The sequence below is a fragment of the Heterodontus francisci genome, chromosome 2 (assembly GCF_036365525.1).
Source record: "Heterodontus francisci isolate sHetFra1 chromosome 2, sHetFra1.hap1, whole genome shotgun sequence".
Taxonomy (NCBI): Eukaryota; Metazoa; Chordata; class Chondrichthyes; order Heterodontiformes; family Heterodontidae; genus Heterodontus; species Heterodontus francisci.
Window position 1 is genome coordinate 81,780,051 of NC_090372.1, and position 288,358 is coordinate 82,068,408.

The window sequence follows — 288,358 nt, forward strand, 5'->3', positions numbered from 1 at the left end:
GTCCCTAGTGTAGGTAGGTGGTAGGAGAATTGAGGGAAGGTGGAGATGTGACACGGAAAATGGGATTAATGTAGAATTAGTATAAATGGGTGGCTGATGGTTGGCGCAGACTTGGTGGGCCAAAGGGCCTGTTTTGGTGCTGTATCTCTCTATGACTCTAATGCGAGCCCCTCTGCCAGCAGTACAATTGATGTTGGGGTCCAGCTTGGTGAAAGAAAAACCCAGGAATGTGAGACTCCTGTCTTGTACTTCTGCCTGTTATTTGGTATTGTTCCTATTGGGCATAGCTGGCATCTAACCAAGCATGATGGTGCCAGTCTGGAGTGATGCTGTGGGTAAGAGATGCCACCAAATGATTTGGTGGAAATTGCCAGCAAAACCACTTGTCAGCTGCTTACCTTGCTGTCAGACAGTGTTCAGATGCTGGTGAGTGTCTTTTAAAGAGTTACACCATTGTTGCATAGAGGTTTCCTGGAGGGGAATTCCAGCAACTTACACAGTACCTATATTTAAGTTTCATCAGAGCTCTGCAGTGCAACCATACTGTAATTGACATCAAGGAAATTCAGGGCCAAATAGTATGCTGTTTCTCCGTCCCAAAATAAGGTCAAACCCTAATGCAAACTGTGAGAACAGAAAATGATGTAAAGGCACAATCAGAATAGGAATGGACAGCTTTATATCCTATCTAATGGTTTACTTCTCTTCTCTCAGATGCTAAGTTCGCAGCATTCATAGACTTTTTGCTTAAAATTCAGCTGGCATAGCATATGGTGTATTAACATGACGTACCATTGAGTAACAAGAGGTCAGTTAGTGCTCATGGTTCTCAACGTGACAAAATCTCAATCTCAGAAATAACTGAAGGAGTGGGGTGCTTTCCCACAGAAGGGAAAAAGTCATGGGGAAAGTGAATGATTCATTCATGAACAGCAGTAACATGGCAGTATTGACAAAGCTTTGGTACAGAAAGGCATGCCATAGATGGGCAGCACAGTGGCACAGTGGTTAGCACTGCAGCCTCACAGCTCCAGCGACCCGGGTTCAATTCTGGGTACTGCCTGTGTTGAGTTTGCAAGTTCTCCCTGTGTCTGCGTGGGTTTTTGCCGGGTGCTCCCGTTTCCTCCCACCACCAAAGACTTGCAGTTGATAGGTAAATTGGCCATTATAAATTGCCCCTAGTAGAGGTAGGTGGTAGGGGAATATAGGGACAGGTGGGGATGTTGTAGGAATGTAGGATTAGTATAAATGGGTGGTTGATGGTCGGCACAGACTCGGTGGACCGAAGGGCCTGTTGCGGTGCTGTATCTCTATAAAAAAAAAGATGGTTGTACGTTTGCTATATAATTGTTAAAAATAAAGGATCAAAGTTTTAAAAAAATTAAGATGCTTGCAAGTGTATTCAGAAAACTACATAAACAACTCAAGTTTTGCACTTGGGACTTATGGTATTATAACCTTTGACTGGATTGCATTGCTCAAGACTTTTTATTTGGCAATTTGAGATCTACGATAGTAATCTGCCTTCAACCCAACTGCCATACACAGCAGTAACCTTTAATTCTCACCCAAATCCCATTAGGCTTGTAAAAAGAATATATTTCAACATTAGATTGGGTTATCTGTTGAGGATTGTATGTATGTCAGAAGGGGACTTGGTAATAAGTTGCAGTTGCTTCCATCCCGACAAGGAAACAGATTATAACCATAGCAAGAACTGGGTGTTCAACAGCACACGGAGTTGGATTTTGACATGATATGGTGCCAGCACATTGACAAGCCAATTCTCCTGTGAATGGTGACCAATGTTTGATTAATTCAAGGGATCTTGGCAACCCATTGCTTAAAACTTCCATTTTGTGGACAAAATTGAAAGCTGCCCAGAACTATTCTCCAAAAAAAGCAGCAGCCAATTTGGTAGCTGTAGCCAGAGGATTCTCAAAATCTATCTTCTGTTCACAATGTTGCCAAAGTATCAATTCACAATTTACTTAAGGTAACAAAATGCATCTCAGAGTAACTAAATACACACAAATTTAGCATTTAAAATAAAATAGTTTTTCATTGATCGGATTGAGAAAGATATACTTTATTCTCCAGAATATTTGGATAATCTGCTGATTAAACATGTTCAGACATTTAACTGACAGGATTACACTCAAGTCTATAATCAAGGGACCCAGCATGCAAAAAACAAAATAAAATAAATGCACGAGATTTTCATACTGCACACTATAAAATCAGAAAAAGCATTGATTACTGTACAGTAAACAGTAATAAGTTCAATTGCACAATTTACAAAACTTACAAAAATCAATCTGGTTTAAATGTAGCAATTAAATGAGATTATAAATTGTACATTTCAAACATGATGAATCACTCTTCACCTCATAATTAGCAGGTTTCACGTATATGTTCCCTCTGTTGGTTCTTGTTTCTTGATGTGGCACCAGGTTTGTATTGGAGATATTGCAACCTTCAGCTACACGCTACTTGACACTTTCTGCTGTCTTTTCTTGGAAGGAATGCCAGTTTGTCGGAATTCTTCCCTTTCTTTCAGATATTCTTGTTTACATTCTTCATATAATGCTGAATCTTTATAACTTAAAATTAAAGAATATGACAAACATTACTTTAAAGTAAGATTAATTTACAGTAAAATGTAATGGAAAAACAAAGAAAAACAATTGGAGTATATTATGTAAAAGAATTACCTTTTTAAAAAGCACTTTATATTTCCCATACAGCACTGAAAATATTTTCTATATTTTGTAAAGAGTAACATTTTCCAGGTATCTTGGAAGTTCACACACACCATTAAAAAGTACCAATAATCTGACTGCAGCAAAGACTCTATGAAGCTAAACATATTTATCAGAATCCAGAGGTCAATGGCTTAGGAAATTACTTACTCGTTTTAACAGTTTACATGTTGGGTATGTTATTAAAATCAGACAATTATGTCACAGTCAGGGGTACATGTTTTTACTTGGGACTGCACAGTAACATGGTATACCCCGAATGGGTGCAGCAGATACTCTGGGAATGAATACGTGTTATAAATGTTAGGACACATAACATACGAGTTCCTGCAAATTAGTAGCGTGTATTCATCAGGAGCACCTGTATTTGGACTCAATGTTGTGCATTATATACACAAATAATGGCACAGATTTTGATTTCAAAATAGGGTGAGGCTAATGGCACTTACTTATGTTATTTATGAGCAAATAGTACAGCAACTTTGGGCAAGATGTGTTGAGGTGCGCCATTCTGCTGTTAGCTTCCCAAAAACGGCATCTTGCTTTCTGTCTCAACATTGACAGGCATTGAATGGCGCCAAGTTGCTGTATTAGCATAGTAGATGCGAACTAAACTAGCCACAGAAAGTTAACTCTTGCCTGTTCAAGTACCATTTTAATGATGTGGCAAGTGTTAATTTTCTTTGGCCTCCTTATCTCGAGAGACAATGGGTAAGCGCCTGGAGGCCAAAGAAAAGAGGCCAGTGTTAATTACTGCCAGTCAAACTCTGTCACTGAAAATTAACCATCACAAATGTTATAAATGCTGGACTTTGTAGCATGATTATGCTTTAAAAACTGTGATTTTTAATGTAGTGTAAGATGGAGTCATAGAAGTCATGTGACCTCACATCAACTCTGCTTAAAGACAAGACAGGAATCTTGGTTACCAGGACAACCAGATACCACCCCCCCCCCCCCCCCACACCATGGAATCCAACATCGGACCGGGAACAAGGTCCAGCCCAAAGTGTGTACTGATTTGATGTGATGTATCTAAAGTGTGTAATGATGAGTCACATGGGATTTACCCAGTGAACCATAACATATTTGAATGTAGGTTGCATTGGAAACAGACTCAAAGTAAAAGATCAATTTTCTAAAATGTCTGTCTTTTTAAGCAATTATCATGCCATTACAATTTAAAATATACTTGAAGATTTTCTAAACTCGAGTTTAGTTTTCTCTGAGGTGAAACTAACAACGACAATTACTAATTTTCAAAATTATAGTGCTTACTACTTGCATAAAGTGAATGTGTCATTTACTAAATCTTTGTGTGCATTACAATTTCTACTTACAATGTTTGAAAAGGAACTAAACTGGTTGAAGAAAACTATCCCCATGTAAGGAAAGTGTTAAACACTTTTTAACACTTAACTCAACATTCTCCTAATATAGAAGATATTAAGAAAATTTGATCAAACAAACCAACTTTAAGCTTTATTTACAGTCTGATTACAGTGATCATTGTATCATTAAGTTTAGACTTGCTATGCAGTAAAGAACAATCTATGGTAGAATGGCTAGATTGGAAGAGGGCTAATTTTAATGTGATGAGAAGGGATCTAGCCAGGATAAAATGGAACCAAAGACTAACAGGAAAAACTGTAATGGAACAATGGGTCAACTTTAAGGAAAAAGGTCCTTCAGGTACAGGCTAGGTACATTCCAACAAAGGCGAAAGGTTAAGTGAAACAAAAAAAGGGTTCCTTGGATGACAAGGGAGATAGAGATTATGATGAAACAAAGAAATGGGGGTATGATGCAGGCCAGGTGAATTCTTCAAGTGAGAACCAGGCCAAATACAATAAGTTGAGAGGGGAGGTGAAGAGGAAAATAAGACTGGCAAAACGAGAATATGAGAATAGAATGGCAGTCAACGTAAAAGGGAACCCAAAAATCTCCTATCAGCATTTATTCAGCAGGTAGTAAGAGGTGGAGTGGGGCAAAGAGGGTAATATATGCTTAGAGGCACAGGGTAAGGCTAGAATACTTAATGAGTACTTTACATCGGTGTTTACTAAGGAAGAGGAATCTGACAAAATATTGGTAGAAACAGAGAGAGTAGAGGCAATGGATCGGGCAAAAACTGAGAGTGAGGAGTTACTGGAAAGGCTGGCAATGCTTAAGGTAGATAAGTCACCCAGTCCAGATGGATTGCATCCCATGTTTCTAAAGGAAGTGGGAATGGAGATAGCAGTAGGGGTTGCCATAATCTTCCAATCTTCCCTTAGATACAGGGGCGGTGCCAAAGGATTGGAGAGTGGCAAATATGACAGCCTTATTCGAGAAAGGGTGTAAGGACAGTCCTATCAACTACAGGCCAGTTAATTTAACATCAGTGGTGGGCAAGGTTTTGGAAACAATAATCAGGGGGAAAAAAAAAATCAACAGGCACTTTGAGCTAATTAAGGAAAGCCAGCACAGATTTGTAAAAGGCAGATCTTGCTTGACTAATCTAACTGAATTTTTTGATGAAGTAACAGAGAAAGTTGATGAAGGGAATGCGGTAGATATTATCAATATGGATTTTAAGAAAGCGTTTAATAAAGTACCACATAAAGAGCTTGTTAACAAAATTGAGGCTCATGGAATAGGAGAGCCAGTGTCCAATTGGATAAAAATATTGTTTCAAGGACAGAAAACAGCAAGTCATGGTAAATGGTTGTTTTTCAGACTGGAGGATGGTAGACAGTGAACCCCAAGGGTCAGTGCTAGGACCATTGCTTATTTTTGCTACATGTAAATGACTTGGATCTCGGAATACAAAGTACAATCTCAAAATTTGCCTATGATACCGAAATTGGAGGAGTGGCAAACAGTGAGGATGATACAAACCACCTGCATCATAACATGATAGAATTCTTCATTAAGATGGAGAGTGAGAGAATTGATTCCGAGACTAGGGTTCTGAATCTAAATAAAGGAAACTATGAAGGTATGAGGCGTGAGTTGGCTATGATAGATTGGGGTACGTTACTTAAAGGGTTGACAGTGGATAGGCAATGGCTAGCATTCAAAGAGTGCATGGATGAATTACAACAATTGTTCATTCCTCTCTGGCGCAAAAATAAAACAGGAAGGGTGGCTCAACCGTGGCTTACAAAAAAAATTAGGGATAGTATTAGATCCAAGGAGGATAAATATAAAATGGCCAGAACAAGCAGCAAACCTGAGGAGTGGGAGCAGTTTAGAATACAGCAAAGGAGGAAAAAGGGATTTAATAAGAAGGGGATAACAGAGTATTATGAGAGTAAGCTTACAGAGAACATAAAAACTGACTATAAAAGCTTCTATAGATATGTGAAGAGAAAAAGATTAGTAAAGACAAGTGTGGGTCCTTCACAGTCAGAAACGGGGGAATTTATAATGGGGAACAAAGAAATGGCAGACCAATTAAATACATACTTTGGTTCTGTCTTCACAAAGGAGGACACAAATTACCTCCCAGAAATGTTGGGGGCATAGAGTCTAGTGAGAAGGAGGAACTGTATGAAATCAGTATTAGTAGGGAAATGGTGTTAGGGAAATTGATGGGATTGAAGGCCGATAAATCCCCAGGGCCTGATAATCTACATCCCAGAGTACTTAAGGAAGTGGCCTGAGAAATAGTAGATGCATTGCTTGTAATTTTTCAAAATTCTATGGACTCTGGAACAGTTCCAACAGATTGGAGGGTAGCTAATGTAACCCCATTATTTAAAAAAGGAGGTAGAGAGAAAACAGGGAATTATAGACCAGTTAACCTGACACCAGTAGTGGGGAAAATTTTAGCGTCCATTATAAAAGATGTAACAGCGGAGCACTTGGAAAACAATGACAGGATCGGACAAAGTCAATAAAATAAAAGCAAAATATTGCAGATGCTGGAAATCTGAAATAAAAACTAGAAATGCTGGAAGTACTCAGCAGGTCTGGCAGCATCCATGGAGAGAGAAGCAGAGTTAACGTTTCAGGTCAGTGACTCTTCATCAGTCAAAGTCAACATGGATTTACGAAAGGGAAATCATGATTGACAAATCTACTGGAATTTTTTGAGGATGTAAGAAGGAGAATAGATAGGGGAGAACTAGTGGATGTGGTGTATTTGGACTTTCGATAAGGTCCCACATAAGAGATTAGCTTGCAAAATTAAAGCACATGGGGTTGGGGGCAAGGTACTGACAGGAATAGAGAACTGGTTGGCAGACAGGAAACAAAGAGTAGGAATAAATGGATCTTTTTCTGAGTGGCAGGCAGTGACTAATGGGTTACTGCAGGGATCAGTGCTAGGACCCCAGATAGTCACAATATATATTAATGATACAGATGAGGGAATTAAATGTAATATATTCAAGTTGTCTCTCGAGATAAGGAGGCCAAAGAAGATTCAAGTTTGCAGACGATACAAAGCTGGGTGGTAGTGTGAGCTGTGAGGAGGATGCAGAGAAGCTCCAGTGTGATTTGGACAGGTTGAGTGAGTGGGCAAATACATGGCAGATGCAGTATAATGTGGATAAATGTGAGGTTATCCACTTCATAGAACAGTACAGCACAGTACAGGCCCTTCGGCCCACAATGTTGTGCTGACCCTTTAACCTACTCTAAGATCAAACTACCTACATACCCTTCATTCTACTATCATCCATGTACCTATCCAAGAGTCGCTTAAATGTCCCTAATGTATCTGCTTCCACTACCACCGCTGGCAGTGCATTCCACGCACCCACCACTCTGTGTAAAGAACCTACCTCTGACATCTCCCCGAAACCTTCCTTCAATCACCTTAAAATTATGCCCCCTGGTGATAGCCCTTTCCGCCCTGGGAAAAAGTCTTCAGTGGCGAAAACAAAAAGGCAGATTATCTGAACGGTGATAGATTAGGAAATGGGGAGGTGCAGCGAGACCTGGGTGTACTTGTGCACCAGTCGCTGAAAGTAAGCATGCAGGTGCAACAGGCAGTTAAGAAGATAAATGGTATGTTGGCCTTCATAGTGAGAGGATTCGAGTACAGGAGCAAGGATGTCTTGCTGCAATTATACAAGGCGTTGGTGAGATCATATCTGGAATATTGTGTGCAGTTTTGGTCTCCTTATCTGACGAAGGATGTTCTTGCTATGGAGGGAATGCAGCAAAGGTTCACCAGACTGATTCCTGGGATGGCAGGACTGATGTATTACGAGAGGTTGGGTCGATTAGGCTTGTATTCGTGAGAGTTTAGAAGAATGAGAGGGGATCTCATGGAAACTTACAAAATTCTAACAGGACTGGTCAGACTAGATGTTTGAAGGATGTTCCCGATGGTGGGGGGTCCAGGACCAGGGGTCACAGTCTAAGGATAAGGGGTAAGCCATTTAGGACTGAGATGAGGAGAGATTTCTTCACCCAGAGAGTGGTGAACATGTGGAATTCTCTATCACGGAAAGCAGCTGAGGCCAAATCATTAAATATATTCATGAAAGAGTTAGATATAGTTCTTATGGCTAATGGAATCAAGGGATACGGGGAGAAAGCGGGAACAGGTTACTGAGTTTGGATGATCAGTTATGATCGTATTGAATGGTGGAGCAGGCTTGAAAGGCCGAATGGTCTACTCCTGCCCCTATTTTTTCTATGTTTCTAAAAGGGCATTGTTACGATCAGGTGAGAAAGGGGTCTAGGGGTCTTTTCAGCCTTCACCTGGTCTTATTGTAACAGGGTTTAATTTTTAAACTCACTATGTTTTGAGCTCCCCCTTTGGTGAATCCATGTTCACCACTTTCCAATTATAAGGCAAGGAAATGTGCATATACAGGCTTTCTTAGGTTTAAAGAAGAAAAGTGAAATTTATTAAACCTTAAACTTAATCACGAATTCGGTTAACGCCTATGGATACGCCGCGCTCCAAGCTAGCATGCATACGCGATACACACATGCAAACTGAGACAGAAAAGAGAAGAAAAATAAAGTAAAAATGTTTGAGGCAATCTCTGAAGAGGGGTTTTTACTGTGCTTCGAGCTCGCTGTAGTCCTTGATTGTAGGTACGCTTGCTTTTCGTTGGGGCCCACTATTCTTCTTAAACCTTGTTCACTGTAGAATACTTTTCTCTCTTGGGATTCATGTGTCTTCTATTAGTCTTCGTTTCCGTGAGAAAGAGATGAGAGCAGACAGGAGAGAGATCTTTTCAGTCCAGGAACAAACAGCTTTCTGAGTTCAAATTCTCTGTGGTAAGTTCAAATTCAAAAACTCCGTCAGTCAGTCATATGACTAAACTGGTCTGACCATGTCTGTTTGTGTATTCGGCCATCTTAGCAGTTAACCTAGAATGCTAGCCTCTCCACCTTCAACGTCTGGTAATCAAAAGTCCATTGTGGATTAAATTGGAGCAGGGAATGGCCCCTTTGTCCATTCCAAATACTGTCTGCTACTAGGCAAATGCCTTTCCAGTCAGGGGCTTGGCAATTCCTTGTGATAGGCCCTCTTTTCCTCTCAGCAGCAATTTTAAATTTCAATGCTCATGTGGCGAAATAACATGTGCCTCATTCTTGGCAGGTGGGGGGCCTGCATGACAACACAGATAGGCTAGCAGAATGGGCAGACAAGTGGCAGAGGAATTTAATACAGACAAGTATGAGCTGATGCATTTTGGCAGAAGGGATAGGGTGAGGCAATATAGACATAACGGCACAGTTCTAAAGAGTGTGCAGGAATAGAGGGATCTGGAGGTGTATGTGCATCGATCCTTGAAGGTAGCAGGACATAGTGAGAGAGTGGTTAGGAAAGCATATGAGAGCTTGGGTTTCATAAATAGAGGCACGGGGTTGAATTTTACACTGCCCCAGCAGGTTGGATGGTGGCGTGGGACCAGTGTAAAATTGAGCAGGAGGCTCTGGGAGGCCTTCCCGCCCTGCTCCCGCCTCCGGCCAACTTTACGGCGGTCAAGTGGGGAGGGGGGGGCGGGGAGGAAACAGCCCGCCCTGCCCGAGGCCAATCAAGGGCCCTCACCCGCCTCCACAGGTATTTTGCCCATGGCAAGCGGGTGTGCTAGAGACATGAAAGGCCGTCCGCGGCCTTTATGTGAGCTGGGTGGGGGGGTGCCATGGCAGTCGGGCACAGGGTTCCCGATTGAAGGCCGCCCCCACCTCCCAACACACCCCCGGGACCCAAGGTGCCCCCCTCCCCCAAAACGAACACCCTAACCTCACCAAGGCATGACCGATCCCCTTGGTGAGGCATGCCCAACTTAAGTTCACTCATGGCTCCATGTGGTTGGCTAGGCTGCAGTCCCAGCAGTGGCCACCGCTCCCGATGGCGCTGCCGGGACTAAGAGTTGCCAGCCCGCTGATTGGCCAGCAGCTCAATGAGGCGGAACTTCCTCCTTCAAGTGGGTGGAAGTCCTGCCTCGGGACAATTAAAGCCCGGGGCCCGTAAAATAAGGGACGGATACCCGGGCTAGGCGGAAGCAGGGTCGCCACTAACTTTTACGTTGGTGGCGTATTCCCGTCCGCCTAAGGTAAAATTCAGCCCACAGAGTACAAAAGCAGGTAAGTTATGGTGAATCTTTATAAAGGTCTGGTTAGGCCCCAACCACAGTATTGCATCCAGTTCTGGTCACACACTTTAGGTAAGATGTCAGGGTCCTTGAGAGGGTGCAGAGGAGAGTTACCAGAATGGTTCCAGGGATGGGGGACTTTGGTTACAAGCGTAGGTTGGAAAATCTGGGGTTGTTCTCCCTACAACAAAGGAGATTGAGGGCAGATTTGATAGAGGTGCACAAGACTATGACAGGCTTAGATAAGTTAGACAAGGAAAGACTGTTCCCATTAACTGATGGTACAAGGACTAGGGGACACAGTTTGAGCGTTTTGGGCAAGAGATGCAGGGGGAATTGTGAGGGAGAACTTTTTTATGCAGTGAGCGATAATGATCCGGAACTCGCTGTCCATGAGGGTGGTGGAAGTGGTGACAATCAATAATTCTAAAAAGATATTGGATGGGCACTTGAGGAAATAAACTTGTAGGACTACGGGGATTGACTGGGGGAATGGGTTCACTGGATTCCTCCGTGGAGAGCCAGCATAGAACTGATGGGCCGAATGGCCTCCTTCTGTGCTATAAATGACTTTATGATTAAATTGGCTTTTAAATAGGAGAATTGAAAAAAACTGAGCACTTTAATGCTTGCCGGGCCATATTTTGAGCCATATTCAAAATAATATAGATCAAGTATTGAATTAGCAAAGATGATTTGAATTGATTTAAGAAAATGAAATGAGAGTATGTCTGTTGGTAAATTATCCTAGGGCTATGGTATTTTCCTATTTTTTTTACTTTTTGAATTGAAGCCAAGACCTCTGACTAAATAAAAGGAAAAAATCTCGACTATAAAGACACAATATTTTTGAGGGTTTTTTTGCCCTTTCTCCCCTCTTCTGCTGAAAGCACAGATCCATTCTGCTTCTAACATCCAGCAGTTCTCCAGTCCAGTGGACACTATTCTTGTGTAAGCCTTAATAATCAACACTTGTTTAAAAACATTTAAATGAGGAAAAGTCAAACCCCACTTGCTCATGCTGTAGAGTTAATAGACTGGCCTGGATTTTGCAGTGGTAATGACAGTGAAACTGTTGGCATTCACCATCATTACTTTCTCTGAAACTGACAGCAACTTCTGGAATTAAAGCAAAATACTGCAGATGCTGGAAATCTGAAATAAAAACAGAAAATACTGGAGATACTCAGCAAGTCTGGCTGCATCTGTGGAGAGAGAAACAGAGTTAACGTTTCAGGCTGATAACCTTTCATCAACATCTGGAGTCGGACATGTGCAGTGAAACAGGGAAATCCAGAAGTTGCTGTCAGTGATTCAATGCTTCCCCAATGGGTAGGCTGTTGAAGACCCCCAGACTGCAATCAATTAGCAATCACTGAACCGACGAAAATTTCCACTCTTACACTTAGTCTCACTGTAAAATCCTTAAAAAACATTATTCCTTTGTTGAATGAGCTGTAACCGGGTTTTTTTAACAGAATATTACATTCATAATTACTGCTAAACAGCTTCATGGCCCCTGAAGAGCAATTTTATATTTGTTGAATGGCAAGTACTTCCATTATGGTAAGAAATTCCACATATTTTTAAAAATAATTTCGTAAAGTTTTATTTTAGCTTGTACCTTAATCGCATGTGTATATCCCAATCATTTATTTTGCTATCAGTAAAATTCAAAGTGAAGGGATTCAATGGCTTTTACTTCCTGGTTTACTTTTTGTGAAAATACTTCAATGCAGTTGGCTGCCTACCCTGCTTGTTGACATCACTGTTGCTGGACATATGGAGATCCCCCAGACTTGGCACCAGATTCAAACTGATGTTGGGAAAGGGGAAGTTCGCGCCACAAAGATCGCTTGATCTTTTTGGGCAGCTCTCTGAGGTCAGCGGTGAGTGCCATTGCTTCACCACAGACTGCAAAATCCAGTTCACTGCCTTTTCACCTCTTGGAACTAGATTTGAATGTCATCCAGATGCTCCACCTTATTGTAAAGGTCCAATTTTATAACAGTCCTAATTTGGATCACAGTTGAGAGAAGAGGGAACAATACTAGAGCACAAAATAGCTGGTGTGTGAAATAGGAAAATGCATGCTCCTCTGAAATATGAAATTTGCTGCATAGAGGGAGAATAGTCCGTATTTTGCCACATTATACTTGGTCTCAGAGTACCTAATGCCCACAAGGATCCCAATATTGCTGTCTCTCTCTTCCAAAAATTCATCCAGGGTTTGAGGTTGGGAGAGAGCAAAGCCACCCTTCAGTACGGTTGTTTGGAAATCCAGCAATAAATTATTTTAGGTATAGTATATATTTATTACACACATACATATACAGACACAAGAAAATACATAATGAAGAACTATTTTTCAAATAGAGTTGTATTAAGTGGGAAAATTTGATATTGACAGAAACAAAGCTTTGATCAGAATAAGAGAAAAAAATAGTCTGGTTTCACACCATATCAAAGTTGCATCACACTCTCTGAATTTTTTTGACACTGGTAATACTCCTTTGCTGGGCTCTGTATGCAAAGTGAAAGATACTCTTTTTTGGCCATTTGCAGACAATAGAAATTTCATATATTTTCTACTTAATGTCTCACACCTGGTTAACCTTCTTACAAGCCTTTAGTGTTCGTGTAATTGAAAGCAGTTACATTTCTCACACCTTTTTCTTTTAAAATCTTCACATGAAATTTCTGAACTACCCAGGATTTGCAAGTTCAGTATTTGGCCTGCTGAGCTGAACACACAAGAAATATGTATTTAGCAGGTTATACATTAAATATATCATCTTGTCAGCAAAATAGCAGCATAGAAATCAAGCACAGAAATTAAATATGGGAAAAAAGTGCTCAAAAATCTTGGGTAAAGAAGAAAAAAATCCTACTGGGGAATTTATTCTAGCTGTGCTTCAAATATTTAACTAATTTTTCTTTTAAACACGCAACAGTCTCTCTCTCAACTATGCTCTGTGGCAAAGAATTCCATGCTCAAACAGCGTGCACTATAAAGAGTTTCTTCAACATCTGTCCTTACTCTTAATGATAATTTTAAATTGAAGAACCATCACTGACTCTACAACCAGATGAAACTGTCTTTCCATAGTCAATCAAATGCAATCATAATTTTAAAAAACCTCTACTAAATCTCAAACTTTACAGTAGTAATAGTCCCAGTATTCTCATTTCGTTCTGGGTAAACTAAAATAGCCTCCTTAGCTCTCATGAAAAACAATCTCCTGGATTCTGCAGTCAACGGCGAACGAAAGGCACTCGCTGTTCATTATGCTTACACTTGCTCACAGACTTTCTATGAGCTTTCACGCTGCGATTTGCAGTCATAAGGCAGCCAAAAGAGTGCAGCACACTCTATAGGGGTTCTGGGACCCGTATGAAAGGGCGATCAATGACATGTGTCCTCAACCAATCGAACTGAAGAATCTTTACTGTAGCACGCAGAACCTGATGCAGGAAATTAAAGTTAGAATATTTAATTCAATGTAAAATTATGTACAGAAAGTAAAATAAGAGGTAAAGAAAGATGGGAATAAGGGATAATAAAAGAAAAGTTAAAAAAGTTTTAAAAACTAAATTTTTTTTAATTTAGTGGGTAAGCACTGCAACTTCATGGTCTTTGGGCTAAATTTTATATTGATGAAGGGGGCCTGGTGGCGGGCGACCCCACCTCAGCCCTCCATTGGATCCCTAGCTGAATTCAACGGTGGGCAGGCAATTAACAGCCCACCATTGGGGACGCCGTCCCTTTAAGGGATGAAATCCCACCCCTAGAGCTGCCAGCCAATTGGAGGCCAGCAGGTCAGCAGCACTACTGGGAGCCGGGGCCACTGCTGGTATTGCAGGAGGACCGGAACAGAAAGGATGGAGGACAACCCGGGACCGAGGTAAGTAGGGTTGGTGTTGCTGGGGCCAGTCAGGAAAGTCCTGGATTGGGGGTAGGTGGGGTGGTTGGTGAGGGTACAGGATGGGAATTTTGCTGTGGGACAGCCATCGCCGCCAGAGGGGCCCTCTGTGGGCCACAGATTGGGCGAGCGGCAGCTCTGAAGTGGTTCGTCATGGCCACTTTAATTGGCTTAACTGGCCTTTCAGCAGACTTCCCATCCGCCACGTTGCCCGCTGCAGACAAAGTGGCAAAGGGGCAGGACATCGGGCACGTTGCCCAACATTACCCCACACTATTTTATGTGACTTCCCCACCTCCCAGCTCGTCTCCAAGGGTCAGATAAAATCCAACCCTTTGTATCTTTCAAGGAGCATTGCTTGTGGAGGAGCAGGGAAACTTGGGCAGCAACTTGCTGATTTCTGTGTTTAACTGTGCATGTGTGGGTGCCAGAAGTTGCTGTCCAATTTACTGCACAGTAATGACATGCACTGATAGCCTCACCATTGTTCTTATGGTAAAATCCAGGCCAATTTGTTTACTGTCCTTACTGCTAGTCTGTACTACTATAACATCTCTCAGCTGAAAAAAACCTCTCAGTTGACTAATGTAATGAATCCCTCAGTGAGCAGTTCTTACAGCAGTCATGGATATTTGCACATATCCAGATTCTGGATGCCAATTCTGATGCTGTTTGCAATTAAAAATTTCAGTTCTAGCTAAGATTACATTCGCCTAATTCAGAATTGTGTGTGTCAGGAAAACTCTCTCACTCTACAGCCATTTTTTCTCTAAGTAAATAGAAAGATTACAATGTTCATTCTTCAGAATTCTAATGAGTAATATTTGAATGACAAGTGTATTCATGTTAGCCACAATGAGAAATATCACAACTGTTACAGTGGATTCTAGACTAGATTTGCAAAGTTTGAATCCCAGGAATGAACATCCATCTCAGATGGGACAGCAGGGAAGAGACAAGCCCTTTCTCACACTGGTGAGGCTCATCAATTGCTTGAGGACTCTTGTACAAATCTTGGATTATGGTGGGGAGAGGAGCAAAACAGAAGTACGCCCTAAATGTTACACTGCTTATTTTAGATTCTGTGTGCTGGTGGTGGAGGAAGTGAATGTTTAAGGTGGCTGCTTTATCCGGGCTGGCGTCAAGCTTATTGAGTGTTGTTGGAGCTGCACTCACCCAGGCAAGTTGGGATTATCCCATCACACTCTTGGACTTGTGCCTTGTTGGAAATGGACGGGCTCAGGGGAGTCAGGAGGTGAGTTACTCACTGCAGAATTCCCAGGCTCTGACCTGCTCTTGTAGCTATGGTATTTATGTGGCTGGTCCAGTTAAACTTCTGGTCATTGGTGACTCCCAGGATGTTGATGGTGGGGATTCAGCAATGGTAATGCCATTGGGTGCCAAGGGGAGGTAGTTAGATTCTCTCTTGTTGGAGGTGGTCATTGCCTGATACTTGTGTGGCACAAATGTTACTTGCCACTTATCAGCCCAGCTGAATGTTGCCCAGGTCTTGCTGCACGTGGGCGTGGACAGCTTCATTACCTGAGGAGTTGCAAATGGAGCTAAACACTGTGCAATCATCAGTGATCATCCCTACTTCTGATTTTATGATGGAGGGAAAGTCATTGATGAAGCAGTTGAAGATGGTTGGGACTACGACACTGTCCTGAGGAACTCCTGCAGTGAAGTCCTGAGGATGAGATGATTGGTCTCCAACAATTACAACCATCTTCTTTTAGGCTAGGTATGACTTCAGCCAGTGATTCTGATTGACTTCAATTTTACTAGAGTTTCTTGATGCCACATTTAGTCAAACGCTGCCATGATGTCAAGGGCAGTTACTCTCAACTCACCTCCAGAATTCAGCTCTTTTGTCCACGTTTGGACCAAGTCTGGAATGAGGCCTGGAACAGAGTGATCCTGGCAGAACTCAAACAGTGCATCAGTAAGCAATTATCGCTCACTAAGTGCTGTTTGCTACCACTATTGACGACACCTTCCATCACTTTACTGATGATTGAGAGTAGACTGATGTGATGATAATTGGCCAGATTAGACTTGTCCTGCTTTTGGTGGACTGGACGTAGCTTGCCAATTTTCCACTTTGTTGGGTGGAAGCTAGTGTTGTAGCTGTACTGGAACAGCCTGGCTAGGCGCACAGCTAGTGCTGGAACACAAGCCTTCAGCACTACAGTGGGGATGTTGTCTGGGACCACAGCCTTTGCTGTATCCAGTATGCTCAGCCATTTCCTGATGTTATATGGAGTGAATCAATTTGGTTGAAGACTGGCATCTGTGATGCTGGGGACTTCAGGAGATAGCCGAGATGGATCATCCACTCAGCACTCTGGCAGAAGATGGTTGCAAAGGCTTCAGTCTTGTTTTTTGTACTCAAGTGCTGAGCTCTGCCATCATTGAGGATGGGAATGTTCTTGGACCTCCTCCTCTCCCCCATTAGTTGTTTAATTGTTCATCACATTCACGACTGGATGTGGCAGGACTGCAGAGCTTTGATCTGATCCACTGTGGGATTGCTTAGCTCTGTCTACAGCATGCTGCTTAGTAAGCATGTAGTCCTGTGTTGTAGCTTCACCAGGTAGGCAGCTCAATTTTGGGTATGCCTGGTGCTGCTCCTGACATGCTCTCCTGTACTCCTCATTGAACCAGGGTTGGTCCCCTGATTTGATGGCAATGGTAGAGTGGGGGATATGCCAAGGCCATTAGGTTACAGATTGTGGTAGAATATAATCCTGCTGCTGCTGATGGCCCACAGTGCCTCACGAATGCCCAGTTTTGAACTGCTAGATCTGTTCTGAATCTAACCCATTTCGCACGGTGGTCGTGCCACACACAGGATGTGCTCAGCTTAAAGGTGGGACTTGGTCTCCACAAGAACTGTGTGGCAATCATTCCTACCAATACTGTCATTGGTAGCTGCAACTGCAACAGATATTTTGGTGAGGTCGAGATCAAGTATAACTATGCCAGGCTGTTGCTTGACTAGTTTGTGGGACAGCTCTCCCAATTTTGGCACAAGTTCCCAGATATCAGTGGGGAGAACTTTGCAGAATCAGCTGGGCTGGGTGTGCCTTAGTCATGTCCAGTACCTAGGTTGATGTTGGGCGGCCCTTCCGGTTTTCTCATCAAATGTCTTTGTAGCAGTTTAATACAACTGATTAGTTTGCTGGGCCATTTCAGAAGGCAGCTAAGAGTCAACCACATTGCTGTGGATCGAGAGTCAGCTGTAGGCCAGACTGCGTAAGGATGACAGATTTCCTTCCCTAAAGGACATTAGTGAACCAGATGGGCTTTTACTACAAACCAGAAGTTTTATGGTCAATATTACTGAGACTAGTTTTTTATGCCAGATTTATTTAACTAATTGAATTTAAATTCCCCAGCTGCCATGGTGGGACTGAACACACATCTCCAGAGCATTAGTCCAGGCCTCTAGTCTAGTAATATAACCACAAAGCTACCATCTGTCCTGAGACATGACCAGAACATGTGCAGGACGGTGAAGCTTCTGGCTTCAGCCCCTGCAGCAGTGTTTTGGTATGAAGTGTGCAATCTATAATACTTGTGTGGTATGTGTAGTTGAGATTCTTGCATTCTAATGCTGATGGTGCTGTTGAGGGTGTCTAGGTCCATGCCTCTTGCCATTGCTCCTCAACTAACTGATCATCCAAATTTCATCCCAGATCCTCTTCACGTCTGCTATGCTAGTACACAGGGCCATGATCTATCTTCTGGTGTCTGTTGGGAATGGAGGTAGGGATCTATAAGGATTGGCTCATGCCAGAGTCTGCAAAGCATTACTGGATTTTAGGGAAAGATATCGGCTAAGCTGGTGTTACGACCAGGTGAGGAAGGGGTCTAGGGTTTCTTCTCAGTCTTCACCTGGTCTTATTGCAACAGGGTTTAATTTTAAAAAGACCATTTTATTTTTAGCTCCCCCTTAGTGAATCCTTGTTCACCAACTTCCAATGATAAGGCAAATAAATTAGCCAAACAGGTTTTCTTAGGTTTAAAGCAAAAAGATTGAACTTTATAGAACTTAAACTCTAATTTGGTTAATGCCTATGGATATGTGACATGCCCATGCGATACACATATGCAGATAGAGACAGAAAAGAGAAGAAATAAAGTGGATAAGTTTGAGGCGATATCTGAAGTTGGTTTTGATTACTGTTCTTCGAACTCGCTGTAAAGTCTTTGATTGTAGGTAGGTCTTGCTTTTCGTTGGGGCCCGGTATTCTTCTTAAACCTTGTTTGATGTCGGAGACTTTTCTGTCTTGAAGTTCATGTGTCCTCTGTGGGTCCAGAGGCTTGTGCGAAAGAGATGGGAGCAGAAAGGAGAGGCCTTCTCACTCCAGGAGCAAACAGTCTTTCGGAGTTGAATTCAGAAAAAACCCAGGTTGCCAAGCAGGTTAGTCATGTGACTAGCTGTTCTGACCACGTCTGTTTGTGGATTCTCTTGCCTTAGCCGAGCCTGGAACCTCTCTTCTTACACACAATACCTGGTGCTCAAAGTCCATTGTAGGTTAAATTGGAGCAGGGAATAGCCCCTTTGTCCCTCTAAGCACTGTCTTTTCATATGCAAATGTTATTTCCAGCCACATCTGAAAGCTTAACAAGTCATTTCCTCGCTCCAACAGTTTAAAAATCAATGTTCATATGACAAAATTAACATGCCTCATTCTTGGCAGATGGGGGTCTAGCATGATAATGGCAACACCAAAATTTGTCAGCGATGGTAGGGGATAGTCTGGTCTTTATAGAAGATCATCTAATTTCATCCCTCTGACGTGCAAGGCTCTGAGATCAACTGAGGTGAGTGCTCTATGGGAGGTCCCCAATGGGAAGAGGTCGGCTGTACCCAAAGGGCTCTTTGGGGAAGTGCCGACCTCCTTCCAGGCAACATTGGGGCACTTCTGGATGCATGGTGGTCTCTTCTGAGGACCTATGAAGTATAAGGCGTAGAGACAATTTGGAGGACTTGAATTTCTTGGATCCTGGATGCCCAATAGTGTCTGAAGTTTTGGTGGCCAAGTAACATTTCTTACTTTGGAAGCTGCAACTGCTTCTATTGTATTCTTATCCAGGAGAACTTAAGAGATGCAACTGTCCAGGTCTTAGGATACCTGGGGTATCAGTCCTGAAATCAAATGCTTTGTAAGGTTCTAACTGAAGAAAACAAATAGCAATTTATAACTAAAGCACTGCTCTACAGCCTTGTTTTGAAAAAGGTTTATTTCTATAATACTGATACTTACTGATAGCATCATAAGAACAGTGACTTTTAGAGTTGCCACATGTTCAGTAACTTAACTCATGAGGAATCCAGTGCAGCCATTGAAAACATATAACTCCCTCTGAGCTCTAGGAATGGTTTGGTATACATTCCAGTTAGTAAAATCATAAGCTCTAGACTGTATTGTATTCCACAGGTTCGACTACAGCCAAAATCAACTCCAGAATGGAGGATATTTGGTTAATTTCAGTTTGACATAAGATCCATCTAGGGGGACAGTTTCTCAAGCTAGTAATGCATGCCTTGGTGTCCTGTCTTTCATTTAACGCTGTCAAGGCCTGAAATTAAATTTTTATTGCAAAAAATTATATGAAAATAATGCTCTCTAGTGGTTCCATTCAAAGCATATGGTACATATGGGCCAGCCCTACTTAATCCACCACACCATTTTGAATCATCGTGAATCTACAACTTTAACTATCAGATTGTTTACACCATAGTTGATGCTTTCAAGTACGCCTTCGCTCCCACCCAGCCTTCAACCAAAATACAGCAGCTAGATAAAATTTACTATCAAGGTGAACATGTTTGCAGAATGTCAATATTTAGGCCTACATGCTTTTCTTAATACTGCACTAAATACATTGTCTTGTCTGTTCCCTCCAGAACATAATGCTGAAAAGAGTAACACAGACCTGGATTTAAATGCTGAAAATGCAACATATATTATTAATTATGATTGTAATTCACATTAAAGCAGAGCTCTTGATACACTGTTTAAAATGAATCCATCATGGCACAGTACAATACTCACTGGTCAGTCAGACATTCCTTCAGTGCAGCATTTTCTTCTCTGCATTTTACAACCATAAGAAAGCCATTTTTCTGGCAGCATTTGGTAAAAGCTGTAATGATAGAGATGGTTTAAGTCAGTCAAAAGTTATTACTGCATTGGTTCTTGTGAATATTACAATAGATGCAAAATATTTATCTTGCGCTTCACAACGTGTACGGCTGGATCCCTTTAAAGGGGCTGACTGATCAAACGCACACATAAAAGTATTAAAATCAGGACCAAGGGAACACATGGAAAACGTCTTCACCATCTAACCCAAAAGGCAACTGAGTCCTTATTTAGGGCAATAACTAATTCATGGAAAGTACCTGTTTGGTTTAGCTATTTGATGACACAATCTTGTTTCCTAAATTAAAAAACATAGGGTCACATATAGTACTGGCACATACTTCAGCCAGCAGCAGCAAACAATACCATGTTTTTGACAAGGTCCCGCATAGTAGGCTGGTCCAGAAGGTTCGAACACATGGGATCCAGGGTGAGCTAGCAAATTGGATACAAAATTGTCTTGGTGATAGGAGGCAGAGGGTGGTAGTGGAGGGTTGTTTTTCAGATTGGAGGCCGGAGACCAGCGGTGTGCCACAGGGATCGGTGCTGGGCCCTCTGTTGTTTGTCATATATATTAATGACTTGGATGTGAATGTAAGGGGCATGATTAGTAAGTTTGCAGATGACACCAAAATTGGTGGTATAGTGGACAGTGAAGAAGGTTGTCTAAGGTTACAACAGGATATAGATCAACTGGGAAAGTGGGCAAGGGATTGGCAAGTGGAATTTAACGCAGACAAGTGTGAAGTGATGCATTTTGGGAAGTTAAACCAGGGCAGGACATATACAGTGAATGGCAGGGCCCTGGGGAGTGTTGTTGAGCAAAGAGACCTTGGGGTGCAAGTACATAGTTCTCTGAAAGTGGCAACACAGGTAGACAGGGTGGTGAAGAAGGCGAATGGCATGCTTGCCTTCATCGGCCGAGGCACTGAGTACAAGAGTTGGGACATCATGTTACAGTTGTACATAACGTTGGTTAGGCCGCATTTGGAGTACTGTGTACAGTTCTGGTCACCACACCACAGGAAAGATGTGATTAAGCTAGAGAGGGTGCAGAAAAGATTCACAAGGATGTTGCTTGGTTTGGAGGGCTTGAGTTATAAAGAGAGATTGGATAGGCTGGGTCTGTTTTCCCTGGAGCTAAGGAGGTTGAGAGGGGACATGAGAGAGGTATATAAAATTATGAGAGGCATAGATAGGGTAGATAGCCAGAGTCTGTTTCCCATGGTAGGGCTAGAGGGCATAGATTTAAGGGAGTGAGGAAGGTTAAAGGGGATCAAAGGGGTAAATTTTTCACACAAAGAATAGTGGGTATCTGGAATGAGCTGCTTGAGAAGGTGGTGGAGGCAGGAACAGTAGCGACATTTAAGAGGCATCTGGACAGGTACTTGAATGAGCAAGGCATTGAGGGATATGGAATTAATGCAGGCAGGTGGGATTAGTATAGATAAGCATTATGGTCGGCATGGACGCGGTGGGCCAAAGGGCCTGTTTCTATGCTGTACGACTCTATGACATTACCTGGATACAGTGATTTCAAAGAACTTTACTAAAGCATTAAACGGTGGTCATAGTTGTCATTAGGCTTGAAAATCTGTTGTGATTGGACAGAACTCAATGCACTTTAGCAGTATGCTATTATCTATCATCCGTTAGCACTGGAGGCTTAAACTGTTTCACTGTAATGGAGCCAGAACATACCCACACAGCTCAGCAATCCTGGAACTACTTTATTACCTGTATTGCCATATGGCCAGATAAGGGAGAAAAGTGCCAAAAGAAATGGTAAAATGAACAAAAGGGGAAATAAGCAAACAATGGGAAGAAATGCAATAAAGGAAATCAAAATGAAAAAGTAAATGGGAAACAAAGTACAATATTCAAATTCTGAGTAGCGATGCCCATCTACATGGCAACATCCACCCAGCATGACACTACTCAAATTCTTGTGTTACGACCAGGTGAGGAAGGGGTCTAGGGCTCCCCTCTTGGCCTTTTCCTGGTTTGGCCGTAACAGAGTTCAACTTTTAAAACAGTGTTTTTAGCTTCTCCTCAGTGAGTTATTGCTCACTGTTCTCTAATTGTAATTGTAAAGAAATCAACCAGACAGGCTCTCAGATTTAAACAAGAAAGGTATAAGTTTGTTAACCTTAAAACTCTAACTCAGTTAAAACTACTTAAAATATGCGACGTGACCATGCTAAACACACACGCAAATCGATAGAGGAGGAGAAAGAATTAAAGGGAGGAAAGTTTGAAATAGTAGATGGAATTCAGTTACTGGTTTTGGGTTGGATGTAAAGTCTTTGATTGAGGTTAAGTCTTGCAGTTCCCGTTGGGGTCCAGTGCACACTTTCAAACTTGTTTTGCTGGTACCAGAAGGTTGCAGGGCTCTTGTCTGGTGGCTTGAGTTACTTCCATGGGTCCCTGGAATTTTGCGTGAGTGAGAGAGAGAGGCCTTGCTTCTCTCTCATCTTCAAAAAGTAGTCTTCCTCATAACTTAACTGTGAGCACAATTCAATCAACCCCAGGTTGACCAGCAGGTTAGTCATGTGACTAGCTTTTTGTTTGAAACAGCAGCGCATGCGAAGTTTGTTAATTCTTCCAAGTTTACCAGACACACTCAGTGGGGTGGTGGTGGTGGTGGTGGGGGAAGGGGTGGAATGCTGGCTCGTACACACTTTGGAACTACTGTGACGAAGAAATGCTTAAAATAAATTACTGTTAGGAACTAGATATTGTAGCAGTGTTCTGTGTATTACACAAGTTTGGAGTTTTAATTCTCTCATTGACTAATCAGCTGTCATTCTCATCTTGCAGGCACCAAGTAGTAAAAGATGATGGTGGGACTGCTCCGCTTAAATGGGCACTACATACCTGGATTACAGTATACTTTACCTTATCTAGTTCAAGAATCCCTTTTTATCTTCCAACTTTATTTCGATAAATTTGTGAACTGGCTCACAATTTAAAATTCTGGAACTTGTAAACTACTGCAGTAGCCATTTGAGCAAGATCTGAAAATATGTTGGCAAATTCCTCAACCTAATAAACTAAATTGTGTAAAAATAGTTACTTCCATTGACATGGAAACTACTTGCTTCTTTTTGGCAAAATGTTACCTATTAAACATAGACGTTGAATTTTAATTTTTAAATTCAAAGTTTACAAAGCAAGAACTATTGGTAACTTCATGGAGTGACAATATAATGTTCCCATTGAAACAGACTGCTGCACTAATTCTAACAAGCAAGTGGCTTTCTGCAATGGAAATTCTTAAGTTTGTCTACTCAGGTTAGTCTCCTATTCTTGAAAGTGGAAGGAAAATTAAGAATCCTGATGTGATTTAAATGATTTTTAATGCCCTTTTTGTGCCACTAAACAAAAATATCTAAGTGCTTAGAAAGGACATTAAACTTTAAAAAAATTACCTTCCCAAGTCACCTTTAAGCTCAGACTGCAAGTCCTACCTAAATGGTGTGCAATTGGCTCTGGTATGCAGAATTAAGGAATTCAAATTTGCAGTTGCCGCATACTGAAAAAAATATTACTTGGGCTACTTACTCCAAATGGTAAAAGTCCAATTAACTCAGTTTCCAAACATGTAAAAATTCTTATCATGAATACTTCTTCTGTTCAACACAGTGCAGGAGGATGCTAATTGTATCATGTGGTAAGACAGGGGCAGCAGCACTAGAAGCTCATTTAATGTCTTTTGCACAAAGAAGCACATACTTTTGCTGAGTGACCAATAATGAACAATTCACTTACAACTGCACTTTAAAAATCCCAACTGTCCAACCTTTGATTCTCCATCTGCTCAACAACACCCTCACCACAAAAAAGACCTGTTAACAAAATTCAGGCTTGGATTATAAAAAAAACTGACTTGAGGACACAAAACAGCGAAACGTAGGAAATAGCTGTTTTTTCAGACTGCAGGATGGTAGACAGTGGCATTCCCCAAGGTTCAGTGCCAGGAACACTCCTTTTTTGAGATTATATAAATGACTTGGATATTGGAATACAGAGCAAAATTTCAAAATTTGCTGATCGTACCAAACTTGGAGGTGCAGCAGACAGTGAGGATGATACCAATCAACTGCAACAGTCATAGGTAGGCTCGCAGAATGGCGGAGAAGTGGCAGGTGGAATTTAATACAGGAAAGTGTGAGGTGATGCATTTTGGCAGAATGGATAGGGAGAGGCAACACAGACTAAATGGCACAGTTCTAAAGAGTGTACAGGGACAGAGGGACCTGGGGGTTCACATGCATAGAAATTTGAAGGTGGCAGGCCATATTGGATATTGGGCTTCACAAAAAGAGGCATTGAGTATAAAAGTGGGAAAGTAATACTGAATCTTTATAAAGCTCTGTTAGGCCACAACTAGAGCACTGCGCCCAGTTCTATGCACCACACTTAGGAAGGATGTGAGGGTCTTTGAAAGGTTGCAGAAAAGATGTACCAGAATTGTTCCAGGGATGAGGAATTTCAGCTACATTGTTATGTCAGAGAAGCTTGGTTTGTTCTCCTTGGAGCAAATGAGATTGAGGGGAGATTGTATATAGGTGTACAAGATTATGACAGGTTTCGAAAAGGTAGACAAAAAAAAGCTGTTCCCATTAGCTGATGGTAAAATGACTAGGGGACACAGACTTAAGGTTTTGGGCAGGAGATGCAGGTGGGGGGATGTAAGGAAGAACTTTTTTTATGCAGCGAGTGGTAATGACCTGAAACTCGCTGCCTACAAGGGTGGTGGAAGTGGAGATGACGAATGATTTCAAAAGGAAATTGGATGGGCATTGAGGGAAATAAATTTGCAGGGCTACAGGGATACAGCAGGGGAATGGGACTGACTGGATTGCTCTGCAGACAGCTGACATGGGCTCGATGGGCAAAATGGCCTCCTTCTGTGCTGTAATAATGCTATGACTCACCTCTACCTTTGATGCCCCAGTCCCTGTTAAAAGCATTACTCTTTCTCACCCTGGATGTTCCCCCAGGTATAGCCTTCTTCTTTGCTCCCTGAAGTCTAAGGGATGCAGGCTTAGCCATTCACTGCCTGGATCACATAAAGCACTATCAGGTCATGCTCTTGTCTGCCATAACTGCTCACTGTTCCATTTTCATCTTGGAATGCAAAGATAACCCCCAGCTTCTTTTCTCTATTGCAAGCTATCTTCTTAAATCCCTCTCCCATCTCCTCTACTCTCACTTCCAACAAGTCTGAGGAGCTCAAGGAATTTAATTGTCACTAAGATTGAGACTATCCAATCAACAGCCACTTCCCTCCCTTCCCCTAGCCCAATGGGCCAAACTTCCTTTAAGGCTTCCCCCTGCATTAGACCTAAACTTGCATCTTTCTCTAGTTTTTCTAATTCCCCTTACGCTTGCTCTCAGCTCATCTATTCCAAGAGATCGAACTCCTGCTTCTAAGACCTTAGCCCCATTGCTGATCACCCAACTTCCATTCCTGGCTCCCAAGTTAGCTGATATTGTTAATAGTCCCTCTCCTCAGGTACTGTCGCCCTCTCCTTCAAATCTGCCATCATCATCCCTCATCTAAAAAAAAATGAGCTTACTGTCCTTGCATGTTACCGCCCCATTTCCTACCTCCCTTTTCTCTCCAATGTCCATAAATGTGTTCATACAACTATAGAAATTTACAGCATGGAAGGAGGCTATTTGGCCCATCGTGTCTGTGGTAGCTGACAACTTGCCATCCAGCTTAATTCCATTTCCCAGCTCTTGGTCCGTTGCCTTGCAGGTTACGGCACCGCAAGTGCATATCCAAGTACTTTTTAAATGTTATGAGGGTTTTTGCCTTTACCGCCCTTCCAGGCAGACAGTTCCAGGTCCCACCACTCTCTGATTGAACAAATGTCCCCTCAAATCCCTTCTAAACCTCCTACCTATTACCCTAAATCTATACCTCCTGGTTATGGACCCCTCAACCAAGGGGAATAGGGCCTTCCTATCCACTCTAACTAGACCCCTCATAATTTTATACACTTCAATTACGTCACCTCCAGCCCCCTCTGTTCCAAAGAAAACAACCCTAGCCTATCCAATCTTTCCAAATAACTAAAATTCTGAAGTCGAGGCAACAGCTTGATAAATCTCTCTCTCTCTAGTGCAATCACGTCTTTCTTATCGCACAGTGACAACTGCGCACAGTACTCCAGCTGTGGCCTAACTACTGTTTTCTACAGTTCCAAGATAACATCCCCTCCCAGCTCTTACATTCTATGCCTCGACTAATAAAGACAAGTATCTTGGATGCCTTCTAGACCCCTTATCTACTTGTTCAGCCACCTTTAGGGATCTGTGGACAAGCACTCCAAGGTCCCTCTGTTGTATCATTTACTTTGTATTCCCTTCCCTTATTATCCTTCCCCAAATGCATTACCCACACTTCTCCGGATTGAACTCCATTTGTCACTGTTCTGCACTGTTGTCGTCTCCCAAATCCATACCCATCTTTCTCAGAACTCCATGTTTGAATCCCTCCAATCAGGTTTGCGCTGCGGCCAAAGGACCGAAATGGCTCTCATCAAAGTCACAAATGACATCTTACGTGACTGTGACAAAGGTAAACTCTCTCTCCTTGCCCTCTTGACCTGCCTGCAGCCTGTGAATGGTTGACTACAGCATCCTTCTTCCAATGCCTCGCTCAGCTGTGTGGGACTGCTCTCAGCTGGTTCCATTCTTTTCTATATAACCATAGCCAGAGTGTTACGGCCAATTGAGGAGGTCGTCTCAGGCTCCCCTCTTACTCTCCCTTTTTTTTGACTGCAACAGGGTTTATTCCTTTTAAACAGTGATTGTGCTTATCCTCTCCGTGAGTGTTTTACCTTTTTACCTTTACTGTGATCGTGAAAGAACCAATCGGACAGGTTTTCTTGAGTTTAAACAAGAGGTAAGTTTATTATACTTAACACGCTAACCCGATTTAAAAATACAAAAAAAAGCTACACATTCAAGCACACATTCACACGAGAATCACACACACACTTACAAATAGCTTACAGAGGGAAAAATAGATTTGGTGATTGGATTAAAGTCCAGAACAAATGGAACTTAAATACACAGTCTGTGAAGTGGATGATCTGGTATTCCTCGGCTGAAGCCGTATTCTTGAAGTCCTCGCTGGTCAAAGTGCACTTTGGCTGGCTTGCTTTGTTCAGAGTTTTCCTGAGGCAGAATTGTAGTTGGTTCTCTTCCCCTGGTCACTGGCTGTAGCAGTCGGTAGGCTTGGAGGATCCCCCAATCACAGACGGTTTTCAAACTTGATGTTTTCTGGGGAGAGAGAAAGGCCTGCAGCCTTCTCTGCTGCTGCCCACTCAGTTACTGCCCATCTCTTTGTCTGTGTAACAACTCCCCCAAGATGGACAGATGATCACATGGTTGCTTCAGGTTTTTTTGCAACCTTCTAATGAAAACAAGGTTCCACATGCCCCAGGATATCAATTTACACTTGGAGGGGGTTTGCTCTTTCAAAGAAAATATGTGAGATTGCCTTGACTGCGTTGCTAATGAAGCCATTTTAGGTAATTCAATCACTTAGAGCAAGCCATTGTCCTGGCTGGGCTTCTTGTTAGACTTTTGTCTCCAGTTCAGTCTCCTGGTATTTCAGATGTAAATTGCAGTGGCCATCTTGGTTATTAGCTTTTTAAAAGTTACTGTAGGATTTTTTCCATTAAAAGTCTAATGTAAGTTTCCAACCGAAGAAATTAATATTTCTCATTTGGCATATAGGGTTTTCTTGACACCGCTGTAGCATACGGAATGAAATGTGACGATAGCAGCATTTCATTAAAGGGGTGGAAAAGAAAAAAAAAGAAAACATACATTCATTCTCACTCATTCCTCAAATTCACTCATTACTCTTAGGACTTCTGCAGCTGTTTTTTTCTCTACAACAGCAATGCTGATTTAATATTTTGGAGTCTTGTCTGGGATGGTTATGTGTTGTCAAATGAGGTTAAAGTTTCTCGAATATCAATTTGGAATACCCTGGGGATGTGCATCTCAATAAACATGTGGTTGTTAGTGAAGCTTGTGGTCTGCAAATTTCCATTGTTGTTTAAGGCAATTTCTCCTGTATGTGCAAGCCCTCAATGGCTGTTTCTGCAACACATGGCTTTAACCATTCAGGTTCCAGCACCTTGATAATTTTTCTCCCTATAGTGGTAGTGGGTAATAAACTGGTTTAAAGCACCTGTGAGGTCTCTGAGATTTCCTCTGGGCCTTTGTTTTTGCTGCATTCAGAATTGAAATTGTTGGGTTTGATTAGCTTTGGGTTCGGGCCCAGATAATTTGGTTCTTCAGTGGGTAAATCCACCCTGACCTCACTTTTAGTTTTATGTTGAATCACACAAGTGCTGTTTACTTTAGGGCATTTTTATTTCCCTTTTCCCTTTACTGAGGGGAGCGTCTCTTTGCTAATCTGCCCCGTGACCCCTGGGACATTCCTGCTCGCAGATGGCTTTCCAGCTTTCACTGCACTCCCCTGTGGCACTCCGAATAGGTGAGGCATCACCCTCACTGTTGATTTGCCTTGTTGGGAACTTTCCTTGTCCCTGCAGGTTTCTGTAAGCAGCCTTAGTAGGGTGCTTCTCTGGCCTGCATTTACGTAGGAAAGTGTGGGGTCTAATGTTTCCAACATTTCAGGGCTGGCTAACTGGAGAGTAGCAGGTTCCAGTTGGGAATCCTACCGGCCCTCCTCTAACCTGTCCTTTTCATCCCCTTCCTCCCTAACTGTCTGACAGACCTGTGCTTGTCTGTCCCCTTTTCTTTTTGGCAGGCATCCCACACAATCCACCAGAACCCTGCTGAGGGGTGCCCCAAAAGCCGGTAAGGGAATTAGGGGTGCAGGTTTTATTACAGGTTGGAGCTTCCCCACAACCTGGCATATATGGCATGTTTTACAGAACTCCACCACATCTTTGTGGAGTTTTGGTCAGTTAAAAGACTGTCTTATGTGGGCTTCAGTTTTTCGTACACTGACATGTCCAGCCATTGGAAGTTTGTGGACTACTCTTAATATTTCTTTACGGTACCTCGATGGCACCACTATCTGGTGAATCACTGTCCACTCTTCAGCTGCAGGTCTGTCAGGAGGTCTCCACTTCCTCATCAGCACCTCATTCTTTAAATAGTAGCACTCAGGGACTCCCTCTGCTTCAGTTTTGGTTTGGGCAGTCTGTGCTAACTTAAATACTGTGTCAGTTTGCTGAGCCGCAACTAGGGAAGATTTGTCTAACCCATCCTTCGGGTCCTCTAACTTCCCAAAGAAGGTTTCAGATAACCAGACGGCAGGTTCATCTGTCTGCAGTGCCAGTTCAGCCGCCTCTGATGGAGCTTGTTTGGCCATGGACCGAGTCACCACACAGTCAGGGGAAATGCCGAGGACTTCTCCTGCAACTTTTCTTTCTCCCTGACCTCTTTTGGTCTTTCTAACACTACTGAGGAAGATACCACTTTGGCCCCCGCCAGATTATTACCCAGGAGCAGGTCGACCCTATCCACAGGTAAACTGGGAACGATCCCCACTGTTACTGGTCCCGAAATTAGGTCGCACTCCAGTGCACCTGATATAAAAATATGGGCATACACCACCCTCGGATACCATTCACTAACACCCTCTGGGGGAAAGGTTTTCCCAGCAGAAGGGATATGGTGGCCCCTGTATCCCTAAGTATGACTATGGGCTTGCTTGCCTCACTCGAGGAGTATGGGGTCACTTTTCCTTGGGAGACAAAATCCTGATAACTTTCAGGGATGTTGTTAAATTTTCCCACACTCACAGCAATATGTTTACTGGGTCTTACTGCTGCAGTTACGGCCACAGCCTACTCTGCTGTGCTTTCCATCAGGGCACCCTTCTCCCGCACTGGTCTGGTGTGCCAAGATTAATCCTACAGGTTTTCCCCGTAATTTCCAGCAGTCAGATTGAAGGTGACCTGCCTTGTTACAGTGGAAACACACAGGTCTTTGGGTCTCACTCCTGCTCTCAACACCGTCTTTTTTGGCTGCAGAAGGGCCCTCTGTGTCCAGCTTTCCGATCTCGCCCAGGGCTACTCAGGCTCCTATCACCCTCCCACCTTTTATCCTTTTTGTGTTTGTGGGGGTGACTAGGGAAGAGTTACCCTTGGGGTAAGGACTTACGTACAAAGGTAAATTAATCGGCCAAAACTGCGGCCTGCCAGGCTCTTGGAAACTTTTGTTCCTCTACGTGGGTTTTAATAGAAAAGAGAAGCGAGTTTGTAAACTCCTCAAAAAGAATCACCTCTCTCAGGTTTTCATATGTGGACTATACCTCAAGTGCCCTTATCCACTGGTCAAAAGCAAGCTGCTTAACTCTTTCAAACTTGAGGTAAGTTTGGTCAGGCTGCTTCCAGACGGTTCGGAATTTCTGCCGGTAAGCTTCCGGTACTAGATCACATGCCCCCTGGCTAGCATTTTTAGTCATCTCATAATCTGATGAACTTTCATCTGGCAAAAGTGAACAAACCTCATGGGCTTTTCCTGTTAGCTTGCTTTGTAACAACAGGGTCCAGCTCTCCGTTAACAGTATGCGCTCTGTGTTTGTGAGGGGGCAATGGCACACTAGGCACTCTGTGTGTAGGGAGGGTGCCAGAAAGGGCAGGAGCATTAAGGTTTTATGGATGGTGGGGGCAATCAATTCAGCTGGTAAGATCTTGATGTGGTCATGCTGTGCCACTCTGAGTGTTGGTCAAGATGGGCAATGCCATGGGGCACGCCACATAGTTGATCGAGGAATGCAGCTGATGTACCTGTCAACACCAATCCATGCCCAGTTAGGAACCTTCGAATACATGCAGGGTTCAACTTTAATCTATGGAAATAGGTATGGCTCATCCTACATTGAGAGATCCTCTGTACGTGAAAATCCATATGCGTCAGAGGCAATACCAACAGGCAGGTGTGATCCACGTAGAGACCCCCGGTCATGAGCAGCAGCCCCCAAGGGGAGCCCGCCATTACATTTGCTGTGCATCTACAGGACCCACATTACATGCCATTGGATGTCAGAGCACCAGTGTCAGAGGAGATTGCGCATATAGAGAGGGTGGTGACACGTCTCTGTGCCCTGCTAAAGGATGACCTGCAGCCCATGGGCTCCAGTGGACATCCTATGCCTTTATTCCTCATAGTGGCAGTGGTTCTCAAGCCTGACGCCTCTGCAGCCTTTTAGGATCCCACCAGAGACCTCAGTGGGGTCACATAGTTCAGCAGTGCACCGCTGTATCAGGGAGGTCATCAATGCCCTGCACCGGAGGGCCAGTGAGGATGTCCGCTTCAGGATGGACTCTCACAGCCAGGCCCAGAGGGCCATTGGTTCTGGCACCATTGCCGGAGAACCATAGTTTATAATGTTCATAGACTGCACTCATGTGGCCATCAGGCCTATTGCCAGGCTACCACCTGCAGACATCACCATTAAAGGAGCCCTCTCAATCTAGCTGAAGCTGGTATGTAAACAACGCAGATGCTTGCAGCGAATGTGTGACTGCTTCTCAGGCAGCTGCCACAACACCTGGGTCTTGCGCCAGTCCTGGCTGCCACTGCTGTTCACTGAACTGGCTCAGATGGAGGGGTGGCTTCTTGGAGATGAGGGCCATCATTTGCAGCCATGGCTCCCGACACTAGTGAGAGACTCCACCACTGCTGCAGAGGAGAGGGCACTGGCGTTACATGCTGGCACACATCATTCACACAGAGAAAAGGACACACATGCTGGTGAGGAACATTTAGTGAAAGATATATTTACATTGCTGTGACACCCATGCATTCCCATTTGTGTCAGTGTGTTCTCTGTAAACCTCTAATACATTTTATGGTCTATTTAATTCTCACATCCTGGAATGTGCAAAATTAAGATTATTCACCCAGGTGCGGCACGCCTACAAGGAGGAATGTTACACCCGAGTGGGAGAAGAGGATCGCAACTTCACAGGACACTGGGACACAGCAGGGTAAGTATGTGGCAGAAAAGTGGAAAGTGCTGGGGTAACTCAGTAGGTCAGGCAGCATTTGTGGAGAGAGAAGCAGAGTTAACTTTCAGGTCTGTGAACTTGGACAAGTTAACTCTGCTTCTCTCTCCACAGATGCCGCCTGACCTGCTGGATTTCTACAGCATTTTCTGCTTTGCTGCCAGATTGACAGCAGCCTCACTCTTCAGCAGTGAGGTAAGTATTTATTTGACAGCTGTCAGGAAGCAGGCACTGGGGTGCTTAAAATAGGGCTCTAGCACTGGCTGCACAGCTGTCAAAAACTCTCACTGCGCTGAATGTCCTGCCTCTCCCCACGTAATATGGGCAGGGAGGCTCGGCACGGTGATTCTAATGAGCCCCCGTGATTAATATCGTGAGGGCTCGGTGACGGCTGGCGAATGCAGGCGTGCTGCTGAGTTCAAAGGGCGCCACCACAGATGGTGGCGCCCCAATAAAATTCAGCCCTTTGTCTCCAGTTCAATCTCCTGGCATTTCAGATGTAAACTGCAGTGGCCATCTTGGTTGCTAGTTTTTTTTTTAAAAAGTTACTGTAGAATTTTTTCCATTAAAAGTCTAAGGTAAGTTTCAAACCAAAGAAATTAACAGTTCTCATTTGGCATATAGGGTTTTCATGATAAAAGTATCACCTGCAATAGCTTCTCTTCCCACTCCTGCACCATTACCTCTGGCGTCACCAAAGAATCTATCCTTGGCCCCCAGCACATTATCCAGTACATCAGGTGCCACGTTCTGCTAATAACACCCAGCTCTATAGCAACACCACTGCTCTTGACCCTTCCACTGTTTTAAAATTGCCTGACTGTTTGTTCAACATTCAATCCTGAAAAAATTTCCTCCAACTAAATATTAGGAAGACTGAAGCCATTGTTTTTTGTCCCTGCTACAAACTCTGTTCCTGAGCCACTGAGTCCAGCCCTCTCACTGGCAACTGTCTAAACCAAACTTTTCACAACTTGGGGGCCATTTCTGACCCCAAGATGAGCTCCCGACCACACATCTGCATGATTACTAACACTGCCTATTTTGAGCTCTCCAATAATTACCTGATTCCAGCCATACCTCAGCTCATCTGCTGCTGAAATCACTGTCCATGGCTTTGTTACCTCTGGATTTGATTATTCCAAAGCCCTCCTGGCTGGCCTCCCACATTCAACCATCTAAACGTGAGGTCATCCAAAACTCTGCTGCCATGTCCTAACTTGCACCAAGTCCCATTCACCCATTACCCATGCTCGCTGGCCTACACTGGCTCCAGATTAAACAACACCTCAATTTTAAAATTGTTTTCAAATCTTAGCCTCGCGCCTCCCTGTCTCTATAACCTTCTCCAGCCCCGAAACCCTTCAAGATCGGCATTCCTCCAATTCTGGCCTCTTGAGCCTCCCTAATTTTAATCGCTCCAGCCATAGCAGCCATGCCTTCAGCTGCCAAGGCCCTCAGCTCTCGAATTCCCTCTCTACACCTCATGGCCTCTCAACACTTTTAAGATGCTCCTCAAAACCTATTGCTACAATCAAGAGAGGAGGGATCGCAAGGTTCCCCTCTTATCCTTCCTCTTGTTTGACCGCAAGAGGTCTTATTCTTTTTTTAAACAGTGGATATGCTTACCACTTCAGTGAGTGTTTTACCTTTTACCTTTGTTGTGATCGTGAAAGAACTAATTGGACAGGTTTTCTTGGGTTTAAACAAGAAAGAGGTGAGTTTATTGTACTTAACCAAAAACCCAATCTAAATAAAAATAATAAAACTATGCTATACTTTCACTCACATGAGTGAAAGCGGCACAGTGGCGCAGTGGTTAGCACCGCAGCCTCACAGCTCCAGTGACCCGGGTTCAATTCCGGGTACTGCCTGTGTGGAGTTTGCAAGTTCTCCCTGTATCTGCGTGGGTTTCCTCCGGGTGCTCCGGTTTCCTCCCACATACCAAAGACTTGCAGGTTGATAGGTAAATTGGCCATTAGCAATTGTCCCTAGTATAGGTAGGTGGTAGGGAAATATAGGGACAGGTGGGGATGTGGTAGGAATATGGAATTAGTGTAAATGGGTGGTTGATGGTCGGCACAGACTCGGTGGGCCGAAGGGCCTGTTTCAGTGCTGTATCTCTAAACTAAACTAAAAACTAAAGAATCATACACACCACTAAAATACAGAATGGAGAAGAATAGTAGTTGAGATAGAATTTGGATCAACAAAAAGGAATATACAATCTGTGGTGTCTGGTGACTTCACTGGTTTACCAGTTGAATTCGTGGTCCTGAAGTTCTGGGTTGATGGTTGTTCTTGGAGACAGTTGAGCAGAGGGTTTCCTTCCTGGGGTCTTTGTCTTGGATCTTGCCGCCAGCAGCCAGGCTTCGCACACCCCGCACAAGGTCTTCTGGAGAGAGACAGAGAGACAGACCCCTTCTGGCTTCTGCACCGATTGAGTCTCTCTAGAACGTGTCTGTCTTGTCCAAGGGAAATTCCCAGCTTTCACAGAGATGGACAGATGATCTCTCAGTGTCTCAGTGTATTCCCTGGTGCCTTCTAATGAGATTCAAGTTTAGGAATCTCAATCTCTCTCAGGCCTCATGGTGTCAATGTTTAACCAAGGAGGGGTTCACCCTTTTAATGTTACTGTCTCAGGATGGCTTTGAATACCTTGCTAATGAAAGCAATCTCAGGTAGTTCAATCAATAGGGCAAGCCATTGTTTTGAGTAAAGTCTAATCAGACATGCATCTCCACTTTGATGCCTTGGAATGTGAAAGGCTTTCAAATGCAAATGGTGGTGGCCATTTTTAGCCGTGTCAAAGTCTTTGTAAAAGTTGAATGTAATATTCCAGCTTTCCTTTTTTAAGTTTAATGTAGGTTTCCAATTGATGAATTAAAAATCCTTATTCAGCATATTATGTCTTCATGACACTATCGCTTTGACCAAATTTTTGGTAATTTACCCTAATATCACATGACATCAAATGTGTTTAATAATGCTCCTATGAAGTGCCTTGGGACATTTTTCTACATTAAAGATATAGGCTACATAAATACAAGTTGTTGTTGTTGTCTGTCCAGATGCTAAAATAAACAGACCCACTGTAAATAGATACTGAGCAGTTTACTAACACATTCAAATAGTGTAATTATTTTCTGTATCCCTCATACTGTGAATGCAGGCATTTAATCTTTTAAAACACAATGAAAGTGATACGAGAGCACAGCTTTAATTGTTGCTGGTACATTTTCTTTACCATTTACATGCCCATTAGAATGAAAAGTATGAAGATGACACTGGGAATGCAGACTTAACAACTGTTAGCAAAAACTTCAACTAGTGACTGGAATGTACCCTGACAAAGATTGTAAAAAATGTTCAGGAGCTAATCGGGCAGTACTGAGTTCAGATCTCAATGCTGGATTTACTAAAATTCCAGCCTATCATTACACAGACTAATATAGTTTTTCACTAATATATTTTGAAGGCTCCATTACTTCTTAGTATGATTTAAAGAATGAAAGGACATAAATTCATTTTAATATTAGTGTTCAATCAAATGCAAAAACCTACATTAAGCTTTACATTTTAGATAATTTTAATTCTCTGGGAAAATGCATTGTCAATTTATGTGGTCAGTTAGAAAGTCACAAGTCACAGCTCATAAGTACAGAATTTACAAATTTGAATTATCTGTTAACTCAAATTCGGATTGCGTAAAAAAAAAAGCCTCCTCTGCTGTTTTATCAAAATTGCTTAACATGAACTACTGAATAATTCAAATGATTTTTCAAGCAAAAAACAACTTTGAATTAACAAGAATAATTATGTAACGTAACTGTACCTCTACCATCATTGCTTTAGCATATTTATTCTAGTATCATATTTGTGCAAGTATTTGCACAAGCATTGATTTACTAGCCTAATTCAATTTGCATATTCAAAAAGACAACATGATAAAACTTTTTAATGACCTATTTAATACTGTATTGTACATATGCCAACAGTAGATTTTAAGCCTTAAATTAGCTATTATCAATGTTTTGTCACTTGTTTAACAATCAGGTTTTAATTAGATTTGTTTTCGGTAATCTGATAATTTGTTTGCTTGGAAGATACAGCAAGACTGCAAACCAATTACCAAGATTACACACTGCATGCTAATCCAATTTAAACTCCAGCAAATTAATTGCTGCCAAACCTGATTAATAAAGAATTTTAACAAATTCTGTAGTTTCCATATCATTTACTAAATTATTTTTCCTATTTCTTCATGCTTCTCCTACCCTCATCCAAATTTACCCAAACAAGAAGAAAGATAACCTATTCTCGGCCTCTGGCGCTGAAACGGATGGAGGAGTAACAAACAGAGCAGGCCAACGTTCTCAATTTTCTTTGCTTGTCATGTCTTTTAGAGGGCCTCACCCACAAGAAAGCATGGAACAAAGAGAGGCCATTTGAGCTATCAAGACTTTTCTCTCGAAGAGTCTGTAGAATTCACCCCACAAGGAGTCAAACTCCAGCAAGAGTGCCCAACCATAACTACGGCCCATACTCACTGCCGAAACTCACACATGAAGAATGGCTACTTGGAGTTACCAAAAGACCATCAGCCTCAGAACCACACCTCAGCAAGATTTGCTTTTCTTTTCTCATTTGCAACAGGAAGGAGACAAAGCAAAGATTAGCAGCCAATACAAGTCATTTATACAGTAGTTTTCTACCAATACTACACACAAAAGGAAACTTAATTCAGTGAATACTCCAAAGGATAAAGTTCTCCAACTGAGATACTGGTGAGGAAGAGTCTTCAATTCTATTGCCCCAAGTGTCATTTACTGCTAATTACAAGCCTCTTAATTACCTTGTAAAAAAAGTGAAACTATATATTGTTAGAATAAATTTCCCATTCTTTACTTTAGACCTCATCTGTAACTGATGATATTACTCACCAAAATTATGAGTTGCAAGAACATCAGTTGAGGTGTTTGTTTTTTTAGAAAGCCTCAAATTTGGGAGATTTAATAAAAATTCACAAATCCCTAATTTAAAATACAATATTTAACATACATGCGGCAGAAAAGTACATCATTTACATGTTACTTCAAATGTGTGAAATATGAAATTTATTTCACATGCAAGGTAACAACTAGACAAGAATTAATTTCCTGCATAGCAGTGGCAGTTTAAAAATATCAACTAGCTGCAAGTAAATTATTTACAATGGAAGGAAAAAATCCTTTTCCTGTATAAGGTAAAACTTTATACTCTATTTCTTGCACTAAGAGGGAACCAAATACTTTGGCAAATGTCTTATTCATTTGGTTTACTAATAAGGTGCAACAGCCCCGACAAACAAATTTCTCTGCAGCACCTGTGGGAGAGCCTGTCACTCCAGAATTGGCCTTTATAGCCACTCCAGGCGCTGCTTCACAAACCACTGACCACCTCCAGGCGCGTATCCATTGTCTCTCGAGATAAGGAGGCCCAAAAGAAGAAAAGAACTAATAAGGTGATCTGACAGAATGCAAAAGTGAATAAAAAGTGCAACATTAAACCAAAATTTTGTATCTATTGTTTCATATTAAAAGCTTGGAAATTTTCCACTACTGGAAGTTCAGGTCCTGCACAAACATTATATTAACTGCATTTATTTTGACCCTAAATTATAGTGATTTGCTAGTGAAAAGATGAAGGTATAGTGGATTTGTTCACCCAAACAATTTTGCACTTCCCCTGTAAAAGCACATCTGAGAACTTTACAAGGGGGAAGAGGTACACACCAAGCATTAAAGGAATTTAGGAAAAGACAAGCAGCACAACCAAGGAACTGGTTTTTAGAAAGTTTTTAAGGAATAGTGGGAGAAGTTGTTGTGGCTGGAAAAGATTATCCAAAAAAGGCAGATTGGAGAGATTTCAAAACAAGGACCTTGAAGTTGATTCACTGGGACACAGGACCCAAAAGAGGTAGGCAACAATGGGTGGACAGGACCTTATGCATAAATATATCTTAGGTATGTGAAGGATAGAGGCTGACCATGAGTCTATTTTAGATCTTCAAGGTCAATGAAGGCACAGCAAGGCAGCAGCAGAATAGTTTAGGAAGGGTATTAAGTGAATAATATTCCAGAAGTGATAAGAGGCAGCCTTGGTGGTGGACTGAATAAGAGACAGAAAGCCTGGCTCTGGATTGGACACTGTGTGCCACTGAGGTTAGCTTCAATGTGTGGTCAAGGAGATCGATGGAGTTGTTGCCTGAGGCACAAGTTTGCTGGCAATAGCTTTAGCTTCGAACAGCTAACAAAACAGCTTAGCTATGTATAGGGATAATGATTTAGTTCTAGTATTTCATTGATTTGAAATAAAACAATTATTACCTATCTTTAGTCTAAATATATAAAATACTTAGAATGAATTAAAACAGTAAAAAAAGACAACAGACTGGTGGACTCTGACAGCACTGAAGTTTCCCAGAAACAGAACAATTCTTAAGACTGTGCTCATACCCAGAGTCAGAATCTGGGAACTGAGCATTTGCAGGCCCAAATGCGAGTTCTTGTTTGGTCGAGTGGTTTCACAAGCCACAAAAGCGAAAGAATAAAGTTACAGCGATGCAAAAAAGGCCACTACTTACTTGTTTGCTTCCTGCACACTGGAGCTGCAGCTTCTGCTCCCATGATTGCAAATTTTAAAAAGTTAAGATAGCAGACAGAATTAAAAAATCTTCACACGTCAGCATGTGTGCATCACGTACTACATGCATTAACACCCGTGAGAAAATTCAGTTTAGCAATATAACAAGAGTGGCAACACAAGCAAACTTGGACAAACAGACAGATTAAGGCAAACTTGCAATCAAGGAAGCAACAAAAACAGAAAGGGCAATGAAAAGACTTTCTCTAGGTATATTATGACAACTATAGCTTTAATATAAAATAACCAAGTCATTTCACAAATAGGCAAAAGGAAAAGCTACACTAAGCCAAGAAAGGAAGATATTACAGGGTAGTGATTGTAAGCCTGGCCATGGAGATGGGCTTTGACAAGGTTTGAAATAGAGAGAGAGTAGAGAGGGGTTGAGGGAGGGCATTACAGACAATAACATTCAGGCAGCAAAAGGGTCTGTCACCAATGATGGGACAAAGTGAGAGGAATGAAGCATATGCTGGAGTCAGAGAAACAGTATTTGAGGGCAGTATATATGGCCAGTGGAAATTACAGAGATAGGATGAGATAAGGCAAAAATGGATTTATAAAAATGAGGATAAGGATTTTAAAGTAAAGTAACAGCGGACAGGATATAGTTCAGAGAGAAAGGGAGTGACAGATGAAGGACAGGATACATGTGGCAAAGTTTCAGTCAAGTTGGAGCTTGTGGAGGGTGAAAGTAGCATGAGGGAAGATAGGAGGGAAGATGGAGAAAGATGCTGAGGCAGTGGAGAACTTTGTAGCATATTTGGCTTGGTGGCCAAGGGGAAGGGGCATGTAGCAGAGTCAGCTAAAGAGATGGTCTCAATTTCAGTGACAAAGAAGTCCATGAGCTTCTTGCACTTATTGCTGAAGGTAAGGGCGGAGGGAACAGGAGAGAAGGCTTTAAGGAGACAGTTTGTAGTGGAGAAAAGAAGCCAGTGGTTATCTTTATATTCAGGATGACCCTGGAATGGTGAATGGTTTCAGGAGAGGACAGCACAGCCCCACAGTGCTTGATGTGGTCCAGTCAAATCTAGTGATGGATGGCTAAGCCAATTTTGTAGCAGATGTGTTTAGTCTGCACCCTTGGACATGATGGGGCAATGATAGGGTCACACTAGGTGTATAACCAGAGTGGGAGACTGGGTACAAGGGCATTAAAGGTGGAGTAAGGCAAATGCATAGTGAAAATGGAAAACCAAAGGTTAGTCAGTTGGGAGCTTGGAAGTGCAATTGCAAGTAACTTGGAAGAAAGTTTTTTTTTTCCAGGAATTAACTCAGATAGAAGCAAAGTTGGAAGGGGAAAGAGGATATGAGTGGACAGAAAAGCAAGTAAGTGATCAGAGACAGTCATATCTGTGATCGAGACAATGGGGGTAGTGAGGGTACATGAGATGTCAAGGATAAGGGGGTGGCCGTACATATGGGTGGGAGAGATAATATGGAAGAGGCGGCTAAGAGAGGAGAGTAAAATTAGCAGAGGGCAAGGTGATTTGAGATGGAAGTTGAAATCAAAGATGAAGAATTAGTCAGAAGCAGAGGCTGAAGGAGGAAAGGAGTGACGACATCTCGGTTAGAAACTCGTGGTGGGGTGGTGTGAAGGAGCAAGAGAATGAGGACTTTAAAGGAGAGGTGAGTGAGGTGGAACAAGGTGAGGTACTTGAAGGAGGAGACAGTGTCAGAGGAATTGGGGGAGAGACCAAGCTGTGTTTTGATGCCAAGGGCCACAACTTCCACCACAGTGGTTTCAGTGGGGATGGGTGGTAGAAAGTGCAGGGAGACTTCAATAAAGGACAAAGTGTCGCTACCCAAGTGCCAAATTTCATTCAATAACAGGATGTCAACACAATCATCCATAATCATAAGGGCTTTGCTCAGATGCGAATGGACATTCTCAGGGAATTGCAGAAATGAGACTGACTGTTGCCCCACAGGCAAAGTCAAAGACAGCAGAGGTGGGTGGATTGAGTGAAATGGGAAGAAGGTTGGAAGGGCATGCTGCGTGGTTAGGTCAGCAAAAGAGGAGGATGGTGCAGTTTGGGTTACAGTTCATAAGGAGATTGAGATGCATGCATGGATGGGCACTTTGTAGAATGCCTTGAGAAGCACAGAGGGAAACCATGGCCTTATTTGTGCGCTGCGCTCCTCGGTGGCGCATTTTCAGCTCAGCGGCCTTCTGATGTGGAAGGGCCGCAGATATTATACGCAGGGGCTCATTTAAATAGTGGGGGTGGAGCGGTCGCCCTTGATGGCGTGTAGGAGGAAGCCGCCACGTCCCCGGCAACGGCACCCGGTGCCACTGCGCAGGCGTCGGTGCCATTTTTAAAGGGCTTTAAGCCCTTAGCAGAGATTTTACTTTTTAAAGAGACCAGGACTTTAACTTTTAATAAAAACAGTAAATTTTACATCAAAGCGCCACTTCCACGCACCACCCCCCCCCCCCCAATGATCATACAATAAATTTATTTCCCTCTCTCCCCACCCCCCTCCCCACCAAAAACCAATTCTTGACTGTCCCGAACTTTAAACCCCAAACTTTGCACTCTTTGCCCTTTAACCGCTTCCCACCATCCCCACAGCCAATGAAAAATGTTTTCCCTGCTCCTCCACCCTCCCCGCCTAAAAGTTTTATTCCTCCCCCCTCCCCACCAGTTTCTCGCATCGGAACTCCGAAGGCGCGCGAGCCGCGTTTGGAGTCGGTAAAATCGGCGTGGGACATCCACCGCCAGCAGGTAAGTTTATTAACATCTAATTTAGGCGGGCGGCGGGCGGGGAGGTGGCTGCACCAAGGTTCCCCCACCGCCGATAATATGCGGTGGGCCCTTCTCGACATCATGGGTTGAGGTTGGCCTCTCCCCGCAAAATTTTACCGGCCCCCACACTGTGACCCGCAGCGTCGAAGGGCTGGTAAAATTCAGCCCCATGGGTTTACCCAGGGGGTTCAGCAGGACAGTAGGAAGGCAGAGGAGTAGTGATGGGCTGGGATAGTGGTTTGGAAGGGCAAAGTAGCCAAGAACAGAGAAATGAAAGGTGACATGTTGAGAAGAGGGGCATGGGATGGATCAGGGACCAAGCATCATAGTACATCAGAGGCAAAGACAGCAGCGATTTGTAAAACAAAAACACCAATTAATATTGAAGGAAAGTAAAAGTTCAGTATTTACTGGTGATCTTTGTACTGCACAAATGCTGTTCAGGACCTGTACCTTTAAAGGTGCTCCCAGAAACCTAATTAAATAAAAAAGAATTATATATAAAAAAACAAAAACCCGGTCCATGAATCTTGAAGGAGAAAACTAAATAGGTTTTTTTCTTTAAATTACTCATACTTGCTAGAACTTTCATATAGAATATAGCAACTGCTTCCTCCCAAACATCAACCATTTCATCTTGGACCTTGAATTAAATTTAATTAATTGTGAAAGAAGTAATAATCAGGGTTGAAACAAAGAGTCTTGCAGATACTGTGACTAAGTTACGTCATAAATCTGGAAATAAAACTTTTAGATCATATTGTTCGATTTGCTAATCAAAACTGCATGGGGGAAAAAAAGTGCTGATCATAGCAACTTAAATTCTACACACCAAACTGTAAACTATCTTAAACAGCTTGAGCACATATAATTTTCGCTTCAAAAATAAAGGGTGTAATTCTCTTCAATTAGAGAAATATGGTGGCCTGAAACACCTCACTTACGACAGTCTCAAACTTAAAAACATTGGGCTGAATTTTATATCAGCAACAGGAGACCTGGCAACGGGCCAGAAGGCGGGGGAGAGGGGGGACCCCGCCTCGACCCTCCTTTGGACCCCCAGCCGAATTCTAAGGCCGGTAGGCAATTAATTGCTTGCTGTCAAGGCCACCGCCCCTTTAAGGGACATTTTTTACCCCCAAAATATACTTTATACATAAAAATCTGTAAAAAAAAAAATACATTACAAAACAGCTCCAAGATGACATTCAAGAAAGTGCAAAGGAAATCAGTTTTCTTCAATACAGAAGTGAGCTGCCTCAGAACCCTTCCATTTCATTTTACATGCAATGTACATTTTATAGCAAAACCATATTTTGGTGCATTCAGCCTGAGGGATTTTCCATGGATTCCAGCCCCTCAGTTCACTATGGCAGGAGGACCTTACACAGTGGTCTTTCCCCATTGAGCCTTTGCAGCGGCTGCCCCAAGCTTTAGTGCATCCCTCAGCACTTTGTCCCGGACCTTGGAATGTGCCAGTCTGCAACACTTGGTCGTGGACAACTTTGCGTTGGAAGACCAGCAAGCTTCAGGCAGACCAAAGAGCGTCTTTCACTAAATTGATGGTACTCCAGCAGCAGTTGATATCTATCTTGGTGTGCATCCCCGGGAACAGCCCACAGGGCACAGACACCTGTGTTACAGAGCTGCTCGGATGAACCTCAACAAAAACCACGCATCTCTTTCCACACCTGCTTTACAAAGGCACATTCCAGAAGGAGGCGGGCAACAGTCTCTTCCCCACCACAGCCACCTCGAGGGCAGCATGTGGAGGCAGTGCGCTTCCGGGCGTGCAGAAAGGATCTGACGGGGAGGGCCCTTCTCACCACCAGCCAAGCTATGTCTTGGTGCTTCTTTTATAGTTCTGGCGATTAGGCATTCTGCCAAATGACTTTGGCAGACTGCTCGGGTAACTATCCGACAGGATCCACCATCTCCTTTTCCCATAGGGCCTTGAGTACATTCCGTGCAGACCACTGCCTGATGGATTGGTGGTCAAAGATGTTTTTCTGCACAATCTTTGGCACGGTCCAACTGTATGGAGTGTTCTGCGGCAATGTGGCCAGACCCATCCTTCACAACACCGGGGACAAATAGAACCTCAGCACGTAGTGACACTTGATGTTTGCATATTGGGGGTCTACGCACAGCTTGATGCAGCCACACACGATGGTGGTCATCAGGATGAGGGCGACATTGGGTACTTTTTTCCCCCCTATATCCAGAGGTTTAAACATCGTGTCCCTCCGGACCCGGTCCATTCTGGATCTCCAGATAAAGCGGAAAATGGCTCGGGTGACCGCCCCAGCGCAGAAGTGAAGGATGGTCCAGACCTGCGCCACATACAGCAACAACGCAAGCGCCTCGCACCTGATGACCAGGTTCTTACCCACAATGGAGAGAGAACGCTGCTCCCGTATGCTCAGTTTATAGTTTACCTTGGCTGCTCACTCCTTCCAGGTTTTGGCACACGCCCCGGCCATTCCAAACCATATCCCTAGCACCTTCAGGTAGTCTGACCTGACGGTGAATGGGACAAAGGATCAGTCAGCCCAGTTCCCAAAGAACATGGCCTCGCTTTTGCCACTGTTTACTTTGGCTCCCAAGGTTAGTTTGAACTGGTCACAGATGTTCATCAGTCTGAGAATGGACAGAGGATGTGAGCAGAAGATGGTGACATCGTCCGTGTACAGGGAGGCTTTGATCTGAGTGCCTCCGCTGCCCGGGATTGTCACTCCTCTTATGCCCGCATCCTAGCTAATGGACTCAGCAAAAGGTTCGATACAGCAAACAAACAAGACAGGGGAGAGAGGACAGCCCTGTCTGACTCCAGATTTGATCGGGAAACTTTCCGATTCCCACCCATTGATTGAGACTGCGCTACTAATGCTTGTGTGGAGCAGTTCAATCCAATTGCGTATTCCCTCCCCAAACCCCATTTTGGAGACCATGTCCATCATGTAGGTGTGCGATATCCTGTCAAAAGCCTTATCCTGGTCCAAGCTGATGAGGCAGGTGTCCACCCTCCCGGCCCGTACATAGGTGATCGCATCCCTGAGTAGTGCGAGAATATCAGAGATCTTCCTGCCGGGTACAGTACAGGCGTGGTCAGGGTGAATCACCGCCTCCAGAACACACTTGACCCGACTGACGATAACTGTGGACAGAATCGTGTAGTCAACATTAAGCAGTGAGATGGGCCACCAATTTTTGATTTCCGCCCTCTCCCCCTTCTGATTGTAGATGAGGGTAATGATGCCTTTCCTCATGGATTCTGACATGTTGCTGCCCAGAAGCATACTCTCGTACACTTCTAGCAGGTCTGGGCCGATCCAGTCCCACAGAATCGAAGATAACTCAACCAGTAAGCAGTCACTTCCAGGTGTTTTACTCATCTCGAAGGACCTGACGGCCTTTGTTATCTCGTCCAGAGTTAGTGGTTTGTCCAGAATCTCCCGTATGCTGTCATCCAAGACCTCCGTGATAGATGACAGGAAGGACTGGGAGGCCATGCTGTCCTTGGGCTTCACATCGTACAGCTAATCCTTAGTATGTCAGACTGCGAAGACGCTACCGAGCCATCCTCTTCCTTCGGGCTGCTGATCACAGAGCTCTCTGTGTATCTTTTGGAAGACAAAACACGAGCACATCTCATCCTGTTAAATGGAGCGGACTCTGGGCTGGAAGATGATCTTGGAGGCCTCCATGGCAAACAGCGAAGCCTGCTGGCTCTTCACCTCTTGGAGATCCTCCTTGACCTCGACTCCCATCAACTGCAGCCAGAGCAGATGCTGCATTCTTTTCTGGAGTCAGAACATTTCCCTCTGTCTCTCTCTCTCACCCTCTGAAACTCTTGATGTTCACCTTGATTTCTTCCCACCAGTGCACTGGAAACTCAAAGAGGGGACAAAATCCCACCCCAAGAGCCGCTGGCCAATCAGAGGGCTGCCAGCTCAGCAGGACCAGCAGCACCACCAGAAGCAGTGGCTATCAAGGTGTGGGGTCGGGGTCACCAGAGCCAGTCAGGCAGGCCCCAGTGAGGGGGTGGGGGTGTGGTGGGGTCTTGCTGTGGAGGCAGCCATCACCACTCGGGGGGTCCTCCATGGGCTCTGTATTGCTCCCCAGAGGAGGGAACCCCCCCACCACCCCCAGCCCCTGCACCACTGAGTTAACTAGGAGGCTGCCAGACCTCACCTGGCAGTGTATTCACGTGGTGGCGTGCCCCTCTGACGTTGGTTAATAGTCAGTAGAGGTGAGAGGCAGCACAAGTGACTAAACTGGCCTCCCAGCAAACTTTCCGTCCGCCACAGTGCCCGCCGCAGGCAAAAAGGCATGGGGGTAGGACAATGACAGACACACTGCCCGACGCTACTCCACGTCATTTTGTGTGCCCATCCACCTCCCAGCCTGTCTCCAAGGGCTGCATAAAATCCAGACATTCTATTTTGGTGCTGAAATCTTCCAATATTAGATAGATACTTCATCGTATCATCAATTCATTGGGGTTACAACAATCAATCGTTTAAAGGGTACATTACATTGCTACATTAGTGACTGCACTCCAAAAGTATTTAATTTGCTGTAAAGCACTGTGGGATGTCTTGAAGTCATCAAAGTTGCTATATAAATGCAAGTCTTTCTTTCTTGCACTTGTAATCTTATCAATAGCATCAAATGCAGCCAAATAAACAGTGCATTAAAAAACTGCAATAAGCCATCTTTTAAGTTGCTTCTGAATGTCCAGGACACCAGACACACCTTACATTTTGCTTCTCCCCTTCACTGTCAACTACTGCTTTGCCAAGGCAGAGGCCGCCAAAGAACATGGTTGCTGCCAGAGATTTACTGGCAGCCTCACCGAGTCGATTTATACCAACAATGTTGCAATTCTACTTGTGGACTGATATGTCTCCTCCAGCACTGAGAAAAGTCTGGGGTCTGAGCAAAAGTTAAAAAAACTGAACTCCTGCACCACCATCGATTTCACACATTGAGGGATAGGACACATTCTAGTGACTGAATATGTCTGCTGCATTACTGATAGGGAGGGACTAAGAAATGGCTTTGCATCCAGCTTGGCAGTAGCCACATTTTTTTTTTAATACACTCATTCCCTGCTGATTAAACCATTCATCATAAATAGGGTGGTTTTTATCAGAAAGAAAACAGCTATCCCAAAAGTGCAGACCCAGACACTTTTGGAAATATCTCTGCACATTTAAAATGTTTGATACATCATGTTATACAAGTTCTTAAAATGGTGTACCACTTTCAAACTAAATTAACAGTTATTTCAAAAATGGGATTGAAGAATCTCAAAATGCAGTCTGTTCTCGAACTAACAACTTAATTCTTATTCCCATCAGTGACACCCGAACACTGTGAAACCTGCAGTAATGATCCTGTCTTTTGAAAGCTGTTTATAGCAAAACCTCCAGACGACAGGAGGTTCCTTTTGCTTGTTAAGTGGATCTGGACCTCCTCCCCAATCTTGATTGGTGATGGAAGAACAGTTCCTACAAACAAGGCTCACAATGCATTCACTCTTCAGCTCCAGAAGGCACTGCCTGTTGGTACATAACCAAAACTGTATAGAAGCTGGTCACCCAATAAGCTTCAGATCATTAAAACATGATAAAACAGCTCCAAGCTATAAAGGAAAATAATAATCAATGTCTCCTTAAAAAAAAAAGAGGGATGCATGCTGCAGCGTATAAACACCCTGCTGCTTTAATTACTCATTTCACTTCTTCTCTATTACGGGTCTGCTTAATCCATCAGATGGTGGCTTAGGAACAATCATTGTAAAACAAGCTCATTAACAAATGGTAATCAGTAGTCAAGAGGCTAGGGGCATCTCACTGAAATACCACATGGTAGAAGAGATTTATTTTATCTAGAATATATTTATATTTTGTTAATAAACAAAGTTATAACTGCTCACAATTAGAAATCTACCTCATGTATTTTTACCTTACTGATTCATCACCAAAGTAAGAAGTTTAATGATGCAAGAAGGGGAAAAAAACAAACTCTATACCAAGTAAGAAACTCAGTTTATCCAAAATATCAAACTCTGCAAATGATTTAAGTACTCATTTAGTGGTAAAACATTCCCATTTGGTGCTCTCTACATAAAAACACATAGTCACTTCATTTACCAAAATGTGCTGACAATGATAAGTGAATAAATGTTACTAGCTCATAACTTTGGCAGCATCCTTCCATTTACTTATATATTGCAACATTTCCATATGCTACTGTCAATGCAATCAAATAACATTTAAGCAAATCAAATAATTTTCAGCACAATACTATTACTATACCAAGAGCTTGGGAGCCACTTATAATTAAACAGAGAACAAGACAATAACAGTGGAGATGTACTTACAGCTAAATAAATAGGGAGATATTAATTTACAATGCATAGCATTTATTTGGAGATCACCTGTTAACTGCTACTGTAGCTATTTATTGAAAACCAAAGTTTTAAAATAAAACTCACTAGTCTGCAAATGTTAGATACATTGGTGAAAAGATTTAAATTAACAATAACCCATCAATGAAGCTCCAGAATATTTTTTAAAGAAAAGTTTACCTGCTAATTTAAAAGTAACTTGGCACTAACTGAAGAAACACAATTGAAAAGAATTAGTTCTGGCTCATATGCTACTAACACATGGAGGATTATTACATACTACACAGCAGAAGCAATTTGACATTTACAATGCCACTACAATCATAGCTTCTAAATTGATCAAGGTTCAGTTAACATCACTGAATATCTAATACTCTTTTGAGTGTATTAATTCTCACCTGATGAAGAACAAGATATTCAAACTAAATCAGCTCTCCAGTCAAGTAGAAAAGGATATTTCTGATCTCGCTTTTAAATTAACAAATAATAATATCTGCGTGTTTGGTATGGCTTGAGTGGTGTTTTCTATTTTAACTTATTATAGCATGCATAAAGCTTATTACAAGACTCAAGACTAATTTGAAACAGAATGAAAGACCAGAACAGCAGATTAATTTGATTGAATACAAAAACAGAATTAAGTTACTACATTCATCATACAAAGTGCCAATCCAGGAAATTAATAATAAATCCAACACAGTGCTTATGAGAAATAAATTTCATGTAAATAAGGCAACTTCATGGTTACCAGCCATTCTATCTTCTCAAAAACCTAATTAACATTCTATGGACAATGTTGATACTGCACTGATTTTTGTTTAGCAGCACATTTAGTAAAATACATTCAAATGAGAATTGCAAAACAAAAAGAAAAAAGTCAATGGTAGAAATAATGAAAAGTAATGTATTAACCATGAGTCTTTCAACCAATTTTATCCTCAGAAAGGATACTGATCAATTTAGGTGGGAACAAAATGTACAATGTTTTACAACTCAATTTAAACAACTTTTTTTAAAAAGTACAGGTATTTACTTACCCTGTTTCAAAGTTAGCAGTTCCAACCCAACTATTTAATGTGGTTGCAAATTGGAAGAGGCTTAGGGATTGTTCCTCAGTCAGGGTTTGGTAAGGAAGGGGCAAGAAATATAGGTTGGGATGTTGGTGGTTACAATCCAGAAAATGTTTTAAAAGTCACAAAATTCCATGCAACATCCTCAGCTCTATGCATACTTTGCATTTATATTCGTACTATAAATGCTTGCCTGGGTTAATTTACCAGTGTTACTATTCAATTGGTACTTATAGAAACTATCAGCCTCATATGTCTTCTTGAACTTTGCATCGTTATACATTACAAACTAAATTGAACAATTAAAAGTAGCATAGTATGTATATACGCTGATTGTGGTTTAAACTACTTCTGAACTAAACTGAGTCAATGTTGACACTTTTTTTTTAAAAAGTGCAATGTCACAAATACTTATGCAATTCAATCAATTCAATACTGAAACACAACTGAAATTAATAAAAGATTCCAACATAATGTAATTTTGGAACTGCATAAATGAATGGGGAGTAATATTACAAATACTCGTCTGGGTCAATTTATCAGTTTGAGATTTTTGAACCAGTTTTTAGACATTTTTAAAGCATCTTTAAGTTACCTCAACCCAAGTACGAGAGAGCAGGTGGGCACACTGCTCCACAGCCTGTAATGTTCTTAAACCAATCATACAAGATATATGCAAGGAATTTTGCACTGGCCAGACTTCACCTCAGTTTTTAAGGGAAATCGCCAGTCCTCCATACATTCCCCCCTTCCAAAAACAGAGATCAGTCAAGTTAGAAACGGGTCCTGTAAATTATCTGGGAAGAATGTTATCCTACTACTTTCTTTCCGGAGGAAAAAAAAACATTTGTTTTACCTTCCTATACTTACCCATGTTCTTATTTATTGTCACATAGCTTAAAATAATTTCATTTCTTTTCTATATATCTTCACATGATTACTTTCCATCCTTTGCCAAAATGTTTGGTGCCTTTTGTGTTCCACAATACTAGATAATAAGCTGGCATATCTTGATTATAATTTTGTTATCTGGTTGAAATTTGAATTTCAACACGTGTCTCAATCTCATCATCCAAAAATGCTGGCATTCCATCAATACCGAGCACATTGATTCATGTTGCAGCCTTCAGCACTTCCAGAGCCTTCAATAAGGAAGGGCATAACTGATGAACTGCTGCCTTAAATACACAAATTGGTTTGAAGGCACAAACATCAAGTTATGATAAAAAGACATTTGTCTCCTTATCAGGACATCTATGCTGAGATCCCCAAGTGTTTTGCTAAAGAAGCCAATGTAGTATCAGGTGGCTATAAGGACAGCTAACAAGGTTTCAGTGCAAAACCAACAGTACAATACAGAGGATTAAAACAGTTGTGCACATGCACAGAGTGCTGTATCCAGATTTGGTCTCTGCACATGGTAAAGGATAGCAAGGTCTGGAAAAGGTGGAGGACAGTGACCAAGAGGTTACCAAATCTGAGAGCCTTAATTGTGTGGATAGTCTCCAACAGTGAGGGTTATTTACTAGTGAGAAACACAGGCTTAGAGGGACTGTGATTTGAGCCTTCTAAAATGACTGGATAGATTTTTTGAAACCACTGTCCAGTAAAGGCCGGCTCGGGTATGCAAATGAAACCCGACCCGGCTCCAGTCCTTTCATTTTTTTTCCCGCGTCCGACCCGACCTGACCGTCAGTTAACCTACCTTCCATTTATCACTTTGTTGCTTATCTGCACAAGCTTAAAAAACTGTAACTGAACAACCATTCAAGTCCAAAAAGTATATTAACATTGGAGCCACTTACCAGAGGTGGTGACAGAGTGCGTCTGACCCGGCCCGACCAGAGCCCGAATGCGCGACCCAACCCGAACCCGATACATCTCATAGGGTCCCATCAGGTTCGGGTCGGGTAGCCATGCTCTACTGTCCAGCACAATGTGACTTCCCTGTCTTGTTTCCAGACTAACCTATCTGATTGTAGCTAGATGATCGCCAACAATGACACTTTGTTTAACGTTTCATCCAAATGAGGGCACTTCCTGTAATGCAACACTTCTCAACCAGCACACTTCAACTAGCAACCTAACTAAAAGCTCAAGTCCACAGACGATCTTGAAAGCACACCTTTCTCACTCAGACATGACAGTGCCCAAGTGAACCAAGCTGAGTTAGTTGCACTTAATCTGCATGGCTTGTTGTCACCTCCTGGAGCTTGCTTGATTGCCTTAGAGAGCAGAAAAGGAATTTTTAGTTTTTCCTGAATTGGCTGCAATTTTTCTTGAATCAGCCGCAGTGTTTTGCCTCTCTCTAGATATAGGAAACCATAGATATGAATGGGAAAGGTCTGTATGGTGTATTAGTTATAGCATTCACTAGGTGGGTGAGCTTGATGGCCTTTCCTCACATGTTCTGACCTGTTGACCAGTACATTGGGTGAATTCCTCTGCTCTTCTTTAAATAGTGCCATGAAATTTTCTATGTCTACTAGAGAGGGCAGACAGGGGCCTCAGTTTAACATCTTCTTTTAAGGACAGCACTTGCGATAGTGCAGCACTCCCTCAATACTACATTGAAGTGTCAGTCTAGATTATGTGGCTCAAGTCTCAAGTGGAGCTTGAACCCACGACCTTCTAACATAGAGACAAGTGTGCTACCACTGAGCGAAGGCTGACAGTTACCTGGGCCAAATTATGGCAGGTAACAGGCCATGCATTGAATATTAGTTCAAGGTACTGCCCTTCAGAGTTGTTCACCCATTGTCCTGATCCACATTCATCTCTCAACCAGGCCTCATTTGGTCGCTAATTGTATTGCTGTTTGCAGGGCGTCGGTGTGTGCATAGTGGCTGCTATGTTTGCTTAGTTTACAATAATGATTGCACTTCAAAAGTAATTAATTTCACTGCGAAACACTTTGGGTATCCCACGGACGTGAAAGGGTTTACATAAAAATCAGTTATTTTCTTATTATCTACAGGGGTGCACCACAATGTGCAGTAGTTAAGTGTGTGGAAAGCACATTGGAGGTATTCATTTAGTGACTGACAACAGTTTGCCTGATAATCAGAAAAACAAGCCTACTTCATGTTCTTGTGCGATATGCTGTGTACAATTTTTTTTAAATCTGGGACTAGCAGATGACTGGAACACCACAGTAGAACTTTTTAAGTGAACAAATTAAATGATACCAAATAACGGATTATACAGGTTCTTGAACATCCATTTGAATCAGATCCCAAGACCGTGAACAATTTTTCAACATGAGCAAGTAAAAAAGGTTTCTGATCACTGTTTGTACTTGCCCTTAATTGATAATGACTTTGCAGGTCTAAACAGCCTAATTTCAGCAAGTGTAGGTGGCCATCCATTGCACCACCTAATCTTGTACAAGTGTACAATCACTTGTGTGTTAGATTATTAACAGGAATTTGATAGGAGCTAAAGCATTCAACCCCCAGCTCTGACACATATTGGCAGAATCATAGAAAGTTATCTCACAATATTTGGTCCATCATGTCTGGGCTAGTGTTTTTCACCATATGACCAACCCAATCTAACCCCACTCACCTACTTAAATATTCTTCTGAAGAGTGCAAGATAATTATTTGTCTCCTATTCAGTAGGAATGGGAGAAGAGAGAAGTCACTTCCCCACGAGGAGAAAGGCTATTTACATCAACAGTTAGACCCCCTGAAACAGGTAAATATTTGTTCTGTAATATGATCAGCTGAACTGCTCAAGCATGGAGAGTCTTGCCACACGGTATTGCCACGCCTTTAAGATCTTCTCCTGCTCTGCTGGAAAGTAGGCTCTTTGCCACAGGAGATGCATGATGCCAAAATCACCACACTATACAAAAACAAAGGCAACAGAGGAGACTGCAACAACAACAGGGGCATTTCACTCCTTAACATCACAAGAAAGGCCTTTGCTAGGGTCATACTTAAAAGACTCCATTTACTTTCAGACCCAGTGCACCCGGAAGTGCAGTGCAGTTTCCGTGCCGGCAGATCTACTGTGGATATGATCTTCTCCATACGCCAGCTACAAGAGCAGAGTAGGGAACAAAGTATACCCCTTTACCTTACTTTTGTAAATCTCAGCAAGGCATTCGACACCGTCAGCAAAGCAGGGTTCTACAAGATTTTGGAAAAAATTGGCTGTCCACCAAAGCTCCTCAGTCTTATCCACTCCTTCCATGACAACATGCACTGCACTGTGCAGTTTGATGGCTCCACTTCTAACAGTTTCAGAGTGAAGAATGAAGTGAAACAGGGTTGTCTCCTAGCCCCACTCGGTTTGGCATCCTCTTCTCCATGCTCCTGACCTTCGCCTTCCCTGCAGATATGAAGGACTCTACTTGCACACTAGGTCAGACGGCAAGCTCTACAATCCATCAGGCTGAAATCAAAGACAAAAACACACCACGTCCTGATCAGAGAACTCCTCTAAGCTGACTGTAAGGGGAGGCTGGTATATGGGGATCATGGGATACTTGATGTAACTTAGGTCCCTGTAACTTGAGAAAGCTTGCCTGCTAGATACCCAAATTATATGAATAGCTAATGAGAATGTACTGAGCTCAGGAGGGGGAACACCTGAATTATATGAATACCTAAGAACCCTATGAATAGGGTAATCATGAGGTTGACAAGGTGAATAATATAACCAAGGCAGGATGAGATCATGGAAGGCAATAGATGGGAGATGATGTAATTAGGAAACAGCTTATCAAGTAAACCTCCTGTAAAACTGTATAAAATGACTACTGGAATCATATACTAGCAGAATCCCTACAATCATTCGTGAGAGTAGGACTTCTCCTTGCATGCTCGTAAATAAGGATCGCACGTTCGTACAAGACATCCGACTCTTGAGGTGTTTTTGGGTACCAGGGCAAGTCCTCACCCTTACATTTGGCGTAGTTGGCAGGATACACCACATCGGGACCGCGACAGTGAGGAGATCAATCAAAGGCTGAGTACCTTTTATTTTACCACCCATAGTTAGGAAAGGTCTACCTCACAGTCACAGGACTGGTACCTTAAGTGGGTATCAAAGAACCAATGCCTGGAGACTCGAGTGCTGAGCGATCAAAGCGTGCACCAGGGTAGTCGATTGCGAGTTGAGAGAACCGGACAGAGAGCCGCGCTGAGAAAGCCACAACGCAGAGCCACCTAGTAGGTGAAGCCATGCAGAGAGAGACTGCAAAGCACACCTTCACAAGAGATCAAGCTGAACAGGAGATTTAAAGGGTATCCCCGTAGGTCCATATACCATGTAGGGGATTTATAGGGCATCCGGCCAGTCAATACCACCCACGGGATTTAAAAGGTATCCTAATGACCACCACTCCCCCCACACCCCCCCACCAACCCCGCCAGAAGTACAAAGAGCATGGTAGAAGGGCCAAAAGAAAGGTATGAAGGATAGACCAATTAGGATTAGAATCAATTCTTATATGGGACTCTGCCGGCAAGTCCACAAACATTTCCAAAAGCAGAAACAAATTAACAGCGAGTCCAGAATCAAGTCCAGAGACAGAAACAAGTTTCAGGAAACGATAGGTAGAAATTACATTGGGAGTACCACAGCAGTCTAAAATGCTGTTGAAAGGACAAAAGAAGAAAAACTTGTGCGTATATGAGTGTGTGTTCAGAAATTGTGGAATGGTAAATGTGAATATGTGTGAAGCGTCTGAGTGAAGTTGTATTAAATTGGTGTAAGTTGCTAGAAGAAGCGATAATAGAGGAGTGTTCAAGTTATTAGAAAGCATTGGTGGTGGTGAAATATATTGGGGGGGCGGGGGGGGGGGGTGAGTTGTACAGATTTCGGATGATCCTGTCGGTGAACAGAACAGTAGATGCAGGGGTCCACATGTAAAGACAGATAAATTAAAACAGTCTGGCTGTTGGTGTATCAGGCTAAGCGTGAGCAGCAGGAGGACAAGCGTAGACAGTCGGAGTTAGAATTGAGTAAATTAAGGAAAGAGAAGTAAGACAGATGTGCCAAAGAGTCAATTACAGAAAGAAAGGGATAAGCGAGACGAGGAACGACCCAGACATATAGAAGAGACAACTCGGTAGGCTGGGAAAGTGGAGTTCCTGAAGGCATATTGTGCAGATATATCAAGGGAAAAGGAAAAGAGGGAGGCAGACGAGAAATTGTTGAAGCAGAGGTGTAGTGAAGCTGAGCAGGAGCGAGATTTATTCAGCCCAACCTGAGGAAAGGAGGATGGCTCAAGGCACCTGGGACGAAATGAAGACTTGGGTAGCTAGTTCAGAATACTCATCAAAGAATGACTGTAAAAGGCTGCTGCATAACCTCTTGGAGTTTGTCTGCTTGTGAGAGTTTATCTTTTTCCTTTAGTTTCTAATTATAGTTGTTGAAAGACATTTGAAGAAGCAGTGGTTAGCACCGCAGCCTCACAGCTCCAGCGACCCGGGTTCAATTCTGGGTACTCTCTGTGTGGAGTTTGCAAGTTCTCCCTGTGTCTGCGTGGGTTTTCTCCGGGTGCTCCGGTTTCCTCCCACAAGCCAAAAGACTTGCAGGTTGGTAGGTAAATTGGCCATTATAAATTGCCCCTAGTATAGGTAGGTGGTAGGGAAATATAGGGACAGGTGGGGATGTGGTAGAAATATGGGATTAGTGTAGGATGAGTATAAATGGGTGGTTGATGGTCGGCACAGACTCGGTGGGCCGAAGGGCCTGTTTCAGTGCTGTATCACGAAACTAAACTAAGAAGGGAGAATTGGGATCGTTGACGTAATTGACTTATTTGTTTCCCTTCCTTTAAACGCATGTGCTACTCTTTTCTGTCTGTGGGCGTGTGTGGATTTATTTATTTTATTTGGGCGCATGATGTTTGTGTGCTTAAATTTGTGATTTTCAGTGCAATTTTAAAACTGAGGCACACTGGCACAAACTATTGGCAACTGGGGATGAAACTCCAGTTTGTTTTCCAATATAAAGATAAGTCCGCAGCTTTGTAAAAGTCCGGCAGAAACCCAGTTTTAGCCTTTCAAACTTTTGCAGCAAGTTAAAGAAGACGCAAGTCAAATGTAGTTAAGTAGGAAACATCAAAACTTGGAAGTTATTCTAAAGGACAGGGAAAGGTTGCCAGGAGTAGGAGATCAAGTGATGGTTAGGGTCCTACTTGCAAAATCAGGCTTAGCATCTCGCTGGCAAGGACCTTACGAGGTCCCGATGGCCAGCAACACTTGTACGTGTGGATGTGGAAGGGAAAGGCTGGTGGCAACACTGAACACAGATCAAGTAGTATGGAAACGCAAAGAATGAGGACTAACCAGAGATGACCGGCGTCTGCTATGTTCTCTCTTTACAGGACCATGAAAACTGCAGTATGGCTGATATGTCTGGCAACCACAAGCATGGAAGGAACCAAGTTCGTTGACTGGGGGACCTAACAAGTCCTGTTCTATAAGAACTTGAGCGATGCCAATTGTGATCGGGTGCATGGAACGTTAAATGTCATGGTTAACAAACTAGTATGGCTAAGGAGTAGCTCAGGGCAGTTAGGAATGGGGAACAGCAGTGCCTGAAGTTGCAAAGTGTGGCAATGAAGGTTCCCTTTATACTTAAAGCAGTCATGCATAAATCTAGCATCAGTATCACCCACTGTAGTTCTAACTTTATAACCTCTATTCTATCTGTATGCAATTACTTGTTGGATTAAGTTCTCTTCAAGTTATTTGTTATTAAGTTGTCTAAAAAACGTGAATGTTGACTGCAGGGTCCCATTTTGGGTAATCTGTTCATTATTTGTATCCTGAACGAGAGAGATTATTGGACTCCATTAAGTGTACATAAGCACATTGGCTAGCTTCGTGGCTGAACTGCATAGCCAGATTCACTGATTCAATTATTACTCAATTTAATAAAATTGAATTGCAAGAATAATTGTGTTGAGCCAGTCGGTATTTATTAATGAATTATGGCTGTTAGCTATAATGAGCTTGCTGACTTCCAAATCATATTGAGCAAAGCAATGTTTAAATGGAATTTTAAGTTATATTTGAATTTATCCAACAGGCTAGCAAAACACTAAAGAACCAGGGGCATCCAAACCCTTCTCGGGGTACAGAATACAGGGATCATGGGAGATAGCAACTGGTCAAAGTACTACCTCATACCCAAATACACGACCCAGAGAGATTCCCTTCTTACGGGATCTCGCTTGCTGGGTGTAGGGAATAATGTTGTCTGTCCACATACCATAGGGATAGGGATGAGAACTGTGCATGGTTTTAATACCACCCTAAATTGTACCCTTGAAATTTCCAGCACCTGCCATAAACTGACGCAGGTGGCACATCGTGGAGAAGGGGAATTCTGCGTGACCACCATCGAACCTTAAGACCAGTATGGTAACATCCACTGCCCAGTGATCAACTCGAGTTTCTGCTTCCACCCCCAGGCCCCAATGACCATCAGACGTTCAGCAATAACTCACATCCGGCCTCTCCATAGGGAGAGGATGAGCATAACTGATGACCTAACAGAAGACTTGTTGAGATACCTGCTTCCCAAGGGGAAGTGAATCCCTAAACTGCTGGAACATCTACTGAAGATAAGGGAAGTGGCCTGGACAGCAATGAAGCAGCATCACCAAATCCAAAAGGAGGTCAAGCAACTGCAGAGGATGTGGTAGCTGAACTGGAGGACGCATCATGGTAGGAGACGGTTTGGGACTGGGGTATTAGGGTGGACATTCACCCCGGATTAGAATTGATTCCCATGTGCTGGTAGCGGTGCAGTTGCTAATTGCTATTGGATTATGGTTGAATGCTGTACCCTGGCACTTAAATTGAGATGTTAGACATAATTCAGAAAATGTAACCGTGCAAATCTAACCACCAGTCTGACCAACAGTGATGGAGCAAGCAGCACTTGGTGTTAGTTGGCCATCTTGCTAGTAGCCCAGGGCTAAAAGGGGGGGACTGAAATGGTGTACCCTGGGAGTACTGCAAGCTTGACTAAAATTACTGTAATTGATGTAGCACAATACAAGTATCAATCCCAGACTGAGCCTGGTCACCAGGACACAGGTGAGGTCGTAAGGGGATGCTAGAGAAGGATCCGAAGCTCATTGAAACCAGTAGGAGCCCCAGATTATTCGACAGGCAGAGGAGTCTCGGGTAACGGCTACCTTGGTCCGGGCACTGGCCAAGGGCCAGAAGGGCGTCTGTAAGGGAAGGCGGGCGTATGGGGATCATGGGATACTTGACGAAACTTAGGTCCCTGTAACTTGAGAAAGCTTGCCTGCTAGATACCCGAATTATATAAAACCTAATCAGAATGTAACGAGTTCAGGAGGGGAACACCCGAATTATATCAATACCTAAGAATCCTATGAATAGGGTAATCAAGAGGTTGACACGGTGAATAATATAACCAAGGCAGGATGAGATCAGGGAAGGCAATAGATGGGAGATGACGTAATTAGGAAACAGTTTATCAAGTAAACCTCCTGTAATACTGTATAAAATGACTACTGGAACAATGTACTAGCAGAACCCCTACAATCATCCGTTCGAGTAGGACTTCTCCTTGCATGCTCGTAAATAAAGATTGCTCGTTTATACAAAACATCAGACTCGAGGCGTTTTTGGGTACCGGGGCAAGCCCTCACCCTTACACTGACAATGCTGCGCTAGTAGCTCACACGGAAAATCAACTACAAAGACTCATGGACTGTCACTCCCGTGCCTGTAACTAGTTCTCCTTGACTATAAGCTTCATGAAAACCGTGGTAATGGTACAAGGTGTTACATCTCCGCCCCGACCGCACTAAATAACATCCCACTGAAAGTGGTTAGCAAATTCTGCTACCTTGGGTCCATGATGACAATCTGTCCCTTGATGTAGAGATCGATACACACATAGGGAAAGTAGCTACCCCTTTGGCTGACTTGCGAAACGCGCATGGGATAACACCAAGCTGACCCTTAGGACAAAACTAATGGTTTATAAGGCCTGTGTTCTTAGCACCTTGCTGTATGGCTGTGAAACATGCGTGACTTACAGCTACCAGGAAAGCAGCTCAATAATTTCCACCTTCGCTGTCTACAGCGCATTATGGGTATATACTGGCAGGACAAAATCACAAATGTGGCAGTCCTCTCAAAGGCAGAGATCCCCAGTGTTTTGGCACTAATCAAACAGAGGCGGCTTCGGTGGATCGGACACGTCCACAGAATGGAAGATGGTTGCATACCCAAGGACCTTTTGTATGGTGAGGTAGCCAGGGGCCAGATGACCAGTGGGGTGTCCAAAGCGCCACTTCAAGGATGCTTGCAAGTGTGACATGAAGGCCCTAAGTGTCGACTATGCACTTGAAAATCACTAGCTGGTGCAAGAGGAAAAGGGCGACACATCCTGTGGACTGGTGCGCACTACCACAACGACCAGTTGCTACAGCAGCTTGGCAACAGACACCAATATCAAAAACAACAACTCACAGCGTCACTTGGCAGCTTCACGTGCAGCACTTGTGGAAGAACCTGCCTCTCAAGGATTGGCCTTCACAGCCATCAACAAAGGTGCACCAAGAAAAGACTCCCCACTTATGCTGCGTGTCCATCATCTTTTGCAAATGGAAGGATGCCAACCAACCAATATGATCTGCAAGGGACTGCAATGGAGGAAATCTCAAATTCTTCGCTAGCACTAAGCTATTATTCTTCCATCTGAAAAGAGTTCCTTTTGTTACCAAAGCTGTCTAGAAATAGTCATTTACTGATGCCCAAGAATGTACTTTGCTTGTTGATGGTGCTGCTCAATCCAACTAGTTAAAGCCTTAGTGGGCCCGCAATCTGGGGACAATGAAAGAGAAAGACTAAAGCTCACAGCTATGGACTTGTAATAGGTCTCTTCAAAGCATAAAAAGAACATCCTCCATATTAGCAAAGGCAAAGAAAAATACCCAAAACTAAAGTTGGTTTCCTTATGATACTACACCTTCCCTAGACATCAGTATATATCACCTCATAAAGGGGCCTTTCAATTGTTTTTGGGCTCAGCTAGTCATATAATTTTAAAGGAGTAGGTCATTGCAGTTTATTATTGTATGGTGTAAGACTGCATGAATTTTACATCAACCACTGTTACGTTAAAAGAAAGGCGCCTGAGAAACCATGGGATAATACAAGAGGAAGGTTTCTGTTGATCGCGATGCTTAGCATGATCTAAAAACTGTTAAAACAATTCATAACTCATATGCAAAAGAACATGATCGAAAAAGTTCTCTTTACAGAGCAGTCGATGCAACAAGCAATGATGGCAAGTGATAATCAATCAAAGGCCATCCACAGACCACTCTTGTACAGTAAGGTAGGGAAGAATACACAAACCTAACAAAGTCTCCTTAAAAATGTAGTCGTCCTGGAATTTTTTTTCATTGAATAAAAATATTCACGAACTATGTGAATAATGAAGGCAAAGATTTAAAGGTTAAATAGAAAATATGATTTTAAAAAATACGTTTTATAGCTTTAAAAGGAATCACTGCTTTCTAGTCAGCAATTTTTCAAAGAAAGTTTCAAAGGTCTAGAATAATCATACATAATGTATATACATAAAATAGTGCAGTTTCATGTACTTTGGGAGAGAAAATTAGGTACTACATAGCACATTGTATAGGATAAAACTTAAGTTCCTCTCTCCTCTAAGATACCAGATTTTTAAAAATCTGCAAACAAAATCATATCCTGTAACTGTTATAGGAAATAAAACACTAAAACATGGTACCTTTCCACTTAGTGTTTTTCTAAAATGGCAATGTGCTGACACCATAGAATTCTCATGACTTTCTGACAACAGCAATGTTTTCTTCTGAGGTAAAGGGTGGAGATTTCCTGTACATCGTACATGCTTATGTCACTGACTGCACAATGTGCACATCAATGCATACTGGATCCTAGGCTCAATGGTTTTTTTTATTTGAACGGCTAGTATTTAGTTTTCTCTTTTCGATAAATAATACATTGAAACATAGAAAATAGGAGCAGGAGTAGGCCATTCGGCCCTTCGAGCCTGCTCCGCCATTCATTATGATCGTGGCTGATCATCCAACTCAGTAGCCTGTCCCGGCTTTCACCCCATACCCTTTGATCCCTTTAGACCCAAGAGCTATACCTAACTCCTTTTTGAAAACATACGATGTTTTGGCCTCAACTGTTTTCTGTGGTAGCGAATTCCACAGGCTCACCACTCTCTGGGTGAAGAAATTTCTCCTCATCTCAGTCCTGAAAGGCTTACCCCGTATCCTTAGACTATCGCCCCTTGTTCTGGACTCCCCCACCATCGGGAACATCCTTCCTGCATCTACCCTGTCAAGTCCTGTTACAATTTAGTAGGTTTCTTTGAGCTCCCCCCTCACTCTTCTGAACTCCAGCGAATATAATCCTAACCAACTCAATCTCCTCATACGTCAGTCCTGCCATCCCAGGAATCAGTCTGGTAAACCTTCGCTGCACTCTCTCTATAACAAGAACATCCTTCCTCAGATAAGGAGGCCAAAACTGCACACAATATTCCAGGTGTGGCCTCACCAAGGCCCTGTATAATTGCAGCAAGACATCCCTGCTTCTGTACTCGAATCCTCTCGCTATGAAGGCCAACATACCATTTGCCTTTTTTACCGCCTGTTGCACCTGCATGCTTACCTTCAGGGACTGGGTACGGGAACACCCAGGACTCGCTGCATATTGCCCTCTCTCAGCTTATAGCTGTTCAGATAATAATCTGCCTTCCTCTTTTTACTACCAAAGTGGATAACCTCACATTTATCCACATTATACTGCATCTGCCATGCATTAGCCCACTCACTTAACTTGTCCAAATCACCCTGAAACCTCTCTGCAGCCTCCTCACAACTCATCCTCACACCCAGTTTTGTGTCATCTGCAAATTTGGAGATATTACATTTAGTTCCCTCATCTAAATCATTAATGTATATGGTGAATAGCTGGGGTCCTAGCACCGATCCCTGCGGTACCCCACTAGTCACTGCCTGCAATTCAGAAAAAGACCCATTTATCCCTAATCTTTGTTTCCTGTCCGCCAACCAATTTTCTATCCATCGCAATACACTACCCCCAATCCCATGCGCTTTAATTTTACATGCTAATCTCTTATGTGGGACTTTGTCGAAAGCCTTCTGAAAGTCCAAATAAACCACATCCACTGGCTCCCCCTCATCAACTCGACTAGTTACATCCTCGAACAATTCTAGTAGATCTGTCAAGTATGACTTTCCTTTTGAAAATCCATGCTGACTCTGCCAATTCTACCACTGTTCTCCAAGTGCTTTGCTATAAAATCTTTGATAATGGACTCTAGAATTTTCCCCACTACCGACATCAGGCTGACTGGTTTATAATTCCCTGCTTTCTCTCTACCTCCCTTTTTAAATAGTGGGGTTACATTAGCTACCCTCCAATCTGTAGGAACTGTTCCAGAGTCTAAAGAATCTTGGAAGATGACCACCAATGCATCCACTTTTTCTAGGGCCACTTCCTTAAGTACTCTGGGATGCATACCATCAGGCCCTGGGGATTTATCGGCCTTCAATCCCATCAATTTCCCCAACACCATTTCTCTACCAATACTGATTTCTTTCAGTTCCTCTCTCTCACTAAGACCTGTGTTCCCCAACATTTCTGGTATGATTTTTGGGTCCTCCTTTGTGAAGACAGAACCAAAGTATGCATTTCTTTGTTCCCCATAATAAACTTCCCTGTTTCTGACTCTAAGGGACCTACATTTGTCTTCACCAATAAATTTCTACCATCACATGTAGCTGCAGACCTGCTCTCTGTGGTAAGTATAGGTACAGCAACAGAGCATAAGCTCATTTTATAATGTTTTTCTCCCTTTAGTCCCCCCTATGTGACCCATCATTGTCTAATCATGAAGTCAGCAGCCAATCTATGTTCAAACCTCTGTTAACTCTGCTTCTGGGCTGGCATCTCAAAGGTGTAAAAGTAGTAAGGGTTAACTCACCTTTCAATCATCTTTCCTACCTGGAAAAGCACCTGGTATCCACTTGCCACCACCCCATACTTTCGCCTTCATCTTCCAAAATACCCAAGTCTGAGATCACAATTTTTGTGTGTGCATTAAAAAGGATTTCTGGCCAAAACTCACATCAGCACACCAGCAAATAAACATGCTCTAAGAACATTCATGATGCCATAACTGCTAATTAATCACCTGCCTTTATGCCAGGTGATTTTATTTCATGCTCATAGAACATGTTTTAAGCTCATTTAAAAATATTTATCTTTTAAAAAGAAAATGATGCAGTAGTTAATTTAAGATATATCTACAGCTACACTTCGGCATAGCAACTTCTATTGCACTTCTGTGCCTCCAGGGGGCAACTGAGGTTCAGTTGTTTGTGTTCTTCAGTTTTCCAAATTTTGCTTCTGAACTGTGCCTTATCTACAGCAACTAGCAGAGACCTGCAAAACATATGCAGTGAAATTCATATCTTTATTGCAACAGTACCTCTTTAAACTCCCATCCCATGACATTCCATCCACCCCATGCCATCCCTCTCAGGCCATACCCATCTAATTCCTTTCATCCCTCTCATATCATCCCAGCATTAAATATTGTATGATTTACTGAAATTAACATCACAAATGCTAAATTCTCGAACATCATAAAAATTGTATCACCTTCCTGTTAAGTGAGCCCGATACCTTGCAGACAACATTACAATAAACAATGCCTACCTACACACAGCCACACATCTATCTCAATCAACTGGCTAAAGACTGACAATATATTCAGTGTTTCCTTTGTTATTCAAAGATTACTGCTGTCTGGCGTCTTTGGGAGAGCAGAATCAAGTGTGTGATATAGTACCTTGCTGATGCTAGGTCTATATGACAAATTACGAGTCAGAAATTTAAAAAAAAATCTTCTAAAATGACCTCTCTATTACAGAAAATATACTCAATTCTGCATTGTGATCTGATCACCTGATTCAAAATTATTTAAGAAAATTCACAGTACCCAGACTTAGTGCCCTTTTTTTTATTCATTCAAGGGATGTGGGCATTGCTAGCTAGGCCGGCATTTATTGCCCATCCCTAATTGCCCTCGAGAAGGTGATGGTGAGCTGCCTTCTTGAACCACTGCAGTCCATGTGAGGTAGGTACTTCCACAATGCTGTTAGGAATTTAAATAAATTTCAATTTAAAATTTAAAAATTCTAAAAATAGAAAACTTTGGCTTTTCTGCTCTTAGCATCAGCTACTCAGTAAAAACAAAAAAAAAACTATCTTCCTTCAAACCAAGAAAGGTTGGAGTTCATCAAAAATTTCGGTAGGCAGTTTTGTTGCGTCCAAGGATTAACACGCACGCCAATAATAGCAGAGAAAACAAAAGTGAAAAGTGCAATTCTGAACTCACTGTAGGTACAAGAACACTGAAGCAAACTATTACCAATGACCAGAGCCACTGGTTTATCTAAGTAAGTCAAATTTCACTTGTAATAAAGGGAATTTTAGAGTAATGTTTAGGGGATTGCATTCTCAAATTCCACACATTCCTGTTGTGAAAACTGAAAACCAGTACGTAGACCTGCCAGTGACAAAGGGTCTATATTCAAAACTATTGTTTCTCTCTACAGATGCTGATGGACCTGCAAGATCAGAGCCAAGTAGGTACGATGCCTTGCAGGACACATTTATATATTTGTAGATATGTTGAGGGCGATTGTTGGCAGCGTGTTCAGGCACCAACAGCCTCTGAGGTGACCAAGATAGGGTCTTGATCTGAAGTGCTGGTTTAGCACAAGACACCATCTTAGTGCAGGCTTCAGCTCCTTCACCAAGAATGGCCACCTGGAAGCACATTAAAGAGGCTGCAAGGCATTTTGGTGGTTAACACTTGTTCTCTTGTCCTCTCTGAACAGCAACCAGCTGTTTTGGAGTAAACACAGCATAGATGTAGATTTCAAGTGCTACTTAAAGAGATACTCACCATTTTTTTTATTTGTTTCATCGGATGTGGGCATCACTGGCAAGACCAACATTTGTTGCCCATCCTTAATTGTCCTTGAGAAGGTGATGGTGAGCTGCCTTCCTGAACCATCTAGTACAGGTACACCTCCAGTGCTGTTAGGGAGGGAATTCCAGGATTTTGATCCAGTGCTAGCAAAGGGACGACAATATATTTCCAAGTCAAGATGGTATGTGGCTTGCAGGGGAACTTGCAGATTGTGCTGTTCCCATGTGTCTGCTGCATGTGTGTTTCTAGGTGGGCATGGGCTTGGAAGGTGCTGTCTAAGGAGGCGTGGTGAGTTGCTGCAGTGCATCTTATGTATGGTACACACGGCTGCCACTAAGCGTTGGAGGTGGAGGGAGTGAATGTTTAAGGTGGTGGATGGGGTGCTGATCAAGCAAGCTGCTTTGTCCTGGATGATGTCGAGCTTCCTGAGTGTTGTTCGAGCTGCACCAATCCAGGCAAGTGGAGAGTATTCCATTACATTCCTGACTTGTGCCTTGTATATGGTGGACAGGCATTGGGGAGTTAGGGGGTGAGTACTCGCCGCAGAATTCCCAGCGTCTGACCTTCTCTTGCAACCACAGTAATTATGTGGCTGCTCCAGTTCAGTTTCTAGTCAATGGTAACCCCCAGGATGTTGATAGTAATGGTAATGCCAGTGAACGTCAAGGGGAGGCAGCTAGATTCTCTCTTGTTGGAGATCATAATTGCCTGGCACTTGTGTGGCTTGAATGTTACTTGCCACTTATCAGCCCAAGCCTGAATGTTGTCCAGGTCTTGCTGCATATGGACACGGACTGCTTCAGTATCTGGGGAGTTGCAAATGATACTGAACATCGTACAATCATCAGTGAACATCCCCACTTCTGACCTTATAATGGAGGGAAGGTCATTTATGAAGCAGCTGAAGATGATTGAGACCAGAGCACTACCACGAGGAACTGCTGCAGCAATGTCCTGTTCACTTGTTACTGGAGCTGTGAAGATGACCTTTGAGACACATTGGGAGAGTTTCTGGGACACTTGGCCAAGACTTTAAGACTCTAGTAACATTTATTCTGGAAATTCTCTGAGGACGGCACCTAAAAAGAGTAAGTGCTGTGATACTCTACCTTATAGGAGTCACCAGGAGAAAGGAAGTGATTGGTTATGAGCACTTGCTAGGGGTCCCCTTGGTTTGCAGGATGAACGGTAGGAGAACTTGAGGCCAGCCAGAGCAACATCAGCTGCTGTAGGAGAGAGGGACAGGAGGTGAGGAGGGCAAAATAGCATCCTTCCTCACTGCAGGTAAAGAATATCCCTCTTCCTCTGGACCTACTCCGTTAGGGTCTCCAGTGACACATCTGAAAACCTGTGTGCCCTCTCCCTTGGTCATTGAGCCATTGTGCAATGTGTCGCTGTGTGCCAGTCAGAGCACTACACACCTTCAGTGGAAGTGGTTGTGAGGAGCCTACATATACTGCTGCACAAAATCGTGTCTGATCATCACTTGACAGCTAAATCTGCAGATGTCTGGTTTAGCACCTCCAGGCAAGTTCAAATTATGGTAACCAGTAATTAGCACCAAAATTGTATGCTAATTCAAGACTTTCAAACAGACTAGTCTTATTACCACAGCACCTATTTAGCACCTGCTTTCACCCTTTGGCCAAAATAACCACCATTGTGTAAACACACAGAGGACAAATTCTTATAAGATGAAGGTGCATAATTTTTGTTATTCACAATTTTAATGTTCAACTCATCTATACAGCTATGTTACAAATACTATTGTTTTGAAATGCAGAAGGCCATATTATTCACTAAAAAGTTCTCCATTCCCAAAACTTTGTACCCAATTTCTGGTTGTCCATTTCGGTAGTCTAAAGCTGTAAGAACTCCAGCCTTGGTTGCAAGGTATAATTACTCTTTAAATCCAACAGGACAGACAAGAGGTTTCGGAGTAAAATTTCTGTCCTGTACAAGTTAACCTATCTCAGCCAAGGGTTACAATGATTAGTGTCACCATCTTGGACCAGAGATTCAAGAAAAAAACAGCCAGTGTTTGCTCCTGCTCGCCATTCAATGGCACCTGTGTAAGGTTTTTATTAAATTGAGAAACCAAGAAGTGCTAAAATTCATTTAATAGGACAGCACTAAGGTTGAAAATTGTAAAGGTGAAAAAGTGAACTAGTTATTAAATGGCATCATGCCCGAGTTTTAAAGCCTGAAGATAGTAGAAAGCAACAAAGACAAAGGTAAGTAAGGAGTTCTTCTAAGTAAGGAAACAGGTGAAGTATACAGAGAGTGTAGGGCTGTAGATGTATATTTACTGTTTAGGAGAAATACAACAACTTATGTTTATATAGTACCCTTTAATGTAATAAAACAACCTAAGGTGCCTTACAGGAGCATTATAAAACAAAGTATGGCACTGAGCCACATAAGGAGATATTAGGTCAGATGACCAAAAGCTTGGTCAAAGAGGTAGGTTTTAAGGAGTGTCTAAAAGGAGGAAAACAAGGTGGAGAGGTATAAGGAGGGTATTCCAGAGCAGAGTAGTGGAGTGATTAAAATCAGGGATGCACAAGAGGCCAGAATTAGTGAAGCACAGATATCTTGGAAGGTTGTAGGCAGCAGGAGATTACAGAGATAGGGAGAGGCGAGGTCATGGAGGGATTTGAAAAAAAGGATAAGAATTTTAAAATCAAGATGTTGCTTGACCGGGTGCCGATGTAGGTCAGTGAACACAGGGGTGATGAGGGAAATGGGACATGGTGCAAGTCAAGACAGGCAGCAGAGCTTTAGTGACCTCAAGTTTACAGAGAGTAGAATGTGGGAGACCAGCCAGGAGTGCACTGGAATAGTCAAGTCTAGAGGTATCGAAGCCATGAATGAGGGTTTCAGCAGCTGATGAGTTGAGACAGGGATGAGGTCAGGCAATGTTACTGAGGTGGAAATCTGCGGTCTTAGTGATGGCATGAATATGAGGTGGGAAACACATCTTGGTGTCAAATGTGGCATCAAGACTGTGAACAGACTGGCTGAATTTTAGAATGTTGCCAGGGACAGGAATGGAATTGGTAGCTAGGGAACAGAGTTGGATGGGGGGTGGGGGGGGGGGGGGGGGGGGGAGGCCTAAAATAATGGCTTCAGTCTTCCCAATATCAATTGGAGGAAATTTCTGCTTATCCAGTACTGGATGTCAGATAAGCAGTCTGATAATTTAGCCACAGTGGAGGAGTTGAGAGAAGCGGTGGTGAGGTACAGCTGAGTGTCAGCAGCATACATGTGAAAATTAACATTGTGCCGAGGGGGCAGCATGTAGACGAGAAATAGGAGGTGACCGAGGCTAGATCCTTGGGGGACAACAGAGGTAACGGTGCAGGAGCAGGAAGAGAAGCCATTGCAAGTGATTCTCTGCTATGATTAGAATGGAATCAGGTGACAGCACTCCCACCCAGCTGGACAAAAGTGGAGAGGAGTTGGAGGACGATGGTGTGGTCAACCGTTTCAAAGGCTGCAGAAAGGTCAAGGAGGACGAGGAGGGAAAGTTTACCTTTGTCACAGTCACATAGGATGACAGAAAAGTTCGCAGGAAGAGGAAGAGGGAGAACATGAGACAGAGGCAGTGAGTTGGATTTTTTGGACAGAGCTGGGACTCTGATGTTGGGCCCACATGGGGTTCCCGAGCCAGCCCAGGTCCTCAGCGTGCCTGCCAGTGCAAACGTCCGTTAGGAGGCCTCCTAACTGGCCATCTCTGTACTCATCGTTCTATTAAAGATGGCAGGTGAGCTCCAGATGCTGAAATCCAGACGCCCATAGTGACGTCCAGCCGGCAGCCCCATCAGAAGAGCTGGGCGCTGCTAATACAGACAGGTGATCGAGGTGCCCTTGGTTGCCTGCATAGAAGTGATGTATTAAAGAGACCTGAAGTCAGTAAGGTCATTGGATTGGAGTGGAAACCCCCCTGTATTTCTATTCACAGACAGGACTGCGGCCTTTCATCTCCAGGCCCCGACAAAGACGCATGCAGCCTCTGCCTCTGATGGCCTGCCGCCGGGAGGCCGCCTTGATTGAGTTGGCAGCCTCCTCACATAGCAGGGGTGCCGCTCCGTTATCGGTAAAATACCGGCACCATGCAAAATGACCCCTAAGTTAGGCCTCAATTGCACTAATTGGCTGTCTGACTCCATGGAGTGGGCAGCCAACCCAGTTCCCAGCCTGCCCCTGGGAAAGTCCCCTGGAGGCGAGAATGCATTGGGGAGCCATCCACGCCATTTTTCCAGCCTCCTCCCCCAGCACTTCCAACCCCATCTCCACGAGGCAGGGAAAATTCAGCAGAGACTTCCCAGATATGGCAGCATTGGTCCAAATGTTGCATATATCTGCAAGTGTAGAAAACCTGAAGGCCAGAGAAGTCATGGGTCCATCAGCCCTGTCATAATGGTTGTCCTTTTTGACTCTGAAGTTTCTTACCTTTCAACCTTCCTTGGCAAGCTATTCTAAAAACCAACCACTCTCAGTGAAGTAATGCTTTCTTAAATTCTGCCCGAATCTACTCCTTTCCAATTATACTTAAGTCTCCTTATTCTGTTGCTATAAACTAAATAAATAACTCTGACTGATCCTCTTCATCCCTGAGCCTTATTAATTTGAATATTTCAATAATTCCATTGTATTCTCCTCACTTTTAACCTCTCCATCACGAGGAGTCATAGCACTGCAACGACTCCACATTTTATTCTCCAATCCATTAGTCGTTCTGCAGTCATCTCCCAAAATAATTGGGATCCTAGATTTTCTGAGGTATAGGTACAAAAGGAAAAAGTAATGCTAAGTTATACAAATCATTGCTTTGGTTGGACTTAGAATTTTGGATCTAGGTCAGAACGTTTAGCAAAAGAGGGTGGAAAAAACATTTATATTTCTTTCAACTTCTCCCCCACTTTACATTTTACCAGTAGACAAAGACAAATTAACAACCAAATATATTCAGAATAAAGACTGAGAGTCATCTACTGCTTCCTCATAATACTTAATCACAAAATAGACTCTCCACTCCAATATACATTTCTGCAAAAAATAGCAGGATAGATTGGTTGGAGCAACTGAGTGCAAGAACAATACATTTCAGACTACCTTTTCCCAGCTTTTGAGGTATTCTTTCTTATTACAGCAAAAGACTCTAGGTGATGTTTCACAGCAAACCCAAAGTATCGCAGGTTTAAATGCAGGAATATCTGGCCACTTGGCTACACCTGCGTATATATGGATATTTCATTTCGGGCTGTTCAATGCATTTCTGGGCAGCAACTTGCTTGCCCTGCATGACTCATGGTCAAGTAGTAGTAGTCGTTGGGAGGCAGTGGTCTACTGGTAATGTCACTGAACTAGTAATCCAGATGTCTAGGCTAATGCTCTGGGGATATGGGTTTGAATCCCACCATGACAGATAGTGAAATTTAAATTCAATTAATAAATCTGGAATGAAAAGCTAGTCTAATGGTGACCATGAAATCATTGTCGATTGTTGTAAAAACCCATCTGGTTCACTACTGTCCTATAGGGAAGGAAATCTGCTGTCCTTACCTGGCCTGGCCTACATGTGACTCCAGACCCACAGCAATGTGGTTGATTCTTAACTGCCCTCTAAAATGGCCTAGCAAGCCACATAGTTGTATTAAACTGCTATGAAGTCTAAGAAAAGGAATAAAACCTGATGGACCAGCCCGCATCAACCTAGGCACTGGAAAAGGCAAACCCAGCCCTGTCAACCCTCCAACGTCCTCCTTACTAACATCTGGGGGCTTGTGCCAAAATTGGGAGAGCTGTCCCACAACTAGTCAAGCAGTAGCCTGACATAGTCATACTCACGGAATCATACCTTACAGCCAATGTCCCTGACACCACCATCACCATCCTTGGGTATGTCCTGTCCCACCAGCAGGACAGACCCACCAGAGGTGGCGACACAGTGGTATACAGGTGGGAGGGAGTTGCCCTGGGAGTCCTCAACTTTGACTCCGGACCCTATGAAGTCTCATGGCATCATCAAACATGGACAAGGTAACCTCCTGCTGATTACCACCTACCACCCACACCCCTCAGTTGATGAATCAGTGCTTCTCCATGTTGAACACCAACTGGAAGATGCATTAAGGGTAGCAAGGGCACAGAACGGACTCTGGGTGAGGGACCTCAATGTCCATCACCAAAAATGGCTCAGTAGCACCACTACTGACCGAGCTGGCCGAGTCCTAAAGGATATAGCTGTTAGACTGAGTTTGCGGCAGGTGGTGAGGGAACCAACAAGATGGAAAAACTACTTGACCTCATCCTCACCAATCTACCTGTTGCAGATGCATCTATCCATGACAGTATTGGTAGGAGTGACCACCTCACAGTCCTCGTGGAGACAAGTCCCGACTTCACATTGATGATACCCTCCATCGTGTTGTGTGGCACTACCACTGTGCTAAATGGGACAGATTTCTAACAGATCTAGTACCACAAAACTGGGCATCCATGAAGCGCTGTGGGCCATCAGCAGCAGCAGAATTGTATTCAACCACAGTCTGTAACCTCATGACCGAGCGTATCCCCCACTCTACCATTACCATGAAGCCGGGGGACCAACCCTGGTTTAATGAAGTGTGCAGGAGAGCATGCCAGGAGCAGCACCAGGCAGACCTCAAAACGGGGTGTCAGCCTGGTGAAGTTACAACACAGGACTACTTGCATGCCAAACAGCAGAAGCAGCATTTGACAGACAGAGCTAAGCAATCCCACAATCAACAGATCCGATCTAAGCTCTGCAGTCCTGCCACAGCCAGTCATGAATGGTGGTGGACAATTAAACAACTAACAAGAGGCGGAAGCTACACAACTATCCCATCCTCAACAATGGGGGAGCCCAGCACAGTGCAAAAGGCAAGGCTGAAGCATTTGCTTCCATCTTCAGCCAGAAGTACCAAGTGGATGATCCATTTTGGCCTCCTCCTGAGGTCCCCAGCATCACAGATACCAGTCGTCAGCCAATCCAATTCTCTCCATGTGATATCAAGAAACCACTGAAGGCACTGGATACTGCAAAGGCGATGGGCCCTGATAACATTCTGGCAACAGTACTAGAGACTTATGCTCCAGAACTAGTCGCGCCCCTAGCCTAGCTGTTCCAGTACAGCTAAAACACTGGCACCTACCCAGCATTGTGGAAAATTGCCCAAATATATCCTGTACACAAAAAAGCAGGACAAATCCATCCGGCCAGTTACTGTCCCATCAGTCCATTCTCAAACATCAGCAAAGTGATGGAAGGCGTCGTCGACAGTGCTATAAAGCGGCACTTGCTCAGCAATAACCTGCTCACTGACACTCAGTTTGGGTTCTGCCAGAGCCACTCAGCTCCTGACCTCATTACAGCCTTTGCCCAAACACTGACAGAAGAGTTGAACTCCAGAGGTGAGGTGAAAGTGACTGCCTTTGATAACAAGACAGCATTTGACCGAGTACGGTATCAAGGAGCCCTAGCAAAACTGGAGTCAATGGAAATCAGGGGGAAAACTCTCCGCTGGTTGGAGTCATGCCTAGCACAAAGGAAGATGGTTGTGGTTGTTGGAGGTCAATCATCTCAGTCCCAGGACATCACTGTAGGGGTTCCTCAGGGTAGAGTCCTCGGCCCAAACATCTTCAACTGCTTCATCAATGACCTTCCCTCCATCATAAGGTCAGAAGTGGGGATGCTCGCTGATGATTGCAGAATGTTCAGCACCATTCGCGACTCCTCAGATAATGAAGTAGCCTGGATGTAGCAAGACCTGGACAACATCCAGGCTTAGGCTGATAAGTGGCACATAACATTCGGTGCACACAAGTGCCAGGCAATGACCATCTCAAACAAGAGAGAATTTAAACATTTCCCCTTGATGTTCAATGGCATTACCATCGCTGAATCCCCCACTATCAACATCCTTGGGGTCACCATTGACTAGAAACTGAACTGGACCAGCCACATAAATATTATGGCTACAAAGCAGGTCAGAAGCTGAGAATTCTGCAGTGAGTAACTGACTCCCCGATGTCTACCACCATCTACAAGGCACAAGTCTGGAGTGTGATGGAATATTTTCCACTTGCCTGGATGGGTGCAGCTCCAACAACACTCAAGCTAGACACCATCCAGGGCAAAGTAACTTGCTTGATTGGCATCCCATCCACCATCTTCAACATTCACTCCCTTCACCAATGATGCACGGTGGCAGCAGTGTGTACCATTTACAAGATGCACTGCAGCAACTCACCAAGACTCCTTCAACAGCACCTTCCAAACCTGCGACATCTACCATCTAGAAGGAGAAGGACAGCAGATGCATGGAACACCACCACCTGCAAGTTCCCCTCCAAGCTCCACACCATCCTGACTTGGAACAATATCGCCGTTCCTTCACTGTCGCCAGGTCAAAATCCTGGAACTCCCTTCCTCACAGCACTGTGGGTGTACCTACACCCCAAGCTCTGCAGCGGTTCAAGAAGGCGGCTCACCACCACCTTCTCAAGGGCAATTAGGGATGGGCAATAAATGCTAGTCTTGCCAGCGATGCTCAAATTCCATGAACAAACCAAAAAAAAAAGTATGAACAGTGGTTATGGAGAAGCATGTGCTTCTTTCCTCTATTCCTCTTAATACTTAAATGAACCAAATATGTTGAAGTCACATGAAAAGAGAGAAAAAATGCAAACTACAAAAATAAATAATTTGCAGTGAACTACAGTATCTATTATTTTACAATATGATTTCTGTTACATTGGGAAATTAGTTTAATTTATTGTATAGCAATTCATGAGCCTTTATACTTTCACACTGAATGAGAAAATGAAAGCAAAGCTCTTATTAAAAAAATCAAGTATGTCAAAAACACAATGATACCAACATGTAAACTGAGAATCCCTTTTAAAATTTATACTTCTTTTGTTTCCTTTGAGCCCGCCAACCGCCCCCGCTCGAATCCCATTGTTGCCTATTTTATGCATTTGCCATAGCCTTGAGGTTAGACAGGAGATTTACTCTCAGGCCTCTGACAATGGCACTCTGAAGACAGTTATTAGATCATCCAAAGAGTTGGTCTCCTTCTCTGTGGAAAGGCACCTGCTTGGCACCATTTCACTGCAATGCATTTAAGAATGTAAACTCACCCAGGGAGGGAATTTACGGTATGAATGCCCTACCACTCCAAAGCACAGCATGTCAGTGTTCTAATTCATTGCACCATTATGCCGTTATTGAAGCATTACCATTTAATTTTATGCACAAAGGTAGCAGGTGCTTTTGTCCAATAATTGTCTTAAGGTACAATTATTTTTATGTCATTTTTCTAAAAAAAAGCAGAAAATCTCACAACCAAGGATAAACTTTCATTTAAAAATATAAGTTATATGGGGAAAAAGAATCATGTTACAAAGCACACAGCTTGTTAAAATATGGCTAAAATCTGCAGATATGTATTCATTAGGACACTCTCAGGAGTGTGAAAGGGTTGCATTTGGTCTTTTTGAACCATACCAGCTGGATTCAGTGAAGGAGTGAAGGTTAACACTTCACCTAGTTTTGTCCTCCAACCTCAGTCCTAATTAGTCTACCCCAGTTATGACTGTGAACACCAACTGCTTGCGTTACAAAGAAACTAATTAACGCTAACAAATTAGATCAAGTCAAAATCAACAGTAGCCACAGTTAAATGTTCTTTGGTAACTGAAGGTCTTTGATATCAGTAATTGCTGCTGAATGTATATATAAAGCCTCCTTTCTTTGAATAAAAGTCATTTTATTTGCCTTTCCTTTTCAGAGCCTGTGAATCCCATTGTAGTTTCTGTAACAATGCAACATGGGAACGAGACGTTCGACATTTTTGTAATGCATGGGTTGAGACAATATCCCATGTGTAAAGACAGCTCTGGAAATTTGGGGCAGAAAGAATGAGACTGGAAGCACTCAGCAGGATGCTCAACGGTGGAAGATGGGGTGTGGGGGAGATCCCTCGGGGAGTTAAGGGAAGGGTGGGACAGAGATCCTCGGCAGGGGAGGGAAGGGAGGGAGGGAAAGAGGCCTCCTCGTGGGGGTAGGGACAGGGACCACCTCGGGGAGGGAGGGACAGGGACCCCTCCCTCGGGGTAGAGGGATGGATTGACGAGAGGTCCCTAAGATGGGAAAGTGTCCCTTTGTGGGCTGGTGGGAAAGAGTGTCCTTTTGTGGGCTGGGGCGGGGGGGGGGGGGTCCCTCGGGTGGAAGTGGTGGAGGGGGGGGGGGGGTGAGGGGAGGAAAGGGAATCCTGCTGGTGGGGGGAGGGGTGGGGACTCAGACAGACCTCTAATTAGAGGAGAGAAATTGAGCTTTCGGTACGGTGTAAGATGAGAGTGCTTTTTGGGGAATAGGACAAAAAGCTCAGGGTGACAAGGAGCTTGGGCGGATGGTGGCAGGGTGGGAGCGGAAGTGTAAGAGAACAACAGTGCTAGTTTGTATCTTTCGAAGACAGCTCTACAAACATCAAATTTACATCTACATGTCTCTCACTCTGTATTTGCAGATCAGTAATTAGAACATTTACATTCATGGACAAAACACAATTAATAATTGTGATCATTAGAGGTTTTCAGACAAAATTCAACTCATTTGATGTTTTTTTAAAAACTATTTGAAAGGCATACTTATTCTGCTTAATAAGCCTTCTAAAGTTAATAAATATTAATAATTCAAAACCAAAAGTTAGAACAGGTATGTAAATCAGTACAGTTGATCATTCTTTGCCTCTTTCACATATACAGACAGTTGCTCTGCTCAAAAAAACTACCCAATATAAACAATACCTAAAAATTTTGAAATTTTTCTTTAACTATGAAACCAATGAAAAACACCTATTTCATTGTTTCTGAGCTGAGTTCCTACAAACTTTACAATCCCTTCCCTTGAAACTGCGTATTCGTAGTTTTGCTGTCCTAGATTATAGACTGAGAGATTCTGGTAAATTACTACCTTACACTGATAAATGCAGCCAATCCCAAATATTATGAACACATTGTACCATGCTAAACTTCTGCTATAAATGGGTTTTCATTCAGTGTGGTAGTTGACTAGGTTAACTTACACATTTTTAACTTACATGCTTTCTAAGTTAATTCCCATTGTCTCCTGAAGGGCTATATATACATCAAAGAATGACACTGAGATATTTACACACACTATAAAGAACAATCTTGGAGAAATGGCCAACTTCAACATAAATATATTAAAATGTCTTCTAACTGAAAGCAATAAAATACTCATTAATATTCACTATTGAGAGCTCCTGTTTCAGTACCTCAATTAACATGTACTGTTCAAAACTGGTGTTTTATTAAAATTTTAAAAGTAGATCTCTGACTATGGCAGCATGTGATTGTATACACGAGTTTACTAAGCATCGCAACCTTTTGTTTTTGAATACCAAAGTTTGCATCAAGACTAAACAAAGTATGTCATGCTTAACTTTCATCAACACACCTCCAAATTTCTAGGTAAAATTCCTTCTGTCTGCTCCTAGTGTACACGAGGAGTACATATCATGCAATACATGCTCTCAGCATGTGCCAGGCACAAGTGCAGGATGTTTTTTCACACTATTTTATATATTTTGTGAACAGTCTTCATTACATACTTTACTTAATCTTCATTGACATATTTTCCATAATATTATAACTATTCCAGGCAGGACTGGAACCGATGTCATCGCAGGGGCATTTGCTAGTGCTGTTGGGAGGATTTAAACTGGAATGGCAGGGCGATGGGAACCTGAGCGGGAAGACTGAGGAGGGGGAAAACAAAGATAGAATCCAAAGACAGCAAACAAAAAGGCAAAAGTGGAAGGCATAGAAATCAAGGGAAAGAAACATATAGGGCCATAGTGCAAAATAATGCTAAGATGACTAAGAATGTTATAAAGACAAGCTGAAAGGCATTGTGTGTCAATGCGCAGAGTATTCGCAATAAGGTACGCGAATTAACTGCGCAAATAGATATAAATGGATATGATATAGTTGCGATTATGGAGACATGGCTGCAGGGCGACCAAGGATGGGAACTGAACATCCAGGAGTATTCAATATTTAGGAAGGACAGGCAAAAAGGGAAAGGAGGTGGAGTAGCACTGTTAGTAAAAGGGGAAATCAATACAATAGTAAGGAAGGATATTAGCTCAGAGAATCCTGATGTGGAATCTGTATGGGTGGAGCTAAGAAACACCAAGGGGCAGAAAACGTTGGTGGGGGTTGTATATAGACCCCCAAATAGCAGTTGTGATCTAGAGGAGGGCAGTAAACAGGAAATTAGAGACACATGCAATAAGAGTGCAACTGTAATTATGGGTACTTTTAATCTACATTTAGATTAGGCAAACCAAATTGACAATAACACTGTAGAGGAGGAATTCCTGGAATGCGAACGTGATGGTTTTTTAGACATAGACATTGAGGAGCCAACTAGAGAACAGGCCATTCTAGACTGGGTATTGTGTAATGAGAAAGGATTAGTTAACAATCTTGTTGTGCAGGGTCCCTTGGGGAAGAGCAACCATAACATGATAGAATTCTTCATTAAGATGGAGAGTGAGAGAGTTGATTCTGAGACTAAGGACCTGAATCTAAATAAAGGAAACTATGAAGGTATGAGGCGTGAGTTGGCCATGGATAGATTGGGGAGCGGTACTTAGAGGGTTGACAGTGGATAGGCTATGGCTAGCATTTAAAAAGAGTGCATGGATGAATTACAACAATGGTTCATTCCCATCTGGCGCAAAAATAAAACAAGAAGGGTGGCTCAACTGTGGCTTACAAAAGAAATTAGGGATAGCATTAGATCCAAGGAGGAGAAATATAAAATGGCCAGAACAAGCAGCAAACCCGAGGATTGGGAGCAGTTTAAAATTCAGCAAAGGAGGACAAAGGGATTGATTAAGAAGGGGATAACAGAGTATGAGAGTAAGCTTGCAGAGAACATAAAAACTGACTGTAAAAGCTTCTATAGATATGTGAAGAGAAAGAGATTAGTGAAGACAAATGTGGGTCCCTTACGGTCAGAAACGGGGGAATTTTTAATGGGGAACAAAGAAATGGCAAACCAATTGAATACATACTTTGGTTCTGTCTTAACAAAGGAGGACACAGATTACCTCCCAGAAATGTTGGGGAACATAGGGTCTAGTGAGAAGGAGGAACTGTATGCAATCAGTATTAGTAGGGAAATGGCGTTGGGGAAATTGACGGGATTGAAAGTGGATAAATCCCCAGGACCTGATAATCTACATCCCAGAGTACTTAAGGAAGCGGCCCTAGAAATAGTAGATGCATTGCTGGTCATTTTACAAAATCCTACAGACTCTGGAACAGTTCCAACAGATTGGAGGGTAGCTAATGCAACCCCACTATTTAAAAAAGGAGGTAGAGAGAAAACAGGGAATTATAGACTGGTTAGCCTGACATCAGTATTGGGGAAAATGCTAGAGTCCATTATAAAAGATGCAATAGCAGAGCACTTGGAAAACAACGACAGGACAAAGTCAACATGGATTTACGAAAGGGAAATCATGCTTGGCAAATCTACTGGAATTTTTTTGAGGATGTAACTAGTAGAATAGAAAAGGGAGAACCAGTGGATGTGGTGTATTTGGACTTTCAGAAGGCTTTCGATAAGGTCCCACATAAGAGATTAGCATGCAAAATTAAAGCATATGGGATTGGGGGGTAAGGTACTGACATGGATAGAGAACTGGTGGCAGACAGGAAACGAAGAGTAGGAATAAACGGGTATTTTTCCGAGTGGCAGGCAGTGATAGTGGGATACCGCAGGGATCAGTGCTAGGACCCCAGCTATTCACAATATATATTAATGATATAGATGAGATAATTAAATGTAATATATCCAAGTTTGCAGATGACACAAAGCTTGGTGGGAGTGTGAGCTGTGAGGAGGATGCAGGGGAGCTCCAGTGCGATTTGGACAGGTTGAGTGAGTGGGCAAATACATGGCAGATGCAGTATAATGTGGATAAATGTGAGGTTATCCACTTTGGTGGCAAAAACAGAAAGGCAGATTATCATTTGAACGGCGATAGATTGGGAAAGGGGGAGGTGCAGCAAGACCTGGGTGTCCTTGTGCACCAGTCACTGAAAGTAAGCATGCAGGTGCAGCAGGCAGTTAAGAAGGTAAATGGTATGTCGGCCTTCATAGCGAGAGGATTCGAGTACAGGAGCAGGGATGTCTTGCTGCAATTATACATGGTCTTGGTGAGACCACATCTGGAGTACTGTGTGCAGTTTTGGTCTCCTTTTCTGAGGAAGGATGTTCTTGCTATGGAGAGAGTGCAGCGAAGGTTCACCAGACTGATTCCTGGGATGGCAGGACTGACGTATGAAGAGAGATTGGGTCGATTAAGCTTGAATTCGCTAGAGTTTAGAAGAATAAGAGGGGATCTCATAGAAACCTACAAAATTCTAACAGGACTGGACAGACTAGATGCAGGAAGGATGTTCCCGATGGCGAGGGAGTCCGGGACCAGGGGTCACAGTCTAAAGATAAGGGGCAAGCCATTTAGGACTGAGATGAGGAGGGATTTCTTCACCCAGAGAGTGGTGAACCTGCGGAATTCTCTACCACAGAAAGCAGTTGAGGCCAAATTATTAAATACATTCAAGAAAGAGTTAGATATATTTCTTAGGGCTAAAGAGATCAAGGGATACAGGGAGAAAGCAGGAACAGGGTACTGAGTTTGGATGATCAGCCATGATCGTACTGAATGGCGGTGCAGGCTTGAAGGGCCGAATGGCCTACTCCTGTTCCTATTTTTCTATGTTTCTATTCATTTTCTTTATAAACAAACATTATTAATGCAGATTGATAAGAAGTTCCTAAATTTTGATTACATGGATAATTATCAGTGGTTAGAAGTGCATAAATTGAGGTACCTCCACCTATTGATCAAACCTCCTTTCAATATCAACTCTCCTTGGAAGGCAAGTCCATCAGTTTAGCACTTTTTTCAGATGAAATTATATAGCATTGTTCAGTAAGGTAATAGAAAAGAAAGCCAGACTTGCATTTATATAGCATCTTTCACGACCACTGGAGGTCCCAAAGCACTTTACAGCCGATGAACTACTTTTGAAGTGCAGTCACTGTTGTAATGTAGGAAATGCTGTAGCCAATTTGCACACAGCAAGCTCCCATAAACAGTGATGTGATAATGACCAGATACCCTTAGATACTCCTAATCTTAATTTTAACTAGCCACGAATTTGAAGGGTACACATAAATGAAGGTATAAAAGAGTTATACAATTATGATGAAGGATGAAGAGAAATTACAATAGAACTCTGGTTAGACCCCAACTGGGGGTATTGCATCCAGTCTGGTCACCACACTTTAGGAACCATGTGAGGGTCCTTGACAGGGTGCAGAGGAGATTTACCAGAATAGTTCCCGGATAGGGGATTTTAGTTACAAAGTTAAGATGGAAAAGTTGGGGTTGTTCCCCTTGGAGCAAAGGAGATTAAGCAGAGATTTGATAGAGGTGTACAAGGTGATGACAGGCTTAGTTAAGTTAGACAAGGAAAAACTGTTCCCATTAACTGAGGTACAAGGACCAGGGAACACAGATGGAAGGTTTTGGTCAAGAGATGCAGGGGGAATGTGAGGAAGAACTTTTTAATGTAGCGAGTGATAATGACCTGCAACTTGCTGTCCATGAGGGTGTCGAAGCGGTGACAATCAATGATTTCAAAAGGAAATTGGATGGGCACTTGAAGGAAATAAACTTGTAGGGCTCTGAGGTTCGAGCAGGGGACTGGGACTGACTGGATTGCTCCACAGAGAGCCGGCATGGGCTCAATGGGACAAATGACCTCCTTCTATGCCATAAATGACTGAGCTCTTCTCATCTCAGACCACCAAATGCAACTGTCCATGCTTTCCAGGCACAAAAAGAAAATTGTATAAGAAACTAGAAAAAAGTGTCATAAAAATGGTATATTAGTTTGCTAATGGATTACTACAACACACATGATCCACTTTTATATAGTTATATCCTGTCCAGCTTAATGGGATATATTCTCTCCTTTGATGTGATGTCCATATTACAAGACCAACGACAATTTGAATTTATATTGCACTTTTAACGTAGAAAAACATCTCATGTACTTCACAAGAGCCTTATCAAACAATATTTGGCACCTAACCAAATACTGACCAAAATCTTGGTTAAAGAGTTGTGTTTTAAGGAGGGTCGTAAAGGAAGAGAAGGGAAAAGGCAGAGTGTTTGAGGGAGGGAATACAACTGAAGACATAAAACCACCAATGATGGGGTGAGTGTAGTGGGGAATGTACAAGAGGTTGGAGGAATGCAGAGTTCTTGGAGGGCTGGAGGAGGTTCCAGAGATGGGTAGGGCATGAAGGGATTTGAACACAAAGACAAGAATTTTAAAGTCAAGGTTTTGGTGGATCAGGAGTTAATATATGTAAGCAAGCACGGGATGATGGTGAAAGAAATTTGGTGCAGGTCAGGATACAGACAGCAAAGTTTTGGATGAGTTTAAGTTTATAAAAGGTGAAAGATGAGGGGCCAGCCAGGAGAGATTTGGAATAGTTGAATCTCGAAGTAACAAGAGCATGGATGAGGATTTCAGCAGCAAATAAACTGAAGCAGGAGCTGAGATAGATCTTTGCGATGGGAAAGATATAGGATCTGAAGCTCAGATCAGGTTCAAATAGAATGCCAAGATTGAGAATAACCTGGTTTAGCCTGAGACAATGGCTAGGGAGGTAGCTGGAATCAGTGGAAAGAGAATGGAGTTTGCAGCAGGGACCAAACACAATAGCTTCAGTCTTCTCAGTATTTAATTGGGAGAAATTTCAGCTCATCCAACACTGGATATTGGACAAGCAGTCGAACAACACAGAGAAAGTGGAGGGGCCACGAGAGGCAGTGATGAGGTATAGTTGTGTACATATCGAACCTGACATTATGTCTTCAGATGATGTCACATAGGGGCAGCATGTAGATAAGAGTGATCCCAGAATAGATCCTTGGAAGAATCCAGAGGTAATGGTGCAGGGTGGGAAGAGAAGCCATTGCAGGAGATTCTATGGCTATGATTGAATTAGTAAGAATGGAATCAGGCATGGGTTGCCCCACTCAGCAGGACAATGGAGAGATGCTGGAGGAGGGTGGTGTGGTCAACCACATCAAAGGCTGCAGAGAGGTCGAGAAGGATAAGGAGAGATCATACAATCCAGTCAAAGACACAGAGAATGTCATTTTGGTGCTATGCCAAGGGTAGCAACCCAATTTAATTGGAAAGGTTCAAATATCGAATTGTGGGAAAGTCTGCATGGATGTGAGAGGCAACATGTTCAAGGACTTTGGTGAGGAAAGGAATGAAGAGGTGCAAGATCAGAGGGTGCAAAGGTGTTTTTTTTTTTGAGGATAGGAGTGATAATGACAGATTTTAAAAGGGATGGGACAGTACAGGAGGAGAGGCAACTATTTACAAGATGAACCAGTGAATTCAAAGGAGAGTGGACAAGGTGAGTTGAGATGGATATTGAAAACACCAAGAATGAGAAGTCACTTGGCACTAAGGCTGAGAAAGGAAAGCAGTGAGGACATCTCGGTGAGAAACTGGGTTGGGGCTTGGTAGTCAGTACAAAATGACCATTTTAAAGTAGAGGCGAGAGAGGTGGAACAAAGTGAGATGTTCCAAGAAGAAGAAAGTGCCACAGAAGTACTGGGATACCCCAAGGTGTGATTTGGTGATCATGGCCACACTTCCACCGCAGCAGTTTAAGCAGGGGCATGATGGAAGGTATAGCTAAACAGGGATGGTTCTGTAAGGGGCAAGGTGCCATTGCCCATGATATGAGACCGTGGTGTCAGTGCATACAATCACAATAAGGTCATGGATGGCAAAGGCCTTGCTCATAAATTAGTGGACATAATAGAGAGGGGTATGCGAGGTTAGCCCTCACTCCAGGGGTGAACATTTTTAAAAATATATTTTATATTATTTTATTATAATATATATAAATAAAAATATTGAGATATATCTTTATTTAATGTCTAATCCAAAAAGTTGGAAAATGTATTAATATGCTGAAGATTTACATTTTCTTTTTAAAAGGGAACATGCCACCTGACGCCTAGAAATTGAAAACTGCATGGTGTATAACTGTAAAATTGCTACCAGCCCAAAAATGTTTCCAGATGCCACAGTATCCTGCAGTTGTGCACACCAGTTCATAACTCCAGAATTATAGTCCTAAATACACTTCCAGCAGGGGTTACTAGCAATCATTCAGGCTGATTTTTCTCCTCCCCTTCCCACCAGCCTAGGACAGTGAACTGAATGACAGTGTCCCAATTGCCACTTTGGTTAAGAGTAGCTAGCAGCACATACCAGGACTGAATCAGCAACACTTTAATCTGTATGGCTCAGTACCATATCACAGTGTGCGTTTATAAATTTGGTCATACAGCTTTCTAATGTTGTTGCTGAATAATGTAGTGTTGAATTGCAGTAATATAATGAATATTACACCTTTTTTCACAAGTACTACTGTTTGAATACACTGCATACATCTAACACAACTGCAGAAATACTGCCAAAGAATATATCATTACCTTCCACCTTATCTGAACAGAGTTCCTTGGACTTCTCTCTCACCATTTTGGGGATAAGGACATCTTTCTCCACATGCCGAAGTTGATTCACCTCTGTATGATATAAAAGTAATAACCTTAGTGCTAGCTTAGCAGATAGTAGAAAGTGGATGAATGCTGAAATCTTTCTCTAACACTTGGATTTGCTAATTAGGATACTGAGAGACTCAGCAAATCATAGACCACATATTTGCATATGGTTTCACCACCATTTAGGACCATCTTTTTCAGAACAAAAGCCCCAATAATCACTTACTGGATTGTTTTTCCAACCTGTCCCCATTTCACCCACCAAAAAATCCTCAACAGCCTACAAGCGAGGAGCACTAGTGCCAAAAAGCACCAAGTGGCTTTTATTAAGTAATAATTATTCATCTGAACACTAATTTACAGTTTTTGTAATATAATAGGTTCAAGGTGTAGGGTGAAAAGAGACTTCCAAAACACATTAAGTAAAAATACATTATACAGTAAATAATTCTATAAACAATAATCTGCTGGGTTAAATATGTAAATAGCTATGGCAGGATCTGAATCTGGAGCATTATGTGCGGTATGCATTATGTGGAACTGCCTGGGCTCATGTATCAGGCAGGGTGAATATATATCTTTGAAGCGTATGAAGGTTGCAGTCCTCAAGCACAAAGTTGCACAGCTAAAGAGTCAACTGGACAGGCATTTGGGAGGGAGGACGTTTTCTGGAGTTGGTATCCCAGAGGCTGGTCGCCCCACAGGAGTGCAGAAGCTGCTCATGGAGACTGGTGACTACCTGCAGATAGGACAGGAACAGGTTGAAAGGACCTGGGTGTTCCCAATAATGTAGACCTATTTATGTACCAGTGATGTGGACAAAAAAGGTGGCTTAGAGGAGAGTTACCATGAGTGGCCACAAGACACCTGCGAGGGAGAGAGTACAGGTGACAAGAATAGGCAAATGGTGATTATAGGGAATTCTATAGTCAGGGGGTATATAGTTTCTTCTGTAGACGTGATCCAAAATCCTAAATGGTATCTTGCTTCCCAGGTGTTAGGATTTGGGCCATCACAGAGTAAATACATAAAGTTCTGGAATGGGAGGGTGAGCAACCAGAGAACATGGTTCATGTGGGAACCAATGACAGAGATAAGAGTAAGTTCAAAGTTCTGCAAAAAGATTTCAAGGAGCTAAGTTCTAGATTAAGAAGCTGTACCTCCAGGGTAGTAATACCTAGGTTATAGACCAGACTGGGAGATAAAGGTTAGGATTGTCAACGCATGGCGCAGAAGGGAGGGTTTCAGATTCTTGAAACACTGTGACCACTTTTGGGGCCAAGGGAAGGCTGCATAAATGGGATAGCCTTCACCTAAACTGGAGATGCATCTGTGTCCCTAGGGAAGAATATATAGGGTAGTGGTGAAAGATTTAAGCTAGTTAAAGGGGTTGGGGTTGAGGGAGGAAATACATACCATAAGCCAAAATGCATGTGAAAAAAAAAGCAGGACATATGGGCAGGATGGGGTCAGTTACCCAGATTAGAGTTCTATAATGGAATGCTTTTAGCAAAAGAAATAGAACAATGAGTAAGAAGTACAATTTCAGCTTAAGTGCATGTTGTAGTCGCCACTACAGAGACTTGGCCAAAATCTAAGCATGATTGGGAGCTAAATATTCCAAGTTATAGGATCTTTAGAAAGGACAGGGATATCAGGAAAGGAGGAGGAGTAAAGCCTGGCTCAGGTATAAAATTAAAACCCAACCCGAACCCGACCCGGGCCCGAGTCCTTTAATTTTTTTAAATGCCTGACCCAACCCGAAAATAACAAACATATTATTGAAACAGATAAAAATCGTAGATTAAAACAAAAACAATAGGAATCAAAATATTACAGTCCAGTCCGACCCGACCCAAGCCCGAATGCTGGACGCAGAATACAGACTTGACCCGACTCAAACTCAACACGTTTAGTCGGGTTTGGTCAGGTTCAGGTCAGGTAGCCAGGCTTTAAGGAGGAGTAGCAATATTGATAAAAGACACAATTACAACAGTGGAAAGAAGGGATTTCAGTAAGGGTGGTCGTGCAGTGAAAACATTTTCCACTAGAAATTAAGGAATAATGAAGAATCCAAGATTCTGGTAGCAGTATCACCTCTTGATAGCAGTGATATAGTGGGTTGGGGGTAGGGGGAAAATGTATAAATACAGAGATTTGTGAAATATGTAGCAAAATAATGTAGTTATAATGGGACATTTTAATTTTCACATAGACTGGGAGAAGCAGAACAGCTCAAGTAGTGTATAGGCAATTTATTTTTTAGAATGTTTTAGGGACAGTTTACTAAATAACGAGCCAGATTTTGTGAAGAAATAACAGTGAGGCTAACAGCACTCACCGTTACTAAGGTGGAAATGAGACAGCAACTTCCAACGACTGCACATGTGCAGTTAAATGTGGAAACCCGTAAGTTGCTGTCTCAGCTGCGACGCTCCTCCAAAAGCTTCACTAAACACATCTCACCATCTGGTTTCTTATTCAAATACACTAAATGTCATGAAGTTCCTGTACCTACCTCAGAACTAAACTCGTGAAAAAGTTGGGGCTTGTCTATTCCAGTGCAAGTATCATTTTAACGGTATGGCAAGTTTTAATTATTACCAAATAACCACTCTGGTACTGAAAATTAACTTTACAAGTATTGTGTTTCATTCCTTTAGATTTCAGTTATTGTTGGAGATTTATTTTAAAAAGTAACTTTTTAAAAAACTTTTTGTCTTTTTTTAATCTTCTCTCAAACAATCTTTCTTTCCTTATCTTCATTTCACTTTCTGTACTTGATTTGGCATTGAATTAAATATTCTGACAATTCCTGGTTCAGGCTCTGCACTGCTCATTCATGATTCTTCAAACTGATAGGTTAGGGAGATACACAGTAGCTTGTTCACATAGGTTCCAAATGCCCTGTAAAGGGTGCTGCTCTCTATAGGAAGTGCAAGTAAAACGTTTGCCACTGACCGCACAATCTGGCCCAATATACTTTGGAGCCGACAACAGGCCATAATGGAATTAGTAACCAGTAATGAACCAGAATGCATTAACAATCTAACAGTAAGGGATCATTTTATGAATAGCGACCATAACATGACTGAATTTAATCTTACGTTTGAAGAAGAAGGGAGCGACATAAACCAAGGTTTTAAATTTGAGTAAATTAAACCACATAGGAATGAGAAATGAATTAACCATAGTAAACTGGTAGATTAAACCTACAACAGTGGTAAATATTCAAAGAATCATTTGGTATGATTAAAAAACCAATACATACTCCTATAAGGTAAAGCAGTTAAGCAACCATGGTCAACAAATAAAGCAAACAACAGTATTGAACTAAAAGAAGAGGCTTATGCAAGTGCTGCAAAAAGGGAATATGCTGAAAAGTTGCAATGTATATCAAAGCCAACAGCAAAAGTCTTTATAGCTATATTAAGAGAAAAAGAGTGGTAAAGGGAAATTGCCCATTAAATATGGATGCAGACGAGACTATAGTAAATAATAAGGAAATGGCACACTTGTTAATTGTGTACTCCATCTGTTTTCACAATGAAGTCGACAAACTATCAGCAGTACAAGGAAATCTAAACTAATGGGAAGAATTTAGTAAATTCAATATAAGTAAATAAAATGGTAATGTAGGCAATAATGGAACTTCAGACAGACAAATTTCCAAGACCTGATGATTTCCATCCCAGGATATTAAAAGGAATAAGTGAAGAAATTGCAGATGCATTAGTCATAATTTTTCCAAAGTGCGCTAACTTCAGGAATTGTGCCCTTCAATTAGAAGATTTAAGAAGGGAGGGAAGGAGAAACAGGGTAACTATAGACCCATCAATTTAACATTAATTGTAGGGAAGTTACAGGACACTATTTGAGAAGTTAATGAGCTCTTGACAAAGGATCATAGTGAGTTGTTGTGGATTTGTGAAGGTAGCTCAAGTCTCACTAATCAAGTTGAATTCTTTTGAGGTAGTCACTAAGGCGAGCCTCCATAAACAGTGCCCAAATCAGACGCAGCTTCCACAGTGCGGACTGCGACACCGACCACTCCCTGGTGTGCGGCAAAGTTGGACTCAAACCAAAGAAGCTGCATCACTCCAAGCAGAAGGGCCACCCACGCATCAACACAAACAGAATTTCTCATCCACAGCTGTTAAGTAAGTTTCTAAATTCATTTGGAAAAGCCCTTCAAAACACTCCTGCAGGGGATGCAGAGACATAGTGGGCCCACATCAGAGATGCCATCTATGACTCAGCAGTGACCAATTTTGGCAAATGTGGGAAGCAGAATGCAGACTGGTTTCAATCTCACTTTGAAGAGCTGGAACCTGTCATAGCCGCTAAGCGCACTGCACTGTTGAACTACAAGAAAGCCCCCAGCAAGTTAACATCCGCAGCACCTAAAGTAGCCAGAAGCGCTGCACAAAGAACAGCTAAGCGCAGTGCAAACAACTACTGGCAACACCTATGCAGTCGTATTCAACTGGCCTCCGACACCAGAAACATCAGAGGAATGTATGATGGCATCAAGAGAGCTTTTGGGCCAACCATCAAGAAGATCGCCCCCCTCAAGTCTAAATCAAGGGACACGATCACTGACCAACACAAGCAAATGGACTGCTGGGTAGAGCACTACCTAGAACTGTACTCCAGGGAAAATGTAGTCACTGATACCGCCCTCAATGCAGCCCAGTCTCTGCCAGTCATGAATGAGTTGGACGAACAGCCAACAAAATCGGAACTCAGTGATGCCATTGATTCTCTAGCCAGTGGAAAAGCCCCTGGAGAGGACAGCATTACCCCTGAAATAATCAAGAGTGCCAAGCCTGCTATACTCTCAGCACTCCATGAACTGCTTTGCCCGTGCTGGGATGAGGGAGCAGTACCATAGGACATGCGCGATGCCAATATCATCACCCTCTATAAGAACAAGGGTGACCGTGGTGACTGCAATAACTACCGTGGAATCTCCCTGCTCAGCATAGTGGGGAAAGTCTTCGCTCGAGTCGCTTTAAACAGACTCCAGAAGCTGGCCGAGCGTGTCTACCCTGAGGCACAGTGCGGCTTTCGAGCAGAGAGATCCACCATTGACATTTGTGCTCCCTTCGCCAGCTACAGGAGAAATGCCGCGAACAACAGATGCCCCTCTACGTTGCTTTCATAGATTTCACCGAAGCCTCTGACCTTGTCAGCAGACGTGGTCTCTTCAGACTACAAGCAAAGATCGGATGTCCACCAAAGCTAAGTATCATCACCTCATTCCATGAGGATATGAAAGGCACAATTCAGCATTGCGGTGCCTCATCAGACCCCTTTCCTATCCTGAGTGGCGTGAACAGGGCTGTATTCTCGCACCTATACTGTTTGGGATCTTCTTCTCCGTGCTGCTCTCACATGCGTTCAAGTCTTCAGAAAAAGGAATTTTCCTCCACACAAGATCAGATGGCAGGTTGTTCAACCATGCCAGTCTTAGAGCGAAGACCAAAGTACAGAAAGCCCCCATCAGGGAACTCCTCTTTGCTGACAATGCTGCATTAACATCCCACACAGATGAGTGTCTGCAGAGACTCCAGGACAGGATTGTGGCTGCCTGCAACAAATTTGGCCTAACTATCAGCCTCAAGAAAACAACCATCATGGGACAGGACGTCAGAAATGCTCCATCCATCAATATCGGTGACCAAGCTCTGGAAGTGGTTAAAGAGTTCACCTACCTAGGCTCAACTATCACCTGTAACCTGTCTCTCGATACAGAAATCAACAAGCGCATGGGAAAGGCGTCCGCTGCTATGTCCAGACTGGCCAAGAGGGTGTGGGAAAATGGCGCAATGACACGGAACACAGAAGTCCGAGTGTTTCAAGTCTATGTCCTTGCTCTACAGCAGCGAGGCCTGGACAACGTTTGTCAGCCAAGAGCGACATCTCAACTCATTCCATCTTCGCTGCCTCTGGAGAATCCTTGGCATCAGGCGGCAGGACCGTATCTCCAACGTAGAAGTCCTCGAGGCGGCCAACATCCCCAGCTTATAACCCTACTGAGCCAGCGGCGCTTGAGATGGCTTGGCCATTTGAGCCACATGGAAGATGGCAGGATCCCCAAGGACGCATTGTACAGCGAGCTTGTCACTGTTATCAGACCCACCTGCCGTCCATGTCTCCGCTTTAAAGACGTCTGCAAATGTGACATGAAGTCCTGTGACATTGACCACATGTCGTGGGACTCAGTTGCCAGTGATCGCTAGAGTTGGTGGACAGACATAAAGGTGGGGCTAAACAGTGGCGAGTTGAAGAGACTTAGCAGTTGGCAGGAAAAAAGACAGACGTGCAAGGAGAGAGCCAACTGTGTAATAGCCCCAACACCCAATTTTATCTGCAGCGCCTGTGGAAGAGTCTGTCACTATAGAGTTGACCTTTAAAACCATTCCAGGCACTGCTCCACAAACCACCTCTCGGCACTTACCCATTGTCTTTCGAGACAAGGGGACCAAAGAAGAAGAAGAAGTCACTAACATGGTGGATAGGGGAGTGTATATAGATGTTGTCTATATAGACTTCTGGAAGGCATTTGATAAAGTACCACACAAAAGATTATTTGCAATAATGAGAATGAACAGAATTGGAGGTAACCTTTTGAAGGGGGCAGTAATTAGTTGGGAGGTAGGAGACATGAGAGTAGCGATAAGAGGTGGTCCCCAGGGTTCTGTACTGTGGCTGCAGTTTTTCACCATATATATTAATGACTGGATGAAGGAAGACAGAGATGTATATCCAATTTTGCAGATGGCGCGAAAGTTATGCAGGTAGTAGCAGGAAATTACAAAGGGACTAAATGTGTGGAAAAAATGATGGCAGATGGAGTTCAATGTGGGGAGGTGTGAGGTTATCCACTTTGAATCTGAGAAAGACAAATATTTTCTTAATGGTGACAGACAAGAAGCTGTGGAGGAGCAAAGGGATTTAGGTGTTCATGAACACAAATCACTAAAAGCTAGTTCATGCTACAAAAAGTAATCAAAAAGGCTAATGGAATGCTGGCCTTTATCTCAAGGGGGTGAAAGTACAAAAGTAAGGAGGTGATATTTTGGTAAAGCCGGGCCTTGTTTAAACCCCATCTGAAGTACTGCAACCAGTTTTAGGCACCACATCTTAAGAAAGATAAACTGGTCTTGGAAGGGGTACAGCACAGATTCTTCAGATTGATACTGGGGCTTAAAGGGTTAAATTATGAGGACAGGTTACATTAAACAGTGTGCATGGTTTAGGGGTAGTCTGATCAAGGTATTTAAAATGAGCGATTCAATCAGGTCGATACAGAGAAACCATTTTCTCTGGTGAAGGAATCCAGGGAACAACATCTTTAAAATTAGAGTCAGGCCATTTAGGAGTGAAATTGGCAAGCACTTTTCACACAGAAGATTGTGGAAATCTGAAACTCGCTCCAACAAAAGGCTGGAGATGCTGGGTCAATTGAAATTTTCAAGACTGAGATCGATAGATTTTTGCCGGATGACAATATCAAAGCATATGGACCAAAAGTGAGTAAAGGAGTTGAGCTACAGATCAACTGTTATTTAATTGAAAGACAGAACAGGCTCAAGGGGCTAAATGACCTACTCCCGTTCTTATGCATGCATGAAAACCAGTACACTGCTGAAAAACAGCACTGTTTTTTTATTGCAGATCAGCATACACAAAATAGTTTCTTTTTCCCTTCTATTGCTGTTGTAACTTTATATTACTTGGAAAAAAAACTAAATTCAGTTCGTGCATGCCTCGTCTGTTACACTGAAACTTACCATCAACATTTTATTAAAAACTCGAGTAACAACATTAAGTGCACTTGTTACTCAAATACTAGCTGTTGGTCAAAACCTTAAAAATGTAAAGGTTAAAAAATAATTAACAAAAGTGTAACAAACACTTTCTATAAACCTTTCAAAACAGTGATCGGCCCACTTTGTTAACTGAGCTGAATACATGTGCATGGTACTGTTGTACTGACAGCATTCAAAATTATATATTTCTGATTATGACAATTAATACAGAAATCCCAGTCCTTTAATATACTGAATGATGACAATGTCCTACACATTAAAAATAATAAAACACTTGAAAATTATGGCAAATTTATGACACATTCGGCCAAATCTTCCTGGAAAAATAATGGTAATTTCACAAAGCACGTTATTATTAATTGGTAAATTGGCCAACAGGTTTAGGGGAAGAAGAGATAAGCAGTGGGTTGCGAATCTCCAGAACTTGGTCAATTTATACGCTTGCATCGCACAAATCGCATCTCAACAAGAACAATTTATATTCATATAGCACCTTTAACATAATAAAACATCCCAAAGTGCTTAACAGAAGCATTATAAAACAAAATTTGGATACCTAGCCACATAAGGACATATTAGGTAAGATGACCAAAAGCTTGGTCAAAGAGGTAGGTTCTAAAACAAGAAAGCAAGATAGAGAGGTGGGATGGAATTCCAGAGCTTGGGCCTAGGCAGCTGAAGCCATGGCCACCAATGGTGCAACAATTAAAATCTGGGATGCTCAAACATCCAGGATTAGAGGAGCGTAGATTTCTTAGGCTGGATGAGATTACAGAAATAGGGAGGGGAGAGGCCATGGAGGGATTTGAAAACAAGGATGAGAACTTTAAGATCAAGATGTTGCCAATGTAGGTCAGCGAGCACAGGGGTGATAGGGGAATAGGACTTGGTGTGAGTTAAGACACAGGCAGCAGAGTTTTGGATGACCTCAAGTTTACGGAGTAGAACGTGGGAGACCAGACAGGAGTGTGTTGGAATAGTCAAGTCTAGAGGGGCGGAGTCCGGCAATGCTATGGAGGCAGAAATAGGTAGTCTTCGTGATGATGTGAATATGTGGCCGGAAGCTCATCTTAGGGTCAAATTTGACACCGAGATTGTGAAAAGACTGGTTTAGTCTCAGACTGTTGCCAAGGATAGGGATGGAGTCGGTAGCTAGGGAACAGAGTGGGTACTGAAAACAATGGCTTCAGTCTTCCCAAGATTAATTGAAGGACATTTCTGCTTGTCCAATACTGGATGTCCGATAAGCAGTGTGATAATTTAGCAACAATGGAGGAGTCAAGAGAGGTGGTGGTGAGGCAGAGCTGGGTGCCGTCAGACTACATGAGAAAACAAACACTGTGCTTTCAGATGATGTTGCTAAGGGCCAGCATGTAGATGAGATTTAAGAGGGGATAGATCCTTGGGGGACACCAGAAGTCATTTGCAAGTGATACTCTGACAACCAGGTAAAAGCAGTCCCACCCAGCAGGACGACAGTGGAGAGACATTGGAGGAGGATGGTGTGGCCAACCATGTTAAATGCAGCAGACAGGTCAAGAAGGACGAGGAGGGATAGTTTACCTTTGTTACAGTCACCCAGGATGTCACTTCTGACTTTGATAACAGCCATTTTGGCAGGGGCAGAAACCTGTATGGAGGGATTCAAACATGGAGCTCTGGAAAAGATGGGCATGGATTTGAGAGGCGACAACACGTTGAAGGACTTTGGAGAGGAAAGGGAGGTTGGAGATGGGACAGTGGCTTGCAAAGACAGTGGGGTCAAGGTTTTTTTTGAGGAGAGGGGTGCTGACAGCAGATTTAAAGGACAGAGGGACAACAGCTGAAGAGAGAGAACTATTAATAATATCAGTTAACATGGGGACCAGGAGGGGAAACTGGGTGGTCAGTAGTTTAGTGGGAATAGGGTTGAGGGAGCAGGAGGTGGGCCTCAAGGACAAGATGAGCTCGGAGAGGGCATGAGGGGAAATAGAGAAAAACTAGAGAAAGATGCAAGTTCAGGGCTAGGGTGAGGGGGTTAGGGACGGGGGGGGGGGGGCGGGGGGTGGAACTTTAGAGGAAGTTTGGCCCAGTGAGCTAGTGGAAGGAAGGGAAGTGGCATAGGCAGCAGATCAGATGGTATCAATCTTAGTAACAAAAATGTCCATGAGCTCCTCACACATTGTTGAAGGCAAGGATGGAGGAGACAGCTAAGGAGGAGTTTAAGACGACGTCCTTAGGCTACCATTATTTTCAAGAACTTGCTGGATTTGCATATTAGTTGTCAATTATACTCACTGCAGAAAGTCAGCTCTCATAATTAACAGTGTAAGTACCCTTTACCAATGTGATAAATGTTAACGCAATGTCGATCAATCTCTCTGACTCAGAAAGGGAACTATTTTTTAAACTGTTGTGTCTCATTTTAAACCAAAAATTTTTTTCTTACATTTCCTGTCTTTTTTTTTCTCTCTCTCAATCCAATTTTTTTTCCCTGTCTTATTTCTTTCTGTACCTGATTTGAATTCTAATTCATCCTCCTTTTCTTCATTCACTTGTGTCATTCTATCACAATTTCAATCCTTAAATCTCATTGGTTAAGGAGATAGTGTTAGCTCATTCACTGGGGTCCCAGATGCCCTGTTGCTCTCGCCACACCACTTTCAGTTTACACTTCCAGCAAGTTATAGCACAAATTATGCAAGCAGCTGAAGGGTGCAGTAAGAAGTCTAACAGCGCACTCTGAAAGATGCTCATCTCCTGCAAGATTAGGTCCATTATCTTAGGGTACAGACCGCAGCAATCAAACACGAGGTACCAATGCTTCCCTCTCCACCCTAAGTACACACTGAGTGTTCAAGTGCAATTTTTTTTCATACAATCCACTTTTTCTACCCAATTTTCTCCTCGCTTTTCTGAAGATACCAACAACGGAATGGTTCATAGGCATAACTACCCTTTGGTATCGCAACAATGTGGCTATTATTTACGTGTGTGTTTAGATAGTGAGAACTGACAAACTATTATAAACTGCAGGGAACATCATAGCCAAGCCTGATCCTGTGCTCATCCCAGTGACCAATTGCATGCACTTTGTAAAGGGGAAAGCAATTAAGGATGGGGACTCTGCCTGCTTTTCTCTTCCCAAGCCCTGGCTACTGATGTTATTCAACATTACAACTGCCACGACTGAGATCAGCTAACTCAGCACAGACCAAGACCAAGGTTTTTCTTGTATGGCTGACTACAACACTGGGCAATGGATATGATATACTAGATATACTAGGATTGAAGGCACAATTTTAAAGAAACATTTCTAATGAAACTGTAATAAAGTTTGTTAAAAAACTGATAAAATGGCACACTTCAAGAACCAGCGCTTAACAAAGTATCATATTTGAAAAATTTAAAAGGCATTGAATTAACCTAAACATAAGAAATGGAAGTGTAATGTACCTCATTTAGAAATTGGCAAAGAGAGAAAACCTTTGAGTTACTGATTGATATCAGACATACAGCATTAATTACAAAGGGTGCAGTTATTAATTCAAAGTCACCAGAACTGGAAAAAAGTGCATAGCACCTATCATATTCACCAATAACCTACGGTAGTTTTGATTCAGCATATTGTTTCCAAAATTCCATATTCAAGCAAAATAGTGATATGCCATTAGTAAGCATTTTACCAGCAAATAAATGGTGTACATAATGTTGTACCATGCAGCACTATAATGATCTCAGACCATTAAAAAAAGTAGGAAAGGGCAATTACTCAAAATTGAATGTGACAGAAAACAAACTCTCTTTTAGTAGCACAGCCTTCATCAGTTACTTTTCTACACACAGGAATGGTCTCCGTCTGCCTTCCTAGCTCTATCCCCTCCTTCTTCATGACCATGCCTTTGGTCACCTCCCTAACTTTTCTTCTACCAGTGCACAGCATTTGTTTTTACTTCTTGGAAGCACTGTGCAATGGCTTATGACATTAAAAGTAAATAAGCAATGGGAGAGTAGAAAGAAAGGAAAAGAAGAAATCTAACTTACATTTGTATGATGACATGTTACGTCACTCAGGATGTCGGTTTTTACTTCATATATATACACACATAATTATGCTCAAGTTGCTCAATAGAAAACAAAATTTGAAAAAGAAACTGCCAGATATTTTTTCATTTTAGAAAACTAATTTGTGTATCAATTAGGTGGCGCAGTGGTTAGCACTGCAGCCTCACAGCTCCAGGGACCCGGATTCAATTCTGGGTACTGCCTGTGCGGAGTTTGCAAGTTCTCCCTGTGACCGTGTGGGTTTTCGCCAGGTGTTCCGGTTTCCTCCCACAGCCAAAGACTTGCAGGTTTATAGGTAAATTAGACATTGTAAATTGCCCCTAGTGTAGGTAGGTGGTAGGGATTATGGGATTACTGCAGGGTTAGTATAAATGGCAGGTTGTTGGTCGGCACAGACTCGGTGGGCTGAAGGGCCTGTTTCAGTGCTGTATCTCTAAATAAATAAATAAAAAATTGCTAGGTTTTAATTAACAGAAGTGAATTAGGCAGCAATTGCAGTGTGAATACTCTCAGAGGAACAGGTTTGTATTTGCATTGATGCTGCTCAGTTGGTTGTTTATTATTCATAGCAAGGGTAGATGTATTTTTAATTTAGACTGCTAATGTAAAAAATGCTCAAAGTCCAGTCAAAATGATAGACAAACTGATCCTTGCTTCATTTTAGCAGTATGCAAATGGGTTAAATGCTGAGGATGGTTGTTGGGGGTTCAAAGACAACATGCAGTCTCAAACAGAAAAGTAACTGGTTACTTCAGACATGACTTAGGAACAGTCATTGTATACATTACCAGGGTATATACCTGTTAATATTGTCATTCAATCTATCAATTTAAACTAAAGGCTCCACTGATAACAATGCACAGCCTTGTACCCTCCTTTTAAAGCAACTCACCAGTGAGAAACACTAAATAATGGCAGAAATTGGAAATATGTAAAACAGAAAATGGTAGAAATGCAAAAGGAGGTTTGTAAGCATCTATCATTCATCAGGTGAACACTTGTATTTGATTGAAGATCCTATTTAAGATTAGCCTCTCTCTTTCATATGTTAACTTACTTTATGTGCATTTCCAGAAACCTTAAAAGTGTATATATATATATATATAAAAGATTAGATTTGATCCACTTTTTAAATTCAGTTAGCATTCATTATAATTCCATCTCCAGTCCCATTACATTCACTTGGTAAATGTAAAAACAATTCATAAGTGCTAATTTTATCATTTAACAGTCTGTACCACTTCCAATCTTCTGGAATTAATTTAAACATGATCTGAACAATTCCCATAATATAAACAGAGTATTGCAATTGGTGATGCTACCTGATGGATTTTCATTAAGATAAATAAAGTTAACTTTATGAAACAGACTATCTTACAGTAATTATTTTTAAAATATATTTAAGACAAATGCTAAATGCCCTAAGTGAATATTGTGCTCATTGCCTTAATTTTTCTAAAATTATAAATGAGATAGGAACATTGCATAGAACTACAGTTTCTCACCACTTAATCATCACTCTTAATCAAATTTTCACCTTTCTCAGTACTGAATTTATTGCACATCTTGTTCTGAAGGAGATCCACAATTTGGTTAAAAATAGAGTCTGACTATCCTCCACCCAGCTAAATGTTCAGCTTTGTGTAAAACGTTTCCAGAAGAATAAGATTCAAATAACAGTATAAGGATCAAATTAATTTCATAAGGATTATTATTTAAATATACAACTGCGCTCATTCAGATTTCTTCACAAACAAAATGAATTAGTAGCCAAGGTAAAAACGCAGTGCAAAAAAGATAACTCCTAAGCAAGGGAATGGAGACAAGGAACAAAAGAAACATGTTGCTATATTCATCAAACCAGATTTAAATGCAAATAGCAAAAAGCAGCTTTGCCACGAGAGCATGCCTCACACAAGATTCTGACCTACAAAGGTTTCAGTGAATATTGATGGTAGAGTGGATAATGAAAAGGATGAACTTGCATCTACATAGTGCCTGCAATGTTCTCAGGACTGCCCAAAACATTTCATAGCCAAAAAATGCTTTTTGAAGTGGTGTTACAATTGTTACGCAGCAGCCAATTTATGCACAGCACAATTTCACAAACTGCAATAAGATAAATGAACAGTGAATCAATTTTATTTGTTCATGTTTTTGTGCTAATTACTGCAGAACTACATATTATTCAAACTGAGTAAAAGAAATGCAATTTAATGGAAGCTTAAGGTGCAAGAAGTACACTTAGTGTTGAACAGCAACTCATATGACATCATGAGGTCTTGCTGCAGTGACATCAAGAACACGGAGCCCAATGTTCTCAGTCACAATTTTACTTGAACTAAGCCCTATATTGCCAGAAGGATTCCACACAAAATTTTTCATTTCAATTTATAAAATACAGAATGCAGATATCTTTCTGCCATGACTTGTCTCTTCCATTGAATTTATGGGCATTTTATGCTGTGTCATGAAACAAAAACTTTGCAAAAAATGTATTTGCTGCCCAAAGGCTAACTCATTAATTCTTTTGCCAGATCAGCCAGAGTGGAATATCATATTAACCATTATATCATTAAGCCGTTACAGTGTGCAATCCTGGCCTATGATCAATTCCCAAAGATGGCAAAGATCAGTGTCAGAGGCTGTAGCAATTTATTAAAGGGAGTGCCTCACAAATGTGCTAAGTGCTACTTTCAAAGCATCAACTTGGGAACACAACAGGTTAGTGATTTTAAGATTTTAAATTTTCACAGATTTTAAGACTTCACAAAAAAAAAATTTTAAATATAGACAGGACTTCCTGTGGCTTTTCTTGACATTAGTGATCTGACTTCACATCAAACTGTCACTAACCCAGCAAGCACCAGGTCTTATCATAAAGCCTATTCAGCCTATTCATCCTTTCGCTCTGTTAGTCACACACACAGCTTTCTATGAATCTTCTCAGAAACACTACTTCCCTGGAGAGAAGGTGCAAAGATAAGACTGAACTGATTTGTGCTATGCATCAATATGTATCTGGCACAAGCTACTGTAATGAAAAACACTCAACATATTTTTCCCTACACATAATATATTTATAATGAAAATGCAGTAGTAAACCTGCTCTAAAACATGTAAAAAGCTGAACTTTTAAAAAGTCTATTCAAAAAATAGTTTCTTATTACAGCACCAGAATAAAATGAACTCACTTCAAACCTTTCAGGTTTACTATTTATAACTTGTTTTCAATCGTAACATTCTAAATAGAAAATATTAAAGAGTGGTGCTTAAAAAGATAAGATTTCATTCAATTCCTAAATGTAATTTAATAACAGCAAATAGTTTACTTTAAAAGGTGGTGAACCCTTATTAAGATGCATATTTCAAAAGTTTCAAACTCTTAACTGGAATGTTGGAGTCAGATACATTGATTCCCTTGCTTCCAATGGACTGATTCACAGACAAAGCTATTGGCTGAATTGCAAACATATTATTCATGTTCTCAAGCTGTTACCACAAATTTTCAATGGAATATGGAGAAATTGTGGATGCTTCAAGGTTAGCTTTTGGGATTTGGCAGCATATGACATTCTCTTCCTACCCCCACCAAAAAGAAAGCTATTTTATTTGGCTGTTTTGACACTGTACTAATTACAGTAGAGCTCTATTATTGGCAGTGAATAAAAGGACTGGACTATAATAGAGGCTTAAGGTGCAAGAGCTAAATTTGAGCAGTCAACGGATTTCAATTTGAACTTTGAAGTTAAAATGTAGCCTTATGACTTACTTTCTATAATTTTAATTTTGGTTCTTGCATAATACATATGACAAAACAGTTGGAATATTGCAATTTGATTTAAAGAATGCATGTAACAATGAACCACATTGATTGATAACAGGATAATCAACTGTGTGGATTGGTGGGCGTGTAGGAAAGGGTTATCACATCTGAACCACTCCTGTTCAGAGCAAATAAACCAAAATATCCAGAATGCAACAATTAAACAAGATAATTTAACACAATCAAGATTTCTGATCTGGTGCAATTTACAAAATTTATAGATATGACTGTGAAACAAATTATAATATTGTCCCTTTAATCAAAAATACACAAAAGCAATGTTTAACATTATTTAGTAGAAAGGTGATGTGCAAAAAAAAAAAATCAGAACATAATTTCCACAGTAAAACTTAAAACTGTAGGTCTGGTACTGGATTTTATTAAAAGGACAACCTGCATAAGAAAGAGCAAGAGGATTCCCTCAATCGCTTGCTGAATAAATGCAGCCAATTGTGTGCTACTGAGCCTCATGACCAGGTACGTCCCAGATTCAATCTCTGCTCTCTGCTGAGTTAACTGGTCTCAGGCTGAGAAGTGGAGGCACTACAACTGACCTCAGTTTCCCTGGGCTAGAGATGGGAAAAACAATGGTTATGCTCCTGTTGACTATCCAGTGACTTCTAAAAGTACAAGTGTGCGGATATCAGGGAAGGACAAGTTAAGGTCGGCAGTGATGCTGTCCATGACTGAACAGACGACTAAAATGCACTGTTTAGTCTCACCAATGAATGAAGGCCATTTAAGGAAGGTACCAGTCAGGTGATAGAAGGGAGTTGGTGCCCATAAAACTAAGTACCTTCAGTGCAGGATGAAAGGAAATTAAGGGAAACTTGCTTTTTTTTTTCTCCCAAGATGAAGGCAAAGTGCATATATGGTTCTCGTTACATTAGATTAAAATATTTCTGACAGAAAGAGACCTGTTTAAAACCATACTATTTTTCAATTTGTATACAACTGCCTGTGGTAAATGAACAGCTGAGTAATGTAGGTCACAGAAGAGTACTGGAGGTGCTTTTTGACATGTAATAGTAAAGAAACCATAATAGGATATATGTGGATCTCCCATAGCACTGCCACAATATGTAAGAAGATATGCTATATAATATACACTATAGTGTCAAGGCTACTGACTTATGGTAATTGTGCAGCCGGGGCAGCGGTGTTTGGAAGCACTGAAGCAGGCATGTTAACTCTGTTAGGGGGTCTGTTAGGTCTAGTAAAGGGATGTTGGGCTATGTCAACACTAAAGAGAAGGGAATGGAATAATCCTTGGGTATGGAACAAGTGGGAGATGATTCCGAAGACACAGAGAGGGACGCAGGGTGTGGCAGTGGTGAGAAGGTAGACACAATATAGCAGCATTGGGATAATAATGACAGGGTGCGGTGTGGAAGCACTGGGAAGGAGGATTTCTGGATATGAGAATATAAGGAAGGGGAGCTACAATGTGCTGTGACAAAAACATAATGATGCGGGATTCGTCAGTTGTATATACACAGTAAGAGAAAAGAAAGATGCATGGGCTTCATAGGAATGATGAGAAGCAGGAGGGTGCAGAAGAAGCAGAGATAAGAAAGGTACAGGTGTTAATGCTAGTGCAGGAGGGGCAAGGTGGCTGCTGGGATAGGTGATTGGTGAAGTTTGGGATGGAAACTTTATCACAGCTTGGCACTGGAGAAGGTCTGAGTACACTTTGTTGGTGTGCTAATTCTTGTCTCAGGACTATTGGACCACTGTGTTTTCTATTTTAATTTCAGATTGGCCCAACCACCTTGCCCTGCTCAACAATGGCACCACTATTGCCCAGCCCCCACCACTGACATCTTGGGGATCACGACTGATCAAAGCCTAAAGCGAAGCGCCATATCAACACTAACGCTACGAAAGCAGGACGAAAGCTAGGTACTCTGCATCAAGCGGTCCACCTCCTAACCCTTCAAAGCATTTCCACCATCTACAAGACTTAAATTAGCAATGTGAAGGAAATACTGACCACTTGCTTGGATCGGTGCAGCCACATCAACTTGAATTTATACATTGAATTTATTATTAATTTATTTATTATTAATAAGACATCCCAAGGCACTTTACAGCAGCATTATAAAACAAAATATGACAACGAGCCACATAAGGAGATATGGCAGGTGGCCAAAAGCTTGGTTAAAGAGGTAGGTTTTAAGGAGCTTATTAAGGAGGAAAGCGAGGGAGAGGGGCTGAGAAGTTTAGGGAGGGAATTCCAGAGCTTAGGGCAGAGGCCTCTGAAGGCACAGCCACCAATGGTGCAGCAATTAAAATCAGAGATGTTCAAGAGGCCAGAAATAGGGGAGCACAGATCCAGAGGTTCTGATGAAAGGTCACAGATCTGAAACGTTAACTCTGTTTCTCTATCCACAGATGCTGCCAGACCTGCTGAGTATTTCCATCACTTTCTGTTTTTATTCCAGAGGTAATAGTGTGCGAGTGGGAAGAGAAACCATTGCAGATGATTCTCTGGTTACGATTTTATAAATAAGAATGGAACCAGACAAGCTAGTGCCACCCTGCTGGGCAACGGTGAAGAGGCATTGGCAGAGGATAATACCGTCAATCGTGTCAAAGGCTACAGACAGCTTGAGGAGAACGAGGAGGGATAATTTACCTTTGTCAAAGTCACGTAAGAACACTCAAGATGGTCAACACTAAATCAGTTTTCTTGATCAGTATTACAATTACAACAATGCAAAAGCAAAATACTGCGGATACTGGAAATCTGAAATAAAAACAGAAAATGCTGGGAATACACAGCACGTCTGCAACATCTGTGGAGAGAGAAACAGAGTTAACATGCTGATGAAAGGTCACAGACCAGAGACGTTAACTCTGTTTCTCTCTCTCCACAGATGCTGTCAGACCTTTCTGTTTTTATTATTATTGATCAGTATCCTTGGCAATGGACTCAGTATCCATTCCTTCCATTGTGGCTGCACGGTTTCCTATTTATAGAAGCATTAGAGCAATTCAACAAGTTGACTTCAATAGCACTGCTCAATCCCGCAACCTCTAACATAGAGAAGGACAACAGTCGCAATATCATGGGAACAACATCACCTTTCAGTCACAAAATATCATGACTTGTACATATATCACTATTCCTTCATCACTACTAGGTCAAAACCCTGGCATTTTCTGCCTATGCCATCTTGGGAGCACCAGCATAAAGACAGCAGCAGTTCAAGGAGGCCCAACAGTACCTCAGGTCAATTAGGAACGAACAATAAATGTGGCCTTGCCAGCACTGCCCACATCCCAAGAATAAATTTTTAAAAACCTGAATTTACAGCTTTTTTCCCTTTCTTCTCCCCTTTGCTATTTTTCTCACATTTTTACTTATTTGGGTCTCTTTCATGTCTTTTTACCCTCCAGTTTTTGCACATCTTTTTGCCCTTTTGTGTCTGGTCCACCTCACTGATAATCTTTTATATCATCTAATAGTCTTCTATTACAGAGTTTGAAGCTCATTCAACCTACTTACTTGCTCTCTATCCTGGCAGACCCATTGTGTCAGCCTGCTCCTGCCCAACTGAACTTATTTCTTCCTATCTAGACTCTATCTTTTCTCCGCTGGTCCAGTCTCTTCCCACCTACATCCGTGACTCTTCTGACGCCCTACGTCATTTTGACAATTTCCAGTTTCCTGGTCCCAACCGCCTCCTCTTCACTATGGACGTCCAATCGCTCTACACCTCCATCCCCCACCAGGATGGTTTGAGGGCTCTCCGCTTCTTCCTGGAACAGAGGCCCAACCAGTCCCCATCCACCAACACCCTCCTCCGCCTGGCTGAACTTGTTCTCACATTGAACAACTTCTCCTTCAACTCCATGCATTTCCTTCAAGTAAAAGGTGTCGCTATGGGTACCCGCATGGGTCCTAGTTATGCCTGTCTTTTTGTGGGATATGTCGAGCATTCTTTGTTCCAGTCCTACTCAGGCCCCCTCCCCCAACTCTTTTTCCGGTACATTGATGACTGTATCGGTGCCGTTTCCTGCTCCCGCCCCAAACTAGAAAACTTTATCAACTTTGCTTCCAATTTCCACCCTTCTCTCACCTTTACATGGTCCATCTCTGACACTTCCCTTCCCTTCCTCGACTTCTCTGTCTCCATCTCTGGGGATAGGTTGTCTACCAATATCCATTATAAGCCCACTGACTCCCACAGCTACCTCGACTACACTTCTTCACACCCTACCTCCTGTAAGGACTCCATTCCATTCTCCCAGTTTCTCCGTCTCCGACGCATCTGCTCTGATGATGCTACCTTCCATGACGGTGCTTCTGATATGACCTCCTTTTTCCTCAACCGAGGATTTCCCCCCACTGTGGTTGACAGGGCCCTCAACCGTGTCCGACCCATTCCCCGCACCTCTACCCTCACCCCTTCCCCTCCCTCCCAGAACCGTGACAGGGTTCCCCTTGTCCTCACTTTTCATCCCACCAGCCTCCATATCCAAAGGATCATCCTCCGCCATTTTCGCCACCTCCAGCGTGATGCCACTACCAGTCGCATCTTCCCCTCCCTTCCCCTGTCAGCATTCCGAAGGGATCGTTCCCTCCGCGACACCCTGGTCCACTCCTCCATTACCCCCACCACCTCGTCCCCATCCCAGGGCACCTTCCCTTGCAATCGCAGGAGGTGTAATACCTGTCCCTTTACCTCCTCTCTCCTCACTATCCCAGGCCCCAAACACTCCTTTCAGGTGAAGCAGCGATTTACTTGTACTTCTTTCAATGTAGTATACTGTATTCGCTGCTCACAGTGTGGTCTCCTCTACATTGGGGAGACCAAGCGCAGACTGGGTGACCGCTTTGCGGAACATCTCCGCTCAGTCCGCAAGCAGGACCCTGAGCTTCCGGTTGCTTGCCATTTCAACACTCCCCCCTGCTCTCATGCTCACATCTCTGTCCTGGGATTGCTGCAGTGTTCCAGTGAACATCAACGCAAGCTCGAGGAACAGCATCTCATCTACCGATTAGGCACACTACAGCCTGCCGGTCTGAACATTGAGTTCAATAATTTCAGAGCATGACAGCCCCCCACTTTACTTTCATTTTTAGTCATTTTTAGTTATTTTTTCTTCCTTTTTTTTTTGGCATTCCTTTTTACATTTTTTACAATCTTTTTTTGTATTTATTTCAGTTCATCTTAGTTTGTTCAGTTTGCTCACCCACTGTTTTTTTCAGGTTGTTTTTCTTCAGGTTTGCACTTGCTGATGTTCAACATTCAGTATATTCACACCTAATCTGTACTAATGCTTTGTCTTTCAACACACCATTAACATATTGTTTGCCTTTGCTCCGTGACCTTTTGGTCAGCTATGTGGCCTGGTCCAATCTGCACCTTCTCCTTTGTTATCTCTTGCCCAACCCCCACCTCACTTGTTTATAATCTGTGACTTTTCTAATATTTGTCAGTTCCGAAGAAGGGTCACTGATCCGAAACGTTAACTCTGCTTCTCTTTCCACAGATGCTGCCAGACCTGCTGAGTGAATCCAGCATTTCTTGTTTTTGTTTCAGATTTCCAGCATCCGCAGTATTTTGCTTTTATTTTATTACTTGCTCTCTATGATTGGTGTATCTGTTGATTCGCCCCTGTACCTTCCCCAGCATCTTCTAAGATTTGTAAAACATAGTTTGGAGAAGCACTTTATTTGCATCCAAATGAAATTTCCACCTTACTCACTTTCTACCATATCAAAGACTAGAATGCAACACCTGTACAAAAGTCAATCTCTGGTACAAAACACAGTCACCCGCGACATGGATATGTGTGTTTGCGAAAACAGATACCTAAAAAAACCTAATCAAAGCAAACTCTAGTTCACCTTACAACGCCACTGGATCATTAACTTTTGTTAACTTTTGCTGCCATTGCAAACATACAAATTTCAAAGTCATCTGCTGACTGTAATTAAGTCAGCTACACAATTTTTACAAATTTATAGTAATCCAATTTGTATTATATGATCAATATAAACTGTACCCATATCATGTATAAATCTCTCAACCTTGGAGATAATAATCGAAAACCATCTGAAGTAACTAAAGTGATTAAAGAAAGTACATTTAATTATTTAAGAATGCGCTTTCCCATCAAGCTTTGGCAAACTGGTCTTTCCCTTATATCTAGTGAAGCATCTATAACCAGCTAAACTACGTTAAGTAGCTTCAGTCTATGAATATTATTTATAATGTTGTTCTCTTAAAATCCTGTTATTTAAGCTCTTAAAATGCACAAAGCAGCCCAGATCAACCTGTGGCAGTATTATGGATTCATGCAAACAATTTCTCAAGTTATGGGTTCCTGAACACTGGGGTGACATTTTGTGCAGACAGGGCACATACTTACCTGAGGGGGGAAAAGAAAAATGAAATAAGAAGGAACTTGCATTTATACAGGGCCTTTCACATCCTCAAGACATCCCAAAGTGCTTCACAGTCAACAATTTTGTTTGATGTGCAGTCACTTTGGTTATGTAGGCAAACCCAGCAGTCTATGTGCAAAGAAGAGTAAATTTGAATGGCATTTGTACAAGTGTCTTCAGGTGACTGACGTCTCAAAGCAGGTCTCTAAGGCTATTTTCTCAGCCAGAATGGATGTATGATTTGGGGAGCCTTTAAATTAAATCATCTACCCCGCCCCTTCACTAATTTCATAATGACAAGAACAGCTAGTCAAGTAAAGAGAATAATCAAAATTGCTGGAACCACTGTTGTAGGGCAGAGGGCTTGTATGGTGCTCCAGTAATGTACTGTATTATAAAATAGAGAGATAGAATTTCCTAAAATAAAGACAGAAATGCTGGAAATACTCAGCAAGTCTGGCAGCATCTGTGGAGAAATAGAGGGGGGGATTTTTATGTGGGCGACAGGGATCTCGGCCACAGGCTGAAGTGCTGGCGAGAGCACCGCGTCACATTCTCTGGGGAAGGCCCGCTGTATTACGTGCCAATTGGACACTAAAGTGGACAGTGGCAGGCCTTCCCTGGGATAAAGGACCCCAGCAACAGAAGACCCGCCTGCTGAGAACTGCCAGCCAATCACAGGCCGGCAGCTCTTGCACTGAGCAACACCACCATGGATGCCAGTAATGGATCCACTGGAGGCGAGGGACCCAGGCCACATGTGAATCAGGGTGGGAGGGGTCTCGCAGGGTGGGGGTCATGGGAGAGGGAGGTACAGGGGTGGGTCAGCAGCTAGGGCAGGGGAGTGGCTCTCAGAAGGCCCCCTCTTTCCCGATGCCGGGTACCTCTATCAGTCAGTAAGTGCCGGCAGGCAGGGGATTGCTTGGCATGCTCCCCGTGTGAACAAAGAACAGTACAGCACAGGAACAGGCCATTCGGCCCTCCAAGCCTGCGCCTATCTTGATGCCTGCCTAAACTAACACCTTCTGCACTTCCAGGGCCCATATCCCTCTATTCCCTTCTTATTCATATATTTGTCAAGATGTCTCTTAAACGTCGCTATCGTATCTGCTTCCACCACCTCCCCTGGCAGCAAGTTCCAGGCACTCACCACCCTCTGTGTAAAGAACTTGCCTCGCACATCCCCTATAAACTTTGCCCCTCGCACCTTAAACCTATGTGCCCTAGTAACTGACTCTTCCACTCTGGGAAAAAGCTTCTGACTATCCACTCTGTCCATGCCACTCATAACTTTGTAAACCTCTATCATGTCGCCCCTCCACCTCCATCGTTCCAGTGAAAACAATCCAAGTTTTTCCAACCTCTCCTTATAGCTAATGCCCTCCAGACCAGGCAACATCCTGATAAACCTCCTCTGTCCCCTCTCCAAAGCCTCCATGTCCTTCTGGTAGTGTGGCGACCATAATTGCACGCAAAAGTGTGTCCTTCTGGTAGTGTGGCAAAAGGCCAGCCTGCTGCGGGGCTAATACTGGTGGAGGCAGGATGAGACCCTTAATTGGGCATTAATTACCTACTTAAGGGCCTCAATTGGTGGGTAGGCCATCGACAAAGCTTTCGCCTGATTAAATGCTCTCTCAGCCTCCAAACTCGCTGTGGAGGAGAGCATAAAATTCCCCCCAGAGTTAATGTATCAGATCGATGACCTTCCATCAGATAAAACTATACCAAGATGAATTATATCATTGGCTGACTAGACCATGGGGTACTCAGCAAGGTTCAATCCATGGTCTTTGCTGTTAGTTGATCTCAGCCAGGGTAGCAATAAGAGCATTTTAACTGGTTTTAGTGTCGCTGGGTTAGGTTCTTGGTGGGGTAGGGGTGGAAGGGAGGAGGAGGAGTGATGGTGGTGGGTGGGGGGATGGTGGTAGGAACAGCCAGGGTTCTCCCTCTCAACTGCTATCTAGTTATCTTTACTGGAAAGTGAGCGTGGCTAGATGTTATAAAGGAGAGACCAGGATTCTACTACGATGCATGTCAGAGAAAACAAAATTACTGAGGCTTAAACAAGAATAATGGCCAGGTTCCCGAGGAGTGCTGACACACATGGAATGGTAACCAATACGAGCCACTGCTTTCACTACTGAAAGGAAGAAAATTGGGAAAACCTAGAGTTTCAACAAGCTAATGCTGCCATAAATGAGAAACCTTTAGTTCAAAGCACAACCAAGAAAATATGTTGTACTTACTATTTTAAATGGCAAATGTCATATGGACAAGAATATGGTTGACTTTGATTTTTTTTTTCTGGACAGAAAAACTAAATTACAGCTTAAGAAAGAAAATAGGATATAATTGTGCCTCTTAAACCACAAATATGACTGTGTAGATTCGTGGTTAATAGACTGTAGCCAGTGTTTCACAATGTCAGCCATGGTTCAATTGGTAGCACACTTGCCTGAATCAGAAGGCTCTACGTTCAAACTTCACTCCAAGACTTGAGCAAAAAAATCTAGGCTGACACTCCAGTGCATTGTTGAATGAGTACTGCACTGTCAGGGACGTTGTCTTTTGGATGGAATGTTAAACCGAGGCCCTGTCTTCCCTCTCAGGTGGATGTAAAAGATCCCATGGCAGTATTTCAAAGAAGTGCAGGGGAGTTATCCCTGGTGTGCTGGCTATTTTTTTTTATCGTTTCGCGGGATGTGCTGGGCCAGCATTTATTGCCCATCCCTAATTGTTCTTGTGAAGGTGGCGGTGAGCTGCCTTCTTGAACCACTACAGTTCTTGGGATGTAGGTACAACCGCAGTGCTGTTAGGAAGTGAGTTCCAGGATTTTGACCTAGCGACAGTGAAGAAATGCCAATCAAGCAGGCTGTTTTGTGCTGGATGGTGCCGAGTTTATTTTGTTGGAGCTACCCCCATCCAGGAGAATATTCCTTCACACTTCTGACTTGTGCCTTGTAGGTGGCGGACAAGCACTGGGCAGTCAGGAGGTGAGTTACTCACCGCAGAATTCCCAGCTTCTGACCTGCTCTTGTAGCCACAGCATTTATGTGGCTGCTCCATTTCAGTTTCTGGTCAATGTTAACCCCGAGGATGTTGACAGTGGGAGATTCAGCAATGTAATGCCATTGAACATCAAGGGGAGATCGCATGATTCTCTCTTGTTTGAGATGGTCATTACCTAGCACTTGTGTGGCGCGAATGTTATTTGCCACTTATCAGCCCAAGCCTGGATGTTGTCCAAGTCTTGCTGCATCTGGACACGGGCTGCTTCAATATCTAAGGAGTCGCGAATGGTGCTGAACATTCTGCAATCATCAGCGAACATCCCCACTTCAGACCTTATGATGAAGGGAGGTCATTGATGAAGCAGCTGAAGATGGTTGGACCTAGGACACTACCCTGAGGAACTCCTGCAATGATGTCTTGGGACTGAGATGATTGACCTCCAACAACCGCAACCATCTTCCTTTGTGCTAGGTATGACTCCAATAAGCGGAGAGTTTTCCACCCGATTCCCATTGACCTTAGTTTTACCAGGGCTCCTTGACGCCACACTCAGTCAAATACTGCCTTGATGTCAAGGGCAGTCACTCTCACCTCACCTCTTGAGTTCAGCTCTTTTGTCCATGTTTGAACCAAGGCTGTAATGAGGTCAGGAGCTGAGTGGCCCTGGCGGAACCCAAATTGAGTGTCAGTGAGCAAGTTATTGCTAAGCAAATGTCGCTTGATAGCACTATCGACGACTCCTTCCATTTATCCCTCAATCAACATCACAAAAAAATTATCTAGCTATTATAATTGCTGTTTGTGTGAGCCTGCTCTGCATAAATTGGCTGTCATGTATCCTAAATTACAACAGTGACTACAATTCAAAAGTACCTCATTGGCTTTAAAGTGTCTGAAATGTGCAGTGACCGAAAAAGGCGCTATATCAATGCAAACTTTTTTTTAAAAACAAATGATCACACGATTTTACGTTCCTTGCGGAAACAGGCACCACCACATCTCCGTTTCGCCAGCAAACCCCCCCCCCCCACCCCCCCACAACACATTTTAAATTTCATAGTACTCATCATTTGCTTAGATAGCCACAGCATACAAACATACGAATTAGGAGCAGGAGTAGGTCACTCGGCCCCTCGAGCCTGCTCCACCATTCAATAAGATAATGGCTGATCTGACTGTAACCTCGATTCCCACCTACCCGACAACCTTTTACCCCCTTGCTTATCAAGAATCTATCTACCTCAGTCTTAAAAATATTCAAAGACTCTGCTTCCACCACCTTTTGAGAAAGAGTTCCAAAGACTCACGACCCGCAGAGAAAAAAATTCTCCTCATCTCTGTCTTAAATGGGCGACCCCTTATTTTTAAACAGTGACCCCTAGTTCTAGATTCTCCCACAAGGAGAAACATCCTTTACACATCCCCCATGTCAAGACCCCTCAGGAACTTATGTTTCAATAAAGTCGCCTCTTACTCTTCTAAATTCCAGCAGATACAAGCCTAACCTGTCAAATTTTCCTCATAAGACAGCTGGCCCATTCCTGGTATTAGTCTAGTAAACCTTCTCTGAACTGCTTCCAATGCATTTACATCCTTCCTTAAATAAGGAGACCAATACTGTACACAGTACTCCAGACGTGGTCTCACCAATGCCCTATACAGCTGAAGCATAACCGCCCTACTTTTGTATTCAATTCCCCTCGCAATAAACAATAACATTCTAATAGTTTTCCTAATTACGTGCTGTGCCTGCATACTAACCTTTTGCGATACATGCACTCGGACACCCAGATCTCTCTGCATCTCAGAGCTCTGCAATCTCTCACCATTCAAATGCCTTCTGAAAATCTAAGTACAATACATCCACTGGTTCCCCTTCATCCACAGCACATGTAACTCCCTCAAAGAACTCCAATAAATTGGTTAAACATGATTTCGCTTTCACAAAACCATGTTGACTCTGCCTGATTACCTTGAATTTTTCTAAGTGCCCTGCTATAACGTCTTTAATAATAGCTTCTAATATTTTCCCTCAGACAGATGTTAAACTAACTGGCCTGTAGTTTCCTGCTTTCTGTCTCCCTCACTTTTTGGATAAAGGAGTTACATTCGCTATTTTCCAATCTAAAGGAACCTTCTCCGAATCTAGGAAAATTTGGAAAATTAAAACCAATGCATCAACTATCTCACTAACCACGTCTAAGACCCTAGAATGAAGTCCATCAGGACCCGGGGACTTCTCAGCCCACAGCTCCAACAATTTGTTCAGTACCACTTCCCTGGTGATTGTAATTTTCTTGAGTTCCTCCCTCCCTTCCATTTCCTGACTTACAGCTAATTCTGGGATGGTACTTGTATTCTCAATAATGAAGACCGATGCAAAATACCTGTTCAATTCATCTGTCATTTCCTTATTAATTCCCCAGACTCACTTTCTGTGGGAACAACACTCACTATGTTAACTCTTCTTTTTTAATTATCTATTGAAACTCTTACTATCTGTCATTATATTTCTAGCTAGCTTTCTCTCATACTCTAATTTTACCTTCATCAGTCTTTTAGTCATTCTTTGCTGTTTTTAATATTCTGTCCAATCTTCTGACCTGCAACCCATCTCTGCACATTCAAGGCACCTGACACAATGCAGGACAAAACAGTCTACTTGACTGGTGCCCCGCCACTGGATTACATTCACATTGGTAGCTTTAAGCTAACTAGAGTTAAAATGTAAATAGGGTCTAATCTGGAGTTAGAAGCTGACTTGATAGCACAGAAGTGACATTTCCTGAAGGACGGAGACTCACTCTGCTCCACTCTGGAGTTAGGTTAGTCCTGAACTCAGTATTTACATTGCACAAGCTTGGTTAAATTGCACTACTAAATCGTTAAATAAATTTACCCTTGTCCCTCCCAAAGTATATCAGTATGTGGTGAACCACAAAATTTGCTGACACCAAACTGGGGGGTGCGGCAAATAGTGAGGATGATATGAACCACTTGCAACAGGAGATAAATAGGCTAGCAGAATGGGCAGAGAGGTGGTCGATGGAATTTAATACAGACAAATGTGAGGTGATGCATTTTGGCAGAAGGAGTAGGGAGAGGCAAAATGTACTTAATGGCACAGTTCTAAAAAGTGTGCAGGGAGAGGGACCTGGGAGTGCACATGCATAGATCTTTGAAGGTGGCAGGACATAGTGAGAGAGTGATTAGTAAAGCTTTTGGAATCTTGGGCTTCATAAATAGAGGCACTGAGTACAAAAAAGCAGGGAAGTTATGCTGAACCTCCATAAAGCTAGAATTCGGCCCCAACTGGAGTATTGCATCCAGTTCTGGTCACCACACTTCAGGAAGGATGTGAGGGTCCTTGAGAGGGTGCAGAGGAGATTTACCAGAATGGTTCCAGGGATGGAGGATTTTAGTTACAAGGTTAGGTTGGAAATGCTGGGTTTGTTCTCCTTAGAACAAAGGAGATCGAGCGAATATTTAATAGAAGTGCACAAGATTATGACAGGCTTAGATAAATTAGACAAAGAAAAGCTGTTCCCATTAACAAATGGTACAAGGACCAGGGGACACAGATTGAAGGTTTTGGGCAAAAGATGCAAGGGGAATATGAGAAAGCATTTTTTTACGCAGGTGGTAATGACCTGGAACAAGAGGAAGTTGGAAGACCACCTGAGGGAAATAGGAGACTTGCAGGGCTATGGTGATCGAGCCAAGGAGTGGGACTGACAGCATGGAGAGCCAGTATGGATTCGATGGGAGGCATGGCCTCCTTCTGTGCCGTAATTGACTCTATGACGCTATAACTAAAAAATCTTTGAAAATGAGGGAGATTTAAAAAATCTTTTAGTGCAATATTCAGAATTTACTCCATGTAATCTACTGAAAACAGAAATGCTGTATGCATTGTTTTCATACATAGAACGACATAGATAGGAAGAGGAATGTGGGCCTGCAGAAAGAGTTTAGTGAGCTAGGTAAGAAATTAGCAAGCAGGACCTCAAAAGTAGTAATCTCCGGATTACTCCCAGTACCACGCACAATTGAGTATAGAAATAGGAGGATAGTGCAGATGAATGTGTGGCTGGAAAAATGGTGAAAGAGAGAGGGCCTTAGGTTCCTGGGACACTGGGACCAGTTCTGGAGAAGGTGGAACCTGTACAGGCTGAACAGGTTTCACCTGAACAGAGCTGGGATGAATGTCCCTGTGGGGCGATTTGCAAATGCTATTGGGGAAGGTTTAAACTAATTTGGCAGGGGTGTGGGAACTGGGAGGAAATGTCAGAGAGAAATACCAAGGTGCACAGAATACTGGCAGAGATAGATAGCACTAGAGAAGAGAATAGTAAGTTATTAGGTGGGGTCAGTGTAATGGAGAAAGTAATAAAGTCTAAATCAGGGTTAATGTGCATGTCTGTGAATGCACAGAGTATTGTTAATAAGATTGGTGAGTTACAGGCGCAGATTGACAAGTGGAAATATGATGTTGTGGCTATAACAGAGACCTGGCTCAAAGAACGGCAAGACTGGGTATTAAATATTCCTGGATACAAGGTGTTCAGGAAAGATAGGAAAAAGAAAAAAGGGGGAGGGATGGTGGCATTGATTAAGGAGAACATTGCAGTGTTGGAGAAAAAGGATGTCCCAGAGGGGTCGAGGACAGAATCAATTTGGCTAGAGCTAAGGAACAAAAAAGGTGCAGTTACATTGCTCGGTGTTGTCTACAGGCCACCAACTAGTGAGAAGGACATGGAAGAACAAATTTGCAAGGAAATTACAGAGGTGCAAAAATTATAGGGTACTTACAACGGGGGACTTTAATTATCCAAACACAGACTGGGATAAGTAGTAGTGTAAAGGACAGTGAGGGAGAAGAGTTCCTAGAGCGTGTTCAGGAAAATTTTCTACAACAGTATGTTGCTAGTTCAACGAGAAAGGAGGCACTGCTAGACCTGGTTCTTGGGAATCAAGTCAGTAGCAGAACATTTAGGGTGCAGTGATCATTGTATCATAAGGTTTAGGCTGACTATGGAAAAGGACAAAGAACAATCCAGAGTAATAATAATTAACTGGAGGAAAGCCAACTTCAAAGGGCTAAGAACAAATCTAGGATGAATAAATTGGAGTCAAACGTCGGCAGGAAAAACAGTAGCTGAACAATGGGCTCCCTTCAAAGTAGAGACAGTTTGGGCACAGTTAATGTATGTTCCCTCAAAAGGGAAAGCTAGGGTAAACAAATCAAGAGCTCCCTAGATGACAGAAGAGGTAGAGATTAAGATAAAAAAGAAAAAGTGTACTTATGACAGATGCCAGATAGAGAATATTATTGAGTACCAGGCTGAATATAGAAGGTTCAGAGGGGAAGTGAAAAAGCAAATAAGAGAAGCAAAGAGAGAGTATGAACAGAGACTGGCAGCTAACATAAAAGGGAATCCCAAAGTTTTCTGCAGACATTTGAAAAGGGTGGTAAAAGGAGGAGTGAGGCCGATTAGGGACCAACAAGGGGATTTGTATATGGAGGCTGAGGGCATAGCTGAGGTATTAAATGAATATTTTGCATCGGTCTTTACCAAGGAAGAAGATGTAATCCAGGCAATGGTGAAAGAGAAGGTAACTCAGACACTAGAAGGGTTTAAAATTGATAAGCATGAGGTGTTGAATAGGCTGCCTATACTTATAAAGTGGATAAGACATCAGGACCGGATGAGATGCATGCAAGCATACTGAGGGAAGTGAGAGCAGAAGTACTGGCCATAATTTTTCAGTGTCCCTCAGACTCGGGAATGGTGCCAGAGGACTGGAGAATTGCAAACATTACACCCTTGTTCAAAAATGGGTATAAAGATAAGCCCAGCAAGTACACGCCAATCAGTTTAACTTTGGTGGTGGGGAAACTTCTAGAGAGAGTCATTCGGGACAAAATTAATTGTCACATGGACAAATGCGGATTAATTAAAGAAAGCCAGCATGGATTTCTTAAGCGAAAATCATGTTTAACTGAATTGTTGGAGTTTTTTGAAGAAGTAACGGAGAGGGTTGATGAGGGCAATACAGTTGATGTGGTGTACATGGACTTCCAAAAGGCATTTCATACAGTGCCACACAACAAGCTTGTGTGCAAAGTTACAGCTCATGGAATAAACGGGATAGTAGCAATATGGATTCGGAATTGGCTGAGTGACAGAAAACAAAGAGCCGTGGTTAATGGATGTTTTTTTCGGGCTGGAGGAAGGTTTGGAGTGGAGTTCCCCAGGGGTCTATGTTGGGACCCTTGCTTTTCCTGATATATCTTAATGACCTAGACCTCAGTGCACAAGGCACAATTTCAAAGTTTGTGGATGATACAATACTTGGAAGCACTGTGAACTGTGAGGAGGATAGTGCAGAACTTCAAAAGGACATAGACAAGTTGGTGGAATGGGCGAATAGGTGGCAGATGAAGTTCAATGCAGAGAAATGTGAAGTCATTCATTTTAGTAGGAAGAACATGGAGAGACACTATAAAATAGAGGGTACAATTCTAAAGGGAGTACAAGAAAAGAGGGACCTGGGTGTATATGTGCATAAGTCATTGCAGGTGGCAGGACAAGTTGAGAGCGCGGTTAATAAAGCATACGGTATCCTGGGCTTTATTAATAGGGGCATAGAGTACAAGAGCAAGGATGTTATGGTTAACTTGTATAAGATACTAGCTTGGCCTCAGCTGGAGTGCCGCATCCAGTTCTGGGCACCACACTTTAGGAAGGATGTGAAGGCATTAGAGAGGGTGCAGAAAAGATTCATGAGAATGGTTCCAGGGATTAGGAACTTCAGTTATGAAGATAGATTGGAGAAGTTGGGACTGTTTTTCTTGAAGAGAAGGCTGAGGGGGGATATGATAGAGGTATTCAAAATCATGAGGGGTCTGGACAGAGTGGTTAGGGAGAAACTGCTCCCACTCATGAGAGGAACGAAAACGAGGGTACAGATTTAAAGTAATTGGTAAAAGAAGCAAAAGTGACATGAGGAAAAACTTTTTCACACAGCAAGTGGTTCCGGTCTGGAATGCACTGCCTGAGAATGTAGTGGAGGCAGGTTCAATTGAAGCATTCAAAAGGGAATTAGGCAGCTATATGAAAAGGAAGAATGTGCATGGTTACGGGGAGAAGGCGGAGGAGTGGCACTAAGTGGATTGCTCTTTTGGAGAGCCGGTACAGACACAATGGGCCGAATGGCCTCCTTCTGCGCTGTAACAATTCTGAGATTCTATGATAAAGCACTGTAAGCAGTCAGGGACAAACATGCATGCTCTAGGACACTTTTGCTTATTCATACTAACTTGGTATGTCTTAAACCCCATTTTTCACATTCCTCATAGAATAAATAAATCTCAATAAATACTAGCTCATGCAATCCAGTTCCATAAGAACATAAGAAATAGGAACTTCGAGCCCACTCTGTCATTCAATAAGATCACAGATGAATTTTTACATCAACTCCACTTTCCCACCCTTCATCAAGTCCCTCAATTCCCTTGGTGCCCAAAAATCTATCAATCTCAGTCGTGAATATACTCATCGACTGAGCATTCACAGCCCTCTGGGGTAGAGAATTCCACAAAGATTCACAACCATCTGACTGAAGAAATTGCTACTCTTCTGAGTCCTAAATGGCCAACACCTTATCCTGCATCTATGCCCCCTAACTCTAGACCCTTCAACAAGTGAAATAGCCTCTCACAGCATCTAGTTCTTGCATTACACCAGTTATCCTACTCTTCGAATGCATTTTTGACATTGTTGAAGCATTCTCTTGGGCACAAACACAGCAACAAAAAATGCAGTGCAAAATGGTCAAGTTCAGATGGTGCATTGTTGTTAAAGGCATCTGGAAAACACCAGCAAGGATGGACCTGGCAACAATATAGAAGCAACTGGTGAAGTTCCCACGTAAAAAGGTAGGTTTTTAAAGTTAAAAACAAACTGGTAACCCAACGTACCTTACACATCTTTCACCTTTAAAAAGTGATAAGCAATCAGTTCTCTTTAATCACAAAAATTGAATTAAACTGACAGTGGATGGGATTGAGAGAAACTACACATGTATGGAACTGAGCCGTTCCAAACTAAACAATGTCAGTAGGCAGTGAAATCATGTGCTTCAGTGAAAATAGAGCGGATACTGCACCCTCACAGCAGCATAAATTAATTGTGGTTCTAATATAGCCTTTCCTCTTTCTGCAGTTTCCTTGGCTACAGGATTTGGCAGTACAGCTGTTCAGCAGTTGTTCCTAAAATCTGAAATTTCAGTATAGGCAGAGGCCATTTAGTTCAACCTGTCTGTCCCAGTACGATCGCTAGCCTCATTTCCTGCTCTTTCCCCATATTCTCGAATATTCTTCAAGTGTTTAATCTAACTCTCTCAAACACTGCAACTGACTAGGCTTCAATGGGTACTTGTGGTAATTAATTTCGTATTCTAATAACTATGTCTCTCAGTACAAATTATAAATACATGCCCGTGTTACTCATTCGTCTTTCAGTTGCAATCTTTCACTATTTACTCTCTCGATCCTTTAAAAACTTTGAATATTCCTATTTTAATAGTCCTCGAGGCGGCCAACATCCCCAGCTTATACACACTACTGAGTCAGCGGCACTTGAGATGGCTTGGCCATGTGAGCCGCATGGAAGGTGGCAGGATCCCCAAAGACACATTGTACAGCGAGCTCGCCACTGGTATCAGACCCACCGGCCGTCCATGTCTCTGCTTTAAAGACGTCTGCAAACGCGACATGAAGTCCTGTGACATTGATCACAAGTCGTGGGAGTCAGTTGCCAGCGTTCGCCAGAGCTGGCGGGCAGCCATAAAGGCGGGGCTAAAGTGTGGCGAGTCGAAGAGACTTAGCAGTTGGCAGGAAAAAAGACAAAAGCGCAAGGGGAGAGCCAACTGTGTAACAGCCCCGACAAACAAATTTTTCTGCAGTGCCTGTGAGAGAGCCTATCACTCTAGAATTGGCCTTTATAGCCACTCCAGGCGCTGCTCCACACACCACTGACCACCTCCAGGTGCTTACCCATTGTATCTCGACATAAGGAGGCCAAAGAAGAAGAATATTCCTATCAATCCTCCACCACCAGCGCACTGTGTCTGCTGTGTGCACCATCTACAAGATGCACTGCAGCAACTCACCAAGGCTTCTTTGACAGCACCTTCAAAACCTGCAACCTCTACCACCTAGAAGGACAAGGGCAGCAGATGCATGGGAACACCACCACCTCCAAGTTCCCATCCAAATCATATATTTCTAAGTTAGAATGGTGTATCACCATTCCTTAATAGTCACTGGGTCAAAATCCGAAAGCTCTCTACCTAACAGCACTATAGGTGTACCTTCACCACACGGACAGCAACGGTTCAAGAAGGCAGCTCACCACCACCTTCTCAAGGGCAATTAGGGATGGACAATAAATGCTGGCCCTGCCAGCGACACTCACATCCTGTGAATGCATACATAAAATAAACTGTAAAATAAAAGCAAAATACTGCAGATATTGGAAATCTGAAATAAAAACAAGAAATGTTGGAAATACTCAACAGGTCTGGCAGCATCTGTGGAGAGAGAAGCAGAATTAACGTTTCAGGCCAGTTCTGAAGAAGGGTCACTGACCTGAAACGTTAACTCTGATTCTCTCTCCACAGATGCTGCCAGACCTGCTGAGTATTTCCAGCATTTCTTGTTTTTATTACATAAAATAAACTGATCTTACTAAGGAATATAGCCACCATTTTGAGACTTTTGTTATAATTATATCCTCTCATGCCAGTCAACATATTCGGGAACCTATGCTGCACTTTTCCATCATTCCAATATTCTATGGTAAGACTTCCGAAACTGCACACTGTACTCCAATTGTGCCCTAGTCTTGCACAGATTAACCACCACCTTTTTTTGGTATTCAATGTAAAAATACATTATGTTTACTTATAACATCTAGCAATTTTCCTACTATTCACATCATGATCGCAGGGGTCAAAACTTTATTTTAACTTAATTTTTAACTTTAATTACGTTTTAATATTTAATTAAGTCTTTACCCTGTCTCCAGGAAAATGAGACGAAGGTCAGGAATGCAACATTCTCCCTCATTAGCATGCCTCCAATGGTCCTGCACCAATTGCAGGTTCAGACTCAGGCCTACCTCCAACTCCAGGAAACCTTGAAAATCCCAAGGCAATGTAAAAGGGGTAGAAACTCAGCAAAATGATTTTCCATCCCTTACCTCTGACCTTTGCACCAAGACATGAGCTCCACAGGAGCGAATCATCTCTCTTTATGCTTATCTGCTGATTTAAATATTGTTTAAAGAAAGGGTTAAGAGTTGGAAAGGGTTGTTTTTAGTATTAAAACAGAAAGTGCTGGAAATACTCAGCAGGTCTGGCAGCATCTGTGGAGAGAGAAGCAGAGTTAACGTTACAGGCCTGTGACCTAATCATCAAAACTGGCATAGGTTAGAAATGCTCGAAAAGTTTTAAGCAAATAAAGCAGGGATGGGGGAAAAAAAGAGAACAAAAGGGAAGTGTGAGATAGGACAGAGGGCCAGAGAGATTAACTCCCAAGGAGGTCACGGGGCAAAGGCAAAGAGAGTATGCTAATAGTGTAGTGAAAGACGCTCGTCAGTTTGGGATGTTGAGGTCACAAAAAAATTATAAAAATACAAGTTTTTTCTTATTGGTGAACAAACCCGAACGAGGGAGTTCCAAAATCTGACTATCTGCAACTTGAGGTACAAATTAATGTAAACATGGATTTAAATTTTATGTGGAACCTAAAGATCCACGGTATGCACCAACACAACCTATAAAGAAAGAATGAACATCCCAGTTACAAGATCACTGGTTTTAATTATAGACCAGGGTTATTGGTCAGCTGGTGCATGAATTCTGGGCTCATTGCATTGAATGTTAATGCTGGGGACTAGCACACATTCCAACACTGCCAGATCTGGCACAGTTTAATTCAGAGTAGAGCTCCCTCTGCTCTGCCCTAGCAATGTGCACTATTTTAAGGTAAACCTTGATAGTCGGAAAAAGGAAAGGCTCAAGAGTGAAGTCAGGAAGCTCTTCAGACTGAACGACACTCGGATTGGATTTCACTCAATAGTGAAGTGAAAGGAGATATCTGGGGAGTATTTTAAGATAATTTTGAACAGTACAATGGGGGTAGGTGACCAATCTGATTTCTTTAGGTAAAGGAGTCAAATGAACTTCCTGATGAGTACTGATCTTGTGCTTCACCAATTCATAACAACAGTCCTAAGGATAGCTGAATACAGTTCCTTAGCACCACGCACACTGATGCCATGTCACGGCGAGAATGACAGTTACAGATCCGGGGCTGCATTTAAATTCAGGACAAGAAAATGACTACAACTAATTCCCATTTTCTCTCTCTCCCCACCCCAATCATCATTTTCCCCCTCTCCCCGCGGGATGGGGTCAATCTACTGAATACTAAAAAGGTGGTACTGCCAGTCTCCCTTTACCTTCACTGCCGGGATCCATGACTGCTCCCAAGCCAAATGACCCCGCCCCTTCACCTTCCACCCTGGCAACCAAGACGCCACTTCCGGTGTTATTAATCGTCAACCGTGAGAGTGTTGGTGGCCGTTTTCTGATTCCACTGTGGTTGTATGTTTTAAACTGTTTGGGATAATTTTTTTTTAAATCTCTGCTGGCGATGTAGGTTTTCATTTTAATTTATTCACGTCTAGTGGTGGCTCCACCCATTTGATTGTTGCGTCAGAGCCTGGGGTTGCAGCTGCTATTTTCCCGTGCTCATATGTCATTCATTATTCAGCATAGGGCAGAATTTAGAGTCGTAAAACACCATGGAGGAGTGTTTGTGTTTATGTATACATATTGTGTGACTGGAAGGCAGCTAACGAGAAACACAGCTTAAGAGGGGAGAGAAGGGTAAACAAAGTAACTATAGAGCAAAAGCAAAATACTGCCAATGCTGGGAATACTCAACAGGTCTGGTCGCGTCTATGGAGCAGGAAACATAGTTAATGTTTCAGGTTGATGATCTTTCATCAAAACTGGGAAAAGTTAGAAATATGATGGATTTTAAGCAAGTGAAATTGTGGAGGGTGGGAAAAAGAATAAAAGGGAAGATCTGTGATGGGGTGGAAGACTTTGTTTCCAATTTCCTGACCCTGTCTCCTCTTCACCATGGACATCCAATCTTTCTACACCTCCATCCCCAACCAGGGTGGTCTGAGAGCTGTCAGCTTCTTCCTTGAACGGAGGCCCAACTAGTTTCCATCCACTCTTTCATACAAACGAATTAGGTGCAGGAGTAGACCACTCGGCCCTTCAGGCCTGCTCCACCATTCAATAAGATAATGGCTGATCTGATTGTAACCTCGACTCTACATTCCTGCCTATCCCCAATAATCATTCACCCCCTTGCTTAGCAAGAATCTATCTACCCCTGCCTTAAAAATATTGAAAGACTCTACTTCCACTGCCTTTTGAGGAAGAGAGTTCCAAAGACTCACAAACCTTTGAGAGAAAAATCTCTCCTCATCTCTGATTTAAATGGGCGACCCCTTATTTTTAAATAGTGACCCCTAGTTCGAGATTCTCCCACAAGGGGAAACATCCTTTCCAGATCCACCTTGTCAAGACCCTTCAGGATCTTATATATTTCAATCAGGTCGCCTCTTACTCTCCTAAACCCCAGCAGGCACAAGCTTAGCCTGTCCAACCTTTCCTCGTAAGAAAGCCCACCTATTCCAGGTATTAGTCTAGTAAACCTTCCCTGAACTGCTTCCAATGCATTTATATCTTTCCTTACGTAAGGAGACCAATACTGTACACAGTACTCCAGATGTGGCCTCACCAAAGCCCTGTAGAACTGAAGCATAACCTCCCTACTTTTGTATTCAATTCCCCTTGCGATCAACGATAACAGTCTATTAGCTTTGCTAATTACTTGCTGAACCTGCATACTAACCTTTTGCGATTCATGCACGAGGACACCAAATCCCTCTGCATCTCAGAGCTCTGCAATCTTTCACCATTTAGATAATATGCTTCTTTTTTATTCTTCCTGCCAACATGGACTATTTCACATTTTTCCACATTGTACTCCATTTGCCAGATCTTTGCCCACTCACTTTATCTATATCCCTTTGTAGCCTCCTTATGTCCTCTTCACAACTTACTTTCCTACCTATCTTTGTGTCATCAGCAAATTTAGCAACCATACCTTCGGTCTCTTCATCCAAGTCATTTGTATAAACTGTGAAAAGTTGAGGCCCCAGCACTGATCCCTGTGGCACATTACTCGCTCCAACTTGCCAACCAGAAAATGGCCCATTTATGCTTAATCTCTGTTTCCTGTTAGTTAGCCAATCTTCTAACTGTGCTAATTTGTTACCCCCTACACCTTGAGCTCTTATTTTCTGCAATAACCTTTCATGTGGCACCTTGTATCACATACCTTCTGGAAATCTAAGTACAATACATCCACTGGTTCCCCTTCATCCACAGCACATGTAACTCCCTCAAAGAACTCCAATAAATTGGTTAAACATGATTTCGCTTTCACAAAACCATGTTGACTCTGCCTGATTACCTTGAATTTTTTAAGTGCCCTGCTATAATGCCTTTACTAATAGCTTCTAACATTTTCCCTATGGCAGATGTTAAGCTAACTGGCCTGCAGTTTCCTGCTTTCTGTCTCCCTCCCTTTTTGAATAAAGGAGTTACATTCGCTATTTTCCAATCTAATGGAATCTTCCCCGAATCTAGGGAAGTTTGGAGAATTAAAACCAATGCATCAACTATCTCATCAGCCACTTCATTTATGACCCTAGGATGAAGTCCATCAGGACCCGGGGACTTGTCAGTCCGCAGCTCCAAAAATTTGCTCAGTGGCACTTCCCTAGTGATTGTAATTTTCTTGAGTTCCTCTCTCCCTTCCATTTCCTGATTTGCAGCTATTTCTGGGATGTTACTTGTATCCTCGATAGCGAAGACCGATGCAAAGTACCTGTTCAATTCATCTGCCATCTCCTTATTTTCCCTTATTAATTCCCCAGACTCACTTTTCACAGGACCAACGCTCACTGTTCATGGGATGTGGGTGTCACTGGCAAGGCCAGCAATTGTTACCCATCTGTACTTGCCCTTCAACAGAGTGGCTTGGCCATTTCAGAGGGCAGTTAAAAGGCAACCACATTGCTGTGGGTCTGGAGTCACATATGGGCCAGACCAGAGAAAGACAGCAGTTTCCTTCCCTACAGGACATTAGTGAACCAGATGGGTTTCTATGACAATTGAGAACAGTTTCATGGCACCATTACTGAGACTAGTTTTCAATTTAAGATTTTTATTAATTAAATGTAACCAGCTGCCATGGTGGGGTTTGAACCCATGTCCCCAAGCTGTTAGTTGTAGTTTCCAGAGTAGAGGTTTAGTGACATGACCACTATGCCACTGTCTCCCCTGCCCTTCATTATAGCATTTCATGTGGCAACATTTTGTCCATGTATGTGTGGGTTGAACATTAGTGTCATGAACCAGGTGGTCAGCAGATAGTCTTTCAAAGACAGTAGCCAACCTTTGGTTGCTTGAGGTGACTCAAATGCTCATGGTAAAGCAGACTGGCACTGAATAAAGGCATCATGACTGCTACCAAGAAACTGAGCATTACATAATGTGCTGAGTATGCACGGAGTTATCGCAGCAGCAGCAGTGGTATAGGGGGTCCAGGAGTTACAGCAACAGTCGAGAGGTCCAGCAGCACTCCAGGTGCATTGCATCAGTGAAAGGCAGCAGTACAAGCAGGACTGGCAGTGCTTTAAAGATGGCACCAGAACTTGCGTTCTGGTCAGCTGATGCCACCATCAGCACCTCATAGCCCACACCGATCCTGCAATAGGATGAGCCCCGCACCTCGTTTATGTTAGTTGGCCAACCGCCGTGTGATCGCGATTGGTTGGCCACACACTTGAGTTGCGGTGACTGCAACCACTTCCGGTAGCACTGCCTGGACCCATGTCGGGCTGTCAAAATTCATCTCACTATCAGCTATTCAACCATGACAGCCAGATCACCCAAGCACATTGCAACACACACTTTCCTTTCTCTTGTAGGACAAAATGGCACACAACTGCAGGCAGAAGCACCTAAACAGCAGGGGACAGACATAGTTGCATTTCATTATCCTGATGGAGGAGACGGTGCTCACCATTATTTTTTTAATTCATTCATGGGATGTGAGCGTCGCTGGGTAGGCTAGCATTTATTGCCCATCCCAAATTGCCCATGAGAAGGTGATGGTGAGCTGCCTTCTTGAACCGCTGCAGTCCTTGGTGTAGGCACACCCACAGTGCTGTTAGGGAGGGAATTCCAGGATTTTGACCCAGCGACAGTGAAGGAATGGCAATACAGTTCCATGTCAGGATGGTGTATGGCTTGGAGGGGAACTTGCAGGTGGTGGTGTTCCCATGCATCTGCTGCCCTTGTCCTTCTAGGTGGTAGAGATTGTGGGTTTAGAAGGTGCTGTTGAAGGAGCCTTGGTGAGTTGTTGCAGTGCATCTTGTGGATGGTACACACTGCTGCACTGTGCATCAGTGGTGGAGAGATTGAATGCTGAAGGTTGTGGATGGGGTGCCAATCAAGTGTGCTGCGTTGTCATGGATAGTCTTGAACTTCTTGAGTGTTGCTGGAGCTGTATTCCACCACACTCCTGACCTGCATCTTGTAGATGGTGGACAGGCTTTGGGGAGTCAGGAGATGAGTTATTTGCAGCAAAATTCCCAATCTCTGACCTGCTGTTGTATCCACAGCATTTATGTGGCTGGTCCAATTCCATTTCTGGTCAATGGTAACCCCCCGCACCCCCAGGATGTTCGTAGCGGGGGATTCAGCAATGGTAATGCTATTGAATGTCAAGGGGAGAAGGTTGGATTCTCTCTTGTTGCCTGGCACTTGTGTGGCATGATCGTAACTTGCCACTTATCAGCCCAAGCATGAATGTTGTCCAGGTCTTGCTTCAGTATCTGAGGAGTTATGAATAGTGCTGAACATTGTGCAATCTTCGACAAACATCCCCACTTCTGACCTTATGATGGAGGGAGGGTCATTGATGAAGCAGGTGAAGATGGTTGGACCTACGACAGTATCCTGAGGAACTCCTGTAGTGGTGTCCTGGGACTCACTGGATTGTTCCACGGAGAGCCAGCATGGACTTGATGGGCCGAATGGCCTCCTTCTGTGCCTTAAATGACCATGACTATGACCACCCTCCTCCACCTGGCTGAACCTGAAGTCTCAATGAACAACTTCTCTTTTAACTCCACTCACTTCCTCCAAATAAAAGGTATTGCTATGGGTACCTGCATGTGTCCCAGCTATGCCTGTCTTTTTATGGGATATGTCGAACATTCCTTGTTCCCTTCCTACTCAGGCCCCCTCCCTCACCTCTTTCTCTGGTACATTGATGACAGTATCAGTGGCGTTTCATGCTGTTGCCCTGAACTGGAAAATTTCATCAACTTTGCTTCCAATTTCCACCATTCTCTCACCTTCACATGGCCCATCTCCGACACTCCCCTTCCTCGACTTTGTCTCCATTTCTGGGGATATGCTATCAAGAAATATTCATTATAAGCCCACAGCTACCCACAGGACTAAACTTCCTCAAGTGTTGATTCTTGTAAGGACTCCATTCCATTCTCCCAGTTTCTCCATCTTTGTTGCATCGGTTCTTATGATGCAAACTTCTATGCCTGCGCTTCTAATATGTCTTAATTTTTCCTGAACTGAGGATTCCCCCTCCACAATGGTTGACAGAATCCTCGATCGTCTGTTCCATTTGCTGCACTTCTGCTCTCACCCCTTCCTCTTCCTCCCAGAATCATGATAGGGTTCCCTTTGTCCTCACCTTCCACCCCACCAGCCATCCTCTGCCCTTTTCTCCACCTCCAGCATGATGGCACTACCAAACATACCTTCTTTTCCCTTTGCAGCTTTCCAAAAGGACCGTTCCCTCCACGCCACCTTGATCCACTCCTCAATCACCCCCAACAGCCCCACCCCTTCTCACAGCACCTTTCCATGGAAGTATAGGAGATGCAACACCTGCCCTTTCACCTCCTCTCTCCTCACTGTCCGAAGCCCTAAAAACTTCTTCCAGGTGAAACAGTAATTTACCTGTCCTTCATTCAATTTAGTATACTGTACTCACTGCTCACAATGCGATCTGCTTTACACTGAGAAGCCCAAAGGCAGATTGTGTGACCGCTTTGCAGAACACTTCTGTTCAGCCTGCAAGTGAGACCCTGAGCTTCCAGTTGCCGGTCATTTTATTTCTACACCTTGCCCTCACGCTGACCTCTCTCCTTACCCTCCTGCAGTGTTCCAATAGAGCTTGATATAAGATGCAGGAACGTCTGTCCCCAGTGGTTGCGGACCCCTGCGCATGCAACCTGCATAACAGAACACAAACATATGTGAGTTAGGCTGTGCAGTTCACCTGATGCCTGACAAGCGTTAGGTGGGTCTCCAACATTGATGCACATGCCAATGGGAGACAATCCTCACTCTCTTATGCAGGGATTCCAATCCCCCATCTGCTATTGAAAGGCCGTCCTGTGTGCCCGCCAGGTCTAAGGACTTTTCCTCGGCGGAGGTAAGCGGATATACATCTGGGATTCCTCCACCTGTCTGGGACATCTCTCTCCTATTATGGGCCCTCTTTTCTTGCAAGAGGAAGGATGGAGATGATAGAGAATGGCACAGAGATCAAAATGACTCAGCTCTTTTCAGCCCCTCAACCCCTACTGGAGAATCCGATGTCTCTCATGCCGACACTCGTTGTCATGGGAGTTAAGGAGGGGTGAGCATGAAGGAAGGTGACCTTTGGCCGAGAGACATCCATGCATCTGTCAGGATGATACAGAACCCAAGCCATATAGGGACAGATGGGGATGTGGTAGGGATATGGGATTAGTGTAGGATTAGTATAAATGGGTGGTTGATGGTCGGCACAGACTCAGTGGGCCGAAGGGCCTGTTTCAGTGCTGTATCTCTAATCTAATCTAATCTAATCACTCAGCCAACGCCGCAGTACCGCTCCCCTCCCCATGTCACACAACCTCCCGCGTAGGCACATGCAATCCTCTATAAGGTCATTGGTATGGAGCGCTCACCTTGGCAGAATGCAGAAGGTCACTGACCCTCTTCCTGCACTGGACCCAGTTTCGGCAGGTGACCCCACGCTGTTGACCTCCTCTGCGATCTCCACCCAGGCTTGCTTGGTCAGGTGGGAGGACCTCTTCGTGCCATCACTGAACTGTGGGGCCACCATTTGTCTTTGCTCTGACATTGTCTTCTGCCATCCTCAGGGGCGGGGGGGGTGGCGCGGGGGGTGGTTGGGGAGGAATACAGGACCCAGTCAGACAAAGTTGTTGGCTGCAGCAGACTGACAATGTATCCAGGACAGGAGTGAAAGCAGGACTGGCAGGCCTTTCAATATGTCGGCAGCACCTGCTGTAGTCATCTCCCACCTGACCAAGCAAGCCTGGGTGGAGATTGCAGAGGAGGTCAACAGCGTGGGGTCACCCGCCGAAACTGGGTCCAGTGCAGGTCTGTCATGGAAGTGTAGTTTTTTTTCTTCCTGTGTTTTAAAAACTAAGGGTGGCACTGTACCTTTAAGAGTGGGGGTTGTTTTCTCTCTCTGGGAACAGTGCGTACAAGCAGCAATCCTGTTTCCTAGGCAACAGCAGGAGCGAGAAGCCACCTGTTGTATTGTATTAGTGAACTGTGTGTAAAGACTGGCTAGAACCAGGTTGATCTGGAGACCAGTGAAGCATGCTCACTGAAGGAAGGATCTCTCAGCAGAAAATCTACATTAATCTACAGGCTGTGTACTGACTAAGAAGAGAAAAAACCCTGGAAAAGAACATTTGTATTGTTGGAGGTAGTAAATTCCTTTTTACTTCCAATGTCTAAGAAGTCTTTGCCTCAGAAGTGACTTTCCGTTGCCTTTTTGTTTTTCTGGTAATTCTGGAATTCTCAGTAAAGTTTCCACTGATAGACTGCCAATTTAAAAATCCAAATAGACCTGTTGCTATACTCCTTGTTGAAAGAATTGTGTGATGCCTGCTGCAACCGAAGTGCTTTGAACACCTATCCATTAAAGACTGTTCGTTGAATTTGCCTGGAGACTTCGAGTGGCATCTGACTGTTCGGCTCTGGGACACCTCACCGAACTGGGAACGTAACCCACAAAGACTTACAAACCAGTTATTTATTTATTCCTAAGAAACAGCTCTAATTTTATTGAAACCGGTTAACCGTTGGTATTTGAATGTATGTGTGTGTGCATGTAGGTTCGGAGAAATAAGAAGTTATAAGGTCTTTAGACATAGATTTATCTCAATATTGTATAAGATTTAGTTTAATAATAAATAGTTGATTTGTTGTTGTTTAAAGATACCTGGTTTGGTCTGTTTTATTCTGGGGAGTTGGGGGGAGTAATAAAGCATTTAATTTGGCTAATTTACGGCAGGTGGGAAAACTTTAATAATATGTCATAACCTGTGGAGTAATGGGACTGAATTGACAGTGCATTACTCCCACCTCGGTCATAACAGGCCATAATCAATGGTTTGCCTCCCAACCCCACCACATGATTGAGGGCACTTGAACCTCCCTTATGCAAAATGGGTGCCCATCATGTAATCGCAGTGGGGCGGGCACCCATATGACGGATGGAAACGCGCCTGGTTTGGCGATAGGCTTATTAAATTCAGCCCTAAGTGTCTGCCAATGACAATAGTTATAAAAACAGAAAATGCAGGAAATACTCAGCAGGTGAGGCAGCATCTGTGGAGAGAGAAACTGAGTTAACGTTTCAGGTTTATGACTTTTCATCAGACTGGGAAAAGTTAGAAATGTAATAGGTTTTAAGCAAGTGAAAGGGGGAGGGTGGGAAAAGAAAAGGGAAGTTCTGTGATAGGGCAGAAGACAGGAGAAATTAAAATACAAAATAGTTGGTGGTGCAAGACAAAGGGAGTAGTGATGCGACAAGTCAAGAAACAAAAGATGTGTCTACAGGAGTGTAAATGACAGAATTATGAACAGCTGCCATTCAAAAGCAAAAACAAGAGAAATGGAGAGTAAAACTAAAACTTGCAGAGAAAAAGGGTAGTGCTGCCCGCTGTCCACAGAATTGGTCACCAATCATTAAATTGCTTAGAATGATATTTAAATATATTTAACTCAGCATCTCAGCAATTTACCATAGGTTCCTGTCTCGTTGCAGCCAGTGTGCCGCCATTGTGCTTTCCCGCAGTAACAAAATCAGGAACCGGTTTCACGATGCCGGATTTCTGGGCGGATGGCTGCGGTGTGATTCTCTGGCCCCACCCTGCCACCATTTCTGTCCTCGATGGCCGCACAACATCCAGCCCTTAGAATCTATTAAGTGGAGAGTAAATTAGAAATCACTTAGAAATAATGGGTTAATCAAGTACACCCAGCATAGATTTGTTAAAGGCAAGTCTAATGTAATAGTTTTTTAAAGTGTTCAATGCATGAATGAAGGGAATGCAATGATATGCATGGATTTTCAGAAAGAAGGTATCTCGCAAGAGGTAGTTCCAGAAATTCATGTAGAAGAGGTAATGTAGCAGCATGGATAGAAAATTGGATGATGGACAGGAAACAAAAGACTAAGAAAATGCTGTAAATATTCAGAACTATTGACGAAAGGTCACAAACCTGTGTCACGGTCCTGTGTTTTTTTTCTCTCGGAAATATTGCAGCGCGCCTTTAAGACTGTAAAAAATCAGTGCATCTTTAAGGCAAAATGTTCTGAAGGCTGAGTGAACCAGAGTGCATTCTGGTTGCCAAGCAACAGCCACAGAGTGAGAGAAAGAGGACACGAGATTCAATGTTGCAGTTTTGACTTTTAAATTAGCTGAGCAGCAGTCAGTTGACAGCTTTGAGACAATTTAAACTGAAGGAAAAAGAGCTGTGTTACTTCTCTCTCAAAATTCTACAAAGCTTCAAGCTGAATTAATTCCATAAAAAATAAGAAAAAGCTTTTTCTTTCACAACAAGTTATTGATATTTGCTGTGTTCATTGCTGGAAAAAAGAAGAGTTTAATACTACAACAGCTGAACTGTTGAACCCCTATCTTTGGAAGGACCTTTTATTTTTATCGGACCTTGGAAGATGGCAAGAGAACTTTGACTGTGTTGTATTGGAAGACCATTTGTCGGGCATGTAATTCGCAAAGACTGTTTTTTTCCTATTTTTCTGTTGGCTAATTTAAAACCGAGTATGTATATGCGAATGCGGGGTTTAGATTTTTAAATAAGAAGTTATAAGGTGTTTAGATATTGGTTTATCAAAGTAGTGTTTAAGATTTTAGTTTTTTTAATAAATAGCTAATTTGTTGATATCTAAAGATACCTGGTTTGGTTTGCTTCATTCAGGGGTTACGAGATTGTTCAATTTGGGTTTTTTTTCCGATTTGGAAAGCTTAAAGAAATATGATGCAACCTGTTGAGCGACAGAACTGAATTGACAGTGTGTTGCTCCCACCGTGATCAGAATCTTATATTTTGATTGGGGGCTTTGTCCTGAGCGGTTGTAGCATATTTTAATAGGGGGTTCATGTCTGGGATCGAATCATATTTTAATTAGGTGGCTCGCATCTGGGATCAGAATCAGACTAATTTGGAGGGCTCGCATTTGGAATCATATTAATTGATCGTCTCTAGAATAACATACAAATTGAGGTCTTGCGTTTGGCATCGTATTAATTACTCGCATCTGTGATCACATCAATTGGAAACTCAATTGTTGGGATCTAACTCTAACATCAATTATGAAGAAATAAAAGGAACCAGGTCTCTTGTATAATAAGGTACAGTCTATACCATAGTAATGGCATTAGCTGTTGCAGCAGAGCTTTTGGAAAAGCAGAATGTTTCCATCAGTGACTTGATAACTTTAAGAATAAATTAAAAGAATCGGCAGCAAAATTGGGGTTAGATTTGAAATCAGGTGCCAAAAAAGCAGAGATAATTGACATAATAGCCCAACATCTGGAATTAGAAGAAGAAGGAGAAGATGAGAGACAAGAAGGCGGTAAGTCAGAGAGTAATGCAGTGGAATTGACTAAGATTCAATTAGAAATGAAAAAACTTGAATTGGAAAAAGAGGAAAGGGAAAAAGAAAAAGCAATAGCAATAAGAAAACTTGAACTTCAGAGCGAAAGAGAAGAGAGGGAACTTAGGCTAAACGAGATGGAACTAAGCCAAAGGGGTAATCTTGAATCCAGGGAAAATTCGGGTCAGGAAGAATCTGAATTTAGCTCAGGACCCAGCAAAAAGCTGCTTAAATTTATTCAAGCTCTTCCTAAGTTTGAGGAAAGAGACATAGAGGCATTTTTCATATATTTTGAAAAAATAGCCAGATGAAATGGCCGAAGGAAAGTTGGACACTGCTTATACAAAGCAGGTTGGTAGGCAGAGCTCATGAAGTTTATGCCATGCTCCCTGAAGAGGCTTCTGCAGATTGTGACATAGCAAAAAAGGCCATTGTTGAATTAGTCCCTGAAGCTTACCGTTAGACGTTTTGGAACTTATGGAGATCGGCTGGGCAGACATATTTAGAATTTGAGAGAGTGAAGCAAATTAATTTTGACTGTTGGATATGGGCATTAAAGATGGAAACCCCAGATGAGAACCTTTGGGAGTTGATTCTCTTAGAAGAGTTTAAAAACTCCATTCCTTCAGTAGTCACGACTCAGGTAGATAACCTGAAAGTTTTGAAAGATAGGCAAGCAGGGGAAATTGCTGATGATTTTGAGCTTGTGAATAAGCCAAAACCTTTTGTCCGTCATCCCCATAAATCCGAGAAGGATAGAAAGTGGGAGAGCGAAAGGAAGGCAAGTAGCCGGGGACAAGAAGGAACAGCTGGAAATGCCCCAGGATCACCTCCTCAGGTCAGAAAGGAAGATGCTGAGGGTAGAAGTCAGGTTCGCAAGCCAAAGTGTTATCATTGCCACAAAACAGGTCATCTTTGTTCAGAATTGCGAGGTAAACCCAGAGGACTTGTTGGGGTATGCAAAGCTAGTGCAGAGGAAAAGATTGACTGAGAGTATAGCAGACCAGGCTATAGCTTGAATGACAATTGTAAAACCAGATACTAAAACTAAAAGGAATGTAGATGTTAATAAAATACTCAAAAGTTATACTGAATTTTTGTCAAAGGGGAGAGTAACTCCATATCCTGTAAGTGAGGCAGGAAACCCTATCATTATACTCAGGGATACAGGAGCAACCCAACACTCTTGCTAGAGAAAGATATAAGGTTTCCACCAGAGAGCAATTTGAACGCTGAAGTTTTAGTAAATGGAATTGGCGGGGAGTATATACCCTTGCCTTTATATAAAGTACGCCTAGAGAGTGACTTAATATCTGGGATAGTAACAGTAGGAGTTGTCCACAGTTTGCCAGTGGAGGGAATTGATCTACTCCTAGGAAATGATTTGGCTGGATCAAAAGTATCAGTTTCTCCTATAATTACAGAGGAACCAAGCAAAATTAAAGAAAAGGAGCAATTACAGGAACAAGTTCCAGAAATATTTCTGTGAGCGTAGTCACCCGAGCAATGGCCAAACAGGATCCATTGTTGGAGGTAAAAGTGGCACCACAAACAGATAGCCAAGTATTTGAAACCTTATTTGGGGATTTAGATAATCCAAATAAGATGTGTAACAGATCTTCTATCATTGCAGCACAGCAGCTGATCCAGAGATATACCGAATGGCACAGATGGCTCTGACAGAAGCTGAGGTGAAAGGAGTTCCGGAAGGTTATTATATGGCAAACGGGGTTTTGAGGAGGAAATGGAGATGGACTCATAGACTTGCAGATGAAGACCGGACAGTTGTTGAACAGATAGTGGTACAACTTAAATGTTGCCAGGGATTATTAAGGTTAGCACATGACATTACTTTTGCAGGACATAGGGGATTTCGGAAGACCAAATCACGCATAAGCCAACATTATTACTGGCCAGGTCTTACAAAGGATGTGAGACAATTTTATAGGACATGCCATACATGTCAAATGGTGGTAAAACCACAACTTACCATAAAACCAGCACCACTAGTTCCCATACCAGTGATTGAGGAACCATTTAGCAGGGTATTAGTAGACTGTGTAGGACTCTTGCCAAAAACAAAAGCGGGACATCGATACATACTCACTATCACGGATATGGCTACTCAATTTCCAGAGGCCATTCCTTTGAGGACAATTACTGCTAGAATAGTAGCAGAAAAGTTAACCCAATTCTTTACGAGATATGGGTTGCCACTTGAAGTTCAATCAGATCAAGGTTCTGATTTCATGTCGAGGATATTTCAAGAAGTCATGGGCAATTTGGGGATTAGACAGTTGAAATCTTCAGCATATCACCCACAGTCACAGGGAGCTTCAGAGAGATACTCCCAAAACAATGATTAGAACATACTGTCATGAATATCTACATGACTGGGATAAAGGACTAGACTTTTATTTGCCACCAGACACTCACCGAATGAGTCTACAGGCTTCAGTCCTTTCGAATTGGTTTACGGACATGAAGTGAGAGGTCCTCTGAAGCTCATAAAAGACAGATTTGTAGAACAAAAGAATGAATCTTTGATACTAGACTATGTTTCTGTGTTCGGGAAAGGCTTATGAAAGCTTGCAGTGTGGCTCAGGAACACCTTAAAACATCCCAAGCCAATATGAAAAAATAGGCTGACAAGAATGCAAAAGCCTGCGATTTTCAACCAGGGGATGAAGTATTTGTGCTGTTACCATTACAGGGAGAACCATTAAAAGCATGGTTCAGTGGCCCATATAGAGTGATCAAAAGAGTGGGTAAAGTAGATTACTTGATTGACACCCCTGATCACTGGAAGAAAAACCGGTTGTGTAACATCAATATACTGAAGCAATATTATCACAGGGAGGAGGATAAGCCAGTATAGGTATGTCAGGCAACTGGGACTGTTCAGAAGGAAAAGGAAAGTGAGGATGAGGCAGAAGTAGGCCTAGGAAATTCTCAGATTGAACCTTCAACTATCAGATTAGCAAACACAGAACGGCTAGGAAAATTAGACAATAAGCTTTTGCACTTAGAGGCAAAACAACATGAAGACCTAACCAGGTTTTTCACAATGTTTCAAAGAGTTTGTAGGGATAAGTCGGAATGTACAACCTTAGCCACCCATGATATGGATATAGGGGGAAGCGTTCCTTTAAAACAACATCCTTACCGCTTGAGTCCAGACAAATAGGCCCAAGTGAAAGCAGAGATCCAGTATATGCTGGAAAACAATTTGATCAAACCTAGTAGCTGGAGTTCACCAATACCTAAACCTGATGGGTCAACCCAATTTTGTATAAATTATAGAAAAATCAATGTGGTAACGAAGGCAGACTCCTACCCAATTTCGTGTTTAGAAGACTGTATAGACAGAGTGGGCAGTGCTAAGTTTCTTACCAAGATCGAAATGTTAAAGGGATACTGGCAAGTTCTTTTGACTTCTTGAGCCAAAGAGATATCAGCTTTTGTAACACCTGATGGTCTTTATCAATGCCGCATGATGCCATTTGGGCTAAAAATGCCCCAGCCACTTTTCAAAGATTAATGAATCAGGTGATAGCCAGTGTTCCCAACTGTGTCGTGTATCTCGCTGATGTACTAATATACAGTAACACTTGGCAAGAACACTGAAACCAGCTAAAACTTCTGTTTAAAATGTTACAAGCTGTGGACTTAGTGATAAATTTGGAAAAAAGTGAATTCGGAAAGGCAAGAGTAATATACCTCGGACACATCATGGGGCAAGGACAGGTATTGCCAAAAACGGCAAAGGTACAAGCCTGAATGGAGTTCCCTATTCCTAAACTTAAACAGGAAATAATGAGATTTTTAGGGATGTGGGGTTTTTAGCGGAAATTTGTACGAAACTTTAGTACTGTGGTTGCTCCTTTAACCGACTTGCTACGAAATAAGAAAAACAAAGTGGTACGGTCAGATGAATGCCAGGCAGCTTTTGAAAAGCTAAAGGCAATCCTAACTAATGAACCAGTGTTGGCTGCTCCAAATTTTGCTAAACCCTTTAAATTAGCGATCGATGCTAGCGACCTGGGGGTTGGTGCAGTCCTAATTGCAAGATGACGAATCGGACATGGAGAAGCCAGTCGGGTATTTTTCCAGAAAACTAAATTGCCATCAGAAAAGATATTCCACTGTAGAAAAAGAAACATTGGGACTTTTACTGACTCTCAAACATTTTGAGGTATATGTCTGCCAGGACTATAAAGAAATATTAATATATGCTGACCATAACCCATTAACATTTGTGGAAAAGTTTAAAAACCAAAATGCTAGAATCTTTAGATGAGGTCTGTTGTTACAGTTTTATCATCTAAGTTATACATATTTCGGGGAAAAATAATGTAATCAGCGACGCTTCATCAGGGATTTAACCATGTTAACTCATAGTATATGGTATAACGAAAATAGAGTCATAGAGTCATACAGTACAGAAACAGGCCCTTCGGCCCATCATGTCTGTGCTGCCCATCAAGCACCTACCAATTCTAATCCCATTTTCCAGCATTTGGCCCGTAGCCTGGTATGCTATGGCGTTTCAAGTGCTCATCTAAATACCTCTTAAATGTTATGATGGTTCCTGCCTCTACCACCTCTTCAGGCAGTGCATTCTAAATTCCAACCACCCTCTGGATGAAAAAAATTTTCCTCAAATCCCCTCTAGATCTCCTGCCCCTTACCTTAAATCTAGGCCCCCTGGTTATTGACCCCTCCGGTAAGGGAAAGAGTTTCTTCCTATCTAATCTATCCATGCCCCAATCATGACCCCCCTCAGCCTCCTCTGCTCCAAGGAAAACAACCCTAGCCTTTTCTGTCTCTCTTCATAGCTGAAACGCTCCAGCCCAGGCAACATCCTGGTGAATCTTCTCTCCAGTGCAATCACATCCTTCCTATAGTGTTGCGACCAGAACTGTACACAGTACTCCAGCTGTCTAACTAGCGTTTTATACAGCTCCACCATAACCTCCCTGCTCTTATATTCTATGCTTCGGCTAATAAAGGCGAGTATCCCATATGCCTTCCTAACCACCTTATCTACCTGTGCTGCAGCCTTCAGTGATCTATGGACAAGTACACCAAGGTCCCGCTGACCTTCTGTACTTCCTAGGGTCCTACCATCCATTGCATATTCCCTTGCCTTGTTGGTCCTCCCAAAATGCATCACCTCACACTTTTCAGGTTTAAATTCCATTTCTCACTGCTCTGCCCATCTTTCCAGTCCATCTATATCATCCTGTAACCTAAGGCTTTCCTCCTCACTATTTACGACACCATCAATTTTTGTGTCATCCGCGAACTTACTGATCATACCTCCTATATTCACGCCTAAATCATTAATGTACACTACAAACAGCAAGGATCCCAGCACTGATCCCTGTGGTACACCACTGGTCACAGGCTTCCACTCGCAAAAACAACCCTCGACCATCACCCTCTGCCTCCTGTCACTAAGCAAATTTTGGATCCAATTTGCCAAATTGCCCTGGGCTCTTACCTTCTTGACTAATCTCCCATGCGGGACCTTATCAAAAGCCTTACTAAAGTCCATGTAGACTATATCAACTGCTTTATCTTCATCTACACATCTAGTCACCTCCTCAAAAAATTCAATCAAGTTAGTTAGACATGATTTCCCCCTGACAAAGTCATGCTAACTATCCCTCATTAATCCCTGCCTCTCGAAGTGGAGATTAATCCTATCCCTCAGAATTTTTTTCCAATAGTTTCCCTACCACTGATGTTAGACTCACCGGCCTGTAATTACCTGGTTTATCCCTGCTACCCTTCTTTATTAATGGTACCACATTCGCTGCGCTCCAGTCCTCTAGCACCTCTCCTGTGGCCAGAGAGAATTTGAAAATTTGTGTCAGACCCACTGCAATCTCCTCCCTTGCCTCACATGACACCTCGGGATACATGTCAATTGGGCCTGGGGACATATCCACTTTTAAGCCTGCTAAAACAGCTAATACTTCCTCCCTTTCAATACTAACATGTTCAAGTATATCACAATCCCCCTCCCTGATCTCTACACCTACATCATCCTTCTCCATAGTGAACACAGATGAAAAATAATCATTTAAAACCTCACCTATATTCTCTGGCTCCACACACAGATTGCCACTTTGGTCCCTAATGGGCCCTACTCTTTCCCTGCTTATCTTCTTGTCCTTAATATACTTATAAAATGCCTTAGGATTTTCCTTTATCTTGCCCGCCAGTGTTTTTTCATGTCCCCTCTTCGCTCTCCTAATTACTTTTTTAAGTACCCCCCTACACTTTCTATACTCCTCTAGGGCCTCCACTGTTTTCAGCGCTCTGAATCTGCCATAAGCCTCCTTTTTTTCCCTTATCCAATCCTCTATATCCCTTGATATCCAGGGTTCCCTGGACTTGTTAGTCCTACCCTTCACCTTAACGGGTACATGTTGGCTCTGAACTCTCACTATTTCCTCTTTGAATGACTCCCACTGGTCTGATGTAGACTTTCCTACAAGTAGCTGCTCCCAGTCCACTTTGGCCAGATTCTGTTTTATCATACTGAAATCAGCCTTCCCCCAATTCAGTACCTTTATTTCCAGTCCGACTTTGTCTTTTTCCATAACGACCTTAAATCTTACAGAGTTATGGTCACTATCCCCAAAATGATCCCCCACTGACACTTCTACCACTTGTCCGGTTTCATTCCCTAGGATTAGGTCCAGTACTGTTCCTTCTCTTGTAAGACTTTCTACATACTGGCTCAAAAAGCTCTCCTGTACGCATTTTACAAATTCCAAACCCTTTAAGCCTTTTGCACTAAGACTATCCCAGTTGATATTCGGTAAGTTGAAATCCCCTACTATTATTACCCTATTACTTTTGCACCTCTCTGAGATTTGCCTACATATCTGCTCCTCTATCTCTCCCTGACTGTTTGGAGGCTTGTAGTACACCCTCAGCCAAGTGATTGCCCCCTTTTTGTTTTTAAGTTCTACCCATATGGCCTCATTTGAAGAACCTTCGAAGATATCATCCCTCCTTACTGCAGTAATTGACTCCTTGATCAACAGTGCAATATCACCTCCTCTTTTATCCCCTCCCCTGTCACGCCTGAAGATTCTATACCCTGGAATATTGAGCTGCCAGTCCTGTGCCTCCCTAAACCATGTCTGTGTGATAGCAATAATATCATAATCCCATGTGCTAATCAATGCCCTCAATTCATCTGCCTTACTAGTAAAACTCCTTGCATTAATATAGATGCAATCCAGCCTAGCATTTTTCACTTGTGCCTTAACAGGTCAATATTTGCTGTGCCTTCCAGACTGACTCTGTTTTTCTTCTATATTTGACTGTGGATCACCCCCTACTGTACCTCCACTCTGTATCCCATCCCCCTACCAAATTAGTTTAACCCCACCCCAACAGCACTAGCAAACATCCCAGCAAGGATGTTGGTCCCGTTCCGGTTCAGGTGCAACCCGTCCAACTTGTGCAGGTCCCACCTTTGCCAGAAACAGTCCCAGTGATCCAGGAAACTAAAGCCTTCCCTCCAGCACCATCTCCTGAGCCACATATTCATCTGCTCTATCCTCCTATTCCTATACTCACTAGCACGTGGCACCGGGAGTAATTCAGAGATTACAACCTTTGAGGTCCTGCTTTTGAATCTGCCACCAAGCTCCCTAAATTTTTGTTGGGCGGCACAGTGGCGCAGTGGTTAGCACCGCAACCTCACAGCTCCAGCGACCCGGGTTCAATTCTGGGTACTGCCTGTGTGGAGTTTGCAAGTTCTCCCTGTGTCTGCGTGGGTTTCCTCCGGGTACTCCGGTTTCCTCCCACATGCCAAAGACTTGCTGGTTGATAGGTTAATTGGCCATTATAAATTGCCCCGAGTATAGGTAGGTGGTAGGGAAATATAGGGACAGGTGGGGATGTGGTAAGAATATGGAATTAGTGTAGGATTAGTATAAATGGGTGGTTGATGGTCGGCACAGACTCGGTGGGCCGAAGGGCCTGTTTCAGTGCTGTATCTCTAAACTAGACCTCATCCCTCTGTCTACCTATGTCGCTGGTACCAATGTGTACCACGACCTCTGACTGTTCACCCTCCCCCTTCAGAATGTCCTGCAGCCGCTCCGTGACATCCTTGACCCTAGCACCAGGGAGGCAAAATACCATCCTGGAGTCACGTTGGCGGCCACAGAAACGCCTATCTGTACCCCTTACAATAGAATCCCCTATCACTATAGCTCTCCCACTCCTTTTCCTCCCCTCCTGTGCAGCTGAGACACCCAAGCTGCCACAGACTTGGCTCTTGCTGCATTCCCCTGAGAAGCTATCTCCCCCAACAGTATCTAAAGTGGAAAATCTGTTAGAAAGAGAGATGGACCCAGGGGACTCCTGCATTACCTGCCTAGTTCTTCTACTCTGCCTGGCGGTCATCCATTCCTTTTCTGTCTGAGCAGTCTTTGCCTGCGGTGTGACCACCTCCCTGTACGTGCTATCCATGATGTTCTCAGACTCACGGATGCTCCACAATGTCTCCCGCTGCCGCTCCAGATCCGAAACGTGGATTTCGAGTAGCTGCAGCTAGAGACACTTCCTGCACATGTCTTCGCCCTGGACACTGGAAGTGTCCCTGACTTCCCACATTGCACAGGAGGAGCACTCCACATTACCAAGATGCCCTGCCATGACTTACCCTTAATTTATCCCCTTAAATTACTCAACAATTAGATTATTTACTCTAGGGACCTTGATTCCCTAAAAAAAAACTACCTACTATATTAAAAAAAAGTAACCTTTGCCTTTACTTTAGTTACTTACCCAGCTATTTAGAGTTATTCCCTAACAGCGGTGACTCACCAACCAATCACCTTGCAGCTTTCCTGTGCCGTCACTGTTGGCTTTTTTTTTTCAAAACTCTGGCGTGCTTGAAGAGACTGCTCTCCGCTCCTGAAGGTAAGTGAAGGTCCCGAGCCTCGCGCTGGATTTATCCGCTCCCGGTTCTCGGTGTTTCCACATAGATCCGACTGCTGTCCGCTCCTGAAGGTAAGTGAAGGCCCCGAGCCTCACGCTGGATTTATCCGCTCCCGGTTCATGGTGTTTCCACACAGGTCCGACTGCTCTCCGCTCCTGAAGGTAAATACAGTAAATTATTAGTCAAGTGAATGGTGCGTAAATGCAGGAAAAATTGTTTGTGATTTTCCAATTTCTATTTTTTTTGCACTGTAATGAAACGCATTTCGGGAATGGCGTTTCATTTCACCAGGGCGGAGGTGTCACAGTCCTGTTTTTTTCTCTCCTCGGAAATATTGCGGCGCGCCTTTAGGACTGTAATAGATCAGTGCATCTTTAAGGCAGAAAGTTCCGGAGGCTCAGTGAGCCAGAGTGCATTCTGGTTGCCAAGTAACAGCCAGAGAGAGAGAGAGAGAGGACATGAGATATAATGTTGCAGTTTTGACTTTCAAGTTAGCTGAGCAACAGTCAGTTGACAGCTTTAAGACAATTTAAACTGAAGGAAAAAGAGCAATGTTATTTCTCTCTCAAAATTCTACAAAGCTTCAAGCCAAATTAATTCCATAAAAAATAAGAAAAAGCTTTTTCTTTCACAACAAGATATTTGCTGTGTTCATCACTGGAAAACAAAGAATAATTTTATACTACAACAGCTGAACTGCTGAATCCCTATCTTTGGAAGGACCTTTTGTTTTCTTCGGACCTTGGAAGACTGTAAGTGAACTTTGACTGTGTTGTATTGGAAGACCATTCATCAGGAATGTAATTCGCAAAGACTTTTTTTTCTATTTTTTCGGTCAGCTAATTTAAAACCGAATATGTGTATGCGAATGTGGGAGTTCGATTTTTAAATAAGAAATTGTAAGGTCTTTAGATATTGGTTTATCTTTGTAGTGTTTAAGATTTTAGTTTTTTTCATAAATAGTTAATTTGTTGATATCTAGAAATACCTGGTTTGGTTCGTTTCATTCAGGGGTTACTAGATTGTTCAATTTGGGGTTTTTTTCCGATTTGGAAAGCTTAAAGAAATATGATGCAACCTGTGGAGCGACATGACTGAATTGACAGTGCATTGCTCCCACCGCGATCAGAGTCATATATTTTGATTGGGGGCTTTGTCCTGAGCAGTCGTAACACCTGAAATGTTAACTCTGTTTCTCTCTCCCCAGATTCTGCCTAACCTGCTGAGCATTTCCAGCATTTTCTGTTTTTATTTCAGATTTCCAGAATCCACAGTATTTTACTTTTGTAAAAGGTTAGTTACATTGGATGTTGTTTGGATTGGAGAAGGGTTAAAAGTAGTACTAGGTCCACTTTGGTCTGTATACTTATATAGATGATTTGGCCTTTGAGAACACAATATCAAAACTTGCTGATGAAATGAAAGTAGGGGGTTGGCAAACTGTAAAAGATTTGAGGAGACAAACAAGTCAGGGAAACAGGAAGAGAAGTGTGAAGTGATGCCTTTTGGGTGGAAAAATAAGGAATAGGAGTAGACACTTAATGGAAAGATAGTGAAAGGTGCAAATCAACAAAGAGACCTGAGGGTTCAGAATTCTTTGAAAGTGCAAATGCAGTTAGACAAAGCCATAAAATAGGCAACAGTATTTTACATTTTATAAACAGTGGCATACAGTACACAGTGATTTTCCGGCCAGGAACAGGCTGAAGCTGAAAAACCCTCTGTATGGTGAGGTAGCCAGATGACTAGTGGGGCACCCAAAGCTCTGCTTCAAGGATGCTTGCAAGTATGACATGAAGGCCCTAAATGTCGACTATCACACCTGGGAGTCACAAGCTGGCAAAAGAGGGAAATGCTGACATATCCTGTGGACTGGTGTGCATTACCACAATGACCAGTTGCTACAGCAGCTTGGCAACAGGTGCTAACATCAAAAACAACAACTCACAGTGTCACTTGGCAGTTTCATGTGCAGCACTTGTGGCAGAACCTGCCTCTCAAGGTTGGCCTTCACAGCCATCAGCAAAGGTGCAGCAAGAGAAGATACCCCACCTAAATTGATTGTTTGCAGCGTGTCCATCATTTTTCCTACATGGAAGGATGCCAACCAACAGTACACAGATGATTTGTATAAGGCAGTGGCTAGGCCACAATCAGCTATGGCTCAGTTGGAAACACATTTGCCTCTGAGTTACAAAGTTGTAGGTTCAAGACCCACAAGGGGATATAAAAGATCCCATAACACTGTTTTGAAATGAATGGATGTTTTTCCTGGTGTCCTGGCCAGTATTTATCCTTCAACAAACATCACAAAAGCAGATTATCTGGTCATTATTACATTGGTGTTTGTGGGAACTTGCTGTATGCAAATTGACTGCTGCCTCTCCTACATTGAACACTGCACTTCAAGCTCTTCATTAACTGTAAAGTGCTTTGGGATGTTGTGAAAAGTACATTATAAATACAAATCTCTGTTTCTTTTCACAGAATGTAGTTTTGAGTGTTCTGTTATCAAATGTACAACAAAGGTTCGCCAGGATGATACCAGGGATGAGAAACTAGTTTTATATAATTTTAAAACACAATATTAAATCTTCTCTTAGTCTGTAGTGAAAGAGAAGGGACTTGAGATCCTGATTATTTCACTGGAACAGAGGAGGCTAACAGGAAAGGAGCTTAAAAATATGAAGGTTTTTGATCAGGTGAATAGGGAATGACTACTTCCCCTGGACGGGGGTCAATTATCAGGGTCAAAAATTGAAAATTGAAAGAGAGGTTGGGAGAAGTTTCCTTACACAGAGTTGTTGGAATAGGGAATGCTTTGCTAAAAGGAATAGGCTGAGAAAAGTAGAAAAACATTTGAGGCAGCAGAAGATTCAGGGCTATGGTAAGTCAGCAAAGCAATGGGATTAGTTTGAATTGCTGCAGCAAAGAACCTGCACAGATGCAATGGGCCAAAATGCTTCATTCACTGCTGTAAACTTCTATGGTTCAATGAAGTGAAATGTGTGGCATTTTTAACCCTGACACGAATGAGTCTCATTCAAAATGGATGAAAGTTTAATAGGTTTGTAATATTTCCATTGGCAAAGCAATTATTTTGTTGTAGTAACAATTCAATTTTTCATTCATTGTAAAATGTATCTTTTACACTTTCTCCTTGTATTGGGAGTTTGGGTGAGACTATTGGAGAGAAAGTCATATCTGGATAGTCTCTGCTAGTCTACTGCAGGAGACATTGCTTATGAGAAAACCTTGCCTCAACCCCATTCACAAACAACTATTCTGCAAAGCAGACCATTCCATGCTAACAACGCATCTGCAGGAATGGAACTAACAAAGATTTTTGCAGACCAACAGACTCAGAAGCCAAAGCCAAAATAATAGGTGTTAAATAACACCTATATATCAGAATGAACCACATTCGGATGCCATAGGTAACAATGATTCCCATGTCCTGGACCATTGTATGAATCGGGAGAGAGCCCTTAGTCACCTGACTGAAACCCCAACCTGACAAGTTTCTACTTCTAAAAGGTATCTCTCTGGAGAGAGAGAGGCAGAACAGCCAGAGAAGGTCCTTTCCAGCAAGAACAGTTGTGAGATAGTTCCAGCTATGTACGAGCCCCGCTGACAACACCTTTTTACTAATGCAGCAGAGAAATTGCAAGGTGACTTTGGAAATTCCCCACCTAAGAAAGTGAACCAGGATTTCCACCTTCGACTTCGGATTAAGGCTTAACCACAAGGAGCCTGCAACACTTCATCCTTTTCAAGACAAAGAACTTTCAGGCCTGTACCTTTGAAAGATTTCCTCCCGAAAAGCTTCTAAAGGTTTTCGTGAAATAACTAACTCTTTCTGCGCATTTGGACTCTAAATAAATGCTACAACGCTACTCAATCTTTTCTTGTGTGTATGTATATGTGTGAGTGGGTGAGGTCATGAACATTTTTCAGTTATTGTGTAAAATAAATATTTATCTTTTTTTAATGTGCAAGAAAACCTGTTGTTTGTCTATTTATTTGACCCTTAAAACACTGAAGGACTAAAACACTTTTTAAAACACTAACTGCGGTCAGTTGAGAGATGAAAAGTGGAAGTCACCCACACCAAATCCCAACTGTCTGTAACAGACTTGGGGGTTCAAAGTCAGGATTCTGAACAATCAGGTTATATGAGAGATTTAGAAACGGGAAGAAAATTGATGCCTAAAATTGAAAATAATTAAATAAGCAAGTTTTCGCGTACATTTTCTTCTCTCTATGGTGCAAAAAAACTAAAAGACATGGCCACATTTGATGCCAAAGAGTTTGTAGAGCAGGGAGAAGTATCCTATGATGCATTAAATCAATTAAGTATTGAGGATTTAAAAGCTGTAGCTACCCAGGTGGGAGTCACTTTCAAGCAAAAAATAAAGAAACCTGAAATACTTAAGAATCTAGCTAACCATTTTAATCTTACCCCAGAACCAAAGGAAACAGGCATGGCACCTGAATCTGAAAAAATAGCCCCAGCTAAAATCCAATCAGACAAGGAACTTGCCCTGCGAATATTGGAATTACAAAAGAAAAAAGAGGAAAGAGTGATGTAGTTTCAAAAGGAAGAAGAGGAGAGAGAGAGATGCAGTTTTGAAAGGAAAAAGAGGAAAGAGGGATACAGAGGCAACAGCAAAACCGTTTGAGTTAGACAGGCTGCAAGCACAAGGTGTAAATGCTGCCAAGCGTTTAAATATTATTCCCAATTCAGAGCAAAGCTTTGATGTTTTGAGACATGATTAGTGCTAACATTTAATGAGGAAGAGGTCAAGTCCTACTTTATCTCCTTTTGAGAATATAGCTACCAGGCTAAAATAGCCAAAAGAATATTGGACTCTCCTTTTAAAAGGTGAATTGGTGGGGAGAGCTCGTGAAGTTCATTCCATGTTATTGGAAGAAAGCTCTTTTGATTATGAACAGACTAAAACTGCTGTCTTAAATGCACATGAGATAGTCCCTGAAGCCTATCAGCAAAAGTGTAAAAATGTTAGGAAAAGACCTGCCCAAACCTTTATTGAAAATGAAAGAGTTAAACACATGGCTTTCAATCATTGGATACGACCTCTCAAGTTAGGCCTCTTTTGAGAAAAGTGATTCTATGAGAAGAATTTAAAAACAGTATTTCCATCATCATAAAGACTCATATTGAGGAACAAAGGGTCACAAGGGTGAGAAAAGCTGCTACAATGGCAGATGACTATGAGCTCACCCATAAATCCTTTTATCAAGGAAAATCCTTCCATAGTAATCCCCAGAGGTCTGTGATGGACAGAAAGTGGGATAGTGAGAAAAGATAGGGTGCTAGTGAAAAGGAAACTAAAAGTGAGAACACAGGGAGGCCCCCCCTCCCCCACCAGTCAGGAAAGGAAGTGCCCTAACCACAGTAATGGACCCCTCAAATAATACTGCCATAGATGTGGCAGGAACAAAAAGAATTCCTGAGGGTTACCAGGATTTAGTTTCAAATGGAAAGGTGTCCCCAAACCCCTCTAATGAGACAGGCAAATCCATTGTCCTGCTCAGAGATACAGGGGTCACTCAATCTTTAATGCTGGATAAAGGCATGATCTTTCCACCAGAGAGCTCACCAAAGGCAAAGGTTCTGGTGAAAGGTAATGAAGGTGGGTACATGTCCATACCCCTATATTGCATCCACAGGCAGTATGATCTAGTCTCTGGATCAATTACAGTAGGGATTATTCCTAGTCTGCCTGTGGCCAGAATAGATTTGTTGCTAGGCAGTAATTTGGCTGGAAGTAAGGTGATAGCAGCCCCAGTGGTCTTATACCAGCATTATGAGGCCAAGGAGATGGAACAAATACAGAAGGAAGTCCCTGGAATATTCCCTGACTGTGTGGCAACCAGGTCCATGACTAAGCAAGTTCCGCCAGAATGAGATGAGCCAGTAATTTAGCCAGATGACCCCGAGCTCTGACTGGCTGAAGCATTTTTGGGGATTTAGGGGAGGAGAAGGAGGTATATGATAGATCCTCTTTAATTGAAGCCAGCAGGCAGACCCTGATTTTAAAAGAATAGAGCACACTGACTGTTCTGAGGCAGTGGCAGAGAAAATGTCTGAATGTTATTACTTTAAAAACAGACTAATAATGAGAAAATGGAGACCTCTGCAGTGAACTGCTGATGAGGAATGGACAGCAGTCCACCAAATTGTAGTTCCCCCCTAAATAGATTTTGAGGATTGCCCATGAAATCCCAATGGCTGGGCGCATGGATATCCGAAAGACCCAGGCCCGGATGAGCCGACATTTTTAATGGCCTCAAATTCACAAAGGTGTGGTTAAATTTTGCAGGACCTGCTATACCTGCCAGGTTGTTGGGAAACCACAACCTACAATCAAGCCTGCTCCACTAATCCCCATTTCCGCTTTCGATGAACTGTTCAGAAGAGTTCTGGTCAATTGCATGGGACCCCTGCCTAAAACTAGGATAGGTTACCAATACCTCCTAGCCATCATGGATATGGCCACCTGAATCCCAGAAGCCATACACTTGAGGAAAATTACAGCTAAAGCCATAGTCGAGTTTTGACCCAGTTTTTCACCCAATACAGACTGCCCGAAGAAATTCAGTCTGATCAAGGAACTAATTTAATGTCTTGAATATTCCAAGAAGTCATACACAGCCTTATTACTGACCAGCTGAAAACTTCAGCATATCACCCACAGTGCCATCAAACCCTGAAAACCGTGATCAAGGCATATTGCTGTGATTACCCCCATGACTGGGATAAAGCTGTAGCTTTCTTTCTGTTTGCTACAAGATTCACCAAATGAATCCACAGGCTTCAGCCCATTTGAACTGGTCTTTGGACATGAGGTGAGAGGCCCCTGAAATTGATCAGGGAAAAATTCTTGGATCAAAGGAAGGAAAAGAAACCTTATTGCTAAATTGTGTATTCACTTTTCAGGAGTGACTTTTCAAAGCCTGCACTGTAGTGAAGGAACACCTGAAAGCAGCTCAGCAAACCATGAAAAAACAAGAAGACAAAATGGCTGCAGCCAGAGAATTTAAACCAGGGAACCAGGTTCTGGTACTGATACCATTAAAGGGTGAACCCCTAAAAGCCAGATTCAACAGCCCATGCATGTAGGGAAAAAGGTCAGTGAAGCGAACTACCTAATTAACACACCAGACTGGAGGAAAAAGCAAAGAATGTCATAGAGAGATACAGCACTGAAACAGGCCCTTCGGCCCACTGAGTCTGTGCCGACCATCAACCACCCATTTATACTAATCCTACATTAATCCCATATTCCCTACCACATCCCCACCTTCCCTCAATTCTCCTACCACCTACCTATACTAGGGGCAATTTACAATGGCCAATTTACCTATCAACCTGCAAGTCTTTAGCTGTGGGAGGAAACTGGAGCGCCCAACAGAAACCCACGTGCTCACAGGGAGGACTTGCAAACTTCACCCAGGCAGTGCCCAGAACTGAATCTAGGTCGCTGGAGCTGTGAGGCTGTGGTGCTAACCACTGCACCACTGTGCCTCCCCAATGTGCCACATAAATATGCTAAAAAAAGTCAAGAACCAGATAGACCAATAAGTGTATGTCAGGCAGTGAGAACAATGGAGGAGGACAACACTAGTGAAGATGAACTAGGGGAGGAAGGGAATCCAAAAAATTCTCAAATTGAAGCCCCTACTGTAAAATTGAAAAACATTGAATTTTAAGGAGACTAGATACCATATTTGCCTATCTATCTGACCAGCAGAGAAAGGACTTAGCAACACTGCTAAGGGAATTTGAGGAAGTTTGCAAGGGCAAACCAGGTCATATCTCTTTAACGATATGCAATGTAGATATAGGAGAGACCCCAACAATAAAACAAAACCCTCATAGGCTGAGCCCCAATAAATTGGCTCAAGTCCACGAAAAAATCCAATATATGCTGGCCAATGATTTAATTGAGTCCAGTAAAAGCAGCTGGAATTCACCCATTGTACTATTCCCCAAACCTGACAGATCAACCAGACTTTGCATTGATTACCGCAAAGTTAATGCTGTAATCTGAACAGACTCATACCCAATCCCCCATACTGAAGACTACATTGACTGAGTAGGAAGCTCCAACTGCATTTATAAAATCAATTTATTGAAAGGATACTGGCAAGTCCCCAGTACTACCCAAGCAAAATAAATTTCAGCATTTGTCACCCCCGATGGCTTATTTCAATGTAAAGTAATACCATTTGGTTTAAAGAATGCCCTGGCAGTTTTCCAAAGACTAATGAACCAGGTGGTAGCTGGTTTAAACAACTGTGTTGTCTACCTGGATGACCTGTCAGCTTACAGTGATACCTGGGAACACCACGTAAGGAAACTATTTAAGTGTTTACAGAAAGCTCACCTAGTGGCCAATTTAGCAAAGACAGTGTTTGCTAAGGCTGAAGTAACCTATTTGGGAAAAATTGTAGGCCAAGGTCGGGTGTTGCCAAGGGCAGCAAAAGAGCAAGCCCTGGTAGATTTCCCCATTCCCAAAACCAGGAAGGAAATCATGCGATTCTTGGGTATGTACGGTTTCTACAGAAAATGTGTTCCCGACTTCAGCACCTTAGCTGCACCCTTAAATGATTTACTAAAGAAAAATATAAAAGTGGTGTGGTCAGAGCAGTTTGAAAAGTTGAAGGCAATTTTAACAAATGACCCAGTATTGGCAACCCTAAATTTCAACAAACCCTTTAAGATGACTATTGATGTCAGTGATGTCAGAGTCGGAGCAGTCTTACTCCAAGATGATTCAGGTCTCGAGAGGCCAATTGGCTATTTCTAAAAAAAAATGAAACAAACACCAAAGAAAATATTCCACGATAGAGAAAGAGGCATTAGGACTCCTTCTTGCCTTTCAACATTTCGAAGTTTATGCAAATAACGGACATAGAAACATTCAAATCTATACTGATCACAACCCACTTACATTTCTGGAAAAATTCAAGTTAAAATTGCCAGACTGTTCTGCTTTAGCCTATCGCTCCAGCCATTCAACTTGAAAATTGTACATATAGCTGGGAAGAACAACATTATTGCCGACGCACTGTCCTGAATTTAAACATTGTAGTACCAGAAATCTGTAAAGAAATCATGACTGAAAATCTGGGAAGTACATGGGATGAATGTGTGCTATTGTATGTCTTACTTTCGTTCTTCCTAAAAACAATGAACTCTTTTAGCACAGTTGGACTCTAACTGCATGCTACCACTCTACTCTCTCCATCTTTTCTTGTGTGTGTGTATGTGTGTGAATGGGTGAGGTCGCGAACATTTTTCGGTTATTGTATAAAATTAATGTTTATCTTTTTTTAATCTACAAGAAAACCTGTCATTTGTCTATTTGTTTGACCCTTAAAACACTGAGGGACTAAAACGCTATTTTAAAAATACTATCTGCAGTCAGTTGAGAGGTGAAAAGTGGAAGTTACCCACACCATCTCACACCTGTCTATAGCAGTAGATTTAAATAGATTTGAAATCAGTGTTCCGGTATGGGGAGTCTGACAAAATACAGCATTGATTCAGGATTATTTAGTGAATCATAAATTCATCCCAATGTAGAGGTTGCTAATCTCACTTCTTGGCTGCAATTATATGCCACAGGAGCAGGCTGGTGGTGGTGGGGTTGGGGTGGGGGAGTCATAAAATTGAGTGGGAGGTGAGGGTTTCCGTTCCTGACACCTTCCAACCCCCACTGCAATTTTACCAGGGGCTGCGGCGGCGGCGAGAAATGGCCACCTGCTCCAGGCCAATCAAGGCCCTTAAGTGGCCAATTAACTGCCACTTAAGGGCCTCCTCCCGCCACCTCTGATATTTTACCAGCAGCGGGCAGGTACCTTAGGCTTCACAGCAGACCGCCAGGTAAAATCTTGCGGGTTGGGGGCTGCCCCTCCTGATTGGGCACCCTGTGCCCCACAGAGAGATCCACAAAGCCCCACCCACCTCCACTGAAGTAAAATGACTGCCTCCCCCCGTTTGCCATGCCGGGGCCTGGCCGATTGTCCCTGGCGAGGCCCCAAAACTTACTTCTCTTCGAGGGCTGACGTCCATGATCCCACTGTTGGCTGGGTGCAGTCCCAGCAGCGGCCACCGCTCCCAGTGGCACTGCTGGGACTGAGAGCTGCCAGCCCGCTGTTTGCCCAGCAGCTCTTGGGGAGGTGGAAGCCCTGCCGAAGTCCAATTAAGGGCCTGGGGAGCGTAAAATCTTGGCCTGGCTCCCCAGGCCCGATGGAGGCAGGCTAGTCCCCAACTTTTTGGCCGGTAGGCCAGCCCTTGTCTTCAGTCCTTCAAGCTCACCTGCACCATTGGCTAGGTTATGTGGCATTGAGCCAACACGTTAGTGTTTGGACAATGTTTCTTGCTGGACTGTGATGATGCTACAATAAGTTGCGGCCCATGGCCCATCCCTTCAAAGATGGCCATTATCACAAAGTGTTCTAAGTTAATTATCTTAAACTTGTGCATGTGCAACCAGACAGCTTTCCTCTACAACTAGAAGTGACTTGCATGCCTTTAACCAAAGGTCATCAAAGCATGTCAACCTCCTAAATCAATCATCACAGAAGCTGGATACTTTGAACACGTAGTACATGTGATTCTCTATCAAAGTCGATTCAAGGATGTTTACAATTTGTGCCTTACCTGTGAGAAGGAGAGTCTCAAAATTCCCAGGGTCAACTGCCTGGCACCTTGGGTAAAAATCCAGACTCTGTCTCCTGTGTAGCTGATAGACATGGACTAATTCATGCTTGAAAAGTTTGCTATCAGGCACAAATGTGCTGATAATCACAGACTAATTCACGAAGAATATTTTGGCATTGCCAATGAAGAACCAGATGGTCACAAGCACAGCCAAAGGCCAGTGGTCACACTTCTTTCAACCATATGGTTGCCCAGCATGGTTGAATTCTGACTGGCACAAAATTGAAATTGAGGACCATCAATGGTTTTCTCTGACTGCACGGTAAAAAAATATTATAACCCACACCTCCCACCCACTCAACCAGGAATGGTACGTTCAGCAGTTAAACAGAACTGTGTTGGACCAGAACAGGTACTGGACTTAATATTTATAGGAATTAGTCAAAAACTGTAAGGGGCCTACACTGTATGAAAGAATTTGTGCCATACTTAATTCAAATAATATTCCCACCTCTTATTTAATACTGTCATGGGCTTACATCATGCTGACTGTAGATACACCTTGCCTGATAACTCCATGAAACAGTTGGGAAGTAGTCTTCAAAAGCATCTAATAAACAGAAGTGTGAATTTGACAAGAAAGCCTGAGGGAGCCAAATTGTTACCCAGAGAACACATCCAAATCCCTAACAAGATTCCCTGAGCTCGTAAGCCAATTAAGTACTTTTGTAATGTAATCACTGTTGTAATGCAGGGATGGTGCTATGGAACCTTTTGGGCTTGATTTTATGGGTGCCCTGAGTGCGAGGGGGCAAGGAGTCCCATAGAGTCTTGGAGGGTGGTGATTGGGGGGTGGAAGGGGAAGTGGGGGCACAGGGGATGCCAAGGGCCCGTCACCACCCCATTGCCAAGTGACTTTCCCGGGTCTGGATAGGCTGATGACAGCCTTCCCAGCCAGAGGTCAAATGAGACCCTTAAGTGGCCTATTAATGGCCACAAGGGCCTTCCCCTCACAGCTGGGATTTAACCAGTGATGGGGAGGCCTCTGTCACATGGGGAGGGCGCGTTGTAAAACAAAATGCTCTCCCTCCTTCATGGGCCACAGATTGCACCTCTCAGGACCTCCCTTCCCCTGAACTTTACAACCACCCCACCAACCCCTTGCTGGGGCCTCCTGGCCTGATCCCAGCAACCCCGCTTCACTTACCTGAGGTCCGGGGTTCCAGTGTTGGGCCAAGGTGCAAGGCCTCTGAAGTACCAGCAATGGCCACCGCTCTCAGTGGTGCTGCCAATACTGCTCAGCTGCCGACCCTGTGATTGGCTGGCAGCTCTTGGAGGCGGAATCCCTGTCTTTAAAGGGATGGAGATCCCAGTGCCGGAAACTTTGCCTCTGGAACAACAGAGGTCGCGCCGGGGGTGGGGGGTTGCATGAAAAGGTCAAAGTGGAGCTCCCCCATCTTTTTGGCCAGACATCAGGAGCCCCACCTCCTCCACAAAATCCAGCCCTTTATATCCACGCGAAAGGGCAGATTTATCTAAAAGATGGCATCTCTCCTTCAGTTTTTATACTCACAGCCTAGATTATACGTCCAAGTTTCTGGAATAGGGCTTGAACCCACAACCTTGCCACTCAGAGGTGAGCATGATTGCAGTGAGCCAAGGGACAACGTTTTGGTCCAATTTGCATGTTTTCTCTTTCAGCGTGAGGTTCTGCCTCTGCTGCTATGTTTATTGGGCTAGTGGATTGATATGTGGTTTACAGATATATTTGTGGTCACCAATGTGTTACAATCCCGTTACAGACCAGTAACTTTTTTAAAGAAATTCAAATTTCCAATTATTAACTGAAAGAACTATGCCACAAGATTTCACATTTTAAACAAAAAAACTTTACTGTACAAGAGTTAAAACAAAGCAAGCACTACTAACTTAACACTATATTTTATAATCGCTTACACTTTAAACTCAAAATCTCAGCAGAACATTCCCCGTTTGACTTTTACTTCCATCCAGGATTTCCTCTATACTTTATAGGATCTTGAGGGTTTCTTCATTTCTCCTGGGACCAATTCAAGGCATACCACAGCTCCCAGGAATTCACTTCGATTCTCCTTAGTTTCCCAGCTATCTTCTGAAGTATGAGATTTTTGGGGGATTCTCCCTCTGGCAACCAGCTAGGAGAACCCTCCAGCTCTATTTCAACACCTCACTAATTTGGATTTTCCTAGCCTGAGCAAGGGCCTGACTTGCATCCTTATGTAGTGATTCCAAATCAGAAACACATTTGGTTCCTTTTGGCCTTTCTTAACTTTGTCCCAGCATCTGACAGATTCTCTCTCTGCCTAGTTCAAGCTGCTTCTAAACACCAACTGACTTTCTGTGTGCAATCACAGAGTTAAAAACACCCAAGACCAAAAGGCATCTCCCTGCATAATCTATCTCCATATCAACATGGTACATCTGGGATATCCCAGATAACAATTTAAACTAATTAATTCTAACTCCAAAACGTCCCTTTGATTCTGGGTACCCAGATAAAGAATTTACATTGATAACAAAGACAGGGCAATTCTCTTCAGACTTACTGACTTCAGTTCCCCAACTAAGTAGTCCCACATGCTGTTTTACAGCACTCATCCCTCTAACTCTGACACTGGAAGTCACAAGGAAAGACCTTTGAAGTGTAAATACCTTGGGTGGTCTAGCAATCTCTAAGTTCCATAGTTTCAATTATCTTGCATTTACAAATTTAATTTCCACAACACTATAAGTGACATCTAAAAATATTAATATAAATCATTAACTAGATGATCGTAACAAATGGCATAAAGTAGAAATGGTGTAGAAGAGTTAATCATCATGCAAATTACAAATGGCCCTTTGGAAAGAAAGAGCTTAAAGAACAGAATGGTCTTTTCTCATTTCATAATTTCTTGTAGGTGAACAAAGAATATTTGCTCTAGTCTTTTTCTACTCAGGGTATAAAAACATCAGGATTAATATCTTGACTAGAATGTTCATTAAGGACACTTAACCCTCACCTTAATTCCATGTTATACAACCTTCTTGGTTTAGTTGAGATAAAAGGGAAATACTCAAGTTCTGCATGCAATGCAGGAAGGAGATGTGGGCCTGATCTGTGAAATCAGATGGCTGAAGGAAGAGAAATAAACTTGTGAATTTTGGGCTCATTAGTTTTGAGAGAGGAGGTCTTATATGTAAAATATTTGCAATATGGCTGTTCAAAGATAATGTGGGGTCTGAGGTGTAGTTGTGATGTTTTGTATGGTCTGAATGAGTCAGTGGGGTACAGTGGTGGGAGGGGCAGTGTTCAATGGAATGCAATATTTTAAAATTAAAATCACTGGACTTCAATAATCATAGTCTTTATAGTTTAATACTGCTGGGCACATTAAGAACTGTGATGGAAGTTGATGTGAGAGAATTGTCTTTTCCTTGATCTCATTTCCAATCAGAAGGTTATGAGCCAGAATTTATTGTCTAAATAATAGCAAGATTAATGGTACTCCCGGTTATATATGCGTAAATAGTGCAGCAACATCAGGTACAGAGTGGATAAGTGGTTAAGTGTGAATATCCAAAAGCAAATATCCGAGTTGCTCTACTCTGCTTCACAAAAATGGCATCTTCCCCTTGTCCTCCCTGTTTTCTGTTGGGAACTTGCTGTATTTGATCATTAATTGCCCGTTAAACTAGCCACAAGCAGTTAATATTGTCATTGCAAGAATAGTGTCTTTTTAAAGATATAATAAGTGTAATAAATGACTGCCAATCTGTGACCGAAAATAAACCATTACAAGTGCGGGGTCTCATTTCTTCAGGTTTGAATTTTTCAGGGCGATTTTAAAAATTGCAAATTTTAAATTTTATATTATTTTTCTTTTCCTTTCTGTCTCTTTATCTCTCTCTTAATCCATTTTAAAAATTTCCTTTTCTGTATCTGATTTGACATTGAATTTACCCATTCTAATTCGCCCTCCTTCTCAGTTCCTCCTGTGCATATTTCTCAATTCTTAAATTTCATTGGTTAAGGAGAAACAAGAACACAAGAAATAGAAGCAGAAGTAGACCATATGGCCCATCGAGCCTGCTCCGCCATTTAATATGATCATGGCTGATCTTGGGTTTCAATTCCACTTTTCTGCCCACTCCCCATATCCCTTGATTCCCTGCGAGACCAAAAATCTAGTTGTTAGGACCAAGTGAGTAAGGGGTCTAGGGCTCCCTCTCAGCCTTCACCTGGTCTTACCGTAACAGGGTTTAATTTTAAACACACCATGTTTTAGCTCCGCCCTTGGGTGAATCTGTGTTCACTGCTTTCCAATTATAGGCAAAGAAACCAGCCAAACAGGTTTTCTTAGGTTTAAAGAAGAAAGGTTGAATTTTATTAAACTTAAACTCTAATTTGGTTAATGCCTACTGTCATGGTCCTGTAGTTTTTTTTTCTCCAGGGTATATGTGGTGTGTCTTTAATGCTGGAAAAGGAGCAGTACTGCTTTAAGAACCAGCAAGCCTCAGGAGTTAGAGAAAATACATTTTGGTTGCCATTGGATACAACCATATGGAGAGGGAACCAACCAGCTTCAGAGAATGCAACCTGGTTACTTGGCAACAGCCATTCAGGGACCCAGGACTGGATATTTGGAAGGACTCTAATTTTTTCTATTTTAAATGTTTATATCTTCATAGTGTTTAAGAATTTAGTTTATTTAATTAAGCAGTTAATTTGTTGATCTAAAGACACCTGGTTTGGTTAGCCTCGTTCGGGGGTTAATAGATGGTAAAATTTGGCTAGGTCTTTCTTTAATTTGGAAAGTTTAAAATGATATGTTAGGCGATCTGTGGAGGGACGGGATTGAGGTAACAGTGCGTTTCTCCCACCACAATCAGAATCGTATATTTTGATTGGGGGCTTTGACTGGAGTGGTCGGTCGTAACACTACGGGGATACGCGACATGCCCACACTAGCATGCATACGCGATACACACATGCAGATAGAGACAGAAAAGAGCAGACGACATAAAGTTTGAGGCAATATCTGAAGATGGTTGTGGTTACTGTTCAAGCTCGCTGTAGAGTCCTTGACTGTAGGTAGGTCTTGCTTTTCATTGGGGCCCAGTATTCTTCTTAACACTTGTTCAATGTAGGAGACTCTTCTCTCTTTGAGGTTCACGTGTCTTCAGTGGGTCCAGAGGCTTGTGAGAAAGAGATGGGAGCAGACAGGAGAGGTCTTCTCAGTCCAGGAGCAAGCAGTCTCTCTCTGAGTTCAAAAGTTGTCTGTACAATTAAAAAAAATTCAGGTTGCCCAGCAGATTAGTCATGTGACTCGCTGGTTTGACCATATCTGTTTGTGGATTCGGCCATCTTAGCAGTCATCCTGGAATGTGAGCTTCCTCACCTTCAATATCTGGTGATCAAAGTCCATTGTGTGTTGAATGTGTCAGGGAATGGTCCTTTGTCTCCACCAGTACTGCCTGTTAGTAGGTAAATGTTTTTTCCAGCCACGGCTGATCTGTTTAACAAGTCATTTCCTCGCTCCAGCGACAGTTTAAAATCAATGTTCATATGATAAAATTAATATGCCTCATTCTTGGCAGAATGGGGTCTGCATGACACCATCTATCCCAGCCTTAAATGTATTCAATGATGGAGCATCTACAACCCTCTGGCATAGAGAATTCCAAAGATTCACAGCCCTTTGAGTGTAGTAATTTCTCCTCATCTCAATCCTGAATGATTGACTCCTTATCCTGAAACTGTGCCCCGTGTTCTAGATTCCCTGACCAGTGGGAACAATCTCTCAGCTTGTACCCTATCAAGCCCTTTCAGAATCTTGTATGTCTCAATTAGATCGCCTCTCATTCTTCTAAACTCCAGAGAATATAAACCCAATTTACTCAGCCTCTGATCAGAGGACAACCCCCTCATCCCAGGGACCAATCTAGTAAATCTTAGCTGCAGTGCCTCCAGTGCAAATATATCCTTTCTTAAATGTGGAGACAAAACTGCACACAGTATTACAGGTGCGGTCTCACCAAAGCCCTGTACAGTTTTAGTAAAACTTCTTTATTCCTGTACTTCAATCCCCTTGCAATAAATGCCAACATGCCACTTACCTTCCTAATAACCTGCTGCACCTGCATGTTAACTTTGATTGTTCCTTGTGCGAGTACCCCCAATTCTTTCTGTACATCAACACTTCGCAGTTTCGCACCTTTTAAAAATATTCTGCTTTTCTATTTTTACAACCAAAGTGAACAACTTCACATTTCCCTACATTATACTCCATTTCCCATCTTGTAGCCCACTCACTTAACCTGTCTGTATCTCTTTGCAGCCTCTCTACAACCTCCCCGCAGCTTAGCTTTCCACCGAGCTTTGTATCATCAGCAAACTTAGATACATTACTCTCTGTCTCTTCATCCGTCATTAATAAAGAGTGTAAATAGCTGAGGCCCCAGCACTGATCATTGCAGCACCCCACTATTCACTGCCTGTCAACTTGAAAATGCCCCATTTATGCCCACTCTCTGCTTCCTGTCTGTTAACCAATCCTCTATCCACGCTAATATATTACCCCCAACACCATAAGCCCTTATCTTGCCTATTAATCTTTTATGTGGCACCTTATTGAATGCCTTTTGAAAATCCAGGTATACTACATCTACTGGTTCCCTTTTATCTACCCTACTAGTTACATTCTCAAAAAACTCTAATAAATTTGTCAAACAGGATCTCCCTTTAGTAAAATCATGCTAAGTTATTCTAATCATACTACGCTTTTCCAAGTGCAATGTTAAGACTCCTTTAATAATCGTTTCCAGCATCGTTCTAATGACTGATGTGAGACTAACTGGCCTGTAGTTCCCTGTTTTCCCTCTACCTCCTTTCTTGAAAAGTGGCGCAACATTTGCCAACTTCCAATCTGATGGGACCATTCCTGAATCTAAGGAATTCTGGAAAATCATAGCCAGCACATCCACTATCTCTGCAACTGTCTCTTTTAGAAACCTAGGATGTAGGCCATCTGGTCCCGGGCACTTGTCAGATTTTAATTCCTCAAGTTTCTTCGATACTTTTTTTCAGCTGATATCAATATCCTGAATTTCCTCACTCTTTTTAGCCCCTAGGTTTCTGCTTATCTCTGGTGTGGAATTTGTGTCTTCTACTGTGAAGACCGACACAAAATATTTGTTCAATGGCTCTGCCATTTCCTCATTCCCAATGATGATTTCTCCTGTTTCTGCCTCTAAGGGACCAACATTTACTTTAGCTACTCTCTTCCTTTTTATGTACTTATAAAAGCTCTTACAATCTGTTTTTATATTGCTAGCTAGTTTACTCTCATATTCTATTTTTTCCCTTTTTATCAACTTTTTGGTGGCCCTTTGTTGGTTTCTAAAACATTCCCAATCCTCAGACTTGTTACTATTTTTTGCAACCTTGTAAGCCTCATCTTTTCGTCTAATACTCTCTTTAACTTCCTGAGTGAGCTACAGATGGGTCTTTCTTGATGGGTTTTTGTTGCTTTCCCTGCTCACTCAGGTTCCTGATGTCCAGTTTCCCTCGGTGTACCTTTATCTGCTTGCACTTTCCACAGCTTTGTGGGTAATTTTTTTGAGTTGAAGGGTGCTTGCCGAATTAATGGCAGATGCCATTAGATGCATAGCTGCAGCAAATGCTGGCTCAGAATGCTGTGAGAAATTTGCTTATGCAATCTTAAAATAGAGATGTGTCTTTAGAATTATTTTGTAGTTCACAGCAAGGTAGGATGTTCACAGAGTAAGGCAATACTTTCTGTTTCTAAACTGCAGGCTAACTGTCCAGTACTCTGTTAGACTGAGGAAAAAAAGATAATATTAGTCTATATTGTTGGAGTTATATTCAATCTGAATGACATACATTGATGCACCCTAAAGTTGTAGATCACCAGTGCGATATGTGCAGCACTCTTGGTAGATTCTGACTGAACTTCTTTACTTGGGGATGTGGAGAATGCAGCAGAACTCAAACCCCAAATTTGAGATGGGGAAAGACCACTGGAAAGAGACTTTCATGGTGACATTTGAAATTATTCTTTTGTGTTAGAGACCTTATTTATTGTATTGCATTCTCATGTTATTGACAAGATAAGATGGTGCCTGAAAGGATTTTCAAAACATATTTGAGTAATTTATGAATATGCAAAAAGAGAGGAAAGGAGCAAAAAGGCCACTCCATCCAGACAACAGTATAGCACTAACCGAATCTCTCGGCATGCAAAAAGAGAAAGAAACTGCAACCAATTCAGAAAAAAATCCCTGGGAAATGTTATCAAGACTTACTAACATAATCATGAAAAGCTCCAGGACACTTTGGTAAACCATAACCTCTCATATTGGCCCTCTCTCCACCTTCTGCAGATCCTCATCCATTACCATGTGTAGTGACTTAAACTCAATACAATACTTTTGTCATGCAGGCCCTCACCTGCCAAGAATGAGGCATATTCATTTTGCCACATGGACATTACATTTCCAATTGTTGCTGGGAAGAAAAGAAGGCCTGTGACAAGGGGTTGCCAGGCCCCTGGCTGGAACGACATTTCTGCAAATTAACAGACAGTGCTTGGAACAAAGGAGCTATCCGCTGCTCTAATACAATCCACAAACAGACATGGTCAAACCAGTTAGTCACATGATTAACCTATTTGGCAGTCTGAGTTTTATTTCTTAATTGTAGCGTTTGAACTGAAAGCCTGCAGAAAGCTGTTTGCTTCTGAATTGAAAAGACCTCTCCTGTCTGCTCCCATCTCTTTCTCACAGAACTTCAAAACCCACTGAAGACACATGAACACCAAGAGAGAAAAGTCTCCTACAGTGAACAAGGTTTAAGAAGAATACTGGCCCCCAACGAAAAGCAAGATCTACCTACAATCAAGGACCCTACAGTGAGCTCGAAGAACTGTAACAACAACTCTTCAGATATTGCCTCATACTTTTTCACTTTATTTTTCTTCTGCTTTTCTCTGTCTCTATTTGCATGTGTGTATCGCGTATGCATGCTAACGTGGGGGTGTCATTTATCCGTAGGTGTCAACCAAGTCAGAGTTTATGTTTAAGTTTAATGAATTTCACTTTGCTTCTTTAAACCTGAGAAAGCCTGTTTGTGCTGGTTTCTTTACCTTATAATTGGAAAGCGGTGAACTAGGATTCACCAATGGGGAGCTAAAAACACAGTGTGTTTAAAAATAAAACCCTGTTACAGTAAGACCAGGTGAAGGCTGAAAGGGAACCGTAGACCTCTTTCTCACCTGGTCGTAACAGAAATTTGGGTGCTAGCATCCGGAATTGACCCACAGACAAATGAGAGAAATTGGAAGTGGGAAGTCAAATTGTTCACAAGCAAAATAGAGCAAGTTTTAAATACAGGTTTTCTTGTGGTTATGTGTGCTTGAATACTAACATGTCTGCAACTGAAGCTAGTAGCCCAAGCTTGGATGTTGTCCAGGTCTTTCTGCATATGGACACAGACTGCTTCAGTTCCTTAGGAGTTGTGAATGGTGCTGAACATTGTGCAATCATTAGTGAACATCCCCCTTCTGATCTTATGATGGAGGGGATATCATTGATGAAGCAGCTGAAGATGGCAGTGTGAGCTGCTGAAGTATATAGGGAGGCATGAGGGTGCTTGCATTCCCAGTCACCATCCACAGATCCGGTAAGTAAGAAGGCCAGAAGGGTTAGGGTGTTTGGAGATCAGGGAAAGAACCCACAAGTGCACTGCCACGGTTGCAGCCGATTTTCAGAGTGGAGGCTTCCAAATAGATTGAAGCCTCTGGTTCTGCTGTCTGCACGACCTGCTGCTGGGACATGATGATGGCCTCCTGACACAATGGTAACCCATGCACTGATCGTAAAGCTAGTGTTTTTGTGACTGGAAGGCTGTTTCCAGTGGGGTTCCACAGCACTCAGTACAACGTCCCTTTCTGTTCCTGGTGTATATCAATGATTTAGACCTACAAGTAGGGAGCATGATTAAGAAGTTTGCAGTTGATACGAAAATTAGCCTTGTGGTTGCTAGTGAGGAAGAAAGCTATAGGCTGCAGGAAGATATCAATGGTCAGGTGCACCGAAAAGTGGCAAATGGATTTCAGTCCAGAAAATTGTGTGGTAATGTGTTAGGAGAACAAACAAGGCAAGGGAATTATACACTGTCAAGAAAACCTTTCTCATTGCATTATACTAAATCTAAAATAGCCCGATCCCTAGTTGGTTCTTCAACATACTTCTCCAGAAACCCATCTCATACACACTCCACATCCTCCACAGCATTCGTGCTAACTAGGTTTACCCAATCTATATGTAAATTGAAGTCACTCATTATTACTGTATTGCCCATGCTACATGCAGCTCTAATTTCCTGACTTATACTGTGCCCAACATTACCACTACAGTTTGGTGGCCTATAAACAACTCCCACCAATGTTTGCTGCCACTTGCTGTTTCTTAGCTCCACCCAAACTGATTCTACATCTTGCTCCTGCGATCTAAGATCCTCTGCCACTAATGTACTGATCTTGTCCTTCATTAAGAAAGCTACCCCAGCTCCTTTTCCCCTCCGCCGATCCCTCCTAAATGACGAATATCCCTGGATATTCAGTTCCCAGTCCTGGTTACGCTGTAACCACATCTCCGTGATGGCAATTAAATCATACCCATTTACTTTTATTTGTACCTTCAAATCATCTATCTTGCTGTGAATGCTGCGTGCATTCAGATAGAGTGCCTTTAGCTTTGTCTTAACATTATTCCTCATTCCGTTCCTATTTGATGTTTGCCTTCGTCTCGTCTGCTTTCCAATTTTGCTCACTACTTCTCTACTTCCTGTTACCAGTTTTGCTTCCCTCCAATCTGAGCTCCCTCTTACGTTCCCCACCCCCTGACAATTTAGTTTAAACCTTCCCCAACAGCACTAGCAAATCTCCCTGTGAGGATGTTAGTCCCGGTCCTGCTCAGGTGCAACCCATCCATCTTGTACAGGTCCCACCCACCCCAGAACAGATCCCAGTGCCTCAGAAATCTGATTCCCTCCCTCCTGCATCAATTCTTCAGCCACGTGTTAAATTGTTTAATCGTCCTATTCCTATGCTCACTAGCACGTGGCACTGAGAGTAATCCTGAGATTACTGCTTTTGAGGTCCTGCTTTTTAATTTCTTTCTGAACTCTTTAAACTCTGTTTTCAGGACCTCATCCCTCTTCTTACCTATGTCATTTGTTCCAATGTGGATCGTGACCTCTGGCTGTTCACCCTCCCCCAGAAGAATGTCCTGCAGCCGCTCTCTGACATGCTTGACCCTGGCACCAGGGAGGCAACATACCATCCTGGTGTCATGTCTACGGCCACAGAAACGCCTGTCTGTTCCTCCAACTAACAAATCTATTACTATTGCCCTTCCACTCTTCTTCCTCCCCTTCTGTGCAGATGAGCCACCCATGGTGCCACGGACTTGGCTTTTGCTGCACTCCTCTGAGGAACCCTCACCAGTATCCAAAATGCAAAACCAGTTAGCAAGCGAGATGGACTCAGGGGACTCCTGCACTACCTGTCTGGTTCTCTTAGACTTCCTGGCAGTCACCCATTCCCTCACTGCCTGCACATTCCTAACCTGTGGTGTGACCACCTCCCTAAATGTGCTATCCACCTAGTTCTCTGCCTCGTGGATGCACCACAGTAACTCCAGCCGCCGCTCGAGTTCCGAAACCCAGAGCTCAAGCTTCTGCAGCTGGGAACACTTCCTACTGATGTGTTTGTCAAGGACACATGGTGCGTCCATGACTTCTCACCTACTACAGGAGGCACATTTCACTTGGCTGAGCTGCCTTGCCATACCTTCGCTTTACAAACTAATTATTGTCAGTGTAATAAATAGAATAACTTACCAGTTACATTAATCAGCTTCTTCCGCTCTACTGAAGTAAGAAACAAATAGTGGAGACTGAAAAGGCAGAAAAGAAAAGAAAGAGACCAAGGAGCACCTCCTTCCCTTCGTCACTGCACTCCCCTACATACCAAAATCACAGCTTCGCACTCTGTCCAAATAGCGTTTTCTAATTAGTAATTACAAATAAATTACACCAACTGAAACCTTAGTAGTACCAACCTTATTACTTATAAGAGAGCTATTTAAGGGTTAAAACAAAAAATATTTTTTTCAGATTTTCCAGCAATTAACAGGCACTCTTTAACAGCAGTTACTCACCAACCAATCAGAGTACGGTTTTCCCGTGATGTTGCTGTTAGGGTTTTATTCACTCCTTATTCAAACCCAGCGCGCACCAACCTCCAGCCATAGGCTGGCTCTCCACTCTCCCAGTCTGCCTCTCTACTCTCCCAGTCTGCCTCACCACTCTCCCAGTCTGCTTCTCCACTCTCCTAGTATGTCTCGCTACTCTCCCAGGTAATTGTAGGCCCTGAGCCTCGGTCTTGATTTATAGCTTGCTCTCTCTGGTGTGATTCCTCACAGTCCGCTGCCTCTCCGGTCACCCAGGTGAGTGTAGGCCCCAAGCCCCAGTCTTGATTTATAGTTCACTCTTTACAGTGTGATTCCTCGCAGGTCCGCTGCCTCTCTGGTATCCCACCATTATGTCTCCTCACCATTATGTATGTGGCTACCTGATTCCCAGAGGCCATTCCCCTAAGAACTATCTCTGTCAAGGTAGTGGTGGAGGGGCTAACCCAATTCTTTACCCGATATGGGCTGCCTGCTGAGATCCAGTCGGATCAGGGCACGAATTTCATGTCTGGGATCTTACAAAAAGCCATGGGTAATCTGGGCATAACCCAACTAAAGTCCTCAGCCTATCACCCACAGTCACAAGGAGCTTTGGAACAATACCACCAGACACTAAAGACAGTGATCAGGACATACTGCTACAAGTACCCCCATGGCTGGGTCAAAGGGATGGGATTTCTCCTGTTTGCCACTAGGCACTCACCCAATGAATCAACTGACTTTAGTCCCTTTGAATTAGTTTATGGACACGAGGGGTTTTTGGGACACAGGATGAGTCTTCCAGGTTAGATTACATTTCCATGTTCCATGAGCGGCTCACGTGAGCCTGTGCAGTGGCTCTGAAGCACCTAAAAAACCTCCCGGACAGCTATGAAAGGGCAGGCAGATAAACATGCCAAGGCATTGCCAGGGCTAAAAAGCAATTTATTACACACTGTCACTATAGAGGGAAAGATTATCAAGGTGCTGGAACCTGAATGGTTAAAGCCACGTGTTGTAAAACCAGCAGTTGAAGGGTTAAAGCTTGTACATACAGGAGGACTTGCCACAAGCAGTAATGGAAATTTGCATAACTCAAGCTTCACCAGCAATAATGTGTTTTTGGACATGCACATTCCCAGAATATTACAAATTGATGCTAGAGAAACTTTAACCCCATTTGACAACACATAACCCAAAAGAAATGCAATTTCTTAATGGTATCTCATCTAAAGGAAGGATTATGACAAGATTCTAAAATATTAAACCAGAATACTATTGCAGACAATGCCAGCTGCAGCAATTCTAAGATTAATGTGTGAATTAGAGAAGTATGTTTCAGAATGAATGCAGGTGTTCTTTTTTCCCTAAAACCTAGTAATGAAATGTTCCTATCATCACATTTCATTCCATGTGGTGCGGAGGTGTCAAGAAAACATGCTATGCCAAATAAGGATTTTTAATTCTTTGGTTGGAAACTTACATTAAACATAAAAAAGGAAAGCTGGAATATTACAGACAACTTTTACAAAGATGTGGCCACAGCTAAAAATGGCCACCACTATTTGCATTTGAAAACCTTGCACATTCCAAGACATCAAAGTGGAGACATATGTCTGATTAGCCTGTACCCAAAACAATGGCTTGCCCTATTGATTGATCTACCTGAGATTGCTTTCATTAGCAAGACGTTCAAAGCCATCCTGGGACATAAATATTGAAAGGGCGAAACCCTCCAGGGGTGAACATTGACACTGAAATTCCTAAACTTGAATCTCATTAGAAGGTGCCTGGGAATACACTGAGACAGCCATGTGACCATCTGTCCATCTCGATGAAAGCTGGGAGTTTCCCTTGGACAAGGAGACAAGCCAGAGGCTCAATTGGTGCAGAAGACAGAAGAGCTGTCTCTCTCTCTCTCTCCAGAAGGCCTAGTGGGGCGTGCTAGATCCAAGACAAAGATGACAAGAAGGAAGCTGTCTGCTCAGCTTTCTCCAAGAACAACTATTAACGCAGAACGTCAGGACCACAAATTCAACCAGAAGACCACTAAAGTCACTTGTCACCATAGACTGTTTATTATTTTTATTGTTCTGAACTCTAATCCAACATGAATCTATTCCGCATCGCTCTGTAATCTATTTGTGTGTGTGTGATTCTTGTGTGTGTGTGATTCGTGTGTGTGTGTGTGTGTGTGTGTGTGTGTGTGTGTGTGCGCGTGAAAGTGTAGTGTTAATTTTATTATTTTTATTTAGATCGGGTTTAAACTTTTAAGTATAATAAACTCACCTCTTTCTTGTTTAAACTCGAGAAAACCTGTCTGATTGGTTCTTTTACGATCACAACAAAGGTTAAAGGTAAAACACTCACTGTGTGGTAAGCACTTCCACTGTTTAAAAAGGAATAAACCCTGTCGCAGTCAAATCAGAGGAAAGACAAGAGGGGAGCCTTGTGACCCCTTCTCACCTGATCGTAACAACATTGTAAATGTCAGGATTCTGAAAAATGTAGAGGAACAAAGGGACATTGGCGTGTATGCCCACAGATCCTTGAAGGTAGCAGGACAGGTAGATAAGATGGTCAAGAAGGCCGAGGCCGAGGCCTAGGGTATAAGAGCAGGGAGGTTATACTAGAACTGTATAAAACACTAGTTGGACCACAGCTAGACTAATGTATCCAGTTCTGGTTACTGCATTAGGGAAGGATGTGATCACACCAGAAAAGGTACCACAGAGAGTTACGAGGACGTGCCAGGAATAGAACATTTAGCTATGAGTATTAGGGATGGGGGATTTGTTTTCTTTGAAACAGAGGAGGTTGAGGAGAGATTTAATTGAGGTGTATAAAATCATGAGGGGCCCAGATAGAGTGGTTAGGAAGGACCTATTTCCATTAGCAGCGAGATCAATAACCAGGGAGCATATATTTCAAATACTTGGTAGAAGGATTAGAGGGAAGTTGAGAATTTTTTTCACCCTGTAAATTTGGAGTGAAATGGTGATGTAACTGATTAATTTGCAGTTGCATACCATGACTACAGTTATGTCTGCTATGCTATGAGAATGTACTTAAGGCATGATGTATTAAGTCAAATTGGATGCATGTTGAATCTGCTAGCTTGATCTTTGTGGGAACACAAGGGTCAAAGGAGTGAAAAATAGAACAAAGAACAAAGGAAATTACAGCACAGGAACAGGCCCTTCGGCCCTCCAAGCCTGCGCCAATCCAGATCCTCTATCTAAACCTGTCGCCTATTTTCTAAGGGTCTGTATCTCTTTGCTTCCTGCCCATTCATGTATCTGTCTAGATACATCTTAAAAGACGCTATTGTGCCCGCGTCTACCACCTCCGCTGGCAACGCATTCCAGGCACCCACCACCCTCTGCGTAAAGAACTTTCCACGCATATCCCCCCTAAACTTTTCCCCTCTCACTTTGAACTCGTGACCCCTAGTATTTGAATCCCCCACTCTGGGAAAAAGCTTCTTGCTATCCACCCTGTCTATACCTCTCATGATTTTGTACACCTCAATCAGGTCCCCCCTCAACCTCCGTCTTTCTAATGAAAATAATCCTAATCTACTCAACCTCTCTTCATAGCTAGCACCCTCCATACCAGGCAACATCCTGGTGAACCTCCTCTGCACCCTCTCCAAAGCATCTACATCCTTTTGGTAATGTGGCGACCAGAACTGCACGCAGTATTCCAAATGTGGCCGAACCAAAGTCTTATACAACTGTAACATGACCTGCCAACTCTTGTACTCAATACCCCATCCGATGAAGGAAAGCATGCCATATGCCTTCTTGACCACTCTATTGACCTGCGTTGCCACCTTCAGGGAACAATGGACCTGAACACCCAAATCTCTCTGTACATCAATTTTCCCCAGGACTATTCCATTTATTGTATAGTTCACTCTTGAATTGGATCTTCCAAGATGCATCACCTCGCATTTGCCCGGATTGAACTCCATCTGCCATTTCTCTGCCCAACTCTCCAATCTATCTATATTCTGCTGTATTCTCTGACAGTCCCCTTCACTATCTGCTACTCCACCAATCTTAGTGTCGTCTGCAAACTTGCTAATCAGACCACCTATACTTTCCTCCAAATCATTTATGTATATCACAAACAACAGTGGTCCCAGCACGGATCCCTGTGGAACACCACTGGTCACACGTCTCCATTTTGAGAAACTCCCTTCCACTGCTATTCTCTGTCTCCTGTTGCCCAGCCAGTTCTTTATCCATCTAGCTAGTACACCCTGGACCCCATGCGACTTCACTTTCTCCATCAACCTACCATGGGGAACCTGGACAATTCACTTGTGCAAGTGAGCACTTAACAGAAATCAGTGTGGAATGTCTTGTGTGCTGTATTCCGAAGACACGATATAGGCAACATAATGACCAAAAGCCTGTAATTATGAGAAATCAGGTATGGGATCTTTTCTTGTCGCAAACATTCCAAAGGCACAAATACCTATGATTATCAAAACACTGGCAGGATGAACCTCATTAAGAGAATTTTATAACTTCTTCTGGTTCCATGGTTATTATTACAGTCAGGGGAGCGAGGAGCTTGAAACATTGTGAAGGAAGACACCTGGGTCATTGAGAGAGGGACAAACATTCACAACATGGTTGGCAACAGAGGCCATCTAATTTGTCCTTATCACTAGCATCTGCTAGGGACTCTGTCCATGAGAGGTAACATCACTCTTGACCACTCAGAGCTGACCACAGAGTAACCAATCCCTGATTGTCACAGGTTCTGAACACATGAACAGAGGGGTATAAGAAAGGCGTACCTTCCTTTGTTCTTCGCCGTACATCCAGATCATTGGCCAATGCATCAGAAGTTACATCTTTTCCCCTGGGCGTCTGACCAGTGCTCCAGGTGTAAACAGAGACTAGACAGGACCAGCTGGGCTGGCTAAGATAAAAAATTGTGAGTATCGTTCAGGGAACGTGCAACCCTTTAGTCTCCTGGTTGAATTAAAGCAGAAAGCTGGAGAGGAAGTTCCAGTTTTCTGGGTTGAGTTAAAGAGATTGAAGGGCAAAGCTGGGGACTGTGTAGAAGATTCAGTTTTGTGGATATCCAGATAACTGGATGTGTAAACCTTTGATCGCATAGTTTAAAGTAAGACAGGCCAGTTGTCCTGTGGATTGGGAAGGTCCAGCTTCAGTGGGGTATTTATAAATGAGGACACAACTGAATTGAAAGAGGTCAGTTTGTGTGTTTTGTTTTCCATTGATAGGTACTGCATGGTGTTATTCTCCTATTCATCAGCTATCAGTGTGATATTCATATCCTTATGATTTTGAAGAAAAGTTGAATAAAGTTAGTTGGAGAATTTTGTAATCCTATACCTTAGCCAGTGTCATTATTTATTCTCTTTGAGTCTGAAACCTCGTAACAGTTCACGTGTTACACCCAAAGCTGCCACAAAATAAACATTCCAAATCAAATTTATAATTGAAATTATGCCATATTGCACACAAAAATCAACTAATCATCCTTGTGCATTCCCTTAGTGCCTATCTTCTGTGTGCCTTTGCCTGTCCTGGTGCTTCTATGCTGTCCCCCAATGGTTGCAGCATGGCTGGTGGAAGGCTGCTGACTTTGGAGGATGACCTCGAGCAGCTCTTGGGCCTTCTGACACACTTCCCTCTTTCCTTCCAAAGTAGGTGGTACATAACAGGAGGTGGCAGCAATGAACTGGAGGAGGACAAGCACGCTTGCATGTATTAACACCCCTGGAGGAGACTTTGCTGGCCATCTAAGGAAGGGGCATCATTGAGGCCGTGCCCACTGACGAGGTCGGAGAGAACAATGATGAAGACATCTGCTTACCTAATCTTCTTCTAACATCCCGTTTCTCCCTCATCTCTCAATCTCGCCTGATCATCAAGCTGCAGAGTAAAAAACATGCATTTCTTACTTTCTTCTCTCCCCTCACCATAGTCCAGCCCTTGTCCCTTTTTCATTTCAAATGCCCAAGAGCCTTCCCAGTCAGAGGAGGAAGAGGAAGAAGACAGTGAAAATGAAATAAGACCGTCATTTGATCATACATTCACAGCGCCAGCTCAGTTACTGACACTGCATATTTTAGAAGCTACAATAGAGGAAGGATCTGCACGTGGTGAGACACTGGGCACGTCTGCAGGAACTAAGGTGGGGAAAGGATAGCACAGGTACCAACTTACTGGATGATGAGGTTACACACTAATTCTGCTGCAGCAGAGTCAGATGAGCACTTCAATGGGCCAGGCTACAGAAGAAGGTTGATGGGTGTACATAACCAAACTCTTAGTGCACTGGAATGCCTGTCATTAAGCCTATGCTTAATGTCCAGCAACAACTTGGCACAAGACTTTGTGCAAACCTTGGAGTCCAACCTTTTCAACATGGAACAGGTGGTTCACCTCCATCAGCACCCCTGCAGAACTAACCCTCATGCAGCATCTGATAGCCGATGTCATAGATTCCATTGCAGCATAAACAAATTCTATCAAAGGTCTGACTGCTGCAGTGAAAGCTCAGAACTCTACCTTGCACACTCAGGTTGCTGCCATCGTGGCTATGTTCGGGAACTGTTCAAAGGGCATCCAAGGCACCACAGCAGTCCATCAATCTGTTTTTGAACAGATTACTCGGATTGCTGAGGCACCCCTCGGGGGAATGACAGTGGTTCTGTGGAAAACAAACCTGCTGTTTTCTCTTAAGTATTCGTCCTCCCACCCCTGCCAGTCCACCAGTGCCCTTGCTGTTGCCTGTTAGCCAGCCAAGATGGTGCAGTCTGAAGCTAGGCCTTCTAGGGTCACAGATGCTTGAGGTTGTCCTCCAAGGCCATCTGCAGTCTCCTCAGTTGAAGGTCAGCAGCCTTCCACCACCCATTCTGTAGCCACTGGGGAAGCACCTTGAAGGAGCACAAAGATAGACAAAGGCACAAGGACTACAGGCACTAAGGGAATGCACTGGTCTGATTAGTTTATTTTTATATGCATAATGTAATGATTGAATTCATAAAATTGGATTGGAATGTGCATTTTGTGGTGGTTTGATGGACAATGTGATGGGCAGTGTGAGAGGAAAGGTATGGTGTGTGGGACTGTTGATGAATTTGGAGCTGTAGTTGAGGTTACTGATATTGCTCATGAATTATCTGATCATGTAGAGCCTGGGCAGAAAGGGGCTGTCCATGTTATAGCCTTCCCTCCCCTTCCTGTTCCTCCACTTCTTGTTTCACTTCCTCTTCCTCCTCCACTTCCTTCCCCTCGTGCTCCTGCTCCTCAGCTTCTCACCTGATATGTGCTGGCAAGGACTGTTCCCTCATAATGGTCAGACTGTGAAGCATACTACTACAAATCTTAATGCCCACTCAGCTGTGAAGAACAGGGCTCATCCAGAGTGGTCCAGGCGGCATAAGAGTTGCTGGAGGAAGCCAAGGTGTGTTTTATAATATTCCGTATAGCAGCATGGCTCTAGTTCTAGGTGTTTGTGCACGTGTGTGGGTTCCAGAACGAAGTCATGAGCTGTGTCATGAATGGATAACCCTTGTCATCCAGTATCCAGCCTTTGACTTGCTGTGGTTGGTCAAACACAGGTGGCACAGAGTGTGGAATGACGGAATAATCCAAGTACTTTTTAAATGTTATGAAGGTTTCTGCCTCAGCCACCCTTTCAAGCAGTGAGTTCCAGATCTCCACCATCCTCTGGGTGAAAAGATTTCCCCTCAAATCCCCTCTAAACCTCCTAACTCTCACCCAAAATCTATGCCCCCAGTTATGGGCCCCTCAACCAAGGGAAATACGGCCTTCCAATCCACTCTATCCAGACCCCTCATAATTTATATTGTCAGGCAAACCCCCACCTTCCAAGACTGAGGCACACATTATTTCACCACATGTACAGAAACTTAAAATCACAAGCCCTGAGTGGAAGGCCATTTGCATAATACCAGACAATGTTGAAAAAATGGGGGCCCCAGCAGTTGCTTCCCAATACACAGAAGTGGTCAAACCAGTTCTTGTCACATGTCTAGATGGCTGGAGCTTTTGGATTTGAACCTCCAACAAAGGATGTTGAAAAGACTGTTCCTTATAAGGAACTAGTCACATGACTAACCTGCTGAGCACCCTGGGAGCTTTTTGAATCTAAAACTCCCAACAAAGGCAGAGGAAGCCATCTGCTGACAGTAAAGACTTCTACTGGAACTGAGAACATCTCCTCTCCTGCCTGCTTCATCTCTTCCCACAGAACTGAATCTTGTGGAAACACGTGAAACTGAAAAAGAGAAAGATTTCCTATGTGTGCAAGCTTTAAGACTAATACTAAGCCCCAATGAACCGCAAGACCATATCTTCAATCCAGGACTACAGCAAGCTCGAGAAACAGTAACAAGATATTGCCTCAAACTGTTTTACTTATCTTTCTTCTGCTCTTTTCTATTCTTAACTGCATGTTTATATCGCGTGTGCATGCTAGCGTGAGCAAGTTGTATATTCATAGGCATGAACCGTATTAGAGTTTTATTTTTAAGATTTTAATAAATTTCCTCTTTCTGTTTTAAACCAAAGAAAGCCTGTTTGTGCTCAGTTATTTGCCTGATAATTGGAAACTGTGATCAAGGATTCACAAAGGGGAAGCTCAAAACACTGGGTGTTTAAAATTAAACCCTGTTACAATAAGACCAAGTAAAGATAGCAAAAGACCCTTAGACATTGCTCCACAAACAAGAAATGCTGGAAATACTCAGCAGGTCTGGCAGTATCTGTGGAGAGAGAAGCAGAGTTAACGTTTCAGGTCAGTGACCCTTCATCAGAACCTAGACATTGCTCACCTGGTCATAACAATATGCTTCAATTAGGTCTCCTCTCAGCCTCCTCTGTTCCAAAGAAAACATCACTAGCCTATTTAATCTTTCCTCATAACTACAAGTGCAGGCAACATCCTTGTAAATCTCCTCTATACCCTGTCTAACGCAATCACATCTTTCCCATAGTCCGGTGACCAGAACTGCACGTGGTTCTCCAGCTGTTGTTAACTAGTGTTTTATACAGTGATCTTCTTGCTGTTGTTGTTTTTCCAGGTGAATTTCCAGTTTCTGGATCGCTACTTTTGCATTTATTTTGCCTTGACATGTTTATTCAGCTTTCAGCTTCAAAAGTTTGGATAACCTTCCATGTTTTATATAGTCTCTGGTGGAGAACTGTCACAATTTAGTTATTGATGCCTGTGATATGTTATTTTCACAGTACAATTTGTAGTAGGTAATCATGGCACAAAGCCATCAAATCTGTATCTATTCCAGCTGCACCACTTCTATTAAGACACAATCAAGGGCTTATTCAAATATTTTAGATCTTGACTGCTGTACCTTGTCTACAGGGGTGTATGTGAAGGCCTGGACCCCCGAAGATGAGGAGTTGAATTTTTCCTTCTAGCGCTATTAAGTACTATTAGTAAACAGAGGAAAGCAGAACCCATGATACCATGGTGAGTGGGAATTAGGTACAGTGGGAGAAGGAGGTATAAACTGATATTATACATAATTAAACTTTAAAGTCAAATGAACTAAATAAACCTAATAATGGTGACACAGTGTCATTCCTGCAAGATGTGGGAGTTTCAAGCACCAGATGTTGTCTCAGGCAATCAGGTGTGTGGGGAGTGTCTCCTAATCACATTGCTCAAGCTTAGTATCTCTGAACTTGAGAAAGAGATGGAGACAATTGGATATATCAGGGATGGTGAGTAATTTCTGGAGTGAGAGCTTGAGAGGGCAGTCACACTAGTGAGAGTTAAGGAGCAGGCAGTGGAAGAAGTAAGATATGTGACTATCCAAGGGGTGGGGAAAGGCAGAAAGGATTACCTAGTGCAGGCACACACAGAGCAACATATGTTCTCAAACATATTTAAAGCACTATCTTCCTGTGGGGAAAATAAGAATTTTGAGGACCATTCTATAAGGATGGGCTATATCTGACCATGCAAAATATTAATATACTGCCAAAACAAAGTAGAAAGGAGTGGGGGCTGGGGAACTAAATACAATTAGAATCAGTTAATAGAGAAGGTAGAAATAGATGAGGGTAATATTCAGAGAAAACAATTTAGCAAGAGAGATATGCAACACAGGATTAAAAGCAAGTGGACAAATCATAAACAGGAAACGACTGAAATACAGTTGGCCTAACTTCGGAAAAAAAGCATAAGTAATGAAATAGTGTTAAAAATGTAAATATTAAAATGCATGTATTGCAATGTGCAGCCTATGGGAGCTGGGGAATTGGAAGCAATTATGTTACAGCAAGATCGAGACTTAATAGCATTAACAGAAATCTGGGTGCAAACAGGACAAGAATGGATGATAAACACTGTAGGAGATATTGTAGTATATAATAGGAAGAGAAGAGATAAAAAACAGAGGTGGATAGAAATGCAAACTTGGAGAGGAAGAGAGAGAGAGCAAAGCAACTGGGAGAGGAAGGTAGAGAGAAGGAAGCACAAACTGGGGGAGGGAAAGAGAGGGGGAGAAGCACAAACTCAGTAGGGAATGAGACGGCAACACAAATTAGAGAAGGAAGGGAGAAAGAAACACAAACTGGGAGAGTGAGGGAAAGAAAGAACAACACAAAGTGGGAGAAAGTGCAATACAAGGGGCTGGATAAAAGCAAAATACTGTGGATGCTGGAAATCTGAAATAAAAACAGAGAGTGCTGGAAATACTCAGCAGGGCTGGCGGCATCTGTGGAGAGAAAAGCAAAGTTAATGTTTCAGGGCAGGAGGCAGGGCTCCCAATGCCAGGCCAAGAAGGCAGGGGAAACCCTGCCTCTGCATTTTCCTGCCTCCTGGAGCGATCCTCTGGTCTTTTTACATCAAAGTATCACAAGCTGCGATCTCTGTCCCTTGAAAGACAGGGATCCCTCCTCCATGAGCTGCCTGCCAATCAGAGGGTCGGCAGCTCAGCATTATTGGCAGCACCACTGGGAGTAGTGGCCACTGCAGGTGCTGCAGAGGCCTTGGACCCAGGCCCAACGCTTGAACCCTAGACAAGAGGTAGGTGAGGCAGGGTCACTGGGGCCCTGGCGAGGGAGTGGGTGTTGTTGGGCGACGGGCTGGTCGTGCAGTCCAGGGGGATGGGGGTCCTGGGGGAGTGAAGTGGTTCCCGGCAGGGGTCCTCCATGGGTCACAAATTGCTCACGAAGGAGGGACCACCCCAAAGCCTGTAGGGAGGGCGCCTCATTTTACAAGGTGCCTTCTCTGCGTGGTGGAGACAACCTCAGCAGCAGTGGGAAGAGGCCCTTAATTGGCCGTTAATAGGCAACTTAAGGGCCTCAATTGACCTCTGGACAGGAAGGCCATTGTCGGCCTATCCTGGCCCAGTAAGATCGCTTGGCGATGGGTAGGCGATGGTCCCTCTGCACCTCGCCCGTTACGTGTCGCGATTCTCCATGTCTCCCTGTGTCCGGCCCCACCTTGGGGGCCCATAAAATCCAGCCCAAAGTAGGGGAGTGAGAACAGCTCAAATTGGAATGGGAGGGTGAGAGAGCAACAAGACATGGGAGAGGGAAAAACACAAACTCGGGGAGGGAGAGCCAGAGTGAGACAAACTGGAGGGGGGGGGGGCAGGGAGAGAGTAACACAAATTGGGGAAGGGAGGGAGAAAGTAACACAAACTTGAGGGAGGAGGGAGAGTTGATCTGTGATGTGTGATATTGTATAATATGTTTTATTATGGCAGTCAGCCAGCTTTGGTACTTCTCCCTGAGGACTGAGCCTTGTTGTGGGTTGTTGCTGTATTTGTAGCATTGCTACGGCATTCTGGACGAAGTCTTAGACTCCAGATAAAATCAACTAACAACTCTTGATTATTTACATGTACAATATACACTCTCCACTAGCCTCCTAAGCTAGCATCCTCTGTGCTGCTATCTCTTCTTCTCCTCAAGCCCATACCAAGTAGCTGTTACATCATCACTCTTACAGTGGGATGGGTCACTCTCACTGTCTTCAGTATTAACCCTTTACTTCCTTATACTACATCTCCCCCTAAGTCTTTATCCAACATTTTCTCAAACATATATAGATTCATAACTTATTTACTACCCTCTCTCCCCCAAAGTCTCTGACTTTGCAGATTTAGTCTGATTGGAGGTTTGGTTGTAGTCTGTCTGGGACAATCTGTAGTTTTCTTTGTAAGTCTGGATTGCTGTCTTTGTTGAACTTTCCTACAGAGTGTAGCATTCTGTTTGGTTTGGGTTTGTTCATCTTCCTCTGAGTTTTCCAAATGAATTACTGGCTGTTGCTTTTGAGGAATAGGAATGATATTCCTCTGATTTCTTCATATGTTCCCTTCATTCGTCTGTTTCACAAAAGATCACTGACAGTCATCTTCTTTATGGATTACTGTACCTTCCCTTTACGGGTCACGTATCCATACCCTTTGACCATTGTTTAATTTGGGTAAGCTTCTCGCTCGAAATATTCTATTATAATTCTAGGTTTGTTTCCTTCTATAGGAGTTTCCCTATCTCATACTTTCTCATAGTCTTGAGCCTTCAATCCAGGAATCAATTTCTGAGGCAGCAATGAAAGCTGTGTTCTTAACTTCCTGTAATTCTGCTAGTGATAATCTACACATTAATGGTGTTGAACGATAAATTAGAAGATCTTCATTTTTCTTTAGTAAAGACTTTATAGTTCTCACAACTCTTTCCACCTCACTATTGGACTGTGGAAACCTCGGTGAGTTTGTGAGATGCTGAAAACCCATCTTCACCGCAAACTGAGTTAAACATTCATTCGCAAACTGTGGTCCGTTGTCTGATAATATTTCATCCGGAATCCCATATGTCGCAAAGATGTCTTGAAGAATCCTGATTACTACTTTGGTGGTCATAGAATGTAATCTTTTAACTTCTATCCACCTTGAAAAGTAATCGATGATAATTATATATGTCTTCCCACTAAACATGAATAAGTCCACACCTAGCTTTTGCCAAGGTCTAGTTGGAAATTGGGTAGTTAACAGAGGTTCATGCTGTTCTGGTCTCAGTATTGTGCATGTCTGACAGCTCTGGATCATGGTCTCGATGTCCTTAGATATTCCAAGCCACCATACTAAATATTGTGCCTCACTCTGCACTTGGTTATACCCAAATGGCCTTGGTGTAGATGATCTAAGATATCAGACCTCACCGAACTAGGAATAACAGTTCTGTCATTGTAAACTAATAAGTCATCGATTATGGTAAAGTATTTCCTATACTCATGGTATGTCTTCATTGTTCTCCCTCCTAGACTTTCTTGTGGTCACCCTTGTGTACAATACTGTCTAATGCGAATGCATTCTTCATCGCTTTTTTGGGCTTATTGTATTTCTCGCAACACCTGACTGCTTGCTGGTCAATTTTTTGCAGTATGTTGTGAATATGATTCTATGTTGCATACGAAATTCACGTCTTCCTGTGTGGGATAATCTACCGTTGCCCTTGATAGTGCATAGGCTGACGATTGAAACTTCCCTTGGACGTATACTGTCTTACGTATACCTCATCAATCTTAGATGAAATCTTTGTATACGTGGAGGCATTTTTGCAATTTCCTTTGCGTCTAACTAGGATACCAAAGGTTTATGGTCGGTCTCAATGATGACATGTAATCCAATGACGTAGTCTGAAAATTTATCACATGCCCATGTGATGGCGAGAGCTTCTTTTTCTATAACTGCATAGCGTGTCTCTGTTTCTGACAAAGCTGTTGGTGCGTAGAATATTGGTCTACGGGAACCATCAGGGTTGCTCCTGAAAAAGGACTGCACCCAACCCAGCTGAGGAGGCATCAGTTGCTATTGTTGTAGGTATTGTAGGGTTGTAGTGTTCCAAGACATCCGGAGAAACAAGCATCTCTTTAATTTTCTGGAATGCTTGTTCTTGGTAGGAATTCCAACACCACACTTGCTGTTTTCTGAGGAGTTGTCTCAGTGGATCAGTTATCTGTGCTAAGTGAGGTAGAAACTTTGCTAATTGATTTACCAGGAATCTCTGGAGATGTTGAACGGTAGTAGGAGGAGGAAATTCTGCAATGGCCCTTGTCTTCTGTGGATCTGCCATTATACCTTCACTGCTCACTATGTGTCCCAAGAAACGAATCAAAGTCTTGGAAAATTCGCACTTCTCCTTTAGAGTTAGTCCTGCTTCTTAAAGTCTCTGTAGAACCTGTTGAACTCTTTGCTTATGTTCCTCCACTGACTGCCCATGTATCAGGATGTCATCCATATGACAAATAACTCCTTTGAGCCCATCTAAGATGTTGAACAGAGACTGTTGAATGATCTCTGGTGTGGAAATTATTCCAAATGGTAACTTGTTGAAACAAAACTGTCCAAAAGGTGTTATAAATGTGGTCAATAATCTTGAAGTCTCATCTAGGGGTACCTGTCAAAACTTAATATTGGCATCAAGTTTCGTAAACATGGTGCTCTGAGAGAATTTCACTAAACTTGTCGTCAACTGTGGGCATTAGGTGAATCCCATGCACTACTGCTTTGTTGAGCTGCATTAAATCCACACAAATATGCAAAATTCCATTTTGCTTTGGGACAGGAACCATGGCTGAACACCACTCCATTGGTTGTGTTACCAGAGAGATAACACCCATTCTTGTCATCTCTTCCAGTTGTTCTTAGACTTTGATCAACAATGGATGAGGTATTCTTCTTGGTGTGAAGATATGCAATGGCCTGGCCCCTTCCTCAGTGTGATTCTGTACTCCACCTTGAGTCTTCCCAGCCCTGTAAAAAGCTTCAGGTATTCTGCTTCAAAGCGATTGTTTATCTTTGTTTGCTTGACTCCGTCTATCTTCTTAACCAACTGCAGATCTAAACATGCATTTCTACTCAGCAAGGAAAATTCTCGATTATGCAAGACATATAAGGTCTCTCTACCAGTTGTCGCCCTCTATGCTGGAGAGTTACTTGGCGTTTGCCTTTTACTCTCTGTTGTGCCCCGCCTGGATCATGCAACTGTATATCTATCGGTTGTAGGCAATGTCTCATCACACATGGCTCTTGGTCAGACAGTACTGTGATGCCAGCCCCTGTGTCAAGTTTAAAATTCGTGAGGTGTCCATTCACGTAGATGCCCACCATCCAGAAAACTTGATCTGGGTTACTAATTCCTCCCAGGAAATCTCCTGGTTCTTTCTCATTTGGATAATGATGTACTTGATTCACTGCTCTTTGCATGAAGGTCTTCTGCTTTGTATTCTTAAGTGAAGAAATTTTGCTCTGGCACATTTTCCCATAGTGTCCTGTTATTTTATAATTAAAACACTCGGCTTTACTTGCTGGATACTGCTCCTGTCTGTGGATCTTCCTCTCTCCACAACGTTGGCATGGTTTCCCTGTGTCGTGCACCTGTATGTGTTTTCTTTTCCACAAAGTGTTTCTCTGACCTTGGCTTCACAAACTGTACTGGCATTGGACTTCTTCTCATCCACGCTTGTCTCCAGCTGTGGAATGGCCCTATTCTGTTTGCGAACTTCAGCCTGTCTTACAACCTGAATGGCCTTTTCCATTGTAAGGTCTTCCTTAGATTACAAAAGGTCTGCTAAGGATTCATCAGCTTTGTCAATGACTATCCAGTCTCTAATTAGTTCTGCCTTTAATTTGTTATATTCACATCCCTCTGCCTATCTACACAGATCATTATTATTGGAATCTATGAATTCACCAATCTTCTGCGCCCACATATTAAATTTGGCTCTTTCCAAGACTTTATTGCTGCAAAGATTGAAGTATTTATCAAAAGCTTGAAGTACCTCTTCAAATTTATTAAAAGCTTCGTTGATCCCTTATTGGACAATCACGTCGTCCGCAATGAATATAAAGAGGTGTTCACTTGTTCCACTTCTGATTTGGTATGCGGCTGAGAAGAAATCCTAAACCTTTGGAACCTTTTCCTCCATAAGCTCCAATTTTGCACCTGATTGGATCCTTCTTGATCATGGAAGCTTCCAGGCATTCCAAATTTTAAAGCCATATTGCTTTTTTTAATAGACTTTTGAGGGTGTTCCTGTTTCTTGAAGAAATTCTGTTTGTTTTTTCCCCCAGGGGTTGCTTGCTTTAATGGACATGTCCCTCTGTTTTCAGAAGCTCCATCCTGTTTTAATAGACTTTTTATAGTGGTCCCTTTTGTTTGAGAAATTCAATTTGTTTTTTCAGGCTTGATTGCTTTAATGGAGGTGTCCCTGACGTTTTCAGGGGTTTTCCATACTTTTCGAGGGTTTCCCGCTCTTCGCCCTTGCATTCAGCTGGAGTGGAAGCTTGGGTTTTTCCCCACTTTTTTTTCACTTTCAAAGCACAATGCCTTTACAGAATTACTTCAAGCTTTCAAGGGGCTTTTGACCCGATCCAAGACGGTCACCCGAGTGCTGGATTCTACTTGCAGACCACCACGCTTTTGTGGTGCAGCCTGTATTTCCGTGCTATGACTGACTACAGCTCCAGAGCTCTACACAGCCTCTTCAGCAGGTAAGTAGTTTTCTTACTGTACCGGGCCAGTATTTATCTTTAGATTTCTCTGTCATTCACCACAGTTTTACCGCTGTTTTACCGCTGTTTTACTATTGCCATAATGTTGTGTGTTGTTGTTGTATTTGTAGCATTGCTAGTTCATTCTGGAGAAAGTCTTAGACTCCGGATAAAGTCAACTAACAACTCTCTATTATTTACATGTACTATATACCCTCTCCACAAGCCTCCTAAGCCAGCATCCTCTGTTCTGCTATCTCTTCTTCTCCTCAAGCCCATACCATGTGACTGTTACATCATCACTCTTACAGTGAGATGGGTCGCTATCACTGTCTTCAGTATTAACCCTTTACCTCTTTGAAGCTGGGTTTCAGCGGGTGGGAGTCATTGCATTGAATTAGACTTAGTTTTTGTTACATCTTTTTTGTGCATGTTTCTGTGCATTGTACAATGTCAAAATTATATGAAAACATTAGATTATGTTTTTGTTGAATTAGTGGAATTTTTTTGATGTTTTCATTGTGGTCAATACTGTAGAAACATCACAGAAGTAATTTTTATTTAAGCATTACTAATACTTATATCTTTCTCTTCTTTTGTGTTATTTTTTAATTTATAAATTACGCTACCCATTTCACTGCAAAACAAAATGTTATTATTCGGGGCTTAGTGGTACTAAAGCACTCAGCTAAGTTAAATGCAGTAACATTTACAAACTGTGGGCAAATGTCATATGATTAAATATTATGTGATTAAGCATCACATGAGCAATGTCATGAGATCAAATGCCATATGATCAAATCTCCAGAAATGTGTCAAACCAGATTTGGCAACCCTGGTTGAGGAAGGAAATTGCAGAGGTCCTAAAAGCCTATTTATATAGTGCTTTCCATGACTGCTGGATGTCTCCAAGTGCTTTACAGCCAATAAATTATTTCTGTAATGTGGGAAGACCATTTTGAGTGTGATGTGTGCTGAGTGGCTTGGAAGTAGCCAATGTCCTATCCATTTTAAAATGGGAGACAGAGCTAACCTGGGTAATTACAGGCTGGTTAGCTTAATATCTGTAGTAGAGGAAATTTTAGAGGAGTAGATTTGTTTTAATGATGTGCGTACATAAAACCTTCGTAAGTCTTCAGTTGAATAACGTGAGAACATTCGGCTCCATGCTATAAGAGGGATACTGAGGCTTCAGAGAAGATACAATGCAAAATCATGCCTGATATGAGAAAATATGAATACAAAGATAGCCTTGAAAAGATTTTTTTCATGAGTTCAGCATTGATAATGGAGCAATTTAATAGGAGTTTTAAAATGATGATGATAGGATGAGGCAGGGTAGATACAGACTGTTTCTAGTGGTTGAGGGGTCGAGAACTATGGGCGAAAGATGCAAGATTAAATGTAACAGATTTAGAACAGAGGGAAGGAGAAACTTTTTCGCACAGAGGGTTGTGAGGCTGTGAAATTCACTTCCAGGATTAGTGCTTGAGGCAGAAACTATGTCAACATTCAAGATTAGAAAAAGCAACGCTCACCAGAGCACCAGCTGTCAATACCTACATTTGCATTTAGCACCAGTACATAGAGATAAAAGAAAGACAGACTTGTATTTATATAGCGCCTTTCACGATCTTGGGACTTCCCAAACCATGTTACAGCCAATAAAGTATGTTTGAAGTGTAGTCACGGTTGTTGTGTAGGTGATGTAGGTACTTTACAAGATTTAGATAGTGATTTGGCTTTGGAAGCAGAGTGGTGTTGAACAGCAGCGATGGCAGTGCTGGTTGGTAAAAAGGCACCTAATATCCTTCACAAATTGCAGGAAGATACAGATCTGAGTAGACCCACTTTGAAAGTGAAGCTGCCACAGCAGCAGGGTCATACTGAAAAGCCACTTGAAAAATTTGCCATTGTAGCTGTAACCTAATATTCAGATTTATTTTGATTCATAACACAATAGGTAATATATTTGGGTAGTACTCGCAGAGAAAATGGATACTAAGCATGGCTAGTTTAAGGAAATATTTATTTTCGTCATTACGCCATTAGCATAATATACAAATTCATTACACTGCTTTCCCTTTGCAAAGAAAAGTATTTTTCTTTTGTTTCTCTTTGATGAACTATACTTACAAATCAAGTTTAATAATTGGTTTACGAGTCTTTCTGATCTCCTTTCAGGTTTTGCTGTCGAGTCAGGTTTCAGGCTGCTTGGTTTTGGTTCAATACATAAAAGAAGATATTGTTTCTTTCTCAGAAATTGGTACTTCAGACACTGAAGTCTGAACTGGTTCAATCTTTGGCATGAGTTTGTGATCAAGCGGATCATGCTCATGTGTTGGTTCATCCCTTGCTGGTATCATGTGATCTACATGGACATTTCTCACTTTTCCATCAATTTCAACCAAGGATCTTTTGGTTCCACACACTTCGACTACTGTTTCCACATTCCACTTGTGCGACTTGTGAGGGGGACTCAAAACACGAACATGCTCATTTTGCCTGAAACTGCATTCTCTCTTGTTTGTGTCACACCAACGTTTTTAACTGAACTGTTTGTATTCAACTTTAGCAGTCAAGTTTGGTAGGACCAGACTGAAAAGTGTCCTTAACCTTCTCTTCATCAAAGGTTCAGCAGGTGTATACCCTGTAGTGGAGTGTGGGGAGTGTGTGAATGGAGCAGAACGTATTTGAGCACCATTATCTTAGACAAGCTCTCCTGGTAAACCATGACAAGCAAAAATAGACTGTAACTCATTTATTGTTCACTTAGCATCGGTGTTTTAACCCATGTTCTTGACTTTGATCCACGTCAAGTGGCTATCGATGAGTACTAAGACATTATCATTCTCCTTCTCACAAACGCTGCATGAACATTTTGCAATGGTCGAGTCGGCCATGGCCATAATTGCAAAGGAGTTATAGGTGGCTTATTTCTACAGTTTTGGCAGATAGTACATATGCTAACCAATGATTCTAGATCACTACCAATAAACAAAACCTTCATATTGACTATTCCTGTGTGTTCAGTGTGAAGTTTTGCCATAATCCAATCTCTCAGAGAACTAGATACCACCGCTCTACAACCCCACTTACTGCAGCCCTGTTCACATGACAACTCATTGTGACAATTGTGGAATGGCTTCAGTTCTCATCTATATACTGGTCAAATTCTGTCCACCCATTCAATGTCTGTTAGTAGACTCTTTTCAACACTGAGTCTTTGTGAATTTCAGTTACAGTGATTGGTCAGTCATTATCTACCACTTATATTGCACCTTCCAGCCTACTTCTGAGTCTTCATGCGGCAAACGTGACAGTGCGTCAGCGAAGGCATACTCTTTCAAATTGTGATATTCAATGTTGTAGTCGTACTGTGAGAGCAGCACAGTACAGTGCTGTATCTTTGATGCTGCCATCATCAGTATTGCAGACTTTGGTCCCCGAATAGTTATTATGGGTTTATGATTTGTTACTAGCGTGTAGTTTCTACCCAGAAACTCAAAGATTATGGGCTTCTCTTGACTATCATACATGGCATGACTGATCACTGCTCCAACTGCATAGTTTGAAGTGCCACATGCTCGATTCAGGTCATGATTTGTGTCATAATGAATGAGTACTGCATCACTGGGCAGGCTTCTCTTACATGCATTATCAGCATCTTGTTGTGCTTTAGACCATTCCCATTTCACATCTTTCTTCAACAACTCATTTAATGGAGCTAACACAGTTGCAAGCTCAGGCAGAAATCATGAGTAGTATTGGACCATGCCTAGAAAAGATCTAAGCTCTGACATATTTTTGGCTTTGTGACATTGATTGTAGCCTGTATCATCTCTTTCACTGGCAATAGTCCTTTTTCATTGATTTTCAATCCAAGGTACATTACCTCAGATTGAACAGAAGCACACTTTTTTCCAACTTCACATTGTGATAATTGAGCTTTTGTAGCATTTCATCCAACACTTGAAGATTCTCTTCCTCTGTTGCGGTCGCAATCAACACATCATCCTGATTGCACAAGCAATGTGGGACTCCTTGCAAAATCTTATCCATTGTAACTTGGAAGATTTTTGGAAAAGACTTCACTCCATAGGGCAGCTTCGTGTAGTAGTATAACCCCATGTGTGTGTTTATCGTAAGATACTACTGACTCTCTCGATCCACATTGAACTGTGCATCAGCACAGGATAAATCCAGCTTCGTGAATAGCTTGGCTCCCGCTTACTCTGCATACAAATTTTGAGAGGTCGGTAGTGGATGCTGCTCTTCATCCACTGCCTGCTTCATTGTGACTTTGTACTCCCTGCATAGCCTTTTGATTTTGTCTAACTTAGACACTACTACAATTGGGTTTGCCCAATCACTGTGATTTGTTTCTCGAGCACACCATTTCTCTCTTGCTTCTTAAGCTCCTCTTCAACTTAGGTTTTGAGAGCATAAGGAACCAGCCTAGCCTTGCAATATACTGGTTTTGCATCAGCTCTGATTTGGATGTGTGCTTTCACATGATTGTGCCTTCAGAGCTGTCCTCGAAAATGTTGCTGTAACTATTCAATAGCTGATCAAGCTTCTTGGTTGCCTCAACTTAGAAAATATGCTTCCAGTCTAACTTCTGCTTGCGAAGCCAGTCTTTACCTATTCATGTTGGTTTGTTGACCTATCTCACTACAACAATGGGTAACATGAGGGACGTGCCCTTATATTGGACTTTGCACTCTATTTGTCCGCACATTTCTAACACTTCATCAGAGTAGGTTTTCAATTGAACAGTGGTCTCAATTACAGGTACTTCACTGAATTTGCTCTCGTACGTATCTCTACTCATAATGGAGCAATTTCCGTCGTAATAAGAACATAAGAACTAGAAGCAGGAGTAGGCAATTCAACCCCTCAAGCCTGCTCCGCCATTCAATACGATCATGGCTGATCTCATCTTGGCCTCAACTCCACTTTCCTGCCCGTTCTCCATAACCCTTCAACCCATTTCTAATTAAAAAATCTGTCTATCTCCTCCTTAAATTTACTCAATGTCCCGGCATCTACCGCACTCTGGGGTAGTGAATTCCACAGATTCACGACCCTTTGAGAGAAGTAATTTCTCCTCATCTCTGTTTTAAATCTGCTACCCCTTATCCTAAAACTATGACCGCTCATTCTAGATTGCCCCGCAAGAGGAAACATCCTCTCTATGTCTACTTTGTCAATCCCCTTAATCATCTTATATACCTCAATTAGATCTCCTCTCATTCTTCTAAACTCCAGAGAGTAAAGGCATAACCTGCTCAATCTCTCTTCATAAGACAAGCCCCCCCATCTCTGGAATCAATCTAGTGAACCTCCTCTGAACTGCCTCCAATGCAACTACATCCTTTCTCAAGTGAGGGGACCAAAATTGTATGCAATACTCCAGGTGCGGTCTCACCAATACCTTGTACAGTTGCACTTCCCTACTTTTATACTCTATTTCTTTAGCAATAAATGCCAAAATTCCATTTGCCTTCCTTATCACCTGCTGTACCTGCAAACTAGTTTTCTGCGATTCATGCACGAGGGCACCCAGATCCCTCTGCACTGAAGCACTCTGAAGTTTCTCTCCATTTAGATAATAATTTGCCTTTCTGTTCTTCCGACCAAAATGGATAACCTCACACTTATCCATGTTAAAATCCATCTGCCAAATTTTGGCCCATTTATCTAATCTATCCATATCCATTTGTAAATTTCTTATTTCTTTATTGCAACTTACTGTCCCACCTATTTTAGTGTCATCTGCAAGTTTGGCTATAATACCTTCTATCCCTGCATCCAAGTCATTTATGGAGATTGTAAATAGTTGGAGCCCAAGGACCGAACCCTGTGGCACCCCACTAGTTACATCTTGCCAACCAGAAAAAGACCCATTTATCCCGACTCTCTGTTTTTGGTTGGTTAGCCAATCCTCTATCCAAGCTAATAAATTGCCCCTAACCCCATGTGAGCTTACCTTGTGTGTTAACCTTTTGTGCGACACCTTATCAAATGCCTTCTGGAAGTCCAGATAAACTACATCTACACGATCCCCATTATCCACTTTGCTTGTTACAGCCTTGAAGAAATCTAACAAATTAATCAAACACGATTTCCCCTTCATAAAACCATGCTGACTCTGATGGGTTGCGTTTTGTCTTTCTAAATATCCTGTTATTACTTCCTTAATAATGGATTCTAACAATTTCCCAACGACAGATGTTAAACTAACTGGTCTTTAGTTTCCTACTTTCTGCCTCCCTCCCTTTTTGAATAAGGGTGTCACATTAGCTTTTTTCAATCCACTGGAACCTTTCCCACATCCAGGGAATTTTGGAATATTATAACCAATGGATCTACTATCTCCACTGCCACTTCCTTTAAGACCCTAGGATGTAGGCCATCAGGCCCTGGGGACTTGTCTGCCTTCAACCCCAATAGTTTGCTCAGTACTTTTTCCCTGGTGATGATGATTGTTCTAAGTTCCTCCCTTTCTATAACCTCTGCATTTCCTGGTACTATTGGGGTGGTACTAGTGTCCTCCACCATGAAAACTGAAGCAAAATACTAATTTAGTGTCACTGCCATTTCTGTGTTCCCTTCTATTAACTCCCTAGTCTCATCCTCCAAAGGACCAACATTCACTTTAGCTACTGTCTTCCCTTTTATATACTTATAGAAGCTTTTGCTATCCGTTTTTATGATTTGCGCTAGTTTTATTTCATAATTTATCTTTGCTCTTTTTATTACTTTTTTAGTAACCCTTTGTTGATCTTTAAAAGTTTCCCAATCTTCCAGCCTGCCACTGGCCTTTGCAATATGGTATGCCTTAGTTTTTGTTTTAATGTTATCCTAACTTCCTTGCTTAGCCATGGATGTTTTTGCCACCTCCTAGAATCTTTCCTCCTCTTTGGAATATATTTCAGTTGGGATAACAATGCAAATGTTGATGTACTATTGACTTACCAACACCTTTGCACAAAAGTCTGAGTGATTGCGAAAGGCATAAATGCTGTACAGCCCTAGCTCCTCTTCGCTTATGCATTCTGGATTCACTTCAAGATTGTGAACTCCACTTTTGTGATGTCACTGTTTTCCATTACCATTGGAATGATTTCCCTTTCCTGCTTTGCCCTTCGCTCTGCAAGCAGTTGCAATATGGTCTTTCATTTGGCAATGAAAGCGCTTGGCATTTCTGTACTGACATGCTTGTGTCATGTAGTTGCCCTTACAGCGATAACAAGACAATAAACCACGATCACCAGCACTCTTCTGACTAGATCTCTTCACTTTAGGCTTGGCATAAACCTTCTGACTGTGGACAGAAGCTGTACTAGTCACTGGCATAGGGCAAAGTTCCCGAGCATTCTTTGATGCCATCTCTATAGAAAGAGCAATCTTACAAACTGGCTCAAATGTAGGACTTTGTGTGTTTAGTAGCTTCAGTTGGATTCTTTCGTCCACCAATCCACACACAAATCTGTCTCGTAATGTACAGTCTAAGAATGTGTTGAAGTTGCAATGTAGTGATAATTCTTCATTGCAACACTGTACTCACTAATTTTTTCACTACTTTTCTGATTTCTAGTTCCCAATTTGTAGCTTTCTGCTATATCTAATGGCTTCGGGTTGAAATGTTCCACTAAATTGGTGAAGATTGTTTTGAAGGGCCCATCTTTTGCCTTGTTGGGGGCAAGAAGATTTGTTAGCATAAAAGCAAAATACTGCAGATGCTGGAAATCTGAAATAAAAACAAAAAATGCTGCAAATACTCAGCAAGTCTGGCAGCATCAGTGGAGAGAGAAGTAGAATTAATGTTTCAGGTCAGTGACCTTTCATCAGAACTGGCAAAGGTTAGAAATGTAATAGGTTTTAAGCAAATGAAGTGGGGGTGGGGCAAAAGATAACACAAGGGAAGGTGTTGATAGGACAGAGGGTCACAGAGAATAACTGGAGTAAAGGTGTGTTAATGGTATGGTGAAAGACAAAGTGTTAATGCAGAGAGGGTGTTAAATGACAGAATAATGGACAGCCCTGGCCAAAAGCACAAATATGAAAAAGTGGGTAGGCACATGGTAAAAAAATGAATGATGAAACAAATTAAAACAAAATAAAAATAAAAAATGAAGCTAAAGATAAAAAAAGGGGTCTGTCATGCTCTGAAATTATTGAACTCAATGTTCAGTCCGAAAGGCTGTAACATGCCTAATCAATAAATGAGAAGTGAGTGAGTGAGTGCAGGCTTTTCTACATTGGGGAGACCAAACGCAGACTGGGTGACCGCTTTGCAGAACACCTTCGCTCAGTCCGAAAACATGACCCCGAGCTTCCGGTTGCTTGCCGTTTCAACACACCCACAGATCTCATGCCCACATCTCGGACCTGGGCCTGCTGCAGTGTTCCAGTGAACATCAACGCAAGCTCGAGGAACAGCATCTCATTAACCAATTAGGCATGTTACAGCTTGCCGGACTGAACATTGAGCTCAATAATTTTAGAGCATGACTGGCCCCCCTTTTTTATCTTTAGTTTCATTTTTTTTATTTTTTTTTTATTTTATTTTAGTTTGTTTCATCATTCATTTTTTTACCATGTGCCTGTTTTTTCATGTTTGTGCTTTTGGCCAGGGCTGTTCATTATTCTGTCATTTAACACCTTCTCTGCACTAATGCTTTGTCTTTCACCACACCATTAACACACCCTTTGCCTTTGCTCCAGGACCTTCTGGTCAGTTATTCTCTGTGACCCTCTGTCCTATCAACACCTTCCCTTGTGTTATCTTTTGCCCCACCCCCGCTTTATTTGCTTAAAACCTATTACATTTCTAACCTTTGCCAGTTCTGATGAAAGGTCACTGACCTGAAACATTAACTCTGCTTCTCTCTCCACTGATGCTGCCAGACTTGCTGAGTATTTCCAGCATTTTTTGTTTTTATTTAAGATTTGTTAGCATGCCATACACTTCTGGGCCAATTTTTGTTTGCAAAGTTGCTTTCCTGCACTCAAGAATTATATTATTCTAAGTATGGTCTCTTCATTTTCGCCTTCAAGTTCCAAAATATTATTAGCACTGAAAAACATGTCCATTCTTTCAATATACGAACTGAATGGTTCTCAAGCCCTCTCATATCTTACTAGCCTTCTAATGTATCCTGTGGGTGCAACCATATTATCCTGTTTGTAAATTCACAGTAACCCAGTAAACACTGTCCATAACAGTGATACCTAAAACCAGTCTAGTCAGTGGTTGAAAATATTCTCTTACCCAATTGAGCGCTTTGAATCTCATGCATATAAGGAGCCTGTAGCATCCCATTCAATTAAGGAGAGAGATTGAGGCCCACGCTTTGCACAATCCAGCCAACATCTCTGCCATCTGAGCAGGTAGCTCACTGGAAGCTGGCTGATCCTGTTCACTGCAGTCACTGATGCTGTTTGCTGCCTATATTTATGTTATGACCAGGTGAGTAACAGGTCTAGGGTTCCCTTTCAGCCTTCACCTGGTCTTACTGTAACAGGGTTTTTATTTTTAAACACACTGTTTTTAGCTCCCCTTTAGTGAATCCTTGTTCTTTGCTTTCCAATTATAAGGCAAAGAAACCAGTACAACAGGTTTTCTCAGGTTTAAAGAAGAAAAGTGAAATTTAATAAACTTAAACTCTAATTCGGTTGATGCCTACGGATACATGACATGCTCCTACTAGCATGCATATGCGATACACACAAGCAAATAGAGACAGAAAAGATCTGCAGAAAAATAAAATGGAAAAGTTTGAGGCAACATCTGAACAGTTGTTTTTTGTTACTGTGTATTGAGCTCACTGTAGAGTCCTTGATTGTAGGTAGATCTTGCTTTTCGTTGGGGCCCAGTATTCTTCTTAAACCTTGTTCACTGTAGGAGACTTTTCTCTCTTGGGGTTCATGTGTCTTCAGTGGATTTTGGAGTTCCGTAAGAAAGAGATGGGAGCAGGCAGACAGAAGAGGAAGTCTCTTTCAGTCCAGGAGCATTCTGCTTTTTGCCCAAACTGTTTATACAAATTCAAAAAAACTCAGGTTGCCCAGCAGCTTAGTCATATGATTAGCTGGTTTGATCATGTCCGTTTGTGTATTCGGCCATCTTAGCAGTCAACCTGGAATGTGAGATCCCCCACCTTCAACGTCTGGTGATCAAAAGTCCATTGTGGGTTGAATGTCAGGGAATGGCTGCTTTGTCCTTTCCAAATACTGTCTGTTAATAAGCAAAATGGTTTTCCAGCCAGGGGCCTGGAAACCCCTTGTCACAGGCCTTCTCTTCTTCCCAGCAGCAAATTGAAATTTAATATGCATGTGGTAAAATTAATGCGCTTCATTTTTGGCAAGTGGGGGCCTGTGTGACATTATGGACTTTGATCCCATCCTCGTTGCCATTTTCTGTAATATATTCGGGTGGCACTAGCAGAGAAAATGGACACCCAGCATGGCCAGTTCAAGGAAGTGTTTATTTTCATTATGATATCATGATGTCATCATGTCATTACATCGTTAGCATAATATACAAATACATTGCACAAGATTTATTACATAGAATTTTACAGCACAGAAACAGGACTTTCAACACAACTGTTCTGTATCAATGTTTATGCTCCACTCACACCTTCCTCCACCTTACTTCATCTCACACTTTAAATATATTCTTCTATTCCTTTCTCCCTCATGTATTTATCTAGCTTCCTCTTAAATGCATCTCTATTCGCCTCAGCTACTCTACGTGTTGGCGAGTTCCACATACATAACACTCAATTCATTTATAAGTTATTCCTTCTTAACATGTTAAATCTAGAGGCCCTCAGGTGCTCCAGTGAAGGTAGGAGTTTTATTAAAGCTGGTTTTGATAGCTCAGGTCAGTAATAAGAGAGGGGTATGCTAGCATAGTGGTTATGCTACTGGACTAGTAATCCAGTGGCCTGGACTAATGATCTGGAGACATGAGTTCACATCCCACCATGGTAGCTGGAGAATGTAAATTCAATTAATTAAATAAATCTGGAATAAAAATCCAATATCAGTAATGATGACCCTTAAACTATTGGATTGTTGTAAAAACTCATCTGGTTCACTAATGTCCTTCAGGAAGGAAATCTGCTGTTCAGACCTTGTTTCGTCTTTATGTTGTTTTCTGGTTCCCAGATGTTGGAAAGAATCACACTTTAAATTTGGAAAAGGCTGAAGTCAGTCTTGTTTATTTCAGCACCATGCTTTGCGCCATAGAACCTGATTCAACTGGTTCTTGTGCTACATATAACTTGTGTCCCCAGTGCAACCATGAATGAGGCCCCCCCCACTAAATCATTTAAACATAACTAGTTCCTAGCTAATTAGTTCCAAACACTTTACAGATATTCTCTCTTCTCTTTGGCTGCGTTGTCTCGAGAGACAATGGGTAAGTGCCTGGAGGTGGTCAGTGGTTTGTGAAGCAGCACTTGAATATAAAGGCCAATTCTAGAATGACAGACTCTTCCACAGGTGCTGCAGATAGAATTGGTTGCCGGGGCTGTTACACAGTTGGCTCTCTCCTTGCGCTTCTGTCTTTTTTGCTGCCAACATCTAAGTCTCTTCGACTCGCCACTCTTTAGCTCCGCCTTTATGGCTGTCCGCCAGCTCTGATAGTATAGATAGTATAACAATATATACATATATAACATCCATCTTTCTTTAACTGTCTATATAAATAAAGAAGATTATCACCCGACTTGTGGAAATAATATGAACCCCTTTTTAGAGTTTTTTATAGCGTGTATTCTTTTAAAAAAATATTATTCACGGTATCGCTTGGGTGATAAGATGTTGTGCTCCATCTTGTAGATTTGGCATTTGTTGCTCTTAGTGGTGAGTTGGTACGCTGTACAGGCGATATTGTGTCATTTGCTGGTGATGTTGTTAATGTTGTCTCGCTGGATAGTGGTGTTTCCGGTGTTGTTAATGGCCTTTTCTGTTGTTCCAGCTCAGGTGTAGGTCGAATATGAATTTCCTTCTCATTTGGTTACTGGTTTCAGTCTCAATGATATATGACCTTGGAATCTCAGCTTCACTAACAACTTTTGCTGGCTCCAGGTTTTCATGATTGGATTCTGTACGTGTACAGTTTGTCCTTTCAACAGCTCAGGTAGAGATTTAGAATATTTGTTGAAGTGTTGCTCTCCTCTTACCTGTGCTTCAGTGAGTTGTCGTCTCACTTCCTCCTGGTCACTTGAAGGATGTATTTTGCTTGGCAGAGTTGTCTTATATTTTCTTCCATTTAACAGCACTGCAGGTGCTTTCATATCAGCCTTGTGAGGTGTGGATCAGAGTGACAATAAGGCCAGGATTGGGTCTTCCTTCGTCTCTTGGCATTTCACAAGTGTTCTTTTGACTGTCTGGACGTGTCTTTCTATAAATCCGTGCCCCCGTGGGTAGTGTGATGAGGTGTTGAACCCATACTAGTCAGCGAATTCCTTAAATTCTTTGGATGTAAATTGGGTGCCATTGTCACATATTTAGCTTTCAGGAATCCCTTGCTCAGCGAATAGAACTCGTACTGCTGAGATTATTGTTGTGGCTCTCAAGTCTTTCATCTTCCGGATAAAAGGGAATTTTGAGTAGTAGTCTGCGACTTTGAGATACCATTCTTGATTATGTGTGAATAAATCGACTCCTACAGTATATCGTAGTCTGGGTGGTACTTCAGTAGTTATCATCTCCTCTTTCTGTTGTGAGTTTCTGTACTTCTGGCATACATTGTATGTAGACACCATATTTTCAATATCTTTGTATATGCCTATCCAGTACACAGCTAATTTGACTCTGAGCTTACACTTCTCCATTCCCATATGACCTTCGTGTATCTTTTGGAGAAGTTCTCCCTGCATTGTTTTGGGCATGATTATTCTGGATCTGGCCAGAAGAACACCATCTTCTAGTGAGGTGTCATCTCTGATGGACCAGTACTGCTGTATTGATGGCTGTGTGTGCTGTATCCTATCAGGCCATCCCTGGATCACTTGCTGAGATAGCATCTGTAACTCCTCATCTTTGCTGGTCTCGTCTCTAAGTAGTGAATCTTTATGCCTAGATCTTCTACCTCATGTTTCTCCTGTGGTGACAGCCGAGATCAGGTGTCTGCCAGCACTATTTCTCTTCCTGGCTTACATTTCAGAGTGAAATCATAACTCTGAAGCCTCAAGAGTAACCTCTGCAGTCTTGCTGGTACTTTACATAGATTTTTCTTGTATATCTGCTCCAGTGGACGATGATCACACTCCACTGTGAACTTTCTCCCATAGAGATATGTGTGGAACTTCTCACATCCATACACGACTGCCAAAAGCTCTCTCTCTATGTTGGCATATCTTGTCTCAGCTGATGTCAGAGCTTTGGATGCAAATGCTATTGGTTTTCCCTCTTGTACCAGGGCTGCTCCCAGTCCTTTTGTGAAATCATCGACTTGCAGAGTGACAGGTTTCTTTCTGTTGTAGTATGACAGACTTGTCTCCTTGCATACTACCTTTTTGAGTTTGTTGAAACTCCTGTCATGTGACTCTGACCACTGGTACTCTACGTCTTCTTTCATCAGTTCCCGTAGGTTTGCTGTGTGTTCCGACATGTACGGAATAAAGGAGCTCATGTATTGTATCAAACCAAGGAAACTCCTCAACTCTCTTTTATCTCTTGGGGCGTCTATCCCCAAGATAGCTGAGATTCTTTCAGGGCTCGGCTTAACTCCGTCAGATGTGTACACCATTCCGAAGAACTGGCATTCTATCACTTTCATGATGCATTTGTCTGTGTTTAGCTTAATCCCAGCTTTCCTGGATCTCTCAATGGCTTCATGTAGATGGTTGCCATGATCTTTTCCATCTACACCATATATCTGGATATCATCAGCTATGCCAACTGCTCCTTTGCATCCCCTGTATGTCTCGTCTACTTTCTGTTGGAACACATCCTGGCTCACTTTGAGGCCAAAGGGTAGATGCAGGAATTTGCACCATCCAAAAGGTGTGTTGAATGTTGTCAACGGTGAAGATTCTGCATCTAGCTTCACATTCCAGTAGCCATTTTTGGCACCAAGCTTGCTGAAAACTTTTGCCCCTGAAAGAGCTGGTGTGATTTCTTCTAATATTGGAATAGGGTAGTGATCCCTCTTTATTCCTTGGTTAAGATCTTTGGGATCTAGGCAAATTCTTAGCCGTCCATTTGGCTTCTCTCTCACCACGATGGAATTTACCCAATCTGTAGGCTCTGTGACTCTGGCAATCACCTTCTTTTCTTCCATTTCTTGGAGCTCTCTTTCAAGCTTTCCTTTTAGTTCTACTGGTACTTAATGTGGGGGATGAATCATTGGTTTCATCGCTGGGTCGATAGTGATGTGATACTCAAAATCTTCAAAGCATCCAACCGTCTTATCAAAACACTGGGTACATTTGTACCAGATCTTCTTTGCTTCTGATCGGAGGGCGCTTTTCAATGGGTGTACTATCTTCAACCCTCAGTGTCGCCTCCTTCACCTCATGGTTTACTGAGATAATCTACAGCTCTTCACAACTGCTCAACCCCAGGTTAGCTGGACCGTCTGTTTCTGTGATGTAGAACATACAGTTAACATCTTTTCCTTTGTGTGTCCCTCTGATTTGGGTTGTTCCTAGCTGTCGAATCTCAGTTCTCCTGTATGCTGTTAGCATGATGTTGTTTGGTTTCAGAGCACCTTCTCTTGGATAACCATTTTTCTCCAAATTTTCAGGGAAGATCTTCTGGTATAGTCTGAGTGGGATGATGTTACTGTACGTGGCAGTATTAATCTTCACCTTCAGATTTATCGTTGTGGGCTTATTTCTCAGCCTCTTCCTGATTTGAATGGTTGTGTGAATTTCTTTTCTCTGGGAACTGTCACATCCAGACATTTTGTGCAATTCTATGGTTCCTATGTCTATCATGTTCTCAAACCCATCACCATCTTCCAAGGTGTGGATGTTTTGGTTTCTTTCGCTATTCCTTCGCCCTGTTACTCTGGCTCTGATGACTCATCTACCACCTTCTTGCCTTGTTCTTCACATCTTTTCCCAGTGATTGGTCTTTCCACAAGCTCTGCAGATTGATCCATATGTGGGACATTTCCTTCTATTTGTCAGTTCATGTGGTCGTCCACAGCTCCTGCACGACTTTCTCTCTGTTTGGTGTACATTCTTTAGTTGTTGTTTCACTGCATCGACCCTGCTGCCTGTCTCTTGGCTTAACTGAAGACTAGCCCTTTGGGAGCTCAGAGTCTTCATCTGTCTGCTCGTGGCTTCATGTGCTCTGGTAATATCTATAGCTTACAATACAAGGAGCTTGCTCTTTCCGATTAGAGCTTTATAGTGGCGCAGTGGTTAGCACCGCAGTCTTACAGCTCCAGGAACCCGAGTTCGATTCTGGGTACTGCCTGTGTGGAGTTTGCAAGTTCTCCCTGTGCCCGTGTGGATTTTTGCCGGGTGCTCTGGTTTCCTCCCACAGCCAAAGACTTACAGGTGATAGGTAAATTGGCCATTGTAAATTGCCCCTAGTGTACGTAGGTGGTAGGGAATATGGGATTACTGTAGGGTTAGTATAAGTGGGTGATTGTTGTTCGGCACAGACTCGGTGGGCCGAAGGGCCTGTTTTAGTGCTGTATCTCTAAATAAATAAATGAGCTGATCTATCAGCCGTTCATCTGTGTCCTTAAATTTACATTTTCTGGCTGCATTTTTCAATCTTGCTACAAAATTGTCAATAGGCTCACCTAGTTCATGTCTGAGGCCTTGAAATTCATATCGGTATATCCGATGATCTGATTTTGGTTGGAGATGGGTGCTGAATCTTTCAAAAAAAATTCTGTGTTTCTGCTGTCCTCTTTGCTTAGGTCCCAGCTGTTAAATAAATGTAATCCTTTATCTCCAGCCCACAGAAGGATATAGCTGACCCTCTCCTCTTCACTGGTGCCTTTTAGGAAACTGCTGAATGCCAAATTGCACTTTTGTTTAAACTTTTCAAATGCCTCTACAACATCATCAGCTTCCCAATTCATGATGGGCTGTAGCAGTGCATTCATTCCTGTCCCGGCTGACATTTCTTCTTTTTTTTTCGAGTTTTCACATGAGTCTCTCAGTTTTTTTTTCTCTCTCCCTGGCACTAATTTGGGTCACTTTTCTCAATCTGATGCTTTTAAAAATGTTTTAGGTTTACTCGCTGCCACCATGTTTCATCTTTATGTTGTTTTCTGGTTCCCAGATGTTGGAAAGAATCACACATTAAACTTGGAAAAGGCAGGAGTCAGTCTTGTTTATTCCAGCACCATGCTTTGTGCTGTCGAACCTGATTCAACTGGTTCTTGTGTTACATATAACATGACTCTCCAGTACAGCTGTGAATGCAGCCCCCCATTGGAACACTTACACACAACAACTAGTTCCTAGCTAATTAGTTCCTAACACTTTACAGATAGTATAACAATATATACATATATAACAGACCCAGTCTGGCCTCTATGTGATTCCAGACCCACAGCAATGTGTTTGACTCTCAAATGGCCCAGCAAGCCACTCATTTGTATTCAAGAAGCTAGCTCACCACTACCTACTCAAGGGCATTTAGGGAGGGGTAATAAATGCCAGTAATGCCCACATCCCATGAATGAATATAAAAAAGTAATGACAGAATTTGGTTGCAAATTTTACCGCTAACAGCTTGTGTGAGCGCTAAAGCAAGGTCAACACCGCCGCTACTGTGGTCAGGGTACCACATCACACAAAGTTTCAGTTACTAGAGTAATGGTGGTTTCCTGTCCTACCCACTCCATTTTTTTATATGACCACAATCATTCCACAGGTAAGATAAAAACACAAATACTTAATAGGTGCAATGATTACACTTAGACATTATGTACAGTTTCACTGTGTATTGTTATGAATGTACAGGATGTACAGTGTTAGAATTGAGACTAGATTTGACTGGAATTTGAAATGAATGGACAAGAATCAAAATTAACAGCAACAAACACAAAATTCTGGAAATGTACATTAGCAGCTGAAAAAGAAAGACACATTTTGGGCAAGAACCTCCATCAGAACTCATGGTGAAAGGCTGACATTCAGGTTTTGCAGTTTTTTCTTCCCCAAAAGCTTTATTTATGTTCACAGCCAGACAGAAGTGTCAATAAGCAGACTGGGTCTCTTATGAAGTAAAAATTTCATCTTTGCTGCATGTCTTATACAAGTTAGGAAGCTTGTGTTTAACAACTAAGCTTTAATTGAGGTAAATTGCTTACTGGAGAACTGTTGGGATGCTCATCGTGCTCTTCTGAAGAAGAAAAAAGTCAACAGTGACATAACAGGAAAGCTGCAGGTGATTGCTTGGTGAGTAACTGCTGTTAGGGAATAACTCTAAATAGCTGGGTAAGTAACCAAAATAAAGAGAAAGGTCTACAGTTTTTTTACCATAGTAGGTAGTGTTTTTTGAGGGAATCAAAGTCCTTAGTGTAAATAATCTAATTTCTGGGTAATGTAAGGGAGTAAATTAAGGGTAAGTCATGGCAGGGCAGTTTGCCAGCGTGGAGTGCTCCTCCTGTGTAATGTGGGAAGTTAGGGACACTTCCAGTGTCCAGGCGAACACATGTGCAGGCAGTGTCTCCAGCTGCAGCTACTCGAAATCCGTGTTCCGGAGCTAGAGCGGTGGCTGGAGACACTGTGGAGCATCCGTGAGGCTGAAATCATCATGGATAGCACGTACAGGGAGGTGGTCACACCGCAGTTAAAGACTGCTCAGGCAGAAAGGGAATGGGTGACTGCCAGGCAGAGTAGAAGAACTAGGCAGGTAGTCCAGGAATCCCATGAGTCCATCTCTCTATCTAATAGATTTTCCACTTTGGATACTGTTGGGGGAGATAGCTTCTCAGAGGAATGCAGCAAGTGCCAAGTCTGTGGCAGCACGGGAGGCTCAGCTGCACAGAGGGGAGGAAAAAGGAGTGGGAGAGCTATAGTGATCGGGGATTCTATTGTCAGGGGTGCAGACAGGCATTTCTGTGGCTGCAAACGTGACTCCAGGATGGTATGGTGCCTTGCTGGTGCTATGGTCAAGGATGTCACGGAGCAGCTGCAGGACATTCTGAAGGGGGAGGGTGAAAAGTCAGAGGGCGTGGTACACATTGGTACCAACGACATAGGTAGAAAGAGAGATGAGGTCCTGCAACATGAATTTAGGGAGCTAGGTAGCAGATTCAAAAGCAGGACCTCAAAGGTTGTAATCTCTGGATTACTCCCGGTGCCACATGCTGGTGAGTATAGGAATAGAAGGATAGAACAGATGAATGCGTGGCTGAGGAAATGGTGCAGGAGGGAGGGCTTTAGTTTCCTGGATCACTGGATCTGTTTCTGGCGAAGGTGGGACCTGTACAAGTTGGACGGGTTGCACCTGAACTGGAATGGGACCAACATCCTTGCAGGGAGGTTTGCTAGTGCTGTTGTGAGGGGTGGGGAGCGGGGTTTAAACTAATTGGGAAGGGAGATGGGATACAGAGTGGAGGTACAGTCGGGGGTGCTGCACAGTCAAATATAGAAGAGAAACTGAGTCAGTCTGGAAGGAAGAGCAAATAAGTTAAGTTAAGGCACAAGCGAATAGTGCAAGGATGGATTGCATCTATTTTAATGAGAGGAGTCTTACTAGTGAGGCAGATGAATTGAGGGCGTTGATTAACACATGGGAATATGATATTATTGCTATCACAGAGTCATGGTTGAGGGAGGGGCAGGATTGGCAGCTCAATATTCCAGGATATGGAATCTTCAGGCATGACAAGAGAGGAGGTGCCATTGCACTGTTGATCAAGGAGTCAATTAATGCAGTAAGGAGGGATGATATCTTAGAAGGTTCCTCAAATGAAGAAATATGGGTAGAACTTAATAACAAAAAGGGGGCAATCACTTGGCTGGGAGTGTACTACAGGCCTCCAAACAGTCAGGGAGAGATAGAGGAGCAGATATGTATGCAAATCTCAGAGGGGTGTAAAAATAATAGGATAATAATAGTAGGGGATTTCAACTTCCCCAATATCAACTGGGATAGTCTTAGTGCAAAAGACTTAAAGTGCATACAAGAGATCTTTTTGAGCCAGTACGTAGAAAGTCCTACAAGAGAAGGGGTGGTACTAGATCTAATCTTAGGGAACGAAGCCGGACAAGTGGTCGAAGTGTCAGTGGGGGAGCGTTTTGGGATAGTGACCATAACTGTGTAAGATTTAAGGTAGTTATGGAAAAGGACAAAGATGGACCAGAAATAAAGGTACTGAATTGGGGGAAGGCTGATTTCAGTATGATAAAACGAGAGCTGGCCAAAGTGGACCGGGAGCAGCTACTTGTAGAAAAGTCTACATCAGACCAGTGGGAGTCATTCAAAAAGGCAATAGTGAGAGTTCAGGACCAACATGTTCCCGTAAAGGTGAAGGGTAGCACCAACAAGTCCAGGGAACTCTGGATGTCAAGAGATATAGAGGATTGGATAAGGGGAAAAAAAGGAAGCTGATGGCAGATTCAGAGAGCTGATAACAACGGAGGAATTATAGGAGTATAGAAAGTGTGGGGGGGGGGGGGGGTGGGTACTTAAAAAAGTAACTAGGAGAGCAAAGAGGGGACAGGAAAAACACTTGTGGGCAAGATAAAGGAAACTCCCAAGGCATTTTATAAGTATATTAAGGGTATGAGGATAACCAGGGAAAGAGTAGGGCCCATTAAGGACCAAAGTGGCAATCTGTGTGTGGAGCCGGAGGACATAGGTGACATTTTAAATGATTACTTTTCATCTGTGTTCACTATGGAGAAGGGCAATATAGGTCTAGAAATCAGGCAGGGGGATTGTGATATACTTGAACAAATTAGCATTGAAAGGGAGGAGGTATTAGCTGTTTTCGCGGGCTTAGTCTTTGGCCTCCTTGTCTCGAGAGACAATGGGTAAGCGCCTGGAGGTGGTCAATGGTTTGTGAAGCAGCGCCTGGAGTGGCTATAAAGGCCAATTCCAGAGTTACAGACTTTTCCACAGGTGCTACAGATAAAATTGGGTGTCGGGGCTGTTATACAGTTGGCTCTCCCCTTGCGCTTCTGTCTTTTTTCCTGCCAACTGCTAAGTCTCTTCGACTCGCCACACTTTAGCCCCACCTTTATGGCTGCCCGCCAGCTCTGGCAATCGCTGGCAACTGACTCCCACGACTTGTGATCAATGTCACAGGACTTCATGTCTTTAAAGCAGAGACATGGACGACCGGTGGGTCTGATACCAGTGACGAGCTCGCTGTACAATGTGTCCTTGGGGATCCTGCCATCTTCCATGCAGGTCACATGGCCAAGCCATCTCAAGCACCGCTGGCTTAGTAGGGTGTATATGCTGGAGATGTTGGCTGCCTCGAGGACTTCTGTGTTGGAGATACGGTCCTGCCACCTGATGCCAAGGATTCTCTGGAGGCAGCGAAGATGGAATGAAGATGGAATGCTTAGCGGGCTTAAAAGTGGATAAATCCCCAGGCCCAGATAGGGTGTATCCCAGGCTGTTATGTGAGGCAAGGGAGGAGATAGCAGGGGTCTGAAACAAATTTTTAATTCCTCTCTGGCCACAGGAGAGCTACCAGAGGATTGGGGGACAGGGAATGTGGTACCATTATTCAAGAAGGGTAGCAGGGATAAACCAGGTAATTACAGGACGGTGAGTCTAACATCAGGAGTACGGAAACTATTGGAAAAAATTCTGAGGGATGAGATCAATCTCCACTTGGAGAGGCAGGGATTAATCAGGGATAGTCAGCATGGCTTTGTTAGGGGGAGAGCATGTCCAACAAATTTCATTGAATTTTTCGAGGTGGTGACTAGACGTGTAGATGAGGGTAAAGCAGTTGATGTAGTCTACATGGACTTCAGTAAGGCTTTTGATAAGGTCCCGCATGGGAGATTGGTTAAGAAAGTAAGAGCCCATGGGATCCAGGGCAATTTGGCAATTGGATCCAAAATTGGCTTAGTGGCAGGAGGCAGAGGGTGATGGTCGAGGATTGTTTCTGCGAGTGGAAGCCTGTGACCAGTGGTGTACCGCAGGGATCGGTGCTGGGACCCTTGCTGTTTGTAGTGTACATTAATGATTTAGATGAGAATATAGGAGGTATGATCAGTAAGTTCGCGGATGACACAAAAATTGGTGGTGCCATAAATAGTGAGGAGGAAAGCCTTTGATTACAGGACTATATAGATGGCTGGTAAGATGGGCGGAGCAATGGCAAATGGAATTTAATCTTGAGAAGTATGAGGTGATGCATTTTGGGAGGACTAACAAGGCAAGGGAATATACAATGGATGGTAAGACCCGAGGAAGTACAGAGGGTCAAAGGGAACGTGGTTTACTTGTCCATAGATTACTGAAGGCAGCAGCACAGGTAGATAAGGTAGTTAGGAAGGCATATGGGATACTTGCTTTTATTAGCTGAAGCATAGAATATAACAGCAGGGAGGTTATGATGGAGCTGTATAAAACGCTAGTTAGGCCACAGCTGGAGTACTGTGTACAGTTCTGGGCACCATACTATAGGAAGGATGTAATTGCACTGGAGAGGGTGCAGAGGAGATTCGCCAGGACGTTGTCTGGGCTGGAGCATTTCAGCTATGAAGAGCTAGGGTTATTTTCCATAGAGCAGAGAAGGCTGAGGGGGGACCTGATTGAGGTATACAAAATTATGAGGGGCATTGATAGGATAGATAGAAAGAAACTTTTTCCCTTAGTGGAGGGGTCAATAACTAGGGGGCATAGATTTAAGGTAAAGGGCAGGAGACTTAGAGAGGATTTGAGGAAAACTTTTTTCACCCAGAGGGTGGTTGGAATCTGGAACACACTGCCTGAAGGGGTGGCAGAGGCAGGAACCCTCAAAACATTTAAGAAGTATTTAGATGAGCACTTGAAACGCCATAGCATACAAGGCTACGGGCCAAGTGCTGAAAAATGGGATTAGAATAGATAGGTGCTTGATGGCCGGCACAGACATGATGGGTTGAAGGGTCTGTTTCTGTGCTGTATATCTCTATGACTCTATGACTCTATTTTGTCTCAGAAAGTGGAAAATAACTACGAGATCCATGTGTATGAGCTAACACAACCAAGTCATGAGTGAAATAATGTACAGAAAGAAATAAGACAGCAATATCATGAGTACAGTAACCAAGATCAGACAATACATAAACTGGTCTGCATGAAAAAAGGCAACGTCTGGAAATACTTGGTAATACTGACTCTAATGGTATGTTACATGAGAACAATTCCTTATGGAACATCTATTCACTGGTATTAGTGGTGAGGCAAATAGGGAATACACCTATGGGCTTTTAGACAGCTTTTCTTTCAAAGATCAAATGGTCCCTTCTCAATAGCTTAATAATCCCTTCTCAAAATCTTAACTGTTTTTAACACTTTGGTGGACCAGGTGAAAACACATGAATTGAAGTTTCAAATTCACCCAATAATCTGTCTTTGGCACCCAATAATAATTGAAAAACATAATTCTATTTGCTTCAATACAGCAGAAATGATAAAAGTAACAGAACTCATTAGATTGAAGAGAATGCTCGAGCTGCAAGCTAGATGAAGTATCTCTCAGAGACCACCATTTAAAAATAAAATACAGCTAGCAGTCCATCAGAAGTTAACATAACTCTAAAATATTACACAAAAAAATCTCATGGGATGAAACCCCTACATTTATCACATAAGCATTGCTTTTGAAATGCTAGTCTAAATTTCACTTTCAGGTGCTGCACAACCTATTTTACATTGTGCATTTGGGGTCTTTAACTTTAGCATTTGTGTCCAGTTTATTTATTTGTAAGAAATGGTTTATTCTCCCTCTTAATACTCTGAAGTCACCAGAGACCAATAACTGGATCTACATTAACACAGTATATTTAAGTAAACTAATACAAAACCTGAATGTATTTCTAAAATCAAACCTCCATATAATGCCATTTGTTGCCTGTGACCTCGTCCTGGAGCAAGGTTCAAATATAAAGTTTATTTTTTTCCTCCAGTTTTCTCCTTTTCTTCCTCCTCTCCTGTAGCATACCAGGAGGTAGCTGGACAGAACTATAATAAGAACAGGTGACACACCAAGTTGACCATAGTGGTTCCTGGAGTACAGAATGGCTTGGAGAAATTGTATAGCTGTTGTCTGAGAACCTAATGTAAGCTATACTACCACTTATAGCAAAGGAGATTTAATGGAAATGTACAAGGTTATGACAGGTTTAGATAAGTTAGACAACGAAAAACTGTTCCCATTAATTATTGGTACAAGGATTAGGGGACACAGATTGAAGGTTTTGGGCAAGAGATGCAAGGGGAATATGAGGAAGAATTTTTTTACTCAGCGCATGGTAAAGACTTGGAACTCGCTGCCCACAAGAGTGGTGGAAAGGGAGGCAATGAATGACTTCAAGAAGAAGTTGGATGGCCACTTGAGGGAAATAGACTTGCAGGGCTAAGGGGGATCGAGCGGAGGAGTGGGACTGACTGCATAGCTCTGTGGAGAGCCAGCATGTACTCAATGGGCCAAATGGTCTTCTTCTGAGTCATAAATGACTCTATGAGCTGGATTTTACCTTAGGTGGACAGGAATTCACCATTGACATAACAGTTGGTGGCAAACCCACTTCTGCCTAGCCTGGGGATCCATCCCGCATTTTACGGGTCCCCGGGCTTGAATTGTCCCGAGGCGGGACTTCCACCCACTTGAGGGAGGAGGTCCCACCACAGTGAGCTGCCAGCCAATCAGTGGGCTGGCAGCTCTTAGTCCCAGCAGCACCACCGAGAGCGGTGGTCACTGCTGGGACTGCAGCCCAGCCAGCCAGATGGAGCCAGGAGACAAGGTAAGTTGGGGATGTCTCACCAGGGAGATCGGTCCTTCCCTGGTGAGGCTAGAGTGGTTGTTTGGGGGGAGGGGGGCGTCTTGGGTGCCGGGTGGGTTGGGAGGTGGGGTTGGCCCTCAAACGGGCACCCTGATCCCGACTGCCATGGCCCCACCTCCCCCTCCGCCCCCACCGGTGCGCGGAAAGGCCAGCAGCTATCGCTGAGTGGCCTTTCACATCCCCAGCATGCCCGCTTGCCACGGGTAAAATACCCGTGGAGGCAGGCGAGGGCCCTTAAGTGGCTGTTAAGTGGCCACGTAAGGGCTTTGATTGGCCTCAGGCGGGTGGGCCGTTTCCTCTCCTGCCCGACTGCCGTAAAGTTGACTGGAGGCGGGAGCAGGGCAGGTAGGCCTCCCAGAGCCTCCCCCTCAATTTTACGCCGCCCCCAAGCAACCATCCGACCCGCTGGGGAGGCCAAAAATTCAGCCCTATGACTCTAGGATGTTAAACTCTGTGTTGAGAAACATCTGGATAAATTTCCAGGTGATAACACAGCCTTAGAAAGTGTGCAATCAGCAGGAGAAATAATAAAGAAAACTTCTGAGTTCATTTTCTTTTAAGAACATTTGAGATGACATAGAATGGAAAGGGACATTTATGGCCTATCTTGGGTCACTAGCAAAAGTGTCAGTACAAAACAGAAACCTTTAGCTCAACACCAGTCAATTGGTCAGAGCTGTGTGTGCACACAGCTGGAACTATCTGCTAAATAGAATGGCTTATTAAACAGAGTGGCAACGGGAATTTGGTGAGACAGAGAATTTACTGGTAAATAGTGGATAAATAGTACAGATAGTGTGTTGTGACAACCTGAAATTTAACATAATTTTCTTACTTTAAAACTGCTAGTCAGTGGCAATAAACAATCAATTAGTTGTTTATTGTCATGGATGACCGTTGACTGGCATTTTTTATTTGTTCATGGCATGTGAGCATCACTGGCAAGGCGAGCATTTGTTGCCCGTCCCTAATTTCCCTTGAGAATGTGATGGTGAGCCACCTTCTTGAACAGCTGCAGCAGGCCCCCACCTGCCAAGAATGAGGCATTTTAATTTCACCACATGGACATTGAATTTCAAATTGCTGCTGGGAAAAAGAGAAAGCCTGATAAAAAGGTTGCCAAGCTCCTGGCTGGAAAGACATTTTTGCATATTAACAGACAGTATTTGTAGACAAAGGACCATTCCCTGACCCATGCAATTCACAAAGCCAGAAGTGGTTAGACCAGTCACGTGACTACCCTGCTGGACAACTTGGGGAATTTTAAATTGTAGAGACAGTGTTTGAACTGGCAGAAAGCTGTTTGCTCCTGGATTGAAAAGACCTCCCCTACTCCTGTCTGCTCCCATCTCTTTCTCACAGAACTGAAACCCACTGAAAACACATGAACCCCAAGAGAGAAAAGTCTCCTACAGTTAATAAGGTTTAAGAAGAATACTGGGGCCCAATGAAAAGCAAGATCAACCTGCAAAAGGACTCCACAGTGAGTTTGAAGAACCGTAACAAACTCTTCAGATATTGCCTCAAACCTTTCCACTTTATCATTCTTCTGCCCTTTTCTGTCTTTATTTGCATGTGCGTATCACATATGCGTGCTTGCATGGGCGCGTCGTGTATCCTTAGGCATCAACTGAATTAGAGTTTAAGTTTTAAAAAATTTCACCTTTCTTCTTTAAACCTAAGGAAGCCTGTTTGTGCTGGTTTCTTTACCTTATAATTGAAAAGTGGTGAACAAAGATTCACCAAAGGGGAGCTAAAAACACAGTGTGTTTAAAAACAAAACCTTGTTACTGTAAGACCAGGTGAAGGCTAATAGGAACCCCTGGACCTTTATCTTACCTTGTCGGACCAGTAATTTGGGTGCTAACGTCCGGAATTGACCCACAGACAAATGAGAGAAATTGGAAGTGGGAAGCCAAATTGTTCCCAAGCAAAAAAAGAGCAAGATTTTAATACAGGTTTTCTTGTAGGTGTGTGTGCTAGAATACTAACATGTCTGCAACTGAAGCTAGTAGCTCTCCAAGCCAGGGTGAAGTAACTTGGGATAAGTTGAAAGCACTGTCTATGGAGGAGTTGAGGAAAATGGCTGAGCAGTGTGGGATCACGGTACGTGGCAAGGCTAGGAAGTCTGAACTCCTAAGACTAGTGGCCAACCATTTTTCCCTTGAATCTGAAGAAGCAGAAGCAATATTAGAAGCAAACTCAAGCAGAGTACTTCTAGCAAAGATACAATTAGAACAAAAGAAACTTGAATTAGAAGACAGGGAAAGAGAAAGAGAAAGAGAGACAGGAGAGGGAGAAAGAGAGAGCCTTCCAGAAGGACCGTGAAGAAAAAGAGAGAGGAGTGAGAGAAAGAAAGACGGGAGAAGGAATGAGAGAGAGAGGAGAGAGAGAGAGAAAGAATACTCCAGAAAGAATGCAAAGAAAGAGAGTTGAAGCAGCTTGAGTTAACTAGGGGGTGACAGAGTAACCCCAGTGAAAGCATGGCCAATAAGGAGGAACGTAATTCAGGGCTGGGTACAGAATTGTTAAAACTAGCTCATATAAATCCAAAATTCAATGAGGAAGATGTGCAGGCCTTTTTTGGGTCCTTTGAGAAACTGGCAAGGCAGCTAAAATGGCCAGCTGAGACCTGGTCTCTTTTACTGCAAAGCAAGCTAACTGGAAAAGCCCATGAGGTTTATTCCCTGTTGCCAGATGAGAGTTCATCACATTATGAACTGACCAAAAATGCTATCCTCCATGCATATGAATTAGTACCCGAAGCCTATCGCCAAAAATTTAGAACCCTCAAGAAGCAAGCTAATCAAACTTATCTGGAGCTTGAAAGAAGTAAGCAGCTGGCTTTTGACCAGTGGCTGAGGGCTCTTAAAGTACAGCTCAGCTATGAGACTCTCAGGGAAGTAGTTCTGTTCGAGGAATTTAAAAACTCACTCCCACTCTCCGTAAAGACCCATGTAGAGAGCAGCAGCTTCAGAGAGCCTGGCAATTGGCCGTTCTGGCCAATGAGGTTGCTGTAATTTGTAAGTCGGTTTCCCGGGAAGAACTTTTTCTAATCACCCCCACAAATCAGAAAAGGACAAAGGGTGAGAAGGTGATAGAAACCCACGCAGTCCTGGGAGAGAAAGTAAAGCAGGAGACACAAGGGGTCCTCCTCCAGCCTAAAAGGAAGGTGCTGTGAGCAAGACTGAGACCCAGAGACCTGTGTGCTTCCATTGTAATAAAGCAGGACATTTAAAAGCTGACTGCTGGAAGCTAAAGGGAAAATTGGTAGGGTTAATCAGGGCACACCCACTCAATGAAAATTGGAACCTGATGGAAAGCCCCGGCTTTAACTGCAGTAAGAGTGAGACCCAGTAAGCTTATGGCTGCAAGTGCAGGAAAATTTAATAGGATTCCTGAAGGCTATCAGGATTTTGTGTTTGAATGGAAAGTAACCCCATACCCCTCGAGTGGGCCAAACAAGACCATAGTAATTTTCAGGGACACAGTGGCCACTGGAACCCTTTTACTGGGAAAAGGCCTGACCTTTCCCCCAGTGCAGTGAACATTAAAATGGTGGTGAATGGTATTGGAGGGCAGTGTATGCCGGGTACACCTGGAGCGCGACCTAGTTTTGGGACCGGTGACCGTAGAGATTGTCCCTAGTTTGCCTGTGAAAGGGGTCCAGCTAGGACCTGCTCCTAGGTAATGATCTGGCGGGGGTGAAAGTGGTAGCTGCTCCCCCCCAGTACTAAAAGAAAGACCACAGGAGGTCAGAGAGACAGGGTCGTGGCAGGAGACAGACACCTGCAGTTTCCCTGAAGGTGTATTGAATCTGGCCATGATCAAACCAGCTCCCTCAGAGGAGACTGCATTGACACTGCAGGCAGATGACCATGAGGTCTGCCTGTCCGAGACTTTCTTTGTAAAGTTAGGAGACCCAGGGAATGAATTCAATGGATTTTTCCTAGCTGAGGCTCAGGGAGCTGACCCAGTATTGCGAAAGTTAGCACAGGCTGCCCAGTGGGAAAGTGAAGCAGAGACAGTCCCTGATTGCTACTATTTAAAGAATGAGGTACTGATGAGGAAATGGAGTTCTTCTCACAGACCTGAGAGCAAGGAGTGGACAGTAGTTCACCAGTTAGTGGTTCCGCAGAGGTACTGGGGAGAAATACTAAGAAGGGCCCACGAGACTACAGTGGCTGTACAGGCTGGTATACGAAAGACCAAAGCCCGCATGAAACAACAGTTTGACTGGCCAAAACTCCACAAAGATGTGGTGGAGTACTGCAGGAGTTGCCACGAGTGCCAGGTTGAGAGGAAATCTGCATCCCTAGGTCCCATACTGGTGTTAGGAGAATTCTCCAGCAGAGGGCTGGTGAACTGCAAGGGACCCCCGCTGAGAAGAAATGGGGACAGGCAGGCAAAAGGTTAGACAGGGAAGGGGAAAAGTGACCAAGGGCAGGTTAAAAGAAGTCTGGGAGAAATCCCAAATAAAAACCCCTACTGTCCGGTCAGCCAACCCCGAAAAATTTGAAAAGATAGTCCCTACATCCTCCTACGTAAATGCAGACTCTAGAAGCACCCCGCCAGAGTTGCTAACAGCATTTACAGGAACGTGCAAAGACAAAAAAAGACCTCTAGGGGGCACAGAACCCATGAGGGTGATGCCTCACCTAGTCGAAGTGCAAAAGAGGAGTGCAGCAGAGACTGCAAAAATACCTGCAGGCAGGAGTGTCCCGGAGAACAAATGGGAGATTAACAAAGAATCCTCCCCCACATTCAGAGAAAAAGGGAACCACCCATCCCCTGAAGTCAAAAGCCTTTGCATGATTCAGCAAAGCATTGAAAGAGAGTTCAGAATAGATCCTCCTACTACTAACTCTCCTGTAAAAACAATTACCTCATCAGGAACAAAGGCCCTAGACAGTCATGGCAATGGGCAAACTGAAGAAAAACTGCCCCAAAGAACCACATGGTTACTGGGATGCCAAAAAGGGGAAATTAAAGCAGCACTGGCACCCAGAAAAGACAGTTTTAATAAGCTTTAGGATTTATGAATGAATGGGAATGAATGAGAGAAATGCATGGTTTTCTGTACCTTATATATTTTCTCTCAACCCTTTTAATGAAATGCGCCATTTTTTCAAATTACATTTCAATCCCTCGGGTGTGGAGGTGTTATGCAGGCCCCCATCTGCCAAGAGTGAGGCATATTAATTTCACCACATGGACATTACATTTCAAATTGTTGCTGGGAAGAAGATAAAAGTGGTTGTCAAACCCCTGGCTGGAAAGACATTTTTGCATATTAACAGACCTACCCATTCCCTGACCTACCCAATACACAAAGCAAGAAATGGTTAGACCAGTCATGTGACTACCCCGCTGGATAACTTGGGGAATTTTAAATTGTAGAGACAGTGTTTGAATTGGCAGAAAGCTCTTGGCTCCTGGATTGAAAAGACTTCCTCTCCTCTTGTCTGCTCTCATCTCTTTCTCATAGAACTGTATCCCACTGACGATACATGAACCCCAAGAGAGAAAAGTCTCCTGCAATGAACAAGGTGAAGAAGAATATTGGGCCCCAACAAAAAGCAAGATCAACCTACAAAAGGACTCTACAGTGAGTTTGAAGAACTGTAACAAACGCTTCAGATATTGCCTCAAACCTTTCCTCTTTATTTTTCTTCTGCTTTTTTGTCTCTATTTGCATGTGCGTATCTCAAATGCATGCTCGCATGGGCGCGTCGTGTATCCGTAGACGTTAACCGAATTAAAGTTTAAATTTAATAAAATTTCACCTTTCTTCTTCAAATCTAAGAAAGCCTGTTTGTGCTGGTTTCTTTACCTTATAATTGGAAAGCGGTGAACAAGGATTCACCAAGGGCAGCTAAAAACAGTGTGTTTAAAAATAAAACCCTATGACAGTAAGACCAGGTGAAGGCTGAAAGGGAACCCTAGACCTCTTTCTCACCTGGTTGTAACACCAACCTTTTTGGGCGGAGGGCCGCGTTATGATTTTTGCTCGGGCTCGAGGGCTGGCGAGCAAATTTTGAAAGATAAAGGATTTAAAAATAATCTTACGAATAAAAACAAGAAGAAATGTGCATTTTTGTGAAGAAGCTTTAAATGAGAAGACTAATTTATTGACTTATTTTCTTGTCACTATATTGAAAACTGATTTCGTGACATACCTGGCATTGTTTTTGCTTGCATAAGAAGTCAGTCTCTGCCCACGCATTTGATGTAGTGGATAAGAGTATTCTGGATAGATTTCCATCTGTCAGGAGAGAGCTTGATCTCTCTCTAACCTCTCCCCATGCTCTGTGGGTGTGTGTCTCACTCTCTCTTTCCCTCCCCCTTCCCCTCTAGGACTAGGGGACACAGATTGAAAGTTTTGTACAAAAGATGCAAGGGGAATATGAGGAAACACTTTTTTACAGAGCGGGTGGTAATGACCTAGAACTCGCTGCCCATAAAGGTGGTGGAAGTGGAGACGAACAATGACTTCAAGAGGAAGTTGAATGGTCACCTGGGAGAAATAGACTTGCAGGGCTATGGGGATCAAGCCAGGGAGTGGGACTGACTGCATAGCTCTGTTTCGAGCCGGCATAGGCTCGATGGACAGAATGGCCTCCTTCTGTGCCGTAAGCAAATGACTCTTTGTCTCTCTGTCCCACCCCCTCTCCCCTCTCTGTCTGTCTGTCTATCTGTCTCCCTCTCTCTGTTTCCCTCTCCTCCCTCTCTCTGTCTCCCTCTCCCCCTTCTCTCTGTCTCCTTCTTCCTCCTCTCTCTTTGTCCCTCTCCACCCCCTCCCCCCAGTGTCTCCAGTGTTCCTCCCTGTGCAGTGTTCCCCACCCTTTCTGTACCCCCATCTCTCTGTACCCCCATCTCTCTGTACTCCCTCTCTCTCTGCTCCCCCTTCTCTCTCTCTGTCCCCTCAATCTCTCTGTTCCCCTTTCTGCCTCTCTCTCTGTCCCTCCTCCCTCTCCCTCTCTCTCTCTGTCCCCTCCTCATTCTCTGTCCCCCCCTCCCTCTCTCTGTCCTCTCTGTCTCTCTCTTCCTCTCAGTTCCCCCTCTCTCTCTGTCTCTCTGTCTCTCTCTCCCTCTCTCCACAGCAGACTTATTTTAAAAAGTGAGAAAAGCCGAAAAACCCCGAGTCTGCTGGGAAACGGCTGTTCCTGATGTCAGCTGTGAAACTGACAGGGCGATGTTTTTAAAAAGGCAGCTCTGTAAGAAGAAGACAAAGGGAAATTTCTCATCTCCAGTCACGGTGAGGATGAGGAACGGCTCTGGGTACAGTTTACATCCACAGGCCGGCTGAAAACATTTGGCTGGTCGTATGTTGGACAATCCTGTTTTCGGTGGTAGAAGTCATGGGTTTAGAAGGTGCTGTCGAAGGACCCTTTACGAATTGCTGCAGTGCATTTTGTAGATGGTACACACTGATGCCACTATATGCGGTGGTGGAGGAAGTGAATGTTTAAGGTGGTGCATTAGATGCCAGTCAAGTATTCCTCAGAGCTAGCTGCGCCCCTAGTCAAGTGGCTCCAGTATATCTTTAACATTGGTATCCTGGATAGAGTCAAGCTTTTTGAGTGTTGTTGGAACTGCACTCATCCAGGGAAATGAAGAGTATTCCATCAAACTCCTGGCTTGTGCCTTGTAGATAGTGGACAGGCTTTGGGAGTCAGGAGGTGAGTCCCTCACTGCAGAATTCCCAGCCTCTGACCTGCTATTCCAGTCACAGTATTTATATGGCTGTTCCAGTTAAGTTTCTGATCAATGGTAACCCCATTGATGGTGGTGGATTAAGCAAAGGTGAGGGATTCAGTGATGGTAATGCTGTTGAATGCCAAGGCGAAGTGGTTGGATTCTCTCCTGTTGCCTGGCACTAGCATGAATGTTACTTGCCGCTTATCAGCCCAAGCCTGAATGTTGTCCAGGTCTTGCTGCATGCAGGCACGGCCTGCTTCATGACCTGTTGAGTTGTGAATGGAACTGAACACTGTGTAATCATCAGCGAACAGCCCCACTTCCGGCCTTATGTTGGAGGGAAGGTCATTGATGAAGCAGCTCAAGATGTTTGGGTCTAGGCTGCTGCCCTGAGGAACTCCTGCAGCGATGTCCCATGGTTGAGATGATTGGCCTCCAATAACCACCACTATCTTCCTTTATTCTAGGTATGACTCCAACCAGTGGAGTGTTTTTCTCCTGATTCCCATTGACTTCAATTTTACTAGGGCTCCTTGATGCCACACTCGGTCAAATGCTGCCTTGATGTCAAGGGCAGTCACTCTCAAATCACCTCCAATTTCATCTCTTTTACTCATGTTTGGACCAAGGCTTAATGAGGTCTGGAGCTGAGTGGGCTTAGCAGAACCCAAACTGAGCACCAGTGAGCAGAATATTGGTGATAAAGTTCCGCTTGACAGTACTGTCAACGACAACTTCCATCACTTTTCTGATGATTGACAGTAGACTGATGAGGCAATTTTCCACATTGGCGGGTAGATGTCAGTGTTGTAGATGTCCTGGAACAGCTTGATGAGGGACGCAGCTAGTTCCAGGGCATAAGTCTTCAGTACTACATCTGGGATGTTGTTGTGGCCACAGCCTTTGCTGTATCCTGTGAACTCAGTCATTATAACTAGATTGTTTCAAAAAGGTAGATATTAGTAGGATATTTGCAAAATGTACACAGCTGTGTGTACACAGCCGGGAGTATCTGCCAAAGAGAGTGGTAATAGGAACTTGGTGAGATTGGGGATTTGGTGAAAGGGGGAAGGAGATACGAGGTGCTTTAAATCAAAGGGCAACAGTAAATATATAAATGATTAAAATAATTAATTAAATATAAAGAGAAAAAAATAAAAGTAACTGAGTAGAGGATACCAATATTAAAGGGATCCAATTTGCATTGAATAAAAATCCAGCATACATAAATAATAAATAGGACTAGAGGGATACTAAACTTACCATATATAAAACAAAAGTAGATAGACTTTTAAGCAAAATTATGGGGTAGCTGACACCAATTGCCATGCAATTTCTGTGCCATGTGGGAGCTCCAGGACTCTTCATGTGGCCTGGATAAACATATGTGCAGAATGTGCCTCCAGTTGCTCAAACTCAAGTTCAGGTTTTCTGGGAGGCTGAGAATGTTCTGGAGCACATTCCAGGAGGTGGTCACCCCACAACTACAGAGAATTCAGAAGAATAGTAAGTAGGTGGCCATCCAGCAGGATAGGAAGAGGCAGGCAGCGCAGGAGTCCTCTGGGAATGTGGCATTCTCAAACTGGCTTTCAGTGCTAAGTGCTTTAAACCAAGGTGATGACACCTTTGGGGAATACAATCTCCAGAGCACATCCACAGCAATTTGGGGCAAATGACTGCACAGTGGGGCACAGCTAAATATAGGAATGCAGTGGTCATAGGGAATTTGATAGTGGGATAAACAGCAACTTTCGAAGTGAGTTCTGCATTGTGTTTTGCCTCCCTGGTGCCAGAGTAAAGGACATCAAGAGGGTGCAGAACATTTTGAATGGGGAGGTTGTGGTCCATATGGGAACCAATGACTTAGGAATGAAAAGGGTTAAGGTTCTGCAGACAGAGTTCAGGAGCTAGAGATGAAATTAAAGACGACCTCAAATGTAGTAATCTCTGGATTACTCCCAGTGCCACTCACTTAGTGAGTGCAGGAATAGTAGGATAAGGCAGTTTAACAAGTGGCTGCAGAAATGGTGCGGGAGAGTGGACTTCATATTCCTAGGGCATTAGGACCAGTTCTGGGGCAGGAGGGATCTGCTCAAGATGGAAGCGTTGCACCAATGTCCTCAAGAGAAAGTTAACTCATACTGTGGAGGAGTGTTTAAAATAATTTGGCAGAGGGATGGGCACCAGGATGAAACATTAAGGAGGAGAAACAAGTTTCACCTAGGACTTGGAGAGACAAATTGTACTAGAGTAAAGAATAGTTCAGAAATAGGAGGGATTAGAAAGACAGCAAATGTGAGGCAGTCAAAAATGGGTTTGGAGAGCATGTGCATAAATGTACAGAGCATGGTAAATAAGGTTGGTGAGCACATAGGACTCCAATATTGTGGCAATGACATAGACCTGGCTCAAACAAGGGGAGAATTATGGGGAAGGAAAAAAAGAAGGGAGGTAGCAACATTGATAAAAGAAACTGCTATAGCAATAGAGATGGATGATGTAGTTGCGGGGTCGGACAGAAACTATTTGATTAGAATAAGGAACAATAGAGAAGCTATTATGTTACTGGGTGTAAACTATAGGTCACCAAATAATGGGAAGGAGAGAGAAGAACACATTTGCTGGCAACTTACAAAAAGATTCAAGAACTACAGAACAGTGATAATGGAAGACTTCAGTTATCCTAATATAGACTGATATAGTAACAGTGTAAAGAGCAAAGAGGGGGAGGAATTCCTGGCGTGTATACAAAGAGAACTCTGTTGATTGCTGTGTCTCCAGCTTAACGAGAAAGTGGAGCATGTTTCAGTGGGAGAGTGTTTGGGGAACATTGATCATAATATTATCATGTTTAGATTAATTATAGAAGAGTACAAGGAACAATCAAGCATAAAAATACATAACTGGAGGAGAGCTAATTTCAGTGAGTTGAAAAGGGATCTGGCCCAAATGGATTGGAATAAAAATTAGAAGGTAAAACAGTTGTTGAACAATGGGAGGCCTTCAAAGAGGACATGGCTCAGGTGCAAAATAGACACACCCCGATGAGGGGCGAATGGAAGGGCATGCAAAGCTAGAGCTCCCTGGATGATTAAAGACAGAGGACTAAAAATTCATCAAGGTTTGTTTTCAGGCATAGGGATTGCAATTTGCCCATGCCTGTCACAGTTGAAGCAGGCAGTATATAAACTTGGTGTTATAGAGTCATAGAGAGGTACAGCACTGAAACAGGCCCTTCAGCTCACCAAGTCTGTGCCAACCAACAATCACCCATTTATACTAATCCTACATTAATCCCATATTCCCTACCACATCCCCACCTTCCCCTACCACCGACCTACACAAGGGGCAATTTACAATGGCCAATTTACCTATCAACCTGCAAGTCTTTGGCTGTGGGAGGAAACCAGAGCACCTGGCAGAAACCCACACAGTCACAGGGAGAGCTTGCAAACTCTGCACAGGCAGTACCCAGAGCTGAACCTGGGTTGCTGGAGCTGTGAGGCTGCGGTGCTAACCACTGTGCCGCCTCCTCATTTAAATGATTGTGGCATTGGGCCAAGTGAGGCTGGCTGAATACTTAGCTGGAGGCCCAGCAGCATGTTCTAATAGCATGTGATGCAACTAGCCAGCTCCTCATCAAGGCAGATACCCCTCTTAAGGGGAGCTGCAATCATTGGAAGGATGTTGCTGTTGACTGCCTGTACTGACATTGGCTGCAAGTAGGAACTGCATGAATGGAGCACCAGGAAAGAGAATAGGTTCCTAGGTTAATGGATGGGACACTGGAGGCCTTAGGTCGACAGGAGGAGAGAGGCCATGTTTCTGCAGGGGGTCCGAGGGCCCTCAAGGATCACCCTCCAAAGGGAATGGAAGCAAGTGGTCACGGAGGCCAATGTCTAGAGCCTGGCCCCAAGGACCTTGCAGCAGTACTGCAAGAAGTTCAATCATCTCACATGGGTGGTCAAGGTCAGCGAATGTATCTTCACATGACATCTCCGACTTACCACTCCACCAACCTCTCATGCTGCTCAATGCAGCACACACCCAACACCCAACCATCAGCAGTCCCTAGCATCCAGGGCTCAGGCCTAACATTCACCTACTCCACCTCATGCTTCTAATGATATCAGCCTCACACCCACCTCCCACTGATTTCACATACCTCAGCTATTCAGCTGTGATAGGCACATCACCCAAACACAGTGGAACACAAGCAGTGACGTTCTGTCCTCCCTGTTGCAGGACAAGGTGGCACACAATAGATGGGAGCAGAGCCAAACTGGCAGGGAACAGACACGCCTTCATCCCCTGAGCTTGACAGGGGAGATGATGCTGTGCTTCATGGATCCTGCTATGACAGAGCCCATAGCTTCCAGCATTGCTGAGAACATTCAGGATGAGGGTATGTTACTGCCTAATGCCCCACCTCACCCTCATTCTGCTATTTAGCAAGATGTGCAAGCAGCCAGTAGTGTGACCATGGACCTGCTGCTTTACCCTCTTGGATTTTAAAAGTGTGAGGTATTAAGTTTTAAATCTTAAGATTTTTAACTCTTAAATTTTATTTCTGGTGTGTTTAGCTGGTTGTCTAATAAATAGAGGCATGGCAGGGCACCTCAGTCCTATCGAATGCATCTCCCATGTGGGAACTCTAGGGTGCTTCTCATGTCCTGAACAACCACATGTGCAGGAAGTATCATCAGGTGGAGGAGCTTGAGCTCCAAGTTCCAGAGTTTTAGCAGTAACTGGCATCACTGTGGTGCTTCTGCGTGACTGAGAAAGACTGGGTGACTTCCAGACAGACAAGAAGGACCAGGCAGGTAGTGCAGGAGCCCCCTGAGTGCATCTTACTCTCTATCTGGTATTAAGTTCTGAATACTGGTGAGGGCGATGGTTCCTTTGGGGAGTGCAGCCAGAGCCAATTCCACAGCACCATGGGGGAGAAGGAAGATCAGGAATGCAATAGTGATAGAGGATTCAATAGTAAGGAAACAGGCAGGTGTTTCTGTGGACACAGACATGATTCCAGGATGGTATATAGCCTCCCTAGTGCCAGGGTGCAGGATGCCACTGAGCGGCTGCAGAACATTCTGAGGAGGGAGGGTGAACAGCCAGAGCTCATGGTCCATATTACCAATAACAGATAGAAAGAGGGATGAGATCTGCAAGCAGATTTTAGGGAACTAGGAAAACGATTAATAAGCAGGACCTCAAAGGTAGTAATCTCCAGATTGCTGCTTGTGCCATGCATGAGTGAGTATAGAAATCAGAGGATGGACCAGATGAATGTGTGGCTGGACAGATGGTGCATGAGGGAAGGCTTTAGATTCCTTTGGCGTTGGGACCATTTCTGGGCAGTGGGGGTGGGCGTCCTGTACCGACTGTACAGGTTGCACCTAATCAGAGTAGGGGCCAATGTCCTCACTGGGAAGTTCAATAGTGCTGTGGGGAAGGGTTTAAATTAATTTGGCAGGGGTTTGGACACCAGGATGTAACATTGGAAAGGAGAAACAAGGTGCTCTAACATTAGGAGAGACAGATAGCAGTAGAGTAAGAAATAGTATGGTATTAGATGGGATCAGACTAAGATCTTAGGTGTTCGATAGGTATACACTGCATGTGTGCAAACACACCTAAGTAAGGTTGGTGAGCTGCAGGTGCAAATAACCACATGGATTATGATGTCATGGCAATAACAGACACCTGGCTACAAAAAGGGCAGGTCTGGATGCTTAATATTCCTGGATACAAGGCGTTCAGGAAAGATAGGGAAGGAAAGAAAGGAGGTGGTGTGACAGTATGGATCAAGGAGAATATTGCAGTGCTGGAGAGAAGGGATGTCCTGGAGTGGTCAAGGATAGAATCTACTTGGCTAGAGTTAAGAAACAATAGAGGTACTATTACACTACTGGATGTATTCTATCGGTTACTAACTAGTGAGAAGTAGCAAATTTGGAGGAAAGGACTATAGAGTAGTGATAATGGGGAACTTCAATTATCCCAATATAGACTGGGATAGTAATAGTGTAAAGGGCAGAGATGACCAAGAGTTTCTGACGTGTGTTCCGGAGAATTTTCTTGATCAGTATGTTGCCGGCCCAGCGAGGAAGGAGGCATTGCAGGATCTGGTTCTGGGGAATGGGATGGCCAAGTGGATCAAATGGCAATGAGGAAATTTTAGGGGACAGTGATCATAGTATCATATGGTTTAGGTTAGCCATGGAAAAGGCCAAGGATACATTCCCATGAGGGGGGAAATGTTGGACAATCAAAACTCGAGCTCCCTGGATGATGAAAGAGATAGAGAGTAAGATGAAGCAGAAAAAGGGGGAGTACGACAGATGTTACGTTGATAATACAAGTGAGAAGCAGACTGAAAATAAAACAGTAGGAAAGGGAAATAAGAGGACTGAAGACAATGTATTAGCATAGGCTAATAGCGAACATATCAGGGAATCTAATAGTGTTCTATAGGCATATAAAAAACGTAAATGGGTAGGAAGAGGAGGAGTGGGGCCGATTAGGGACCACAAAGGAGACCTACATATGGAGGCAGAGCTACTAAATGAGCACTTTGCATCTGCCTTTACCAACAAACAAGATACTGCTAAAGCCACAGTCAAAGACGAGGTAATTGAGATACTGAATAGGTTAAAAATTAATAAAGAGGCAATACTGGAAAGGATGGTTGTACTTAAATTAGATAAGTCACCAGGACTGATGGGATGCATCCTCGGTTGCTAAGGGAAATGAGGGTAGAAATTGTGGAATTAGTGGCCATAATCTTTCAATCCTCCTTAGATACAGGGATGGTGCCAGAGGACTGGAAAATTGCAAATGTTACACCCTTGTCAAATAAAGGATGTAAAGATAGACCAAGCAACTACATACTAGTCAGTTTAACTGCGGTGGTAGGAAAGCTTTTAGAAATGAAATTCCAGGACAAAATTAACAGTCTGTTGAACAAGTGTGGATAATTAAGGAAAGCCAGCATGGATTTTTAAAAGGCAAATTGTGTTTAACTAACTTAATGGAGTGTTTTGGTTAGGTAACAGAGAGGGTTGATGAGGGCAATGTAGTTGATGTGGTATATGGGGACTTCCAAAAGATGTTTGATAAAGTGCCATATAACAGGCTTGTCACCAAAGTTGAACAAAATAAAAGGGACAGTGGCAGCAGGGATACGAAATTGGCTAAAGGACAGGAAACAGAGTGGTGGTGAGTGGTTGTTTTTTGGACTGGAGGAAGATATACAAAGGGGTTCCCCAGGGGTCGGTACTAGAATCATTACTTTTCTTGATATATATTAATGACTTGGACTGGGGTGTACAGGGCACAATTTCAAAATCTGCAGAGGACACAAAACTTGGAAGTGTGGTGTACGGTGAGGAGGATGGTGATATACTTCAAGAGGACATTGACAGACTGGTGGAATGGGTGGACACATGGCAGATTAAATTTACTGCAGAAAATTGTGAAGTGATATAGATAAGAGGCAATATAAACTGGAGGGTACAATTCTAAAGGGGGTACAGGAATAGCGGGTTGGATTTTGTGTAGGAAATGGGGCTCCCGACACCAAGCCAAAAAGGCAGAGGAAACCCCACTTCTGCATTTTTGCAGCCTCCTCGGAGCGATCCTCCAGTGCTTTTAAATGCAAATTTCGGGAGATGGGATCCATGTCTCTTTAAAGACGCAGATCTCGCCTCCATCAGCGGCCAGTGAATCAGAGGGCCAGCAGCTCAGCAATATCGTCAGCGCCACCGGGGGCGGTGGCCACTGCCAGTACTGTAGAGGCCTCAGACCCAGCCCCAGCGCTGGAACCTGGTCCCAAGGTAAGTGAGGCGGGATCGCCAGGGCCAGTCTGGAAGGCCCCGATGAGGGGGTTGCTGGGGGATGGCCTTGCGGTCCAGGGGGAGGGGTTCCCGGGGGGTGAACTGGTTCCCGGTGGGGGTCCTCCATGGGCTCCAAATTGCCCACGGAGGAGGAACCCCACCCCCAAGCCTTCAGGGAGGGTGCCTCATTTTACAAGGCATCCTTCCCGTGCTGTGGAGGCCTCCCACCACTGGTAAGATCCTGGCGGTGGCAGGAAGAGGCCCCTAATTGGCCGTAAATAGGCCACTTAAGGGCCTCAATTGGCCATTGGGCAGGAAGGCTGTCATCAGCCTAACCCGCCCCCAGGAAGATCGCTGGGTGATGGGGAGGCAAAGGGACCTCTGCCCCATCGCCCCTCCACCACCCCTGGCGATACTCTGTGCTTTCCCCCACCCCGCCTCCGATCCTGCCTCAGTGGGGGGGCTTGTAAAATCCAGCCCAGAGAGACCTGGGAGTATATGTGCACAAATTGTTGAAGGTGGCAAGGCAGATTGAGAAAGTGGTTAATAAAGCAGGTTGTATCCTGGACTTTATGCATAGAGTACAAAAGCAAGGAAGTTGTGATGAACCTTTATAAAACACTGGTTCAGCCTCACCAATTCTGGACAACACACTTTAGGAAGGTTGTGAAGGTTTTAGAGAGGATCCAGAAAAGATTGCTAGAATGGTTCCAGGGATGAGGGATGTCAGTTATGTGGATAGATTGGAGAAGCTAAGGTTGTGGTCAGCAGTTTAGTGGGAATAGGGTTAAGGTAGTATTGAGTAGGAGTTGGATCTCATGGGCAAGATGAGCTTGAAGAAGACATGAGAGGAAGTGGGAGAGAAAGTAGAGAAAGATGTTTGATTAAGGTGTTTGATGGTGACTTTTATTGTAGGAATTTAGCCACGAGGACGTTATGATGGGACATTGTAGATGAATGGGAATGTGGGGTATAGTGGAGCAATGGTGGTGAAGGGATGCTGTCCTAAGGTAATCAGAGTCTGACTAAGTGCTCACAGGCAACCCATCTGGAGCAAAGGTGTCCCTGATGCCTCCTCCCTGTCTCTGTCTCCTCCTCTTCCTCCTCCTCCCTCTGTATGGAACTTCTCCCCTCTGGAGCTTCTGCTTCATTTCCATGTTGTGATGCAGACCCAGTGGCACTTCAACTAAAGCCCCAGTACCTCTTGTATGGCCAAGTCACCAAATGCTCTGTGAGGATCCAGCAACTCAGCGCAACACCTTCAAAAACACTTCACAGTACTTCCACAAACTTTGCAATAGCAGAAATTAGTCTAAATCACCTCACCTGCAAGTTGGATGGCTATCCCTTTAAATAGCTTTAGTGGGGGTTTTCTCTTGCAGCTGAACGGATGTCCTTTTGTGAGAGCACGGCACAAGTCTTCAGTAGACCTGCACTGTCCACATTTCAAAAATGCATCATGTCAGCTGGCACGGCTGTTTGACATCACAATCTGGCCAGTTGGAATGCTTCTGGCGTCCGCCCCAGCATGGGGCACCATGAAATGTTGTGAACCACATTCTCAGGGCCTCCGGTTTCCATAGTGCTGGCTACACTGGTGCTACAGGGTCATATTTCTAGCCCAGAGAGGTTAAAATGAGACAGAAAATGGAGGCTTGTGACAAATATAAATACAGTAGAGAGCAAAGCTGAATATAGGAAGTACAAAGGAGATCTATAAAAGTGAATAAAAGGGACCAAGATGACAATAGATTATCAGCTAGTATAAAAGGGAACACAAAAGTCTTTTATAAAAATATAAATAGTAAAATGGTAGTCAAAGGAAAGTTGGGGCCAATTAGGGACCATAAAAGAAATCATTTTGTGGAGGCAGAGGGCATGGCTGAGGTACTAAATGACTACTTTGCAACTTTGCATTTATCTTCACTAGACAATAGGATGCTGCCAATGTAGCAGTGAAGGAGGAGGCAGTAGTAATACTGAATAAGATAAAAATAGATAAAAAGGAGGTACTTAAAAAGTTTGCAATCCTCAAAGTAGAAAAATCACCTGGTCTGGATGGAATGTATCCTAGGTTATTGAGGGAAGTAAGGGTTGAAATTGTGGAGCCTCTGACCACAATCTTCTAATCCTCCTTGGAGATGCCAGAGGACTGGATGATTGCAAATTTTACGCCTCAGTTTAAGAAAGTGGAGAAGATTAAACTCGACAACTGCAGGCCAGTCAGTCTAACATTGATGGTAGGACAATCTTTAGAGCAATAATCCTGGAAAAAAATGATTGTCATTTAGAAAAGTATGGCTAATAAATGAATGTCAACACATATTTGTTAAAGGAAAATCATATTTGACAAGCTCACATGAGTGTTTTGATGAAGTAACAGGTTGATGAGGATAGTGCTGCTGATGTTTTGTATATGGAGTATCAAAAGATGTTTAACCAAGTACCACATAATGGGCCTCTCGGCAAAATTAAATCCCATGACATTAAAGGGACAATGGCAGCATGGATACAAAATTGGTTAACAGACAGAAAGAAGAGAGGAGATGTGAATGATTGTTTTTCAGACTAGAGGGTGGTATACAACAGTGTTCCCCAGGGATCAACATTGGGCCCACTGCTCTTTTTGGTATATATTAATGACCTGGACTTGGGTATACAATTATACAGGGCATAATTTCCAAGTTTGCAGATGCCATGAAACTTGGAAATGTAGTAAACAATGAGGAGGATAACAGACTTCAGGAGGACATAGACAGGTGAAATGGGCAGACACATGGCCGATAAAATTTAATGTAAAGTGTGAAGTGACACATTTTGGCAGGAAGAATAAATAGAGGAAATAAAAAACTTAAATGGTACAATTTTAAAGGGGGCAAAGAAACAGAAAGACCTGAGGGTGGATGTACACATAGCTTTGAAGGTGGCAGGACAAGTTGAGAAGGCTGTTAAAAACACGTGGGATTCTTGGCTTTATTAATAGAGGAATAGCATACAAAATCAAGAATGTTATAATAAACCTTTATAAAACACTGACTAGACCTCAGCAGGGGCATTGTTTTCAATTCTGGGCAACACGCTTTAGGAACAATGTTAAGGCCTTAAAGAGAGTCCAAAAGAGATTTCCTGAAATAGTAGCAGGGGTGAGGGACTTCAGTTTCGTGGAGAATCTGAGGTTGTTCTCCTTAGGGGAGAGAGGGTTAAGAGGAGATTTGATAGAGGTGTTCAAAATCATGAATGGTTTTGATAGAGCAAGTAAGGAAAAATTGTTTCCAGTGGCAGATGTGTCGGCAGCCAGAGCACACAGGTTTAAGTTATTAGCAAAAAAAAGAGGCAACATGAGAAAACATTTTTTTACACAATAAGTTGTTGTGATCTGCAATACACTGCCTGAAAGAGTGGTGATGGCAAGTTCAATAGTAACACTCAAATGAGAATTAAATGAATACTTGAAGAGAAAAAAAATTACAGGGCTTTGGGAAAAGAGCAGTGGAATGGGACAAATTGGATAGCTTTACTAAAGAGCTGGTACAGGCACAATGGGCCAAGTGGCCTCTTTCTGTGCTCCATTCAATGATTCTATCATCAAATCTAAACCTTGCTAGTGAGGGCGAGTGCACAGTGGGATGTCATTGAGGGCTGAAGCCGACATGAAATCACCAGTATAAAAGAAGAAAGCGGCAAGCCTGAGGCCAGCCATGGGTTCGGGAAAAGCAAGTTAGTTCCATTCCCTTAAGGAATCTTGGATACCGATACAGAGCAATTGGACCTTTTCACCTGTGAGTTTATACAGGGACATGGGGTCCACATATCCTGAAGTAGGGTGGGCCACTAATGAGAGGCTGCAGTGTCCTTAAGCTCAGTAGCCACAGCGACAGGGGCAGCAACTGCAAAAGGAGCTGCAACTGCAGCATGCAACACAGCCACAGGCATCTGGATTATCAGAGGGGATGGCCAAAGGGCAGTGCCTAGAAGAAGGCACTACCCTCAGCACAGGGTCTCTAGAACAAAGGTCAGCTTCCTGGACCTCTCAGAGCAGCAGTGCCTCTGAAGGCACTTGTCAGGTGGTCATAGATTTCCACATCCTCTCGGAGGAAGACCTAAGGCCAGTATGAGCAGGTGGCCACCCATTGCCCATGGCGGTGAAGGTGACCATAGCTCTCAATGTTTTAGTGTCCGGCTTGTTCCAGGACTCAGTGCTCAGATGTTGAGATCTGCCGGATCTCACTATCTGCAGCCCACAACTGCATCAGCCAGGTGACGGATGCCTTGTTTGGGAGGACAGCACAGTACATTAAGTTCAATACGGATGCAACCAGTCAAGCCCAGAGGGCTGCTGGCTTTGCCTCCCTGGCAGGATTTGCTCAGGTTCAGGGCATAATAGACTGCACCAATGTGGCAATCAAGGTTCCATTGGAAGAACCAGGTATATATTTGTGAATCGGAAGGGGTTCCACTCCTTCAATGTGCAGCTGGTATGTGACCACTGCAAGAAGATACTGCAGGTGTGTTGGAGGTCCCCAGGGAGTTGTCATGATACCTTTATCTTCCAGTAGTTGCAGGCACTCCAGCTCTTCACAGCACAGTCTCAGTGGATGGCTCCTGGGTGACAAGGGGTACCCGCTGAAGACCTGTCTGCTGACACCGGTGCACACCCCACCACAAGGCACAGGGGAGGTACACTCAGAGCCGGCTTTCGACCAGTGCCACAATAGAGCAAGCCATCAGATTGCTCAAAATGTGGTTCCGGTGCCTTGACTGATCTGGGGGCACTGGTCAATATGGGACCCATCAAGCATCTCCCCGATATTGGTATTGTGCTGCACCCTTCACAATTTGGCAATTCAGAGAGGAGTGGAACTGGTGCCAGAGGAAGGTGGGGAGCGTCCAGCATCCTCGGAGGGGAAGGATGAAGAGGATAAAAGTCCGGTGGTGCATGACTGTCCAGAGGTGCCAATAATTCATGCTGCCATAGAACTGCATGCCAGAAAAGCTCTTGAAGCCTGAGACGCCCTCATCCAGACACGCCTGCCACTCACCTACATTCACCTCCCAATGGTCAATGTGGAATGGAATAGAACAACACCATGACACTTCTCAGGGCACAACAACACAAGCATCATTGAAATAAATGTTTTCCATGTGGCAGTAACATTGGAAGATGCACCCAAGTGATTCCCTTTGTGTGACTAAGACTGTTTCTGCATCCTTTTTCTCTTACTTCTACGTGGTGCTACCGCAGTGGATGTGGCAGAGCTGGAGACAGGCAGCTCGTTTCCAGGCTCTGCCACATTAGATGCCCATGGTGGATGGCTTCTGGGTTGTGGAGCCTGTGAGGACCCTGCCAAAGACTGCCCCACTGCATCTGTGCAGGGGCAGCCTTAGTCATACGGGCAGGATGCAGCGTTTGTGACTCTGTCAGAGGGGCCGAGGGCAAGGACTATGATTTGGGAGTGCCCTGAGGAGAGCCCCCAATGCCATCATCCCTGTTTCCCTCTTCCCTCTCAGGGCCCACTCATTTATTAATGCTGCACATATGTGACAGAGTGATCAATCCCTGGCATTTTGAAGGCCATCAGATTTAATATAACGGTGACAGCAGTTCAACATGAGTGACAGGTCAATGTCAAGTGGCAGTGTGATATCTAATGCTTACATCCAGTCTCTGTGCCACCCCATCTTTCCATCAGCAACAGCCTGCACTGCTGCCACCCTGCCAATTCCCAGGACATCCTCCTCCATTGTTGTCAGGATGGTGAAGGATGCAGCTCCAGCCTCACATCTCCACCTCTCCCGGGAGCTGTAGGCTGTCTTCTCCTGCAATGAGAAAAGGTGGAGAGTTAGGAGTATTAGGAGTACAGTCTTTGCTCAGGAAGGAGGCATGAGATTTGTGGGGGTGGGCGGGGGGTCACTGTGGGATGGGGAGTGCGAGGTCAGCAAATTGAGGCTGAGTGTCAGTGCTGTCTGTAGAGATGGAGAGTTAAAGAGAAGCTTGGAAACATTCTTCTGTGTGGCTGTAAGTTGTGTGCCTCACAGGATATCTGTACTTCAGAGAGTGAAGGCTGTGAGAGAGCGAAGGTTACCAGCTGAGAGTTCTAGGGCACTCACCTTTCCAGACCTCAAGAGGTCAATGAATTGGTTCCTGCACTGGATCCATGTCCTCCACACCAGCTGCTCACCTTCTCTGAAACCTCCAGCCAAGCCTGTTTGGAGAAGCTGGCTGGACTCCTCCTGCCATCCTCTGGAACAAGTAGCTGGCTCCTTTCCCTGACTGCTTCCAACATCACCTTCAGGGACATGTCTGTGAAGTGGGGCCCAGCCCTTCCATGGATCTACCATTCATTCCCCTCCTCTTTCGTGCCTCTCATTGAGAAAACTACGCCATAAAGTGCTGCCACTGTGAGTGCTGCCGGTGTCCTTTTAAATTCTGATCCTTCCTTTGTGATTCTGATGCTTCAACCTGCCTGCTTTCCCTAATTGAACAGCAATCCCAGAGGCAGGTTGTTTATTGGTTGGCCCCATAAAGAGCAACTGGAAGGCACGCTACTCGGAGATTCGTGTTCCCAACCTGGAAATGACCCGACTGTTTCGCCAGAGACTAAGATGGTAAGATTCTGTGCTATGACTCCTAGTTTCAGACTCTCCAGCCAGCATGTCCACCCTGTCAACCTGTCTAAGAATGTTAAACATTTCAATGAGATCATCTCCCATTCTTCTAAGCTCCAGAGAATATGAACCCATTCCACTCATTGGCAGAATTCTGCCACTGCGGAGGGAGTCCCAACGTAGGGATGCAAGCATGGCTACACGGGCGAGCAGCAGTAGAGGAAACACGATTCTCTTGGGGCTGACCAATTAACGGCCTGCAAGTGTGGGAGCTGACCAATAAAGCCATGCGTGGCAGGGGACATACCATCAGAGAACAAGCAGGTGCCATATTTACAGCGAAGGCAATACTCACCGGGAAGGCAGCAGACGCAGCAAACGTTGAAGGGGAGATCTGACAAGATGGCAACATCTTTGGGATGGTGTCGCCCAGGTTTAGTGAGGTCTCCTTGAAGGTGCTTCTCCAGGCTGCAAGGGCGCAGAGGGAAGTCCTTTTCCCTAGTGACGGCAGGAGAAGGCCAGCAAGGCTTACCAAGAGGACGTGGCTGGAGATCACCGAGGAAGTCAGCATTCGAGGGATGGTCCCACGCACATTGTTGCAGTGCTGGAAGAGGTTCAATGACTTGATGTGATCAGGGAAGCTATGTGGCGATCATAACATGAAGCTTGCAGCCTTAAATGTCACAAAAGGTGTAGATGAGATATGAGAGGAGGGTGTCCACCCAGGCACAGGCCATTACCAGGCACCAGTGCTCACTGTCAGATGTATATTAGCCTCTTACGGGAGGACCCTGGTCATTCGGAGGTGACCGCTGCACTTGACACTACAGAATGGCCGTAAGCAGCAGGCATCTCTGTGGCACTATGATGGACATTAAGGCTGCCACCAACAAATGTATGCAGCATGCCTATGAAGGGCAAGTTTTAATTTGTACCTCTGTGCTTGCAGGAGAAGAGAGCCCACAATGCCCAGAAAGGCGAAAGACGGGAGGAGGCGTGTCATATCTAGAGGTGCTGACTCTGATGGAGGAGGAGGCCTTGGAGCGAGGTTGCCTGAGATCGCAGCTGGTGAGACAGGTGTGGATCCACGAGACAGTGAGTTACCTAATGGAAGAGGCCATTAAACATTCTGGCGCTCCTCTGCCCATCACTAAACACAGGGAGTTCCAGTTGTAGAGCAGTCAGAAGGTAGTGATAGAAGGCACAGCATCCTCACATAACTCTTCTCTCTCTCACAGATCCAGCAGAAGATGAGGAAGCAGCAGCCCAATGGGATAGCCTGACACCTCAAAGGATGAGGAGACATCTGAGAAGGCAGCGTCACAGCAGTCCACTGCAACCTCCACCAGCACAGATACTCACTCGTTGATGAGTACCTGCTGAAGCATGTTTACAATACTAGGACCCAAGGAAAGAAACTATACTTGAAGTAGATGCTTCACAAAAGGGTCTCGGAGCATGTCTGTTACAGGAAGGTAGACCAATTGCATTCAGTTCTACAAGATTGTCAACTACTCAGGCGAACTATTTGAACTTAGAACAAGAAACATTGGCATTAGTGTTCGGTATCACCAGATTTCATATGTACCTATTTGACAAATGCTTTGTTGTCGAGACTGATCACAAGCTGTTGGGAATGATTTGGCAAAAACCACTCACCAGAGTGCCAACACTCTAACAATTGTTAATCAAAGCACAGGGGTATGATTGTGAGGTCTGATATAAACCTGGAAGCTTCATGGTTATGTCTGACAAATTGAACAAGCTACCCAACCCAAGATAGAAGATATACAGTTGGATGTCAAAGTGGATGAAGTAGATGTGGAACTAGAAGATATGTACAGCATTGATCTAATGCGATTTGGACAGGAAAAACACAAACAGCTCCAAAAACAAACTTTCAGAGATCCTGTCCTCAGGGCATTATGGCAGTTCATCCTCATCATCAGTGGACAGGGATGGCCAGATCCAATGCAAGAGGTTCCCACAGACCTCAGAACTTTTGTGACTAATTAGGGATATCAAATGGACTCATTTTCAAAGGCAGACAAGTGCTGATACCTGAAGATATCCTTACCCAATTACATCAAGGTCTCATTGGCATTGATAGATCAAGAACACTTACACGTGAGAGAGTTGATTGGCCAGGGATCAATAATGACCTAGAACGAGCAGTTACAATGAGCGATTCATGTCAAGAGCATCAACCGAGCTAATACAGGGAGCCACTTCATCCTCGTGATGTTCCATCACATCCATGGTCAAGAATAGCTACTGACTTATTTACTGTCACAGGTGATGACTTCTTACTTATTTACGGCTATTTCTTCAAAGTAATCATTTAAAACCTCGCCTACATCCTCCAGCTCCACACACAGATTGACACTTTGGTTCCTAATGAGCCCTACTCTTGCCCTGGTTATCCTCTTGCCCTTAATATACTTATAAAACGCCTTGGGATTTTCCTTTATCTTGCCCGCCAGTGTTTTTTCACACCTCCTACGCCCTCCTAATTACTTTTTTAAGTACCCCCCTACACTTTCTATACTCCTCTAGGGTCTCTGCTGTTTTCAGCGCTCTGAATCTGCCATTAGCCTCCTTTTTTTTCCTTATCCAATCCTCTATAGCCCTTGACATCCAGGGTTCCCTTGACTTGTTGGTCCTACCCTTCACCTTTAGGGGAACATGTTGACCCTGAACTCTCACTATTTCCTTTTTGAATGACTCCCACTGGTCTGATGTAGACTTTCCTACAAGTAGCTGCTCCCAGTCCACTTTGGCCAGATCCTGTTTTATCATATTGAAATTGGCCTTCCCCCAATTCAGTACCTTTATTTCCGGTCCATCTTTGTCCTTTTCCATAACTACCTTAAATCTTACAGAGCTTTGGTCACTATCCCCAAAATGCTCCCCCACTGACACTTTTACCACTTGTCCAGCTTCATTCCCTAGGATTAGGTCCAGTACTGCCCCTTCTCTTGCAGGACTTTCTACATGCTGGCTCAAAAAGCTCTCCTGTTTGCACTTTAAGAATTCTGCCCCCTTTAAGCCTTTTGCACTAAGACTATCCCAGTTAATATTGGGAAATTGAAATCCCCTACTATTATTACTGTATTATTTTTACACCTCTCTGAGATGTCCTTACATACCTGCTCCTTTATCTCTCCCTGACTGTTTGGAGGCTTGTAGTACACTCCCAGCAAAGTGATTGCCCCCTTTTTGTTTTTAAGTTCTTCCCATATGGCCTCATTTGAAGAAGCATCTAAGATATCATCCCTCCTTACTGCAGTAATTGACCCCTTAATCAACAGTGCAATGCCACCTCCTATTTTACACCCACCTCTGTCACGCCTGAAGATTCTATACCCTGGAATATTAAGCTGCCAGTCCTTCTCCTCCCTCAACCATGCAATAATATCATATTCCCATGTTTTAATCAATGGCCTCAATTCATTGGCCTTATTTGTAAGACTCCTTGCGTTAAAATAGATGCAATCCAGCCTTGCACTATTCGCTTGTGGCTTAACAGGTCTATATTTGCTTTGCCTTCCAGACTGACTTAATTTCTCTTCTATATTTGGCTGTGTATCACCCCCTATTGTACCTCCACTCTGTATCCCATCCCCCTGCCAAATTAGTTTAAACCCCCCACCCCACCCCCCCCAACAGCACTAACAAACCTCCCTGCAAGGATGTTGGTCCCATTCCAGTTCAGGTGCAACCCATCCAACTTGTACAGGTCCCATTTTCGCCAGAAACTGACACAGTGATCCAGGAAACTAAAGCCCTCCCTCTTGCACCATCTCTCCAGCCACCCATTCATCTGCTCTATCCTCCTATTCTGATACACACTAGCACATGGCACCGGGAGTAATCCAGAGATTACAACCTTTGAGGTCCTGCTTTTGAATCTGCTACCTATCTCCATAAACTCTTGTTGCAGGACCTCATCCCTCTTTCTACCTATGTCATTGGTACCAATGTGTACCACACCCTCCCCCTTCAGAATGTCCTGCAGCTGCTCTGTGACATCCTTGACCCTAGGACCAGGGAGGCAACATACCATCCTGGAGTCACGTTTGCAGCCACAGAAATGCCTATCTGTACCCCTGATGATAGAATCCCCGATCACTACAGCTCTCCCACTCCTTTTCCTCGCCTTCTGTGCTGCTGAGCCACCCGTGGTGCCACAGACCTGGCTCTTGCTGCATTCCCCTGAGAAGCTATCTCCCCCAACAGTATTAAAAGCAGAAAATCTGTTAGATAGGGAGATGGACCCAGGGGACTCCTGCACTACCTGCCTAGGTCTTCTACTCTGCCTGGCAGTCACCCATTCCCTTTCTGCCTGAGCAGACTTTACCTGCGGTGTGACCACCTCCCTGTATGTGCTATCCATGATGATCTCAGCCTCGTGGATGCTCTGCAGTGTCCCCAACTAAGACTCCAGATCCAAAACGCGGATTTCGAGTAGCTGCACACTTTTTCGCCTAGACACTGGAAGTGTCCCTGACTTCTCATATTGCACAGGAGGAGCACTCCATGCTGCCGAGCTGCCCTGCCATGACTTACCCTTAATTTATTCCCTTAAATTACTCAAAAATTAGAGACTATTTACACTCGGGACCTTGATTCGTAAAAAACACTACTATATATTAAAAAATTGTAGACGTTCCCTTTCTTTTTACTTTAGTTACTAACCCAGCTATTTACAGATACTCCCTAACAGCAGTTACTCACCAACCAATCACCTTGCAGCTTTCCTGTGGTTTCACTGTTCGAATTTTTTTTTCCAAACTCAAACTCAGTCAGTGCACGCCAACTCCTGAAGAGGTCTGACTGCTCTCCGCTCCTGAAGGTAAGTGAAGGCCCTGAGCCTGGTGCTGAATTTATCCGCTCCCGGTTCTAGGTGCTCTCACACAGGTCCGACTGCTTTCCACTCCTGAAGGTAAGTCTTCATGGGGCGCGAATGTCTTTGGCAAGGCCAGCATTTGTTGCTCATCCCTAATTACCCTTGAAACGGTGGTGGTGAGCCACTTTCTTGAACCACTAGAGTTCGTGTGGTGTAGGTGCACCCACTGTGCTGTTAGGGAGGAAGTTCCAGGAATATGATCCAGTGACAGTGAAGGACCAGCAATATATTTCCAAGTCTGAAGGTTGATAAGACCCAAGGACCTGATATTCTACATCCCAGAGTGTTGAAAAAGGTAGCTATGGAGATTGTGGATGCATTGGTGATCATCTTCCAAAATTCTATAGATTCTGGAAGGGTTCCTGCAGATTGGAAGGTTGCAAATGTCACCCCACTATTTAAGAATGGAGGGAGAGAGAAAACAAGGAAGTACAGACCTGTTAGCCTTACATCAGTCATCGAGAAAATGCCAGAATCTATTCTAAAGGATGCAATAAATGGACACTTGGATAATGATCTGATTGGGCATAGTCAAAATGGATTTATGAATGGGAAATCATGTTTGACAAACTTGTTACTAACAGAATTGATAAAGGGGAGTCAGTGGACGTGGTGTACTTGGATTTTCAGAAGGCTTTTGATAAAGTCCCTCACAGGTGGTTGGTTAGCAAAATTAAAGCACATAGGATAGGAGATAATACACTGGCATGGATTAAGGTTTGGTTAACACATAGTCATTTAGTCATACAGAACTTGAGTATTGCTGAAAATAGAGACATGTTGTCGAAGCTTTTCGTCTTGTACTCATCAGGACATATATTAATACACAGGGCCTTGAATATGTACAAACGTTGAGCCTGTTTCAGCTGAACAAAATAAGTGACAGCCATTCGCTAGTTCATTCCTCAGGGCAAATGCCTTGACCAATCACAGTCAAGCTGCCTTGTTTAAATTTTAAACAAATCTTGGCAGTTGATTGTCAGTCACGTAAACTGGTGCAATCGCCATAGCAATGCCTCTACCAATCAGAGTTCACTTGCCAACCAATCAGCACTCTCTTTTCATGCAATATAGTTGTTGTTTTCCCTTACAGTGGTTATTCTTGTGATTGTCCTGATGAGTGCAAGACTAAAAGCTTCGACAACATCTCTATTTTCAGATTGGTTAACAGGCAGAAAACAGAGAGTAGGAATAAACAGGTCATTCTTGCAATGGCAGGCTGTAACTAGTGGGGTATCACAGGGATCAGTGCTTGGGCCCCAGTTGTTCACAATATATATCAATGATTTGGATGTGGGGACCAAATGTAATATTTTCAAGCTCGAGGATGATACAAAACTAAGTGGGAATGTGTGTTGTGAGGAAGATGCAAAGTGGCTTCAAGGGGATTTGGATAGACTTCGTGAGTGGACAAGAATGTGGCAGATGGAATATAATGTGGAGAAATGTGAGATTATCCATTTTGGTAGGAGGAGTAGATGTGCAGAGTATTTCTTAAATGGTAAGAGATTAGAAAGTGTAGATGTACAACGGGACCTGGGTGTCCTTGTCAGTAAGTCACTGAAAGCTAACATGCAGGTGCAGCAAACAATTAAGAAGGCTAATGGTAAATTAGCCTTTATCGCAAGAGGATTTGGGTACAGGAGTAGTGAAGTCTTGCTTCAATTGTATAGAACCTTGGTTAGACCGCACCTGGAGTACTGTGTGAAGTTTTGGTCCCCTTACCTTAAGAAGGATATTATTGCCATAGAGGGAGTGCAACGAAGGTTCACCAGACTTGTTTCCAGGATGGCGGGACTATCCTATGAAGAGAGATTGGGGAAACTGGGCCTGTATTCTCTAGAGTTTTGAAGAATGGGAGGTGATCTCATTGAAACCTACAAAATACTTAAAGGGATAGACAGGGTAGATGCAGGTAAGAAGTTTCCCCTGGTTGGGGAGTCCAGAACCAGGGGACACAATTTCAAAATAAAGGGGAAGCCACTTAGGACAGAGATGAGGAGAAATTTCTTTTCTCAGAGGGTTGTGAATCGTTGTAATTCTCTGCTCCAAAGGGCTGTGGAAGCTCAGTCATTGAGTATGTTTAAAGCAGAGATTTACAGATACTTAAATACAAATGACATAAGGGGATATGAGGATAGTGAGGGAAAAAGGCATTGAAGTGGAAGATCAGCCATAATCGTTTTGAATGGCGGGCCAGGCTCGATGGGCTGAATGGCCTACTCCTGCTCCTATGTTCCTAAGTCAGGATGGTATGTGGCTCTCCTTGTTTGACCACAACAGGGTTTGTACCTTTTAAACAGTGAATGTGCTTACCAAGTCAGTGAGCATTTAACCCTTTATGTGCTATGACCATAAAAGAACCAATCGAACAGGTTTTCTTGAGTTTAAACAAGAAAGAGATTAGTTTATTGTACTTAAAAATCTAACCCTGATCTAAGTGAAACTAAACCCCAACTTTCATAAACACACAAGAATCACACACACACAAATCGATTACAGAGTGATGAGGAATAGTTTGGGTTGGATTAGAGTCCAGTACAAATAAAAATAATATACAGTCTTTGGGGTCTGGTACTTCAGTTGTCTTCCAGCTGAAGTCGTGATCCTGAAGTCTCTCTCTGATAGAAGTGCACTTTGCAGTTGGCCCACCTGGTTCAGGTTTCTTCTATGAGACAGTGAAGTAGGTGTCATTCTTCCCCGGGGTCTCTGTCTGTAGCAATGATAGGCTTGGACAGGATTCGAAGCTTGCAGTATATCTGGAGAAAGCGAGAAAGTGAGAGAGAGAGACAGCCCCACCAGGGTCTTGCATGTTTAGGTCTCAAAGCTTGTCTGCTTGTGTAACAAAACTCTAAGTTTTACACAGACTGGGGAGACTGTCATATGGTTCTCTCAATACTTTTTTTTAATGACGTCCAAGTCTCACAGGTTGTATTGTGTCAGTCTTCACCTCCTGGAGGTACGTCTCCACCAGTGAATGCTCCGAGATGGCTTTGAATGTCCTGCTAATGCAGCTGATATTGGATAATCTACTCAGCTATCCAAGCCATTGTCCTGGATGAGAACCTTGTTAGACATGCGTCTCAAATTCAATGTCCTGGAATGTGAGGTATTTCAATGCAAATTGTGGTGGCCATCTTGGCTGCCAGCTTTTTAAAAGTTGGACTTAGGATCCCAGCTTTCCTTTTTAAAAGTTTAATGTAGGTTTCCAACCGATGAATCAAAAAGTCCTCATTCAGCACAGCATGTTTCTTGACAATATCCTCTGTAGACTTGGTTTTATGATTTCATTAAACAGTTTGTAAAAGTTGGTTTAGAATTTCCTTACACATAGCAAATCTTCTACCCATATTGGCACTATATAGGATTCAGTGGATATTCAAATTACTTATTATATGATTTAACAACTCATATGAATGCTGTAATGCAAGGTTGTTTACATAATACAATATCAGGGTTTTTTGGGGCTTTCACTGCAGTAGAACATCAGTAAACAGAATATTTCTGCAGTAGATCATTCTGCATTTATCTATGTAATGATATGTAAATTGACTCGAACGATGTCTCACTGTGAACACCTTGCATTTTTTTTTAAAATCAGTTCTTCCTAGAAGCTGGCATTAACAAAACCAACAAGATTATTCTGGGGTTCTTTCTGGCTACATGGGACCTGTACCTGGGCAACCTGAAGCCTTGCACCCCAATAAACAATAAAAAGAAATACCAGAAACAGTAGCAATATCTCATTTGTATTACAATGCTTCTGCTGAAGGTAGCAGTTACAGCACAAAATACAGAATATCTGAAGCCAAAGTCTGATTTGTCACACACAGGATAAAAATCAAATAGGGGTCTTGCCCATGCTCCTTGGCATGTGTATGTTTGCTTATAAATACAGACTGTCACTTACAAGAATGCCTAATTTTTTTTTGCTATTCAATTGGATGTGGATATCGCTGGCTAGGCCAGCATTTGTTGCTTATTCCTAATTGCCCTTGGGAAGGTAGTGCTGAGCCACCTTCTTGAACTGTTGCAGTCCATGTGGTGCAGGTAGTCCCACAGTGTTGTTAGGAAGGGAATTCCAGGATTTTGATCCAGCGACAGTGAAGGAACGACGATATATTTCCAAGTCAGGATGGTATGTGGCTTGGAGGGGAACTTGCAGGTGGTGGTGTTCTGCATCTGCTGCCCTTGTCCTTCAAGGTGGTATAGGTCGTGTGTTTGGAAGGGGCTGTCGAAGGAGCCTTGGTGAAGTGCTGCTGTGCATCTTGCAGATGGTACGCACTGCTGCCACTGTGTGTCAGTGGTGGAGGGAGTGAATGTTTAAGGCACTGGATGGGGTGCCAATCAAACGGACTGCTTTCTCCTGGATGGAGTCAAGCTTCTTGAGTGCTATTGGAGCTGCACTCATCGAGGCAAGTGAAGAGTATTCCATTACACTCCTGACTTGTACCTTGTCGAACAAAGAACAAAGAACAGTACAGCACAGGAACAGGCCATTCGGCCATCCAAGCCTGCGCCGATCTTGATGCCTGCCGAAACTAACACCTTCTGCACTTCCGGGGCCCATATCCCTCTATTCCCTTCCTATATTTGTCAAGATGTCTCTTAAACATCGCTATCGTATCTGCTTCCACCACCTCCCCTGGCAGCAAGTTCCAGGCACTCACCACCCTCTGTGTAAAAAACTTGCCTCGCACATCCCCTCTAAACTTTGCCCTTCGCACCTTAAACCTATGTCCCCTAGTAACTGACTCTTCCACCCTGGGAAAAAGCTTCTGACTATCCACTCTGTCCATGCTGCTCATAACTTTGTAAACCTCTATCATGTCGCCCCTCCACCTCCGTTGTTCCAGTGAAAACAATCCGAGTTTTTCCAACCTCTCCTCTTAGCTAATGCCCTCCAGACCAGGCAACATCCTGGTAAACCTCCTCTGTACCCTCTCCAAAGCCTCCACGTCCTTCTGGTAGTGTGGCGACCAGAATTGCACACAATATTCTAAGTGTGGCCTAACTAAGGTTCTGTACAGCTGCAACATGACTTGCCAATTTTTATACTCTATGGTGTAGATGGTGGACAGGCTTTGGGGAGTCACGAGGTGAGTTACTCGCCTCAGAATTTCCAGCCTCTGGCCTGCTCTTGTAGCCGCAGTATCTATACGGCTGGTCCAGTTCAGTTTCTGGTCAATGGTAGCCCCTAGGATGTTGCTAGTGGGGGATTCAGCGATGGTACTGCCGTTGACAGTCAAGGGAAGATGGTTAGATTCTCTCTTGTTGAACATGGTCATTGCCTGGCACTTGTGTAGCGCGAATGTTACTTGCCACTTATCAGCCCAAGCTGAATGTTGTCCCGATCATGTTGCATATGAACACAGCCTGCTTCAGTATCTGAGGAGTTGCGAATGGTACTGAACATTGTGCAATCATCTGCCGACATCCCCACTTCTGACAATTTGATAGAGGGCAGGCCAATGATGAAGCAGCTGAAGATGGTTGGGCTTAGAACACCACCCTGAGGAACTCCTGCAGCGATGTTCTTGGACTGAGGTGATTGGCCTCTAACAACCACAACCATCTTCCTTTGTGCTAGGTAGAACTCCAACCAGTGGCGTGTTTTCCCCCTGATTACCATTGACTCCAGTTTTGCCAGGGCTCCTTGATGCCACACTAGGTCAAATGCTGCCTTGATGCCAAGGGCAGTCACTCTCACCTCATTTCTGGAGTTCAACTCTTATATCTGTGTTTGGACCAAGGCCGTAATGAGGTCAGGAACCAAGTGGTCCAGATGGAACCCAAATTGAGCATTAGTGAGAAGATTATTGCCGTGTAAGTGCCACTTGATAGCACTGTTGACAACACCTTCCATCATTTTGCTGATGATCGAGAGGTGGCTGATGGGTCAGTAAATGACCGGATTGGATTTGTCCCGTGGATAGGACATACCTGGTCAATTTTCTACATTGCCGGGTAGATGCCAATGTAGTAGCTGTACTGGAACAGCTTGGCTGGGGCACAGCTAGTTCTGGAGCACAAGTCTTCAGTACTATTGCCGGGATGTTGTCAGGGCCCAAAGCCTTTGTAGTATCGAGTGCCTTCAGCCATTTCTTGACATCACGTGTAGAGAAGCGGATTGGCTGAAGACTGGCGGCTGTGATGCTGCAGACTTCAGGAGGAGGCCTAATAATAGCAAGTTTTCTGCATTTACAGACATACTCTCTCCTTCCCTCCCCCACCTCATATTCATTTCTATTTGAGTTAAAATAAAACAGTTCTACTCAGACAGACATTTTTCAGCTGCAGGGACCTCCAGTGATCATGGACCCCTTTGTCCTGTCACTTGTATCATTATTCATCCATAATTGAATGAGAAAAGCCCCAGAACATCTTAATAGTCTTAAATAGCAGAAATCAACACAATGCTTTATCTGCCACCAATAACACACAAACACTTAGGAATTTCTAAATAAGGTTTCTGACCTTTGACTTTCAAATATTGTTTTATTTCACTGTTCTGCACTGCAGCTTACTTTAAATAGAAACAATTCAATAGTAGTTATGACCATTCCTTTTCAAATGATAACAATTGAAGGGAATATTAGAAGAATCACAGTTAGAAGAATATTAGAAGAATCACAGTTAAGATCAAAATTTTTGTTTGGAAATTATATCTACTTTTAAGCAAAATTGTACAAATTGTGTGCACTGGCATTTAGTTCAAAGTACATTATAAATGTATTTTACTTATTAATTGTATTGCACAGACAGATACAGAGCTTTATTTCCTATCCAATCCACTGCAATAGAATGAATTTTGTGTGATTATCAACACATGAAACAAGAAAGAGAATCTGTAATGTGATATAGTTGTACCTGATATATATTGATGTTTGATATACCTCATTCCTGAAAAGTTATATCCTATTAATTACATGCGAAGTTTACATTATTTTCATAAACATGTTACTTTATTGTTTAAATCAAATAAAGTAGAGTGAGATGAAACTAAACAGAAAAAAATCATGGTCAATCTGACATAACCATTTTAATATGAATTGCCTGCTAGGATATTTCTTCAACAATCTCTTGTCAGCAGCTGGCTTTCCACATAAATAAGCTTCACCATTCTAATGAAAGGATGAGTCATTCTTAAAAGGCAGTGACAAGTCCTTACTAATATTTAAACCACTAGAGAGTCAGTCCAATAGGACATGACAGGTTGAGTGGATATTAGAATCCATGGGTTATGGTATTAAAGTGACTGGGAATATCAAAGTTGCCTGTGCCCTGTCCCTGCTGGAACCAAGATTGTTTTGAACAGAATGTTGAAACCATATTGTATTGTCAGAGGGCGAGAAGCCAGTCATTCTCGCTGAACACTTAGTGCTGACACGCTGGCATGACAGGGAATTGCACTAAAACAGCACAGCTGAGTTACTATTTTAGTCCAGATAAACACGCCAGTTTGTAAGCATAAGCCAGGAATCCCACAGCAAGGTTTGTAAAGGAGTTAGCTTATTAAACTGAAAAGCAGCTTAACACCTAGTGTGCTGGTGTGCATTGCTTCTTTATATTATATTATAGGTACATGATAATTATTTTTAAGGAGATAAGCAAAACAAAAGCCTTACTCTGAGGACCAACAAAATCCGAATCATTGGCTTGAAATATCAAGGTTATAATCAACCAAGTAACCCAAATAAGGCTTGATCATTTTTGGAGAAATCGAATCTGAACTTGACATTTAAATACAAATATAATTTTTCAGATCACCAAATGTGAAATTTGATTTCTTCATTTATTTTTCCAGGTGCAGTCTTATTTTTCTTGGAACTGCTACGGCTCTGCACTGTCAACTGGGAACAACAGACAATTCAAAAATGGAACACCAAAAATTATTCAATTTTGGTTATTCAAAGAATGTTTGCAAAGTCACCAGTTTTACTCAGTTCGGCCATTTCCAGCTTAAAGAAAAGCCTTGAACACTGGACATCTTAAATAATAACAAAAAGTGCTGAGCATTTTGTGTTGAGCCATTCAACAAAATTGGTTTGGTTGTGTTCATGAGATTGGGATAAGATCTCAACATGATAGCATTGTTGTTGATCCATCACAAGTTTCCTGCTATTGCGGTGACTACAATTTGTGGCTAGAGCCAAAGCACCATATGATTTAATTTATTTTTTATATATATATATATATATGGCTTGTATGCAGTTGGCACCTTACACTCTGACTGGGTTTTTTGTGAAATCAGAATTTCTCTTACAAATATATGAATTTAGTAAACTGAAGTCAAAAATGAAAAGCAAAAATAAACACAAAATAAGTGGACAATTCAGTGTTAACCACAAGGGATAACAACAAGAAAAAATAGCTTTACTGAATTGGACTCAGGCACAATGGAGAAGATGGGTAATCTGAGATAAAAACAAGAAATGCTGGAAATACTCAGCAGGTCTGGCAGCATCTTTGGAGAGAGACGTAGAGTTAACGTTTCCTGCAACATTAACTCTGCTTCTCTCTCCACAGATGCTGCCAGACCTGCTGAGTATTGCCAGCATTTCTTGTTTTTATTTCAGATTTCCAACATCCACAGTATTTTGCTTTTATATATGGGTAATCTGAGGTTATATAATTTACATGAAAATTGCAGACAAGCGATTAAGGGATAAAGGTTGGGCGGGGTTGATCTATGACAAAGAAGTCGTAATGTCTGGCCTAAAAGCCCATTCTAAAAATTATCAATTTCTTAACTAGGCTGCCAAATTCATTCCTCTTCATCATGTCCTGAGGGGAAAAAAATCTCTCAGATTAATTCCAGTGCATTATTCCTATAAAACACCAGCTGTGGTGGTGATGGTAGGCAATTTGCTGCAAGCCTAAACCACTGTTGCTCTCGGTCAGTGCTATGCAATGCCAAGATGATGCTCCACAGGATTTAGTTCTTATATTAACAATCCAACAACTTGGCTATTTACACTTTACTGGGATATTTTCCTTAATTGTTAAAATTGTTCATTTTTCTTTAAAAGGAAATAACCCACTTACTCTGTTCTGCCATTTCCTTGTTTGAATTGAACTCATGTAATCTTTTGTCTACCAGTAATACTTTATCTGAAGTGCACAAAAACGCCCACCATTGTTGAAATCATCCTGCTTACAGCAATAAATCCCTGGCTATTATTATGGTTATTTTTGTGGTGTTCCTACTTTGGTGTATCACAAACTTTAATCTTCCACAGGAGATTAACCATCACTGCAATGCACTAGAGTCTATCAAAATGCACCAAACTGAACAATTATAATGACAGACTCAACTAAAATGAAGCAATTCAAATTTTTACAACTTTGCCCACTAAATGTCTGCTATACAGAGCATATAAAATAAAGTTTGGCACGTCGAACTCAATGGCCTAGATGGCACCATGGCCCTGTTTTTGGGTGCTAATATTGCGGGCAGGAAGCACATGCTCGTTACCTGCCATATTGATATTTTTGGGATAAACTAGAGACAGTTAGAGGAATCAGAGTTCCTGGACAGTCATGTGGCTGTAAAAGATTAGAGAGATAGGGAGGGGGTGAGGATGTGAACTAAATGAGGATAAGGAATAAAAATTTGAGGTTTTAGGAAACCGGAAGCCAATGTAGATCAGCAGGCACAGATGTGATGGGTAGTAGAACTTGATGAAAGTTCAGTTACAGCCAGCAGGGTTTGGATCAGCCAAAGCTTACGGTGGGTGGAGGTTGGGAGGCTGGCCAGGAGAGCATTGGAATAGTCATGTCTGGAAGAGGCATGATTGAGTGTTTTGGCAGCAGATGGTCTGAGGCAGGTGTTATAGAGGTGGAAGCAGGCAACCTAAGGGATGGAGTGAATGTAGGGTTGGAAATTCAACTTGGGGTGAAATAGAACACAGAGGTTGCGAACAATCTGGTAAAAACCTGAGACAGTGGCCATGGAGGGGGTTGGAATCAATGATGAAGATATGGGGTTTGTGGGAGGCGAATGGGGCCTAAGACGATGGCTTCACTTTTCCCAATGTTTAACTGAAGAAAATTATGGCTGACCCAGGACAAACCAGTGGAGGGATCAAGTGAGTTGGTGGAAAGGTAGAGTTGGGTGTCATCAGCTTACATATGGAACCTAACAGGCTTTCATCATCAGACTTTTCTCCCTTTTCATGAATTATTTCACTAAAATATGAAACTTTTCTCCTTGGTTCATGTTATGTGTAATTGTTTAAAACTCACAATTGTGACATTAACCTTGTTTCTGAAGACTTGTCCTAATTTGGGGAAAAGATGGACTGAACATTCAGCCAGAGATGGCTGTTGTTGGTGGATGAAATTACTGTGTTATGGTAACTTTTGTAATTTCTACAACAGATTGGTAAGAAATTTGTCCATGCCTATGATTTTTTAATATGCCAAGGTCTCAATTTTGTCAGGCCATCAAGCTAAAACCTTTAAGTAGAGGGCAAAACTCAACAGTTGGAGATCCTTTTCTTGAATAGAGAAAGTGCATCCATTACAATTCATTCCATTCCTATCTAGGACAACAAAATAATGGCAGACTCAACTAAAATGAAGCAACTCAATTCTCTACAACTTTATCCACCAAATGTTTGCTATACAGAACATATAAAGTTTGGCACTTCAAACTGAATGGCCCAGATGGCACTGTGCCAGTTTTTTGGGTGCTAAATGGGCACCAAATATGGCAGGCAGGAAGCGCATGCTCATTATCTGCCATATTGGTTTCAATCAGGTGGCTTGCTGGAAGCTGTAATTCTAAATATAGTTTAGAATTTGTTTGTGTTTTCTAAATAAAATGTTAAAAAAATTGTTTTGAGTTGCAAACATAAGTTTGTTACTAAGATTCTTCCTGTTCACATCAACTATAAAACTAGATCCACTGACCCTCCCTAATCATCATTCTGTCTCCTCTTTCTGTTTCCTTTGTTAGAGCTATTTTACCTACTGCTGCAGAAATCTATTTACTGATGAGTCTGTTTTGAATTCTAGCAAAGCACACATAAATTTTAAATCTCAGGCCTTCCTCCACTGGGACCTGGAATCCAGCTGAAAAAGACAGAATGATAGTCTCCTGTCTATAATGGCTCTCTAAGGTACCTAAGTGAAATTAATTTGAGAAGTCTTAACCCAGTTCCCAGTGGGTATAAGTCCAGAATGCAAGAACTATCGCAACTTATTGATAATAATTTTGACAGCATCCAGAAGGGTGGACATTGTGGCAAATGAAAATGTCTATAATTCATGAGAGGGTACTTTTCTGATATTGCAGCTGTGAGCTATGAGAGCCAAAATTTCATATAATCTATCTCACACGTGACTTGTGAACAATTCAAGAAAACTTTAAGTTCAAGGAGAAAAGGTATTTAATTATGTTGCATTATATCATCTTGCTGAAGCTTAATGAACATAAGGTTCACCAAAAACATATTATTTAAATTATAGGTAGGATACCAGTGTAAGTCAACAGAACAACAGTGAAGTATTAATTTGGTTTCTCATTCAGTTATCAATTTCATAGAATCAAAGAATCAGAGAATGGTTATAGCACAGAAGGAGTCCATTTGGCCCATCGTGTTCATGCTGGCTCTCTGTAAGACTTACTCAGCTGGTCCCACTCCCCTGCCTTTTCTCCATAGCCCTGCAAATTTTTCTCTTCAGATAATTATTCAATTCCTTTTTGAAAGTCACAAGTGAATCTGCCTCCACCACACTCTCAGGCAGTGCATTCCAGATCCTAACCATTCGCTGCATAAAAAATGTTTTTCCTCATGTTGCCTTTGGTTCTTTTGCCATTCACCTTAAATCGGGTGTCCACTGGTTCTCGACCCTTCCGCCAATGGGAACAGTTTCTCCCTATCCAGAACCCTCATGATTTTGAACACCTCCATCAAATCTCCTCTTCTCTAATGAGAACATCCCCAGCTTCGCCAATTTATCCCCATAACTGAAGTCTTTCATTCCTGGAACCATTCTAGTAAATCTTTCCTTCACCCTCCCCAATGCCTTCACATCGTCCTAAAGTATGGTGCCCAGAATTAGACACAATACTCCAGTTGAGGCTGAACCAGTGTTTTATAAATGTTCACCATAACTTTTCAAAAAATATTTCATGGGGCGTGGGCATCATCAGCAAGGACAGCATTTGTTGCCCACCCCTAATTGCCCTTGAGAACTTAGTGCCTTGCTAGGCCATTTCAGAGGGCAGATAAGAGTCAACCACGTTGCTGTGGGTCTGCAGTCACATGTAGGTCAGACCAGGTAAGGATAGCAGATTTCCTTCCCTAAAGGGCATTAGTGAACCAGATGGATTTTTAAAACAATCAATCATTGTTTCAAGGCACCATTACTGAGACTCAGTTCCAGATTCTTTTTTATTAATAAATTACATTTATGAATAATTTAAATTTAAATTCCACCAGCTACCAAGGTGGGGTTTGAGCCCATGTCCCCATGCTATTAGCATAGGTCTTTGGATTACTAGCTCAGTGACATTACCACTATGCCACCCATGTCCCCTATCATGGCTTTGCTTTTGTACTATATGCCTCTACTTATAGAGCCCAGGATCTTGGATGCATTTTAATAAATTTCTCAACCTGCCCTGCCACCTTCAATGCTTTGTGCACATATGCCCCGAGGTCCCTTTGCTCCTGCACGCATTTCAATTGTATCCTTTGTTTTATATTGCCTTTTCTTGTTCTTCCTACCAAAATGTATCACTTCACACTTCTCTGCATTAAATTTCATCTGCCATGTGTCCGCCCATTCCACTAGCCTATGGCCTGTTGATGTTTATCACTATGCTCCTCGCAGTCCACCATACTTCCAAGTTTTGTGTCATTTATAAATTTTGAAATTGTGTCCTGCACACCTAAGTCTAGGTCATTAACTGACCCCTGGGAAATGCCACTCGAGACCTTCCTCCAGTCTGAAAAACAACCATTCACCACTAGTCTCTGTTTCCTGTCACTCAGCCAAACTTTGAATCCATGCTGTCACTGTCCTTTTTATTCCATGGGCTTCAGCTTTGCTGACAAGCCTGTTAGGTGGCACTTCATCAAAAGCCTTTTGGGGGCTAGATTTTTAAAAGGTTGGGATCTGGATTGGAGGTTGGCAGGCACACAATTTTGTGCCACCAGCCTCTAGGCCGTTTTGCTGTCACGATCCCGACCCCAAGCCAATTTGAATGAAGGCGGCTCGGGGATGGATCAGCTACCCCTTGGCAAGCAGTGGACAGTTAATTGAGGCCAAGTTTTGTTACAAAGGGGACCATTGGGGCAGCAATGTCGACAATGTGGGCAGCCCACTTTGGCCAGGTCATTGTGGTGGCAACAGAGCACTGTTGGGAGTGGACATGAAGGGACCCCAGACCCATAATGACTGCTGGCCATCCTCTGGTGTGGTTGCCCCTCCAGGATCATGGTCAGGCAGCTGTAGCTTTTTAAAAAATAAAAATTACTTACCTCCACTTGTCCATCGCTGTCTCCATGTTTACATCGGCAGCTCCCACCTCGACCAGTGGGGCTGCTGAACTCTGAGTGCTGGAAGACCTCCCATTGGCCCTCCACTGTCAGGAGCCTACCCACCATTCCTGATTGGACAATGAGCCCACTCCCTGACATTTAATTGATTGCAGCATTGAAGATGGTACTGGACGTGCCTAGAGCATGCTCTGCAGGGTCAGGATCTGGAACTAGCCCCCATTTCTGGTTCCTGACCACTTATTGAAAATCCAGCCCTGCAAGTCCATGTACACCATATCAACTGCGTTATCCTCAACAACCCTCTCTGTTACTTCATTGAAAACTCAATCAAATTAGTTAATCACGATTTGCCCTTCACAAATCCACACTGGCTTTCCATAAAGAATCCACGTTTATCTTAGTTTGTCCAATTTCTGACATTTGTAATTTAACTTTTATTCGTATTGAATGAATCAGTTGCCAAATATCAGTGACAGAGGTGGAATACTTGGGGATGCAATTAGCATCAGTGGCGCCTGTTTTTTGAGCACTACAAGGCCCTTTAAGCTTATAAAATGGCATCTTCAGCTCACGCATATACACTTTTGACGCTAAGTGCCTCGGACACCATATTGGTAGAGGAGTTAGCGCGTGCACACCTCATACCCACTGGAAGTGTGCAAAGCAGGCAGATCATGTTGTCAGTCAGCCTGCATCACTGATTAGACTGCAGCGCTGCCATTTTGGAGCACTACCCTTCCACCAATGCCCTTTCTTAACCTTGTACAGCTGACCATATGTTAAGGGCATGAAGGACCACCACACCACCCCCCCACACCCACCCCCCCCACCACACTCCACCTCACCATCGCTATTTAATGGGATCGTCAACTACTTACAGGTTAGATGCTGGTTTATTTCTTCTGGCTAAAATTCTTTGCTAAAAATCTACCAATTTTTGGTGTTTTCCATAGTTGTTACAAGTTTCAAAATCTGCAGGGAGTGGTGTGGCAGGTGCTGAAGGACTTTTTACTGACTTCAAGGCTTCTGCACAAACCAGTTGCGCCCAGACATAGGTGCACTAGTAGCCCTTTATCTTGGAATGGATCACAACTGGGAGAATGAGCAGAGATCACACAGAGCAGGGCAAGCTGCTGGAAAAGGGAGGAGGAGACGGAAGAGGAGGGCTCTCAACAAGAGGCCATATCCTCCGAGGGTGTTCAGGGAGCAATTCTGCTATCTGAACTTCAGCAACGACCAATGTTTGAGACATCTGTGCTTCAACAAGGACGTCCTCACTGAAATCTGCCAACTGCTGCAACCACAACTCTGACCTCAGAGGAGGGCAAGAACGACATTACCAGTGGCTGTGAAAGTGACCATGACACTGAACCATCTGACTCCATCTAGGCTAATCCTGGAAAAATTAGCAACAGTCAATTGTTTAAGGAAATTAACTGAAGCTCTCTATGAAAAGAGAGATAAATTCATTTCATTCCCTCTTGCAAGAGACAAGCAGGTGGAGTGAGCACAAGGGTTTGCAAGGATTGCGGGCTTCCCCATGGTACAGGGTGCTGTTGACTCCACACACATTGCTTTACATGTGCCTCATGTCAACTCTTCCATGTACCTGAACTGAAAGGAATTCCATTCCCTGAACGTGCAGCTGGTGTGTGATCATAGACAGTGCATCATGCAGGTTATTGACTAGTATCCTGGCAGCAGTCATGATGCATTCATTCTGTGGCAGTCCATTGTGGCAGCTGTACTTCAGGAAGTGAACTGCGTTGGCGAGTATTGTGCAAGCTGTTAGGCTGATGTGACTGTCTTGGTTGAAGCGGTGAGTTGTGGGTGTGAGGCTTGCAACAGTGCTAAATTTGTGAGGGTGAGGTGAAGCATATCATGTTCGGTATCAGTCCTGATTGATAGAGATTTTTGGTGGGTAATTGATGGGGCTGTGGTGCATTGAGCAATGTCTGAGGTTACTGGTGCAATTGATAGGATATGGCATTTGAAGATGCATTCACTGACCATCACCACTCACGTGAGGTCGTTAAATTTCTTGCGGCACTGCATCAGGGCTACACTCCTGACATTGACATCTGCGGCTATCTGCTCATCATCTGTGTGGAGGGTATACTGCAACCCTGTGGATATAGGACATCGCTCCTCCTTTCCACCTTCTCCACCAAGACCTCCTGTGCAATGTCTGAAAACCTGGGTGAGAAAAAAGAAAAGAAAGACATGCGTTTATATAGACCACTGGACATCTCAAAGTGCTTTACAGCCAATGAAGTACTTTTTTGAAAGTGTAGTCACTGTTGTAATGCAGAAAACATGGCAGCCAATTTGCACACAGCAAACTCCCACAAGCAGCAATGTGATAATGACCACAAAATCTGTTTTTTGTGATGTTGATTGAGGGATAAATGTTGGCCAGGACACCACGGATAACTCCCCTGCTCTTCTTCAAAATAGGGCCATTGTGTACTTTTACATCCACTTGAGCAGGCAGATGGGGCCTCAGTTTAACATCTCAGCAGAAAGATGGCACCTCCAACAGTGCAGCGCTCCCTCAGTACTGCACTAGAGTCAGCCTTGATTTATGTGCTCAAGCCCCGGAGTGGGATTTGAATCCAGAATCTTGTGACTCAGAGGTAAGAGTGCTACCAACTGAGACAGAGCTGACACTCTTTCCCATGGTCACTCATGTTTCACTCTTTTTCAGCTCAGATTCCATTGCAGAACAAATCCCTGTACCTACTCCAGCATAAGGCTTCCACTGCTATGTCCAGACTGGCCAAGAGAGTGTGGGAAAATGGCGCACTGACACAGAACACAAAAGTCCGAGTGTATCAGGCCTGTGTCCTCAGTACCTTGCTCTACGGCAGCGAGGCCTGGACAACGTATGCCAGCCAAGAGCGACGTCTCAATTCATTCCATCTTCGCTGCCTTCGGAGAATACTTGGCATCAGGTGGCAGGACTATATCTCCAACACAGAAGTCCTTGAAGCGGCCAACACCCCCAGCTTATACACACTACTGAGTCAGCGGCGCTTGAGATGGCTTGGCCATGTGAGCCGCATGGAAGATGGCAGGATCCCCAAAGACACATTGTACAGCGAGCTCGCCACTGGTATCAGACCCACCGGCCGTCCATGTCTCCGCTATAAAGACGTCTGCAAACGCGACATGAAATCGTGTGACATTGATCACAAGTCGTGGGAGTCAGTTGCCAGCATTCGCCAGAGCTGGCGGGCAGCCATAAAGACAGGGCTAAATTGTGGCGAGTCGAAGAGACTTAGTAGTTGGCAGGAAAAAAGACAGAGGCGCAAGGGGAGAGCCAACTGTGCAACAGCCCCGACAACCAATTTTATCTGCAGCACCTGTGGAAGAGCCTGTCACTCCAGAATTGGCCTTTATAGCCACTCCAGGCGCTGCTTCACAAACCACTGACCACCTCCAGGCGCGTATCCATTGTCTCTCGAGATAAGGAGGCCCAAAAGAAAGAAAGAAAAAGAACTCCAGCCACAATGCACATCCTCTTTAAGAGGTACAGGCTAGTTTTAAGTAGTGCAAGTTGTTAAGGATATTGGGCCCCCTGCTAATGCTTGCAGCCAATGAACAATGTGGGGAGCACTGGTTGCATTCAGAAATCATTGTAATGAGCAGGCAGAACAAAGTTGGCGCACTGCCTGCATTACACTGAACGGGCGTTGGCCATCCAATTTAATCTCCCATGGCTGTTATCAGTCATTTAGAAACATGAAAACGTAACAATTTTAGGCATGGAAAATGGATGTTCAACCATCCAGCTCACTCATCTTTTGCATTAATCCACATAATTAAACTGAAACTATAGAAACGACTTCTATCTTTGTATTAATTAAAATGTAACACTGCCGTTATCTTCAAAGTTCATCATTCCTGTACTCTTTTGAATCCGTCCAATTACGTTTAAAACAATTTTATGCTGACAACATTCATTCTGTTTAGGTTATTCCTGTGAACACTTGCTTCCCATTCGTTGTGCAAGGCTTTTGACTATGGTGTCCTTGCAGCATGACTATCTACCCTTGTTCTGCAGTAGTACTGAGATCTACTAAGCAGACTGGGGCAATAATTAATAATAACTTTATTGCCACAGTGTTTCTTTTAATATTATTTTCATGTTTATATTTTCAATACCTAAATCCTTACCTTTACATTATTCCCATGGTTTTTACATTTCTCCTGCATGGTTCTCGGTGGTGAAGGAATACAGTTTTCGCCAGAATCTAAGATGTGCAGTGTCAGGTCATAGAGGGCAAAAAACAACAGGGATTTTTTTTAGAGCAAAGCCAGGAAAGATTTAGCCATGGGACCAAGGCCAGAACAAATGCTACAAATAAGCCAAACACACTAGACTGAGCTAAAAGCCATCAAGACCACAAATGAGTACATAGTGAAGGCGATATCTGAGTCACAAAAAGGAAGCCAGAATAAAACCAATGAAATGAGACTTAATTCAAAGCAATGGAAAGCAGGTTTGCCGGATCTGCAAAAGAAAAGAAAGAAGGACAGCATAAAAACCACAAAAGCCATGGAACAGAAGGAAAAATAAAATCATTAAAATTAGACCAAATACACAATGGATGCATTGAGAGAAGGTGAAAACAGAAGATACCACAAGAATTGAAGCCAAAATGAAGCCACTGAGTCCTGTTAATACAGAAGCTAAGGAATTAGGTCACAGAAATGATAACAGGATTAAAGCCACAAAAAGATGATCGATGGAAATCGCACATTAAAAGCTATGAGACCAAAAGCTACAACACCTAGAGAAACAAAGCAGTGCAAAGGAGTAGCAGAAGTAAGAGATGTGAAAAGCGACACAAATGAACAATAAAAACAAAAGCAACAGACGTATTGAATGGGTAGTATCATGGTTCAGCAAACTCTCTTTTTTCCTTTAAGATTTTGGTTTGGCCTCAGACTCATGGACTTAAAGCCTTCTTTCTAGCGGCAAGAGTCTGATGTGAGATGGGTTCAAGCCAATTTCAGCCCAGTTCCTAGCATGTGGCAGAACATAGCGCATTTTAGCATAATATAGACATTGTTATTGTAGCCCGAATGATGATGCTGACGAGAATGTAAAAAGGCACAGCACCGCAGTAAGGAGTGATCTTGGGAGAGATGGCATTCAAATATTAGAAGCTGGATTTTAGCAAGCCTTTGACAACATAATCTGTGGCGGAGGGTGCCTGAGGATGGGTCCGGATGAGGCCCGCCATGAACCTCGACGCCAGGAGGGCCTGGCCCGATCCTTCCAGCCATTGTGAGGTTCCTTGGGAGCTCCGCCCGCCGCTTGGTGATGGGATCAGAATTAAAATATTCAAATTAATAAATTTACATAGACTTGCCTCCAATCTTCAGTGCCCACTGAGAACTTTCGTGCGGCAGCTGGCACTTCTGCGCCTTCAATTCCCTGTCCGGGGAAAAGCAGCATGACGTTGCTGGGGAGGAGGGAGGAGGTAGAATTTTCACTGTGGGGTTCAGGGGGAATGGGGTCAAATGCACGTAATGGGTGTGGGGATGGTGGGAAGGGTTGACCTTCAACTTTGTGCAGTTTGGGGAAGGTCAGATGTAAAAGGTAAGTGTTTTGGGGAGGAAAGGGCAAATAGTTAATGTAATCATTATTGGGGGGTGGGAAAGGGGCATCAGAAATTTATTTATTTAATTTTTGGGGTATGTGTTTAAAAATTTGAATTAGACGGCAGGGCTGGCTGCCCTTTGAAAATGGCATCAGCGCCTGCATTCAGGCAGCTAACGCCATTGCTGGGGACAAACAGTCCGCCCTCTCCATGTGATTGAGGCGGGTGGGCTGCCCTGGCTATTTAAATGAGCTGCCACGCTTGAGATTGTGGCAGTTCTTTGGCATGTGGCCCTGTCATGCCAGGTCCCCACCTGCCAAGAATGAGGCACATGAATTTTGTCATGAACATTGATTTTAAACTGTTTCTGGAGTGAAGAAAGGACTTGTTAAATACATCAGCCATGGCTGGAAAAGACATTTGCATATTAACAGATAGTGCTTGGAAGGACAAAGGACTATTCCCCTACGCATTCAACCCACAATGGACCTTGATCACCAGGTATTGTGTGTAAGAGGAGCATTCCAGTGACTGCTAAGATGATACAATCCAAGACATGGTCATACCAGTTAGTCACGTGACTCACCTGCTTGGCAACCTGGGTTTTTCTGAATTGTACGAACAGTTTGAACTGAGAGTGTCTGTTTGCTCTTTCTTACAGAACTCCAAATCCACTGAAGACACATGAACCTCAAGAGAGAAAAGTCTCCTACAGCGAACAAGCTTTACGAAGAATACTGGGCCCCAACGAAAAGCATAATCTACCTACAACCAAGGACTCTACAGTGAGCTCGAAGATCCATAACAAAAACCCTCTTCAGAGATTGCCTCAAACATTTCCACTTTATTTCTTCTGCTCCGTTCTGTCTCTATCTGCATGTGTGTGTCGCATATGCATGCTAGCGTGGGCACGTCGTGTATCCGTAGGCGTTAACTGAATTAGAGTTTAAGTTTAAGTTGAATAATTTTCAACCTTTCTTCTTTAAACCTAAGAAAGCCAGTTTGTGCTGGTTTCTTTACCTTATAATTGGAAAGCGGTGAACAAGGATTCACCAAGGGGGAGCTACAAACACAGTGTGTTTAAAATAAAACCCTGTTACAGTAAGACCAGGTGAAGGCTGAAAGGGACCCCTAGACACCTTTCCCACCTGGTCGTAACAGGCCCGCACATGCAGGCCGCCATTTTTGATCTCGCTGCCTCTTAAAATCCAGCTCAGGATTAAGGCACATTCATAGGGGAAATAGAATCAGTTTAAGTCTATTCCTGATATAAACTCCACATGAAAGACTGATGATTAAAGTTGCAGTGGAGGGCAATCAGGCTAAAATTTGGGGTTAGATAAGAAATTGGCTGTAGAGTAGGAAGCAGCTAGTACTTGTTAGAAGAATTAAGTCAGGTTGGGGGAAGGTAATGAGAAGGATACCCTTGTGATTGTTTCTACTCCCAATATTTCTAAAACAAAACAAAAAGTGCTGTAAATACTCAGCAGGTCTGGCAGCATCTGTGGAGCGAGAAGCAAAGTTAACGTTTCAGGTCTGTGACCTTTCATCAAAAGAGATCTAGAGGTTTTAGTATACTCAATGGTCAACAAGTCCAACTATAACAGTGCAGCTATCAACAAAGCAAATAGATTGCTGAACCATGCAGACTGAATAGTAGGGTATTTGTGGAGGACATCATTTATAAGCTGCATAATGCTCTGGTCAGACCACATCTATGTATTGTGTCAAGGACTGAGCTAAGAGAAAATATGACAGAAAGTTGGGCATTTCTGCTCTGAAAGGAATTGTTTGACAGATGCCTTTTTGAGAGATATGCAAGAACATTTGAAAATCCAGAGCATGTAAAGGTCATTTGGTCTGTCAAGCCAACTCCATTCACAGCTGCTTCCCTTTCCCATGAATTCGTTACCTCTAGACTATTCCAACGCAGTCCCGGCTGGCCTCGCACATTCTACACTCTGTAAACATGAGGTTATCCAAAATTTTGCTGCCTTGTCTTAACTCGCACCAAGTTCCGTTCCCCTATCACCCATGTGCTCGCTGATCTACATTGGCCCCTGGTCAAACAATGTTTCAATTTTAAAATTCTCATAAATCCCTCCATGAACTCTCCCCTCCCTATCTCGAGAATCTCCTCCAACCCCACTACCCTCCGAGATGTCTGTGCTCCTCTAATTCTGGCATCTAGTGCATCCCTGATTTTAATAACTCCAGCATTGGTGGCCACGCCTTCAGTTGCCTCGGCCCCAAGTTCTAGAATACCCTCCCTACACCTCTCCTCCTCTCCATCTTACTTTCCTAACTCTTTGACCAAGCTTTTGGTCATCTGACCTGATATCTCCTTTGTGTGGCTCGGTGTCATACTTTGTTTTATAATGCTCCTGTAAAGCTCCTTGAGTCATTTTATTACCAGAAAATGCTTCCCGGAGAGAGCCACCACACATCCTGATGCTGGGAAAGCCCAGCCTGATATTGCTGGTGGTGGCAAGGCCTTGTGGTGGCACCCCCCGCCACTCCACAACGGGACCACCATTTAAAATCAATGAATTTATTAAACCTGCGTTTTCCGGACAGCAAACCGAGGCAGAACAGTGGTGGAGAGGGGGGAGGAGGTAAGTTTCTCAGTGCGGGAGAGGGGAGCGGGGTCAAAGTAATATCATTGGTGTAGAGGATGGTGGGAAGGGTTATAGTTTAAAGTTTATGTACTTTGGGGGGAAGGTTAGGTGGACAAAGTAAGTGTTTTGACAGGGAGAGAGCAAGTAATTAATTAATGCCAGTGTGATGCTAGGTATATAGGCTGTACATCCCAAAGAATCATAGTCATAGAGTTTTACAGAACAGAAGCAGGCCCTTCGACCCACCGTGTCCGTGCCGGCCATCAAGCACCGAACTATTCTAATCCTATTTTCCAGCACTTGGCCCATAGCCTTGTATGCTATGGCGTTTCAAGTGCTCATCTAAATACTTCTTAAATGTTGTGAGTGTTCCGGTCTCTCCCACCTCTCCAGGCAGTGTGTTCCAGATTCCAACCACCCTCTGGGTGTACAATTTTTTCCTTAAATCCCCTCTAAACCTCCTGCCCCTTACCTGAAAGCTATGCCGCCTGGTTATTGACCCCTCCGCTAAGGGAAAACCTTTCTTTTTATCTAACCGAAGAATGCCCCTCATAATTTTGTATACCTTAATCAGGTCCCTCCCTCAGCCTTCTCTGCTCTGAGAAAACAACACTAGCCTTTTCAGTCTCTCTTCATAGCTGAAATGCTCCAGCCCAGGCAACATCCTGGTGAATCTCCTCTGCACCCTCTCCAGTGCAATCACATCCTTCCTATAGTGTGGTGACTAGAGCTGTACACAGTACTCCAGCTGTGGCCTAACTAGCGTTTTATACAGCTCCATCATAACCTCCCTGCTCTTATCTTCTGTGCCTCGGGTAATAAAGGCAAGTATCCCATATGCCTGCCTAATCACCTTATCTACCTGTGCTGCTGCCTTCAGTAATCTATGGACAAGGACACCAAGGTCCCTCTGACCTTCTGTACTTTCCTAGGGTCCTACCATCCATTGTATATTCCCTTGCCTTGTTGGTCCTCCCAAAATGCATCACTTCACACTTCTCAGGATTAAATTCCATTTGCCACTGCTCTGCCCATCTTACCAGCCCAACTATATCGTCCTGTAATCTAAGGCTTTCCTCCTCACTATTTATGACACCACCAATTTTCATGTCATCTGTGAACTTACTTATCATGCCTCCTATATTCATGTCTAAATCATTAATGTACACTACAAACAGCAAGGGTCCAAGCACCGATCCCTGTGGTACACCACTGATCACAGGCTTCCACTCACAAAAACAATCCTCGACCATCACCTCCTGCCACTGAGCCAATTTTGGATCCAATTTGCCGAATTGCCCTGGATCCCATGGGCTCTTACCTTCTTAACACAATCTCCCATGCGGGACCTTATCAAAAGCCTTACTGAAGTTCATGTAGACTACATCAGCTGCTTTCCCCTCATCTACACATCTAGTCACCTCCTCAAAAAATGTAATCAAGTTAGTTAGACACGATCTCCCCCTGACAAAGCCATGCTGACTATCCCTGATTAATCCCTGCCTCTCCAAGTGGAGATTAATCCTGTCCCTCAGAATTTTTTCCAAAATTTTCTCTACCACTCACCGGCCTGTAATTACCTGGTTTATCCCTGCTACCCTTCTTGAATAATGGTACCACATTCACTGTCCTCCAATCCTCTGGCACCTCTCCTGTGGCCAGAGAGGATTTGAAAATTTGTGTCAGAGCCCATGCTATCTCCTCCCTTGCCTCACATAAGAGCCTGGGATACATCTCATCTGGGCCTGGGGATTTATCCACTTTTAAGCCCGCTAAAACCATTAATACTTCCTCCCTTTCAATGCTAATATGTTTAAGTATATCACAATCCCCCTCCCTGATCTCTACACCTACACCTTCCTTCTCCATAGTGAACACAGATGAAAAGTAATCATTTAAATCCTCACCTATGTCCTCCGGCTCCACACACAAATTGCTACGTTGGTCCCTAATGGGCCATACTCTTGCCCTTGTTATCCTCTTGTCCATAATATACCTATAAAACGCCTTAGGATTTTCCTTTATCTTGCCCGCCAGTGTTTTCTCATGTCCCCTCTTCACTCTCCTAATTACTTTTTTAAGTACTCCCCTACATTTTCTATACTCCTCTTGGGCCTCCGCTGTTTTCAGTGCTCTGCCATAAGCCTCCTTTTTTTTCCTTATCCAATCCTCTATATCCCTTGACATCCAGGGTTCCCTGGACTTGTTGGTCCTACCCTTCACCTTAATGGGTACATGTTGGCTCTGAACTCTCACTATTTCCTCTTTGAATGACTCCCACTGGTCTGATGTAGACTTTCCTACAAGTAGCTGCTCCCAATCCACTTTGGCCAGATCCTGTTTTATCATATTGAAATCAGCCTTCCCCCAATTCAGTACCTTTATTTCTGGTCCATCTTTGTCCTTTTCCGTAACTACCTTAAATCCTACAGAATTATGGTCACTATTGCCAAAATGTTCCCCCACTGACACTTCTACCACTTGTCCAGCTTCATTCCCTAGGATTAGGGAAAAATTCGAAAAGTGTCATAAGAGTGATGTCACATTCAACAGTGAGAGCAGGCAAATAGAAAGCAGCTGGGGTGACTTTTCAGGTAAGAACAAAGAACAAAGAACAGTACAGCATAGGAACAGGCCATTCGGCCCTCCAAGCCTGCACCGATCTTGATGCCTGTCTAAACTAAAACCTTCTGCACTTCCGGGGTCCATATCCCTCTATTCCCATCCTATTAATGTCTTTGTCAAGATGCCTCTTAAACGTCGTTATCGTACCTGCTTCCACCACCTCCCCCGGCAGCAAGTTCCAGGCACTCACCACCCTCTGTGTAAAAAACTTGCCTCGCACATCCCCTCTAAACTTTGCCCCTTGCACCGTAAACCTATGTCTCCTGGTAACTGACTCTTCCACCCTGGGAAAAAGCTTCTGACTATCCACTCTGTCCATGCCACTCATAACTTTGTAAACCTCTATCATGTTCCCCTCCACCTCCGTCGTTCCAGTGAAAACAATCTGAGTTTATCCAACCTCTCCTCATAGCTAATGCCCTCCAGACCAGGCAACATCCTGGTAAACCTCTTCTGTACCTTCTCCAAAGCTTCCATGTCCTTCTGGTAGTGTGGCAACCAGAATTGCATGCAATATTCTAAGTGTGGCCTAACTAAGGTTCTGTACAGCTGCAGCATGACTTACCAATTTTTATACTTTATGCCCTGACTGATGAAGGCAAGCATGCCGTATGCCTTCTTGACTACCTTATCCACCTGCGTTGCCACTTTCAGTGACCTGTGGACCTGTACGCCCAGATCTCTCTGCCTGTCAATACTCCTAAGGGTTCTGCCATTTACTGTATACTTCCCGCCTGTATTAGATCTTCCAAAATGCATTACCTCACATTTGCCCAGATTCAACTCCATCTGCCATTTCTCCGCCCAAGTCTCCAACCGATCTATATCCTGCTGTATCCTCTGACAATCCTCATCACTATCCGCAACTCCACCAACCTTTGTGTCGTCTGCAAACTTACTAATCAGACCAGCTACATTTTCCTCCAAATCATTTATATATACTACAAACAGCAAAGGTCCCAGCACTGATCCCTGCGGAACACCACTAGTCACATCCCTCCATTCAGAAAAGCACCCTTCCACTGCTACCCTCTGTCTTCTGTGACTGAGCCAGTTCTGTATCCATCTTGCCAGCTTACCTCTGATCCCGTGTGACTTCACCTTTTGTACCAGTCTGCCATGAGGGACCTTGTCAAAGACTTTACTGAAGTCCATATAGACAACATCCACTGCCCTTCCTTCATCAATCATCTTCGTCACTTCCTCAAAAAACTCAATCAAATTAGTAAGACACGACCTCCCCTTCACAAAACCATGCTGCCTCTTGCTAAATTTCAATTTCAATTTAAATTGAAATCAAATATAGAGTAAGACTTGATCGATTTATTAGTATATAAACTAAAATCTAAAGCAAATTAAAGAACTAGAGAGCAGTGGGAAATTTAAAAAACAAATTAAAATCTGATTAAATAAAATAGAGATGCAGGGCCAGGCGATGTGTTGTAACTTCATGATGTTGGAGCTGGTGGACGCCATTGTGGTTCCTAGTGACCACATCTGTAGCAAGTGTTGGCTGCTCGAGGAACTCCGGCTCAGAGTTGATGAGCTGGAGTCTGAGCTTCGGACACTGTGACACATCAAGGAGGGGGAGAGTTACCTGGCCGCTGTGGTTCAGGAGACAGTCACACCCCTTAGATTAACTACCTTGAATTTGGCCAGTGGTCAGGGACAGGAAGGTGTGACTATGAGTGAGGCAGGTAGAGGGATCCAAGAGGTAGTGTTGCGGGAGCCTCAGCCCTTGCCCTTGTCCAACAGGTTTGAGATTCTTGTTCCCTGTGTGAACGAGAGCAGGGCCTGTAGGGAGGATGAGCAAATTGACCATAGCACCGTGGTACAGGGAGCCATTCAAGTGGAGGGGGGGAGTAAAGAGAAATGTAGTCGTTATTGGGGATAGTATAGTTAGGGGCATAGCCACTGTTCTCTGTGGCCAGGATCGAGAGTCCTGAAGGCTGTGTTGCCTACCTGGTGCCAGGGTTCAGGATATCTCATCTGGGCTGCAGAGCAACTTGGAGTGGGAGGGGAAAGATCCAATTGTCATGGTCCACGTAGGTACCAACGATATAGGTAGAACGAGGATAGAGGTTCTGCTAAGGGAATATAAGCAGCTAGGGGCTAAATTAAAAAGCAGAACCAAAAAGGTAATAATCTTTGGATTACTACCGGAGCCACGAGCAAATTGGCACAGGGTCAATAGATTAAAGAGGTAAATGCGTGGCTCAAAGATTGGTGTGGGAAAAATGGGTTTGAATTCGTGGGACACTGGCACCAGTACTGGGGAAGGAGGGAGCTGTTCCGATGGGATGGGCTGCACCTAAATCATGCTGGGACCAGAGTCCTGGCAAATCGCATAACTCGGGCTGTAGATAGGGCTTTAAACTAAATAGGTGGGGGGAGGGTTCAGTTGCATGGAAAATAAGGAAGTCAAAGTTAAAGGAGAAGGTAGGAGTGCAGGTTAGTGATGAGGCTGATTGTTACCAGAAAATAAAAGGAAGGGTCAGAATGTGTGAACGTCATATTGCACCAAGAAATCATACAAGAGTAGGGAAATTTGATAGTAGAACAAACTTAAAGGCTTTGTATCTGAATGCACGAAACATTTGGAATAAAATAAATGAGTTAACAGCACAAATAGCGATGAATGGGTATGATTTAGTGGCGATTACTGAGACATTGTTGCAGGGAAACCAGGTTTGGGAATTGAATATCCAAAGGTACTCAGTATTTCGGAAGGATAGGCAGGAAGGAAAAGGAGGTGGTGTAGCTTTGTTAGTAATGGAAGAGATCAGTGCTGTAGTGAGAAATGATATAGGCACTGGAGATCAAGACGTAGAATCATTCTGGGTAGAAATAAGAAATAGCAAGGGAAAGAAGTCCCTGGTGAGAGTAATCTATAGGTCCCCAAACAGTAGTTTCGCAGTGGGGCACAGTATAAACCAAGAAATACTGGGGGCTTGTAAGAAAGGTACGGCAATAATCATGGGTGATTTTAAGATGCATATAGAATGGATTAATCAAATTGGCAAGGGTAGCCTCGAGGGAGAGTTCATTGAATGTATTAGAGATTGTTTTTTGGAGCAATTTGTTGTGGCACCAACCAGGGTACGGGCTATTCTAGATTCGCTATTGTGTAAGGAGGTGGGATTGATTAATGATCACATAGTTAAGGATCCTCCAGGGAAGAGTGATCACAGCAAGCTAGAATTTCAAATTCACTTTGAGGGCGAGAAACTGGAGTCCCACACTGGCGTTCTGGAGTTAAACAAAGATAATTACATAGGCATGAGGATAGATTTGGCCCTAGTGGACTGGGCAGGAAGACTAAATGAAAGGAAGACAGTTGATGAGCAGTGGCAGATGTTTAAGGTAGTATTCAATTCCTCATAACTAAAATATATTCCAGAGAGGAAGAAAGATTCTAAGAGGGGGAAAAAACATGCATGGCTAAGCAAGGAAGTCAAGGATAACATAAAGACAAAACGGACGGCATACCATATTGCAAAGGCCAGTGGCAGGCTGGAAGATTGGGAAACTTTTAAAGATCAACAAAGGGTTACTAAAAAAGTAATAAAAAGAGCAAAGGTAAATTATGAAAGAAAACTAGTGCAAAATATAAAAATGGATAGCAAAAGCTTTTCTAAGTATATAAAAGGGAAGAGAGCTAAAGTGAATGTTGGTCCTTTGGAGGATGAGACAGGGGAGTTAATAGAGGGGAACATAGAAATGGCGGAGACACTAAATCAGTATTTTGCCTCAGTTTTCATGGTAGAGGACACCAGTACTAACCCAATAGTACCAGGAAATGCAGAGGTTATAGAAAGGGAGGAACTTGGAACAATCATCATCATGAGGGAAAAAGTATTGAGCAAACTATTGGGATTGAAGGCAGACAAGTCCCCAGGGCCTGATGGCCTACATCCTAGGGTCTTAAAGGAAGTGGCAGTGGAGATAGTAGATCCATTGGTTATAATATTCCAAGATTCTCTGGATACGGGAAAGGTTCCAGTGGATTGAAAAAAAGCTAATGTAACACCCTTATTCAAAAAGGGAGGGAGGCAGAAAGTAGGAAACTAAAGACCAGTTAGTTTAACATCTGTCGTTGGGAAATTGTTAGAATCCATTATTAAGGAAGTAATAACAGGACATTTAGAAAGACAAAACGCAATCCATCAGAGTCAGCATGGTTTTATGAAGGGTAAATCATATTTGACTAATTTGCTAGTGTTCTTCGAAGATTTAACAAGCAAAGTAGATAATGGGAATCCTGTAGATGTAGTATATCTGGACTTCCAGAAGGCATTTGATAAGGTGCTGCACAAAAGGTTAATACACAAGGTAAGATCACATGGGGTTGGGCAATTTATTAGCTTTGGATAGAGGATTGGCTAACCAACAGAAAACGGAGAGTCAGGATAAATGGGTCTTTTTCTGGCTGGCAAGATGTAACTAGTGGGGTGCCACAGGGTTTGGTCCTCGGGTCCCAACTATTTACAATCTTTATTCATGACTTGGATGCAGGGATAGAAGCTACTATAGCCAAGTTTGCAGATGACACTAAAATAGGTGGGATAGTAAGTTGCAATAAAGAAATAAGAAATTTACAAATGGATATAGATAGGTTAGGTGAATGGACCAAAATCTGACAGATGCAGTTTAACGTGGATAAGTATGAGGTGATCCATTTTGGTCAGAAGAATGGAAAGGCAAATTATTATCTAAATGGAGAGAAACTTCAGAGTGCTTTGGTGCAGAGGGATTTGGGTGTCCTCGTGCATGATTTTCTGAAAACTAGTTTGCAGGTACAGCAGGTAATAAGGAAGGCAAATGGAATTTTCTCATTTATTACTAAAGGAATAGAGTATAAAAGTAGGAAAGTGTTGCTGCAACTGTACACGGCATTAATGAGACCAAACCTGGAGTATTGCGTACAGTTTTGGTCCCCTTACTTGAGGAGGGATGTAGTTGCATTGGAGGCAGTTCAGAGGAGGTTCACTGAATTGATTCCAGGGATGAGGGGTTTGTCTCATGAAGAGAGATTGAGCAGTTTAGGCCTTTACTCTCGAGCGTTTAGAAGAATGAGAGGAGATCTAATTGAGGTATATAAGATGATTAAGAGGACTCTACAAAGTAGATGTAGAGAGGATGTTTCCTCTTGTGGGGCAATCTAGAACAAGAGGTCATAGTTTTAGGATAAGGGGTAGCAGATTTAAAACAGAGATGAGGAGAAATTACTTCTCTCAAAGGGTCGTGAGTCTGTGGAATTCACTACCCAAGAGTGCGGTGGATGCTGGGACTTTGAGTAAATTTAAGGAGGAGATAGACAGATTTTTAATTAGTAATGGGTTGAAGGGTTTTGGAGAATGGGCAGGAAAGTGGAGTTGAGGCCGAGATGAGATCAGCCATGATCGTATTGAATGGCAGAGCAGGCTCGAGGGGCTGAATTGCCTACTCCTGCTTCTAGTTCTTATGTTCTTCTGTACTGCCCCTTCTCTTGTAGGACTTTCTACATACTGTCTCAAAAAGCTCTCCTGTAGGCATTTTAAGAATTCTGCTCCCCTTAAGCCTTTTGCACTAAGACTATCCTAGTTGATATTGGGGAAGTTGAAATCCCCTACTATTATTACCCTATTATTTTTACATCTCTCTGAGATTTGCCTACGTATCTGCTCCTCTATCTCTCCCTGACTGTTTTGAGGCCTGTAGTACACTCCCAGCCAAGTGATTGCCCACTTTTTGTTTTTAAGTTCTACCCATATGGCCTCATTTGAGGAACCTTCTAAGATGTCATCCCTCCTTACTGCAGTAATTGACTCCTTGATCAACAGTGCAATGCCACCTCCTCTTTTACACCCTCCCCTGTCACGCCTGAAGATTCTATACCCTGGAATAATGAGCTGCCAGTCCTGCCCCTCCCTCAACCATGTCTCTGTGATAGCAATAATAGAATATTCCCGTGTGCTAATCAACGCCCTCAATTCATCTGCCTTACTTGTAAGACTCCTTGCGTTAAAATAGATGCAATCCAGCTTTGCATTTTTTACTTGTGCCTTACCAGGTCTATACTTGCTCTGTCTTCCAGACTGACTCAATTTCTCTTCTATATTTGACTGTGCATCACCCCCTACTGTACCCCCACTCTATATCCCATCCTCCTGCCAAATTTGTTTAAATCCACCCCCGCCCCCCCACCCCCCCACCCACCAAAAGCACTAGCAAGCCTCCCAGCAAGATAGTTGGTCCTGTTCTGGTTCAGGTGCAACCCGTCCAACTTGTACAGGTCCCACCTTTGCCAGAAACAGACCCAGTGATCCAGGAAACTAAAGCCCTCCCTCCTGCACCATCTCTTCAGCCACGCGTTCATCTGCTCTATCCTCCTATTCCTATGCTCACTAGCACGTGGCACCGGGCGTAATCCAGAGATTACAACCTTTGAGGTCTTGCTTTTTAGTCTGCTACCTAGCTCCCTAAATTCTTGTTGCAGGACCTCATCCCTCTTTCTACCTATGTCGTTGGTACCAATGTGTACCACGACCTCTGACTGTTCGCCCTCCCCCTTCAGAATATCCTGCAGCCGCTCCATGACATCCTTGACTCAAGCACCAGGGAGGCAACATACCATCCTGGAGTCATGTTTGCGGCCACAGAAATGCCTATCTGTACCCCTTATGATAGAATCCCCCATCACTATAGCTCTCCCACTCCTTTTCCTCCCCTCCTGTGCAGCTGAGCCACCTGTGGTGCCATAGATTTGGCTCTTGCTGCATTCCCTTGAGAAGCTATCTCCCCCAACAGTATCAAAGTGGAAAATCTGTTAGGGAGGGAGATGGACCCAGGGGACTCCTGCGCTACCTGCCTAGTTCTTCTACTCTGCCTGGCGGTCACTCATTCCCTTTCTGTCTGAGCAGTCTTTAACTGCGGTGTGACCACCTCCCTGTACGTGCTATCCACGATGGTCTCAGCCTCGCGGATGCTCCACAGTGTCTCCAGCTGCTGCTCCAGATCGAAATGTGGATTTCGAGTAGCTGCAGCTGGAGACACTTCCTGCACACGTGTTTGTCCTGGACACTGGAAATGTCCCTGACTTCCCACATTGCACAGGAAGAGCACTGCACATTGCCAAGCTGCCCTGCCATGACTTACCCTTAATTTATCCCCTTAAATTACCCAAAAATTTAATTATTTACACTAGGGACCTTGATTCCCTAAAAAAAGCACTACTTACTCTATTGAATAAAACTGTAGACCTTTCCCTTTACTTTTAGTTACTTACTCAGCTATTTAGAATTATTCCCTAACAGCAGTTACTCACCAACCAATCACCTTTTAGCTTTCCTGTGACGTCATTGCTCACTTTGTTTTTAAACTCTGGTGCACCTGGACTCCTCACCGCTCCGCTCCCGGAAAGTGAGTGACTGGACTGCGATCCTCGGGCTCAATTTACCCTCTTCTCTCGCTCGGTGTTTTCCGCACAGGTCCGCACATCTCTGCTCCGCTCCCGGAAGGTGAGTGCCAAAGACTGACGGATCATATCAAATAACATGTCCCTTCTGCTGTTAGCAACGGGCAAGGTATGGGCCGTACTCAACCAGCCCATGCTTGCAAAACTCAAAACACAGTGTCCAACACTAGATGTGATTCCACGATTGGGCAATATTTGCTAAATAATCCACAGTGTGCTAAGAATTACACTGACAACCAATTTAGTATTGTTTGTAGGACTCGCAGTGTGGCGCATATGCGTGTACTGGAAGCTACATACACAGAGCCCTGTTCTTAGCAGACAGAAAGAATATGTACTAACATTGCGCCTGTTTCAGATGAACAAAATAAGTGACAGCCATTCACTGGTTCATTCCTCAGGGCAATGCCTTGTCCAATCAGAGTCAAGCTGCCTGCTTTAAATTTTAAACAAAGCTTGGCAGTTAACTATCAGTCACCGTAAATTGGTGCATTCACTATAGCAATGCCTCTACCAATCAGAGTTCACTTGCCAAGCAATGAGCACTCTCTTCTCATGCAGTATAAGTTGTTGTTTTCCCTTACATTGGTTATTCTTGCGATTGTCCTGACGATTGCAAGATGAAAAGCGTCGACAACATGTCTCTATTTTCAGCAATACTCAAGGAAAAACATGTGAGAGGAAAAATACATCTCAAAGTAGTGAGTTTATAAAAGGAAATAAAAGCGTACAATAATGCAATATGCATGTTTTTATTTTCTAAAGAAGCTATTACCAGGTTGCTTTAATTTAGCAGTGATTTTAATTCCCCCTGCCGAACAGAAACAGGGCAGAATGGGAGTTACAATCAGTTATTGCTCTTTTTAATTTCCCAGCCCATTTTAACACTGCTGGTAATTTTGAGTGGTTGAGGTGCCAATTGGCTTAGGTAGAAGCCTCATGAATAACTGCAAATTGGGATGCTATGATATTATTAGGTCTCTGATGCAGTCTATCAGATATTAGCCCACTATTATAGAATATTCAGGCATCACAGGTCCATATGTGGAAATTACTGAGGTGATGTGTTGTCAGAGTGAGCTTCACCAAAGAGAAAATATGACAACTCTATCAACTATTTCATAATGACTTGCAGCCATCTGCCCACATTGATCTCTGTTTGACTATGTAAGTGACCATTACCCTCAAACTTTTTAGCAGTGGCTCCTTTCAGACAGCTATGGCTGCTTTCTGTACTATCAACCAGTGTACAGTACAGACATGCATTTGTCAGATGACTGACAAATAAAAGATGGTGAATTCATCACCTTTGGCATCACAGCAAGACAGCAGTGAGATAGTGCCAACCACTTTTGCTGGATTTCCTAAGGTCTAGGGTGCAAAAGACAGCACCCACATTGTTTTGCTGGTCCCCACAGAACACCCTGAACAAAAAGGGCTTCTACTCCCTCACTATACATATTGTGAGTGATAATATGCAGAGATCCCACATATCAATGCTAGATATGCTGGAATTTGTCATAATGTATTCATCCATTGAAATGTGGTCCTTCCTGATCTCTTCAGGGAAGAAAGCCTGGGTGGTTGGGTTATGCGTGATAAAGTCTTGCCTTTACTCCCATGAATAATGAACCCGAATAAGAATGGCCTGAATGGAAGTAGAGGAGCACTATAATGAGACACATGCCTCTACATGGCATTAGTTGGTCATTGAAGACTATCAAGGTTACAAATGTGCACTATTGCTGCCTGGACAGGTTGGGAGGAGCTCTGCTCTATACTCCAATTGTGCGTCATAAGTAGCTACAGCCTGCTGTACCCTTCACAACTCATCGTTTATAAAGGGCTGGATTTTGACATTGCTGACGAAGAGGCCCTGGATTTATTGCAGCCTAAAATTTGAAGGATAACATCATGATGACTTGTGCTCAGAGGACTGCTCAGTGACTCTGCAAGAGCACCTGAGAACATCTCATCACTGAAGTTTTATCTTTTGTGTAACTCAGTGTAATTTAACACCAGAACCTTACCTCCTTCTCCACCACTTTGAAATAAAGGGCCATTCCCTCAAACTTCTGCCCAGCCTACAACTTGGCGCTAGCTATGAAGAGAGGTTGAGCAGATTAGGATTATTTTCATTAGAAAGACGGAGGTTGAGGGGGGACCTGATTGAGGTGTACAAAATCATGAGAGGTATAGACAGGGTGGATAGCAAGAAGCTTTTTCCCAGAGTGGGGGATTCAATTACTAGGGGTCACGAGTTCAAAGTGAGAGGGGAAAAGTTTAGGGGGGATATGCGTGGAAAGTTCTTTAAGCAGAGGGTGGTGGGTGCCTGGAACGCGTTGCCAGCGGAGGTGGTAGACGCGGGCACGATAGCGTCTTTTAAGATGTATCTAGACAGATACATGAATGGGCAGGAAGCAAAGAGATACAGACCCTTAGAAAATAGGCGACATGTTTAGATAGAGGATCTGGATTGGCGCAGGCTTGGAGGGCCGAAGGGCCTGTTCCTGTGCTGTAATTTTCTTTGTTCTTTTTTCTTTGTTCATTGGCCTTCCTTGCCCCTAAATGAGCATTTTTACACAGTCCTATCACCTTGGAGCTTCTTTTCTCTTACAAGCAGCAGTCCTATAATAATCTTCAACTCTTTCAGCCTTTCTTACTTCTCTTCAATGTCAGCATTGTTTTGCTCAGCTGCCTGGGGAAGGTGGTGGTGCCAGAGGCTGTAGACACCACCACTCATTCCAGTTGCAATTACCTTCTAAAGGCAGGTTCTTAAAGGGTCATATCCTTCCTCTCAAAGATAGGGCTTCTTAAAGGGTCATACGTTCACTCAGGGATCAGTGCTCTCATTAGCCTATGGCAGGATACCAGTCCTCAATCACCCTGCTGCACCAGGTATGACTGCTCATGCTTTACAGAAGGGTCATGTGACTGAGGTGACCCTGTTCTCATGGCAAGGAGCTGCTGCTGGTTGCATCGCTTGAGCCTGTTTCTGGACATCCTGGTGTTGCCTCCCATATTGCAATGGTATGGTGCTCTGAGGGGAAAGGATAGAGATCTAGCCTGTGCTGTAGTCCTGAGAGAAGGTAATATCAGGCAGATTGATTCCAACCATAGGCCAATTTTTTCCCCCTACTGATCACAGAATCACAGAATCGTTATAATCCGCACTGGCTCTCTGAAAGAGCAATTCCCTCAGTTCCATTCCCCTGCCTTCTCCCCGTAACCCTGCACATTCTTCCTTTTCATACAACTGTCTAATTCCCTTTTGAATGCTTCAATTGAACCTGCCTCCACCACATTCTCAGACAGAGCATTCCAGATCTTAACAACTAGCTGCGTGAAAAGGTTTTTCTGCATGCGACTTTTGCTTCTCTTACCAAATACTTTAAATCTGTGCACTCTCATTCTCGATTCTTTCATAAGTGGGAACAGGTTCTCCCTGTCTACTCTGTCTAGACCCTCATGATTTTGAATGCCTCTATCAAATTACCTCTCAGCCTTCTCTTCTCCAAGGAAAACAGCCTTAACTTCTCCAATCTATCTTCATAACTGAAATTCCTCATCTCTGGAACCATTCTCATGCATCTTTTCCGCACTCTCTCCAATATCCTCACATCTTTCCGAAAGTGCAGCACCCAGAACTGGACACAATACTCCAGGTGAGGCCGAACTAGTGTCTTATACAAGTTCAACATAACTTCCTTGCTCTTGTACTCTATGCCCCTATTAATAAAGCCCAGGATACTGTACGTTTTATTAACCGCTCTCTCAACCTGTCCTGCCACCTTCAATGACTTATGTATATATGCACCCAGGTCCCTCTGCTCTGGCACCCCTTTAGAATTGTACCCTTTATTCTATATTGTCTCTCCATGTTTTTCCGACCAAAATGAATCACTTCACATTTCTCTGCATTGATCTTCATCTGCCACCTGTCTGCCCATTCCACCAACTTGTCTATGTCCTTTTGAAGTTCTACACTATCCTCCTCAAAGCAGAGCATGGTTACCCAACCCAAACATGACATGTGTTGGGTCGGGTCACTCTTCCAGGTCTGGCATTCGGGCTCGGGTCGGTCACAGTGACAACCAGGATGTCAAGGCAGGAAACACTCTGCACGAGTCTGTAGTGAGTGATTCCATCCAAGGTAGAGCACAACCTCTTTAATATAATCAACTTTATTCCAGTGGTCGGGTTATAGAGAGACTGAAACAGGCCCTTTGGCCCAACGAGTCTGTGCCAACCATCAACCACCCATTTATACCAATCCTACATCAATCCCATGTTCCCTACCACATCCCCACTGCACCACTCATCGGTCAGGTCAGGTGCAGGAAAAAATGAAAGGACTCTGGCCGGGTTGGGCTCGGGTTGGATGTGGTTCTGTCGGGCTCGGGCCGGTTTCATTTGCAGATCCGAGCAGGCCTTTACCTCACAGTTCACAATGCTTCAAAGTTTTATATTACCTGATCAATGGAACAGCTATCAGATCCTGAAACTTTGAGAGACAGCACCATGCGCCATAGTTTGGAAGTAAAATAAAAGCAAAATGCTAAGGATGCTGGCAATCTGAAATAAAAACAGAAAACAGAAAAGGCCTGTGACCTTTCATCAGAACTCTGCTTCTCTCTCCACAGATGCTGCCAGACCTGCTGAGTATTTCCAGCATTTTCTGTTTTTATTATAGTTTGGAAGCTGTTATGTTGGGTGCTGCTTATTCTCTCCCCTGTTAACACCAGAGCTGCAGCCTGTGCTTCCATGGAAGTGGAGGTGCCAACTGGACCATTGCTGCTTCTTAACTGAGGACCTGCAGATTCTAGTGAAGCTGCCGCATGTTCCAATGGGACCTGCAGCAGAGGAAAAGCTTCTCTGATATTGCTGCAAATGAGAGCTATATATTAAAATGTTGTACCTACAGGTTGCTGACAATGTCGGAGACTGTCCTCAGAGCCTGTGTGTAGATGTGATGTTCCTCAAACATCCTTTTTTTAGGTGAGTACCTGTTATAGCTGAGTCCCATGAATCCAATGCTATGGCTGCCTTCTCTTTGGTCTTTACTTTTTTTAATTCATTCATGGGATGTGGGCATCGCTGGCTAGGCCATCCCTAATTGACCTTGATAAGGTGGTGGTGAGCTGCCTTCTTGAACTGATGCAGTCCATCTGGGGTAGGTACACCCACAGTGCTGTTAGGAAGGGAGTTCCAGGATTTTGATCCAACGACAGTGAAGGAATGGCATATATTTCCAAGTCAGGATGGTAAGTGACTTGGAGGGGAACTTGCAGATGGTGGTGTTTCCATCCATCTGCTGTCCTTGTCCTTCTAGGTGGAAGAGATCGTGGGTTTGGAAGGTGCAGTTGAAGGAGGCATGAGTTGCTGCAGTGTATATTGTATAGTGTACACACTGCTGCCACTGTGCAATGGCGGTGCAAGGAATGTTTTTTAAGATGGTGGATGGGGTGCCAATCAAGCGAGCTGCTTTGTCCTGGATGGTGTTGAGCTTCTTGAGTGTTGTTGGAGCTGCACCCATCCAGGCTAGTGCGGAGTATTCCATCACATTCCTGACTTGTGCCCTGTAGATGGTGGACAGGCTTTGGGGAGACTTGAAGGGAGACCTTATAATGGAGGGAAAGTCATTGATGAAGCAGCTGAAGATGGTTGAGCCTAGGACACTAGTGTTTTGCCCAGTACACACATGTCGTATTCAGAACTTTAAACATGGACTGCATTCAGCAGAGCATCATCTGTAAATGAATTTTCCTTTTGTTTTAAATGAACCACAGTGGACATTAAAAGTGGACATGGGCTGCAGAAATGGCCACTGAAGGTCAGCTGACCTTAACTTGTGTATTCAAGAACTGACTCACTGTCTGAAAGGGCAAAAGACTACCTTCCAGAGTAAGAGGTGTCATCAACACCCATCTGGAAACCATAGGGAGATATTCCTGAATTAAATGGTTTTCTCCTGAAACAAAGAAGGTGATTGGCTTAACTCTCCTCAGAATGAATGTCTTACAACAATAAACCAGGATGAGGTTAATCAACCTTGACCCCCATCATATTTGGAAAAGGAACTGTGAGAAGTCACATGGTGGGGGAGCCATGTTGGTCTCCTTTTAAAAATCTTTAAAATACAGACTGCAGAAAAAAAGCAGCAAGCAGACCAGGCAGTACCATTGTGCCTTAAAAGAACTGGAGACTGTAACATCTTAGAGTCTCTCAACCTGTTTGTTTTGAAGTCCACCAGTACAGAAAACCAACCATCAGTAATAAGTCTACAAGCAACTAGCTTCGTGACCTGTTGAAAATCTACCTCTTTGGGAGAATCCTGCAACGACTTCGATATACAACATTGGCTATTGAATCCACCTAACTACATTTCAGGGGTGAAAACGCCTTCTTCACTGGGACGCAATGCATGCCTTTTCCCCAAGACGTACCAAATCATGAGACTTATGAACTATTCCTTTGCTTGTAATTTGTAAAAGTGCACTATCCTTTTGAAGGGCTTTCGTTCTCAAGTGTGCGTGTTTGTGAGTGGTGAGTGAGTGATGTAGTGTTAGATTTTCGGGGTGAACATGTGAATAAAAATAATCCTCTTTATTTAAACCCACGAAAAGCATGCTGCTGGTTATTCAAATTGGCCATACACTCAGGGGTTAAAAAACACAAACATCTTCCTTTGCAAAACATGCTGATTATGGACGGAAAGGAGAAAAAGAACTGGGGTTTCAGTTTTCTCTCAATTCTGTCCGTAACATTACCCTGATGAACTCCTGCAGCAATGTCCTGGGACTGAGATGATTGACCTCCAGCAACCACACTGTCTTCATTTATACTAGGAATGACTCCCCTGATTCCCATTGACTTGAATCTGGCTAGGGCTCCTCGATGCCATACTCAGTCAAATGCTGCTTTGATATCACTCTCACCTCACATCTTGAGTTCAGCTCTTTTGTCCAAGGCTGTAATGAGGTCAGGAGCTGAGTGGCCCTGGCAGAACCCAAACAGAGCATCAGTAAGCAGGTTATTGCTGTTTAAGTGCTGCTTGATAGCACTGTCAATGACACCTTCCATCACTTTGCTGATGATCGAGAGGAGACTGATGGGGCGGTAATTGGCTGGATTGGATTTGTCCTGCTTTTTGTGGACAGGACATACCTGGGCAATTTTCTACATTGTCGGGTAGATGTTAGTGTTGTAGCTGTACTGGAACAGCATGGCTAAGGCTGTTGCTAGTTCTGCAACACAAGTCTTCAGTAATACAGCCGAAATGTTGTCAGGACTCATAGCCTTTGCAGTATCCAGTGCCTTCAGCCATTTCTTGATATCACGTGGAGTGAATCGAATTGGTTGAAGACTGGCATCTGTGATGCTGGGGACTTGAGGAGAAGGCTAAGACGGATCATTCATTTGGCACTTCTGGCTGAAGATGATCACATATGTTTCAGCCTTTTCTTTTGCACTGATGTGCTGGGCTCCCCCATCAGTGAGGATGGGAATATTTGTGGAACCCCCTCATCTGGTTAGTTGTTCAATTGTCCACCACCATTCACGACTGGATGTGGCAGGACTGCAGAGCTTTGATCTGATCTGTTGGTTGTGGGATCGCTTAGCTTTGTCTATTGCATGCTGCTTCCTCTGTTCAACACACAAGGAGTCCTGTGTTGTAGCTTCACCAGGTTGACACCTCATTTTTAGATATGCCTGGTGCTGCTCCTGGAATGCTGTCTTGCTCTCTTTATTGAACCAAGGTTCATCCCTTGGCTTGATGGTAATGATAGAGTGAGGAATATGCCAGGTTATGAGGTTACAGATTGTGGTTGAATACAATTCTACTGCTGCTGGTGGTCCACAGCGCCTCACGGAGTCCCAGTTTTGAGTTGCCAGATCTGTTCTGAATCTATCCCATTCAGCTTTGTGGTAGTGTGGTAGGGCGGCACAGTGGTGCAGTGGTTAGCACTGCAGCCTCACAGCTGCAGGGACCCTGGTTCGATTCTGGGTACTGCCTGTGTGGAGTTTGCAAGTTCTCCCTGTGTCTGCATGGGTTTTCTCCGGGTACTCCGTTTTCCTCCCACAAGCCAAAGACTTGCAGGTTGGTAGGTAAATTGGCCATTATAAATTGTCACTAGTATAGGTAGGTGGTAGGGAAATATAGGGACAGGTGGGGATGTTTGGTAGGAATATGGGATTAGTGTAGGATTAGTATAAATGGGTGGTTGATGGTCGGCACAGACTCGGTGGGCCGAAGGGCCTGTTTCAGTGCTGTATCTCTAATCTAAAAAAAAAGAACATGAGGGTGGGTATCCTCAGTGTGAAGACGAAACTTCGTTTTCACAAAGGTTGTGTAGTAGTCACTCCTACCAATACTGTCATGGACAAATCCATCTGCAACAGGTAGATTGGTGAGGACAAGACCTAGTAGGCTTTTCCCTTTTGTTGGTTCCCTCACCACCTGCCGCAGACCCAGTCTGGCAGATATGTCCTTCAAATCTCAGCCAGCTTGGTCAGTAGTGGTGCCACTGAGCCACTCTTGGTGATAGACATTGAAGTTCCCCACCCAGAGTACATTCTGTGCCCTTGCCACCCTCAGTGCTTCTTCCATGTGGAGGAGTATTGATTCATTGGCTGAAGGAGGCAGTAGGTGGTAATCAGCAGGAGGTTTCCTCGCCTACATTTGACCTGATGCCATGAGGCTTCATGGGATTCAGAGTAAATGTTGAAGACTCCCAGGGCAACTCCCTCCCAACTATATACCACTGTGTCGCCACCTCTGCTGGGTTTGTCCTGCCAGTGGGACCGAACATACCCAGGGATGGTGCTGTCTGAGACATTGGATGTAAGGTGTGTTTCCAAGAGTATGACTATGTCAGGCTGTTGCTTGACTAGTCTGTGGGATAGCTCTCCCAACTTTGGAACCAGATCTTAGTAAGGAAGACTTTGCAGGGTCAACAGGGCTAGGTTTACTGTTGTTGTTTCCAGTGTCTAGGTTGATGTTGGGTTCCATCTGGTTTTATTCCTTTTCAACTTTTGTATAGCAGTTTTGTACAACTGAGTGGCTTGCTCGGCCATTAGAGAGGGCAGTTAAGAATCAACCACATTACTGAGTATCTGGAGTCACATGTCGGGCAGACTGGGTAAGGACGGCAGATTTCCTTTCCTAAAAGACATTAGTGAACTCGGAGGGGTTTTAGGACAATCGATGGTATTTTCGTGTTCACCATCACTGTGACTAGCTCCAGATTTTTATTTTTATTGAGAAGGTGGCACATCCTCAACCACTCCCCATTTCTCTGGCTCCATGGTGCCCCATCCTCAATAACACTATCTTATTTTCCCCAGGTGAAAGGATCTCATGGGTGGGCTTGAGTCCGACCATCTCCTTCTTCTCCTGGTATTAAGGAGATAGTGAAGGGCTGAAAGATTGTGTCTGTGCTTTGCTTCACAGGGATACCAAGGCAACAGTGTAGGTTTTCATTCACTAACCTAACACCAGCAATGAGCCTCTGACCTCATAGTCCCCCAAAGCAGAGTGCCTTCCTACTATTTCCATGGCATTCTCATTCAGCGTGGATTGTTTTAAGGTGGGGATATGCCTTCTGGTGGCCTGACACTCATGGACATTGTGTGCCAATTTCTCTTGCAAGATGTTTGAGAATAAAGAGGGGAAGGCTAGCAGTTGAGTGTGCACCAAGAGCCATAGGAGAACTGAAGTAAGAGATGTGGGGGTAGGAGGCTCTGTGAAAGTAGTGGCAAATGAAAAAAGGAATATTTATTTCTTTGCCTTTTCCATTTATGCTTTTGTCTCAGTTGCAATCTTTATGAGTTTACTTTAAATTTTTGATCATTTTAATTGCTCGCCTGTCCGTGATCACAATTCACTGAGATCTTGATTTTTTCTTGGTGATTTGCCTTAAACTTCTGTTTCTGCTGTACTTTATAATCAGATTTCTTTGTGATGAATTTGCTTGCACTTTATTTCAACTTTGTCTGAACCATTTCCTTTTGATGTTGCAAAATAATGCAGCAGCAGATCAAACGATGGGCATCAATGATAGTTGAGGTAGTGCAGAGGTAATGTTGGTGAAGGTATATTGTGTTACTATAAATGCTAGTTCTTTTTCTGCTTCTTCTAATACTGCATAACACTCATGACTGTTAATGAATTAAGTAACTGTAAGAACCTGGTGTACAACTCTTGCTGTCAGGGTCATTACCAATTAACTGCTCTGCTCTTCGCTGCAATTAGATCTCCTTCGCCATTTGGTTAGGTCTCACTGGATGGCAAAGATTTGCAGCAAACAATGATCTTCAAGACACGGGTATGGTTGTAATATACTCCATGGTCTTTCTGAAATATTACTTCAAAATGCCTACAGTATGTTCAATATTAATTCTGGTGACCATATAGGCCTTATTCTATTTACATTCACTTGATCTTCCTGGTTGACAAAAGGGTGTCACGAGCCAGGAATTATACATGTTAGAAGTTATGCTTTATTTATGACATTTTCTTAAAATAACACAGGCACAGAGGATTGTCTTAAAACGAAGGAATCCTGGCTGCTGCTGGAGATGCGGGCATTAAACTGATCTGTGTTGTTGGTCACTGGCCATCTGAACATTGAAGGATTACAAGATTTTGCAGTTCATGAATACCATGGGATTGTATACAGGGACCTGGATCGATATATGGGTGTCATCAGTAATACTCTGCACTTTGGGGAATCCTCCAGAAGAATTGCAGTGACTCATTGTTGTGAATCTTTGGAATTCTCTAGGGTTGTGGATGCTCCATCACTGAATATATTTAAGGCTGAGATAGACAGATTTTTGGTCACTCAGGGAATCGAGAGATATGGGGAGTGGGTGGGAAAATGGATTTGAGGCTAAAGATCAAACATGATCATATTGAACAGCGAAGCAGTCTCGAGGGCCAATATGGTTTACACCTGCCCCTATTTCTTTTGTCCTTATGTTATCAGTTTTCCATGTGAAAAGGTGCTTGCCTTGGTGAAGAGCCCACCAGTGACCCACTTGATACATCTGTGCATCACAGATTGACTAATGTTGCTGATGTCCTCTAAAATAGCTTATAATCAGCTGGAGGCACCAAAGTTCAGCATTGTGGTCACCTTCAACAACATGAGCAATGCTATCCCTGTGTTTTTTATGTTGTCTGCAGGCCGGATTCCAGCAGATGGCACAATTTAGTCTCTTTAGTAAAGCATAGTCTACAAAGGCAAATGTGCTCAGACATTCGCAGATGAAAGTGCCAGGATCTGTACATGCGACTGTATTGGTAAGGTTGGATGTGGCCAATCCATCTTTGATCAAAGAAGACCTGCCTTACTTCCACCTTTTCACCTTCTTCTCCTGGCTTCAAAAAAACAGATTCCAAAGATGAGCTCAAAGTCTGTTGGCAAGCGAAGTTCAAATCCACTGACAACCAGACTAATGAGTTTCCCAAGAAAACCAAATCAACCTTTTAGAGCAATTTAGAGTCCATATATTCTAGGCCTCTTTAGTCTTTTGACTCAAGCTATTGTCAATGGAAACATGTTGATTGTTGTGTTCCCATACCTCAATATTGGAAAGATCACAAGATCTGCTGTGAAAGATCCTGCTCAGTAAAAAAAAGAGAATTGCCCAGCACTACAATATCTGTGTCTTTGTGGTGAAATATCTGGAGGAAGCTAATGTCTCTAACCAGATAACATCTCAGATGTTGAGTTCTTCTTAGTATTTATAATGTAAAAAAATATGAAACTTAGAAAGAGAAAAAGCCATTTGGCCCACTAAACCTGCCTCTTTTTTTAACAGACCTGCCTGGTATCTGCAATCTGATAAGATCATGAACACTACTGTCACAGGAACTACAAATGTGTTGTGTGAAACAATCAAAGACCTTTCTTTGCAAAATCTACACATGAATTTTGAACTCAAGATACCAGCGATATTAAAAGTTTCTTTCTGCACAGTCTTCACTGACCTGCAGAGTGTTTCCAGCATTTTCTGTTCCTATATTAAAAGTACTTTGACCTGATACCGAAGCCATAGAGGCAATGAATGTTTCAGTTTTGATCCATGGACTGTGCTGTGTTAGCTAACCTCAGCCAGTGATAAATGTCCTCATTGTTCCTGGGATAGAAAGGTGGAAAATACCCAAACCTTAAAACACCTAAATAGCCATGTGGTGACTCTGGCTAGAAATGTTTTGCCATGATGCAGGATGAGCTGCACCCCATGGGACTTGGTGGACACCCAATGCCAGTATCCTTGAAAGTCACTGTGGCACTGAACTTCTATGCCACAAGATCATTCCAGGGACCCACTGGAGATGTGTGTGGAATCTCCCAGTCTGTGGTGCATCAATTTATCAAGGGGGTCACCAATGCTGTTCGGGAGGGCCGGCAACTATGTGCGCTTCCGCACTGATCCAAACAGTCAAGCTGAGAGGGCTATAAGATTCGGGTCCATGGCTGGATTCCCCAGGTGCAGGGGTCATCGACTGCATGCATGTGGCCACCAACGCTCCCACAGATCAGCCTACAGCCTTCATTAACTGGAAAGGCATCCACTCGCTCAATGTGCAACCTATCTGCGGCCACCACAAACGGATCCTACAGGTGTGTGCACAATTCCAAGGAGGCAGCCATGACGCCTACATGCTTCGATGGTCCCAGAACCTTTCTGTCCCTCTGGGATGGATCCTTGGAGCCAAGAGCTACCCACTGAGGACATGGTTACTGGCGCCTGTGAGGACACTACGCATGGATGCAGAGGAGAGATACAACACCTGCTACGGATCAACCTGCTACAGAGAGGGGAGACGTTGACCAGTGACAATATTGTGGAGCACACTGCCTCCTCCGATGATGAGGATGCGGAGGAGGATGCTGCCCAGGCAGTGCCAGATGACAGGCCCCATGGACAGCAGGAAAGGCGCCATGAGCTACGCGCAAGGGAGGCATGAGATGCCCTTATACACTTATGTTTCCTTTGAAACCACTTCTGAAACTGCAGCAATAAAGCTTACGTTTAAGTAGCCCTGTTGTCATCTCCTTCCTTCTGCACTACAGTGCCAAGGTGCACATCACACAGTGGTAAGGCCGAAGCATTGAGTGCTCGGGGCTTGAACCCTTGCTTCCAGTCCCTTGGGAGGAAAGGTTCAAATGAAGTCTCAAAGGGCATCAACAATAAGAAGAAGATGCAGTGAGATGACATCACTTCTTTATTCTGTGTGACACCAAACGTAACCCTATCAATCTGGAATGTACATTCACCTGTTAACCCTCAAGTGCAACTAGGTGCTCTTCTTAAATATTTTCCAGGTGCTCCTACGTGGTTCTCCCCCTGTGCTGTCCGCTGAGGCGGAGGCAGGTGCTAATCTTACTGCCCCCTGGCTTTGAATGACCTTGGTGGCCTTCGTCTGGCTGCCTGAGGCCTGGAGGGCCTTGGCACACTGAGGGCCTCCTGCAGAGGTGTAGGGATCCACTCTGCATTGGTGATGATGGGGTTGCTGCTGTCACTGGCAGAGGAGCTTTGGAGCTACTGTCCACACCAGGAGCACCCTGAGGGGAGCCCCCAGATGCGGTGGCCAGCCACTCCTCCCCCCTTATAAGGCGCACTTGTACCTCCCTGCTGACCTGAGAGGGATGTGGACCTGGTGGAGACTCCAGGTGCCTCAATGCCCTTTCACTTTGCCACCAGTGCATGGGGCTCATGCATAAAGCAAGCGAATGCAGGTCTGCATACATCTCCAGAAGCCACTAATGGGTCTGCTGGATCTAGCTCTCCATGAGTGTCGCTAATCCCTCAGTGGAGGAAGCCAGATGTGCACCAGTCAGAGACAGTACAGCACCCAAGGCCTGGATGAACTCCTTCATCATCTGTGCTTGGGTACACAGAGCTTGAGGCATCTCTGTCAGATGTTGCCTTACTTCTCACTATAGCTGTAGCATTTCCCATGTTGCCAGTGACACCAGAGGCACATCATCAGCCTGGGGCTCGGCATGGGCCTGGCCTCCCACAGTCCTCTGACTGCCAACGGCCTCAGCTGTCATAGCCTCTGTCATCAGCCCGGGTGAGTCTGTGCTGTGCTCACCAGATTGTGTGACCGAATCTAACCACGACCGGATTCTCACCGATGTGAGAGTATCTGCACTGATGGAGGGTGCAGGGGCTTGATGTGATGGTGTACCCTCTGAAACTCTTTCCTCCTCCTCAGAGGTGGCCAACTGTTTCCCAATCTCCAGCTCTTTGCTCTTGCTCTTGACCAAAATGAGAAAACAGAGACTTTGAAGGGTTAAGGTCTGCCCAATGTGACATTCCAACCACCGCTACTCTGCAGCTCCTTTTATGCAGTAGTTATTATATGATCAGTATGGCTCTTTTGTAGCAGATGCATCATTGTGCCCCAGGAGATGCTCACTCACTCTCTTGGGTAGGTGGACCTATCTTGCCATCAGCAATGAAGTGGCCACCTTGTTGCTCTGACAGTTCCATTGCCTCCTCCTCCATTGAGCTTAAGACATGGAGCTAAGGCACTCCACCGGCAGTCTTGGCATGTTATTTCCTATTGTGGGCTCTCTTCTCCTGCAGACACAATGATGAACAAAGTTAGTTTCCCATCAGGGACAAGCCTAAGACCACTAATGGTGTTAGTCCAGCCAGCCACGATGTAGGCACACAGATATACCTCCTGCATGCAGTGCCTCTGGAGGGACTGTGTGGGGTTATACAATGACTGACGTGCGCCTTGAACCAAAGATGCAGCCAAGCCTCAGGCAGGGGTCCTGTTGTCCTTCTCCAGTGCACACGACAGGGTGGTCACTCCTTTTCCAACAAACACTCCCTCTCGTTCTGCCATATGCAATGACCAAAAGGTCATAGGTGTATGGATCTCTCACCTTTGCAACCCAGATTAGGTTATTGACTCGCTTTCTGCACTGGTTCCATATCCTGGGGGTGATCCCACGGCTGTTGACCTTCTCCGTTATCCCTGTCCAGGCTTGTTTGGTCAGATGGGCAGGGGAAGATGACCTCCCTCCTTTCCATTGCAGCCTGGATGAGAACCTGCTGGGAGGCAGTGCTAAACTGTGGGGCCACCGGGATCTTCCTTCAGCTATGGTCTCTGCAGGCTTGTGTTCAGCTCCTTGCCGATCAGGGAGCAGAGGCAGCAGAAGGATTCCTGGGGCAGCAGAAGCAGCAGAAGGGCTCCTGGGGCAGCAGAGGCAGCAGAAGGGCTCCTGGGGCAGCAGGGGAAGCAAAAGGGCTCCTGGGGCAGCAGAGGCAGCAGAAGAAGTCCTGAGGCAGCAGAGGCAGCAGACGGAGTCCTGGGGCAACAGAGGCAGCAGAAGGGCTCCTGAGGCAGCAGACGCAGCAGAAGGATTCCTGGGGCAACAGAGGCAGCAGAAGGGCTCCTGAGGCAGCAGAGGCAGCAGAAGGAGTCCTGGGGCAACAGAGGCAGCAGAAGAGGTCCTGAGGCAGCAGAGGCAGCAGAAGGAGTCCTGAGGCAGCAGAGGCAGCAGAAGGAGTCCTGAGGCAGCAGACGCAGCAGAAGAGGTCCTGCGACAGCAGAGGCAGCAGAAGGATTCCTGGGACAACAGAGGCAGCAGAAGGGCTCCTGAGGCAGCAGACGCAGCAGAAGAATTCCTGGGGCAGCAGAAGGGCTCCTGGGGCAGCAGAGGCAGCAGAAGGGCTCCTGGGGCAACAGAGGCAGCAGAAGGGCTCTTGAGGCAGCAGAAGCAGCAGAAGGAGTCCTGAGGCAGCAGAGGCAGCAGAAAAGGTCCTGAGGCAGCAGAGGCAGCAGAAGGAGTCCTGAGGCAGCAGAGGCAGCAGAAGGGCTCCTGAGGCAGCAGAGGCAGCAGAAGGAGTCCTGAGGCAGCAAAGGCAGCAGAAGGAGTCCTGAGGCAGCAGACGCAGCAGAAGAGGTCCTGCGACAGCAGAGGCAGCAGAAGGATTCCTGGGGCAACAGAGGCAGCAGAAGGGCTCCTGGGGCAGCAGAGGCAGCAGAAGGAGTCCTGAGGCAGCAGAGGCAGCAGAAGAGGTCCTGAGACAGCAGACGCAGCAGAAGGATTCCTGGGGCAACAGAGGCAGCAGAAGAGGTCCTGAGGCAGCAGAGGCAGCAGAAGGAGTCCTGAGGCCACAGAGGCAGCAGAAGGGCTCCTGAGGCAACAGACGCAGCAGAAGGATTCCTGGGGCAACAGAGGCAGCAGAAGGAGTCCTGAGGCCACAGAGGCAGCAGACGCAGCAGAAGGATTCCTGGGGCAACAGAGGCAGCAGAAGAGGTCCTGAGGCAGCAGACGCAGCAGAAGGATTCCTGGGGCAACAGAGGCAGCAGAAGAGTTCCTGAGGCAGCAGAGGCAGCAGAAGGGCTCCTGAGGCAGCAGACGCAGCAGAAGGAGTCCTGAGGCAGCAGAGGCAGCAGAAGGATTCTTGGAGCAACAGAGGCAGCAGAAGGGCCCCTGGGGCAGCAGAGGCAGAAGAGGAGGTCCTGAGACAGCAGATGCAGCAGAAGGATTCCTGGGGCAACAGAGCAGCAGAAGAGGTCCTGAGGCAGCAGAGGCAGCAGAAGGAGTCCTGGGGCCACAGAGGCAGCAGAAGGGCTCCTGAGGCAGCAGAGGCAGCAGAAGAGGCCCTGAGGCAGCAGAGGCAGCAGAAGAGGTCCTGAGGCAGCAGAAGCAGCAGAAGGATTCCTGGGGCAACAGAGGCAGCAGAAGGGCTCCTGAGGCAGCAGAAGCAGCAGAAGGAGTCCTGAGGCAGCAGAGGCAGCAGAAGGAGTCCTGAGGCAGCAGAGGCAGCAGAAGGAGTCCTGAGGCAGCAGAGGCAGCAGAAGAGGTCCTGAGGCAGCAGAGGCAGCAGAAGGAGGCCTGAGGCAGCAGAAGGGCTCCTGAGGCAGCAGAAGGAGTCCTGAGGCAGCAGAGGCAGCAGAAGGGCTCCTGAGGCAGCAGAAGCAGCAGAAGGGCTCCTGAGGCAGCAGACGCAGCAGAAGGATTCCTGGGGCAACAGAGGCAGCAGAAGGGCTCCTGGGGCAGCAGAGGCAGCAGAAGGAGTCCTGAGGCAGCAGAGGCAGCAGAAGAGGTCCTGAGACAGCAGACGCAGCAGAGGGATTCCTGGGGCAACAGAGGCAGCAGAAGAGGTCCTGAGGCAGCAGACGCAGCAGAAGGATTCCTGGGGCAACAGAGGCAGCAGAAGAGTTCCTGAGGCAGCAGAGGCAGCAGAAGGGCTCCTGAGGCAGCAGACGCAGCAGAAGAGGTCCTGAGGCAGCAGAGGCAGCAGAAGGAGTCCTGAGGCAGCAGAGGCAGCAGAAGGGCTCCTGAGGCAGCAGACGCAGCAGAAGGATTCTTGGAGCAACAGAGGCAGCAGAAGGGCCCCTGGGGCAGCAGAGGCAGAAGAGGAGGTCCTGAGACAGCAGATGCAGCAGAAGGATTCCTGGGGCAACAGAGCAGCAGAAGAGGTCCTGAGGCAGCAGAGGCAGCAGAAGGGCTCCTGAGGCAGCAGACGCAGCAGAAGAGGTCCTGAGTCAGCAGAGGCAGCAGAAGGAGTCCTGGGGCCACAGAGGCAGCAGAAGGGCTCCTGAAGCAGCAGAGGCAGCAGATGAGGTCCTGAGGCAGCAGAGGCAGCAGAAGAGGTCCTGAGGCAGCAGAGGCAGCAGAAGGAGTCTTGAGGCAGCAGAAGCAGCAGAAGGATTCCTGGGGCAACAGAGGCAGCAGAAGGGCTCCTGAGGCAGCAGAAGCAGCAGAAGGAGTCCTGAGGCAGCAGAGGCAGCAGAAGGAGTCCTGAGGCAGCAGAGGCAGCAGAAGGAGTCCTGAGGCAGCAGAGGCAGCAGAAGGGCTCCTGAGGCAGCAGAAGCAGCAGAAGGAGTCCTGAGGCAGCAGAGGCAGCAGAAGGAGTCCTGAGGCAGCAGAGGCAGCAGAAGAGGTCCTGAGGCAGCAGAGGCAGCAGAAGGAGGCCTGAGGCAGCAGACGCAGCAGAAGAGGTCCTGAGACAGCAGACGCAGCAGAAGGATTCCTGGGGCAACAGAGGCAGCAGAAGAGGTCCTGAGGCCACAGAGGCAGCAGAAGGGCTCCTGAGGCAGCAGACGCAGCAGAAGGATTCCTGGGGCAACAGAGGCAGCAGAAGAGGTCCTGAGACAGCAGAGGCAGCAGAAGGGCTCCTGAGGCAGCAGAGGCAGCAGAAGAGGTCCTGAGGCAGCAGAGGCAGCAGAAGAGGTCCTGAGGCAGCAGAGGCAGCAGAAGGAGTCTTGAGGCAGCAGAAGCAGCAGAAGGATTCCTGGGGCAACAGAGGCAGCAGAAGGGCTCCTGAGGCAGCAGAAGCAGCAGAAGGAGTCCTGAGGCAGCAGAGGCAGCAGAAGAGGTCCTGAGGCAGCAGAGTCAGCAGAAGGAGGCCTGAGGCAGCAGAAGGGCTCCTGCGGCAGCAGAGGCAGCAGAAGGGCTCCTGAGGCAGCAGAAGCAGCAGAAGGGCTCCTGAGGCAGCAGACGCAGCAGAAGAGGTCCTGCGACAGCAGAGGCAGCAGAAGGATTCCTGGGGCAACAGAGGCAGCAGAAGGGCTCCTGGGGCAGCAGAGGCAGCAGAAGGAGTCCTGAGGCAGCAGAGGCAGCAGAAGAGGTCCTGAGACAGCAGACGCAGCAGAAGGATTCCTGGGGCAACAGAGGCAGCAGAAGAGGTCCTGAGGTCACAGAGGCAGCAGAAGGGCTCCTGAGGCAGCAGACGCAGCAGAAGGATTCCTGAGGCAGCAGAGGCAGCAGAAGGAGTCCTGGGGCCACAGAGGCGGCAGAAGAGGTCCTAAGGCAGCAGAGGCAGCAGAAGGTGTCCTGGGGCCACAGAGGCAGCAGAAGAGGTCCTGAGGCAGCAGAGGCAGCAGAAGGAGTTGTGGGGCCACAGAGGCAGCAGAAGGAGTCCTGAGGCAGCAGAGGCAGCAGAAGGGCTCCTGAGGCAGCAGACGCAGCAGAAGAGGTACTGAGGCAGCAGAGGCAGCAGAAGGAGTCCTGGGGCAGCAGAGGCAGCAGAAGAGGTCCTGAGGCAGCAGAAGCAGCAGAAGGGCTCCTGGGGCAGCAGACGCAGCAGAAGGATTCCTGGGGCAACAGAGGCAGCAGAAGAGGTCCTGAGACAGCAGACGCAGCAGAAGAGCTCCTGAGGCAGCAGAAGCAGCAGAAGGAGTCCTGGGGCAGCAGACGCAGCAGAAGGATTCCTGGGGCAGCAGGGGCAGCAGAAGAGGTCCTGAGGCAGCAGAGGCAGTAGAAAAGGTCCTGAGGCAGCAGAGGCAGCAGAAGGAGTCCTGGGGCAACAGAGGCAGCAGAAGGGCTCCTGAGGCAGCAGAAGCAGCAGAGGGAGTCCTGAGGCAGCAGAGGCAGCAGAAGGGCTCCTGAGGCAGCAGAGGCAGCAGAAGGAGTCCTGAGGCAGCAGAGGCAGCAGAAGGGCTCCTGAGGCAGCAGAAGTAGCAGAAGGAGTCCTGAGGCAGCAGACGCAGCAGAAGAGGTCCTGCGACAGCAGAGGCAGCAGAAGAGGTCCTGAGACAGCAGAGGCAGCAGAAGGATTCCTGGGGCAACAGAGGCAGCAGAAGGGCCCCTGGGGCAGCAGAGGCAGAAGAAGAGGACCTGAGACAGCAGAGGCAGCAGAAGGGCTCCTGAGGCAGCAGAAGCAGCAGAAGGAGTCCTGAGGCAGCAGAGGCAGCAGAAGGAGTCCTGAGGCAGCAGAGGCAGCAGAAGGGCTCCTGAGGCAGCAGAAGCAGCAGAAGGAGTCCTGAGGCAGCAGAGGCAGCAGAAGGAGTCCTGAGGCAGCAGAGGCAGCAGAAGAGGTCCTGAGGCAGCAGAGGCAGCAGAAGGAGGCCTGAGGCAGCAGACGCAGCAGAAGAGGTCCTGAGACAGCAGACGCAGCAGAAGGATTCCTGGGGCAACAGAGGCAGCAGAAGAGGTCCTGAGGCCACAGAGGCAGCAGAAGGGCTCCTGAGGCAGCAGACGCAGCAGAAGGATTCCTGGGGCAACAGAGGCAGCAGAAGAGGTCCTGAGACAGCAGAGGCAGCAGAAGGGCTCCTGAGGCAGCAGAGGCAGCAGAAGAGGTCCTGAGGCAGCAGAGGCAGCAGAAGAGGTCCTGAGGCAGCAGAGGCAGCAGAAGGAGTCTTGAGGCAGCAGAAGCAGCAGAAGGATTCCTGGGGCAACAGAGGCAGCAGAAGGGCTCCTGAGGCAGCAGAAGCAGCAGAAGGAGTCCTGAGGCAGCAGAGGCAGCAGAAGAGGTCCTGAGGCAGCAGAGTCAGCAGAAGGAGGCCTGAGGCAGCAGAAGGGCTCCTGCGGCAGCAGAGGCAGCAGAAGGGCTCCTGAGGCAGCAGAAGCAGCAGAAGGGCTCCTGAGGCAGCAGACGCAGCAGAAGAGGTCCTGCGACAGCAGAGGCAGCAGAAGGATTCCTGGGGCAACAGAGGCAGCAGAAGGGCTCCTGGGGCAGCAGAGGCAGCAGAAGGAGTCCTGAGGCAGCAGAGGCAGCAGAAGAGGTCCTGAGACAGCAGACGCAGCAGAAGGATTCCTGGGGCAACAGAGGCAGCAGAAGAGGTCCTGAGGCCACAGAGGCAGCAGAAGGGCTCCTGAGGCAGCAGACGCAGCAGAAGGATTCCTGAGGCAGCAGAGGCAGCAGAAGGAGTCCTGGGGCCACAGAGGCGGCAGAAGAGGTCCTAAGGCAGCAGAGGCAGCAGAAGGTGTCCTGGGGCCACAGAGGCAGCAGAAGAGGTCCTGAGGCAGCAGAGGCAGCAGAAGGAGTTGTGGGGCCACAGAGGCAGCAGAAGGAGTCCTGAGGCAGCAGAGGCAGCAGAAGGGCTCCTGAGGCAGCAGACGCAGCAGAAGAGGTACTGAGGCAGCAGAGGCAGCAGAAGGAGTCCTGGGGCAACAGAGGCAATAGAAGAGGTCCTGAGGAAGCAGAGGCAGCAGAAGGAGTCCTGAGGCAGCAGAGGCAGCAGAAGGACTCCTGAGGCAGCAGAGGCAGCAGAGGAGGTCCTGAGGCAGCAGAGGCAACAGAAGAAGTCCTGGGGCAACAGAGGCAGCAGAAGGGCTCCTGAGGCAGCAGAAGCAGCAGAAGGAGTCCTGAGGCAGCAGAGGCAGCAGAAGGGCTCCTGAGGCAGCAGAGGCAGCAGAAGGAGTCCTGAGGCAGCAGAGGCAGCAGAAGAGGTCCTGAGGCAGCAGAAGCAGCAGAAGGGCTCCTGGGGCAGCAGACGCAGCAGAAGGATTCCTGGGGCAACAGAGGCAGCAGAAGAGGTCCTGAGACAGCAGACGCAGCAGAAGAGCTCCTGAGGCAGCAGAAGCAGCAGAAGGAGTCCTGGGGCAGCAGACGCAGCAGAAGGATTCCTGGGGCAGCAGGGGCAGCAGAAGAGGTCCTGAGGCAGCAGAGGCAGTAGAAGAGGTCCTGAGGCAGCAGAGGCAGCAGAAGGAGTCCTGGGGCAACAGAGGCAGCAGAAGGGCTCCTGAGGCAGCAGAAGCAGCAGAGGGAGTCCTGAGGCAGCAGAGGCAGCAGAAGGGCTCCTGAGGCAGCAGAGGCAGCAGAAGGAGTCCTGAGGCAGCAGAGGCAGCAGAAGGGCTCCTGAGGCAGCAGAAGCAGCAGAAGGAGTCCTGAGGCAGCAGACGCAGCAGAAGAGGTCCTGCGACAGCAGAGGCAGCAGAAGAGGTCCTGAGACAGCAGAGGCAGCAGAAGGATTCCTGGGGCAACAGAGGCAGCAGAAGGGCCCCTGGGGCAGCAGAGGCAGAAGAAGAGGACCTGAGACAGCAGAGGCAGCAGAAGGGCTCCTGAGGCAGCAGAAGCAGCAGAAGGAGTCCTGAGGCAGCAGAGGCAGCAGAAGGAGTCCTGAGGCAGCAGAGGCAGCAGAAGGGCTCCTGAGGCAGCAGAAGCAGCAGAAGGAGTCCTGAGGCAGCAGAGGCAGCAGAAGGAGTCCTGAGGCAGCAGAGGCAGCAGAAGAGGTCCTGAGGCAGCAGAGGCAGCAGAAGGAGGCCTGAGGCAGCAGACGCAGCAGAAGAGGTCCTGAGACAGCAGACGCAGCAGAAGGATTCCTGGGGCAACAGAGGCAGCAGAAGAGGTCCTGAGGCCACAGAGGCAGCAGAAGGGCTCCTGAGGCAGCAGACGCAGCAGAAGGATTCCTGGGGCAACAGAGGCAGCAGAAGAGGTCCTGAGACAGCAGAGGCAGCAGAAGGGCTCCTGAGGCAGCAGAGGCAGCAGAAGAGGTCCTGAGGCAGCAGAGGCAGCAGAAGAGGTCCTGAGGCAGCAGAGGCAGCAGAAGGAGTCTTGAGGCAGCAGAAGCAGCAGAAGGATTCCTGGGGCAACAGAGGCAGCAGAAGGGCTCCTGAGGCAGCAGAAGCAGCAGAAGGAGTCCTGAGGCAGCAGAGGCAGCAGAAGAGGTCCTGAGGCAGCAGAGTCAGCAGAAGGAGGCCTGAGGCAGCAGAAGGGCTCCTGCGGCAGCAGAGGCAGCAGAAGGGCTCCTGAGGCAGCAGAAGCAGCAGAAGGGCTCCTGAGGCAGCAGACGCAGCAGAAGAGGTCCTGCGACAGCAGAGGCAGCAGAAGGATTCCTGGGGCAACAGAGGCAGCAGAAGGGCTCCTGGGGCAGCAGAGGCAGCAGAAGGAGTCCTGAGGCAGCAGAGGCAACAGAAGAGGTCCTGAGACAGCAGACGCAGCAGAAGGATTCCTGGGGCAACAGAGGCAGCAGAAGAGGTCCTGAGGCCACAGAGGCAGCAGAAGGGCTCCTGAGGCAGCAGACGCAGCAGAAGGATTCCTGAGGCAGCAGAGGCAGCAGAAGGAGTCCTGGGGCCACAGAGGCGGCAGAAGAGGTCCTAAGGCAGCAGAGGCAGCAGAAGGTGTCCTGGGGCCACAGAGGCAGCAGAAGAGGTCCTGAGGCAGCAGAGGCAGCAGAAGGAGTTGTGGGGCCACAGAGGCAGCAGAAGGAGTCCTGAGGCAGCAGAGGCAGCAGAAGGGCTCCTGAGGCAGCAGACGCAGCAGAAGAGGTACTGAGGCAGCAGAGGCAGCAGAAGGAGTCCTGGGGCAACAGAGGCAATAGAAGAGGTCCTGAGGAAGCAGAGGCAGCAGAAGGAGTCCTGAGGCAGCAGAGGCAGCAGAAGGACTCCTGAGGCAGCAGAGGCAGCAGAAGAGGTCCTGAGGCAGCAGAGGCAACAGAAGAAGTCCTGGGGCAACAGAGGCAGCAGAAGGGCTCCTGAGGCAGCAGAAGCAGCAGAAGGAGTCCTGAGGCAGCAGAGGCAGCAGAAGGGCTCCTGAGGCAGCAGAGGCAGCAGAAGGAGTCCTGAGGCAGCAGAGGCAGCAGAAGAGGTCCTGAGGCAGCAGAAGCAGCAGAAGGGCTCCTGGGGCAGCAGACGCAGCAGAAGGATTCCTGGGGCAACAGAGGCAGCAGAAGAGGTCCTGAGACAGCAGACGCAGCAGAAGAGCTCCTGAGGCAGCAGAAGCAGCAGAAGGAGTCCTGGGGCAGCAGACGCAGCAGAAGGATTCCTGGGGCAGCAGGGGCAGCAGAAGAGGTCCTGAGGCAGCAGACGCAGCAGAAGGAGTCCTGAGGCAGCAGACGCAGCAGAAGAGGTCCTGAGACAGCAGAGGCAGCAGAAGGATTCCTGGGGCAACAGAGGCAGCAGAAGGGCCCCTGGGGCAGCAGAGGCAGCAGAAGAGGTCCTGAGACAGCAGACGCAGAAGAAGAGGTCCTGAGGCAGCAGAGGCAGCAGAAGGATTCCTGGGGCAGCAGAAGCAGCAGAAGGGCTCCTGGGGCAACAGAGGCAGCAGAAGGAGTCCTGGGGCAACAGAGGCAGCAGAAGAGGTCCTGAGGCAGCAGAGGCAGCAGAAGAGGTCCTGAGACAGCAGACGCAGCAGAAGGATTCCTGGGGCAACAGAGGCAGCAGAAGAGGTCCTGAGGCAGCAGAGGCAGCAGAAGGAGTCCTGAGGCCACAGAGGCAGCAGAAGGGCTCCTGAGGCAGCAGACGCAGCAGAAGGATTCCTGGGGCAACAGAGGCAGCAGAAGGGCTCCTGGGGCAGCAGAGGCAGCAGAAGGAGTCCTGAGGCCACAGAGGCAGCAGAAGGGCTCCTGAGGCAGCAGACGCAGCAGAAGGATTCCTGGGGCAACAGAGGCAGCAGAAGAGGTCCTGAGGCAGCAGACGCAGCAGAAGGATTCCTGGGGCAACAGAGGCAGCAGAAGAGTTCCTGAGGCAGCAGAAGGGCTCCTGAGGCAGCAGAGGCAGCAGAAGGAGTCCTGAGGCAGCAGAGGCAGCAGAAGGAGTCCTGAGGCAGCAGAGGCAGCAGAAGGAGTCCTGAGGCAGCAGAGGCAGCAGAAGGGCTCCTGAGGCAGCAGACGCAGCAGAAGGAGTCCTGAGGCAGCAGAGGCAGCAGAAGAGGTCCTGAGACAGCAGAGGCAGCAGAAGGATTCCTGGGGCAACAGAGGCAGCAGAAAGGCCCCTGGGGCAGCAGAGGCAGAAGAAGAGGACCTGAGACAGCAGATGCAGCAGAAGGATTCCTGGGGCAACAGAGGCAGCAGAAGAGGTCCTGAGGCAGCAGAGGCAGCAGAAGAGGTCCTGAGGCAGCAGAGGCAGCAGAAGGAGTCCTGGGGCCACAGAGGCATCAGAAGGGCTCCTGAGGCAGCAGTGGCAGCAGAAGAGGTCCTGAGGCAGCAGAGGCAGCAGAAGGAGTCTTGAGGCAGCAGAAGCAGCAGAAGGATTCCTGGGGCAACAGACGCAGCAGAAGGGCTCCTGAGGCAGCAGAAGCAGCAGAAGGAGTCCTGAGGCAGCAGAGGCAGTAGAAGAGGTCCTGAGGCAGCAGAGGCAGCAGAAGGAGTCCTGGGGCAACAGAGGCAGCAGAAGGGCTCCTGAGGCAGCAGAAGCAGCAGAAGGAGTCCTGAGGCAGCAGAGGCAGCAGAAGGGCTCCTGAGGCAGCAGAAGCAGCAGAAGGAGTCCTGAGGCAGCAGACGCAGCAGAAGAGGTCCTGCGACAGCAGAGGCAGCAGAAGGATTCCTGTGGCAACAGAGGCAGCAGAAGGGCTCCTGGGGCAGCAGAGGCAGCAGAAGGATTCCTGGGGCAACAGAGGCAGCAGAAGAGGTCCTGAGGCAGCAGACGCAGCAGAAGGATTCCTGAGGCAGCAGACGCAGCAGAAGAGGTCCTGAGACAGCAGACGCAGCAGAAGGATTCCTGGGGCAACAGAGGCAGCAGAAGAGGTCCTGAGGCCTGAGGCAGCAGATGGGCTCCTGAGGCAGCAGACGCAGCAGAAGGATTCCTGGGGCAACAGAGGTAGCAGAAGGGCCCCTGGGGCAGCAGAGGCAGCAGAAGGATTCCTGGGGCAACAGAGGCAGCAGAAGAGGTCCTGAGGCAGCAGAGGCAGCAGAAGTGCTCCTGAGGCAGCAGACGCAGCAGAAGAGGTCCTGAGGCAGCAGAGGCAGCAGAAGGAGTCCTGGGGCCACAGAGGCGGCAGAAGAGGTCCTGAGGCAGCAGAGGCAGCAGAAGGTGTCCTGGGGCCACAGAGGCAGCAGAAGAGGTCCTGAGGCAGCAGAGGCAGCAGAAGGGCTCCTGAGGCAACAGACGCAGCAGAAGAGGTCCTGAGGCAGTAGATGCAGCAGAAGAGGTCCTGAGG

General features: G+C 43.9%; 1 protein-coding gene across 3 annotated transcripts; it reads right to left on the reverse strand.

The window, feature by feature from the left end:
• Positions 1–2,054: 2,054 nt before the first annotated feature.
• Positions 2,055–120,871, reverse strand: cmc1 (C-x(9)-C motif containing 1). 3 transcript variants are annotated; one of them, XM_068059704.1, is made up of 4 exons: positions 120,783–120,871; positions 84,063–84,155; positions 20,307–20,397; positions 2,063–2,603 (listed from the first exon to the last, which is right to left on the reverse strand). In XM_068059704.1, exons 1-4 carry the CDS (start codon positions 120,799–120,801, stop codon positions 2,483–2,485), a joined length of 324 nt encoding a protein of 107 aa, XP_067915805.1. In that variant the 5' UTR covers positions 120,802–120,871; the 3' UTR covers positions 2,063–2,482. The 3 variants fall into 3 exon arrangements, with proteins under 3 accessions (XP_067915816.1, XP_067915805.1, XP_067915810.1); XM_068059709.1 differs by lacking the exon at positions 2,063–2,603 and adding an exon at positions 12,716–13,059; XM_068059715.1 differs by lacking the exons at positions 84,063–84,155; positions 120,783–120,871 and adding an exon at positions 51,147–51,252 and having other exon boundaries at positions 2,055–2,603.
• Between the last annotated feature and the right edge of the window lie 167,487 nt (positions 120,872–288,358).

Bases quoted from the DNA above. Each gene is read 5' to 3' on its own strand.
- cmc1 (XM_068059704.1), bottom strand. The intron at 20,398-84,062 runs GTAATGATATAT...CTATCATTACAG, and splicing joins CTGTTCAGATAAGGTGGAAG to CTTTTACCAAATGCTGCCAG. The intron at 2,604-20,306 runs GTGAGTATTGTA...TTTAATTTTAAG, and splicing joins AAGGAATGTCTGACTGACCA to TTATAAAGATTCAGCATTAT.